The sequence below is a fragment of the Sminthopsis crassicaudata genome, chromosome 2, assembly GCF_048593235.1.
Source record: "Sminthopsis crassicaudata isolate SCR6 chromosome 2, ASM4859323v1, whole genome shotgun sequence".
In the NCBI taxonomy this organism is placed as follows: Eukaryota; Metazoa; Chordata; class Mammalia; order Dasyuromorphia; family Dasyuridae; genus Sminthopsis; species Sminthopsis crassicaudata.
Window position 1 is genome coordinate 292,519,913 of NC_133618.1, and position 288,358 is coordinate 292,808,270.

Below are 288,358 nucleotides of genomic sequence, written 5' to 3' on the forward strand. Positions count from 1 at the left end.
ATCTTGCAGCTAGTTTATCCAAGTGGCAGAGCCCCTCCCTCCTTCGCCTCCCCGCGAAGTAACAACAATTCGAGGAGCAGGGCGGAGCGTCTGATGCGACCGTCCAATGCGGGCTCGCCTTGGCGGACGCGCGCGCCCTGAGTCCAATGGGCGACGTGGTTCCAATGGCTTCCCTACCTTGCTGGCTGAGGGGGAGGGGAGAGGGGAGCTGAAGACTGGGCTTTGAGGGAGGAGGCGGAGGGGACGGGATGAGTTTGGTTGCGCCGTACTCGCAGAGCCTTCGGTAGGGGGAGGAGGCAGAGGAGGGAGTCGAACGGACAGAGCGGGAAGAACCTGGTCTCTCTGCGTTCGAGTTCTGGAGCTGACACGCGAAGTCTGCCGGAGCTGTCAGCTTTCTGCGTTCTGTGTCACCCGAGGTTCCCCACGTAAACGTCCCCGTGAGACCAAGAAAGAGAAAATGGAGGAGCGTGGCGGCGGCAGCAGTAGCTGCAGCGACGGCAGTGGCGGTGTCAGCACCATCGCCATCGCTGCGGGCACCAGCGCGGACGCAGGGGACCAGCTCTTAACTGTCAAACACGAGCTGCGAACCGGTGAGTGACCCCGCCCTCAGCCGGCTCGGGCTCAGTGGGGAGGCAAGGGGGGCGGGGGCTCGCGTTGTGGGACGGCGGGGAGGGGGCGAGGAGGAGAGGAGGGATTGAGGTGCGGCGCGACCCTGGGCCGGGAGGAGAGAAGGAGGAGAGGGGGAGGGAGGCAGAGGCGGCGGAACAGATCTATGCAGCACAGATCGCAGGGCGACCGTTCGGTCCGGGCGGGGCGGGGAGGAGGAGAGCAGAGAAGGGATAGAGAGAGCCCTGGCGGGTTCGGAGAGCCGGTCGGGAGGAGTAGGAGGAGAGAGGAGGAGAGGGGGCGGGGGATGACATAGGGGGCGGGGCTTAGGGCGGAGCCCCGCGGGAGATTGGTGGAGGAGCGGAGAATAGGGTCGAAGGCTGCAGAAATCTGCTTGGGAAGGGGCTGTGGGGATTTGGGATCAGGTACGTTGGTGGAAGTTTTGGGGAGCAGTCTCTGGTTAAAACGCCCTCAAAGTGTCTTAAATGTCTATCTTCCATTCTTTCTGCGTGTTTGTTTTCTGTAGTTGAGAGCATGTGTTGGAGCTCCTTGTAATATTAACTCTCTGGTGACATTTTATTTCATAGTATCTTTTCTAGGGTGAAAGGGACTTGTTAAAAAAAAAATCACAAAGTTAAATTGTCGCGTGACATTTTAGTGCGTCTCTTCAAAAACAGTTTGTGGGTGTTTGTGGTTAACTACCACGAGGTAGTGTGGTCCACGGAGTCGAAGATGGGTACTCTTTCCTTCCTTCCTCCTCCTCCCCCTAATTTTAATAACACTGGTATCCAGGAGTGACCTGATTTTCTTTATGATTAAAATAAAATCCTATATTTAGATTTTGAGTATTTCATTAAGACTTTGAAGCTTCTGTAAACTATAAAAGCTGTGTAAAGCAATTCAAGCATCAAGATTTAGTAAATAGATGCCATTAAGCTCCTTGTTTAAAACTTATACATGGCAGTGGTTACTCTAGGATTTGTCCTGGCTCCTGGATTTTCTTGGCTGACGAGAATCTCCATTTTTAGAAACACGCCAGTGGAACAATTATTAAAAATAGAGGCAGTTTGGGTTTATGAGTTCAAAGTTAAATCTCTGTTCAGATTGTAGAAACACAAAATAATTGTGACCAGTGATTTTTATTAGGATATTTGTTAGTGGTGTTTGTTGAGTGCCTATGGAGTTCTCCATCTGGCACACTGGGCTGTTTTTTATGTAGCTGCAGAAGCGATGCTATAAGTTTTTGATAGACCACAATAAACAATATAAGCATATTGTTTCTATTTTTTCCAACAGGTCAGAGAATTAGCTTTGTCTTCCTGCTGGTTAGTTTTTTATTTTTTTTTATGACATTTTGTTCAAGGTGTTTGGGTCAGTATTCCACTTAGTACTAGGTGTGGTAACAGAATGATGCCTATATTTTTTTCATTTCCATCACATAATTTCCATTGAAGTCCAATTATGGTATTTTTCTTTGTAATTTTTGGCGGTCACTATTAGATTAGGATGTTAATTCTTGTTCAATTTATTAATCAGTTTTAACATATGAATAGTGTATTTATTAGTTCCATTGTATGAATACAAATAGTATTTCAAAAAAAGCTATTGTAGTTTTAAAAATCATATCGATTTTATCTTAAAATATTTTAATCCTTCAATATTTTATATGAATCAGAGATGGTATGCTGCAAATGTTACTTGAGAAAGATCATTAGATATTTACCATGGCAAAAGTCAGCAAAAAGCTTTGTCGGATGACTAAAGAATAACCCATTTAGTGATATTCAAGAAATTGCTCAGTTTTCTTTTTTTGCAAACAATGTTAGTTTTGTAGAAAATGAAGACTGCTCCTTTTTTGCCTTACTAGCAGCATATGAATCATTACCCCAGTTTTATGTTGCAGACTGATAATGTAAATTATAACGAACTCAATTCTATTAACTGTGAAAGGAAATGAGCATTCACCTTGGACTCTGGTTGAAAAGACAACTGGTCAGATAATGTAGTAAAAAAAAACCTACTGAAATCTAACATCAAAGAATTATTCATCTTTAGTCTATGGTACTGTAAAAGATTCTACAGCAGGAATTCTTAGCCTCCAATAGATTCATGGATAGATTTTAGAAGATCATGGATAGATTTCAAGTGAGGAGAGAACTTGGACAGTAGAAAAAAAATTACCTATTTATTTTCACTTTCCTCTAATTGAAATTTACCAGATGGCCAAAAGGGGCTCATGACACTGAAAGGTACTCTGGCTTCACCAGAGTAATTCAGTTAAATGTGGGCCCTGCCCTCTTTAATGTAGACATGTCAATGGTACAGTATTTGTTTACATTTCATGATCCTTTTCTTGGTACTGAGCACAATGTAATAGGTTCTATAGGAGGGAAAGGACAGCTAGGTGATGCAGATAGAGCACTGAGCTTGAAGTCAAATTGGCCTAAGACACTGTGGCTCTGGACAAGTCACTGAACCCTGTTCAGAAAAAGTTTACATTTCTGTAAAATGAGCTGAAGAAGGAAATGGCAAATCATTCCAGTATCTTTGCCAAGAAAATCTCAAATGAGGTCACAAAGAATAGGACACATGGGAGTGAAATGAATCAGAAACAAGTATTTATTAAGTGCCTAGAACTTGCCAGGCATTATTCTAAGTATTTGAGGAAAAAAAAAAAGCCACACCATGTTCTGCCCCGCAGTTCAGTCAGTGATTGAAACTGAAAAAAAATTAATGAAAAGCTGCAATTATCTACTGAAGAGGGAGCCCAGGAGACCAGCAGATCAACTTGTCTAGTCCAGAAGCAGTAAAGACTAGTGAACAGCAGCACCAAGTCATCCGCTTCATCCAGCTGGACAGCAGATTGGCTCTTTTAGCTATTACAATGCACCTTAGAAAGAATAAGCACAACTGAACCACTGCTGTAATGGAGACACCATGTCTAACAAAATCATGTCTAACAGCTAACTCAGCTGAAAAGTAGACACTCCTACAGTGAACTTTGTGAGGATTCCAAGTTCATCTACTCTCTGGTTTCAAACTTGTTAAGTTCCTTTGGCATATCCTTAGTTTCTAATTCTTTGTCATTATAAAATGGTAGCACATTAGATAGAGTACTGGGCCTCGAGACAGGAAGACTTATCTTCCTGAGTTCAAATTTGGTTTTAGTCATTTACTAGCTGTCTGACCCTGGACAAGTCATTTAACTCTATTTGCTTCAGTTTCCTTATCTTAGAGATGAGTTATATAAGGAAAATAACCACGCTAGTATCTTTGTCAAGAAAACCCCAAATGCGATCACAAAGAGTCTCATGCAACTGAGAAATGACTGAACAAAATCCCCTACCTCCCTACCATTATACTTAAAATTAGTGCCCACTCCCCCCTCCTCCCCTTTTTGGGTTCTGTGTATGTTTATGGAAGAGGGAACCCCTGGTGTTTAGGGGAAATGCTTTGTAACTTACCTCTTTGCTATGCCATTTGAGTAAATGACTTTCTAATAGAGTCAACAGGCTAATTAAGGCGAAGTACCCTGGTGGAGGACTTGTGCATTAGTATTTACAATGATAGCCACTTTATAAAATTACCCTTAGAATCCTAGAAATAATAAATTACATTATAGGGATTCAACTTGCCAGTGGGGTGAGTGAACCCTAAAGAATGTTGAGTGAGAGAGGTGATTATTACCAGTATGTGTTTATATAAAAGGAAGTAGATTCCCTTACCTCTTTATAAAACCTTGCATTTTCATAGCATTGCGCTCTCCTAGTTTTCTTCCTATTTGTGTTAATTCTTTTCAGTCTTCTTTGGTGGTTCATCTTCTACTTTCATCTTCTACTTCCTGTCTTATTTGTACAAGTATATATTAGAACTCTGCCCTGGGCCCTCTTCATCTTCTACAATGTCTGTCATCTCAATAGTTCTCATAGATTCAATTATTGACTTTGTACATGACACCTAAGTTTACATATCCAGCCATCACATGAGTTACAGAGCTGTAAGTTGGCATCTCTTCCTGTTCCCTGAACAAGTTTAGGCATCTCAGTCTGGATTGGGGCCTCTTCTTGCCCTGATGCAGTTTTTCCTTGTATTGGAGTGCCTTTCACTACCATTGTTGGCTTCTTCTTATGCTCTGTGTCTATCTACCTTTGCTGACCTGGTTTGAAAAACAATTCATGCTGACTTTTTTCACTCTCAGATTTCTCATTCAGGTCTTGGTGTGATATAAAATGCACTAGACTAATATCTTTTTGGATTATTTATGAGGTAGAACTTGACTATTTCTTTCTGGTACTTTACCATCTTGACTATACTAGAACTCATTGTTTCCTCTGAAATCACTTTTCTTCTCAGCTTCCATGTTTCTATCTAATTCTTCTAGCTGCCCAGGCTCATAACCTCAGGGCAACTTTTCACTGTCTATCTAGGCCTCAAATTTAATCAGTTTCTACAATTTATCAGTTGTAATCCCTTACCACTTACCTAAATTACCTTGAGTTTCTTTTGTGTGGGGAGTGATAGTAGGAGGAGTCATTGAAGACTATTAAAAGAAAAAAAAATTAAAACATTTATTTTCTCTCCTTCCTACTTCTATTTCAATTTAAAAGAAAAATAAAAAACATAAGACCTTTGACAAATAAATATAATCAGTTGCTGCAAATTCCCACACTGTCCATGTCCAGCGTACATGACTTTCTGAGTCTTGACTATTGCCTCTCTGTTAGTAAGGTGGATAGTTCATTTTTATAGTTCATTATTACATAATTCATTTGGAATCACGGTTGGTCCTTGAGTTGAAAGATAGATTCTTTCAAAGTTGTTTGTCTCCTGAATCTGCTAGCTTTATTCTTCATTGGTCTCCATCTTCCTAGATTTTTCTGAATCCAATCTAATCCTTTTGTCATTTCTTATAGTACAGTATTATTACACTACATTCATACACTATATTTTACTCAACCATTTTGCAGTTGCTGGGCATATCCTTTGTTTCTAGTTCTTTGTCATTATAAAAAAAAAGCTACTAGAAATATTTCTGTACATTTGAGTCTTCTTTTTTTGATTATTTTGAGGTAAAGCTTATTAGAGGTCTCACTTTGTCAAAGACTATGCACGTTTTTAAAATTTTATTTGTTTATAGTTCCAAATTGCTTTCCACAGTGAGAGTGAACCAATTTATAGTTTCACTCATAGTATATCATTATGCCTATTTTGGGTAATCTTTGCTAATCTCATGGGTTAAGATTGTAACCTCAAAGTATTTTCATTTCTCTAATTATTATTAGTAACGTGAGACTTTTTTCTCATATGACTTTTGTCGACAGGAATGTATTCCTTTGAAAACTTTGTGTACATATCTTTTGACTATGACTTGGGGGAATCACTGTTGTTCTTACAAATTTGAATCAGTTCTTTGGAATATCTTGAAAATGAGACATTTAACTCAGAATGGAAAATGTTATCAGCAAACAAAAAAAGAATGGTGGCCGAACGTGGATCAAAGCATACTATTTTCACCTTTTTTTTGTCTATTTGCTTGCTTTTTCTTTCTCATGATTTTTCCTTTTATTCTGATTTTTCTTTTACATCATGACAAATATGGAAATATATTTAACTGATTGTACATGTATAACCTATATCACATTATTTACTGTATTGAGGAAGGGGGACAAACGAGGGGGGGAGAAAAAATTGGAAATCAAAATCTTACAAAAATGAATGTTAAAAACTGTCTTTACATGGAATTGAAAAAATAAAATATTATTTAATTAAAAGAAAAAGGAAAAGAGACCTTTATCAGAGAAAGTATTGGAGCCTTCTAATCTCTTTGTCTCCAGGCTCTTTTAACAGTAATCCATCTTCCATATAATTGTTATATCTGAGCTATATCATTTCCCTGCTCAACTTGAAAAGCTTTAATAGTTCCATATTGTCTCCAGAATCAACTAGTGTGGCATTTAAAGCCTTTCACTATCTGACTGTAATTTGTCTTTTCATATTGTTTTCATAGTACTTCTCTTCATTTTAGCCAAACTGGTCTATTTTTTGTTTTCCTTTACATGGTATTCTGTGTCTCAACTTTTTCTCAAAGACACAAGTCCTCCATTCCTGAAATGTTCTCTGCCTTCACATCTAGCTCTTGGAACCCAGCTCAAAGGCTTCCTCCTGTAAGAGAAGCCTTTCCTAATATTCTCCTCCCTCCATTGTTGGTACTTCACTTCCTGGTGAAATTTTTTTGTGTTATGTGTGTGTGTTGTTTATTGTCTTACCTTTTTTATGTTGCCTTCCCTCACTAAAATGTAACGAAGACAAGAACTGCTTTAATTTTTATCTTTGAATGCCTGGAACATAGTAAATGCTTAATAAAGTCTTATTGTCTTGATCTTTTAATTTAGAAAAATCTTTAATTTTAGAACTAATAAAAACCTTAGAGGCTATCTAAAGCTATCTTATTTTAGAGATGAGGAAATTGGGGTCCTTAGAGGTTAAATGAGTTGCTCAAAGACACAGTTACTAAATGACAAGAACAATAATTTGATTTCTTTGACTCAAAATCCATTTCTTTCCTTTGTACCATACTTTTCCTTCCCATTCCTTTAATAATTATTCAGCAAGCATATATTTAAATGTTTATTGTATATTAAACTAGAGATAAAAAGAAAAAAAAAAAAGAAACTAACTGCCCTCTTAGAGCTTACAATCTTTTTGAGGGAATCAGCAAGTACACAAGAGAAGTAAATACCAGACATATACAGAATAAGTTCCTGGAGAGATAACATTAAAAACTGTGGGAACTGAGATAGGTTTCTAACATAGGAAATAACACTTGAGCTATGCTGTAAAGGAAATTAGGGATTTTCCAAGGTGAAAAGTAAGTGCATTTTAAATAGGAGGAACAACTTGCAGAAACAAATTGACAGAGGTTTGAAATGTCATGTATGGAGAATAATATTTAGACCACATTATCTGCAATATAGATTTGTGCAAAACAGTGATGAGCACTTAAACTTAGAAAGTCTCCACTTTACATCTGTTGACCTGTCTGGTTTCAACTTCATACATCATGAAGCCCCTCCCAAGATAAGTTGATCACTTCTAAACAACTCACCATTCTGTTAATTCAAGCCTTGGTTGACACACTCAACCTTCCCTCCTTTCTGCTTGAAGGGCTAGAGAGAATGGACGAATTCCTCCCAATGGAATCTTTTAGAGAACACAGAAATTTTTGCATTTTCTGCCCTGCCTGGATTCAGCCACATAGAACAATATGCCCTATGCTATAATGCTCCCTGATATCTCCTTTCTCTCCACCTTTCCTGCCTCTTTTTGTGTATTGTTTCTCCCTTTAGATTGCAAATTCCTTGAGAGCTGGGATTACCCTTTTTAATTACATCTTCAGTTTCAGTTCCTGGTGCATAGTAGGCACTTAATGTTTATTGGAAAAAAGACCAGGGGCTGCTTATGAAAGAATTTCAATGTCTCATTGTACAGTTTGTATTTAATTCCAAAGGCAATAGTTTCTTGAGCAGGAGAGTAATGTGGTCAGATCTGTGGTTTAGGAATATCATTGTTGTATGAACAGATAAAAGATTGGTGAAGGAAGACACTGGTAGTAGGGAGACTAATTAGAATGCTGTTGCAGTAGTTTATGCAAAAGGTATTGAGAGTTTTGACTGTGTGAGGGAAGAGATAAGAATGGATATAAAAAGCCGTGAACTAGAATAAAAATCATATTTTAAATATGTTGTGAAAAAATAGAAAGAGCCCTAGATTTAAAGTCAGTAACTGTGTTTGAATTCTGGCTCTGCTGCTGACTCCCTATATGACCTGAGACAAATCATTAAATTTCTGTCTAGGCCTTAGTTTTCTCACCGAGACAGTTGGAGTAGTTAATATCTAAAATTTCTCTCAGTTATAGATCCTTTGAGATAGCTAAGATTATTTCTTTATTCTAATAGCCATACAGCTTTCTTCTGAGCTTGAATCTTTTCTCTCAAGAATCCTAAGTTCCTCTTTCTTTATATTACTTAACCTTAAAACACAGAATAATGAAATATGCTTAAAATAAAATAATAAAAGCAAATTTGTTTTTTGTGATTCTATATCTTTGGATATTTGATGCATAAATCAGAGGGTACCATTTTTGGAATTTCATATGATAGCTAATTTAATGTTTAATTTTGGGAATGTTATCTTTTCCTCTTCCACTTAGTATTTTTTTTTTAATTACATGTAAAATATAGAGGGCTGAAACTCCAAAAAGGTATGCTTGAATCAGACAGCAGAACACTTAAAACTAATTACCTATTCAATGTGAGATAATGGCTCTATATACATATTTAGATGAGATGGTGATATGATGACTCTCCTCACCATTGGTGTTTGGTAAATGTTTTGGTGGTAAGATAATTGTAGGCCAGGATTGGAGGGCTGGGGGAGAGAAGTCAGAGTCACTTGGCTGCAGGATGAGGAGGAGAGAAGCTGGAGACTACGGACTCCAGAATCTAGGATACATTTTTGGCAAGCTGTGTGGCAGCTTGCCTACCTCCTTCATTTCTCCCTCTAAAGACCAAGAACTTTGAGTAATCCTGACTCTGACTGATTCTGAGGCCCTCCAGGGAGCTAGTCCGGTCATTACAGTAAAGATATTTTTTAACATTCATTTTTATAAGATTTTAAGTTCCAATTTTTTTTTCTCCCATTCTCCCTTCCTTCCCCTGTCCCTAAGATGGCAAGCAATCTGATTGTGACATAAATATATATGTATGTATATCTATATATGTGTGTGTATATCTATCTATCTATATAGATAGATAGATAGATATACACACACATATATAGATATACATACACACACATACACACACACACATACACTAATCTAATCATGTTGGGAAAGAAAAATCAAAACAAAAAGGAAAGACCACAAGAAAGAAAAAACAAAAAAGAGGTGAAAATAGTATGCTTCAGTCATTATGGTTCTTTGTCTGGATGTTGATTGCATTTTCCATGCCAAGTCTGTTGGAATTGTCTTGAATCACTGTACTCCTAGCGAAGTCTATTATGGTTGATTATTACACTGTGTTACTGTGTACAATATTTTCCTGGTTTTTCTGACTTCACTTGGCTCATGTCTTTTTCAGGCTTTTTTGAAATCATCCTGTTCATCATTTCTTATAAAATAATATTCTATCTCATGCAAATATCACATCTTATTTAGCCATTCCCCAATTGATGGGCATACCCACAATTTCCAATTTGCCACCATAAAAAGAATTGCTACAAACATTTTTTCATCTGTGGCTCCTTTTCCATTTATTATCATCTCTTTGGGATACAGACCCAGTAGTGTGGCATTGCTGGACCAAGGATATGCATACTTTAAAGTCCTTTTGGCATAATTTGGGAGAAATTTTGAAGATTATTTCTATGTGCATTTATAAGATTGAAAATGAATGGTGTCTATGAGTGGTTAAAGGCAAAAGAAGATACATTAATATTCTAGTCTAATTGGTGAAATTGTTAAAAGATACTTGTAACAACATTTGCCACAGATGATGACACTTTCTCTATAAAATTAAAGATGTTCATTTTTAAGATGTATATTTTAAATTTGGAAATGATAGAGTTAGGTGTTATTGTATTTTTACTTTTAAATCATAATAAACTTCTGAGTAAAACCTTTAAGTTAAAAAATGTCTTTTTATACATGTCTTTGATTCTTTGACAAATTTACGATTTTATCAGTGTAGGCATTCCATGACTCTCCATCCTATACAATATTTGAATATGTTTTTTTTTTTTATAAAATAGCTTTGTCATCCACAAAGAACCAAACTAACACATTGGAGACCTTTTGCTTCTCTCTCTTTTTTTTTAATGCTGGGGATAGGAATGAATGATATAAAAAGACATAAATATAACATTTTCCACATTGCCTAATACTGAAACTCTTACTGAAAACAGACAGATGACCATTCTATGACTTATTATTTAAAAGTTGCCTTAAAGAAAAGGAAATTGAAGAAATACCCATCAATTGCAAATGACTGAATAAATTATGACATATGAAAGGACATACTATTGTGGTATAAGAAATGATAAGCAGGCATATTTCAGAAAAACTGGAAAGACATGAATTGACATTGAATGAGGGGATTAGAACTAGGAGAACATTGAACACAGTATAAGATTATGTGATGATTAACTTCGAAACTTAACTCTTTTCAGCATGCAAAGTGCTATCTACATCCAAAGAAAGAATCATGGAGTCTAAATATAGACTAAAGCATACTATTTTCGCTTTTTTGTGATTTTATTGTTTATTTGTTTGTGGTTTCCCTCTTTTGTTCTGTTTCTTCTTTCAAAAAACATGACTAATGGGGAAATATGTTTAACATGATTGTACATATAGAAGCCATATCAGATTGCTTGCCATCTGAGGAGAGGGAAGGAGAAAAATTTGGAACTCAAAATCTTATAAAAAAAAAATGAATGTTTACAGATAATTGGGAAAAAAATCTTTTAAGAACGAAATATAAATTACCTGGTGACACTGAGAGGTGAAATGACTTGTACTCATGGTCTCTTAGCCAGTACATATCAATATCAAGACTTAAACAAAAGTCCAGGAATCAGGAACCAGATTGATAATTTTCTATTCACTATATTTTGTTGTCTGTATTCTTTTTTATTTATATGTTTTCAGAAAGAGAAGTTTCCCCTGAAAATTATTTGATTATATTTCATATATGTACTAAAAGTACATTGTTTTATTGTCATTGTTCTCTTTAAAATGGTAAATTTTGGGGGCAGTTAGGTGTCACAATGGATAGAGCATCAGCCCTGAAGTCAGGAGGACTTGAGTTCAAATGTGGTCTCAGACACTTAATACTTCCTAGCTGAGTGACTCTGAGCAAGTCACTTAACCCCAATTGCCTCAGCAAAAAAAAAAGGTAAATTTTTTTGTTTCTCACGTTTGTTCTTGCAATCACTTGTTATTTAGTATAGTATTGGTTGGCCATAATTTAGGTTTATTTATTACAATTTTTGTATTATGATTACAAGTTTTCATAGGAACATATTATGTATTTACAAAAATCTATATTGATTAGGGATATCAGTTTGTTATTTTCTTCAATTGTTACTGATTTCACTGATTTTTCATTGATTTAAACAGTATTTGTTTCATGGAAAGTGGTGGTTATAATTGTTAAATGTGAGTTTTCTTTAATATAATTCTCTTATAGTAAAACATTTCTCTCAAGTCAATACTAAATCTTTTGGACTTGTTTTGATTGTTCTTAATTAAGCCAACTCAGATTTTTCTTTGGTTCAGGTTAATTGAAATGAAATGAGATACTTATCTTCCTTATTACCCCCCCCTCTCCCTCCCTCCCTCCCTCCCTCCCTTCCACCCTCTCTCTCTCCCTCCCTCCCTCCCTCCCTTCCCCCCCCCTCTCTCTCTCTCCAATTTTTTTGCATTAAAAAGTCTCCAGAGTCTCCAAAGAGAGTCTCTAAAGGGAGACTCTGGCATGATACCAAAAATTGTTTGATAGCCAGTTGAATGGTAAGAAAATGGATCACATTTTTCTTCTGCAGCATGATAAATGTGAAAATATGTTTAAAAGAATTGCACATGTTTAACTAATATTGGATTACTTGCTGTCTAGGGGAGAAAGGAAGAAAAATTTGGTACACAAAGTTTTGCAGGGATAAATGTCAAACTATCTTTGCATGTATTTTGAAAAATAAAAAGCTAATTAAAAAAAAAAAGTGGATCACATTTGGCCCTTTCCTTGTTTGCTAATCAGGGACTTGTCTCCTACATAATTTTAGTACCCCTTTCATTCTTTTTTACTCAATATCCTGCAATCTACTCCTTTATACCATTGGCTTCCTGTGGCTATTCCAGATATAGACCTCTCAGAGCAGTTATGAAGTAATCAGTCAGCCAGCCAGTCAACAAACATTCATTAGAACCCACTATGTACCAAGCACTGTGCTAAGGCACTCACTGAGGTACTCACTGAGGTATGAAGGCAAAATTACTTTTTGCCTTCTCAGTGCTCCTATTTCATAGCTTGTAAGATAACACCCCTCCTCTCCAAACATATATGGGCATATGTGCATACACACACACACACACACACACACACACACATACTATACACTTCTTTATAGCACAAAAGAGTGAATAGCATAGGATGAGCTGGACAGGTTATAATTTGCATTGCAAATTTTATTATATTACCTTTCTTGTCAAATCTTCCCTTTTCCATAACTTTACTGTTTCTGCCAAAGATATCAGCATCCAGATTCTTATCCTCTTTATTATCCTTGACTACTCAACTGAAACTGCTTTCAACGTTTCCAATGATTTCTTAATTGCCAAATGTGATGGCCATTTCTTTTTCTTCATGCTTCTTGTCCTCTCTGTAAAAGGTTTTGACACTATTGATCATTCTCCCTTCCTGGATACTTAAAGTACCCTACAGAAGAAGGAATGTGTGCTACTTAACAGAATTCTCATATATTCATACTTAAGGAAAAAGCTTGGAAATAGAATTTCTAATCTGTTTTAAAAATCTAATTGGTTTCAGTGGATTTTCAAACTATTTGCTAAAAATATAAAAATTTAACACCTTCCAATTAGTTTGCAAGAACAACTAAATGACATTGGGGGAAAAGGAAATTAATTAGTTGAATTTAAATAAAAATAATTCACATAACTGGTGGGTGGGATTAAAAAATAATAAATACTATGATTTATTAAACCAAGCCAACAATGAGCTTCTTCCATTTTGATCAATATTTCTTTGTGAGCTATTTTTTCTCCTAAGATAGCCAATAAAATAAGGCATTGAAATAAACTAACCTCAGAATCAAACTTTCATATCACTGAATCACAAAATGTTAAATATTTTTAAAAATAATGAAACATATTCAATTACATTATTCTTATTAAGCTTCCATATAGCCACCTTCTCCTAATTTTTAATTTATATTTTTGTATTTTAAAATGGGCATATTATTAGTACAATAGTACATGTATGTTATTTTAAAAATAAGTAAGTATACATATATTAGGAGTGCAATTAAAAAAAATTGGCAATTTCAGCTGTAGGCAAGCATTGATGCTAGTAATATGAATCAATTGAGTCAGGATGACAATTTCATTATCCTTTTAGGGAAAAACTAGCTTAAGGGAAAAAAACCTTTCAGTTTTACTAACCTACACTCCAACAAGATAAGTAGTAGATCTTGGTGCTTGGAAGATTTGTTGTTTTAACTTTGGAATTTTGGGACTTGACTCTATTTCAAGGAGAGTTGAACTTAGAGTTTCAGTCTAGAATCTATGAATACTATAAAGCTGTCCTTTTCCCTTTGTTTCCAACACTTTAGGACAGTTTTATTGTATGATTTCCTGAAATAATCTATTTAGACTTTTAATTTCATTGCATTTTTCTGGAAGAGCAATAATTCTCAGATTTGTTTATCATACTTTGTCTTCAAGATCAGTTTCTCTGGCTTAAAGAGAATTCACATTTTCAATCCAGCCTTGCTACTTAACTTTTTTCATATTTTTCTTTTATCTCTATATCTTTCAGTTTCTTAAGTCATTCTTCCCTCCTCTTCTCCCCAACAATTCAGTTTTAAAGAAATCTTTAACTTTGGTCCTTGAGCTATTGTTTTTATTTGTATATTTCAGTTATTCTTTGAGATCTCAAATATCTGTTCTCCTTTTCTTTTTTATTGCTTCTTTTAATTATTTTAAGAAACTGGGTCATGTTATCTTACCCAGGCTAGAAGAATAAGGCAATTTTCGTAGCTGGTCTCACTCTGATCAACACAGAAGCTTTGACTTGCTGTTTCTGATCTGGGCCTATTTCATCTCTCCCTGGACAACTTGAGTGGTATCTTTCTCCTGGGGATTCATCATATTAATGCTGGACTTAAAACAGACACTTAATCAGTTTGATCTACATGAGCTCAGAACTGCTAAACTCAAGAAATCTAACCAGCCTCAGTTGCCTGGATACCTTCATACATGATTTTAATTGATCATCTAAACCATTGGCATCAAACTCAAATAGAAAGAGATCCTGGGGAAGCATATTGACTTATAAAAGCACAAATTAACATTATCTGTATTATGTTGTGTTTTAATTTTGTTAAACATTTCCCAATTACATTTTATATAGTTCTTCCTCAGCTGACTGACTTGACTTGAAGTTTGACAGCTTTGCTCTAAAACACTTACATTACTGCATTACTCCATTGCAGTATTTTCCCTCTCTGGAGGAGTGTGGGATAGTGGACGGAGAATTTACCCTAAAGTCCAGAAGACCTGGATTCAAGCCCTTCTTCTGACATACACTAGCTAAGTGACCTAGGGCAAATACTTTATACAGCTTTCAAAGATTATAAATTAGCTAGAAGGTTTTTCTTCACTTGGATGTTCCCTTATCAAAGAAACCACAGCTCCTATATATCCCTGTCCCTGGGGCATATGCATCACTTTCTTTTTATTCCATAATATTCATTCATTGTATTAAGTTTATTTTTGACTTTTAACTTTTTTTTTTTCCTCCTAGTATCTTTGTCAGGTTTTTCTTGTGATACATTGTTATCCTTTTCCTGTAGTTTGTTATTTTACAATAATTGATGTCTTGTTATTTTGAGGTAATGATGATAGGTCACCAGGTTGTCTTGCCCCAAATCTATTCACTTATGTTTGTTTTTAGTGATTATACTAATGACATTCTCATTACAATGTATTCTCCTCTTTCACATATTTTGAAAATTCATGTGTTAAAGATTTCATTGCTTCCTGTACATATTTGCTCTGTGCTTGATCTAGTCCAATTGTGTTCTACCTGACATAATTTTCTTAAGTACAATTAGATTCTAAGGTTTTAGAGTGAAAATGTGTATCCCTGTGATCTATTTTCATTATTACAGTTAAATTTGTTCTATTTTTTTTTCCTACTATACACATTCCAGTTTCATCATGCATTCTTGGTATAGTCTGGCTTAGATAGATCCAATTCTTGTAGACTTATTTTCTACTATTTTTTCATTATGTAGAACTCTACAAACATCTTCTATACCAGAGTTTTTGTTGACTGACATATACCTCTCTGCTTAACATGTATTTTTAGGCTGAAGCAGTTTTGGGAGTCTTGGCCTCCATGTTGTGATGATTATTTTACTTTTTTGAAATAGATTTTCATCATTTCTTACCCAATGTGTTTTTCTCCCTCCCTGCCATTTCCTGTTTTTCAATTTCAGTAGTTTATCTGAATAGGTTAGGTTGGAGTCCTAATAATTGCATGTAATATATCATCTTCTAGTTTGGTCCTATTGTTAGTCTTCCTTCTCAATACTTTGAAGTAGGTGAGTTCTGTTCCCACCACAGCTTCAGCTATCACTATTATATTTCAGGGTTGGGTTTCAATACTTTACCCAAGCTTCAGATACTATTTTAAATTGTCTGTGAATACTATCATTCAGATTGCCCCTCTTGCACTTAAAACTCAACCTAACTAAAATTGAAATCATTTTCTTTTTCCCAGTCCTGCAGAATAAGGAATTTGTTCTTGACTCTGGGCTTGGAATGAAGACCTCATTGAGAGCATGTCACATAAATGGATTTATAGAGAAAAGAGAACCACAAAAAAAATTTTGATGAAATTTTTCAAAAACTTGGAAAAGGTATTTTTTTCTCTCATACCACATAATTTTCACCTTCTGACTGTATCTAAATTAGTTCAAGAAGCTCATATTTTAAAAAGCCAAGTAAAAGGCAAGGTTTTATGAGAAAAGTTATTTTATAACTTTAATGATTAGGTTAGTTCCAGTAAAGGAGATGCTAACCACATATTCCTAGGTTAGAGTTTTGAGGGAGAAAAACATGCTAAATAAAAATAATTGTGACCAGTTCCTTAAAGATGAATTTATTTTTATAAGATTTGCATTTAATTGAATCAATTTGAATTTTTTTGTGCATCATAGTGAGATATACTAATTCTATATTTTGTTTAGATTTTTTTTCAGATAGTTTTAAGTAAATTTGATTTTTCAATAGTAACTAAGTTTTCATCAAAAGGATTAAAGGTCATTTCTCCTCATCTTGTAAGTTGTAGAACTTTAAAAAAAATTTAATTTTATATATATATATATGTTTATATTTCAATTTTTTCATTTTTGTTAAAATTTTAAAATTTGAATTCTACATTTATATATCAGTTTTCTTATATTATTGAATAATCTTAACTCCAAAATATTGGAATGAATCATGATTTTTTCCTGTTTCACTTAACTGTGAAAAGGCCTTGTAAAAATACAGTTTTTAAATGAGGAAGTTAATTATGCAATTGAATTTTTATGGTACTTCCTTTATTACTGTATTAAAAACTAATTCCCTACATTGTCTTACCTTTTATGTAGATAAAATTCCAACTTTGTACATTACAAAGTACTCTTTAGTTCACAATTCTATAGGTTTTGCAAGCAGGTGACTGGTTTCATATGTACTTATGCTAGATAGTAATTTTGCTTTTTAGTGTTCTGAAGATGTCACATCTCTGTTTTTCTGTAACTTGTTTTAGAATAAAGTGTTTGAAAATGAGGATGTCTCTTTTTCTTTTTATTTCAATGCATGAAAAATTCAAATATAAATCAGATATTTTCAGTGATGGTTATTTTGCTTTACAAAGGATTTTTTTTTTTTTTACATTCCCAAGGATCCAGGTCATTAAAGTAAAAAAAAAAAATTTAAGAAAAATTATATTTAAAGATTATATTTCTCTTAAATGTCTAATACTGCATTCTAAGAGCCACCTGCTTTAGTGTGACACATTAGACTGGGAATGGGGGGAATATGCCTTTCTGACTTAGCCACTTAACGCTTGTGTGATCTTGGGTATCTCACCTCTAAGCATCAGTTTCCTTATGTCTAAAAGAGTCAATTATTAGTATTAGGCGTTAGCATTGCAAACTTTTTATGTTTAGAATTTGATATTGCATTAATTTTTTAATGTTTAGATCCCTGTTGTAGTTTCAAAACTACAATGCTTTAGATTATACTCATTATTTTGCCATGTTGAAGCTATCCTTGATTGATTCACATATGTAGGTGATTATTCAGAAGATGAACTCCAGAAAACAAAACTTGTCAGCATTTTGGATATGATAATGTGAAAAAAGCCTTGTGTATAAATCTCTGCAAGTACCCAGAATAAAGAGGCATTTGATTATTGACGGTTATGTAATTTTAAAAGCAGACTTTCATCACTTCTATCATTTTATTTATTTGGAACATATTATTTTTAAAAAATATTTTTGAGTTGTTTTTTTTTGTTTGTTTGTTTGTACATTTCATGTCTTTATGGTTATGAAACCAGATGAAATAAACAATTTGTGTAAATATATTTCAATTGTACATATTTATGTATTTTAAGAATATTATTTGTTCTTTATATTCAACATAGTGTATTTAATTTACCTAATTACTCTATACCATGCCTATAGTTTAAGCCTTAACTTTTAGGTTTAGGATTTTTGTATTGTAATAAGATAAAAAATAACTTAAGCAGTTTTTGAAAAGGGATAGGATCTATGTATTTTTAAAAAGCCATGAAACACTTCTATGATAAATAAGAACAATTTAGAAATTCATTTGATATACTTAAAAACATCTCTTCTTAATAATTATCATGAATTTGATAGCATTAAAGTGGATAATTTCCTGCACAAAGACCAAAAAAGAGATCTCTACTACTTATAGTTTTATTTGATACTGGTGTAAAAGCATTTTCTATTTATTAGATCACTTATCCTCAATGTTATGTTGTTTCAATCTCACATTTTCTGTTAGAGAATAAATAAGTTCTATCAGTTTAGTCAAACTAGTGTTCTCTGTGTACGATTGTATCTCTTACAAACATGATGGGTGCTATCTGCCAACCTTTCTGTTGGAAAAAAAATGCTTCCTTTTATGGAGGGCATATAGGTAGGAAAAAAATAGTGTTTTCTTTTGTTTATCCAGCTCTTACAATCTTGGGCTTTTTCATAATAAGATCATAAGATAAGAGATATATTTCAAAAGAGATAAAAGATGATCTCAGAGGTTACCTAGACTAACTCAGTCACTTTATAACTGAGGAAATTTCTTTTCCATAAAGTGTAGGCAATTGGTTCAGCGATAGCAGATTGAGAATTCACACAGAGAAATTCCAAATCCACTGTTATTTCCAGTATTGCCTATTGTCTCCCCAAAGAAGTAAAGATAAACAGTTTAGGTTCAGCTATGTTCCTGAAGTTCCTGTCTTTCCTTTAGGCACTTACTGGCAAGTCACTTAACCTTTGCTGGTCTCAGTTTCTTATTCTGTATAACAACAGCACCTATTTTCCAGAGTGGTTGTGAGCATAAAATGGAAATATTTGTAAAGCACTATATGAAAGCTAGCTATTATTGTTGTTGTTATTTGACAGATGCATATTCATTCTACTTTAGGTGAATAAGTGTTTTTGCATTTGCTGATTAAAGTAACCTCAACCCAAGGGCAAGTTCTAACTTGAGATGGAGAACTATAATATTACTATACCCACTGAAAGAATCTGGTCAGAGATAGTTTGTAATGGAGATAGGAAATGCCAGCCAGGATCAAGTTATTAGCAGAAATTAATGTAAAGGAAAATGTCATGGTCAGTAAATTGGGTCTGAAAAATATTTATCAAGTACAAATATATTTTTAAAATGCACAACTTTTAAAATTCTAAAACAAAATAACCATAGTTTATATAGCAAAATATTCACCAGTCTTGAAAAATACAAGTACAATATTTTTCTAGTATCTTCAGTGGGTAAAAAAAATACCCACTGTGCAGATATTCTGCACAAGAAATGTTTTCCAGAGTGAGGTAGAGCCAAGATGGTGGAGAGAAGTCGGGAAGTTGAGCTCTCCCCAGTTTCCCTTGGAAACCACAGTAAATCAAATCTCTAAATAAATTCTAGATTGACAGAACCCACAAAAATTCAGAATGAAATAATTTTCCAGTTTAAGTTATTTTGGAAGGACTCATTTTGGTAAAAAGGGAATGTGACCCTGCTCAGACATGGTGCAGAGAATGTAGAGGAAGGCTCTATGTAGCTCAGAATGGGAGGAGTCACCACTTAATAAAAAGCTGGAGAGAGCTCTAGGAGCAAAGCAAAAGTTTATTGTATATTTTCAGGAGAATCGGGCAGCCCACCCTTCCAGCAGGCAATCAAAGGGAAGAGGCACCTTCTGGGACAGGTTTTACACTTTAAATAGTCCCTAATGCAAACACCCCTCCCACCACTGACCATCATCCTCATTGGTTGAGGGTCTTACATTCTAAATAGAGGAACTACTCAAGAAATTGAACTTGGCCAATAAGTACATAGTTGCCCATATTTGATTGAAGTAGGGAGAAAAAGATGTCATGGGAGAATAGCAGGAAGGGGACTTAGGTATGCTCTTGAGTCAATGTTCAAGGACCTTCAGGCCCACTCCAATTCTGAAGTAGATGAAGCCTTATTCGATTTTCACAACTGTCTTAAGAGATCTCACCTCATCTCGTTCAGCTCTAAGCCACAGCAGAGACTAGTAGTTGAGGTCCTTCTGTCCTGGCTTGGTGGACACTGGCTTGGCATACTAGCTGTGAAACCTTCATCCCAACTGTAGAAAGCAAATTGGGGGCCCCCAAACTCTAGCTGCCTGCACAGCATACAGGACTAGACTAGGCTAATCCAGCATAATTGAAAAACTGGCAACACTTCTGACTACATAGTAGAAAACCAGTGAGAGGCTCCAACCCTCTGCAAAAGTAGTTTGAGGTTGGTCAAAGATGGATTCCCTTTATTTCAAGTCCTCTCAGCCCTTAAATATCTTAGTATGATTACATCACTACAGCACACTGAACATGTGCTAACTATAGTAGCATTACATCACCACAGAACACTGCACAAGTATTAACTATAAGCATCTTGTCATTGATATGTAAATGCCTCTTACTGTAAGTATCCCTTGCTTCAAGTAGAACACAATTGGTCACACTCTCCTTGCCTTCTCAAGAAGGGTGAGAGCACCAAAGGGAGGTGGGGAGCTGAACCAGACATTGTCAGCAAGTTCCCTCTGGGTTCAAGGGTCTCTTATACCTTACCTAGAGTTCCCCCACTATCTGTGGCCCTACAGAAGGGCAGCAGAAAAGGTCTATGATAACAGTTGGGAATCCAGTGTACAATCCCAGTGTAACCCCAGCCTCAGTACCAACAAAGCAGGACTCTGTTGCTTTAGCATTCTAGAGCTTACAGCTATACTGGGGAAGGGACACTCTTGACCACTCCAATGCAGAAAAGACTATTTGTGGTGAGGTTTCTAGAAAGATTTCTTAAAAAACAATTGCACAAAATCCGTGAAGCTTGGCACAGTACGTCCTCCACCCTGGAAACAGAACCTCCTTTTTTTTTTTTTTTTTTTTTTTTTTTGTTGTTGTTGTTGTTATAGTTTTTATTTACCAGATATATGCTTGGGTAATTTTTCAGCACTGACAATTGCAAAACCTTTTGTTCCAACTTTTCCCTCCTTCCCCCCTCCCTTTTCCCCAGATGGCAGGTTGACCAATATGTGTTAAATATGTTAAAAGTATAAGTTAAATACAATATATGTATACATGTCCATACAGTTATTTTGCTGTCCAAAAAGAATCAGGCTTTGAAACAGTGTACCATTAGCCTGTGAAGGAAATCAGAAATGCAGGTGGACAAAAATAGAGGGATTGGGAATTCTATGTAGTGGTTCATAGTCATCTCCCAGAGTTCTTTCGCTGGATGTAGCTAGTTCAGTTCATTACTGCTCTATTGGAATTGATTTGGTTCATCTCATTGAAACAGAACCTCTTAATGAGGTTTAGAAGTGGGGATAAGGGAAAGAATCTGGAACTCAAAGGTTTTAAAAATGAGTAGACAATAAAAATGTTTCTGACCATTGAAAGTTACTATGGTTACAAGGAAGATCAAAACATAGCACCCAGAAGAAAATAACAAAGTCAAAGCTCCTATATCCAAAGCCTCCAAGAAAAATAAAAATTGGGCTTAGACCTTGGAAGAGCTCAAAAGGGATTTTGAAGATCAAGTAAGAGGATAGAGGAAAATTAGGAAGAGTTGAGAGTGTTGCAAAAGGAAATACAAAAAGTTCATGAGAAGACCTTAAAAAGCAAAATTTGCTAATTGAGAAAGGAGGTACAAAAGCTCAGAAGAAAATCCTTAAAAATTAGAATGGAGCAAATGGAAGCTAAACACTGCATGAAAAATCAAGATACAATAGAGAAAAATCAAAATAATGAAAGAAATAAGAAAAAATGTGAACTATCTCATTGGAAAAATAACTGACTTGGAAAATAGATCCAAGAGAGATAATTTATTATCTTATTTGTTTTTCTTTTTTTTAATATATTCATTTATTTACAACTGAAATGCAAAGCAGATAAAGAAAAACTGAAAAGGAAAAAAATTGTCATTTGCCAGTAGAACAAAGTGAGAACATTCAAAATATGAAACAATACATTTCCATTTCAAGAAAGCATACATAATAAACACTATACATTGTATTCAGAATTGTCCATCTTTTCTTTGCTTCCTTTTAAGTGCAGATATATGTGTGTGTATATGTTTGTGTGTATATATCCATCCATATAAATACATGCATATGCATATAAATATACATATATATATTTGTATAATATATATAGATATATAATCATTGTATATACTTGTTTGTCCATGGTTTCTCTAAAAGTGGATAACATCATCCTTCTTAAGTCCAAATCTCAGGACAGATAATTTAAAAATTAATGGTCTACCTAAAAGTCATGATGAAAAAAAAAAGAGCCTGGACATCATCTTTTAAGAAATTATCAAGAAAAACTGACCTGATATTATAAATCCAGAGGGTAAAATAGAAATTGAAAGAATCCACCAATCACCTCCTGAAAGAGATCCTAAAATGAAAACTCCCAGATAAATTATAGCCAAATTCTGGAATTCCCAGGTCAAGAAGAAAAATGTTGCAAACCAGATAGAAACAATTCAAGTATAGTGGAGCCACAGAGACTAACACAGTATTTAGCAGCTTCTACATTAAAGGACTAGAGGGCTTGGAATATGATATTTTGGAGAGTAATGGGTCTAGAATCACAGCCAAAAATCACTGACCCAGCAAAATTGAATATAATCCTTCAGGGGAAAAGATGGATTCAGTGAAATAGAGGATTTTCAATCATTTGTGATAAAAAGATCAGAGCTGAATAATTTGATTTTCAAGTAAAGGACTCAGGAGAAGCAAAAGGAGGTAATTAGGAAAGGGATATCTTAAGGGACTTAATAAGGTTTATATGTTTACATTCATGCATGGGAGGGTAATATTTGTAACTCATTAGAACTTTTTCATTATTATGGCTGTTTGAAGTAATATTTATAGACAGAGCACCCAGGTGTGAGTTGAATGTGAAAGGATAATATCTTTTTTTTTTTTAATGAGGTGAGAAAAGAAATGCACTGGGAGAAAAGGAAAGGGAGAAGTAGAATAGTGTGAATTATTTGCCATTAAAAAGAACCAAGAAAAAGCTTTTACAGTAGAGGGGGAGTGAGTGGACCTCATTTTCATCAGAATGGACTCATAGGAAATAACATACTCACTCAATATGGGTATAGAAATCTATCTTACATTGCAGGAAAATAAGAGAGGGAATGGAAAATGGGAATGGGGGGAGGGTGAGAAAAGAGAGGGCATATTGGAGAAGGGCATGGTCAATAGCAAAACACTTTAGAGAAGAGACAGGATGAAAGGAGAGAGAATAAATGGGGGAAAATGCAGTTAGCAATAGTAGTTGTAAAAATAGTTTGAAGCAAATTTATTTGATAAGGCCTTATTTCTCAAACATAGAGGAAACTGAGTTAAATTCATAAAAAATAAGAGCCATGCCCAATTGGTAAATGATCAAAAGATGTTAACTGTGCCTAGGCTCTAAATTTATACATATTCTTTGACCTTCAAAAGTCTATTATATCTAACTTTTCTAAATTTTTCTAAAATTTCTAAAATTCTAAAAAAACCCACACACTTTATTCTAACAATATCACTACTAGGCATTAACATAACATTAACATAATATAACATAACATAACATAAAAAAGAGATTTTTAAAAAGGAAAGGACCTATATGTACAAAAATATTTGTAGCAGCTCTCTTTTTAAAGCAAAAAATTGGAAACTGAGGAGGTGCCCATCAATTGGGGAATGGCTGAATAAACTTTGGCATGTGATTGTCATAGAATATTATTTTTCTATGGGAAATGAGTAGGATGCTCTTAAAAAAAAAAACAAAAGACAACAACCACCAAAAAAAAAAAAAAAAAACAAAACAAAACCCAAACCCTGGCAAGTCCTCCATGAACTCAAGCAAAGTTAAATATACTTTATACAAAATAATAGTAACATTTTGGAATGACCAGGTGTAAATGACTTTGCTGTTCTCAGCAGTACAATGATTTACAACTATTCTGAAGGACTTATGATGAAAAATCCTATCCATATCCAGCGAAGAAACTGATTGTGTCTGAATAATGTTTAAACCATTCTCTCTCTGTGTCTCTCTCTCTTTAACATTATTATACTTTAAAAGTTATTTTTAATAATAGATTCTTATTTTCAAAATATATGCAAAGATAGTTTTCAATATTCACCTTTGCAAAACCTTATGTTACAAATTTTTCTCTTTTACTTCCCCCACCTCCAATATATGTTTTAAGTTTATTTTTCTTGAGGGTCCCTTTCCCTTGCCCCCAATATATGCTTAAGTTTATCTTTCTTGAGAGTTTTTTAAATTAGGATTAGCGATTTGCATGTTCTTTCACAACATGACTTTTATGGAAATGTCTTCCATAACTTTACATGTGGTTTCTTAATGGGGTTTAGGAATGGGCATAAGGGAAAAGAATCTGGAACTCAAAAGCTTCAAAAACAAATGAAAAAATTGTTTTAAATATAACTGGAGGAAAAAGATAAGTTTATGTAAAAAAAATAACCGAAGAAAATAAAAATTTTAAAATAATTCATAAAAAATTCATTTAAAAAATTGGACAAGTGGAAGCAAATGACTTAATGAGACATCACGAATCAGTAAAACAAAATTTTTAAAAATGAGAAAAATAGAAGAAAAGGTAAAATACCTCATTGTAAAAATAATTGACCTGGAAAATAGGTCCTGGACAGATAACTTAAGAATTATTGGACTACCTGAAAGGCATCATCAAAAAAAGAACCTGGACAACATATTTCAAGAAATCTACAAGGAAAACTGTCCAAATATCCTAGAACCATTAGAAGGTAAAATAGTCATTGAAAGAATCCACCCATCATTTCCTGAAAGAGACCCCAAATTGAAAACTCCAAAGAATATTAAAACTAAACATCAGAATTATTAGATCAAGGAGGAAATACTTCAGAGAGCCAGAAAGAAACAATTCAGATATCAAGGAGTCAAAGTATTACCTAGGATCAGAGGTTCTGGTATGATATTATGGAAAGCAAAGTAGCTTAAAAGTACAATTAAGAGTCCATGACCCAGCAAAATTAAACATTGTTTTTCAGGGGGGAAAGTGGACATTCAATAAAATAGGATTTCAATCATTTCTAATGAGAAGACTAGACTTGAATAGAAAATTCAGCTTCCAAATAAAAAACTCAAGTGAAGCATAAAAAAGGTAAACAGGAAAGAAAAAAAAATGTCATTTAAAGGTTAAATTATTTCACTGCATGGGAAGATGATACTTGTAACTCTTGAGAACTGTACATTTGTTTAGTGCAGGGGTTCTCAAACTACTGCCAGTGGGCCGGATGACTACGTTTATGCCACCCGCCAGGTTGTGGCAAATGGGCTGAGGGGCGGAGACAGAGAGTAAGTTTTTGTTTTTACTATTGTCCAGCCCTCCAACAGTCTGAGGGACAGTGAACTGGACCCCTATTTAAAAAGCTTGAGGACCACTGGATGAAATTAGAAGAGACATAGGTAGATGGTATAGATATAAATTAACTTTGATGCAATGCTATACAAAAGAAATGAAGGGTGGAAAAAAGGAATGTACTGGGAGAAAAGCAAAGGGGAAGTAAAATCGGGGTAAATTACATTACATGAAGAAGCACAAAAGACTGTTACAGTAGAGGAAAAAAGGCAGGGAATGAGCATTGTTTGAACCTTAATCTCATTGAATTTGTCTCAGAGGGAATAATTTATACACCCTATTGGGAATAGAAATTTATGTTACCCTTTAGAGAAGTTGAAGGAGGAAGACAAAAGAAAAAGGAAGAAGAAAGAAAGTATTAGAAGAGAGGGCAGAAGTAGAAGGGGGGGGGACCAGGTTAAGGGAGCACTGGTAGAAGGGAGTGCGTATTGAAGGAAGTGGGGGTCAGAAGCAAAACACTAGTGAGGAGGAAAAGGGAGAAAGGAGAGAAGAAAGTATTAATGGGGAAAAATAAGATAGAGGGAAATACAGAATTAGTAATCATAGCTATGAAAGTGAATGATAGTAGATTAAAAGCCAGAATCCTACAATATATTGTTTATAAGAAACACATTTGAAACATAGCAATCCTGATCTGAGACAAAGCAAAAGCAAAAATAGATCTAATTAGAAGAGATTTTGCTAAAAGGTAACTAATATTCTCTTTAAAATGTAATGTCATCTGTTGAGGTTTTCTTGGGGTCTCCAGGAGCAGCCTTCTTTTCAGTTCTGTAATCACCACTGGAGTAGCCAGGGGTTAAATTCCAAATCCCTTATTGTCTTCTTCAAAGTCCTGTTTCCTTCACTTGGGGCACTGGAGGCCTTCTGGATCTTGGTCTCAGTGGAGAAGTGAAGGCGGGGCCTGCACCAAGGTGGTGTGAGATGGCATGAATGAATCTAAGTACAAGGGCTTCAGCCTCCAGTCCCCACAGAGGTGAGCAATGGAATGAATCTGTCTCAGCCTCCGAGAGCTTCTAGTGTGCTTGTCCTTCTGGCCCTGAGACCTTCTTGCTTATATGCTGTACACTGAGTACAAACCAATCATTATATGACTAGGAAACCATTATTTGTTGTAGGATTAAATCAATGCTAAATTAGATTTAACCATTGTCTCCTCAATTCCACTTAGTACCTTGTTTCAGGTTCTGGCCTATAACATCTCCTTGTAGGATTAAATCAATCATACTGAACCATGCTAAATTAGATAACTATTGTCTCTATCAATTCCATTGACTTAGTACCTTGTAAGAATCCTTTGTTTCAAGTTCAGAGTTCTGGCCCATAACAGGTAACATAGACAATGAATTAATATCAGTATTAAACATAAATGAACTGTGGTATAGCATCCAAATTCTTAGAGGAGAAGTTAAGTGAGTTATAGGGATAGCAAAATTGTACTAATGGGGGAATCTCAACCCCCCTCTCTCAGAGCTAGATAAATCTAACCATAAAATAAATAATACAGAAGTAAGGAGGTAAATAGAATTTTAGAAAAGTTAGGTATAATAGACTTTTGGTGAAACTTGAACGGGAATAAAAAGAAATGTATCTTTTTCTCAATGATACATGGCACTTACACAAAATTTGATCATATATTAGAGCATTGAAATGTAAAAAGGCAGAAATATTAAATGTTTTCTCTTCAGATCATGATGCTATAAGAATTATATGTAATAAAAGGCCATGGAAAAATAAACCAAAATATCAATTGTAAATTAAGTAATCTAATCCTAAAGAATAGATGTCAAACAGCAAATCATAGAAACAATACTTTCATCCAAGAGAATAACAATAATATTGAGACATATACCAAAACTTATGGCATGTAGCCAAAACAATTTTTAGGGGAAATTCTACATATTTAAATGCTTACATGAATAAATAAAGAGGAGATCAACAACTTGGGCATGCACCTAAAAAAGCTAGAAAAAAGAACAAATTTAAACAACTTCAATGAAATATATTAATAATTCAAAGGATTAGTAATCAAAGGAGAGATTAATAAAATTGAAAGTAAGAAAATTATTGAACTAATAAATAATAAAAGTTTTATGAAACAATCAACAAAATAGACAAACCTTTAGTTAATTTGATTAGAAAAAGGAAAGAAGAGGGGCAGCTAGGTGGCGCAGTGGATAGAGCACCAGCCTTGAATTCAGGAGGACCCGAGTTCAAATCTGGTCTCAGACACTTAACACTTCCTAGCTGTGTGACCCTGGGCAAGTCACTTAACCCCAGCCTCAAAAAAAAAAAGAAAGAAAGAAAGAAAAAGGAAAGAAGAAAATCAAATTGCCAATATCAAAAATGAAAAGGGTGAACTTACTACCACTGAGAAAATTAAGGCAATAATTAGAGCTGTTTTGCCTACCTGTATACCAATAAATCTGACAATCAACTGTATGCCAATAAATCTGACAACCTTATTAAAATGGATGGATATTTATAAAAATATAAATTTCTCAGATTAACAGAAGAGGAATTAAAATACTTAACCCCATTTTAGACAAAAAAATTGAATAAGCCATCACTGAATTCTCTAAGGAAAAAACTGTCCAGGCAGATGGATTTACAAGTCATTTCTACCAAACCTTTAAAGAACAATTAATTCCAATACTATATAGACTATTTAGAAAAAATACTCTAAGAAGTAGTCCTACCAGATTCCTTCTATGACACAGATACAGTGCTGCTACCTAAACCTGGAAGAGCCAAAATTACAGACCAATTTTCCATTTAATGAACATTGATGGGAAAATCTTAAATAATGGCAAAGAAATTACAGCAATTTATCACCAGGATAATATACCATGACCAAGGGGGATTTATATGAGTTATTTAGAGGTGGTTCAATATCAGGGAAGCTATCAGCATAATTGACCCAAACAATAACAAAACTAATAGAAATATTATCATTATCTCAGCATTTGATAAAATAACAACACCTATCCTTAAAAAACACTAACGAGCATAGGAATGGAGTTTTCCTTAAAATGATAAGTAGCATCTTTCTACAACTATCAGCAAGCATATGTATTGAGAATAAGCTAGAAGCATTCCCAATAAGATCAGGGGTGAAATAAGGATGCCCATTGTCACCACTAATATTATACTAGAAATGTTAATTTTAGCAATAAGAATTGAAAAATTAATTGGAAGAATGAGAGAAATCAGTGAGGAAACAAAAATGTCACTATAAGTGTTAAGATGTTCTTTAGAGAATCAACTAAAAAAACTACTTGAAACAACTTTAGCAGAGTTTCAGAATATAAAATGAACCCACATAAATTTTCACTATTACTCTATTACCAGAAAATTTCAGCAACAAGATATAGAAAGAGAAATTCCATTTAAAATAATTGTAGACAGGGCAGCTAAGTGGCGCTGTGGATAAAAGCAACAGCCCTGAACTCAGGAGGACCTGAGTTCAAATGTGGCCTAGATACTTCACACTTCCTAGCTGTGTGACACTGGACAAATGCCTTAATCCTAATTGCCTCAGGAAAAAAATAAAAAGATAAATTTAGACAATATAAAATAGGTGGGAGTCCACCTGCCAAGATAAACTCAGGAAGATATGAATGCATTTATAATTTTTTTTTCACATAAGTGAGATCTAAACAATTGGGAAAATGTCATCTGTTCATGGGTATGCTGAGTTAATATAATTTTTAAAAATGACAATTCTACCTAAATTAATCTGTTTATTCAGTGTTATACCAAACTGCCCAAAAATTATTTTATAAAACTAGAAAAAAATGATAAACCATCTAGAAAAACAAAAGGTCAAGAATGTGAAGGGAATTAATGAAAAAAATTTCAAAGGAAGATGGCCCAGACATACTGAATCTAAAATCATATTATAAAGTGGCAGTCATCAAAACCATTTGATACTGATTAAGTAATAGAGTGGTAGATCAGTGAAATAGGTTAGTTACACAAACATAAAGAACTGTGTCAAATTCATAAGAATACAAGTCATTCCGCCAATTGATAAATGATCAAAGAATATGAACAGATGATTTTCAGATGAAGAAATTAAAGCACTCTAAGATTATCTGACAAAATGATCTACAGCCCTATTCATTAGAGAAATTAACTCTGAGGTACCACCTCATAGCCCTCAGTTTGGCTAAGATGACAGGAAAAGATAATAATAAATGTTGGAAAGGAGTTGGGGAAAACTGGGACATTAATGTATTCTTGGTGGAGTTGTGAAATGACCTAGCCATTCTGGAGAGCAATTTGGAACTACACCCAAGGGGTTAAAAACTGTGCAAACCCTTTTGTATCCCAAAGAGATCAGAAAAGAGGGAAAAGATTTCACCTGTGCAAAAATGTTTGTAGCAGCTCTTTTTGTGGTGGCAAGAAATTGAAAACTGAGTGGATGCTCAGTAGTTGCGGAATGGCTGAATAAGATGTGATATTTGAATATATTGCGGCATTGTTGTTCTATAAAAAAATGATTGGCTGATTTCAAAAAATCTTGGAAAGACTTGCATAAACTTGTGCTGAATGAAGGAAGCAGAACCAGAACACTATACACAGTAACAGAAAGATTATGTGCTGATCAAATATAATAGACATAGCTCTTCTCAGAAATATAGTAATCTAATATAATTCCTATAGACTTCATGGAAAATGCCATTTGCATCCAGAGAAAGAACTATGGAGACTGAATGCAGATCAAAGCATACTATTTTCACCTTTTTTTTCTCTTTTATTTTTTCTTTCTCATGGTTTTTTTCCCTTTTAATTTTTCTTTCCCAACATGATTAATATTGAAATATTTTTAAATGATTGTACATGTATAATCTATATCAGATTGCTTGCTGTCTTGGGGAGAGGTAGAGAAGGAGGGGGAAAATTTTTGATACTCAAAACCTTACAAAAATGAATGGTTTTTTTATGATTTTTTAAAATTAATTTTATAATTATAACATTTTTTTGACAGTACATATGCATAGGTAATTTTTTTACAACATTATCCCTTGTATTCCCTTCTGTTCCGAGTTTTTCCCCTCCTTCCCTCCACCCCCTCCCCTAGATGGCAGGCATTCCCATACATATTAAATATCTTATAGTATATGCTTGGTATAATATATATGTGCAGAACCGAATTTTGTTGTTGTTGTTGCAAAGGAAGAATTGTATTTGGAAGGTAAAAATAATCTGGGAAGAAAAAAAAATGCTCACAGTTTACACTCATTTCCTAGTGTTCCTTTTCTGGGTGTAGCTGATTTTGTCCATCATTGATCAATTGGAATTGGATTAGCTCTTCTCTATGTTGAAGATATCCACTTCCATCAGAATACATCCTCATACAGTATCATTGTTGAAGTGTATAATGATCTCCTGGTTCTGCTTGTTTCACTCAGCATCAGTTGATGTAAGTCTCTCCAAGCCTCTCTCTATTCCTCCTGTTGGTCATTTCTTACAGAACAATAATATTCCATAACATTCATATACGATCATTTACCCAACTATTCTCCAATTGATGGACATCCATTCATTTTCCAGTTTCTAGCCACTACAAAAAGGGCTGCCACAAACATTTTGGCACATACAGGTCTCTTTCCCTTCTTTAGTATTTCCTTGGGATATAAGCCCAGTAGTAACACTGCTGGGTCAAAGGGTATGCACATTTTGATAACTTTTTGGGCATAATTCCAGATTGCTCTCCAGAATGGTTGGATTCTTTCACAACTCCACCAACAATGCATCAGTGTCCCAGTTTTCCCACAGCCCCTTCAACATTCATCATTATTTGTTCCTGTCATCTTAGCCAATCTGACAGGTGTGTAATGGTATCTGAGTTGTCTTAATTTGCATTTCTCTGATCAATAGTGATTTGGAACACTCTTTCATATGAGTGGAAATAGACTATTCTATGTTCCTCTAATTTATTTATGATCTCGTTCTTTATGCCTAAATCTTGGACCCATTTTGATCTTATCTTAGTATGTGGTGTTAAATGTGGGTCCATGCCTAGCTTCTGCCATTACAAAAATGAATGTTGAAAGCTATCTTTACATGTAATTGTAAAAATAAAATACTATTTTACTATAAAATAGTAAAAAAAAAAAAAAAAAAAAAGCAAAAGGGAGGGGAAATTTAGTACCTCACCCCACCCCAACATGTATGTGTCTCAGTCTATATATTTGTACATAATTAGGTTTTAAGGTGTAAAGAAGCTGGATCTGTACTGTACTTTATGATTCCCAGGCCAATGTGGAAGCTTTGATTATTAATAGCAGTCTGTATGCATGTGTTTATGTCTATTTGGAGTAACTACTTCAATTCTTCTTCTTCTTCTCCCTTCCCTTTCCTTCCCTTCCCCTTCCCCATCATTCTCCTTCTCTCCTTTTCCTCTTATCCCTTTTCCTTCTCCCCATCTCGTCCTCCTCCTCCTTCTCTTCCTCTTCTTACTGCTCTTTTTTCTATTGAGTGAATTGCCCAGACACAGCTAGTAATTGTTGATGGCTGGATTTGAACTCAGGTCCTCCTTACTTATTGGCCAATGTTCTATGTAACTGTCCCAACTACTTCAATTCTTGCTTTTCTGAGATTTTCCTTTCTACTCCAATAATTTAGCCAACTTTTTATATCTTTATGTTCATGCTTTCATTTACTGCCAAATTTCTTACTTCACTCCTTTTTTATAGCATTCCTAATTCTTCTTTTACAGATAGCTTAATCCTTTGGTTCTGTAGTAATGGTTATCATTCTTATAGAGCAATGTAATTTGAAATTCATAAGTTTTTCAAGTTTAGAAATATTAAATTTCCATTTGTACTGCTTTTTTTTCCTTCTTGACATGCTCCAGATGGAGCATATTTATCTAGAAAATGTATAGTCTTTTGCTCTTGCAGGGCAATTAAATGACATTTTAGAACTATTTAGGAATATAATTATAATATAAGTAATTTTTGCTCTTCACAAGATGGTGTAAAATAACAAGGTTATTGGACAGATAATTTGCTGTCTTATGTTAATGTCTTATCTATGACATTTATTTGTTGTGAATATAATGTTCTTGTTAACTTAAATAGGAAGTTTAATTCGTCTTAGAAATAAACATGATGGTAATAGTGTGTTAAATGTACTTTCAAAGGGAAATTTGCAGTAAATTTAACATGAAGATGTTTGCCAAAGCATTTTAGATGGCAAATTGTTTATATTGATACATGAATGCTATATGGAAATAGTTTGCTGTTTTTCCTTTAAATATTATGAACAAAAATAATTATTGTGGAATTCTTAAAAAATTTTTTTCAACTAATTGAGTTTTGTTTCTGTAGTTAGATTTTTTTCTTAAGAGATTACTCAGAGTTTATTAGTTTCTATTAAATTAAAATTAAAAATTAAAAGAAATTAAAGAAAGTTACTAAGTTGACTTGGATAAGTTTTCTTGTCTTCACTTTTGGTGTTTTGCTTTATTTTCCTTTTAAAACACACACACACACACACACACACACATCCTCCCCACACTTAAGCATATTGCCTTATTTAAGGGTCAGAGTGGGGAAATGAAAAACTAGGAAAAGAGAGAGAGTAAGGGAGAAATAGATTGCATGGATATATTGATTCCCAGTGTACTTCAGAAGGAGAAACCTTAGGGAGGGGAGAATCCTGCTGTTCAAGCAGAAGGCCCAGCCTAGTTTTGCTGGGTTCACTGAGAAGCTGCTTCCTCATGGCCTCCTGAACCAGGTCAGAGGTGATTGTTCTATGAACACTGTGGAAAGTTTTCCTGAAGTCCTCTGGAGATTCCAATCCAGTTGTCATGAATGGGAGACTCAACTTCCCAAAAAAGCATACTGATAATTACCTAAATCTGACAATGCAAGACTTGGATGGTGAGGGATCACTTCCCTAGAATATTTGTACTGCCATAGAAGCTGTCCCTGGAAGTGAAACCCAGATGTTTTTGGTTGGAGTCATGGGTTGTTACAAGGGAATCATAGTATAGGACTGCCATTTTACTTGCTTTATAGTTTGTGATGATATAAATCTTAGATTAAGTACAGAGTACCCCTGATTTACCTGTTAGGAAGTGGAGAATATGACTGATGATCACAAGTATCATGGCATTAGGGATGGGATAGCAAGCCACAGAGATCATTTAAACTGGAAATCATTGGAGATTATGCCACAGCAATAAAAATGTGAGATTTTTTTTTGTCTCTCTCTCTCCTTAGAAATTTAATAAAGCTTTTATTTTAAATATTTTTGATAGCTTTACTAACATTTTTACACACTTTGATCTTTTCAAACCAAGTTTACAGAACATAATTTAATATTTTCTTGATAAGTCAGTTAGCATTAGTTAAAATAGTCCCTGCCCAAATCTTTGTTCCTTCTTTGGTGTCTAGCATAGTACTTTGCACACAATAAATATTCAATACATTTGAATGAGTTCATCATTATTATCAATGCTGTTAAAATGTATAGAGCTGTTTACGCCTATGCTAAATAGATCTGAATAATTGAATTTATAGTTCAATGTGGGATAGCTTTTTGGGGGAGGGTACAGGTGGTTCTTCAGGCAGGAAGTATTTGTTAATTGCCTTTTAAATTGCAGGCATTCTTGGTATAGGGAATACAAACACAAAAGTGAGAGTCCCTATCTTTAAACAATTTCTACTACTCTAGAGAGATACAGAATGCTCACAGTTAAGCAGAAAACATGTACAAAACAAATATAAAATGAGTACTTTAACTGTAGATGGCAGAAGTGTTAGCAAATTAAAATGATATCTTGAAAGAAAAGTGTACATGCATAATTGACTAGCAATTTGATAATTTTTCCAGAGAAAATTAAATATTTTTAATAAGCAAAAATACATTTAAAAAGTCCAACACATTTCTGATATGAAGATTGCTGAATTGCTAAGTGTAAAAGTCCTCATTGGATAAAGAGAACCATGCCACCTGCAGCTGTTGATATGGTTGAAAACAATACTTGGTGAAACACTGCAAAACACCTTCAAGTAATGGAAAGAGAATTATTCATTTAAGATTCCAGATCTTGAGGAAGAATTGTGGGAAGATGGTGGAATAAGTCAGAAAATTCCACATTCTAGATTTCCCGAACAACCAAAACAAAATTGGTATCTCAGAGCTAATTTTAGACCTCTGAAAAACAAGAGTTGGGACAGAACAAGGGTCCTCCTAAGATTACTGCTGAATCTGGGGTTAATGACCCCTGGAGAGGATTAACCCTTATGAAGTAGAAACACCTCTAAGCTAGCTCCTGAAACTGTAAGCAACCTCTGTAAGGTAACCTCTGTAGTCAGAGTAACCAAAGGAACTTTCACCTTCTGGATAGAATAAAGAGGGGAAAATTGGAACAAGCTTTGGCCAGTGTCAATGTTGAAAAATTATCTGTGCATATATTTTGAAAACAAAAAGTTTTAATAAAAATACATAGAAAAAATATAAAACAAAAAAATCATGTCATACTCAACTCTAGCCCACTCTTTCTTTTTTAAAATAATAATTTTTAAATTTTCAAACTATATGCAAAGGTAGTTTTCAACATTCACCCTTGCAAAACCTTGGTTCTAAATTTTTTCTCCCTCCTTCCACTCCTTCCTTTAGACTGCAAGTAATTCAATATATATTAAAACATGTACAGCTCTTCTATACATATTTCCATAACTATCATGCTGCACAAGAAAAATAATATTAAAAAGGAAAAAATAAAACAAAAAGCAGCAAATAACAACCAAAAAAGGTGAAAATACTATGTTGTGATCTATACTTAATCTCCATAGTGCTCTCTCTGGGTACAGATGGCTCTCTTCAGCACAAGTCTACTGGAACTGCCCTAAATCGCTTCAATTTTGAAAAGAGCCTGTTCCATCAGAATTTATTATCACATAATCTTGCTGTTGCCATGTACAATGTCCCCCCCCCCTTTTTCTGAGGCTAGGGTTAAGTGACTTGCCCAGGGTCACACAGCTAGGAAGTGTTAAGTGTCTGAGACCAGCTTTGAACTCAGATCCTCCTGAATTCAGGGCTGGTGCTCTATCCACTGCGCCACCCAGCTGCCCCCATGTACAATGTTTTCTTGATTGTACTCATTTCACTCAGCATCAGTTCATATAAGTCTCTCCAGGCGACTCTGAAATCATCCTCTTGATCATTTCTTGCAGAACATTAATATTCCATCACATTCATATACCATAATTTATTTAGCCATTCTCCAACTGATGGATGTTCACTCAGTTTCCAGTTTCTTACCACTACAAAGAGGGCTACCACAAACATTTTTGCACATGTGGGTCCTTTTCCCTCCTTTAAGATCTCTTTGGAATATAATCCCAGTAGAAATACTGCTGGGTCAAAGGGTATGCCCAGTTTGATATTCCTTTGGGCATTGTTCCAAATTGCTCTCCAGAATGGTTCAACCAGTTCACAACTCCACCAACAATGTATTAATGTCCCAGTTTTCCCACATCCCCTTCAACACTGATCATTTTCTTTTCCTGTCATTTTAGCCAATCTGAGAGGTATGTAGTGGTACCTCGGAGTTGTTTTAATTTGCATTTCTCTGATCAGTAGTGATTTTTAGAGCACCTTTTCATGACTAGAGATGGTTTCAATTTCTTGATCTGAAAATTGTCTGTGCATGTACAATAGGATTCTTAAAAGCAAAACCATCTAGGAAAAGGTGAAAATAGTAATTAATACTCTATAAATAAGTGTGATAGCAAGAATCAGCACAGAGGAATTAGATGGGGGAGGAGGGCTAGTAGTTATGAAAATCTACTCACATAGGGAATGGGTTAAAAAGGGAACAAGACACATATACATATATACATACATATATGTGTGCATATATAATATACACATATGTCTATTATATATGTATATTAAAGACATGCATACACATAAATATAACTGCTTGGAGGAGGTTAAGGAGAGGAAAGGAGGGAAAAAAAGAATAAAATAAAAAGTTCATAGCAGAGAACAAAAGAAAATCTACACGGGGATAAAGAAAAGATGCACAGTTATTAATACAATATTTTCTATTATTACATATATGCTTTTTTGGAATGGAAATTTATTCTTACATATTTTGAATCCTTCCCTTTTGTTTTTCTGGGTTTTTTTAAATTTAAGTTTTAAATAAAAGCATACAAATAAAATAAAAATTTAAATTTAAAAAACAAATAAGATGAATGCTTAAAAAAAGAAAGATTCCAGATCTTAGTAATTCAGAGGCTATCCGATGCAATCCTCTCATTTTATAGATGAAGAAATTGAGGCCTAATGAGATTATGGGTTATACTCAAGTATTAAAGATCAGAGGAGGAATGTGGATCCAGGTCTTTGGACTCCAGAGCCTGTGCTCTTTGTGTTCTAATAGCAGAATTGCAAGCAGATTAACTATAAATATTATTTAAAAGACGGTCACCTAATTATATGCACACATTAGTGAAGATTTATTTATAAATTTATTGATAGCAGTGTTACATTGTAAAATCTTCAATTTAAATTCAGTGAAAATTATATAATACACTTTATATATATATGTATCGATGGAACTCTTTAATGTCAGAACTAAACACATGTTTAGAAACACTAGATAACAATATGCTTTTCATACAGTCTGGATATGTTGCATGTCTAACAGTCACTTATATAAAGAAATATGAGTTAAGGAGTTACATATATTATTCCAAGCTGTATTACAATAGTAGTCAGCTTTTATTAAAAACAACAACAACAACAACAAACAATCCGTTATAAGAAAAGATCTTAGAAAAATTGTGTGACAAAGTGGAGGCAAAGCTCAGGGAATTTGTGTAGCATTTTCAAATACGCTTTCTCCTACCAGAGTACTTCAAAGGATATTTGTGCTAAAAAAAAAAAATTGGCATTTTTTTGTGGATGATGTTAAAGATGAAGTTTGTTGTATAATTTTGAAAAAACTAAGTAGTAAGTAAAGCAATACACAGTCTTCAGATTTGTACTGTGATCCAGGATGATAAAATGATTGCATTTATGAAAAAGTTAAAAGCTTTGGATAATAATTTAACATTTTATTTGTCTTTTGATTTTTAAAAATTTGCCTTGCAAAAATAAATTTAAAGAAATGTCTGTTATTTACTTAAATGACCTGCAATAGAAGTTTTTGCTTTTACTTTTGAAGGCCTAGGAGTTTCTAAATGTGAATATATAAAGACCTCATTTACCAAGGATAAATATGATCATTTGGTGTTGATCTGTCTGATCAAAAGTGGTTTATAGACTTAACTTCTAGTGGTAGGTTGAATGCAGCATTTAAGCTGGAACATTTCCATTTTGGTTTATCAAAATAACAGAAATCTTATGATTTTTATAACAGCTTATTTGTGTGAAATGGGATTTTCTGTTGTTGCTATTACAAAGGGGAAAAATTTCTAATACTTTCTTATTTTGTTGAATGTTTAAAACTTTGTAGTAAAATTACTATATTAATTTTATTTGAATAAACCATGTGTTTTTAACATTAATTGTATATGTTATTTTGTAAAATTATATGGAGCCAAATATTTCTTTTGAAAAAGGAGGAGCAAATTACTACATAAAATTTGGAAGTCACTGTATTCAAGTGTTTTTTCTCATAAGTTCATAAAAAACACACACTACTAATGGTGTGTACTTCAAAACTTCAGGACACTATGGTACAGTAGAAAGAGCGCTAGTCCTGATATTAGGATTGGGTTTGTGTCTGTCACAGTACTATGTAATTCAGGGCAAGTCATTTAACTTCTCTAAGCCTTGATTACCTCATCTATAGAATAGGAATGATAATTCTTGCACTATTTACTTCAAAGGATTTTTGGGAGGAATGCATTTTGTAAATCTTTACACATTAAATAAGTGCAAGCTAGATTTAGGTCACAGCAATAACATTTATTACTTTGTGATCTGGAGCAGATCATTTAACTGCTCTTATACGCTGCAGCTTAGAAATGGCTGTACATTGACTCATCTCAAAAGTATCTGTTCTAAAATTCTGTGGCTGGATTATTTGTAGGATATTTCATTTTCAGAAACATCTGTGAGACAAAAAAATTAATGTCACAAAATCACAGAATACTAGAGTAGGAGAGGACTTTCAAAATCATCTAGTCCAAACCTTTCATTTCTGATGATGTGATTGAAATCCAGAGAGGTAAGTTGGTGTATTTTCAAGATCTCACCTTTTTAGTTTTTTGGATATAATTAGAATCTAAATCTCTTACCTCTTATTCCAGTTTTTATTCAATTATACCACACTGCATCTAAGGAAACCTTCATCATTTCATAACAAATGAATAAAATGTTTACATAATTTAGAAAATTTGAGGTAGAATATTTTCCCACTGAATTATCTGTAGTATTAGACTGCAGAATGGAATTTTTCTAACATTTTTTCCTCTTTTTAAATTTTAATTTAAATTTAAAGTTGTAAACTTTTTCCTGGAGTATTGATAAATTATTTTTTTTTCTTTTTTTAGATAATTTATTTTATTAAAAAAAGACAAAACAGAAAAGGAAAACAAAATAAAATGGAACATTGTCATGTACCCAACAGAACATCCAGGAAGATTAAAAATATATAACAGTAAATTACCAGTTCAAGAAAGGATATATAATAGTAGGAAACATTGTATTCATAAATGTCTATATTTCCTTGTAGGTTTTTTTTTTCTCTGCTGTCCATTTATTTTATTTTATTATTTTTTTCCCCTTTCATCTCCTCTACTTTCCCCAAATAGGCTATAGTTAAGTAGGGATATATTTATGTATACATACATTATAGATACACACACACACACACACACACATACACATACATATATATATATATATATATACATATACATATATACACACACACATACTTCCCTGCCCCCCCCATACAGCCATACATATCTTTCCTATCTTTACTAACTCTTTGCTTTGATTCTGCTCCTTAACTTGCTTTCTTATTCTTTACTTCCCCCCACCCATAGATCCTTCACTTGTCTTCTTCTCCCACCTTTTGCTTTGCTGTCCACCCATCCCTCCCTCCTTATTTTGGAGGATACTATACCCTTCATGATAGATATGTAATATTGCCTATTAAACCCATTCCGAATATGAGTGGGCTTTCAGAACCATGAGCCCTTTTCCTCCCTATGCCTCTGTGCCTACTCTTACTCTGCACCTCATTTGTATAATTACTATTTTTACCTTAACTCTGCCCTAATCTTTCTTTTGAGCTACCCAATTGCTGATGTAATATTAAACATATAGTATATGTTTCCATGTAAAAAAATATAAACAATTTATTCGGGTTAAGTTCCTTGAAATTGCTCTTTGATATTGGGTCTCATACATTAAATTTTCTATTGAGTTTGGATTGGTTGAAATAAAGTCCTAAAAATGTGCAACTTCATTGAATGTCCTTTTTTTATAATTTGATATTATGGATAATTTTGGCTGCAGGATGAGTTGTTTTGATTGATAGTATATATGATTCCAGGACCAATGGTCTTTTATTATGGCTGCTGCTAACTCCTACAATTTTTTCTTGTTTCTTGAATAATTTTCTCTTTGCTCTGGGGGATTTGAAATTTGGCAATAATAATCCTGTGCATGTTCCACAAAGGATCTCTTTCAGATGGTGATCAATGGATTTTTATCTTATTTCTACTTTTCCTTCATGTTCGATCTCTCAGGACAATTTTCTTGGATTTTTTTTTTTTTTTTTGCATTATTCTGTCAAGTTTCTTTGTTAGGTCCCAGCTTTCAGGTAATCCAGTTATTCTTAATATTTTCTCTTCTTGATTTGTTCTCCTGGTCTGTTGTTTTCCTTATGAGATGTTTCACATTCTGTTCTATTTTTTCATTCTTTATATTGTTTTATTATTTCTTGCTCTCTTATAACTTCACTGGCTTTTCCTTGCCCAATTCTAATTTTTAGAGTTATTTTTGTTTTTAAGACACTGTATCTCCTTTTCTAGTTGGTTAACTTTTTTCATAATCTTATTTTTCTTGGATGGATTTTTTTATTTATCCATTTATATATTTATTTACCTGGTTTTTAATTTATTTGTTTATTTGAGATTTTGTTTGATGTCTCTCATTTGATTTAAAATTTTCTCCCATTCTTCTACAGATTCTCTCTGAGCAGCGAGCCATTTAACATTCTTCTTTGGGATAGAAGAAACTTCTTTTACTCAGTGTCCTTTTTTGAAGATGAACCCCAGTATTCCCTATTCCCATAATAAGTTTCTGTGTTTGGGTTATTTCTTCTATGCCAGTTCATCTTTTTTTTTTTTTTTTTTTTTAAATGAGAAATATTAGTATAAACATCTCTAATCATGGGGTGGCACAATGGTGCTTCTAGCTTCACTTCAGCTCTCTCCTCTGATCTGAAACTCCAAAAACAAGAGCTCCACCCTTCTGTAAGTGCCCACAGCCAGCAGCATGCCTGCCCCACTGCTTGTGTACTCATCTGGTATTCTGGTTCCTTCTCCTGTAGGACTGCTTCTTTGCAGCACAGCAGGAACTTCTGTGGCATTCTTAATAAGCTGAAGTTCCATCACTCTTCCCAGACTTAGATCCCTGATCCCTCAGCAAAGTTTCTGTGGTTTCTGCTGATACTTCAGTCAAACCCAGCTAACTCTAGAGTTCTCCCCTTGGTGTTTCTGGAGCTAGTCTGGAGATGTTTGCACTTCAAGACCCCAGCCTAGGTCTTTCTCCAGATATTTTTTGGGTTATACCAGGAGGATCCCTGTTCTTCCCCAAATCTTCTTGATTTTTCACCAGTCTATGTTTGCCCCGAAGTACTAATTTGTTCTGTTTGGGGGGACAGTCTGGAGAGCTTGAAATTTACTGATGTACTCCACCATCTTTCCATAATCCGGCTCATAAATTCTTTAAACTAAAGAAAGACTTGGTAAATAATAAGAGGCAGAAATGTGAACTTCTAATTTCTGAGTGAGCCTCTTGTAAGTCTTAAATTTTGAACATGCAGTTAACTGTTCTATTATATAGATTTCCATGAATTTGTACCTTTGCTTATACAGAGCTAATAGAACATAAATTCCTTTGAACTAGAACGTTTTTTCATTTTTAACTTTATATGCATGGTACATAGCAAATTATCAATCATTAGTCTACAGTCATGTTCAGTAACTGAGAATAGAAAAACAAAAAGTGAAGCAATCCCTATTTTTAAGTATCTTAACATTTTAATGGAGGAGAGTACATATATAAATATATATTGCATAAATATATCACAGCACATGTGATAAAATAATCACATAAATATATCAAAATAATTAAATTCACATCTATTAAATACATGGTATTTGGAAGTAAGGACTGGCAATTAGGGTGATATACAAAGTAATGCTTAAGCCATGTCTTAAAGGAAGAGAGCAACTTCTTAAAACACTAGAACTAAGGAAGAATGTGTTCCAGGTATAGTGACAACTTATTCAAAGGTGTTTGAGGGACTGAGAGAAAGTTAGTTTAACAGGAGTGTAGAATTTAAGAGAAAGAGTTAATGTCCATTGAATCTGAAAAGCCAGATTGAGGCCACATTATTTAGAGTTTTAAAAACTCAACAAAAGAATTCATATTTTATGCATTTGTTATTTCTGCCTTTCTGCATTTGATTTTGAGGTCTTTATGTTCTAATATATGGTGAGTTTTTTTATAGGTTCCATGAACTGCTGAGAAGAAAGTGTACTCCTGTTTCAATTCAATTTTTTCCAAAGATCTATCATATCTAGTTTTTCTAGTATTCTACTTACCTCTTTAACTTCTTTCTTATTTATTTTGTGTTTTGATTTATCTAGTTCTGAGAGAGCAAGGTTGAGATCTCTTACTATTATGCTTTTGCTGTCTATTTCTTCTTGCAACTCTCATAACTTCTCCTTTAGGAATTTAGATGCTAACCACTTGGTACATTTATATTTAATATTGATATTGCCTCATTATTTATGGTACCCTTTAGCAATATATAGTTTCCTTCCTTATCTCTTTTAATTAGACAAATTTTTTTTCTTTTGCTTGATATCTGAGATTAGGATAGCTACCCTTGCTTTTTTTTTTTTTTTTTTTTAAATTTCACTTGAAGCATAATAGATTCTGTTCCAGCCTTTTACCTTTACTCTATATGTATCACTCTGCTTTAAATGTGTTTATTATAAACTATAAATTGTAGGATTCTGGCTTTTAATCCAGTCTGCTATTCATTTACGTTTTATGGGAGAGTTCACCCCATTCACATTTACAGTTAAAACTACTAATTATCTATTAACCCCAAATTATATTTTTATTTTTCCTTTTCCTTTTCCCCTCCTTCTCAGTATTTATTTATGAGCACTACTTGCCTCAAGCAGTCCCCCCCCTTTAGAGACCCTCCCCCTTTCTTATACTTTTCCCCTACTCTTTTCCCTTCTATTTAGCCTATTTTTTTCTTTTTCCCCCTTTCCCTTCCCACTTTTCTATAAGATGAGAGATGTTTCTCGGTGAAACCAAATATATCTAATATTCTTTCTTTGGGCCAAATCTGATGAGAGTAAGATCACTATACAATAAAAGTTACATTCAATAAAGGACTAGGGGAAAATAGACCAAAAAGAAATTGGAAACTAAATAATCTCATCCTGAAGAATGAATGTGTGAAACAGCAACTCATAGACACAATCAATAATTTCATCCAAGAGAATGACAATAATGAGACAATGTACCAAAACCATTTGGTACTGACTAAAAAAAAAGTGGTAATAAGAGGAAAGTTTACATCTCTAGATTTTTTACTTGCATAAAATAGAGAAAGAAGATCAATAAATTGGACTTTCAAATAAAAAAGCTAGAAAAAGAACAAATTAAAACCCCCCAATCAAATATCAAACTTGAAATTCTAAAAATAAAAGGAGAGATCAATAAAATTGAAACTAAAAAAACTATTGAATTAATACATAAAACTAATAGTTAATTTTATGAAAAAACCAACAAAATAGATAAACCTTTAGTTAATTTCATTAAAAAAAGGAAAGGGGAAAATCAAATTGTTAGTCTCAAAAATGAAATGAAGAGGAAACTAGAGCAATTATTAGGAGTTACTTTGCCCAACTTTATGTCAACAAATTTGACAACCTAAGTGAAATGGAGGAATACCTACAAAAATATAGATTGCCTAAATTAACAGAAAAGGAAATAAATTACTTAAATAATCCCATTTTAGGAAAAGAAAGAAAACAAGGTATTAATCAACTCCCTAAGAAAAAATCCCCAGGAACAAATGGATTTACATGTGAATTCTATCAAATATTTAAAGAACAATTAACTCCAATACTATATAAACTATTTGAAAAAAAATAGGGAATGAAGGACTCCTACCAGATTCCTTTCATGACACAGACATGGTACTGATATCTAAACCAGGTAGGATGAAAACAGAGAAAGAAAATTATAGACCAATCTCCCTAATGAATATTGATGCAAAAATCTTAAATAAAATTTTAGCAGAGAGATTACAAAAAATCATCCCCAAGATAATACAGCATGACCAAGTAGGATTTATACTAGGAATGCAGGGCTGGTTCAATATTAGGAAAACTGTCGGCATAATTGACTATATCAATAACCAAATTAACAAAAACCATTTAATTATCTCAAAAGATACAGAAAAAGCATTTGATAAAATCCAACATCCATTCCTAATAAAAACACTAGAGAATATTGGAATAAATGGAGTTTTCCTTAAAACAGTCAGTGGCATCCATTTAAAACCATCAGCAAGCATCATATGTAATAGGGATAAACTAGAACTATTTCCACTAAGATCAGGGGTAAAACAAGGTTGCCCACTATCACCAATACTATTTATTATTGTATTAGAAATTCTAGCTTTGGCAATAATAGATGAAAATGAAATTAAAGGAATTAGAGTAGGTAATGAGGAAACCAAATAATCACTTTTTGCAGTGATATGATGGTATACTTAGAGAACTCCAGAGAATGTACTAAAAAGCTATTAGAAATCATCCATCATTTTAGCAAAGTTGCAGGATACAAAATAAATCTACATAAATCATCATAATTTTTATATATCACTAACGAAATCCAACAGCAAGAGATACAAAGAGAAATTCCATTTAAAATAACTGTCTATATAATAAAATATTTGGGAATCTATCTGCCAAGTGAAAGTCAGGAACTATATGAGCAAAACTACAAAGCACTTTCCACACAAATAAAGTCAGATCCAAACAATTGGAAAAATATTAAGTGCTCTTGGATAGGTCAAGCGAATATAATAAAGATGACAATACTACCTAAACTAATCTATTTATTTAGTGCTATACCAGTCAAACTCCCAAGAAACTGTTTTACTGACCTAGAAAAAATAACAAAATTCATCTGGAAGAACAAAAGGTCAAGAATTTCAAGAGAACTAATGAAAAAAAAAATCAAATGCAGGTGACCTAGCTGTACCAGATCTAAAACTATACCATAAAGCAGCAGTCATCAAAACCATTTGGTACTGGCTAAGAAATAGACTAGTTGACCAGAGGAATAGGTTAGGTTCACAGGACAAAATAGTCAATAACAATCTAGTGTTTGATAAACCCAAAGACCCCAGCTTTTGGGATAAGAATTCACTATTAACAAAAACTGCTGGGAAAATTGAAAACTAGTCTTGCAGAAAGTAGGTATAGATCCACACCTAACACAATATACCAAGATAAGGTCGAAATGGGCTCATGATCTAGATATAAAGAATGATATTATAAACAAATTAGAAGAACATGAGATAGTTTACCCCTCAGACTTATGGAGGAGGAAGGAATTTGTGACCAAAGAAGAACTAGAGATCATTATTGATCACAAGATAGATAATTTTGATTATATTAAGTTAAAAAGTTTTTTGTGAAAACAAAGCTAATGTAGATAAGATTAGAAGGAAAGCAATAAACTGAAAAAATATTTTTACATCCAAAGGATCTGATAAAAGCCTCATTTCTAAATATAGAGAATTGATTCAAATTTATAATAGTTCAAGCCATTTTCCAATTGATAAATGATGAAAGGATATGAACAGACAATTTTCAGATGAAGAAATTAAAATTATTTGTAGCCACATGAGATACTCCAAATCACTATTGATCAGAGAAATGCAAATTAAGATAATTCTGAGATACTACTACACATCTCTCAGATTGGCTAAGATGACAGGAAAAGATAATGATGAATGTTGGAGGGGGATATAGGAAAACTGAGACACTGATACATTGTTGGTGGAACTGTGAACAGATTCAACCATTCTGGAGAGCAGTTTAGAACTGTGCTCAAAAAGTTATCAAACTGTGCATACCCTTTGATCCAGCAGTGTTTCCACTGGATTTAAAGAGATCTTAAAGAAGGGAAAGGTACCCACATGTGCAAAAGTGTTTGTGGAAGCCCTCTTTGTAGTGTCAAGAAACTGGAAACTGAATGGATGCCCATCAATTGGAGGATGGCTGAATAAATTATGGTATATGAATGCTATGGAATACTAATTGTTCTGTAAGAAACGAGCAGGAGGATGATTTCAGAAAGGCTTGGAGAGACCTACATGAATTGATGCTAAGTGAAATGAGCAGGACCAGGAGAACATTATACATGACAACAACAAGACTATATGATGATCAGTTCTGATGGACACAACTCTCTTCAGCAATGAGATGATTCAAACCAATTCCAATTGTTCAGTAATGGAGAGAGCCATCTACTTCAGAGAGAGGACTGTGGGAACTGAGTGTGGACCACAACATAGTATTCTCACTCTTTCTGAAAGTTATTTGCATTTTGTTTTCTTTCTCAGTTTTTCTTTTTCTGCATCTGATTTTTCTTGGGCTACGAGATAACTGTATAAATATGTGTGTGTTTATATGTATATATAGGATCTAAACATGTATTTCAACATATTTAACATGTATTAGACTACCTGATTCTAGGGAAGGGGGTGTGGGGAAGCAGGGGGAAATTTGGAACAAAAAGTTTTGCAAGGATCAATGTTGGAGAAATTAGCCATGCATATACTTTGTAAATAAAAAGCTTCAATTAAAAAAAAACTTTAAAAAAGAATTCGTGTTTTATTCTAAAAATGGAAGAGATAGAAATAGAAATGGAAATATTTCTATATGGAAACTGGTTGGATGAGGAAATAATGCCAAATTGGAAAGACTTTGGAAAGGAGGTTATAGGGAAGTAAGAAAGAAAGAAGAGTTTGGGAGTAAAGTTTTGAATGTATTGAATTTAAGATGTTTCTGAAACATGTCATTTGAATTGTCTAATAGGTAACTGTAACCTGGCACATTGCTTAATTAATAAGTTGCTTAGTAAATAAATATGTTGAATTGAATAGGTCTGAGTACTCCCTCAACTAATATGGAATGAAATTGCTTTATGCCTCAGGAGGTGATCATTATAAGTTTTTATTCCTGAAAAAAAAAAGTAACAACTAGTAGAAAGGTGTCTAGTAATTATAGTCTTGGAACTGAGCTAATGTTTCCTTTGACAAGACATAATCTACTGGATACTTTTCCAGCATGGGGTTGGAACTGTTAGGGATTAGACTCCTTTCTCTTAGCTTTTAAGAAGCCAGAATTTCTTTTCTGTAATAAGACATCAGAATAGGATTTTTAATTGAAGATGCTACTAGCTGCATACAATAATTTTTATGCATTATGTTTTATCTGAGTAACAGTAGCTGTTCTTCTTATCCCCATTTTTTAAATGAGGAAACTAAGGCTGAAAGAGGTTAAAGCATTTGGCCAAAGTCACTCAGCAATTGGTATAAGATTTGTACTCAAGTTTTCCTGATTTCAAGTTCACACACTCTCCATTGTTCCATGCCATAGGTGTTTCACATTCAGAATATTCAGAATAAAATTAATTATCTTTCCCATCAAGTTTCTCTGTCTTCAAAATCACTCACTATTGTTGAAGTTGCCGTCTTCTCAGTTTAACAGATCTGGAATCTCAGTGTCATCCTTAATTTCTCACTTTCTTCCTACATATCCAATCTGTTGAATTTCTATATCATCTTGCTGGGGGTATGAAACTGTGTTTCCTTTTGATCTGTAAGATTTGCACTCTGAAATTCTGTCCCCTTTGATTCCTGAACCCCCCCCAGCCTCCTGAAAGTCTATGAGAGGATATCCTCATGGTTGGGCCATTTCTAATGCAAATCACCTCCATTGATAGTTGGATTTCCATTCAAATTCAGGCTGAAAAAGCCTTCAAAGCAATTTCATTTAGGAGATCCTGATCTGATCAGCTCAAACTGCTCCAGCCCCCTGCCAAGATCTGTTCAAATAATAAGTTTCTGTTTACTCATTTCTTTGCAGAAGATCAAAAGTATCATGTTCTCCCTTTTTGGTATAGCTACAAGGACCCTGCCCGCTCAGAAGGCATTCTCTTTTCAGTCCCAGTTTCCATTTCCCTAATAGGACTTTGCCACTGAAGTTTTTCTAGCAAAATTGACTTTTAATCCAACAATAAACTTCCATTTTTGCCACCTAAAACTCTTCTAGTTTGTGAATTCTTTCACAAAGGATCTGCATAAACCAAAAGGGGATTTCCACAATTCTCTGTCACTAGAACCCCATCAATCTCTTGTCTTTTCTTTTTATCTGTCCCACTGATCTCCACAGTTGAGGCTCTCATCACTTCTTGCATAGAACAAGGGTGTCAGACTCACCATGGGCAAGCAACTTTTGTCCTGCCAGATTAAAGTATAATTAAGAAATGTTTGACAAAATAAAAATACAGGTCAGCCTAGATGATATTAATTAGTGGCTTTCAATCAATCTAAGGCAACAGGATCTGTCTCTATTTGAGTATGACAGCTGGCCTAAAGTATTGCCTTGGGTTTTTTTTATTGGTCCCTGCTGTCTTATGTCTTTTATATTACTCCTTTCATTCATTGTATGATCCAGCCAACATTGGCCAACTTGCAGTTTTTTAAACAAGATGCTCTATCTTCTATTTCTGTGCCTTTTCATTAGTTGTCCCTCATGCTTGAAGCTCTACCCACTCCTGATTCTTAGTTCCTTAACTTACCTCAAGACCTTCTATCTTTCAAATCCTTTCTCAAAGAAAGAGAGAAAGTATGTGTGTGTGTGTGTGTATCTGTACATAGTTATTTTCATGTTATCTATCCCATTAGAATAAAGCTCTTTAAAGGCAGTGGATTGTTTTTATTTTTGTTTTTTATTTTTTATTTTATTTTTTTGCCATTTTTGTGTTGACATTTCTAGTACAATTTTATTACCATCATTTACTTAGAATGAACAAATCATATAATTAGCTAAAATCTGCAAAAACAATCTGAGACATCAATTATAGCCCAGGTATTAACTAATTAATTCTTGTTCTGTCTGCAGATTTACAGCTTGAGATATCAGCTATACTTTACTGTTTACCACTAGTTTAATGTTTTATTAGCTAATTTTCCTCTTTTCCCATCTCTTAGGTCCCTAAATACTTTTCTTTCCACTATTTACTTTTGGAAATTCCTTTGTATTCCATGGTGCTTGGTGTTATCCTTTTGTATAGCAAGGGCTTAATAATGCTTGTTAATTGAAGAATTTGTCCTTTAATGCTATTAATTCTCGTATTCTCTGTTTTCCCTACCTATTGAAGTACTTTACCCTGGTATTCAGGTAAATTTCTCAATGCTCTTCTTTATATGCCCAATATATCAATCAACTAAACTGTTTTACTTGCTATTTCCTTTTCATTGTGTTCTTTTCTGCTTGTGAATGTTGTTTTTTATGACAGGTATAGACTCTTTCCCCTCTTAAGTCTTCATGAAGATCTTTTTAGGCAACACTTATTCTAAAAAGTCTTTCTTTTTCCCTTTTCTAAGTATTATTGTTATTATTAGTGTATCTATCTGATTTTTAAATTCAATTCAATTATAAACAACTTGGGGAAAACAGTTATAGATTTTTCATCTTTGTATCATTAGCACCTAAAACAATACCTTGCACATAATGGGCACTTAACATTTGTTGATTTGTATTATTTTGCTTATTAAATTCTTGTACTTAGCTTGGAAATACCAATGTATTAAGTCAAGATCCATTGTGATTCTTTTCTAAGTATTTGCAATAAATGTATTATTCATATAAAAGGAATTAAATTTTTAAGAGAACTTATTTCTAATGCCTCTTTATCCATGCTTAATATTAACCATATAATTGAACATGTTGAACCTTCAGAAAGAATGTTGTAAATGCTCCACTTCATGGCAAATAATTGGTAACTGAAGGTTTTTAGGTTATTTATGTTTTGAGAAATAGTAGATATTCAGAAGTTGTTATGGGCCAGAACTCTGAACTTGAAACAAAGGATTCTTACAAGGTACTAAGGCAGTGGAATTGATACAACAATAGTTATCTAATTTAGCATGGTTCACTATGATTGATTTAATCCTACAAGGAGATGTTATGGGCCAGAACTTGAAATAAGGTACTAAGTGAAATTGAGGAGACAATGATTATATTTGGTTTAGCATTGATTTAATCCAACAACAAATAATGGTTTCCTAGTGACATAATGATTGGTTTGTACTCAGTGTGTAGCATACAAGCTAGAAGCCTCAGCCAGAGAGATTCAGAGATTCAGGACAAGCAGATAGAAGGCTGGAGGCTGAAGGCTGAAGGCTGGAGCACAAGCCCTTGGACTCAGACAGATTCATCCCATCTCACACAACCTTGGCTCTCCTCCTTCCCTTCTCCACTGAAATCAAGATTCTGGAAGGCCTCTAAGAAAACTAGCCGAGCCCCAAGTGAAGAAGATAGGACTTTGAAAGAGATAATAAAGGATTTGGACTTTAACACCTGGCTACAGGTTTGGTGATTACACTGAACTGAAATGGAGGCTGCTCCAGAGACCCTAAGAAAACCTCAACAGAGAACATTACATTTTAGAGAGAACATTACAAGAAGTGTTTTTGCCTCAGTGGTCTAGGAACAAGGTGCTTAGTGTCAATCAAGAAACATTTATTAAGAACTTACTATGTGCCAAGCACTATGTTAGGTACTAGGGATCTAATGAAGTAAATGAAATAGTCCCTGTTCAAGAAACTTATATTCTTTTGGGGGAGGCAATGTATACATATTAAAATACTATCCAAATTATTTTTATATTGGGGACCTACCATGCTATACCTTTGAATGTATATTATACTTAATCCCTTCTTTATTTTACTCTTCCCTATTTGCTTAATGAGTATTGTTTCATAAACAGACCTTATATTAACAATGTGATGCTATTTTTTTTCTTTTTCTTCTTCTTATTTTTTTTTTTTTCAAAACCTTTTTCTTGGAAAATAGATGTTTTTAGGAAACTGTTAACTCTCTTTGGTTTCCAGGAAATTACTAAGTGAAAGAGTAGCTGAATAGCATTAAAGAATTTTAGTCTGGCTTCCTAGCCTTATTTTATAATATAAGTTGAATGCTAAAGTTCTATAATTTTGGAAGTGAGCCATTTTTGTGCACATTTGGTACCTAAATAAATGGGAGGAGTGATGACAAAACCATAGGTGTTATTCTAAGAAAGTGTATGTATTGACTTTACTAATTTAATCTTGAAGGGGGAGGTTTCTATAATGATTATTTGAGATGAGGAAGGACAAAGGGAGCAATGGTGGTTGTTGTTCCTATTTCTTGAGTAGCTGTGAATCCTTACAGTATACTTGTTTTGCTTTCCTTTTCTTTTTCTCTAAAGCCTAAATTCTTTGTTGATAGGATACATAATATCATTGGAGAGAACATGATTCGTGTTGGAAAAAAAGGAGAGGGTAGGACAAGACTGTACTACATTCTTTTTGCCTTCAAGATGTACTGAGCTTTTTATCAATAGTAATGCATTTCATAGTCCCTCTCATGTAATCCTAGTGGATAAAAAATTTGGAGGAAAGAAGTATAAAGTGAACCTAGTCTTTTAGATATTTTCTCTCTGCAGGTCTGGACAGGAAAACTGGAATTAAGAGGTATGAGTAAGTAGATAATCCAGTTAGGTGTATTCAGAACTAGTTGAATAACAGACCCTCACATGCCTATTTAGGCATTAATGATTTAATGTATGTTTGGAAGAAATTCTCAAGTAAATGCCACAGGACATTTTCTTGGCCTTGTGCTGCATAACATTTTTATAAATTACTAAATAAGGGTATAAAATGTCTACGATGGAAACTTAAGGTAGTGAATCATATTGGAAACCTGAGAATGTTGTGCTAGTTTCATCTTTTATTTTCATCTTTTTTAATCTTACTTAACATAAATGTAAAGTCTTATATGGGTTCAAAACATCAATTTCACAAGATAAGTTGGGAAAACTATTGCTGGACAACATTTCACCTGAAAAGATCTCAAGCTTAATAAGTAACTGAGTGACAAAGATAATGTGATTTTAGGCTTGAGTAAGAGAAGCATAGGATCCAAGAATAGAAAGTTCTACTATCTTCTGCCTTGATCAGACTACATAAGGAATATTGTTTTCAGTTCTGGCTGCCTAAGTTTAGGAAGCACATAGAGTATCTAGAGGAAGTCAATCATCATGATGGAATCTTGAGATCATGTCATAAAAAGGATTGGTTGAAGTAATTAGGAATATTTAGCCTGGATAAAAGTAGAATGGTGGGGAAGTTGAGAAGAAGCTGGGAGATGACATTTATTTTCTTTTTTTCCCCATCATTTTTTTATTCTTCTCTAAAAAGCATTTATTTATGATATGCTTACTATGTGTCAGGTACTTGGTTTTTATTATTATTGTTATAGCTTTTTATTTAAAAATCATATGCATGGGTAATTTTTCAACACTGACCCTTGCAAAAACTTCTGTTCCAACTTTTCCCCTCCTTCCCCTCACCTTCTCCCCCAGATGATAGGTAGTCCAATACGTGTTAAATATATGTTAAATACAATATATGTATACATATTTATATTGTTGTCTTTCTGCACAAGAAAAATTGGATTTAGAAATAAGGTAAAAATAACCTGAGAAGGAAAACAAAAATGCAAGCAGATAATAACAGAAGGAGTGGAAATGCTATGTTTTGGTTCACACTCATTTCTCATAGTTCTTTTGTTGGGTGTAGCTGGTTCTCTTCATTACTGAACAATTGGAACTTATTTGGATCATCTCCTTGTTGAAGAGAGCCACATCCATTAGAATTGATCATCATATAGTACTGTTGTTGAAGTATATAATGATCTCCTGGTCCTGCTCATTTCACTCAGCATCAGTTCATGTAAGTCTCTCCAGGCCTCTCTGAAATCATCCTGCTGGTCATTTCTTACAGAACAATAATATTCCATAACATTCATATACCACAATTTACTCAGCCATTCTCCAATTGATGGGCATCCCCTCAGTTTCCAGTTTCTGGCCATTACAAAAAAGGCTGCCACAAACATTTTTGCACATGTGGCTCCCTTTACCTCCTTTAATTAAGATCTCTTATATCCCAATAGAAACACTGCTGGATCAAAGGGTATGCACAGTTCGATAACTTTTTAAGTATAGTTCCAAATTACTCTCCAGAATGGTTGGATCCCTTCACAGTTCCACCAACAATGTATAAGTGTCCCAGTTTTCCCACATTCCCTCCAACACTCATCATTATCTTCTCCTGTCATCTTAGCCAATCTGCGAGGTGTGTAGTGGTATCTCAGAGTTGAGATGACATTTATTTTCAAGTGTTTGAGAGCTTGTATGAAAGAGGGCTTACACTTGTTTAACTTAACCTTGCAGAGAAGTCTAGAATTTTTGGAAGTCAAATTGTACTAAATATTTGGAACAGCTTTTGAACAGTTGGATCTAGCCAAAGATAGGTTATGTCACCATAAGTAATACTGTGGTTTTTTCTTAATAGAAAAGCAATAGGTATAATGCTATTTGTTAATATAGTGTTTACATAGTATAGTTACTTAGCTAGAGGGCAAACTATATGATTTCTTACTTTGCTTCTAACTTTTACCTTGTCAAAAAGTTTGCAGCCAGAGAAACAAGTTATCACAAAATGCTGTTTGAGTGAAGGCAGCTTTGTTTGTGATAACAAAAACCAAACAGGTAATGTAACATACTTAAAAAATAAAAAAGAACAACTAAATTCTCAAAATAAGTGTCGAGGTGACAGTAGATTTTCAGGTGAAAAAATGAAGCTAGTGCCTTAAGAAAAACAAAATTTTATTTTTTTCACATTAAGCTCTAATTTGATACTCAGAATATTACTTTTGATTTTTTGATGTGTTCTATTTAAAATTTTGAACCTGTATTAAATGTGTGATTTTTCTTGAACACCTACAGCCTTGCTAATAATGGCTTTTAAAAATTAAAAAATATTTTCTTTTTTTCTTTTTGTTCTGGAACTGTAATTTCATTGGTCAAGGGGCTATGATTGGGAAGGACCTGTCACTGGTGAAGATCATTTGTAATTTATAGTTCTAGAGAGTTAATGTACTCAATTTAAGAGACTTGATCAGTGTCATGCAACTGTTGTGTGTCAGAGACTGGGATTTGAGTCGAAGTCTTCCTGACTCCAAGAATGGCCTTTTGTTCACTATCCCATTATTATTTCTTTTCTGTGTTTTAATTTGAGAATCAATCTAATCTGTCAGACTGTTCATTATAGATGCATTTTGATTTACATGTAAGATCATATATTATCAATTATTCATTGGACATGTTGAATTATATTCATAGGCATCTCAGCTTCAACATTTCTTTTTTTTTTTAATTTTTTAATTTAGAATTTTTTTCCCCACAGTATATATGCATGAGTAATTTTTTTTATAATATTATCCCTTGTATTCATTTTTCCAAATTATCCCACCCTCCCTCTACTCCCTCCCCCCGATGACAGGCAATCCCATACATTTTACATGTGTTACAATATAACCTAGATACAATATATGTGTGTAAATACCATTTTCTTGTTGCACATTAAGTATTAGATTCCAAAGGTATAAGTAACCTGGGTAGATAGACAGTAGTACTAACAATTTACATTCACTTCCCAGTGTTCCATCTCTGGGTATAGTTATTTCTGTCCATCATTGATCAACTGGAAGTGAGTTGGATCTTCTTTATGTTGAAGATATCCACTTCCATCAGAATACATCTTCATACAACAGTGAAGAGTACAGCGATCTTCTGGTTCTGCTCATTTCACTCAGCATCAGTTGATGCAAGTCTCTCCAAGCCTCTCTGTATTCCTCCTGGTGGTCATTTCTTACAGGGCAATAATATTCCATAACCTTCATATACCATAATTTACCCAACCATTCTCCAATGGATGGACATCCATTCAACTTCCAGTTTCTAGCTACAACAAAAAGAGCTGCCACAAACATTTTGGAACATACAGGTCCCTTTCCACTCTTTAGTATTTCTTTGGGATATAATCCCAATAGCAGCAATGCTGGGTCAAAGGGTATGCACAGTTTGATAACTTTTTGGGCATAGTTCCAAATTGCTCTCCAGAATGGCTGGATTCTTTCACAACTCCACCAACAATGTATCAGTGTCCCAGTTTTCCCACATCCCCTCCAACATTCATCATTATTTGTTCCTGTCATCTTAGCCAATCTGACAGGTGAGTAGTGGTATCTCAGAGTTGTCTTAATTTGCATTTCTCTGATAAGTAGTGATTTGGAACACTCTTTCATATGAGTGGAAATAGTTTCAATTTCATCATCTGAGAATTGTCTGTTCATATCCCTTGACCATTTATCAATTGGAGAATGGTTTGGTTTCCTATAAATCAGGGTCAGTTCTCTATATATTTTGGAAATGAGACCTTTGTCAGAACCTTTCCTTTTAAAAATATTTTCCCAATTTGTTACTTCCCTTCTAATCTTGTTTGCATTAGTTTTGTTTGTGCAGAAACTTTTTAGTTTGATGTAATCAAAATCTTCTATTTTGTGATCAATAATGATCTCTAGTTCTCCTCTGGTCATAAATTCCTTCCTCCTCCGCAGGTCTGAGAGGTACACTATTCTCTGTTCCTCTAATCTATTTATGATCTCATTCTTTATGTCTAAATCATGGACCCATTTTGATCTTATCTTGGTAGCTTCAACATTTCTAAAACAAAATTCATTATTTACTCCCCAAACCCATTTATCTTCCAAAATTCTCTTTTGTTATCAAGAATATAACTATCCTTCCAGTGATCCTAGATTTGCAAATTTTGGTGTCATCCTTAGTTCCTCATTCTCACTCACTTTAAATATCCTTTTGGTTGCCAATTCTTGTTTCTCATCTCCACAGTATCTCTAACAATTTTCTCCTTCCAGTACAGTTACCACCCTAATTCACCCTACTTTTTATTTAGATTGTTGCAGTAATCTCTCTTCTATCCTCACCCCAATCAGTCTTCTAAACAATGTAATCTTTTACATGCTTTGGCACACATTGCCTTAAAAGGACTTTCCTAGAGTCTGGGTTTCATTGTAGCATAACTTACTCAATGAGCTATAATGATGATTCATTACCTTTGTGTGGGGCAGTGACCTTTATCCAATTAAAGTCAGAGACTCTCAAGATTAAAAAGCAAAAAGGATTTATTACAATCCCACAAGAATGGGCAATTCTCAACAGACAAGGTATCATCAGTACAGGTATACAAAGCATAAGCTGCAAAAACAGGATTATATAGACCTTAAGGTGGAAATTCCCATCCCCTTCTGACCTTTTCTTCCATTGGCTGGGGCAGTCCATGCTTCCAATCTAGATGTAGAAATCAACACACAAAGAATACTAGCCAATGACACTCTTTACCATATTAGGAACTTAGTGCTAATTGTGGCAAAAAGGGCAAGAGAACAGGAGGGAAATGTTTATCTTAAGATAATCACCTACAGTTTTTGTCTATAACAAGGTATAATTAGGGTATAGTTTGAGGCCACATTTTTATGAGAGGGCTTCACTAATTTTACATCATTCAATCCCTCCTCTCACACCATTCTTTTTTTTTTTTTTTTTTTTGTATTCATTTTTCCAAATTACCCCCCCTTCCTCTATTCCCTCCCCCCCGATGACAGGCAATCCCATACATTTTACATGTGTTACAATATAGTCTAGGTACAATACATGTGTGCTCTCACACCATTCTTGATACTTTTTTTTTTTTTTGCTGAGGCAATTGGGGTTAAGTGACTTGCTCAGGGTCACACTTAACTAGGAAGTGTTAAGTGTCTGAAACCATCTCATCCTCGTTCTCCAATCCCTCTGAGCCTAGTTTGTCCTCTTATTCTACTGGGATCCATTCTTATCTTTTTAATACTCTTAAATTCTACTGGATCTCCCCCTCCAGGTTGTTCAGTTTTTAAAACCATCTTGGCTAGTGATGTTTGTACTACCCTTATCATCCAGGGTAGGCAGACAGGGAGTAGTATTATACCACTTAAAGCTATCAGTAGGAACCAAGAACCTGTTTCCACTAGCTGCCTCCAGATCAAGACTAATGAGATATTAAATGGTGAGAACCAGATCCGGAATAGGATCTGATGTCTTTGGTGATTTTCTTCACTACTTCATCAGTTTTCATCATCATCATCATCAATTTTCATATAGCAAGTGGACAGACTTAATTTTCCCCTAACTTCACCTTCTTTAGTCAACAAGTGTTCTAACATCAATCTCTGCTGGAGTACTGCTCTTTTGTCAGAGTGGTTTGGTCTGCTGACAAATTCATTGCTTTTGTCATCCGGTTAGTAATTATTTTGACCACAACCTCGAGTCTAATGAGTCTATTCAGGATATAAATTGGGATTCTGTACCCCCAACTTCCACTTGGGGGTCAACTATTACCCCTACCATTTGCATCTCTGGTAATTGGAGTAGTAACCCTTCACAAATAAAGATGTCTAGCACAAGTCAGAAACAATGGAAGTGTTAAAAGTAATAGGCATATGCATCTAGCAATAGATAAATGACTAGTCCAAATACTCATCTACTTATTTAGGATATAATGACAACATATTTTTAGATTGAAAATTGCAATATCTTAATATACTTGAATTATGCTCATGGTTTCTACTGGCCACTTTCTCTTTACTATAAGGGGAAAAAACAGGGACATGATTATAATAATTTCAGAACTGGTCCTTCAACCCTTAGCCTCAGAGTCCATACATGACAGGATAAAGCATCCTTAGCTCTGTTTCATGGTTGATAAGCAATCTTGTAATAACAATTCCACTTTATAGACAGACTCAAAAATAATCATGTAGATTCTTATTCAGCTTGGAAACTGAGTCAGAAAGATCCTACCTTAAGCAGAGGCCAAGTTTATTCTCCCTACTCTTGCCCTGATACTAACCTCCACCTGTAACAATTCAGGATCACATTTCTCTGAATAGCTTGTAGCAGTGGGTTACTGACTTGATGATCCATAAGAAAATCATACCTGAATTAAAAAGTCCAAATTATCTATAGTCCCAAAAGATTTTTACCTCAAATAGAAAATCTCATTAATCAAAGTTTCAGGTGAATTTAGCTCTCAAGGATCACATATCCTAAATAAATATTAACTATTATCTTATATTGATAACTGTAAGAGATTCATTGTAGAAAGTTCACAGCTTAACTTCATATTTAAGTAGATGGTTTTAAATTCAATATTACACAAATAACTTTACTTTTAGATGCTCAACAACCAATCTATAGCAAAACATGTTCAGGTATTAACCATATTCAAAGGGATCAAAGGGACAAAGACATAGACCACTGTTCTTTGAATCCCCCTAAACAAGGAGAACAGTTTTAAGATAACTCAATACAACCAATTAAAACTCACATAGAAAACAGAATATACTATCCTAATTTTGCTTTAAAGACCCCTATCAGAATTAACATTAATAATTTCTTCATCCTAAAAAATGTTACTTTAACTTCATCTAATCAAGGAGGCCCTATATCTTTTTCTGGAAATATAAATAGCAGGTACAAACATTCCTAACTGCAAAATTAATTTTAGAAGTTATAAATTGTCCTTAACAATCCATTCTTGAGATTCTTCCATAGGTCATTTAATCCTAGCATAATAAGTCCATTCCTTCTCAACATATGGACAGCAGTCTTGATCATCAGTAACATCTGATAAGGTCCTTCCCACTCTGTTCTTTTCAGGACTTATGAAGCACCCCATCTTCTGGGACAGCAAACTCCAAAGATGTTGTCTGGGCCAACAATCCTTGCTTCCTAAGGGCTATCTTCTGGAATACTAGATTGGTTTTTAGAACCAACTACCTTAGATTGTTCCTTGGTTCATAGTATCCTGTGCTCTTTGGTGGAGGACTCTCCCAGTCTTACCAAAGGGAAATAGGAGCACTCTTACAGACGCTTAACTGCTTAGAGTTTTCCAACCCCAGTTACCCGAGGCAGCTACTAATTCTTATCAAAGGGAAAGTACACTTACAGACTCTAACTACCTAGAGTCTCCCCACCCCCAACCAGACTCTTGCCTAGCTAGGTTGTGCATATAACTTACATGACTGATTTTAAACTTTTCTCTGCTGGCTTATCTCTAGAGCTGGATTAGTCCTATATAATTAATATTTAGCCTAGTCTCAGAGCTCTGCTTTTTCATTTTTGCTTTCTCTGAATGTCTCTGAGAATTTACCTATCAAAGCAGGAATACCCGAGCTAAATCCAAGGACCATTGGAGAACTCTCTGGAGGGTATCTGTGTAAGGACTTGGTATGGGACAGACTTCTCACAAATAGGAAATATCCTAGAATGTGCCCCCAAAACTGTGGGGAACAGCGATCCTTACCCACATTAAAATCAGAGATTCTTAAGATACAGGAGTGCAAAGCACAAGCTGCAAACACAGAATTATATGTAGAAGCTCCCACCTCCTTCTGACTTTTTCTTCCTTTGGGTGGGGAAGTCCAGGCTCCCATTTTAGATATGGAAATCTACCTAGAGATAAAGAATACTAGCCAATGATACACACTTTACCTTATTAGGAATTTAATGTTAATGGTTGCCAAAAGATCTGGAGAAACCGAAGGGAAATGTGTGTTTACCTAAGATAAGCAAATGTCTGCAACTTTTGGCTATAACAAAAATAATAAGTAATAATTAGGGTATAGGTCGAAGCCACATTCTTATGATAGGTTTTCACCCAATTTAAACCATTCACTTCTAAGATCCAAATACAAATTTTATTGTTTGTTATTTAGAATTCTCCCCACCTGATTCCTTCCTATTTATTCAGTCTTATTATATATAAATATTCACCATGAAATCCAAGGTTCAGCCATATTAATAACGATATATTTTCTTTTGCTTGAGGATTTTCTTAATTCCTCAGCTTTCAGTGTCTCCTTTCTAAAGTTAATTTGTATCTGATTTGTGTGTCTTTTCTATATGCTATTTTTTATATGCATGCTTTTTCTCATCTTTTAGAATGTAAATTTCTTGAGACATGGACAATTTCACTTTTATTGTTATATTTGTATAATTTAGGACAGTGCTTGGCATAATGTGCCAATAAATGCTTGTTTAAATACAAAATAAGAAAAGAAAAAAATTCTACATGCACAGCAGAACATGAGAGGATTCAAAATATAAAGCAATAAATTTCCAATTCAAGAAAGCCTATTTAATAAGCACTATACATTGTGTTTAAAGCTGTCTGTTTTTGCTTCCTTGTAGATTTTCTTTTGTTCTCTGCTGTACACTTTTTACTTTATTGTTTTCTTTTCCTTCTTCCTCCTCTCCAAGAGGGGGAGAAGTATATACATATATTTATACGGATGCACACATATACACACACAGAGATATCTGTAATCATACACACTATACACACACATATATTCATATGCCTCTATGTAAGACAATACAGTATTTGTTTATCCTTTGTTTCTCTGAAGGTAAATAACATCTTCATAAATCCAAGTCTTTCCATATTTTTCTAATTTTACCAGTTATGATTTCCTATACCACAGCAATATTCCAACAATATACTGGTTAGAATAACATTGATTAATATGGCTAACATAGTATAATTTTCTTATTTTCCTCTTTTGATTAAATCTATTTTAGTTTTAATTTTACTGAGATCATGATTATTGCCCCTGCTTTTTTATTACCTAATAAATTCTGCTCATCTTTATTTTATATTTGTGTGTGTATATATATATATTATATATATATATATATGTATATATACACACACACATATATATATGCATGTGTAGTATAGGTGTGTGTGTGTGTATATATATATATATATATACACACACACATATATATATGCGTGTGTATATATATATGTGTGTGTGTGTGTATATATACATATATATATATATACACACACACACACACACACACACACATATATATATATATATATATATATATATGTAATGTATCTTTTTTGGTTCTGATCTGTTTTTATTTTACAATTTTTTTAGTTTTCAACATTTTTATTTTGTTTTCATTATTTTGATTTCCATTTTTTTTTCTTTTCCCCTTCTTCCCTGAGCCTCCCCAAGACAGCAGGCAATCTGATATAAGTTATTTATGTACAGTCATAGTAAACATTTCCATATTAGTCATGTTGTGAAACAAGAATTACAATAAAATGGGAAGACTATGAGAAGGGGAAAAAAATGTGAAAGTGATATGCTTTGATCTGCATTCAAACTCCATAATTCTTTCTCTGGATATGTATAATATTCCATCATGATTCTTTGATCATTGTATTGCTGAGAAGAGCTGAGTCTATCATAGTTGATCATCATATAATCTTGTACTATATACAATGTTCTCTTTGTTCTGTTCATTTCATTCAGCATCAGTTCGTGTAAGTCTTTTCAAGTTTTCTGAAATCTGCCTGATTATCATTTCTGTGCCACTTTTTAGGCATTTTGTTTTTGATGGGTATCTTCTTGATTTCCAATTCTTTGCCACTACAAAGAGAGCTGCTATAAACATTTTTGAAAAGTAGGACCTTTTTCACTTTTCATGATTTCTTTTGAATATAGGCCTCGTAGTTATATTGCTGGATGAAAGGGTATGTATAGTTTTATAGGTCCTTTGTGTATAGTTTCAAATTGTTCTCCAGAATAGCTAGATCAGTTTATAACTCCACCAACAAAGCATTGGTGCTCTAGTTTTCCCACAAAACCCTCCAACATTTATCATCTTTTTCTGTCATCTTAGCCAATCTGATAGGGGTAATATGGTACCTCAGAGGTGTTTTAATTTGTATTTCTCTAATCAATAGTAATTAAGAACATTTGTTCATATGTCTTTTTTAATTTTAATTCTTCATATGAAAACAGACTATTAATATCCTTTGACCATTTATTAAATTAGGAGTGATTCTATAAGTTTGACTCAGCTCTCTCTATACTTTAGAAATTAGGTCTTTATCAGAAACACTGTCTGTAAAAAATTATTTTCCCAGCTTTCTGCTTTCCTTCTAATTTGGTCACATTAGCTTTGTACAAAACCTTTTTAATTTGATGTAATCCATCTCTTCTGTTTGGTCACAAAGTCTTCCCTTCTCCATAGATCTAACAAGTAAACTATTACTTATTCTTCTAATTTGCTAATGCTATTTATGTCTAAATCATGTACCCATTTTGACATTATCTAGGTATAAAGTGTTGATCTATGACTAGTTTTTACCCTCCTATTTTCCAGTATTCTTAATAATTTTTATCAAATAGTGGGTTCTTATCTCAGAAGCTGGAGTCTTTGCGTTTATCAAACAGTAGATTACTATGGTCATTGACTATTGTGTCTTGTGTACCTAACCTATTCCACTGATTCCCTACTCTTTTTCTTAGCCAGTACCAAAGAGTTTTGATGATTGATGCATTATAATATAGTTTTAGATCGGGTATGACATTTTTCTGTTGCATTTTTTCTCTCAATAATTTCTTTGTATGTTCTTGACCTTCTGATTTTCCAAATGAATTTTGTTATTTTTTTTCTATCTCTATAAAATAAATTTTTGGTAGGTTGATTGCTATGGCACTGAAAAAGTAACTTAATTTAAATAGAATTGTAATTTTATTATATTAGCTTGGTCTACCTATTAGCAACTGATGTTTTTCCAACTGTTTAGATCTGATGTTAATTGTGTGAAGTTATTTTATAATTGTGTTCACATAGTTTGTCTTGGCTATAGTTATTTAAAATGGAATTTTTCTTTCCATCCCTTGCTGCTGGACTTTGTTAGTAACATATAGGAATGCTGATGATTTATGTAGGTTTATTTTATATCCTATAACTTTGCTAAAGTGGTTAATTATTTTGAGTAGTTTTTTTTAGGATTCTTAATGTGTATTTTTTATTTCCTGTCCCACCTGAATCCTCTGCTTTTTTTATCTGTTACCTTGTCCTTCTATTACTTAACCTGCTTCCCTTCTGAGGATCCCTCCTTTTCTTTTTCCCCTACTCTTTCCCTTTGCACTCTTGTTTCTATCTGAATTTAAAAGATTTTTGTAGCCTTTAGGCATATATGTTATTTCTTCTTTATCCCATCCCCATTAATCTGTACAACTTTCTGTCTACCCCCTCCCATTCTTTTCTTTCACCCTCTTATTTTTTCATAAATTTAGAAAACTTTAATTCTCTTCTAAATGTGTATGTTCTCTCTTTAAGCCATATCTAATATGAATAGAGTTCCTTCTAAAAATCCCTCCATTATCCTTTCCCTTTTCTCTAGCCACTTATCCTCTTATTTTTTGAATTAGAACTTTTATGCCCTTTTATTTCATATATATATATATATATATTATATATATATATATATGTATATAAATATATATATATAATACCTATATGTATTTTTAACCCTCTTTAACCCCTTTCCACTAAGAGTAGAGTTTCAGAACTACTAGCCCTTCTCCCCCATCTAATTCTCCATTTATACCTCATTTGTATAATGTAATTATTCTTCTTTCCTTTTTCTATATGATTTTGCTTTTTAGAATCATATGATACTCAGCTCTACCACAGTCTTTCTTTTGAACTTCCCAATTACTAATGGCAGTCTTAGATATACAGTTTACATTTCCACATAAAAAAATAAAGTTTGTTCTTATTGGGTCCCTTGTAATTTGTCTTTGATGTTTACCTTCCCTTTCTCTTTGATCTTGTATGTTAAATGACCTGTTAAGTTCAGGTTTTATTGCAACAAAATCCTGAAAGTCTTGCAATTCATTAAATTTCCATTTTTTTCTCATTCAGGATTTTGCTTAAATTTGCTGGGTGTGATATTTTTAGCCATAACTCCAGTTCTTTTGTTCTTTAATATGCTAAGTAAAGCCAAAATGGGTTCGTGATTTAGACATAAAAAAATTTATTATATAAGCAAATTAGAGCAAAGCATATTATAATTACAAAAAAGTTTTTACACAAAGACATATCTTAGTAACTGGAGAAAAAATAATTACTTGTGAGTAGGACAAGAAAATATAGTAGAAATGACTATACTATCTAATTTAATTTACTTATTCAGTGACACACCAATCCAATTACCAAAAAGACTACTTTATAAAGCTATTAAAAATAATAAACTCATATAAAGAAACAAAAGGTCATTAGAGTAGGTAATGAGGAAACCAAATTATTAATCTTTGCAGATGAGATGATGGTATACTTATACTTAGAGAATTCTACTAAAAAGCTATTAGAAATAATTCACAATAATTCATTTCTGCACACTTATATTGTATCTAGGATATACTATAACATATTTAACATGTATGGGACTGCCTGCCATCTAGAGAAGGGGGTAGAGGGAAGGAAGGGAAAATTCAGAACAGAAGTGAGTGCAAGGAATGATGTTGTAAAAAAAATTATCCATGCATATGTACTGTCAAAAAAGTTATAATTATAAAACTAATAAAAATAAAGTAAAAAAAAAAATCACAACTTTAGCAAAATTGCAGGATACAAAATAAATCCACATAAATCCTCAGCATTTTTATACATCACCAACAAAATCCAACAACAAGAGATACAAAGAGAAATTCCATTCAAAATAACTGTTGATAGCATAAAATATTTAGGAATCTATCTACCAAAGGAGAAACAAAAGGTCAAAAATGTTATGAAAATCAATTTTAAAAAATAAATGGAAAGGAAAAGAACCTATTGATTATCTCATGCTCCAATCTTATATTCTAATACAAAATTATACTTGTCAAAAACAGTTTTTACTGGGCAAGAAATAGAGAAGTTGATCATTGAAATGGATTAAGTACATAGTATAGAGAAATGAATGAGCATAGTTAACCTAGTGTTTGATAAATTCAAATATGTGAGTTACTGGAACAATAACTCACTTTTTAATAAAAACTTCAGGGAAAACTGGAAAATAGTCTGGCAAAAACTAAATATAGGCCAGCATCACGATAAGTTCCAATTGATATGCAATTTACACCCAGAAAAAGGTGATATCATTAATATAATAGGGGATCATGGGAGAAATTACCTGTCGAATTTGTGGATAGGGGAAGGATTCATGACCAAATAAAGTAAATGTTTATTAACTGACTGACCAAAAAAGAGAGATAAAATAGACAATTTAATTATATAAAATTAAAGTTTTTACTCAAAGAAAACCAATGCAATTAAAATGAAAAGAGAGACATGAAATTGGCAGCAAATTTTTGCAGCAAGTTTCTCTGATAAAAGACTCATTTCTAAGATTTACAGTGAACATAGTCAAATATTTAAGAATTAGAACCATTCCCAAATTAATAAATGGTCAAAGTATATAAATAGACAGTTTTCAGAGGGAAAAAAATCAACTCTGTAAATAGCTTTTGAAAAAAATGCTCTAAATCACCCAAATTAAATAAATTCAAGTTAAAATTACTCTGAGGTACCATCTCACACCCATCAGATTGGTTGTTGTTTAGTCTTTATTTTGAAAGAGAACAAATGATATCACAGGGTTATGATTTGCATGTGAATTGCCTTTAAATGAGGCAGTTTTTGGCTTTATTCTGTCTTTCAGAATCATTAAAGTCTAGTGGCAAGGCCAAAGTCAAGATGACTGATGATGTCTCAAGATGCAGTGAATGACCTTGACTTCTTTGATGCCTGATCAAACCTTAAATGTTCCACAGTGTCTACTTAATCTGCCTTGATTGCTATTGGAACACACTGTTCTCATCTGCCCATTCTCCTACAGGAGAAATCTTTATGTGCTTGAACCAAACCTCTTCCTAAATCACTGATGGGTTTGAGGACCTGAGGGGTTACCTTTATTCTGGTTTAGCTTTTCTACTGAGACAGTTTACCCAGAATGTGATTGCTGCACAGGCTACCACTGAGTAGCACAGTGGATAAAGTGTCAGCTCTGGAGTCAGGAGGACCTGAGTTCAAATCCAGCCTCAGCTTTCTAACTGTGTAACCCCAGACAAGTCAATTAGCTCTGCTTGCCTCAATTTCCTCAGCTGTAAAATGAGCTGGAGAAGGAAATTGAAAATCACTCTAGTATTTTTATCAAGAAAACACCAAATGAGGTCACAAACTGTCAGACATAACTACTTGGTAAAATTCACAAAAATGAAAAATTACTACTTGGAGGGCTAAGGGAAAATACTAAACCACTATTGGTAGAATTATAAACTAGTCAAATCATTATGAAAAGTAATTTGGAACTGTGTTCCCCAAACTATTAAACTATGCATTTTTGACCCAGTAATACTGTCTCTAGATTTATACTCCCAAAGAAGTTAAAAAGTAAAGGACCCATGTGTACAAAAATATTTATAATAGCTTTTTTTTGTATGTGGAATACTGAGGTGTACTTGTCTTTGTTGATACCAATATATCTAATATATTTGCCATTGTTATTTCCATATGTTCTTCATAAGTATGAGTATATATTGTGAATATATTTTATGTCCTACTCTTTTTCTGAAGTAATTTATTACCTCATTTTAATATTTTGTTGTTGGCTGGCTAAAGTTTTCTAGTTATTACCATTGTATGTTATCATGAACATACCTAAAGCATCTCAGTAATTTAAGACTGCAGATATCTGTGTATATGTGTGTATATTTATATGTATGTATATAGTTATGTGTATGTAATTTGACCCTCTCATTTTTAAGATGAAATTATTTAGTCTCTGTATAAATTTTAATTCTTTCTTCAAATACTCTATATTGAGTATAATATTTATTGTGGTGGGATTGACAAAGAATATATTTAACATTTCTAATTTTCTTCATTTGTTTGAATTTATTTTTATGCCCTAGTACAATTGGCGTGTGTGTGTGTGTGTGTGTGTGTGTGTGTGTGTGTGTGTGTGTGAAGGTGACCTGGGCAGATGAAAAATATGTATGCTGCATTTTATTCCCTTTGAAAAGCAACAGAGACCCATTATATAGGTAATCTGAAAAATCTTGGTCCAATTTTGCCTTCTGGAATATGATATTTTAAGCCCTCAGGAAGCTGTCAAATCCTGGGTAATCCTGAATAATTTTTGTCTGGTAGCTTGCAGAACTTTTTCTTATAATTGAAATGGCTTTCTTCCATTCCTTAGCTCTTGCTCTTTTCACTAGTTCAGACTTTGATCTTGGCTCTTATGCTTTTTTCCCTCAATCCTTCTGTCTTCCTCTTTATGATTCATTTTCTAAAGATGAAATCAGTTTTGTTTGGCACTATTCATTTCATGACTCTACCTTCATGAGACCTGAGATTTTTAATTGCTATCTTACCTAGAAATCCAAGACCATGTAAATCAAAATTACATCTATTTATACCTTTTCCCCCTATCAGTTAAATTGCTATATGTAGTGGTTATTTTAGTTAACTTTTTAGTGTGGCATCCATTTTTCCTTCAAACCAATGATTTTCCAAACTTTTCAGTCTATTAATTCTGTTTTTTCCTTTTTCTTTTTTTTGCTGAGGTAAATCGGGTTAAGTGACTTGCTCAGGGTCACACAGCCAGGAAATGTTAAGTATTTGAAGCCAAATTTGAACTCAAGTCCTCCTGACTTCAGGGCTGATGCTGTATCCACTGTGCCACCCAGCTGCCCCAGTCTATTAATTTTTTAACAAGGCAAAAGACTATCTGCCTGTATCCACTGTAATTTCTATCTCCATGAAGCAAAATTAAAATTTAAACAATTTAAAGAAAGAATATTACTATTTTTGATGCAAATCTAATGAAATAGAGGGTTTTTTTTTCCTTTTTTTGCTGTTTGTTTATTTGTTTTTTTTTCTTTCTAGTACATTTTTTTTCTTTTTTTATTGAAGTAAGTTTATTTTATTTTATTTTTAAAATTCTTTATTTTTTAAAATTTTTAAAATTTTTATTTATTAATTTTTAAAAAAAATTCTTTATTTTTTATTTTTTTTTTATAATATTATCCCTTGTATTCATTTTCCCAAATTATCCCACCCTCCCTCTACTCCCTCCCCCCGATGACAGGCAATTTTACATGTGTTACAATATAACCTAGATACAATACATGTGTGTAAATACCATTTTCTTGTTGCACAATAAGCATTAGATTCCGAAGGTACAAGTAACCTGGGCAGACAGACAGTAGTGCTAACAATTTACATTCACTTCCCAGTGTTCCTTCTCTGGGTATAGCTACCTCTGTCCATCATTGATCAACTGGAAGTGAGTTGGATCTTCTTTATGTTGAAGATCCCCACTTCCATCAAAATACATCTTCATACAGTATTGTTGTTGAAGTGTACAGTGATCTTCTGGTTCTGCTCATTTCACTCAGCATCAGTTGATGCAAGTCTCTCCAAGCCTCTCTGTATTCCTCCTGCTGGTCATTTCTTACAGAGCAATAATATTCCATAACCTTCATATACCATAATTTACCCAACCATTCTCCAATGGATGGACATCCATTCAACTTCCAGTTTCTAGCTACAACAAAAAGAGCTGCCACAAACATTTTGGAACATACAGGTCCCTTTCCACTCTTTAGTATTTCTTTGGGATATAATCCCAATAGCAGCAATGCTGGGTCAAAGGGTATGCACAGTTTGATAACTTTTTGGGCATAGTTCCAAATTGCTCTCCAGAATGGCTGGATTCTTTCACAACTCCACCAGCAATGTATCAGTGTCCCAGTTTTCCCACATCCCCTCCAACATTCATTATTATTTGTTCCTGTCATCTTAGCCAATCTGACAATCTGACAGTACCTGTAGTGGTATCTCAGAGTTGTCTTAATTTGCATTTCTCTGATAAGTAGTGATTTGGAACACTCTTTCATATGAGTGGAAATAGTTTCAATTTCATCATCTGAGAATTGTCTGTTCATATCCTTTGACCATTTTTCAATTGGAGAATGGTTTGATTTCTTATAAATTAGGGTCAGTTCTCTATATATTTTGGAAATGAGACCTTTGTAAGAACCTTTACTTTTAAAAATATTTTCCCAATTTGTTACTTCCCTTCTAATCTTGTTTGCATTAGTATTGTTTGTACAGAAACTTTTTAATTTGATGTAATCAAAATCTTCTATTTTGTGATCAATAATGATCTCTAGTTCTCCTCTGGTCATAAATTCTTTCCTCCTCCACAGGTCTGAGAGATAGACTATTTTCTGTTTCTCTAATCTATTTATTATCTCATTCTTTATGCCTAAATCATGGACCCATTTTGATCTTATCTTAATATATGGTGTTAAGTGTGGATCCATATCTAATTTCTGCCATACTAATTTCCAGTTTTCCCAACAGTTTTTTCCAAATAATGAATTTTTATCCCTAATGTTGGTATCTTTGGGTTTGTCAAAGATTAGATTGTTATAGATGTACCCTTTTTTGTCCTTTGTATCTAATCTGTTTCACTGATCTACTGGTGAAATAGAGGGTTTTTTAAAAATATCATATGAAAATAAGAGAGACAGCTTTGCTGTCAGGTGTCAGAACCAGGAAAAACTGGTTTGAAGTGCTATTTCTGATATACTAACTTCGTGATGCTGGACAAGCCCCTTAAGTTGTAGAACTGTTGCCAGTCAACTTTAGTGATGGCAGTTTCTTCTCCAAAAATTCCCTACACCAATGAAATCATAGGTCTGAACCAAAGAAACAGAAAGGAAGTTATTAATTCATGTTATTAACAAAGGTATATAACTATGCCATAAACAGGATGAGAGGGCAACTCAGAGGTCATCAGGAAGACCTTTTTAGGTGACCAATGGCCTTTGGACTACATATTATTAAAAAATCATACAGAAGAATATAACTTCATAGTAATAGTAAGTAATTATAAGGTATGTGGATAACCCATTATATACTAAAAAGTAGTCCATGTTTTCACTGAACTTTATGGTTAAAAACCACGTTATGAACATTATTATTAATAATAAGAAAAGTATTAGTTGTTTACAGTATAATGAAAAGTTTATTTCCATTCTCCAAGATAGCTCAGGTCCAGAGATTGAGAAGATTATGAGTAATTTTAGGATACAGAAATAATTTTAGAAATTTGTATCTCTTAGTTCCTATTCCATGACTAAAATATTGATATTGAAGGAAAAAAGTCAAAATTAATCTTTGTCATGTGTAAACAGATATCCCTAAATATGTTTTAATTTATATTATTAGACACAATAGATAATATAGATTATTTAGTAAAGCACAGTGCAATGGTACACTGGATAGAGCAGTTAGGAAGACATCTTTCTGAGTTCGAATCTGACCTCAGACACTAACTATGTGACTCTAAGCAAATTATTTAACCCTGTTGGCCTCAATTTCCACATGTGTAAATTGAACCAGAGAATAAAATAGCAAATCATTCAGTATTTTTACCAAAAAAAACCTCATATGATTAGAGAAGTGTAAATTAAAACAACTTTTGAGGTACTTTACACCTCTCAGATTGGCTAAGATGATAGGAAAAGATAATGATCAATGTGGGAGGGGATGTAGGAAAACTGGGGCACTAATACATTATTGGTGGAATTGTGAACTGATCCAACCATTCTAGAGAACAACTTGGAACTATGCCCAAAGGGCTCTCAAACTGTGCATACCCTTTGATTCAACAGTGTCTCTACTGGGCTTGTATCCCAAACATAAAAGAAGAAAAAGCATCCATATGTCCAGATGTTTGTGGCAGCCTTTTTTGCAGTGGCAAGAAACTGCAAATTGAGTGGATGCCCATCAGTTGGAGAATGGCTGAATAAGTTTTGGTATATGAATGTACTGGAATATTGTCATTCTATAAGAAATGATGAGCATGCTGATTTCAGAAAAGCCTGTAAAGACTTACCTGAACTGATGCTGGAATGAAGTGAGCAGAAGCAGAAGAACGTTGTACCCAGTAACAGCAAAATTGTATAATGATCACCTCTTCCCAGCAATGCAGTGATTCAAAACAATTCTAATATATTTGGGATGGAAAATGCTGTCCACATTCAGTGAGAGAACTATGGTCACTAAATGTGGATGGAAACATACTATTTTCACCGTTTTGTTTGTTTGCTTTTTCTTTCTCATGGTTTTTTTTTTCCCTTTTAGTCTGATTTTTCTTCATTGTTTAAAATCATTGCACACATTTATCAGATTGCTTGTTGTCTTGGGGAGAGGGAAAGTTAAAGAAAGGAGGAAAAGAGTTTGGAACACAAAGTCTTACATAAATAAATGTTGAAAATTATTTTACATATATTTGGAAAAATAAAACATTATTGAGAAAAAAAAGAAAAAGAAATCCTAAATGGATTTAGAGAGAGTCAAAAAGCCACTAAAATGACTGAATAAATTAATTAGAAATGGATGTCATTATTTTAGAATAGAGTTTCAGATACAAAAAAAAAATACTATTCATTAATTTGTGTGAGCTAACTGGTAGTTTAAAAATGCTTTAGACTTGGAAACATAAAGGTCTGGTGGTGTTTTTTAAAACAGAATTATGATTACTATAGAGTTTTTGTTACTCATTTTAGAGTTACCTTGATGTCTAGTATCCTCTGAGGTCTTTTTTTCAGTTTTAAATCTATGATCCTATGAATTCTTAGACCAGGAACTAAGTGCTCTGCACATAATGCATTCTCTATAAATATTACTTATTTATTGCTTCACAAGCATATATTAGCTGAACTGTACAGAACTTAAGAACTAGTTTATCTTGAAATACATAATTTTGAGAATATTTTAACATATCTTAGGCTCAAATTTTTATTAAAATAATTATTAATAGTCATAGGAAACGTTTGAGCAGTCTATAATAGCAAGGAATATTTTAAAAGGATTTATGCAAAAGAATAATTTTTGCGAGTGCATATAGTTTATTTTTAAAAATATTATTTAGTACCTATTTTCATAGATTTTTAAAACTGAAAAGTGTCTTAGAGATTACATAGTCCAACTCTGGCATCATTTTCCAAATTAAGAAAGAAAGAAAACCCCATGAATGACATGCCATAAGTTAATTTAAATGATACAAATTAAGTTGCACAGCATATTAGTAGTAAAACTGCTGCTAATCCTGGGAATACAGGATCATGGTCTATTGTCTTATTTTTGTATTTGCTCCTAAGTTAAAATGACATTTTAAAAATATTTAAAAGATACCAAATAAAAAGTCAATTGATTTTATTTTTCAAATATTTTTGTATATTTATGTTAACAGACTTTTGATATCTGATAGTATTAGATATTCAATTTGCTAAATAGATATTTTTAACTTTTTTTTGTTTGTTTTTAGCTAATTTAACAGGACATGCCGAGAAAGTGGGAATTGAAAATTTTGAACTTCTGAAGGTTCTAGGAACAGGAGGTAAGATTTTAGGTTTTATTTTCAGAATAATAGTTGTTCATAGTTATTTTTCATTCATTAGATTTATAACAAAGTTATCAATGAACAAATATTTATTAAGTTTCTACTATATGCCAGAGACTTTGCTGGTCACTGGGAATATCAATATATAAAAAAGAAATAATTTCTACTGTAAAAAAGCTTACATTGAAACAGAGGAGCAAGAAACACATATAAAAGCATATGCAGAATAAATATAAATAAATGCAAATAAATACAAAATAATCTGTAAAGAGGGTATTGGGAATTGTTGGGGATGAGGGTAGATTGAGTCTTGAAGGAAGAGAAATATTCATTAAGAGAAAGTTCATTAAGGAAGGTGCCATGGCAGATGACCAGTGCAAAGGCATGGAGACATGAGATATGGAGTATTGTTGTAGGGCAGTTTTCCTGGATCTCAATGTGTATATATATATATTTTTAATCTAAGTTCTTTAAATATAGGAATTTCAGGGATAACAAGGAATATTTAAAGCATGTACACAAAACTATAAAGTTCAAAAAATGTTTTTATCTTAAATATCCAAAAAAAAGAGCACTCATAGATAGATAGCATAACACAGAAAGAAAATGGTGAATCTCCATTTCATATTGCTTACTTTAAAGGCATATAATACATTCCATATATTACTTTTAAAAGTGTCTTACTTGGGGGGGCGGAGCCAAGATGGCGGAGAAGATACACGCCACTGTGTAAGCTCCTTTCTTCCTCACAACCAACTAGATTTAATCAGCCTCAGAAATAGCATTGGACTGATAGAATCCACAAGGACTGGAAGCACGACTTACCAGCTGAAGAGAATCTGGAGTTTCAGCAGGAAAGTTCAGCTCCCAGGGGAGGAAGAAGAGAGGCCAGCGCAGACGGTGGGGTAGTGGCACACTGCGCCGGTCGCGCTGGGGAGGGCTCTGGGATCAGAGAATCCACTGACATAAAAGAATCTGGCACAGGCTGTTAGCTCTTCTCTGCTTATAAAACAGCAGTTCAGAGGAGAAATATAAGCCACTTTAAAATTTAAAACTAGATTGGATCTTCCCGGATCCCAGGGGTGACTCAGCAGATCTCGGCACCTGGGGTGTGGTCGACATAGGCAATCCAGGCTTTGTCCTCGGGGTAGTTAAGAGATTGAAGAGTGGGCGGGGCGGTAACTCATAGTGCCTGGCTCGGCTGGCTGGAGGCTGTGGAACGGAAGTCCCAGAGAAGCAGAACCTTTGAACTAGGGACTGCGGTTTCTGGCAGACACTTCCTGTTTGAGCGCAGGGGCTTTTCCCGTCACCTGCTGCAGACATCCACGCCCCACCGGGACGCATAGGCTAGGCTTTGAGTCGCCTTTACTGTTCAGTCTCAACCTCAGGGAAGCCGCTAAAACACAGCGCCCTCAGGGCACAGCAGTGCTAATCACCTCTGAGGCACTTCCAGGGAGGGGGTGGGGAACTCTCTCTTAGCTCAGGCACAGGGGCCGCTGCATCCATCCAGTCTGGGAGGAAGCTGGTAAAGAAATAAATAAATAATTTCCTACCCCAGGGACAGACCCCAAAAGATTTTTTAAGTATGAGCAAGAAGCCCAAAAAAACCCATAGATTCCTTCTACACAGAGAAAGAGCGGGTATACAATCCCGAGGAAGTTAACAGCAGAGAGTCAGCAGAGAACAACCTAAAGGGGAACGATTCCTGCCCCCCATCACATAACTCTCTCCATGAAGAGACTATTAAAAAGTTAAGAGAGTTTGAAGAAAAATGGGGAAAGGAAAGGGAAGGTAAAAGGTTGGAGCAGAATCTATTATGCTTCAGGTAAAGCCAAAAAAGCAGGGGTAGCTATCCTTATCTCAGATCAAGCAAAAGCAGAAGTTGATCTAATTAAAAGAGATAAGGAAGGAAACTATATCCTGCTGAAAGGTAGCATAAATAATGAAGCCATATCGATACTAAACATATATGCACCAAGTGGTATAGCATCTAACTTTCTAAAGGAAAAGTTAAGAGAGTTGCAAGAAGAAATAGACAGTAAAACTATAATAGTGGGAGATCTCAACCTTGCACTCTCAGATTTAGACAAATCAAACCACAAAACAAACAAGAAAGAAATTTAAAAAGTAAATAGAACATTAGAAAAACTAGGTATGATAGACCTTTGGAGAAAACTGAATGGCAATAGAAAGGAATATACTTTCTTCTCAGTAGTTCATGGATCCTATACAAAAATTGACCATATATTAGGACATAAAGATCTCAAAATTAAATGTAGGAAGGCAGAAATAATAAATGCCTTCTTCTCAGACCACAATGCAATAACAGCTACATTCAGTAAAAAGTTAGGGATAAATAGACCAAAAAGTAATTGGAAACTGAATAATCTCATCTTAAAGAATGACTGGGTGAAAGAGCAAATTATAGAAACAATTAATAATTTCACCCAAGATAATGACAATGATGAGACATCATACCAAAATCTGTGGGATGCAGCTAAAGCAGTAATAAGGGGAAATTTTATATCTTTAGAGGCTTATTTGAAGAAAATAGAGAAAGAGAAGATTAACGAATTGGGCTTGCAACTTAAAAGGCTAGAAAAAGACCAAATTAAAACCCCCCAACCAAAAATCAAACTTGAAATACAAAAATTAAAAGGAGAAATCAATAATATTGAAAGTAAAAAAACTATTGAATTAATAAATAAAACCAAGAGTTGATTTTATGAAAAAGCCAATAAAATAGATAAACCTTTGGTAAATCTGATCAGAAAAAAGAAAGAGGAAAATCAAATTGTTAGTCTTACAAATGAAAAGGGGGATCTTTCCACCAATGAAGAGGAAATTAGAGAAATAATAAGGAGTTACTTTGCCCAACTTTATGCCAATAAATTTGATAACTTAAGTGAAATGGATGACTTCCTCCAAAAATATAGGCTTCCTAGATTAACAGAGGAGGAAATAAATTGCTTAAATAGTCCCATTTCAGAAAAAGAAATAGAACAAGCTATTAATCAACTCCCCAGGAAAAAAATCCCCTGGACCAGATGGATTTACATGTGAATTCTACCAAACATTTAAAGAACAATTAGCCCCAATGCTGTATAAACTATTTGAAAAAATAGGGAATGAAGGAGTCCTACCAAACTCTTTTTATGACACAGACATGGTACTGATACCTAAACCAGGTCGATCGAAAACTGAGAAAGAAAATTATAGACCAATTTCCTTAATGAATATTGATGCTAAAATCTTAAATAAGATATTAGCAAAAAGACTTCAGAAAATCATCCTCAGGATAATACACTATGATCAAGTAGGATTCATGCCAGGAATGTAGGGCTGGTTTAATATTAGGAAAACTATTAGTATAATTGACCATATTAATAATCAAATTAATAAAAACCATATGATCATCTCAATAGATGCAGAAAAAGCATTTGACAAAATCCAACATCCATTCCTACTAAAAACTCTTGAGAGTATAGGAATAAATGGATTATTCCTTAGAATAATCAGGAGCATATATTTAAGACCTTCAGTAAGCATAATATGCAATAGAAATAAACTGCAACCTTTCCCAGTAAGATCAGGAGTGAAACAAGGTTGCCCACTATCACCATTACTATTCAATATAGTACTAGAAACGCTAGCCTCGGCAATAAGAGCCAAGAAAGAGATTCAAGGAATTAGAGTAGGAAATGAGGAAATCAAACTATCACTCTTTGCAGATGACATGATGGTATACTTAGAGAACCCCAAAGACTCTGCTAAAAAGCTATTAGAAATAATTCAGAATTTTAGCAAAGTGGCAGGATACAAAATAAATCCACATAAATCCTCAGCATTCTTATATATCACCAACAAAATGCAACAGCAAGAGATACAAAGAGAAATTCCATTCCAAACAAATGTTGAGAGTATAAAGTATTTGGGAATCCATCTACCAAAGAATAGTCAGGAATTATATGAGAAAAATTACAAAACACTTGCCACAAAAATAAAGTCAGATTTAAATAATTGGAAAGACATTCAGTGCTCTTGGATAGGCCAAGCAAATATAATAAAGATGACAATACTCCCCAAACTAATCTATTTATTTAGTGCTATACCAATCAGACTCCTAAGAAACTATTTTAATGACCTAGAAAAAATAACAACAAAATTCATATGGAAGAATAAAAGGTCAAGAATTGCAAGGGAACTAATGAAAAAAAAGTCAGAGGAAGGTGGTCTAAGTGTACCTGATCTAAAGCTATATTATATAGCAGCAGTCACCAAAACCATTTGGTACTGGCTAAGAAATAGAATGGTAGATCAGTGGAACAGATTAGATACAAAGGATAAAAAAGGGTACATCTATAGCAATCTAATCTTTGACAAACCCAAAGATACCAACATTAGGGACAAAAATTCATTATTCGGAAGAAACTGTTGGGAAAACTGGAAATTAGTATGGCAGAAATTAGATATGAACTCACACTTAACACCATATACCAAGATAAGATCAAAATGGGTCCATGATTTAGGCATAAAGAATGAGATAATAAATAGATTAGAGGAACAGAGAATAGTCTACCTCTCAGACCTGCGGAGGAGGAAGGAATTTATGACCAGAGGAGAACTAGAGATCATTATTGATCACAAAATAGAAGATTTTGATTACATCAAACTAAAAAAGTTTCTGTACAAACAATACTAATGCAAACAAGATTAGAAGGGAAGTAACAAATTGGGAAAATATTTTTAAAAGTAAAGGTTCTTACAAAGGTCTCATTTCCAAAATATATAGAGAACTGACCCTGATTTATAGGAAACCAAACCATTCTCCAATTGATAAATGGTCAAGGGATATGAACAGACAATTCTCAGATGATGAAATTGAAACTATTTCCACTCATATGAAAGAGTGTTCCAAATCACTACTGATCAGAGAAGTGCAAATTAAGACAACTCTGAGATACCACTACACACCTGTCAGATTGGCTAAAATGACAGGAACAAATAATGATGAATGTTGGAGGGGATGTGGGAAAACTGGGACACTGATACATTGTTGGTGGAGTTGTGAAAGAATCCAGCCATTCTGGAGAGTAATTTGGAACTATGCCCAAAAAGTTGTCAAACTGTGCATACCCTTTGACCCAACATTGCTGTTATTGGGATTATATCCCAAAGAAATACTAAAGAGTGGAAAGGGACCTGTATGTGCCAAAATGTTTGTGGCAGCTCTTTTTGTTTTAGCTAGAAACTGGAAGTTGAATGGATGTCCATCAATTGGAGAATGGTTGGGTAAATTGTGGTATATGAAGGTTATGGAATATTATTGCTCTGTAAGAAATGACCAGCAGGAGGAATACAGAGAGGCTTGGAGAGACTTAAATCAACTGTTGCTAAGTGAAATGAGCAGAACCAGAATATCACTATACACTTCAACAACAATACCGTATGAGGATGTATTCTGATGGAAGTGGAAATCTTCAACATAAAGAAGATCCAACTCACTTCCAGTTGATCAATGATGGACAGAAATAACTATACCCAGAGAAGAAACACTGGGAAGCGAATGTAAATTGTTAGCACTACTGTCTATCTACCCAGGTTACTTATACCTTCGGAAGCTAATAATTAATGTGCAACAAGAAAATGGTATTTACACACATATATTGTATCTAGGTTATATTGTAACACTTGTAAAATGTATGGGATTACCTGCCATCGGGAGGAGGGAGTGGAGGGAGGGAGGGGATAATTTGGAAAAATGAATAATAAAAAAAAAAAATAAAAGTGTCTTACTTAACATTGCTTCGTTCTAATCTTTATATTCTCTTCTGTGAATTTTTAGTGTGTCAGTGGCCTTCTTTTGTTGTTTTTATCAGTATTGCTAACTTTTCCTCTCTACTAAAGAGAAAGAGAGAAAGTAAAGAAAACCCTTATAACAAATAACACATAGTCAAGCAAAGCAAATTCATACAGTAAGTAGTCATATACAAAAATATATGATTCTTCCTAGATCTTGCCTCCCTAATCTCTCTATTAGGTAGGTTATGTGCTTCATTATAGGTTTTCTAAAGATGAGGTCACTGCACTGGTAAGAGTTAAGACTCTTTCAAAGTTGTTTTTCTTTATAATTATCTTCCTGATTCTGGTCTCTTAACTTTACATTAATTCATACTACCTAGGATCCTTCCTCTGTAATTTTTTTTGTCATTCATGTGACTTAATATTCTATTAGATTCACATTCCATAACTTATTCATGTATTCCCCAATTGATGGACACTTCCTTCAGTTTTATTTACTTTTCTTTTCCCCTACTTTAGGATCAAGATATTTATGAGTGTTTCCTCCCTATTAACCTCCCTCAACCTCTATATCCATTCCTCTTTGTTTCATTGCTATGGTAAACATATTTCTAACCTAAATAGCTGGTGTATATTGTGCATGTGTTCAATGCTTTCTTATTTATTTCAGATAAGTGAAGTTCATCTGGTACTTGCTCTTCTACCATTTTCTCCATCTTTTATATTACTTTTCTCTTGTATCCCAATTCTTTGATTTTTATGACTCATACATTGAATCTGGCATGTATTTACTCTTAATATAGCATTTTTTGTATATTATATATGTGTGTGCATACATATATATATATATGTGATACTTTTCTCTCTTTCTCCTTGAGAGGATTCTCAAGGGTCATGAAGGAAATTAAATTTTAATCTTAATTGATATATAAAGAGTATTAGATTTTTAATAGCACTTTTTAAAGCATTGATATTTTTTAGAGGAGGTGTTTTATATATATATATATATATATGTATATATATATATATGTAGGTTTTTTATTTTTCCTAATGCATGCAAAAATTATTTTTAATATTTACCTTTGCAAAATCTTGTGTTCCAGTTTTTTCCTTCTTTTCCTCTTCCCTCTCCTCTATAGTAAGCCATCCATTATAAATTAAACATATGCAATTTTTCTAAACATTTTTCCATATTTGTCATGCTGTGCAAGAAAAATCAGATCAAAAGGGGAAAAAACCATGAGAAGGAGAAAAAAAAACAAGCAAAGAAATAATATCACCAAAAAAGATGAAAATACTATGCTTTGATCCACATTTAGTCTCCACAGTTCTCTCTCTAAATGCGGATGGCTTTTTCCATCACAAGTCTATTGGAATTGTTTTGAATCACCTTATTGTTGAAAAGACCCAAGTCCATCACAGTTGATCATCCCTTAATTTTATTGTTGCTGTGTTCTCCTGGATCCATTCACTTCATTTAGCATCATCAGTTCAAGCAGGTCTTTCCTGGCTTTTCTGAAATCAGTCTGCTCATCTTTTCTTACAGAACAATGTATTCCATTACATTTATCTACCATAATTTATTCAATCATTTCCCAACTGATGGCATCCATCCAATTTCCAGTTTCTTGTCTTTGTAAAAAGGTCTGCTACAAATATTTTTGCAGATGTAAAGACATAGCTGGATCAAAGGATATGGACATTTTATAGCTTTTTGAACATAGTTCCAAATTGCTCTCCCAGAATAGTTGGATCAATTCACAACTCCTGCAACAGTTATTTAATAGCACTTTTTGAAAGCCTCTTATCTTAACTGTCTACTCTTGCTGGCCCCCTCCTGTGGCCAGGAATGGATATTATGGCTACTCTGACTCATTCTTTGAATCCTCTATAGATAACTTGTCCCCCACCTACCAAAATTTCTTATTTTTATTGTATGATCTGATCACTGTCCAGTGCTACTAAAAAAAAAAAAATACACACACACAGGGTATGATACCCAAAGCTTGACTGCCTCTTTTGTTGTTGTTGTTTAATCCTTTTTGGTACTTTAGTATTTTGCTTTCTGTCTTATGATTAGACTCTGAATTTGTCTTAACATGCACTTGGTTCTTGATTCTGGTCTTGTTCTTAGTATTTTTCTACCAGTAGTTCTGCCAAAATGTCAGACATTCTGAAGTATTTCTAAAGCAGACTATTCAAGCTTGGATTATAGAAATGTTGTTTTATATTTGTTTTGAATAATTAATTAAACCAAATTTTTATTTAAATTCATAATTTTAATTAGGAATTAATAAAATAAAACATTTTAAAGTTTGGGCATTTGCAATCTGTAAGTTGTAAAGTTTATGAGCTCTTTGATTCTATTGTTTTAAAACAATTTTGCAAGTTCTGGAAACATGTTTACTGTCATTAAAATTTTATATACTTAATACCTCTGTGACCTTGGACAAGTGACTTAATCTCCTGCATCTAAGTTTCCTCATTTATTAAATGAAAAATTTGAACCAAATGACCTCTGATATATCTTCCAGATCTAAATGTATGATCCTGTGCTATTATCATACTTCCTGCAGCACCTATTCCAAATGTTCTCTTCTCAGTTCACTTAAACTACTCCATTTTCCTTTCCTTCTCAACAAAAACTTTGCCTCCTAATTCACTAAGAAACTTAAGACCATAGGGCATCGAGGTGGCACAATGGATAGAGCACCACCCCTGAAGTCAGGAGGACCTAAGTTCAATTCTGGCCTCAAACACTTAACACTTCCTAGTTTTGTGACCCTGGGCAAGTTACTTAACCCCAATTGCCTCAGGGAAAAAAGAGGAAAGAAACTGGAGGCTATTCACTGTGTCTGGCCAGTAATTAACAAAAATTTATTGTGTCTACTATGTTCCCTGATGTTATGTTAGGTATCCAGGTATAGTCAAAAGTGAAAAAACTCCTATGTGCAAGGACTGTACATTCTATTGGGGTGAACGACACTTATGTATTTAAAATAAGGAGGTACAAAATACATACAAAATAAAAACAAAGGAATATTAGGAGAAGCCACTAACTTCTAAAAGAGAGGGGGACCTCTCTTTATAGAAAGTAGTACTCAAAGCTGAGCTTTGGAAGAAACTAGCAATTCAAAAAGATAAGGAAACAGGGAAAGGTAAGTGAAAGACCAAGTTGCCTGGACCAAAGTTTGAAAAGATATATAAGATAGCTGGAAAATTGGAGCCAAATTCACAGAATTCACTCCTTTGCTCATTTCAGATAAGAATTAAATTCATCTGGTACCTACTCTTGACCCCCCCACATCCTCTATATTTGTAATCTCACACACATTAATTATGAAAAATAGTAAGTTCTCCCCTCCTTCTTCCCTTCCATAATAGAACATGCCTGTTTTTAGCCTGGCTGCTTCTGTTATCATTACCTTTTGTTTCTAAAACAATCTAGTCATTTTTATTTGGTTTTGAAACTATAGTGTATGTTTTTTCAGGAAGTCCAATAATTCTTAAATCATATCTTCTAAAACTGTTTATAGGTCAATTTATTTTTTATTGTGTATATGTTAGAATCTCTCTCTCTCTCTCTCTCTTTTTTTTATTTTTATTTTTTTAATCTTTTGATTCTATACTGGTATTTCTTTTTTTCCTCTCTCTTGGAGTCATAGGTTTTTATTTGATTTACACTAATTTTCAGGGATTCTTTTGTGGGTTCCCCATTCACATTTCAGAAATTCCGATAAACATTTCTAAAACACCTAGTTTGTGCTAAGCACTGTGCGAAGCACTCATAGAATAAGAAAAAAAATTAATCTTAGCCCTTAAGGAGTTTATAATCTAATGAGGGAAGATAACACACAAAAGGAAATTGTAAAAGGAAAGGGGGGGAAAAAGGCTGGTACACTGTATCAGGGTGATGATAGTGCAGTTAAATCTAAAGAGTTTATTTAGTTCATGAGAAAAGAAGAGTTGTCTGCCTGGCTAAACCTTCTTTAAGTGGAGGCAGTGGGAGGAATTTTTTGCTCTGCCTCCCAGCCTGTCAGTTGAAGAGGTAGAGGCAGCAGAGTGTACTGATGAGATAGGAAGACTAAAGCTGATCAATTTCCATGATACTGAGTTTCCTGGTGATGACCTTTTCCAGTGAAGAAGGAACTAGAGGGGAGAAAGAATGCAGCTAGTGAGAACATGAGATAAGATTTAGTGCTTTCTCTTCTAAACTACTTATTATTCTTCCAGTTTTTTTTTTCTTTCTCTTCAAATTCATACTGTCTTCCTTAGGATAAATACCTATCCCTTTCACCTGTGTCTTAGATGAGGGGGTAGTATTCCTTCTTCTACCCAAGGCAAACCCCTGTCTCGGCATAAGTGATCCCTGTTGCATTTCATGTTCTTTCTGTCATTTCTAATCTCTCGTTAATCTTCAGTGTCTTCCCTAGTGTCTAATATACCATAGCTCCCCCATACTCAAAAACTTCTAGCTGACCTGTCCTCATTAGCTACTGTTATCTCTCCTCTCTTTTGTTGCTAAATTACTTGAGAAGGCTTTCTACAATTGATACTTCTCCTTCATCCTCAACTTATCAGTTTCTCTCATTTTCATATCTAATAACTTCATAATAACTCTCATACACACCTCCTTTCTTCTGGCACTGCCACCTCATTATCTCATACCTGGATCACAGTAATTGATCTTCCTGCTTCAACTCTCTCCCCATTCCAGTTCATTCTTTTAGTTGTTAAATTGATCTTCCTAAATGCAGGTATGACTATATCACTCCTTCTTCAATAATGAACCATTCCACTGTTTTCCTTTACCCTAGAATCAAATATGAAACCCACTATCATTACTTTTGATGCTCTTCATACCTCTTCCTATTCTTTTAGTCATATACCATACTATATTATACTTTCTTTCATATATAACGGGAAGGAGTCAGCTAGTGACACATTTATTTTTTTTCTAAAATTTAAAAAAATTGTCATAAATTTGATTTTAACCAATAAGGACAAATAAGCAGGTAAACAATAAAAATTTTTATAATATTGGTATTTAATAGAAAACTCAAATTAACAGTAAACAAAAAAGAATTTGCTCTCTTACCCAATATAAAACTGAATTTCTACTATCTTTACCTGTGTTTTCTTTATCAGTTTCGGTCACTATATATATACAATTCTGGTTTTACTAGTCTTACTTTTTATCACTTTATACTTTTTGTATATATCTAAAGTTCCAATTTCCAGGAATGAATTGTGGTTAGTTCATAATAACTGTGGCTGTTTTCCTCTAGCTAAAATTGGTGAGAATAACAAAGTGCCAGCATTAATGCTCCCTGTCAACAGAAATTAAATATGTAAACACTGAAAGTTCTAGTTAGAAACAGATCTATTGTCTGGTTGAAGGAAGTTATTAAAGAACTTTGTTCCAAAAAGTATTGAAATTAATTTTTGACACACCTATAAAGAATACATATGTGATCAATGATTGTATTTTCCCAGCAATTGATTTATATTTTATGTTGAATTTTTATTTCCATTTTACCTCTCCTTGATTTCAGCCTATGGAAAAGTATTCCTGGTTCGTAAAATAAGTGGTCATGATGCTGGAAAACTGTATGCTATGAAAGTTCTGAAGAAAGCCACAATTGTTCAGAAAGCCAAGACAGCAGAGCACACAAAGACAGAACGGCAGGTGCTGGAGCACATTAGACTATCACCCTTTTTGGTTACATTGCATTATGCTTTCCAGACAGAGACAAAGCTGCATCTCATTCTAGGTGAGTATTAGCAGTTTCAACCTTCCTATGAAAACAACACTTTTTATCTTTTCAGAAAACACTTTGTAAATTTTTGGTGTCATTTAGTGAAGTATAAAGTAACTTTATAAGTTTGAATTAGAAGAAATTTTGTTAACCCTTTAATTATTGCTGTCTTGGCTAGTCTGTCTTGAGCACTGTGATTCTTTTTTAAATAATATTTTATTTTTCCAAATATATGCAAAGGTAATGTTCAACATTCACCTTTGTAAAATCTTGTATTCCAAATTTTTCTCCCTCTCATTCCTCTGCCACCTTCCCAAGATAACAAGCAATCTGATATGGGTTTAAACATGAAGCACAATAATTCTTTAGGACTTTGGGTATGTGACATTCTCAGCTGAAAAAAAGCATAATTGTAGTGATTTTAAAATAGCAGAAAGAAAAAATTTGGGAAGAATAAGATTATTGATTTTTTCCCCCCCTAAAGCTGGGGTTAAGTGACTTGCCCAGTATACATGTATAATTTTCAACATTTACCTTTACAAAAGCTTGTGTTCTCAATTTTTTCCCACCTTCCATTCCCCTTACCTCCTCCCCTAGACAGCAAGTAATCCAATATATTTAATTCATTATTTCTGGGTGATCTTGGACAAGGTAAACATTTATGAAATGGGACAAATATTATTTATCCTTAATTACCTCACAAGTTTTTATAATTCCAGATTATATATGTTTTATAAACTTTAAAGCCTTAAGTAAATATGAGCTATTATTATTGTTATAATTATTATGAATTGTTTAAAATATACCTTTATCTATAGATATGGTCAGGTTTGCTTTAGAACTTAAAGCAGGCTTTAAGCTTTTATTCCTACAGTGCATATATACATCCTATTTAATAACTGGAGAATACAACAAAAGACATAAATACATATATTGCTTTCTCAATAGGTCTTATAGGTTTTACTTTTAAAATGAGGCCTTGAATTCCCATAATCAATGAGGGTCACTAGAACAAGGAAATGAAAACAATTTATTATCTCAGATAAAAATTATAAAATAGATAGTTAAGGACATCAAACCACTGTTCTTTGAGTTATCATTTCTTATTACAACTGATAGCCTAAAAAGTACTTTCATTATTTACTTTTAACATGAGACATGTCAAAGTATGAATTTAGCATACAACTACTAATAAGGGACAAAGTCATAGCATCCGCTGGCAGCCAAGTGAATATAAGCTTTGACCTCTACTTGTAGAGAATACTTAACTCCTTTCACAGAAAAACTATACTATGGGTATCCTTCCCCCTCTCCCTGTTAACCCTTTTCTTCTCTTTTTATTCTTTCCTCTTAGGCTCCATCTTCCTTTTACCTCACAGACACATAAACAATCTCTTATTCTAGATTGTAGTTATTAAGCACAGTACAACTGTTATTTATTTTAAGAAATAAAATACTTTTATTTCACATTGATCATATAATTTTAGAGCTAGTAGAAATCTTCTAATATAAACCTCTCACTTTATAGGTAAGAGAATTAAGTCTTTGAAAAGTAAAGTGATTTGCCTAATGCCCCAGAATTAGTTCATGTCAAAGTGAGGACTCGAATTTAATTTTCATCATTCTTAGTCCAGGAATCTTCCTAATGTTATTCAGTTTGATGGGTAAAAATCAAGTCTTAATTTCCCTGTATATAAGCCCAAAGATACATTTCAAAATCATAAAGTGTGCATGATAGATGCAACCACATTGGGAACTTTTTTCACTAATCTTCTGAGAGGCAATAGCTGCAAAGTATGAAACAGAAAGATTTATTTGCCAACACTGACCACCAATGGCATTGAGGATGTCCTGCCCCAAAATTTAAATGGAATTCCTTTACACATGAGATTGTGCAGATACTCCTGTTTATTGATAATATTATTTTTCATACACTGAACCTTGGTACACTACAGACATCTTGGGAAGATGCATGGTCATTCAAAAGAGAAAATTCACCTAGGAAAAGCCAAATAGATAAAGAATTAATATTTTAAAGGTTATTAATATTCAACTGAATGACAATCTTATTGATCTAATCCATTAAAACATATATCTTTGACAGGATAATGAGCTGAGACCAGAATTGAATAATATCAGGAAAGTTACATTAAATTTCAGTTTCCATGATCCTAACTTGTTCAGTACTGCAAAATCAATTTTTAAACAACATTTCACTTAGATATGAATCACATGATATGGTTTTTAAAAATTCAATAATGCACATGACCCAAAGGGCATTGAAAGGACACATGGTAGATGTAAGTAGGCTGCATCATATTGGTGGCAATGATTTTTCCTAAAGAAATGTGGCATGAAGAGCGCAATGGATAGAACACTAGCCCTGAAGGCAGGAGGACTTGAGTTCAAATATGGTCTCAAGACACTTAACACTTCCTATCTGTGTGATCCTGGGCAAGTCATTTAATCCCAGCTGCCTTAGCAAAAAAAGAAAAAAAGAAAAAAAAAGCAAGCAAAAGAAAGAAAAAAGAAAGAAAGAAAAAAGGAAGAAAGAAGGAGGAGGAGAAGGAGAAGAAGAAAATGGCATGAAGAAACAGCAATACATCTGCTCAATAATGGGGGAATGGATAAATTGTCTTTTATGAATTTAAAAGAATACCAATGTGCTATAAAAAGTGAGGACATAAGTAATTTCTAAAAGACATGGACTTTTTACAAGCTAATGTAATGTACATAGCAAATTGAGCAGAAGCAAAATAATTTATATTATATACTACAAAAGCAACAAAATTGTAAAACAAACAAAAAAAACTAGATAACATAGAAAGCTATGAGAACTCTAATAAATTTGATAACCATTGATTATTCCAAAGGATCAATGAAGAAGCACGTTCCAAACTTCCTAGTAGGGAAGGAATGGATTCAGAATACAGATTGAGATATATATGTATATCTGTCTAGGAACACACAAACACACACCCTATACACATAAAATTATCTCTAAATTCAATTGCTTTTTACTTTTTTTTTTAACCTAGTTTAGCAGCTGGGTGGGTTCAACACCATATCTGAGTCAAAAAGAACTTTTAGAGATGAGGGAAAAAAATTAGGCAGACATTATTTAAGTGACTTGCTAAGGTCACAAAGCTAGCTAGTTTGAGGCTGATTCTGAACTCAAGTCTTCCTGACTCCTGGTCTATTTATTGTCCTACTCACTGAGTCACCTGTCTGCCAAACTAGTTTAAAACATAAAAGTAAAAAGCAACTGTTTAGTGATAAAACTGAGTTTTATTACTTGTAATAATTTTGTTTTCTTAGATTTTTAAGTTTTCCTGGCCCTTTAGTTCTCCAAAATTGGTTTCAAATACACTCACACATATCCCTATGCCAAAATAGTTGGAAAGAGCACATTTTGTCAATATTCTGCTTTGTCTTCTTTTTTAATTTGTATGTATGTTTTTGAATAGATATATGTGCATGGTTACTGTTTATTTTTCTTATCTTGAAATCAGATTTGGAAACTTAAGAATGAGGAACATTTTCCAGAAACTGGGAAAGCAGGGTTATTATACAAGTTATTTTTGTGGCCAAATTTATTTGTATAAAAACTCTAAAATCCACATTAGCTCAGTGGTCCTACATACTAGCTACTTGATTCTTTAAAAAAAAAAAATCACTGAAAAAAACTGACTTTAATTATATGTGCTTATGTTATGTTTCTAGCCCTAATTTACATTAGTAGTATTTCTAAGCTATTCAGCTCCAAGTGATCCTTTTGTTTGAGTAATCAATTTTAGACTTTTCTGAACTTTCTATAAGAAGGAAATAATCCTAATTGTAAATTATTTTCTTCAAGATAAAATTAATGATAATAGTTTCTGTTGCCTTACCTGACTTGTTTAACAACATGCGAGGATACTAATTAGAGATAGAAAAATCACTAGCTTTTTGGCTGCTTCTTAGAATACACTAATAGGATTTATTTATCTGTAAATGAGACTTTGATGTCATTTAAATTGTTGCAACAATATAGTAAAACTATCAGTTTTCCTTATTAGTGTATAGTTTTCACATATTCCTTTTAAATTCCAGATTTCATAGCATATAGATAGATCTTTTATATTCTTTTGATTGCTACAACAAAAATGACATGTAAACACTCTGATCTAGTTTAAATGCATTTATTGTTCACTTCAACTGGCATGTGAGAGAGAATTCCACATGGAAATAATTTGGGTTAGGAATTTTTATTTTTAAAATTCTTTGTTCTTTGTTAGTGATGATTGTTTCTATTTAAAATAGTAGGAGAAATAGAACTATACAAACTGTCAGATTAATCGATGGAATTCATCATACTAAAGAAACAAATCACAAAGGCACTTATAAAGGTATTGCCATTGAATAGTCTCAGTAATGAATGCCACCCCAGCCTTTTAGAAAGTTCAGTCATGAGTCATTTTCTCCATGTGAGTTAAAAAGCAACTAAGTTTTAAGACATTAAAGCCTCATTTGCTAGTAGTAATTTAAGCTAAATCATTATAATATTGAAGACACTTGCTGAGATCATTGCAATGTTATAAAAATTCATAATATTTTATAGGAAGCAGTTTCTCAAAACAAAAGCAAGACCTGCTTAAAGAAGCTTAATTTTTAAAGTACACAAATAATGCTTTGAAACTACCTTTTCTGTAGCTCAGATGCATTTTTTACAAGGTGACTATTAGAAAGATCAGCTTAAGACATGGTATTAAAAAGCATCATGAAAAAAAGTATTAGGGGCTAAATTGCAGGAGAACATGAGGGAATAACAGAAAGATTTAGGTGGATGAGAGGGAGGGAGAGTGTAGGTAGAAATAAGCAGAGAAATGGGTGTTAAAAATAAGTGAGACATTTCTGCAGGAATAAAGGAAATTTATAATTTGTTCTTTTTTATGCTTATCTTGATTCCTTTTCTTCTTCCAAATAGGGCCTTCATAGAATGTTAGGGCTGGAAAGGATCCTAGATACTGAATGATGATCCAAACCAATCATTGCACATATAAATGGATACCAAAAGAGGTGAAATGAAGTGTGTTCAAAGTTGTTTTCGTAGCAAATTTAGAGCCAGTTTGCTAACTCCAGTTCCAATATTTTTTCCTACTAAATCATGATGCCTCTGTTTTGGTCAAAATGCAATGAAAAATAGGGAAATCTTTAACAATTAGAAATTTTAGAAGCGGTAAGGAGGGAGGGAAGGAGAGGAAGGGAAATGCTGAAAAAATGAGAAGTTGATAAGTTGCAGTAAAAAGGTCAAAAGAGGCAGTGATCCACTCTTTGAGTTAGGAATACCTGAGCTCAAGTTCCATTTCTGATACATAGTGGCTGTGTGATCTCAGGGAAATATGTGCAACAATTGCTGACCTGAATTGGTAGACAAAGTTTCCTCACCAGGAATTCTCTATGTCAATGAAATCATAACTATAGAACAGACCAAAACAAAGGCCAAATCCCTGGGAAGTTTGATTATCTTCCTGTTCCCTCTCCAAAAAAAAAAAAAAAAGTACTGGAGAATGAAAGTAACATTAACATATCCTTAGTTGTATTATAGCCATAAGTGAGTCAAAGGTTGAACATTTTCTCTTCATTTAGGAGGAGCTGTATTACTTAGCTGGAGCAGGTAGGTGGCACAGTGGATAGAATGCTAGGCCTGAAGTCAGGAAGATTTATCTTTCTTAAGTTCAAATTTGGACTTACTAATTATGTAACTTGGGGAAGTCACTTAATCTTGTTTGCCTCAGTTTCCTCATCTATAAAATGAGTAAAGAAGGAAATTACAAATCGTTATATTTGCCAAGAAAACTCCAAATAGGCTCATGAAGAATCAGACATGATTGAAAAATAACTGAACAACAAAAAATCTTATTTAGTTAATAGAATTGCTATGTATTTAAACATCCATGAAAACCATTTAGTCAAACAAAAAATATTTATTCAATTCCATAGATTCACCTCAGGGACTGTTTGTCAAGTGGGTGTTTGAATCTGGGAAGAGTTAACCTGGATGATTGAGAACACCAGGCCCAGCTGTGCTGCTAAGACATGGTCTTGGGTGAGAAGGAGGAAGCACCTCTTGAGTGCAGAGATACTGCTGGCAATAGTCACTTGCAGGAGGGTGGAGCTTTTGGTTTTGGGATCCTGATGTGAGTGGAGAGCTGAAGAGAAGCTTAAAGCATCATCTCCTCCCCACCCCCTACAATTACAAGGGCTTACACAAATACCTCTTATTTTTAAAAAAATAAACTGGCAAAAAAAAAAAAAAAAAAAAAAAAAAAGAACCCCACCATTGAAACATATTGTGGGAACAGAGAAGGCCTCTATTCATCTTCAGAGGAGGACACTTTAGTATAAAAAAACAAACAAACAAACAAAAATTTTACCCACAAAAGAGTAACATGAAATGGCTCCCTGCCCAGAGAGAATTTATTAAAAAAATGCAAAAAAGAATTCAAAAATCACATGAAAGACATTGAGGAAAAACTAAAGAAACAAATTAAAACCATCAAAGAAAAACAAGAAAACTATGAAAAAAAAAGTTAACCAATTAGAAAAGGAGTCTTAAAGGTGAAAGTGATTCTTTAAAAATTAGAATTGGGCAAGGAGAAGCCAGTGAAGCTTTGCGAGACCAAGAAGTAACAAAACATTATAAAGAATGAGAAAATAGAACAGAATGCAAAACATCTCATAATTAAAAACAACAAATCCAGAGAACAAAAAGAGAAAATATAAGAATAATTGGACTGTCAGAAAGTTGTGACCAAAAAGAGAACTTTGACACAATAATGTAGAAAATAATCCTAGAAAACTGTCCTGGAAGATAGAACATGAAGAGAAAGTAGAAATAGCTATCCACCTCAAAGAGATCTTTGTGGAAAACACATAGGAATATTATTGCCAAATTTTGAAATCCCCAGATCAAAGAGAAAATTTTGCAACAAGAAAAAAACATTTCAAATATGATGACGTTACATTTAGAATTGTACAAGACTTGTCAGCAGCTATAATAAAAGACCACAGGTCTTGGAATCATATCTACAGACAAGCAAAAGAACTAGGCCTTTGGCCAAAAAGATCATAGCCAACAAAATTATCTACAATTTTATATGAGAAAAAATGGACATTCAATGAACTTGCAAATTTTCAGGATTTGCTATCAACTAAACCCAAACTTAACAGAAAATTTAACATAATAAGAGCCAATCAAAGAGCAATTTTAAGGAACTCAACATGGACAGACTTTAAATATGGACAAATTGTTTATGTTTTTTTACATGGGAAATGTATACTATGTTTAAGATTTCCTTCAACAATAGGATAATGTCAAAAGGCAGAATAAAAATAGTAATTATGTTATATAAATGACATGCAGAAAAAGAACAGATACAGAGGCATTAGAGAAAGAGGAGGGCTCGTAATTCTGAAAACCTACTCACATCAGGACTGGGTTCAGTAAGCAACATTAATCATCTGTCATGAAGGTTATAAAACTCTCCAAAATCTATAAAGAAATAAGGAGGGAAGAATGGGCAGATGAGGAAACAAAGTGTGATTGAAGAAGACAAGGAAGGAATCCATGTGTGGGGGAGGTTAAGTAATAGTTAGCCAGGTTATGAAGCAGAATTTAATGAGTCAGCAGCAGTAGGAAAGACATGTGTATCTGGGCTATGTGGCTGTGGGTGTGTATATGTATATATCTACATATATATATATATAACTATCCTTTCTTAACTATAGCTTGCTTAGGTGTGGTAAGGAGGATGAAGTGGGAGAAAAGAATAAAGAAATAAGGTTCGAGGCAGAGAACAAAAGAATAGTTTACAAGGAAGTAAAGAAAAGATGGACATTCGTGAATATAATTTCTTCTACTAATATACATGTTTTCTTAAATTGGTATTTGTTGTCATATATTTTGAATCCTCCCTGATGTTCTGCTGGGCACATGATAATGTTCTTTTTTGTTTTGTTTCATTTTGTTTTATATTGCATCTTAGTTTTTCTTTTTGCTTTTTCTGTTTCTTCAAATAAAATAAATTTGGGAAAAAATAAAATTAGACCTACAAATTGTTATTGATAATTTCTCCCTTTTTTCTTAATAATATTTGGATTTCTTATACATGCCTTTTGTATCTTCTTTCACATATTGAATGCTTCTTCAATGCCTCCATAATTTTGTCACCCCAGCAAAATCTTTATATATATTTGGTCCAAGTAATTTGTTTTTCTCATCTTTGTCTTAACTATTTATACCTTTTCTATGTTCCAATCTAAGACTCTGATGCAGTAGTTACTCTTTCTTTTGATGTAGAAAAGAGTATTGTTATAATGATTTTTGCAAAACTTTTCTATTTTTCCTTTGTTTGTAGTAGTTTTTCCATTTTCATCCTTGAATTCACTTTTGATGATTTTTTATTAGTTGAAAATTTGTCAAGCTTTTTTAAAACTTGTTTTACTTTCCATTATTTCTGCTTTGTGTGCAGTACTGCTTATCTTCATCTAGCACTCTTATACATACGATTTTTCAAATGAGTTTACCTTCAGCAGTCTTCCCTTTCTGTTTGGTTGAATGTTTACTGACTGAGATGTTTTTGGGGTGTCTTGTGATGGCAGTTAATTTATATTGCTTAAATATATGAATTAACATTCTAGTCTGTGTGGATGTATTTTCTCTTTTTCATTTCCCATTTTTATGGTTATTTGTTCACATAAATTATGGTTAAGTTATTTCAATTATACAGCATATCTTTTCCCCATTTTTATTTCTTAGGTAACCCCCCCCTTTTTTCTAATTTTTAGCTGAAACATATTAGTAACTTTACACTGTACATAGATACCATACTCAAGGATAACTCCCACATCAATAGCAAGTCTTTCCTATCTCTTAACATAATCTTTTTGCTCTTTGCAGAAGTATTTGCTGCTTGCCATGTTTAGCATATACTAATTTAAAATAAATATATATATATATATATATATATATATATATATATATATATATATATATATATATATATATAAATGTGAGAAGCTTACCTGTAATCTATAAATTTTTGTAAGTTTCTGTGGGAAAAAAATTGAGCATCAAGTGGTCAACATACTAATGATGTGTGCCTCTCCACTTTTTAGCTGACCTAGTTCTTAGAAGATATATTTAGACTGTTTCTATCGTGATATATTCTCCTAAAATTTAAATTTTGATCTTTGAGAACTTAGGTTTACTACACATCATAATGAGGTATCACAATGAGACTTTGTGATCAGATGTGTTCTTTGGGGTTTGGAGAAAGTAATAAGTTTGTGAAGACATTCTGGTCAAGTTTCCACAGTTATTTCAGAATGAATTTATAAAGAATAAATCTTCTCTAATTACCACCCCCTCAAAGACACATATTAGTCAGATATAGTTTATACAGAAAAATTGTATCATTTAAAAAATGAAATAGTTATAAAATTAGGCCATATTGAAATGAAATGTAAAATTACATCCCCAGTAGCATAATAACACAGCATATTAAAAGAATTGATATCTCTTTGGAATTGGATATTCTTGGTAAATGAGAAAAAAATGTTTATTTAAAGAGAACTCAAGAAAACTTGGCATTTTAGTGCAGTAGAATTTAAAATCCTCTCTGTTGCTTTCAAAAGAAAATTAAAGTACTAAAATATTTTAAAGAAACTTGAAAAAACACAGTAGTACTAGTTTTAGTCCTCTTGATTTTAAAGTAATTTGATTTTGCTAGTTGACCAAAGTAGGGGTTAATGTTTTTTTGCTTTGATGTTTTTTGCCAGTAGGTCCAGAATACTGGTTAATTCCTAAACATAAAAAGTTTTTATTATCTCTTCCATTGGAGAAAAAACTGAGAGTTGCTCTGTAGACTGAGAAAGAGATCAGTAGTCCTGAGTTCTCTGTTACATAATTTTGATAGGAGGTCCTTCTGACCACTAGTTAACAACTTTTATCAGACATTTACTGTCCTCCAGGTATTGTGCTAAACACTGGGGATACAAAGAAAGGCAAAAACATGGTCTTTTCTCTCAAAGAATTCACATTTTATTGGGGAGGACAACATGCAAATACCTGATACATCTTTTCTTGTCAGTGCCTTAACCTCTTTCAAGTACAGTCTCTATCATAAGGCTATATTTGAATATAGCTCTTTATCTTCTTACTGATGCTAAAACCTGGAGAAGTTGGATTACATGAATTCAAAACTCATATATGGCTATATTGGTTTAGACAGTTGTTTAGTGAATAATTGAAAATTACCCTCTCTTATTTTAAAATTTCCATTTACTTAATTGTTCTATTGTATAGCCAATCAAATGCTTTTAAAAAGTCTAGATAAATCATCTGACAATATTATGTCTGCACTAGCAACCTCTTTTTACTTGAGACCCTTTCACTTCATAAATCCTTATTTAGTTTCTCATCCGTGGCTCATATTCTACACTTTACATTACCTTGTCTTCTGTTCATTCAGTTCTTTCCAATCTACATTGTTCATATAATTCTCTAAGTTTGATGTAAATTATCCCCTTATTTTCCCTTCTCTTTCTAGCCCCACTTCCTCACTATTCTTAATAATGTCCATCTCTTGAAATCCTTGCTTTTCTTTGATATTCATTTCAAATGATATTCCCTCCATGAAGCATTCTTAAATTCCTCCAGATAAAAGTGATATTTTACTTCTTAAATGTACTTTACTTGGATTTTTCTTCATACTTTTCTTAGTTTTTCAGAACATTGTTATTTATGTACTTCAGGTCTTTCCCCTGTGCTTAATAAATGCTTGTCGAGGTTACTTAATTTTAAAAAGGTATTTGAAAGTCTCCCACAGTATCCTAATCAGAAAGATATGTATTGTATAATAATATACTTTGGTAGATTTGAATCCCTTTGAACAACTGGACTTAAGGGATTTTGATTATAAAACAATGACCTGTACCACAATACTAGAGGTGTGGAACAACTTTGTTGCATGTGCATGGAAATAGCTATCTGCTCTTCAGTACATTATCGCTGAAGACTTAAGATACTTGTCAAAAGCAAGAACATTCATTCTTGAAATGTTTTTGGTTATATATAACACAGGTAAATCAATATTCTGCTAATCCAGCAACATTTAGCTATGCTGCCTCCTTTTTCCAGATAATTTAATAAATATGGAAGTGTGGTAAAATAATGGAACAGAAATGGCTTACATAGGATTTAGAGCTAGAAGGAAGTTCAGATGCCATCTAGTCTGGTCTCTCATAGATTAGGAAACTGAGGCACAAAGAGATTAAATAATTTGTCCAATGTTACAAGTTAGTCATTTAGCATTATGTCCCTATGCTTTAGCAAGTGCTGTTTTAGGCATTAGAAATATAAATACTAGAACAATAATTCTTCACAAAGAACAAAGACAATAAGTATCAAAAGTAGAATTTGAAAAATGGTCTTCTGACTCTAGGGTGGATGCCCAAGATAAGTACAAAAATAAGAGAGCACTTCATTGTTCTAGATTTTTTCAAATCATCTGAGCCAAGATGAACCACATCCCAAGTATTAAAGGAACTGAAGAACCACTTTAAAGCTTTTAGAAAACAGATTTTTTTTTTTAATTTGGGGAAGGGCAGATGTCTCAATTTAAAAAAAAAAAAAAAAAAAAAAAAAAAAAGGAGGAAAGAGCATGCAAACCATAGGTCGGTGAGCCTGCCTTAGATTCTAGGGAAATTCTAGAATGGATCATTAAAAATTGCTGATAAATATTCAGAAAAGGAAGAAGTGACAAAGCCTGCTTGATTTCACCAATATCAGAGAATTCTTAATTTCTTTTTTAAAAAATCAGGGCTGCTAAACTGCTGGATGAGGATAGTTTGAAAGAATTTATCTAGCTTTTAAAGCATTATATTTGATTAAATACCTCATTCTATTCTCCAAACAACAGAAGCTATAGGTACTTAGGTATGATTTTTAAAAGAATAATGTACTGATGTGAGAAGGAATAGGAAAAAATACAGCCAAGCCATCTCCTATAACTTCTCCAGAAAGATTTAAGAAAATAAAGTTGGCTGAGTCCTAATTTGGAAATCTAATGGGAAAAATCAGAGTAGTTTTTGCTGCCTGTGTCAGTCGAAATCTACATTCAGTGGAAATGGGGCCCAGCTAAGTATGACTTTTTGGAGCATTCTAGCACAGGAACTCACAGAGCTAAGTTCTACTTTTTATGATGGTAATAAGAGATCACAAAGGGACCTCCTTTGTGCATGATGCTGAAACAGGTATCAGCTAGCAGATTTATCATTCAGTACTTAGTTCTCAAACTAAGTCCCTTTGGGAAAGGGACTTATGCCCAAGAGAGACATTCCTGGTTGAACAGCTGTGGTGGTCCTAAGCTCTGAGAACTTACTGACTGAAGAGCAATGGTTTCATAAAGAAGTAGCCATTGTTTAGTTTTGACTGTGAATCTGGTAGTGGAATAACTAAATGTATGAATCCAGGCTAAATGGGAGTTTACAGTTCTGTCACTGTGAACCAGGAAAGCTTTTCACTTTGCCAGCAGTCTGCTGAAACTCCATTGAAGGGCTAGTCCATAATTATGTTGTTCAGACTCAAACCTGAGTCAGGAACCTTAAGAGTTCAGACTATAAAGACAGTGCTCAGACTTTAGCCTAGATCAGACTACTTTAGAAACCCTAAAAACTTGCCAATTCCCAATGTAAACTGTTCCTGAAATATATGACAATATCCACCAAAAAAAAATCCTCAAAACAAAACAAGAAATAAGACCCAAAAGGACAAAAACTCAATAAAAGCATTCTCTTTAGAAGTGCAGAGAACCTAGCTCTAACATAAATTCAGCGGTCAGGAAGTTGTCCAGAAGATTAGCAAAATAAAAATCTTAATGAGTTATCATGACAAGCTTGCTTAAGATACAAACCCAGAAGAAAATGACCCAGAAATACCTATACAAAAATTAACTATATGTTAGAGTATTAAAAACCTTCACAAATAACTATAGGAAAGATGTATTAGAAAGAACTGAGAAACAAGAAATGGGACATCAAAACAGGATCTATATCTGAGAGGGGCTGTGAAGCACTTTACTTAATTTATGGAAGAATTCTCATCATCAGTTCTGACTATCCAGAAATCAATTTAGGAGCAGAAATCTAGACTGATGGATCATGAATTTCCCAGAGTAGTAAGAGGCTGAGATACTTCAAGATCCAGCCTCTAATAAAACTATCATCAGAGGATATACAGTAAATAGAGGGAAAATAGCAGAAGAAAGGATAGAAGACAAATTATCAAAGATCTTAAAAAGAAGAAAACTTAGAGATCTTGTACATAATGGATAAATCAACAGAGAAAACATTAACAAAAGGGAGGATCTTTAGGTCTAGTAAATGAGTTCAGGCATCTCTCAATAAATATTACAAAACAAAAGAAAATAATCCAACACTTTTTGAAGTAGAAGAGTCCAAAGAATATGAGGAAAACATGAAACCTGTATACTATTCCATAGTTGTTCAAAATAGAAATGCAAAATTTGAGGGCTGAGTTTATGGCCTATACAATAAAAATAATAGACAAAATATAAAAATAGGAATGTGCAATGACCAGTCTCATCGAAGAAATAAAAAAAAGATAACAATAGCTTTAGAATACAAATATAAAAAAGTGATGGACAACCTAGAAGAATAGAAATTTAAAAAAAACTAGACAAAGATAGAAAGCTGTAGATCAATATCACTAATGGAATTGACTCAAAAGTTTTAAACAAAACCCTATCAAATAGAATACAGCAATTTATCCAAAAAATCATCCATTATGACCAAGTAGGACTTATACCAGAGTTGCAAGGATAATTCAATGTTTTTTTTTAAATCAATATAATTAAGCATTAAAAATCAAAACATCCATAACCATATGCCTATCTCAATAGATGTAGAAAAAGCCTTTGACAAAATATAGCATTCTTATGCAAAAAAATCCTTGCAAAGTATTGGCACATAGGGACTTTTTTAATATCATAAAAAGCATGACTTTAAAGCATAAAAATAGGTACAGAAGGGACAAAATATCCCTATTTATTGATAATATTTAGTCTAAAAATTCTAGGAAATCAGCAAAGATACTAATTAAGATAATTGTTTCAGCCAGATTATGGTCTGCAAAATAAACCTTCAAAAATAAACCATATTTCTACATAAAAATAACAAAACATAAGAAGCAATAGTAGAAAGGAAAATCCCATTCTAAATAACAAAATGCATGTAATATCTGAGAATTGACTTACCAAAGCATACATTGAATCAAATGATTCAAAGATTCAACGCAATAGGTTCAGTTACAAAGTACTCCTTGAAGAAATAAAGAACAGCTTAAATAGTTGTAAGAATTATTAGTCAATACAGGGGCAGCTAGATGGTGCAGTGGATAGAACACCAGCCCAGAAGTCAGGAGGCCCTACTAAACTCTTACTATTTTATACTTACAGGCTCCTAATTAGTTTCCTTTTCCCCACATTCTTCTCTTATTAATCGATTTCTTATTTAACTGCCAAAAGAATCTTTCCAAGAACCAAGTCTAACCACTCATCAAGAGCTTTCTTTCTCAAAAATCTTTAGAAAGTCTCAATTGTAATTTAATGTTGTGCATAAAGAGCTACTCCCTATACATAATAAAGTATGATTTTATTCTTAAAAAAAAAAGAAAGAAAAACTCAGTTGTCTACTATTAGTTAGAAAAAATATAAACTTAGGCAACTCTGAGGTACCATCTCATATCTATCAAATCTACTAATATGACAGAAAAAGAAAATGATAAATGTTAGAGGAAATGTGGAGAAACTGAAATACTAATGTATGATTGGTGGAGTTGTGAACTTATCCAGTTATTCTGGAGAAAATTTGGAATTATGCCTAACAGGTTATAAAACTGTGCTTATCCTCTGATCCAACAATATCACAGCTAGGTCTATATCCCAAAGACCTTTTTTTAAAAAGTAAAAGGACATATTTGTACAGAAATATTAATAGCAGCTTTTTGTGGAGTATCAGAGTTGGAAATTGAAAGGATTAATATTTAATAATTAATCATATTTAATAATTAATTAATAAGAGATGAAAAAGACATGAAAGGAATTAAATTAGGTAATGAGGAAACCAAATTATCACTTTTTGCAGATGATATGATGGTATACTTAGAAAACCCTAGAGAATCTACTAAAAAGCTATTAGAAATAATCCACAACTTTAGCAAAGTTGCAGGATACAAAATAAATCTACATAAATCATTAGCATTTTTGTACATCACTAACAAATCCAACAGCAAGAGATACAAAGAGAAATTCCATTTAAAATAATTGTTGATAATAATAAAATATTTGGGAATTTATCTGCCAAAGGAAAGTCAGGAACTATATGAATAAAACTACAAGACACTTTCCACACAAATAAAGTCAGATCTAAACAATTGGAAAAATATCAAGTGCTCTTGGATAGTCAAAGCAAATATAATAAGGATGACAATGCTACCTAAACTAATTTATTTATGTAGTGCTATACCAATCAAATTCCTAAGAAACTATTTTACTGACCTAGAAAAAATAACAACAAAATTCATCTGGAAGAACAAAAGGTCAAGAATTTCAAGAGAACTAATTAAAAAAATCAAATGAAGGTGGCCTATCTGTACCAGATCTAAAACTATACCATAAAGCAGCAGTCATCAAAACCATTTGGTACTGGCTAATAAATAGACTAGTTGATCAGTGGAATAGGTTAGGTTCACAGGACAAAATAGTCAATAACTATAACAATCTAGTGTTTGACAAACCCAAAGACCCCAGCTTTTGGGTTAAGAATTCACTGTTTGACAAAACTGCTGCGAAAATTGGAAACTAATATGGCAGAAACTTGGCATTGACCCACACTTAACACCATATACCAAGCTAAGGTCGAAATGGGTTCATGATATAGACATAAAGAATGAGATTATAAATAAATTAGAAGAACATAGGATAGTATACCTCTCAGACCTATGGAGGAGGAAGGAATTTGTGACCAAAGAACTAGAGATTATTATTGATCACAAAATAGAAAATTTTGATTACATCAAATTAAAAAGTTTTTGTACAAACAAAATTAATGCAAACAACATTAGAAGGGAAGCAATAAACTGGGAAAACATTTTTATATTCCAAAGTTCTGATAAAGGCCTCATTTCCAAATTATATAGAGAACTGATGCAATTTTATAAGAAATGAAGGCATTCTCCAATTGATAAATGGTCAAAGGATATGAAAAGACAATTTTCAGATGAAGAAATTGAAACTATTTCTAGTCATATCAAAGAATGTTCCAAATCACTAGTGATCAGATAAATGCAAATTAAGACAACTCTGATATACCACTACACACCTGTTTGATTGGCTGAGATGACAGGAAAAGATAATGATGAATGTTGGAGGGGATGTGGGAAAACTGGGACACTGATACATCGTTGGTAGAACTGTAAAGGAATCCAACCATTCTGGAGAGCAATTTGGAACTATGCTCAAAAAAGTTATCAAAATGTGCATACCCTTTGATCCAGTAGTGTTATTACTGGGCTTATATCCCCAAGAGATGTTAAAGAAGGGAAAGGGACTCACATGTGCAAAAATGTTTGAGGCAGCCCTTTTTGTAGTGGCTAGAAACTGGAAAATGAGTGGATGCCCATCAATTGGAGAATGGCTGAATAAATTGTGGTATATGAATGTTATGGAATATTATTCTGTAAGAAATGACCAACAGGATAATTTCAGAGAGGCCTGGAGACACAGGAACTGATGCTAAGTCAAATGAGCAGAACCAGAAGATCATTATACATGGCAACAACAAAATTATTCAATGATAAGTCAACAATAAGATGATTCAAACCAGTTCCAATTGTTCAGTAATGAAGAGAGTCAGCTATACCCAGAGAGAGGACTATGGGAAATAAGTATGGACCACAACATAGCATTTCCATCTTTTTGTTGTTGTTATTGTTTGCTTGCATGTTTTTTTCTTTCTTTCTAGATCTGATTTTTCTTGTGTGTAATGTTCTTGTCGGGTTTCCTGGAGGTCTCTGGGGCAGCCTTTTTTATAGTAGAGTAATCACCACAAGAATAGCTATGTGTTAAAGTCCAAATTCTTTATTATCTCCTTCAAAGTCCTTCAAAGCCTTGGGGCTCAGCTCGTTTTCTTAGAGGCCTTCTGGAGTCTTGGTTTCAGTGGAGAAGTGCAGGAGGCCAGGCCAGCCATGGTGCTGATGAAGATGGAAATGAATCTCTCTCTCCTTTCTTGGCTGAGTTTGTCTCAGCTTATATACTGTACACTAAGTATAAACCAATCATTATATCACTAGGAAACTATGATTTGTTGTAGGATTAAATCAATCATACTGAACTTAGAGAACTATTAAGCACCATGCTAAACTAGATAACCATTGTCTCATCAATTCCACTGACTTAACATCTTGTAAGAATACTTGTTTCAGAGTTCTGGACCATAGCACTTGTGTGTTATGTATAAATATGTATACATATATTAGATTTAACATATACTTCAACATATTTAATATGTATTGGACTACCTGCCATCCAGGGGAAGGGGTGAAGGGAAAGAGGGAAAAATTGGAAGAGAAGGTTTTGCAAGGGTCAATGTTGAAAAATGCATATGTTTTATAACTGAAAAGCTATAGTAATAATAATTAAAAAAGAAAGAACACCTATTACTTATGGAAGTTTAAAAAAGCTATGAATGAACAGAACAGAACCAGGAGAACATTATATATGGTAATAACAATACTGTACAATCATGTACTGTGAACAAATTAGCTATTCTCAACAATACAATGATCTAAAATAATTCCAAAGAACTAATGATGAAGCATACTGTCTGCCTCCCAAAAAAACAAACTCTGAAATATGCTATTTTTTACTTTGTTTCTTTTTCTTTTATTTGAGCCTTCTTGTACCAAATAACTAATATGGAAATGTTTTACAATGATTGCTTAATTTCGGAGGTAGAGGGATAAGAAGGGAGGAAGTGAAAGAATTTAGAAATCAAAATTTAAAAAAAATTTTAAATTAAATTAAAATTAAAATTTTAAAAATTTAAAATTGTTTAACATGTAATTGGGAGGAAAGTTTTATATATATGTGTGTGTGTTAAAAAAAAAAAAAGTCCCACTTATCCTTAGATTAAAATACAAACTATCTAGCCTGGCTTTAAACCTTTTTATATTGTGACACTTTTCACCTATCTTTCTAGACTTACATCATGTATTTCATATATTTCCTTCATATTCTCTAAGATCCAACCAAAGTAGATAAACTACCAGCTACTCTGAATCTGATCCTCCTCTCCTTTGGTTCAGTAAATATTTTTCAAGTTCAACTTATCTTATTCCTCTTAAGTGAAGCTTCTCCTAATACCCACAGTTGTTAATTTTTTCTCTTCCTATTATCTTATCACTATATACTTTGTCCCACAATAGAATGTAATCTTGAAGATAAGGATTGTCTAATTTTTGTTTTTATGTTATGTACTATGTAACACAATGCCTTGCACTTAAAGCAGATACTTAATAAATAATATTTGAATTACTTTGAAAGACTTTGAAAGCCCCATTGTGCTTAAAGACAACATATTATGTTGTCTAATCCACAACTTTAGCAAAGTTGCAGGATACAAAATAAATCCACATAAATCATCAGCATTTTTATATATCACTAACAAAATCCAATAGCAAGAGATAGAAAGAGAAATTCCATTTAAAATAACTGTCGATAGTATAAAATATTTGGGGATCTATCACCAAGGCACAGTCAGAAACACTCAAAGTCAATTGGAAAAAATATCAAGTGCTCATGGATAAGCGGACCTAATATAATAAAAATAACAGATACTACTATTCAGTGCCATACCAATCATAAACTCCCAAGAAATTATTTTATAGAGCTAGAAAAAAATAACAACAGAGTTCATCTGGAAGAACAAAAGGTCAAGGATTTCAAGGAAATTAATGAAAAAAAAAACACAAATGAAGATGGCCTAGTTATAACAGATCTAAAATTATAATTTAAAGCAGTGGTCATCAAAACCATTTGGTACTGGCTAAGAAATAGAGTAGTCGGTTAGTGGAAAAGTTAAGTTTCACAGGATAAAATAGCCAATTATCGTAGTAATCTAGTGTTTGACAAACCCAAAGACCCCAGCTTTTGGAATAAGAACTTACTATTTGACAAAAACTTCTGGGAAATTTGGAAATTAGTATGGCAGAAACTATGCATTAAATAGTACTTAACACCCTATACTAAGATAAGGTCGAAATGAATTCATGATCTAGACATAAAAAGTAATATTATAAGCCAATTAGAAGAACATAGGATACTTTACCTCTCAGACCTATGGAGGAGGAAGGAATTTGTGACCAAAGAAGAACTAGAGATTATTATTGATTACAAAATAGATAATTTTGATTATATTAAGTTAGATCAAAGAACAAATCATTGAAACAAATAATTATAGGAAGAAGAGTAATAGTGAGATACCACACTAGAATTTTTGTTACTTAATAAATAAACCTTGGAAGAAAATAAATATCTAAAAATAGAGAGAGAGATTATTTAACATGTAATGTAAAAATGAGAAAGCCAATAAATAACCTTCTAGAATAAAAGTCTAAATTTTAAAAATCAGAGGAATTAGTTAAAATTGAAAAGAAAAAGATAGTTCTGATGAATGAATTTAAAGGCTGTGTTATAAGAGTAACAAAATCAATAAAGTATTATCTAATTTGATTCCCCCCGAAAAGAGAAGAAAGCCAAATTATCATAACTAAAAAGTGAAAAGCAGGCATTTCCTTAAAAATGAAGAGGAAATAAAGAAAATTATTGGAGAATTTTATGCCCAATTATATGGCGATAGAATTGAAAAACTTAAAAAAAAATGACTATCTTCAAAATATAAAGTAGTTTCCAATTGAAATATAAAATAAAAAAAATAAAACCCTGTTTCAGTAAATTTTTTTCCCTAGTAAATGTGTTACTAGGAAAAAACCTCAATAAACATTTAAAGACAAAACATTCTATACTATTTAAGGTGTTCTGAAAGACATGGTTCTGACAACAATGACCTGTCAAACAAGTTGTCTATCTCTTTCTAGGTCTTGAGTTTGTTTTTGTTTTTTCATCATCAAAATGCAAGGAATTTGTTTTTCTTTAAGTTCTCTCCTAGTTGTGAAATCTTATTCTAGTCTTTGTCCAGAATGTGGAAATATATATCATATTAAACTGTGTAGTGGAAACACTAATATGTATATTTTCACATGAGAAGTTTTGTAATTACTTATATAATGCTGACTGTTTTCTAACTAGACTTTTTTATTTTTTATTTTATTTTTTTATCTTATTTTATTTTATTTATATATATTTTTTATTTAGAATTTTTTTCACAGTATATATGCATGAGTAATTTTTTTTTATAATATTATCCCTTGTATTCATTTTTCCAAATTATCCCCCCCTCCCTTCACTCCCTCCCCCCGAGGACAGGCAATCTCATACATTTTACATGTGTTACAATAAAACCTTAACTAGACTTTTTTTTAAAAGAAAATTTAAATTGTATTATATTCCAAATATTTATTTTAGTTATTTTTATAAATTTTTACAAATCATTAATGGCTCATTTTGGATGCCATTTATCCAGGAGTACTACATTGTTTTTAGGTGTAGTGAGGGCATTAGGACATTAGGATTAATCTTGGTCTGGATCTGTTCCTTGGTATAGGAATATAAGGGAGGAAATACAATTTACAAAATTGGCTAATATATTGAGAAGTTAGATGACTCATCAGACAGTGACATTCAGTTGTATGGCTTGAACTCAGGCCTTCAAAAATCCAAGGACAGTTCTTTGTTCATTATGCTAGATTCCCTATGCCTGGCAGGAAGTTGAGGGAGAGTAAATGCATTTTATAAGTCTAATTTTCTTTATCTTTGAAAACAAACTGGCTTGTTTCCTTTTACTCTAGTGTTTTATTGGGGTGTAGGGTAGGGGACATTGAGTGGAGTGGAAGGATGCTTTTACTTCATTATATTTTTACCTTGTGGTATGATCCAAGGGAACACTAGAGGTGAAACAAAATCTATCAATTTCATGCAAACTACTGCTCTATAAAAATTTTGATACAGAGTAACTTTTCTGAACTAAGTAGTAGGTCCCCTTCCAGAGAAAACTGTTTTCTTTATTTCTTTTTTGGTTATATAATATATGTCCTTAATTTCTTCTGTGGAATATATATGTGTGTGTGTGTGTGTGTGTGTGTGTGTGTGTGTGTGTGTGTGTGTGTGTGTGTGTAGTTATATATGTTCTTAATTTAATCTATGGAATATATATGTGTGCACACATATAGGGTGTTCCTTTAAAAAAAAAAAAAACTTTTAGAGGTTAAAACTGCACTAAGACCCTGAAGTAACTAAATAGCTAAATATGTTTATGTATGAATATATAATTACATATGTATATTCTTTGAGAGAAAAAGAAAAGGGGAAGAGAGAAGGAAGGAGGAAAGGAAAAATCAGTTTAAGGATTATTAAAAACAGTACCATGACTACTGTTACTCAAGAAGAAACAGTATCTGCTTGTCATTATAGTAGTGATATTTTAGTACTCTTCAGTGAGCTTTGTGCTTTTGCACATTAACTACAGTGCATTTTTATGTCTTTTGGGGAATAATATTAATAAATGTGAGTTTGTAGGATTTTTTGTTTGTTTTCCTGGATCTCATTGAAGGAACTCCCTCTATGAGTACAAGTTGACACCTTCTTTCAAAGAATAGTCTTAGTTGCTCGGGCTTGAAGGTTGAATAACTTGCTCAGGGTCAACACAGCCAATATGTTTGAGAAGTGAGGTTTGAATCCTTATCTTTCTGACTTTAAGATCAGTTTACTCTCCACCATACTAGACTGTCATTTATAAATGTTTTCAAAGTATGTGAACAGATGATTTTCAGATAACAAAATTAAAGCCATCTGTTAGTTGTAGTGTTCTGTTTCTCTAAATTGTAATCGTTCTCTGGAAGCAGATCTCTTGGGGAGCTTCTGGAGGCAGCCTTAGTTTCAGTTCAGTTCAATAATCCCAAATCCAGCCAGAAGTTAAAGTCCTTTACTGTCTCTTTCCAAATCTTATCTCCTTCACTTGGGGGTCGGGTAGTTTTCTGGAGGCCTTCTCTCCTTGGTTCCCTAGAGCTCTTGCTTCGAGTCCTTTGTCTCTAACAGCTTAAGCCTCTAGCTCCCTCTGAATCCAAAGCCTCCAGCCAGCACAAAGGTTGAAAATGGAATGAATCAGACTCCTCCGAGAGTGGGATTGTGGGCTTCTGTGTTGTGAATCTTCTAGAAGTCAATCCTAGTTCTGAATCTCCCAGAAGTCCATGAGCAGGCTTTTTCTTTAGATTTGTGAATCTCCTGGACTTGTGAATCCTCTGAATCTCCTCGAGCTTCCCTGAAATTCTCCCCTTGACTGAATCCTGACTTTCTATATGCTTCCAGAGAATGTGCTTGTTGGGTACTCCCTGGGCTTGTGGGAGCACCTTATTAGTATGCTCTCTTAAAGGTGTGAATCTCATGGAATTATAGTAAATACATTACTGAACTAAAGAATTGTTAAGTACCATGCTAAATTAGATAATTATATCCATTCCAGTGACTTAGCACCTTGTAAGAATCCTAACATGTAGTCATATGAAAAAATGCTCAATCACTGTTGATTAGAGAAATGCAAATTAAGACAACTTTGAGGTACCACCTCACACCTCTCAGATTGGCGAAGATGACAGGAAAAGGCAATGATCAAGGTTGGAGGGGATGTGGGAAAACTGAGATACTAATATATTGTTGGTGGAGTTGTGAAAGAATCCGGCCATTTTGGAGAGCAATCTGGAACTATGCCCAAAAAGTTATCAAACTCTGCATACCCTTTGATCCAGCAGTGCTGCTAATGGGCTTATATCCCAAAGAAATACTGAGGAGGGGAAAGGGACCTGTATGTGCCAAAATGTTTGTGGCAGCTCTTTTTGTAGTGGCTAGAAACTGGAAGATGAATGGATGTCCATCAACTGGAGAATGGTTGGGTAAATTATGGTATATGAAGGCTATGGAATATTATTGCTCTGTAAGAAATGACCAGCAGGATGAATTCAGAAAGGCTTGGGAGAGACTTGCATGAACTGGTGCTGAGTGAAATGAGCAGAACCAGAAGATCACTATACACTTCAACAACAATACTATATGAAGATGTATTCTGATGGAAGTGGATATCTTCAACATAAAGAAGATCCAACTCACTTCCAGCTGATCAATGATGGACAGAAACAACTACACCCAGAGAAGGAACACTGGGAATTGAATATAAAATATTAGCACTACTGTCTACTCAGGTTATTTATACCTTTGGAATCCAATACTTAATGTGCAACAAGAAAATGGTATTTACACACTTATATTGTATCTAGGTTATACTGTAACACATGTAAAATGTATGAGATTGCCTGTCATCTAGGGGAGAGAGTAGAGGGAGGGAGGGGAAAATCTGGAAAAATAAATACAAGGGATAATGTTATTAAAAAATTACTCATGCATATATACTGTCAAAAATGTATAATCATAAAAGTATAAAATTAAAAAAAAAAGAAATTGGCAAATGCTATTAAAAAAAAATTGATCCCCAGAGCAGTGGCTAAATGATTGCAGATAAGAATATGTAGGGTTTCATTCAAATTGAGATGTTACAATACCAAAATGTGATTACCCTACAAAAATATATCAAATAAGAAATAAGCAGCTTAAATTACTTGGTCTTATAAAGTGAAATTGAGTAAGCCATAAATGCCTTTCTCGACTTTTCCTTGGATGAGGGTTCTGTGACTATAAATGTTGCATAAAATGTTAGAACATGTGTTGGTTTTACTTAACTGCTTTTCTTTGTTACATGGGGAAACTCACTGGAGGATGGGGAGAAGACATCTCAAAATGGCTGATGTAAAATAAAAAATCAATAAAACTTAAAAGAAAAAAAAATTGATCCCTAGTTATTTGGCAAATACTATTTTCTGCCATAGTGGTAGTAATTCTTATCAAAGCTTCCCATTTAAGTTATTCAGATTTACTTTGTTGTGTGAATATGCTTATAGCATAGTAATTTCAAATGTAAAAAAAAATTTGAAATGTAAGAATAAGTAAGTACAGGATGTCCATCAATTGGAGAATGGTTGGGTAAATTATGGTATATGAAGGTTATGGAATATTATTGCTCTGTAAGAAATGACCAGCAGGAGGAATACAGAGAGGCTTGGAGAAACTTACATCAACTGATGCTGAGTGAAATGAATAGAACCAGAAGATCGCTGTACACTTCAGTGTTGTATGAAGATGTATTCTGATAGAAGTGGATATCTTCAACATAAAGAAGATCCAACTCACTTCCAGTTGATCAATGATGGACAGAAATAACTACATCCAGAGAAGGAACACTGGGAAGTGAATGTAAATTGTTAGCACTACTGTCTATCTACCCAGGTTACTTATACCTTTGGAATCTAATACTTAATGTGCAACAAGAAAATGGTATTTACACACATATATTGTATCTAGGTTATATTGTAACACATGTAAAATGTATGGGATTGCCTGTCATCGGGGGGAGGGAGTGGAGGGAGGGTGGGATAATTTGGAAAAATGAATACAAAGGATAAGGTTATAAAAAAAAATTGCTCATGCATATATACTGTGGGGAAAAAATTCTAAAAAAAAAAAAAAAGAATAAGTAAGTACAATCTCTACAATGTCCTTAAGAGCAACAAAAAAAGAACATTCCCTTTACTTTTTGATCATTAGTTGATAAAAAATACATATATTTTATTTTTAGATTACATAAATGGTGGAGAACTTTTTACTCATCTTTCTCAAAGAGAACGTTTCACGGAAAGTGAAGTACAGATATATATTGGGGAAATTGTGCTTGCCCTTGAACATCTCCATAAGGTAAGCAACTACTTAACTTCCCTAACTTCTTTTTCAAGGTAACCCTTATATTGTTTCTATGTTTAGACACAGGAGTTGAGCATATTTCTTAGAGTATTACTGGTTTCATTAATTGCATTCTCTTTCCTGGTATATAACCTCTGCACCAAACTAAGGAGTATGTTCTAAGTAACTTTTCTTGTAGAGGGCTGAAACTCTGAAAAGGTGTGCTTGAATCAGATAGCAGAGCATTTAAGGCTAATTATCTATTGGATGTGAGATAATGGCTCTATAAGCATATACTTAGATGATATGGTAATATGATGGCTCTCCTCATGATTGGCACTTACTGAATGTTTGGTGGTGAGGTAATCATAGGCAAGGATTGGAGGGCTGAGGGAGAGTGCTGAGGAAGAGAGAGGCTAGAGACAATGGACTCCAGAATCCAGGATACATCTTTGGCAAGCCACGTGGCATGCCTGCCTCCTTCACTTCTCCCACTGAAGATCAAGGACTTTGATTGATCCAGATTCTGACTGATTCTGAGACCCTCCAGAGAGCCAGCCCAGATATTATATATTGGTGACAATGTGGACTAAGAACCAAAATTTCATTGAAGACCAGGAAATAGGGTGAGTATTAAAATAGACAAGCAAGTTAAGTGCTGAAATGGGGCAGATACTAGGAAAAGAGCCTCCACCACCCCCACCCACTCCCACCCCACAGGAACTCTATAGAAGGCATTCTTAGGTTAATAAAGAGACAAGGTTTGCTTGTAACTTGGGAGTAGATTGGTGGACTCTTAGAAACATTAGAATGTATGTCCCCTTGGTTCTCCAAGGAAGATGGAATAGAGGCAGATAATTGGAAACTAGAGCAGGAGGAGAGCAACTAAGTGAATATTACAGTGATGATGATCCTGATCCAATTTCTAAAGAAACATTCTATATATACAGCATAATACAATTGGCCTTAAAGAATCCCACAAGTTCTAAAAAGAAAGAAAAGTTTTAAGAAGAATAGCCAGACAAGGAAGCTTGAGGAGGAGGAGGAGGACAAGAAGGGGGGAGGGTAATGAGAAAATAGCCAAAAGGCATGGGGAGTTGAGTGAATTTAAAGGGTGTGGTGATTCTCACTCTCCTAGTTCAGCTTCATCTCCTGCACCTGAATAAGCCCCTGATCCTCCCCCATCAACTTCACCTTCCTGAGTGGAGGGAGAAGGAGGAGTGGGAAGGGCAGTGATACCACCAGCACCTCCCCCCAGAAAATGCCTCCCACCCTTTGACTCGATTATAGAAGGCACTACTTAAAGCCAAAGAGGAAGGACAGAATACAGCTGATTTGAGAACAGAAATGTATCCTGTGATTGAACAGCTTAACTCTTCAGGTCAAGAAAAAAGAAGATACACTCCTTTTGATCTAGAAATAATCAAAGGCCTGAAAAAGGCTCGAACTCTTTTTGGGTCTACGTCATCTTAAGTTAAGATGTTATTAGAAATTTTGGCTTATGAAATTTTAACCCCTAGTGATTGGAAATCTATAGCAAGGACATGTTTAGAACCTGGACAAAACTTGTTGTGGCTTTGTGAATATAGTGAGCTCTGTAGGATACAAGCCCAATGAAATAGGCAAACTGGAGTTAATATTCCAGTCACCTTTCATCAACTAGCAGGTTTAAGTTCTTATGCAGACACTTCAGCACAGATTAATTACTCCATAGCAGCATATGAGCAAATTGCTTCTGTTGCTATCAAAGCATGGGGCTCCTTCCCAGGAAGGCAAGATAGAGGGGAAACCTTCACAAAAATAGAGAAAGGTCCCAATGAATCCTTTGCTGATTTTATAGGACATCTGCAGAGAGCTGTCATGTGAACAATTGGAGAAAATGCAGCTTCAGGAATTATGATAAGACAATTTGCTAAAGAAAATGCTAATGAGGTTTGTAGAAGAGTTATATAAGACCTACACAAACATGCTCCTTTAGATGAGATCATAAGATACTGTGCCACAGTGGGCACAAATGCCTTTTATACCCAGGCTATGATGCAGACTTCCCAAGATCCGAACATGGGAAGACAAGGGCTCTTTTGGCAAGGGACCTCCAAAGAGACTTATCAATGCTTTCAGTGTGGTAAAGTAGGGCATCTGAAAGCTGTGTTGGCATAGAGACAAAGTGAGAAAACAGGGTGGGAAAATAAGTCCTAATACCCCATGTCCAAAATGCAATAGAGGCTTCCATTGGGCATCAGAATGTAGACTGATTCAGGGAAATGGGATGAGGGGACCAACCCCAGCGCTGAAGGCAAAAAATACTTGGGGAATGATGACAGCCTATGCTACACCCAGAGAGTCTTTAGGAGTTCAGTACTCAGATATGACCAATCAGCCAAGAAGCAGTCTGATGGGAGAAAGGGATTACAGTTGGGGAGAACAGAGTTGTGTGCAGCTGAGATACCCCTTGGAGAGGTGAAATCTGTTCCTTTCCAGCCTATGGATCCCTTGCCTCCAGGCACAATAGGCTTGACCATTTCACCTTCTGAGAGTTCTTACAAAACAGTGTTCATCCATACACTAATGTGGGAAACTGGGGAATGTGTAGGTAATATCCCAGTCACTGATTCAGGTAGACAATGTGTGACTTAGTAATCAGGAGAAGTAGTAGCATCAGGTTTACTGATACAGGCTCCTGATAGGCAATCTGGTGATAGTCATCCAGATTCTGACTCCAAGCAACAAAATCCAGAATATATTGGACAGCAGCTGTGACAGCTGACTGACTTTTGCTCACTATCTATATAAATGGCATACCATTAGAAGGATTGGTAGACACAGGTGCAGATTGAACAGTCATTAGAGGTGCCAACTGGCCCAGTCACTGGCCAAAAATTAAGGCAGACACCTACATATCTGGTGTAGGAGGATCAATAGCAGCTCAAGTTAGTGCTATCCCTTTGAGATGGACATTTGAAGGTGAAACAGGAGTTCATTACTCCTTTTAAAGTTGAAAACGCCCCATCAATCTGTGGGGAAGAGATATCTTACAACAGTTAGGATTACAATTGAATACTTTGGTTTTTTTAGGCAGGGATGCTGTTGAAGGCCAGTTCCTATTCAGTAGAAAACTGATACACCAGTGTGGATAGAACAGTGGCCCTTAGCTAGTGAAAAAAAATTCAAGCCTTATTAGATAGAATAAGATAGGATAGACAGGAGCAACTTGACCAAGAACACTTACAACCTTCTCTAAGTTCTTGGAATGTTCTTGTATTTGTTGTAAAAAAAAGAAATCTGGAAAATGGAAGATGTTGACTGATTTAAGAAAAGTAAATGTACAGATGGAAACTATGGGAACTCTTCAGCCTGGACTTCCATCTCCTACTCAGTTTTTTTGGAAAATGGCCTTTTTGGATTACAGACATTAAGGATTGTTTCTATTCTATCACTCTAGATAAGGAGGATAGGAAAAGATTTGCCTTTTCAGTGCCCAGCGTTAATTTAGCCGAGCTTTATAAAAGATATGAATGGACAGTGTTGCCACAGGGAATGAAAAATAGTCTTACTATGTGCCAAATGTATGTTGCTGTTGCTCTTACTTCAGTAAGAAAAGCATTTCCAAAAGTAATGTTATTACATTACATGGATGATATATTGGGGTGTGCACCTGAGGAACTAATGTTAGAAGCATGTCTACAAAAGACCATAGAAACACTAAGGAACTACAAATTGCATATAACTCCAGAAAAAATTTGAAGACATGCTCCTTCTAAATATTTAGGACATGAAGTAAACCTTAAGTTGCTTACAGTACAAAAATTTTCCTTAAGAACAAAGAAGCTAAACACCTTAAATGACTTTCAGAAATGATAGGAGATATCCAATAGATATGTCCAGTGTTAGGCTTGACTACTTATCAATTACAACCATTATATGACATTTTAAGGGGAGACAGCGCTTTAAACTCACTAAGCCAACTTACAAAAGAAGGTCAAGAGGCTTTGAGACAAGTTGAACTGGCTTTATCCAATGTGGTTGAAAGGGTCACTCAAAAACCTTTGGAAATATCAATTTTTGCTACATAAGAGGCAGCCACAGCAGTCCTTCATCAAGGAGACAGTGTGATAGAGTGGTTGACCCTCCCAGCACAACCAGACCAAAGCCTTACTCCTTACCTAGTGCTTGTGGATAGAATTTTATTAAAAGCCATTAAGCAAGCATTACAATTATCTGGGATAAACACTGACAAGATATATACCTTTTATACCAATGCACAAATTAATGTATGATGTGAAACCATTCCAGAGTGGCAAATTTTATTGGCCACAGCTCCAAATTTTACACATGGTTCTCCATTAAAGATAACCTGACTATTACATAATTGGCGATGGATTCTTGAAGAAAAGGTTTCTTAGGTTCCTCTTAAAGGACCAACTATCTTTACAGGTGCATACAAACATAACATTTGTGCTATATACTCTCGTGACTTAACTGTAAAGAGAGTTCAGAACTCCTTTTCAGTCCACTCAGCAGGATGAATTATATGCAATCATGCTAGCTCTTACTTATTATCCAGAAGATGTAAATATAATATCTGATTCAGCCTATTCATTAAGTGTGGTACAAAGAATTGCCACAGCCCAAATAAAATTTGTAGCTTCTAATATACATCAGCTCTTTAAGGAACTTCAAGAGCAAGTGAGAAAACATCCAGGTAAGATTTATATCTTGAATATCCACTCTCATAGTGGACTTCCAGGTCCTATTTTTGATGGAAATTCAAAGGCAGATAGCCTTCTAGTCATGTTTGCCAATACTCTTTTATTTCAGACAGCCGAACAATCTCATTCTAAATATCATCAGTCTGCTCGAGCTTTATGTTTGCAATTTGGAATAACAAAAGAGGGGAGGGTAGGAGCATACAACTTGCCTTCCTTTCCATGCTTCTACACTCCCTTCAGGGAAGAACTCTTATGGTTTGAGACCCAATGAAACTTGGCATATAGATGTGACCCATTATAAATCTTTTGGTCATCTGTCTTTTATCCATGTTGTAGTAGACACCTTTTTAGGATTTACTTTTGCAATACCAGCAGCAAGAGACAGTCCGAGTGGTCACTGAATTCCTTATACAAGCATTTGCAATTATGGATGTGCCACAAGCAATAAAAAGAGACAATTGACCTACATATACTTCTAAACATTTTGCACACTTTTGTGCACAGTATAAGATTTTACATACCACTAGCATACCTTTTAATCCTCAAGGGCAGGCAATAGTAGAGAGAAGAAATGGATATTAAGACACTCCTCCAAAAACAAAAGAAAGGGGGAGCCACGGGTAACCTTAGAGAACTTCTAAATTTAGTTCTCTATACCATTAATTTTAAAATTTTTGACAAAGATGCACTGGCTCCGGCAGACAGGTTTTATAATCCACTGGAAGGACAGTGTCCAGTGCGAGCAGCTCCACTGTCTTTAGATATTCGCCAGGTCATGTGGAGAGACCCAGAAAGTGGTGAATAGAAGGGACCAGATAGATTAACTGCTTGGGGGAGAGGGTTTGCTTACATCTCCACAGACAGAGAAGGAATCAGATGGGTGCCAATGAGCCATATTCACCTTGTACATCAGAGATGGACCTTTGAAATGAAGGAGAAAACCCAAGAAACATTGCTGACTGTGCTCACCACTGAAAGAGCATGGCAATTATGGCAATTGATTCATGGACATCAAAAATTGTTAATAAGACTGATACAGGACTTCAAAACCCTCAGGAATCATTGCATTCTCTGAGACATGATAAGACTGTTAAAGGACTTCAGAATCTGCAGGAATCTTTGAGTTCCCTAACACATAACACATAACACATGCTTTTTTTCTTATTGGTTGAGAGTCCCCTAATTTCATTTCCTCTATTTCCATCTAATTTTTTAGTGTTTGAAACTTTGTTTATTTCCTTTCCCCACCTCTGTGTAGATTAATCTCAACTATTAAAACAAAATATTCAAGGCTTGCTCACAGTTTTGTAATTCATGCTGCAAAAATTGGTATAAAGATCTTTCTTATCGTGTTAAAATATTATTTATCTAGATTTAAGAAATTTTAGTTACAATATTCATATTTCTGATTTGGATTTAAGAAGTGTTTGTGACCTATTAAATTGGCATCATATGTGGGAATTATATTACTAAAGGACCTTAGTTGTAACAGGATGTATTAAAATTGTCTGAAAAAGATCTACCTATAAGAATAACAGCATTATTTATGAGAGCCATAAGTTAAAAATAAAACTTGCCACACAAAAATATGAATATTAAGACTGTACATTTTATAGTAGTGCTTAATTCTATTCTCCATGCTTATAATTTTAAGACATTGCCATATACTAACAGAATTAGACTAAAGAGCCAATTAAAAGAAATGTCAAATGCTTCAAGTGTAGAAAAACAAATTATGATCTTTTGTTTTCACAATGAAATCACCTTTTGGAATATATTAGAATTTACTATTTACTACTTAACATGAAAAAAATCAAGTCACTTTATGAAAGTTTATAAATATGAAAGTATATAAATATATATTTATATAAATATAAATATATATACTATAAAATATATATATATAAATATAAATATATACTTAAAATAATATATAAATATATACTTACAATATATACAATTTATATAAATATAAATATATATACTATAAAAAAAATATATATATATATATATAAATATAAATATATATTTACAATAATGACTCTACTATTGATATCAGTGAGAAACAATGTCATTTAACTGTTACTGAGGAGCTTGTAGTCAAAATCAATTATGTGACCAAAAAGTCTGCTCAGACTATCTTTCGTTTAATGTGTTCAGTAATATGTAGTCTATAATCAGTAGGTTGTCCTGGAAAATTATGGGTAAAATTACAGGTACAAAATTGTGTATGTATATTCATGTACATATTTGTATAAGTAGTCACTTAACAAATTACTATTTCCTTTTAATTGTTAAGGATATTGCCATCCTCCCAGTCCCTCAGGTTTGCAACATTGATGTTAAATTTTACTCCTTTCTTGCACTTGTTCCCCAATTTCTCTCTATTGCTAAGTCTTATCATTTCTCCCTTTGTGACTTCTCTCCATGTTCTGTACTATTTTCACCACTTATACAACCGCCAAATTGGTACAGGCTGTCATCACCTCATTCCCTGAATTAGTACAAAGCCTACTCATTGATGTCCTTTGTCTTAATTTCCTCCCCATTCCAATCCACACTTCTCTCAGTTGCTGAATTGATTTTCCTAAAGTGCAGGTCCAACCATATAGTTCAGATATCTATTGTTTTGTTTGATATTTAAAGCTCTTCATAAGTTGATTTTCTCCTTCCTTTCCATCCTTTTATTCTCTATTCATGTATTCTACAATCCAGTGTCATTGTTCTCACTATTCCTTACACAAAACCCACCCCAGCTGGACTCTATGCCTTTTATTCACTCAGAAAATTTTTCCCTTCTTACCTTTATCTTCTGTCTTCCCTGACTTAATATGTCTCAACTCAAATCCTATAATCTGTACTAGCCTTTTTTTAATGTCCTCTGCTTTTCTTCTTACTACCTTCCATTTGCATATATACATGCACACAAATATATACACACGTGCATATGTCTTCCCCATTAGAATATGAGCCCCTTGAGGTCAAAGACTATATTTTACCTTTCTTTTTATCTCCAGTACTTACTATCTGATTCATAGTAAGAGCTTAATAAGTGAGTTTTGACTGACTGACCAATTCATTATTTGGCAAAATTGAGACATTTGAAGAGACAGGAAGACAAACATTAAACATCTGCAAGCCTCCTTTGAATATCAAGTTCTAAATACAAATATAAAACAAACATGATAATAAATACCGACATCAATAAATAGCAATAGCAGCAAAAGCATTAGGTGTCATTAAGCTTTTACTATGTGCCAGATACTAAGTTCTAGGTATACAAAAGAAAAAAGCTTAAAAAAAGGTTCCTGCTTTCAAAGAGCTCAAATTCTAATAGGTGATAACAATATACAAACAAATCTGTTCATTTTCTCCATCTCTCCTTCCCCCCCTTTCCTTCTGTCTCCCTTCTTCCTTCTCCCTTTCTCCTTCTCTCCCTCTCTCCCTCCTTGTTTCTCTCCCTCTTCCTCCTTTCTCCATGGGTCATACAACTAAGTAATATCTGAGGACAGATTTGAGCTCAGGTCTTGCTGAATCCAGGTCTAGCATTCTATCTTTTGATCTATCTAGCTGCCTCTTAGAGTGTCTAGTAAATGCCATGTATGCAAAGATGATTGCTAAGTGATTACCAAATCAACATGGTTCTAAATTTTAAATATTGAATATAAAGTATTTCTAGTCCTTAAGTCTAAGCAGGTAAAGAATTAGTTATATCATTGGCTCTAGGGTAAATAATTTGTATATGAAAAGATATAAATCCATCATGGTAGAAAAGCCCTTTTTTTTTTTGTTGTGTTGTTTTTGAATTCTGTAGTCCAAAAGAGACATTTGGGGAGGATGATAGGGAATGATACTTATCACTAAGTGATGCTTATTTTTTAGTGTTCAGTAAAATAATTAGATAATCTAGAGATTTTTATCTCATTCTAATATTAACATATATTTATTTATTTTATTTCTCTTTCAGTTATCTTTAAGTTCCATCCTTTTTCTTTAAATGGCAGTCAGTCTAGGACTTAGGCATATAAATCAAATTGATTGATAAATATTTCCTCATGCATTATCAAGCAGAAAAGTTTGCTTATTGGAAACAATTGTCTTGTATTTCCTATATTTAAATTTGTTATCAAAATTTCATATCCTTGATATTAATAAAAATAGGTTTTCTTTGCTTAGAACATTTATTTTAGGTCAAGAATTCATCTTAAGATGGAATGTCAGACTTAATACTGGGAAACTGAACTGGGAATGATATAACTTCTGTAAGAAATGAGATATTTATTTTTTGATCAGTGATTGTACACAAAATGAAATGGTTATAAAATATTAAATTAATGTATTTTAGCTGTTTAAACTCTAAGGACTAACTAAACTGTCAGAAAATACAAGAAAAACTAAAGGAAATGTGATTTACAGATAAATGTTGTATAATACAAATTATATATAAATGGTATGAAACATTAAGTTAAAAAATGAATTTTGCAGGCTACTTAATCAGGAAAGGCTTCTTAGAAGAGTATATTCAAGGAAGATCTCACTTGAAAGTGAGTGGAGTTTTTTCCTGATGGGGAGCAAATACATTAAAGCAGGGGCAAATATGTTGTAAGATGATAAAGGTAAGAAAATTGATATTACTAGATTGAAAGAAAACAATAGGAATACTGAGAAATTATATTAGGTAAAAGGAAACTGATAGAGGACTTTTCATGATGGACTTTCCTAAGAACTTTGAATCATTCTGATTAGTGATAGGAAACTACTATGGATCCTTGAACAGTGGAATGACATGATTTTTTAAAATGACATTTAAGAATTTTTATTGCTACTTAAAAAAATTGTTGTTTTAAATAAATGCTTATTTGCTTTCCCCCCCCCCCCTTACAGTTGGGCATTATATACCGTGACATTAAACTGGAGAATATTCTACTTGATAATAATGGCCATGTGGTACTGACAGATTTTGGTCTGAGTAAGGAGTTCCTTGCTGATGAAGTGAGTATTGTATATATATTTTAAATTATTGATATATTTATGAATAGAAATTAAGTTTTTATGGGTTTCTGAAGAAGATGATTTGAGAATTTTTTTGGTGATTTGCTTTTAGTACCAGATTACTACACTATGTATATATTATTTTTAATAAGTAAACATTTAACATTGATACAGTCCAACAATTAGGTTAAGTAATATTTTTGCATTTCAGCTAAGTATTGTTATAGCACTTTCTTTGAGAATGCTTTGTAGTAGTTCTTCCACCTTACTCTCATACGTGTAATCAACAATATAGTGACATTGGCCTCCTTGCTCTGCCTCACATATACAATCCCATCTTCTTTCTTTATACATTTTTACTGGCTGCCATCTCATGCCTGGAATTTTCTCTCTCAGGTCTACCACCTGGCTTCCTTCAAGTTTCAGCTAAAATTACAACTTTTACAAAAAAGCTATCTTCAATTTATCTTGGATATATTTTATCTGTTTATAGTTTGCATATTTTCCCCCATCACACTGAGTTCCTTGAGAGCAAAGGTTTTTAAATTTGTTTACTTTGGTTTGGTTTTTGCCTTCTTTTGTATCCCTTCCTTTTTATTTGTATTAGTACAATGTCTAAAATGTAATATGCATTTTAAAAATACTTACTGACTTGACTTACTATCATGAAAATAATACTAAATACTTTTTTAAGGTAGAAAGTGATTTACCTAAATAAATTTGGATTTTAATTGATTTCCACCAAGCAGTTTAAATGAGCAACCTCTTAAACTTCAGACCTCTCATCTCCTCCTGTTCACTAGTCTTTTGAGGCTAGAACAATGTTCTCCATTAGTGTTGAACATGTTCACACTTAGTCATTATTTTCATGTCCCATGAATTCCTAAAGATCATTATTCAAATTCTATTCCATACCACTATCTTGCTCCCATCCCCCAATCCTTCTACCCTAAAGTTTCATTCTAACTCCATCAGCTCTTGTACCTTGTCCTCCAAAATGCCTGTTCATAGGCAACAAATTCAACTAAGAATTCTGCCTTATGTTTTACAGAAAAAAAATTAATCCCACCATGATTCTCATTTTCTCCCCTTTTCCTTATCTCCTATCTTTTAGGTCCTTTCTGCCATTTTTTCTTTCACCCTTGTCTTAAATGATGAAGTGGTCTTCCTCCTGGCCAAGACTGACCCCTCAACTTGTCCAAGTGATTTCACTTACTCATTTCCTCTACATCTAACTGCCCACTCTTTGCTTTTTCACTTCAGCCTCTCCCTGTCTCCTGGCTACAAACATGTATCTTCAACATCCTTAAAAAACGACTTTTGATTTTGTGTTAAGAACTAGGTTTCATTATTTCTTTAAGAAATGGCTGCACTGTATTTGGTCTTATTTTATGTTCTCTTGGATCTTGAGGCTTATTTCTTGCTATAATAAATATAATATTATTCTAAGATTTGGGATAACCTATAAGTTTCATAACCTGTAAGTTTTCAAGTTTCCCATAGTGGTCTGTGTCAATCATCAAGTCAGTAAATATTAAGTGCCTTCTTTGTGCTAGGTTCTGGAGATACAAATAATAAGAAGAAAGGCATTCCCTATCTACAGGGAAACTCATGGAAAAATACAACACTCAAAAAGGGAGATGAAAAAGATTCAGAGAAAAAGGGGACTGGGATACATCTGTATGTCCCTCTCTAATCAGAGGGGAAAGGAGGTTACAGGTAGTAGTAGGAAGATGTTGCATCTCTAAAGCTGAGTAAGCAGCATGGTAAAGAGTTTTCAACTGATCATTTTATCCTGGAAGAAGGGACATCTTATTTCATGAGTTGAAATTAAATGTATGGATGGAAAGTGAAGTGAATCAGAAAGACCAAATTCTGCTCTCCATAAAGGAAAGTTTTAGGAGGAATTCAGTCCTTCTATTGAAAGAAGGCTGAAGGGGCTGAAAAGGTATTAAGAATCTGAGTTGTCAGCATGATAATAAGATTAGAGCAGCTGGGGCAAGTAGATGGTGCAGTAGAAAGAGTACCAGCCCTGAAGTCAGGAGGACTAAGTTCAAATTTGGTCTCAGACTCTTAACATGTATTAACTGTGTGACCCTGGGCAAGTCACTTAATCCCAATTGCCTCTGCAAAAAAAAAAAAATCAGCTTATCCTAGGAAGAGCAGCAATCAATTAATCAATTCAAAAGAGATGCTATTGGTCACCTCTAGAAAAAAATCCCCCAAATCCCTGAAAATACCAGGAACTTTATACCTAAATCCAAGAAAAAAAAGTATCACAAGAGTCAGGAGAGATATGAAAAGGTAAATATGAGTGAGCAATCATAAAGAACTAAACAAGGATAAATTTTTTTTACATTCCCCTATGGAGAGATGACACACAAATAATCCCCTCAGAATTTTTTTTAATCTTCAGAATTCACAGAGAAAATCTGACAGAATACAACTCATGGAAGATTTTTTAAAAATTGTTTTATGTTTTGATTATCTTAAAAGAAGAATTGAAAGAGAAAGAATACACTGAGGGTGAATGAAGAAAAAAGGTGGGGGAAAATATCTCACATATTTTCTGTGGAAAAGTAGAAGACTTGTATTAAACAAAAAAAAAAAAACTAATAGGGAGAATGGGAAACACTTGAACCTCCTTCTCATCTGAAATAGTCAAAGAAAGGGAAAATATACATATAAAAACACAACTGGGAACAGAAATATATTTCATTTAGAAGGAAAATAAGAGGGAATGGGAAAAAGCAGAGTATATAAAAGAAAGTATTCAGAGTACGGGCTTATAACCAAAGAAAGGATTACAATTTAGTGGTAAGAGTTCTGGGTAGGGAAAGAGAAAAGAAACAGGAAAGCAGAAGCATATTGCATCAAACTTAGAGCCCTTGTGTGGAGCATATTCCTCACTCCCCTTGTCATTGATAGGAAATTAATCACCACAATGGGCCAGACATGATTCCATATGATTCATGATGCTTCCCAACCCTTGACAGAGAGGTGATGGACTCAGGGTGCAAATTGAAGAATTCTTTAGCATGGCTAATATGGGTATTTGTTTTGTTTTGACTACTCCTATTTGTATGTATAGTAAAAAAAAATGTGTTTGTATGTATATGTATACATATATATATATTTAAAATATAATCATGTGGGACAGAAATAGAAGTGCTAAAATACATTACAAATCATCTGTATAGAAAGGGAAAATAAATGAGTTTAGGAAGCATATCACAAACTTGACATGAAGCCATGAAATAAGAATAATAGAGAATTTCAATCATCTAGACCTGATGAAACTAGATCTTTCCATCCATCACACCCCAAGCCACTGTTCTCCTCCTTTTGCCTGCTTCCTGCTAATATCAAAGTTGCTTTATCTTTTAAAAAAATAGGGGAACAAGGAGAAAATGATGTTTCATATCTATGGACAGGGAAATAGTTTATGACCAAAGAAGGGATAAAGAGGATCACAGAAGATAAAATGCTCAATTTTGATATATTAAATTGAAATTTTACATAAACAAAAACAGTAGAACTAAGATTAATTGATAACAACTAAGCTAACTGATAAAAAAAGTTTTAGTTTCTATGATAAAGGTTCCTTTTTTTCAGAATATTTCAGAACTGATAAAAATTTACAAAATTTACAAAAATAAAAGCCATTAGCCAATTGATAAATGATAAAGAATATGAACAGGTATTTCTTAGGGGAAAAAAATCTAAGATATCTATAGGCATATAAAATAATATTCCAAATCATTAATAATTATAAAAATGTGAATTAAAGCAACTTTGAGGTTCCACTTCACACCCATCAGATTGACAAAGTTGATAAAAAAGGAAAATGACAAATATTGCAAGGTTTTGGAAAAACAGGTGCCTTGATGGAACTATAAATTAGTATAGAGCCATTCTGGGAAACAGGAATTATGCCCCCAAAGTTACTAAATTGTGCAAATGCTATAACCCAATAATACCAGTTTTAAGCCTGAAAGATTGAAAAAATTCCTATGTGTCCAGCTCCTATTGTGATGGCAAAGAATGGAAAATTTAAGGAAGTGTCCATTATTTGGGGATTTATTAGAAAAAATTTGGTATATTGTACTGTAAGAAATAAAGTAATGGTGTCAAGGAAATCTGGGAAGATTGATTTAGATTGAAGTGAACAAAAGAAAGAAAATAATTCATACTACAACATGAACACTAAAAATGAACAGTTTTAAAATATTTAGATTCAATTATCAGTTTGATTACAGAGGACTAATGATCAACACTTTTTTATTTTATTCTTTTTTATTAATTTTATAATTATAACTGTTTTGACAGTACATATGCATGGGTAATTTTTTACAGCATTATCCCTTGCACTCAATTCTGTTCCGAATTTTCCCCTCCTTACCTCCACCCCTTCCCCTAGATGGCAGGCAATCCCATATATGTTAAATATGTTATAGTATATCCTAGATACAATATATGTATGCAGAAACGAATTTCTTGTTGCACTGGAAGAATTGGATTCAGAAGGTAAAAATAACCTGGGAAGAAAAACAAAAATGCAAACAGTTTACACTCATTTCCCCGTGTTCCTTCTCTGGGTGTAGCTGATTCTGTCCATCATTGATCAAATGGAACTGAATTAGATCTTCTCTCTGTTGAAGATATCCACTTCCATCAGACTACATCCTCATACAGTATTGTTGTTGAAGTGTATAATGATCTCCTGGTTCTGCTCATTTCACTCAGCATCAATTCATGTAAGTCTCTCCAAGCTTCTCTGTATTCATCCTGCTGGTCATTTCTTACAGAACAATAATATTCCATAACATTCTGATACCATAATTTACCTAACCATTCTCCAATTGATGGGCATCCATTCATTTTCCAGTTTCTAGCCACTACAAAAAGGGTTGCCACAAACATTTTGGTACATACAAGTCCCTTTTCCTTCTTTAGTATTTCTTTGGGATATAAGTCCAGTAGTAGCACTGCTGGATGAAAGCATATGCACAGTTTGATAAGTTTTTGGGCATAATTCCAGATTGTTCTTCACAATGGTTGAATTCTTTCACAACTCCACCAACAATGTATCAATGTCCCAGTTTTCCCACAGCCCCTCCAATATTCATTATTATTTTTTTCCTGTCATCTTAGCCAATCTGACAGGTGTGTAGTGGTATCTCAGAGTTATCTTAATTTACATTTCTCTGATCAATAGTGATTTGGAACACACTTTCATATGAGTGAAAATAGTTTCAATTTCAGATGATCAACACTGTAATATATCTCCTGATACTGACGTAATAGACTAATATGCAGAATAAGATATATATTTTTGGAAATTGCCAATATGGGACTTAAATTTATTTATTGTGTTTATCAGAATTTTATCTTTTTTCTTGTCCATGGGAAGGGAAAAAATAAATACTTTATAATTGACAAAATTTAATTTAAAATACACAAAAGAGGAGAGAAGAGAGTTCAGAAGGAAACACAGATAAGCAGGACAATTTTGTTATTCTTATGTTAAATTCAGCTTATACTTTAAAGAGCTATGTGTGATAGTAATTTGTTTTATATAGTATCTTTTTTCTATTCCTTCTGTATCATCAATATATCCATGCTTGTGCAATTAAAAATTAAAAATGGAACAGAAAAAAATAGGACATAAGAGAGCTCTCAACTGCCTTGCTATGAATTAAAGTCACATGGACCATATGAACTACATTTTTGTATGCTGAAAAAGTGGTAGTGTGCTTGGTAAGGTATAATATTTCTAAGTTCATGTAGAATGGGCAAGGTACTCCTATATTGGAAAAAAGCAAATGTCACAATTTAAAAAAAAAAAAAAAAAGGGAAAGGAAAAATTATGGAGTCTTACAACTCTAATCTTAACAGTTTGTTTTAAGTTCCTCATAACATTCTAGAAATATGTAAAAATTAAAGAAAGGATTAGTGAATATCTAGAAAAGAAAGCAATGACTTCATTAGCTTCAAAGCTTTTATGACTTCATTATGAATAGATCGTTCTATTTTTCCTGTTAAACTAAGGAAACATAGTAGCTAGCCTAAATTTTAGTAAATCATTTGACAAAGAATCTTGTGCTTTTTTGGAAAAAATGAAAAAAATGGTTGATAGATGATAGTGTAGATAAGCAGATCAGCAACTGGTTTAATGACCAGTAGTAGTCATTAATGGTTTTATTAACTTAAAACAACGTCTCCAGCAGAGAATCAATAGGAGCTTTTATATTTAACATCTTTGACTTAAATGAATAAATACGTGTCCTGCTTATCACCTTTGCATGTGACAGAAAGGGATAGATGATGCTATATGATAGTCAGATTTCAGAAAAGTCTTAACAGGCTAAATTGGGCCAAAAATTGATTGCACCAAATATGATGAGATAAAATTTAATGATTTTTTTGTTTTGATTTTAGTTCATATATTTTTTATTCATTTTCATTGAAATGTCTCTATACAGTTAAGTTTTGTTGGCAACGATAAAATTTAATGGTGATAAATATCATCTTATTTTGGAGTTTTAAAAAAATCAGCTTCATACAGGCAAGAAGAAGGTTTGAATAGATAATAGTTTGAAAAAGATCTAGAATTTTGGTTGAATATGAATATGAATCAAGTTAGTTAACAAGTATTTAAGTGCTTACAGTGTACAAAGCATTGTACTAAGTTCTGGGAATACAAAATAATGCAAAAACATGGTCCTTGCTTTCAAGGAATTTCTATTCTATAGAAAACAATATGGTGGCGAGATACTAGCATGTGAAGGTATGGAGAAACATCTCTTTCTAAAGATAGGATTTGGGATTTCACAATGGAGAGAAAGAGTAAAGTGAGAGCTTAGTAACCCCAAAGTCCCTTCCACAAAAACCAAAAGAAAAAAAAAAAGACCCAAATGAATTCTAAGTGGGAAAGCCAAGAAAAATTTGTGAGTCATTTTTCCAGTTCAGAGCAGATGAGATATCTAAGAACAATAGGATAGAGAGATCTATGGACAATAGCTAACAACACAACAGAAGTGGCACCAGGCTGTGGGGTAGCAGTGGCCAGGAGCAGCCTAGTATTCAGATATAATGAAGAGCTTGAACACCCAAACACATGGAGATCGCAGGGTATCCTGTACTATACTTGGGAGCAGGAGCAAGGACCATCTGGAAGCTCTTTCACTAATTATCATTTTCTCAATTGCAGTTTTAGAGCAGGGAGAAGCAGTCCTGTTTACAAGGTAGCAAAGACCTTGTCTAAGGAATAAGACACAGAGCAGAAGTGTAATGAACAGACATCTACCTGAGTAAATCACACTACATTGGAACAACTAGAAACTTACAGGCTTCCAGAATGAACTATGAAAGTAGAAGGACATAAAAAATAAAACCTCAGGCTAGTCATTCCCCTCCCTCCAGACTCAGAGGAAAACAGAGCCAAACTCAAGAAATAGGCAGGAAAAATGAGCAAATAACAAAAATAGAACTTGAGCATAAAAAGGAGCTAAGTTACCTAGTGGATAAAGTGTGACCTTGAAGTCAAGAAGACTCATCTTCTCAAGTTCAATTATGACCTGAGACACTTATTAACTCTGTGATCCTGGCCAAGTCCCTTAATACTATTTGGGTCAATCAATTCCTTATCTACAAAATGAGTAGAAGGAAATGACAAATCATTCTGATATCTTTGCCAAGAAAATCCCAAATGGGGTTAAAAAGAATTGGAATCAATTTAAACAACTGAACAACAAAATAAAAAACTTTTGTGAAAGGGAAGCTTGACACAAACTTAGCAGTTAGTGATTTGTAAAGCCACAAAGAAAAAAGCATATTGGACACAAGACTAATGAAATTCCTATAACAACTAAAGAAAGCGATTTTTAAAAGAGCAATAACAACAACAACAACAAAGATTTTTAAAAATCAAAAACAGTAGGGGAAAAATTAGGAAGAGAAATGAGAAATATGCAAGAAAATTATGAAAAAAATTACAGCATGGTAAAAGACACATAAAATACTAAAGAAAATAACTTCTTAAAATTATATTTTGCCAAGTGAAGTTAATAACTTCATAAGACATGAAACAATTTTTAAAAATTGAAAAGTCTGAAAAAGTAGAAGACAATGTGAAATCTGGAAAATGACTGACTTGGAAAATAGATGGAAGAGAAATTATTAAGAATCAATGAACTACATGTCAGTCACAAACAAAAAAGGTCCTAGGCATCAAATTTCAAGAAATTACAAACGAAAACTGCCCTGATAATTTAAAAGACCTTACCAATAACCTCCTAAAAGAGATCCCAAAATGTTAACTCTCAAAAATATTCTAACCAAAATTCAGAGCTCCTAGTTAAAAAAAAAAATCAGTGCAAACAGCTAATGAGAAAGAAATAAAATATTGGAGAGCTACAGTCATGACCACAAAAGATTTAGAAGCTATCATTTATTATAAAGGAACAGAGGGCTTGAAACATGATATTCTGGAAGGCAAAGGAACTAGGATCACAATCAAGAATAATCTATCCAGTAAAACTGAGCACAATCCTATTAGGGAAAATTAATATTTAATGAAATTGAACACTTAAAAGCATTTCTGATGAAAAAATTAGAGCTACTAAGAAAATTTGGCATTCAAACAAGACTCAAAAAAGTCTTAAAAGGTAAATATGGAAGAGAAATCATAAGGGAGTAAACAAGCTTAAATTGTTTATATTCCTATTATGGGAAATTGAGAGAGTAATCCCTAAGAACTTTATCATGACTAGGGCAAATAGAAACAGTCTAATTAGATGTCTTGGGTTTGAGTTTATTATGCTGGGATGATCTCCAAAGAATAGAAGCATGAGAAAGAAATATATATTACAAGAAGGGGAAGAGAAAGGAAGAATAGAGAAAACTATCTCATTTAAATGATGCATCCAATGGAGAGTTTATACAGTGGTAGAGAGAAAAGGGAAAAGGGAGCAGGCAGTGCTTGAACATCACTCTCATTTGAACTTATTCAAGAAGGGAAGAATATACACATAGTTAAGTACAGAAATTTGTCTTACCCAACAGAAAAGTAGGAGGGAAAGAAGGTAAGCTGAAGATAGAATTTGAGTTGATTATCGAATAGAAAAAAAGGAGGAAAAGATACTTAATTTTCGACATTGAACTTGTTTTACTTGTCTTAATGGGGATCAACTAAAATGAATTAATAGAAATCGAAGGAAAGCAGATTTTGCTTTATATAAGCCAATCTGATGGCTTCAGTCTGAAATTGGAACAAAATGAGACATTCATAGTCCATCTAATAGTTAGAAAAAAATGTTTGTAGTATAAGAGGGAAAAAATATATTCAGAGCAGAAAAAAGATACTCATCAAGAATACAGTCTTGATAGCTAAGTGCAGCTCTTGTATACTAAGGTTATACATGTTCCTGGCCAGAAGCTTTGGTCAGAAGCTTATAGAGAGAGCTACAGTCTCTTGTGTTTTATTTTTGTGCTCAGATGACCAGAGAGCTATATCAGTGCCCCCAATTTTTTTCTCCTGAACCAATTAAAATCTCAAGGACAGTTTCAATATCTTCTAAGCAAAAACTAGCCTTCCTCCATGGAGCAGGGCCTTAAGGTGTCAGTACCACTGCAGATTAATATAAAGAAAAATTCCCTAACCATTAGAGCCTTTAAAAAGTTGAAAAAGTTATCTCAAGTACATTTTTAATTACTCTAACAAAGAGAATTTTAGTCCATTCCTTCTGACCCAAGATCCCTCTGTTAGATGTATATCCCAAGGAAATCAAAGGTAGAATAAAGATCCTACATACATTAATATAATTATAGCAACACTTTTTTACAGTGACAAGGAACAGTTAATATGTAGATATTCAGTTTTGGAAATGGTTAAAAAATTGTGCAACATGAATGTAAGGAAATTATGAAAATGAGAAATATAGAGAATGATAGTTGATAGAATTAATAGTTGATGGAACTAAGGGCCAAAGAGGTAGAATGACCATCTTGAATTCACATATACTACAAGGCAAGATTTGGACCAAAAGGAATGTTGTTCCGCGACATGTTGTGTGACCAAAAGTCTAATACTCTTCATAGCAGCACATCATTCCTAGACATTGTCTAGACTCCTAGAAGTATTTATTTTGAATGTATTTTTATATGTGCATATTATATATAGATATATATGTATATCTATATATAGATAAATCCATTGTAATTTATATTTTATATCTATAGACCTATAGATATATTTAATGATATTTACAAACATATACTAAATTGTTTTCCACACTAGATTGCAAACTTTTAAAATAGGCATTGATTGATTTTTTTGTGTGTGTCAGGGTCCAACAGTACCCGACACAGAGGAAGTGCTTAATAAATACTTATTCATTGGTTGATTGATAAGAAGATTCTTGAAAAAAAAATCCAGTTCCAAAGAAATGAGTAGGTATGGAATTTCAAAGATTTGGAGTGACATTTTTTGAGAGCAGAGGGAACTTTCTTGGTGCTCTTCCTTCTACCATATGTACCAGAGATGTCCAACAGATAATCCCCAATACTTTTTACTAAACTAGGTTAAAATATATACTAAAATAAATAAAAACACAATAAAACATAGATAGTGTATTATATGGTTTTTCTAAGTTAATATTCAGCTGAAGGGTAAGTATAGTTTAGTGGCCTCATTTCTATTTGAATTTGACACCTCTGATGTAGATAATTACCTTTTTCATCTAAGTATAAGCATGGTCCTAACCATTTCATGTTGTATTTTTTATTGTATTTTGTTGGAATATAATGAAATGACTTTTTTTTCAGACTGAAAGAGCATATTCCTTTTGTGGAACTATAGAATACATGGCACCTGATATTGTCAGAGGAGGAGATGCAGGACACGATAAGGTATTCTTTATTTTTACTTTCCTTTTATTTTTCTTTATATACAGATTTAATTATAAAAGTTTTAGCTACTTAAATTGTCTCTCTGACAGTTATTTCATCTTGTTCATTTACCTATATTGACATTCTTATCTTTGATACCTTTCTTTACTCAGTATGCCAGAAGACTAGGTAGTGCAATAGATAAGAGTGCCTGTCCAAAAGCCAAGAACATCTGAGTTCTAATCAGCCTCAAATTATACTATATATGTGACTGTGGGCAAATCACTGAACCTCTTTACCTCAGTTTCCTCATCTGTAAAATGGGTATTACAGTAGTAACAACAATTCCAGGATAATTGTGAAGATAAAGTGAGTTTAATAATTATAATTATATATTATATCCAATTGTTGTAATATATTATATATTATGTGATTATTCTATATTATATATACATTACATACATAATGTAATCATAAATAATTATAAAGTCCTTAGCATAGTCTGGCACTTAGCTATTGTTATCATCATCTGATTATTTTTTTTCTCTATTGAGAAATATTTTAATAAAACAGTGAATCCCCATTCTCTTAGGAAGGAAGGTTGTCCCAACTTATAGTGCAAATGTTGCATTGGGTGTTAAAGAAGTCCTTTGGATGAACCAAATCAGTTCCATTTGTATAATAATGAAGAGAACCAGCTACATCCAGTGAAAGAACTATGGGAAATGAGTATGAACCACAACATAGCATTCCTACTCCCACTTGCATTTTTGATTTCCTTCTCAGGTTACCCCTACCTTATTTCTAAGTCTGATTTTTCCTGTGCAGCAAAATAACTGTTATCATCATCATTATTAACATTATTTAGTGTTTTGTTGGATGAATGTGCCATGTATATCAACTTGTAATTCAATGATATTAGGCATTTCATATTATAAATTACCTCTGAAAACCACTATGTCGTGTGGGTATGTTGGAGCCTGCTCATACTGAGTTGAGACAGCTGATTGTTAAAATTTCAATGTGCGCATTTATACCTTAGAAATAGGTAAATGCTACAAATCAGGGATTGATTTATTTCTTTATTGTCTACATTTAGAAATTATGGAGAAAAATTTAAGGGAGGAGATTAAATTTAAACATGTATTGTGCATACTTTTTTTCAGAGACCTAATTGTTAAATTATCTGTATTCCTTGCCTGTATTTTCCCAATGTTATGTCATTATAATTTTGCTATCTTTCAAATCTTTTATTGATTATAATCTGAAAAGTAGCACATAGAAATTATTATTATGTATTTACAAGAGCTTTTTAAGCCTGTATTATAAATTTTTATGGGATCCCTGTGTACATGAAAAAAATGTTCTTTATCTGATCATTCTCTTTAGTTCTCTCCAGAGATCTTATAATTTCAGGTTGTGGATTTTGTTAATGTTTAGGCTTATTGCTTAATTTAAAATCTTTTTTTTAATTTAAATTTTTTTTTAAAAGATTTTATATAAAGGCAATTTTTAAGATTCATTTTTAAAAAAAATTTTTGAATTCTGAATTCTCACTCCTTCCCTCCCTGAGATGGCAAGTAATTTGATACAGGTTATACATGTGCAGTAATGCAAAATGAAGTATTTGTGGGGAAAAAAAAACATACCAAAAAGATTCCCAAGAAAAATAAAGTTAAAAAAAGGTTGTCTTAATCTGCATTCAGATTCTATCAGTTCTTTTTCTTTGGGTTTAAAGACATTATTCATTATAAGTCCTTGGAATTATCTTGAATCGTTGTTTTGTTGAAAAGAGCTAAGTCATTCACAGTTGATCATTATTACCGTATTGCTGTTTCTGTACACTATTCTGGTTCTGCTCATTTTACTTTGCAACAGTTTATGTAAATCTTTCTAGGCTTTTTAAAAAAGCATACTGTTCAATATTTCTTATAGCACAATAGTATTTCTTCACAATCATATGCTATAGTCTGTTCAATCATTCCCTAATTGATGGATATCCCTTCAGTTTTCAATTCTTAGACACCACAAAAGAAACTGCTATAATTTTCTATATGTGTTCTTTTTCCTTGTTAAAACATTTCTGTGGGATACATAATTATAGTATTGCTTGATCAAAAATATGCATGGTTTTATAAATACATAATTCTAAAATTGATTTTAGAATGGCTGAATTAGTTCACAACTCTACAGCAGAGCATTAGTGTCCCAATTTTCTTATTTTCCTTTTCTGTCATATTAGCCAATTTGATAAGCGTGAGATGGACCTCAGAGTTATTTTAATTTGCATTTATCTAATGATTAATGATTTAAAGCATTTTTCATATAACTATATATATCTTTAATCTCTTCATCTGAGAACTGCCTCTTTCTATCTTTTGACCATTTATCAACTGGAGAATGACATGTAGTATTATAATTTTGATTCTGTTCTCTCCATATTTGAAAAATGAAGATTTTTTATCAAGGAAAATTGCTATAGATTTTTTTCCAGTTTTTGGACACTAATACATGGCTGGTAGAGTTGTAAAATGATCCAGCTTTCTGGAGAATAATCTAGAACTTTGCCCAAAGGACTATCAAACTGTACAAAGCCTTTGATCTAACAGTATCACTACTGGGTTTGTTTCCCAAAGAGATCATAAAGGAGGGAAAGGGACTGATATATGCAAAATTGTTTGTAGCAGCTCTTTTTGTAATGACAAGGAACTGGAAATTGAATGAATGCCCATAAGTTGGAGAATGGATTTATAAGCTATGGTATATGGTATATGGTATATGGTATATGGTATATGGTATATGGATGTAATGTGGATATTATTATTCTATAAGAAATGATGAGCAGGCTGATTTCAGAAAAGCCTGAAAAGACCTACATGAACTGATGCTGCAATGAAGTAAGCAGAACCAAGAGAACATTATACATAGTAGTAGCAAGATTATGTGATGGTCAGCTGTGATAGACTTGGCTCTTCTTAGCAATGCAGTGATTAGAGATAATTCCAATAGACTTGGGATTGAAAATGCCCTCTGCATCCAGAGAGAGAACTATTGAGACTTATTGGGGATCAAAGCATTAGTATTTTTACCTTTTTCATTTGCTTTTTCTTTCTTGTGTTTTTATCTTTTAGTCTGACTTTTCTTGCACAACATGACAAATATGGAAATATGTTTAAAAGGATTGTGTGTATCTATATATGTGAAGTCCAGATTAATTCACTAGAGGCCTCAGAATCAGCTCAAATCAGAATAAGCAAAAGTCCTTGGTCTTTAGGGGAAGAAGTGAAGGGAATGGAGAAAACTGCCACAAACTCTCCAACCTCCCTTCTCGTTGTCCTCCTCCAAAGTGACTCTGGCTTGTCTTACTCCACCCCCTAATCCTTTCTATGATTATCTGTATACACCAAAAGATTGAGCCAGCACGGAATAGTAAGAAGGGCCATTTTCCAAGCATATGCTAATAAAGTATTGTCCAATGTGTAATTAGCCTTAAGTGCTCCGTTGTCTGATTCCAGTGCACCTATTCAGAGTTTCAGCCCTTTACACATACACACACATACACACACACACACACACACAATCTATATTGGATTGCTAGTATTTTGCTATTGAAAAAAGAAAAAAAAAATCAGTTTTGCTTATTTTTTATTTTTCTCTTCATTCTATTTTTCACCCATTTATCTTTCTCTCTCTTTCTTTTTCCATCTTGTCCTTCCTCCAAAGTGTTTTGCTTCTGATCACCACCTCCCCCAGTCCTCCCTCTCTTTTATCAGCCCTACCCTTTTCTTATTTCTTATATACTCTGTCCTGTTTCCCTGTAGGGTAATATAGATTTCCAAATTTGAGTGTGCATGTTATCTATGAAGGTCCAGGCTAGCTCCTCTGAAGGGCTCAGACTAAGTCCTTGTCAGCATAGGCAAAAGCCTTTGCCCCACATTGGGCGCCAAAATGTAAAGTTCTGATTGTCTCTCAATTATAATCCTTCTCTGGGAGGAGATCTCTTTTCTGTAAAATCTTTTCCTCTGTGAGCAGGTTTCTTGGGAAACTTCTGGAGTCTCCAGCCAGAGCGAAGGTAGAATCTTGAATCCTCTTCTTCCTGAATCTTGGCTCTGAATCTCCTTGAGCTTCCTTGAAGTTCTCCCAGGAAGTCTTGTTCTTCTCTCAGTCTAGACTCTCCTTCCAGACCGCTGTCTAAACTCAATCTCCCAGTCTAGACTGCTCTCCAGGCTCAATGATGCCTCTTTTATCCTCGAAAAGAGTGGAATTGTGAGAACTCCCAGGCGCTTGTGGGAACTCTTTCAAACAATGAACTCGCTCCTTTTAAAGGTTGTGTAAACTCCTTTTCAGAACTCCTTTTAAAGGTGTAAACTCTTTAAATGTGTAAACTCCTTTTCAGAAGTCTAAAGGTGTAAACTCCTAAAGGTGTGAACTCTGAGCTAGAGAATTGTTTAGACAATCTGAGTTATCACTTTGCAATCCTAACAATTATCCCTTTATAAGCCAGTTCTGATGAGAGTAAGGTTGAAACAGTATTTCCTACCCTCCCATCTTCTTCTCCATTGTAAAAACTCTTTTGCTTCTCTTTTATGTGAGATGATTTACCCCACTCTTATTTCTCCTCTCCCCCTTCTCTCAATATGTCCTTCTTCTTACCCCATAATTTTATTTATTTTTTAGGTATTATTCCATCATGGCCAATTCACACTAATGATCTTTACATATACTCCTTCTAACTACCCTTATAATGATAAAGTTCTTAGGAGTTACAAGTATCAACTTCCCATGTAGGAATGCAAACAATTTAACCTAATTGAATCTCTTAAGATTTTTCTATTCTATTTACCTTTTTAATGCTTCTCTTGACTCTTGTATTTGAAAGTCACAATTTCTGTTCATCTATGGTCTTTCCATCAGAAATGCTTGAAATATCTCTTTGATTTAATATCCATTTTTTTCTCCTGAAAGATTATCTCAGTTTTAATGGGTGGGTGCTTTTTGGTTTTAATTCTAGCCCCTTTGCCTTCCAGAATATCATATCTTAAGTTCTCTGATTTTTTAATATAAGTAACAGCTAAATTTTGTATTAACTTGATTGTGGTTCCACAATATTTGAATTGTTTCTTTCTGACTACTTGGAATACTTTTTTTCTTGACCTTGTTGCGCAGGAGTTTTGTAACGACCGTGTTAGTACCCTGGATGTCTTAGAATCAGCCGGAATCAGGATAAGCAAAAGTCTTTATTCTTGGTCTTTTGGGGTCGCCATCAGGGGATTAGATATAGGAATCTCCACACCTCCTTTCTCTCCACTGCCAAATAATGATCCCAAATTGTCCTACTCCACCCTCTTATGTCTCCTTTCATTCACTGTTAACACCCACAGATGGACCCAGCACAGGATGGTGGGACAGGTCATTCTCCAAACATATGCTAATAGAATATTGTCCAATTGATAATTAGCCTCAAGTGCTTGGACTCAGTGCAACTCAGATTTTCAGCCCTTTACAGAGTTTGGTTATAGTATTTCTGGGAGTTTTCATTTTGGGATCTTTTTCCAAAGCTGATTGGTAGATTTTTTCCATTTCTATTTTACCCTCTTACTGTAAAATATCAGGGCAGTTTTCCTGAATAGTACCTTCAAAAATGATGTCTAGGCTCCTTTTTTGATCATAGCTTTTAGATAGCAATTCTTTTATTTTTTCCCCCCTGAGGCTGGGGTTAAGTGACTAGCCCAGGGTCACACAGCTAGGAAGTGTTAAGTGTCTGAGACCATATTTGAACTCAGGTACTCCTGAATTCAGGGCTGGTACTCTATCCACTGCGCCACCTAGCTGCCCCTTAGCAATTCTTAAATTAACTCTCTCAGAGCTGTTTTCAAAGGCAATTGTTTTTCCAATGACATATTTCACATTTTCTTCAATTTTTTTATCTTTGTTTTTTTTTTTTATTTCTTTATATCTTATGGAGTCATTACCTTCCAGGTGCCCAATTCTGATTTTTAAAGATTGTATTTTTCAGTAAGCTTTTGTACTTGCTTTTTCATTTGGCCAGTTCTGTTTTTTAAGGAATTCTTTTCTTCAGTCTATTTTTGTACTTTTTTTTCATGTGGCTAATTCTGTTTTTTAAAGAGTTCTTCTCTTCAGAACCGTATATGGGCAATACAACGGAGTGCTGCACTGAGTGCCAGCAAAGGGACCCCTGTAATATCCTTCTGACCAGTTGTCTAACCACTTTATCATTTATGAGATGAGAGTTCTGGAAGATAACGCTATTTATTCAGTTGAACTGTGCTCCACTCTTACTCTAGTGAGAAAGATCTTTTCTGCCAACTTTCTATGTTGTCTTTGGATGGAAAAATTGTTTCATTCTATTCTTTTGTTGTTGGTTCTGCCACTTCAAAATTTGCTTTGAGACGATTATTTTAAAGTTGTTTGAAGTGAAATATTGGAGAACTCAGGTGAGTCTTAGCCTTTACTCCACTTCCATCTTGACTCCACTTCTGTTTAATTTTTGTTTGAATTAACACATTTTTATGCAACTTTATTAATATTATAGATTTTTGTATTTCCTTGTATTGTCTTGTCAATTTTTCTTTTAAGAATTTAACTCATGCTATTTATTTTAAAAAGTTAAATTCATATTCAGTATTCTACTAAGTAGTGAAATCATACTCATTTGTTCCATAGTTTAATATCTTAGGAATGAATAAAATTTAAAAATCAGCTAATCTAATCCCTTATTTTACCGATAATGAAATTTAAGCCCACGAAGATAACATGATTAACTGGAGAAGAAGGGATCTGCTTGTGTAAGGAACAACAAAATTCCAGAAACTTAGCTCTTTGACCCTCTGAGCCTAAGACCAAAATGGATAACAGTTATAACTTTAGTCCTGAATTATCTTCAGAGGAATAAACCAGGGCAGTCAACCAAGATGAAGAAGGAATCAGAAGATCAGTAGCTTTGAACCTGCAGAACCTTCCAAGGACTTATATTGAATGAGTCCTACAGCAGTCACAAAAGCTCAATCCACAGATCCAAACTGGGTGAGGGACTTGAAGTCCAAAGCAGCAGGACATAAAAAATAGAATCTCAGGCCAGACATTGCTTCTTCTTCCCCCACAAGTGAGCAGAGTCCCCCCACAGTAGTAAGTCCAAAATAAAAAAATAGACTGTAATGAGCAAACAAACAAGCAAACAAGAACCCAACTTGTAACAGGGATGCTCAGGATACAGACATGTTTGACAGTGATATGAAAACACCTACACACAAAGCCTTAGAAGAAAAATGAAGATTGGACATATGCCCAACAAGAATTCTCAGAAGAGTTTAAGAGATTTTGTTAAGAGAACAAAAAAGAAAAAAGATTTAAAAATTAAATAAGAGTGGTAGAGAAAAAATTGGGAAAATAAATGAGAACTCCTAGCTTCTTTAGGTGAGATGAGAAGCCAAAAGGTCTTTGACCTTGCTGCTTTTATCTTTCATCTCCTGATGGACCCAACATATCTCCTAAGGAAATGTATCAAGAGCTAGACCAGTCCTGAAGAGACTTACATGAACTGATGCTGAGTAAAATGAGAAGAACCAGGAGATCATTGTATACTTCAACAACAATACTATATGATGATCAATTCTGATGGATGTGGCCATCTTCAACAATGAGATGAACCAAATCAGTTCCAATAGAGCAGTAATGAACTGAACCAGCTCCACCAGTGAAAGAACTCTGGGAAATGACTATGAACCATTACATAGAATTCCCAATCCCTCTATTTTTGTCCACCTGCATTTTGGATTTCCTTCACAGGCTAATTGTACACTATTTCAAAGTCCGATTCTTTTTGTACAGCAAAACAACTGTTTGGACATGTATACATATATTGTACTTAATTTATACTTTAACATATTTAACATGTATTGGTCAACCTGCCATCTGGGGGGGGGGGGGCGAAGGAAGGAGGGGAAAATTAGAACAAAAGGTTTGGCAATTATCAATATTGTAAAATTACCCATGCATATATCTGGTAAGTAAAAACTATTAAAATTAAAAAAAAAAAGAGCTAGGCCAGGAGTTTTTCCATCTTCTCCAAAAGACTTCTCCTCTACAAGGAATCTACCACTTATGCTACTATATCCTTGGTAGCCTCTTCAAGTGAGAAATTGTGCCAAAAATTCCTTTAATCTTACTGCCTTGTGCCTTCCTTCTTTTACTGAGCACATACTTCATGTCCCCTGGGGAAAGGCACAAGGGACAGTCTTCCCCTACTACTAAGCAATAACTTCAGTCTGTACCAGGACCAGGTAATTTCTATTTCCTGCTGCCAGCTTGATTTCCCAATTAGGATGTTGAGAACCTGTAATGCAAAGAGGAGCAACCTATCCTTTGATCTCAGGCTGTGTTTATGCTTGGAGGAAAGAGGAAGAGGATTGTGGGGATAAGGATCCTCTTTTTCCTATGTAGATTCAACTTTTATCTCTTTCTTGTGTTCTTTTCCTATATAATCTCCACCCACCTAGGGAGGAATGAAGCAGGGCCTCTCCAAATGACCATCTGACTGACTGTGACACCTACTATTTCATTTTATACTTTCCTTCAGATCAATATCTTTTTTTTAATTATAGCTTTTTATTTACAAGATATATGCATAGGTAATTTTTCAGCATTTACCATTGCAAAACCTTTTGTTCCAATTTTTCCCCTCCTTCCCCCCACCCCTTCCCCCACATGGCCAATACATGTTAAATATGTTAAATTATAAGTTAAATACAATATATACATGTCCCCTTCAAATCAATTTCCAACATTTTTTAGGAAGAATGGTTTTCATGATAAACATTTTCATACCTGGTCATACCTTTCAGATCTCAGCAATTTTGAACCCTGGTAAACCATCACACAAACCCCATTCCTAATCCTGCATCACCTAGTTCCTTAGTATCACCTCTCTCAGTCCTCCCACCCTGAGGTTTTTCAGCCACAATCATCCAGCCCTTCCATTGTACCTAGAATGTCTGTTCCATGGGCAACAAACTTCTGTTCATTCTAAACTTTTTCCTCCTCCACTCCTTTTATGTACAAGATATTACTAAAACCTTTCTTTCCTGAGATGAAACACATTCCTGATCATCCTTTCCAGGATTAGCTGCACCTTCACTCATTTTCCTCAATTCACTAGTCAAGGAGATACAATACTCCTTACCTCCTGTTTCCACTTTCAGATTTTCTTCTTACCTCCATCACTCAGTAATTTCTCTTCCTTTGGGGTTCATGGCTACTAATATCTACTCAATAAAAATAAATAAAAATATAACAGAACAAAAGTAATATTATTAATATGTGGTTTTCTATGTCAGCATATAGTCCTAAAAGAATCCTTAAGTTGTTTTATGGCCCATTTCTATTTGAGTTTGATATCATTGCTGTAAAGGTTATCATCAGAAATATAACACTGGAAAAAAAGGTGAGCCAATCATTTAACCAGAGTGAGGAATAACTAATAACGCACACGCATCTTTGGTATCCAAGCAATATTAAGAAGACTAAAGAAAGCCACCTCCTCCACCCCCAATATGTTTAGTAGATGATTTACAGAACAATTAAGACAAAAATCACACAAGATGAGAAAGCATTAAATGGATTGCTTTTGGTTTTATTATAGGTAGTCTCCCCATTAATTAGATTATTAATTCATGGAAATATGAAAATTAAAATTCACAATCCTGTGAAGTACAATCCCTGTTTATTTAGATGAGGAAACTGATGTTTACCTATGTTCACATAACTATAGTAGATATAATTTATTAGATATGAGTCAGAACATTTACCCAGGTCTCTTTCCATGTCTTGTACTCTTTACCTCAAATTACAATGAAGGCCCATAATTTTTGAAATTGCTCAGTTAATTTCACTATTTTTGTGTGCCTTTTTGTATTAAAATTGAGGACTTGGGTTCTACATGAAATTATGAGAAGTTAAAAATTTCAAAAATTACTACTCAAGGACTAAAAAAGCAATTTAACTAAAAAATTATGTATTCTAACCTGTTGTTTCTGCTTATGTAATCCAACCTTTTTTTTAAATTAAGAAGCTAAGGATCATATTGGTGAAATGATATTTTTATTCCCTTAATAGGTTTTTCTCCCAATTCAATTCAGTTCAATAAACATTTCTTGAGTACCTGTCATGGTTTTTATGAAAGGTATTTTTACTCATTTACAATTATCTTTCAAACATCAATATTTCTAGTTTTTGCATTTTATTTCTTCTAAATATATTTTGTTTTGTATGTGATATTGTCATATACTTAAAAGTAATTATATTTAGGAAATTTATATTTAGGAGCATGCTGAAAATGAAAACTTTTATTTTGTGTCACTAGTTGATCATGACTATAAATTCTTCAAAGTCATGAATCCCAGAATTAACTGGGGAGACCAAATGAAATTATTAATTTTATGATAGTTTTTAATTTTTCCAAATGCATGAAGAAATAGTTTTCAACATTCACCTTTGCAAAACCTTGTTCTCCAAATTTTTCTCCCTCCCCTAGACAGCAAGCAATCCAATATAGGTTAAACATGTGCAATTCTAAACTTATTTCCATATTAATCATGCTGAACAAGAAAAATCAGACCAAAAGGGGAAAAAACCCACAAGCAAACCAACAACTATGACCAAAAAGAAAAAAAAAAGGTGAAAATACAATACTTTGATGCACATTGAATCTCCATAGTTCTCTTTCTGGCTGTGGATGGCTCTTTCCATCACAAGTCTATTGAAATTACCTTGAATCACCTCATTGTTGAAAAAAACTAAGTCTAGGGGCAGCTATGTGGTGCATTGGATAGAGCACCATCCCTGAAGTCAGGAGGACCTGAGTTCAAATCTGGTCTCAGACCTTCCTAGCTGTGTGACCCTGAGCAAGTCACTTAGCCCTCAGCAAAGAAAAATGAAAGAAAGAAAAGAGCCAAGTAGTGCATCACAGCTGATCATCACATAATTTTATTATTGCTGTATACATTTGGTTCTACTCACTTCACTTGTAGCATCAGTTCATGCAAGTCTTTCCAGGCTTTTCTGAAATTAGTCTGTTCATCATTTCTTACAGAATAATAATATTCTATCGCTTGCAAATGCCATAACTTATTCAGTTATTCCCCAACTAATGGACATCTACTCAATTTTCAGTTCCTTGCCATTACAAAAAGGGCTGTTACAAACATTTTGCACATGTGGGTCCTTTCCTTTTTTTATGATCTCTTTGGAATGCAAAATCAGTAGAGACGCTGCTGGATCAAAGGATATGCAGTTTGATAGCTCTTTAGGCATAGTTTCAAATTGATCTCAAACTGAAGTTATTAATTTAATTATATTATTACTTTTTCCACTTTTCACTTTATGTGAAAAACAGATTACCTTAGTAGTTGTCTTCTCATTTTTTGTGCATTTGATAATTTAATCTTCTTTAATTTTTGCCCACATGTGGACATATATGTGTATGTAGAAATAGTGCAAAACTTTGGGTTAAAATATTTGCTATTTTAATTTTCTTTATAGAAATGATTGTCCTTTTTAATCTTATTTTTAATAATTCTACAAAATGCAATGATTATTATTTTATAGGCAGTGGACTGGTGGAGTTTAGGCGTTCTTATGTATGAGTTACTTACTGGAGCATCTCCATTTACTGTTGATGGAGAGAAAAATTCCCAAGCTGAAATATCTAGGTAAGTATAATAAAATAAATGTATTGTTTTTCATTGAAACTGATTAAAGTGCCACAGGAAGCAAATTAAAACATAAATCATTTCAAATTTGTTGGAAAAGCTTGTTTGGGGAATTTCCATATAGTTAGTACCATTGTATTCAGAAAGAAATATGTGATTTTTATTTATGAATACTGACTAGTAAAAATTTCAGATTGATTTATAAGAAATAAACAGAAACAAATTTTATACAAATCTAAATTTTATTCTTGGATAAAATTTACACAACTGTTTCTTAATTATCAAACAGTTTTATTATTAATTATGCTGAAACAGATTTTAAGGTTGTATGGAGGTAAATAAATGAAAATTACAACATTGTCAGATGCAAAGAAACTGCATCATAAATGATTCCCTTTTTTAAAAAAAGTTTGGATATGATCTTATTTTTACATTAATTATACTGCTAGAAATCACAGGTATTAAATCTTAATTACAGAATTTAACACTAACTCATTAGATAATTAAGTTACTATTTTAGAGTAAAGTTTTCTCATTTTAAAAGGTTGTGCTGTTTTACATTAATTAAATTATGTAAGAAAACCAAAGATTTGTTTAAATTTAATATGAATAGTTTTTAAAAATTATTTTATACCACGTTACCTTAAAATAATACCCAATTTTTTTGGTTTTCGTAACTGAATATTTTTTATTACTTTTGTAATGGCGTAACTTGTAAAAAACTAATAAACTTTAAAAAAATAGTGGATGTGCATTGTTAATACCAAATATAGAACTTACAACTCAGACTAATTCCATCATATTGTTAAATGTTTTGAGGACTTAGATTTTTTATCTTTGAACTAATTTTTTATTTCATTTGTATAAGAAAATTCTGATGAGAAATGTGATTTATCATATTAATCAGCAATTGTTTTGCAGTTTCTAGTCTTGAAGAACTTTCCAGGCATTGCAAATTTGAATGATTTGCTTTATAGGTCACAGAAAAGAGTTAACTGCAGGTCTTCCTGACTCTGAGACCAGCTAATAATAGATAATTAAATGTATATATTTTTAAAAATATAACTATACAAACACTAGAAGAAATAAAAATAAAATGAAAGTCATCTTTGAGCTTGGTTTAATGTTTGCTATAGATTGATCAATTGATTCTGAAATTTCCTAAATCAATTTTCCTTGTAAAAAGTATCTCAAATATACTTCAGAGTCTGTAAAGAGAATCACAAATTTATATTTAAGATATAGCTGACTGAGCTGAATATGGGTTATACCTTTCGAAAAAGATACATGTATGGGAGTGTGTATAAACACTAACATAAGACTGATAACTGGTGTTATTTTTCAGACTATATACTGTTGTTTCTTTCAGAGAAGTATAATGTTAGGGATGGCCTATATTCAGACTAAATTTATAAATGGCATTATATGATTGAGAATATGGAAAAGTAAATTTTAAATGCCATTTATAATGAAAATTATTCTTACTGAAAAGTAAGAATACATGGTCACTATCCAGAAGAAGCTTGAGATTGTTGAATTATTAATTGATATGTCTTTTTGTAAACACTGGGTACATGACAAAGGCACAAGCATGGTATATGGATGAGAAATGTAACACATATAGTTTGGTTGAATATACAAGGTCTTAACCCAATCTATTCAAACTCTGCATATTTATTCACCTAAAATCAGGAAAGAATAAGCACAAGAGACAAAATAACAAAAAAGATGAATTCATGCACACATGCTAGCCAGATGGGAGATAAGGCCCAATGTCCATCACTGACCAAGATACCACAGACATTTCTTCTTCCTCACTCATAAGCTTCAATGAGAATGAGAGTTAGTCTAAAAGTTTTATACACACACTTGTTTACATTTCAATAGCCAAATAAAAGGCATAATCAGATAATAAACTGCTAAAAAATTGAAAATGCCACCATATTATTTGAAATAGGGGGGAAAGGACCTTCTATTACATATGTCTGGAAGCAATCTTTGAGCTTTTAAATGTTGTAGAACTAAGCAGTACTTATAATGAATACTCCAACTATGGAATAAGAGTTCTAAAAGATACACAGTGGAATGGATAAGAAGAGACAAAAAAAGTTGAATGAGAATGACAGAATGAAAAGTTGGGATTAGGGAGATGTATGCCAATTATTTCTGGCTTTAAAAATGACTTTTTACTAAAAGTAGGCTTAATTTCTATTTGAAAATATTGTGCTAAGCTTCTTCTTATCTAAGTTGGTTATCCAAAGTCTGAAAGCTAGAGAAGATCATGAAATTAAAAAGGATAGCTTGATCAGTTATACATTGAATAATATATTTAGCAATTTTTTATAATTTTAAAAATCTGTTTTAGATTATTTTTGTTGCACTTTATAAACATAACTAATAACAAATTTTCCTCTCAAGCTAATCACTCTCATTCTGTAGTTTTCTCGACTTAAGTTATACTGAAAACTTATAAATTCTCTACCATGAACCACTAAAATTTTATATTCTTATCCTCCTGAATGGGAAACTCAAATAATGAAAACTCCTTTCCACCAATGCAGATAATCAATAATTCATCTTTAACTTATAATCTTAACAGTGTCATATATATATATATATATATATATATATTTTATACCATGAAATATAGTAACTTGCCTGTGGTCACATAGCTAGTATTTGTCAAACATAAGCCTTGAAGGCAGGTCTTGGTAACTTCAAGAACAAATTTCTTTAGCTATTATATCAAGCTTCTAGAAGTTCACAAAATCATATAGGCAATATACATGTTAAGTATTTTTATGCTTCTTTCATTACTGAAATAAAATAACTTTTTATCAAGAATTTCTGTTTAAAGATAGATACATAAATCTTATATGAATATATATAAAATGAAATTGCAGAATTTGAAGTAATTAATATTGTTTTCTTGCCCACTAATTTTCTTTTTATATTAAATTCATTTTCAAATTTATCACTGCTTCCTGTTTTACCCATTTAACAAAAAATAAAAAAATAGAAAGCACTTTATAAAAGCTAACTAACACCACAACTGAAGCTGATTGCATATGGAACACTCCAGACTCATAGCCATCTATTTCTAGAATGATGGAGGAGAAATAGATTTTTCTTTTTTCTTCTAAGTCATTTGATCATTGTATTTGTACAGCATTCAATTTCTTTTTATTTTAAATAAAATAATTTTCATTATTTTAGTCCATTATTATAGTCATTGTGTATTTCTCAATTCTGCATATTTCACTTTTCATCAGTGTTCATATTTTTCTATATTTCTCTTAATTCTTTTTTTTTTAATGATTATAACTTTTTATTGACGGTACACATGCATGGGTAATTTTTTACAACATTATGCCTTGTACTCACTTATGTTCCGATTTTTTCCTTTCCTCCCTCCACCCCCTAGATGACAGGCAATCTTATACATGTTAAATATGTTATAGTATATCCTAGATACAATATATGTGTGCAGAACTGAATAGTTCTCTTGTTGCACAGGAAGAATTGGATTCAGAACGTAAAAATAACCTGGGAAAAAAAAGCAAAAATGGAAACAGTTTACACTTATTTCCCAGTGTTCCTTCTCTGGGTGTAGCTGATTCTGTCCCTCATTGATCAATTGGAACTGGATTAGCTCTTCTCTCTGTTGAAGATATCCACTTCCATCAGAATACATCTTCATATAGTATCGTTGTTGCAGTGTATAAGGATCTCCTAGTTCTGCTCATTTCACTCAGCATCAGTTGATGTAAGTCTCTCCAAGCCTCTCTGTATTCATCCTGCTGGTCATTTCTTACAGAGCAATAATATTCCATAACATTCATATACCACAATTTACCCAACCATTCTCCAATTGATGGACATCCATTCATCTTCCAGTTTCTAGCCACTACAAAAAGGGCTGCCACAAACATTTTGGCACATACATTTTTTCCCTTCTTTAGTATTTCTTTGGGATATAAGCCCAGTAGTAGCACTGCTGGATCAAAGGGTATGCACAGTTTGATAACTTTTTGGATATAGTTCCAGATTGTTCTCCAGAATGGTTGGATTCATTCACAACTCCACCAACAATGCATCAATGTCCCAGTTTTCCTGCATCCCCTCCAACATTCATCATTATTTTTTCCTGTCATTTTAGTCAATCTGACAGGTGTGTAGTGGTATCTCATCTTAATTCTTGATATTCAGCTTTCTTTGTTTTAACCTGAGATGTCATTGGTAAAGGAAATTTCCAGCTAAGAAACTCCTTCTCCCAATATAAATTGACACCTGCCCTACAATTTGTAGTCTATTGAGACTTGCCATTGTTTCTTCATATAGCATAATTTGTTTAGATAGATCTTTGTTTCCATTTTCTTACTACCACAAAAAGTATTGATATTTCAATTAATAACTCGATCATCAAGTATTCATTAAGCATTCATTTTGTGTTAGGCACCGTGTTCGGCCTTGGAAATATAAGTACAGACAATAAAATAATCACTGTTGACAATGAGCTTATATTCTAATTCACTATTTCATACTTTTTAATTTCCAATGTTTACTATTAAAAATGTGACTATATGGAGTAGAGGCAGGTCTGCTGCCTTTTTATTTTTTTAACTTTAATTATTATCAAGATAGTTTCTTGCTAATAATTATTTGAAAAACAATTACAAATGATTTTCAAGTAATAAAACATTTCAAAGAGCTCTTTTGATACTTTATTTTCAGAGTTTTGTTCAAAATGGTTTACTTTCTAATTTTCTTTTTCTTTTGTGTTTGAGATCTTCAGATATTGAGAAAGCTTTATTGGTTTTGATACATTTATTTGACAAAATATTATTACAAATCGCAAACTGAAATTTTGAATTTGTGAATTTAATTACTTTGAACCAGGTCAACCACTGAACCCAATTTTAAAATAAATGATAGTTGCACATGTGTACTAAAAATGAAAAAGATGTGCTTAAACAAAAATAGCTTTGATTGGCATTGTCAGAGAAAGCATTATGTTATCTATTCCATCTATCAATATTACTTGTACATATAATTTTTTACTATAATCTACTGTCCTCCAATTTAATCTCACTGTTTTCTACAGAAGTCCTTGTACTTTCAGAATCCTATAGGGGTGAATGATCTATTTTTAATGTCTCCATTTCCTCATTTCTTTTTTCCTTGCTTTCTGATTTCTAGCACTACCAGTCTACTGAAACTGTTCTTCCAGATTATCAGCAAGCTTATCAGCTAAATCTTTTCACATTTTCTCAGTTGTAATTGTCAAACTTTTTGCAGTTTTTGACATCAGTTTCTCCTTCCTCTTAGATATTCATCCCATCTCCTTTAAAAATATGCCCCTCTGTCATCCCAACTTTATCATTGTTTAATCTTTTTGTTTAAACTTACTCTCTACTGCCTACAAACAAGCAGTGTACCTCTCCCTTGTTGCGAAACAACCCTCATTTGGCTACTTCACTTGATAATCTCATCAGTACCAGAGATGTAATTACCATCTCTATGCAGAATGAAGAATAAAATTTTCCCTTTATTTTTCTTTTTTTGCAACATGCTTAACATAGAAATATGTTTTGCGTGGCTTCACACAGATAATGGTATTATATTGCTTGTTTTTTCAGTAGGTAGAAGAGGGATGACAAGGAGGGAAAAACTTTGCAATTCAGAATTTTAAAAAATTAATATTTAAAATAAAGGGTTTTTTTTTAATTACCATCTTGCTTCAGGCCAGTTCCAATGATCTTGTGATGAAGAGAGCCATCTACACCCAGAGGGCTGTGGGAACTGAGTGTGGATCACAACATAGCATTTTCACTTTTTTTATTGTTTGCTTGCTTTTAGTTTTCTTTACCAATTTTTTTCCTTTTTGATCAGATTTTTCTTGTGCAGTAAGATAATTGTATAAATATGTATACATATGTATTGAATTTAACATATATTTTACCATGTTTAACATATGTTGGATTACTTGCTGTATAAGGAGGGGATGGGAGGAAGGAGGAAAAAATTGAAACATAAGGATTAATGTTGAAAAATTATCCATGTGAGGCAGCGGGTAGAGCACTGTCCCTGAAGTCAGGAGGACCTGAGTTCAAATCTGGCCTCAGACACTTTATACTTTCTAGTTGTGTGACCCTGGGCAAATCACTCAACCCCAATTGCCTCAAGAAGGAAGGAAGGAAAGAAAGAAAGAGAAAAAGAAAAATTATCCATGTATATGTTTTGAAAATAAAAAAACTTTAATAAAAAAAGAAAAGAAAAAAAAATTTGCCATCCCTGTGCTGATGATTCTCAAATCTACTTATCCTGCCTTCAAATGTCTGCTGATGTCCAGTCTCACATCTCCACTTCCCTTTCAGATATCTAGTAGACACCGTAAACTTGATATGTCCAAAATGGACTTATTATTTCCTCCTAAATTCTCTCTCTCTGTCTCCTACTTTCTCTATTACTATAGAGGACAACACCATACTCCCAGAGATGCCAACTTGGCTATTCCATATACAAGACTTTTCATCTCCCAGGTATTTTCTCTAGCTGTGTCCAGTGCTTGGAATATTCTCCCTTCTCATATAATTTCCCTAGCTTCCTTTAATTCCCAACTAAAGTTTTGTACATTTTGTACAGGAAGTCTTCCCCAACCTCTCAATTCTAATGCCTTCCCTCTGTTAATTATTTTCTATTTATCCTGTATATGTTTTTTGTTTGTATGTATTTGTTTGCATGTTGTCTCATCTGTTAGACTGTAACTGCTTTAAGGATTTTTTGGAATTTTTGTATTCCTAGGACTTGTCACAAAGCCATGCACATAGTAGGTACTTACTAAAAGTTTATTAATTGATTGATATTCTGCCCTTACTTGGCTCTTATGCAATTTGTACCTTGATGGTTCTCCTATCTGTCTATTCCTGGATCTTTCTATTCCCTACAACTTAAGGGTAGCATTTTCTAAATGCCCAGTTCTATGCCTTCCTCTCTGCCTTTACTCTTTTCCTTGGAGTTCAGCTTCTGGAGGTTCAATTATAATATTTACACTAATATGTCTCAAATCTATATATCAGGTCTTAATATCTCTCTCTCTCTTGAATTCTAGTCATCCAGCTGCTTGCTGTACATTTCCTCTTGAATATCCCAGCAACATGTCAAATTCCTGCTCAAAACAGAATTATCATTTTCCCCAAACCTGATCCTTCTCCAAATATCTCTAATTCTCCAAACATCTCTAAATCTACTTCTTGTCACTCAAATCATCAAAATCATTTTTGACCTTTCAAACATCCTGCCTTTGCATAGAACACTATGCTAATTCTGATCTGTTTTACCTCTACAAGGTCTGTTCTATTCACATAGTGCCACTCTTGTTCAGATCCTTACCTCCTAATTGAACTATTATATCCACCTTCTATTTGATCTTCCTACTTCCAGTCTCTCCTCTTTCTAATTCTTACTCATACAACTATCAAATTAATCTTTCTATGTCATTGTCCTCCTCAAAAACTTTCAGGGGTTCCCTATTGCTTATAGAACAAATTGCAGACTCTTCATCTTAGCATTAAAACTACCCACAATCTGTTTCCAATCTCCTTTTATAATATTTTATCATATCACATCCTTTGATACATTCATTTTTGCAGACAAACTGAACTCCTAGCTGTTCCTTAACTTGACTTTCCATCTTACTCTTCTTTGCATTTGCACCAGACTAGAATGTATTACCTCCACAATTGCCCTTTATCTTCATTCAAGGCTCTGTTCTGGGCCACTTCCTTGGTGAAATAAATTCCAGCAAATAGTTGCTGGCACTAGCTGGCATAGTCAGCTAGTTAAAACATTCATTGGCAGAACTGTAGGCTCACTCTTGGTCTAACTTCCTTGCCTTGGTTGTATTCATCTGCAGAAGCCCAGTCTTGTGGTTAGAGCTAAATTCATATCTGCACTCCAGGGACCATTAGTCAATTGTATGTGTCAAATGTCAGTCAATCTGCAAGTTGTTAAATGCCTATTATTGTACCAGGCAAAATAGGGAATAGGGATAAAAATACAAAGAATTAAATACTTACAATGAGCTTACATTCTAATGGTGAAGAAATAAATACAAATAAAAATATATGCAGCATAAATATAAAGTGATAAATACAAATGCAGTTAAATGCAAGGTAATTTGGCAGAGAACACGTTAGTACTTGGGAAAATAGTGCAAAAGGAATTTGCCTTAGGAAAAGGCTTCAAGTAAAATGTGATGCCTGTGTTACGTCTTAAAAGAAGATGGGATATCATTTTTGAGGAATAAAAGAAATCCACTTTGGCTAGATCCTAAATCCTTGAGGAGGAGTAATGTCAAATAAGCTTGGACAAATGAGTTGCATTCAGATTGTTTCAAGCTGTTAAAGCTAGACAGGAGTTTATATTTGATAACAAAGGCAATTGGAAGCCACTGGGTTTGGTTGAATAGGGAGATCACATAATCATATTTAAGTTAGAGAAAATTATTTTGATAGTAGTATGTAGAATAAATCAAAGTGCTGAAAGATTTGAGGGAGGGAAATCAATTTCCTATTGTAAAAATCTAGAAAAGAAGTGATGAAAATCACATAGCTGCCCCTTATTTCTATTCTGCTTCTTCCCCTGAATAGAGATCTAAGACATCCCCTACAAAGACATGACTGAGCTCCAAGGTTCCATCTGTTCAGCGGCAGGCTGCTTCATGTTCCTGTTCCATGCAAGGTATATAGCTTAGGTCTGGTCTGTTGCTGTTGCTGTAAACCATCCCATTCCTTGTCCTGGTTTACAGCCTGGAAGCCATCTTGAAGACTCTGTATAAGCTTTCTAAAATGTTTTCTCTCCTCCGTGTTCACAGACCTCTGGCTTTTCTCCTTGTAACAAAGCTGGAAAAATGATTTACTGTGGTTTGTTCTTGAATTTCTTCATCATTACTTGGATTGGTGCTCTTCCTTGATCTTTACTGGAGTAGTTGTGGGAAAGAAGGAAGTTCTAGTGATTTTCATATTCTACCATCTTTGCTGATTTTCTCTACTATTTGAATTTGGTCTTTGTTTTAAAAAACATGGAATGAAAATGCAATTCTCTTACTTGTGGGAGAGATATAGATCCTCCAAAAGAATAGCACTACTGAAATATCTAGTCAAAATTTATTATGCCAAAATTTATTATGCCATTGTTATGTTCTTTTAATAACTTTTACTACTTGTTTGAAGCCAAGGAGGGGAGTTTAGTTTTTCTGTGTGCCTGCTTAGAAATAGTTAATTGTGATATTAAAATAGAATAATTATATGCTTTTTTTCACCCATTTAGGGGAAATTTTTCATCTAACCCAAGAGAGTAAACAACCTGTTATTTATTTTTTTGTGTTCATTTTATGCCATATTTATTATACTTTTGAGTTTTTAGTAGTCCTTCCCATTCTTTTTTGAATGTAATTTCATAGTTTTTATATTGTTTTAACCTAGACTATGACTTCAGGTACTCCTCATTCCAAGGCTGGTACTCTAGCTATCTCTGTGATTTAATCAGTTAATAAACTCCCTCTACTGATATATACTATGATTTGTAGTTTTCAAGAGTTATTTGGTCTTGTAAGGTTTAGTGACTTGCCTAAAGTCATATAATTGATGTTAGAGGTGGAATTCAAATTCAAGTTTATCTGATTCTGAGATAGGGCTTTATCTTTGAATTGTACATAATGCAGTTATTATATTATATTATATCATACAGAGAAAATATTTTATGGTCCTTAATGCTATAGAAGTGATAGAACCTATATATGTGTGTATTGTGTATGTATATGTGAATAAATATACATACATGTACATATACATACAGAGAGAGCTTGTTTTGTATCTTAAAAGAAGATGGATTGCCATATGTGAAGAAAAAGGAAGTTCATTTTGAATGGATCCAGAGTCCTAGAGGGGGAACAATATCCAACAAGACCAGACAAATAAGTTGAGATCAGATTTCATAAAGCTGTAAAAGTTAAGTAGAGGATATATAATGTGGTATATATGGATATGTAAAATATAGGATTTGCCCTTCTTATATCTATCATTCAGGAGAATAAAACATTTTCTCTCTATGAAGAGCTTTATCTTTTCCAGTATCAGAAGTTATGCATGAAAATAATTCTGACTGTCTTCTTTACTACTTCCTACATTCCAGCTAATCCTGATATTTGATGGCATACAGGTTAAAAAAAATTAATGGAAGATGAGTATGGTTTGGTTTTTTTCTCCACAATATTTAAAAATTAAGCACTAATTTTTGTTGTGATGTTTGCTCTGATATTTTTAAATTGAAAGGGGTCTTAAATTTGGGCAAATCAATTCTGTATCTTATGTCACTTAATCCAATAATGTATGTTGTTTGTAAGTGAGTGAATGGTAAAGAAATGGAAACAACAAACAAGTGCAGACTTCTCTAAGACTTTTGAGTTTAACAGAGAAAAGGTTTAACTCCATAGCTTGAGGGGATGATAGCTTCAAGGGAAAGTATGAATATTTTTGTTTTTAATGAATGGGGAAAGTTGTAAATGATCAATATTAGCAGGGATGGAATCAGTAGAAAGGAAAAAATCAAGGTGTATTTAATTTCTCATTGAAGGGTGACACCTTAATTTCCATTCTTGATTTCCTTCCATTTAAGAAACTAGTACTTTATGTTTAAACATGTTTTTAAGTAAAATTTTTCAAGGTCTAATTCATTCTAAAGAATTCTATTTATAATGTTTTGTTTTCTTGAGAAATCATTTAATTTAGCCATCCACAGTGGGTGATTTATTTTAATAAGAAATATTTATTTACAGGAGAATATTAAAAAGTGAACCTCCATATCCTCAAGAAATGAGTGCTTTAGCTAAAGATATAATTCAGCATCTCTTGGTGAAAGATCCTAAGAAAAGATTGGGTTGTGGTCCTCGAGATGCAGATGAAATCAAAGAACATCCATTCTTTCAGGTGAAATGAATTCAGTTAATATTTATAGTGGCTTCTTTATGTGTAATGCTATATAAAATGATTGTTCATAATCCTTTCCCTTAATCATTTTAATTTTTATTTTCTGTTAAGGGCACTACAGTTCTCATATCATGTTAAAATTTGATGCTATTAAACCATATAATATGGTTCCAGAATCCAGAAATTCATTTCTTTTTATGTATTCTACTTGGAAAAGGGTTCCATATTTTTATATCACCCTCAGTTTATATAATATTGTTATCTCTTCATCAATTTTTATGCAAATAAATTTTTTCTTTTACAATAAGGCCTCAAATATATTGGAGTATTGTAGGATTTTTTTCTTCTTAGAAATGTCTCAACTAATTCAGAATCTACATATTTCTTGATGGTTTATCTGTGGTAGTATAGGATTGATTTTTTTTTTTTTACTTTTGATAGTTGTTTTTAACTATGATTTTTTTAAGATTAATAATTGTAATTACCAATTTAGTTGTTTGTTTTTATCAGTATTGTCCAGAAAAATTCCAGAAGATTGTCATTGACAAGGGGAAGAGGTTTTGGTTTTTTTTGTTTTTTGGTTTTTTTTAACTCTTTGAATTGTGATACTGACAGGACAAATCCATCAAACTTAGTATACTTCTAAAGATGCAGCAAGCATTGTTAGCTTCTAAGCTGTTGTTTTCAAAGCATTAGCAGCTAGGTGGTACAATAAAGTGCTGGACCTGAAGTCAGGAAATCATGTATTCAAATGTGGTTTCAGACATTTACTAGCTCTGTGACTATGGACAAGTTACTAAACCCAATTTCTTCAGTTTCCTCATTTGTAAAATGAGCTGAAGAAGGAAGTGGCAAACCACTTATTTATCTTTGTCAAAAAAAATCCTAAATAGGGAGCTGAACAAGACTGCAACACCTAAACAGCAACAATGAAGTATGGCCTCCCAGTGTTTATAATCCAAAGTCACTGTCAACTTTTTAATGTTTTTTTTCCTAAGAAATATCTTTCTATGACATCTGTCCAAAAGACATGGGGGAAAAATCATTGAAACCAAGAAAAATTTTTGAGTTTTTAAAAAAAACTGCTATTATTATTTTTTGGTTCCCAAAATAAATTCCTTGAGTAAGCATCAAGATTCTCTAATCAGAAGAAAAAACTTGCTCTAAATTATTTTCAGTTTACATTACAAGCTTAAAAAATGTTATACTTAAGTACAAGCTTGAAATTACTATAAAGATTACAAAAAAAAAAGTAAAAATGTGATTATGAGGATAAACTTTGGCTAGATATCAAAATTTTCAAAAGTTATTTTAAGAACTGCTTAGTTTTAAAGATAACCTACATTCTATGATAATAAATAACTAAACACTAAAAATAAAGTGAATTTTTCAGGATACAACTGCAGCCTCTGAATATCATATATCTAGAAAATTAGTATTTAAATTAGCAATATCATCTCTCTTTTCAAAGATAAAATTTAGCAATTTGATTTAAAAATTAATCTAAATCAGTGAAATTTAAAGAATTTCTGAATTGGGAGCTGTCCCAACAATTCAGTTCATAACTGAAAAAACGATTGATTCTGTCTTTGACGTTCTTGACAAATAGATGTCCAGGCTTTGAAAATTTCTAATGGATAAGGTTAGTCAACACATCCTGAACCATACTGCCATAGATTTAGAGTTAGGAAAGATCTCATTTTATAAATTTAAAACTAAGAATAAGATAAATGACTTAGGTGACTTGCCAAATGGGTCCCAACTTAATAATTGGGTGTCTGAGACAGGTTTGAATTCAGCTCTGCTTGGTTTTGGAGGCAGATTAGATGATTCATTGGATGGTATATTCGCCCTAGAGTTAGGAAGACCTGGATTCAAATCTAGCCTGAGATGCTTACTATTTAATCTTTGTTTATCTGAGTCCACTGAAGAAGGAAATGGCAAACCACTCCTGTATTCTCACCAAGAAAATCCCATGGATAGTAGTGGTGTGCTATGGACCACAGAGTCATGAAGAGTCAGTCAGATATGACTGAAAACCAACAATAACTTTTTGACTCAAATTTTTCCAAGTACTGTGTAGGTTGCCTAAGTAACTCATTCTGCTTCTGGACAAATAATTGTTAAGAAGTTTTTCCTTACTTCAAATCTTTTTTTCTTTTAATTTCTATATAACACTCATAACTCTAACCTCTGGACCTGAATAGAAAGATTCTGATCATTTTTCCAGGTGACACCCCTTACGTACTTAAAGATTCTGACCATATATCCCTTGTATATTTTTGCTTCTCCAAACTAAACATCTCCATGTCCTTCAACTGGTCATGAAGTCAAAACTCTTCAATATCCAGATTGACCTCCTGGATGCTCTCCAACTATTCAAGGATCCAGGAGATGATTCATTTTGAATGGAAACCATTACTGTGGGTGAAAACTCCATTGAACTGGGAGGTTTGATTTACTATAGCTAGTTGATCTAGATTCTAGACAAATCACTTAGATTTTTTTTTTCCCTGAGGCAATTGGGTTTGACTTGCCCAGTTTTACACAGTTAGGAAGTATTAAGTGTCTGAGGCCAGATCTGAATTTAGGTTCTCCTGACTTAAGGGATGGTGCTCTATCTACTGCATCACCTAACTGCCTTTTCTCTAGATTTTAAGATGGAATTTTTGATACTGAAGAGATTGGACTACAATGAGCTTTAAGGTTCTTTCAAATTTGAAATTCTTTGATCATATTTATTCCCACTTCTTCCACAAGAGGGCATAAGAAAACATTTTATATTAATGGATTAAATTTAATAGAGTAGTGTCTATAGGATTACATAGGTTCATAAGATTTTTAAAATTAGTTTCCATGCTCTTAATTTCTATCACAGTCACTATTATTCACTAATCACTGCCTTACACTTAACATACCAAAAATGATTTTAAAGATTTTTTAAAACAAACATTTAGGGGAATGTATTGAGATTATGGGTTTATTTGTTTTTTTAAGATTTTAAAAGATTTAACTCATTGAAGTACTATGAAGGACAAGCATATAAATGAAAGATGTCAGATTATAACTTTAATCTAGTGCCATCAAATACTTTTTATAGTCAGTGTAAATATTGCTATGGAAAACTAGAAGAATTAAGGGGAATTGAGAAAAAAAATTAAAAATTATGTTTATTATAATATTTTTAGTATTTAGAAACTCCTTAAACCCTCTATAAGATCATATATTACTTCCTGTTCTAAATATCACTTTCTTCTCAAACAACCTATTTTCTGGGGGTTGGAGAACTAAGGAATAGGATCAAACAACTTATATTCAGTGCTGAAAAGGAAAGGGGAGGTGATCATTAGGGAAAAGTATGAGTTGAGACTTGAGAGGAAGTGAGAGTTCTGTGCTTATTGGGAATGAAGAATGAAATTAAGGCCACGGAGAAGACTTTTCACAATTCTTAATTGTATCAGGAAATAACAATTGAATAGCAGCTGATTTCTGGGAAGAACTTAATTTTTTTTATTTTTTATTTTTTGTATTTTTGCTTTAGCTTGCTACCTTTCAAGAAACTTCTGGATGAAAGAATTTTTTTTTTTTTTTTCTTTTTGATTGTAAACTAAGATATTGCAGTGCCCCCTGGAGGCTACCATAGTGTTCTGAAATATATGATCCCTTTTAGAAGTTACATTCTGAAAGACTCCTGTGATAGCTGTGGTTTGCATTTTTTTTTAATTACTGAATTTAAAGTTTTAACTACCTTTATTTAGTCCAGTTGGTTAAAATTTAGTGATTGTATTCAAAAACATGCCTTGTCTTATTGTCTTATTTTGTTGATTATTACTTAATTTTAATTTTCCTTTTTTGTTTTAGAAAATAAATTGGGATGATTTAGCTGCCAAAAAAGTGCCAGCACCATTTAAACCAGTAATCCGGGATGAGTTGGATGTCAGTAATTTTGCAGAAGAATTTACAGAAATGGATCCCACATATTCTCCTGCAGCTTTGCCTCAGAGTTCAGAGAGGCTATTTCAGGTAATCTTAAGAAGCACATCTATCTAAATAAATTTATATTTTCATTGTATATGTGTTTAGAAAATAAATTACTTTTTTTCCCCTATTTTTACATAGTTTTAACAGTCATTTAAGAAAATGTTCTTTAAATTTTTCATAATTTAGTGCAAGGGGATATTGTAAGGCTACAGTTAAAAATTATATTTGCTAGATATTGTGATTTATTAAACACAACATATTTTAAGAGTTTGACATTGCTTTATGAGAAGCAGCATGGTGTTCTAAATAGAGAGCCACCTTTCGAGTCAAGAAGACCTGAATTTAAGTCCTACCTCTGATACTTAGGGGCTGTGGTCCTCAGTAACTCATTTAAAATTTTCTGTTGGGACAGTAGGTGGCATAGTGGATAGAGACCTGAAATCATGAAGACCTGAGTTCAAATCTGATCTCAGACACTTAACACTTCCTAGCTGTGTGACCCTGGACAAGTCATTTAACCCCAGTTGCCTCAGCAGTTAGCAGAATATTCTACCAGTGTTCTAAATGTTTTCTGCATTGATAAAATCATAGAGCCCCCCTCCCCAAAAAAGGTTGATATACTAAAGGAATTAATTTATTTGTAATAAGTGAAGGCTTTTTATTTCTTTTTTTTTTTTTTTTTCCTGAGGCAATTGGTGTTAAATGATTTGCCCAGAGTCACACAACACAGTGAGGAAGTGTGAAGTGTCTGAGACCACATTTGAACTCAGGTCCTCTTGACTTCAGGGGTGGTGCTCTATCCACTGCACCACCTAGCTGTCCCAGTTTTTTTTATTTCTTGAAACTATTTTTAGAAAGTGTGATGAATTATTTTATTTTTGGGTAGAATAAAATGTTTATCTTTTCTATTATTTGTTTTCATATTTTATGTTGCTTGATAATCTTAACTACTTTCTACTTAAGTGCATTTTAAAAAGATTTTGCAATTTTAAAAGGACTTTAGTATATTCTGACTAATAGGTTTTATTTCTTTAAATCATGGATTATAAATACAAGTAAATATATTATTTGCTTGAATTATCTGAGATTAAGCATAATTGTAATATTGATATATCATTGCATTGGTGTACTATGTTATGTTTGTAAATTGAATGAAACTTTAATTTTAAATTTAACTGGGCTAAATTAATCCAGTAATGGGATCAAGTGCTCATAAATTGTTAACTTTTTTGGTTAAATCCACTTACCCAATTTAAAGTAGCACTTGTTCTAATATCAACCCAGCTTGTTTTTAAGATCCTAACTATATATTTCTTTGGAATCTAGCCACTTTGAAATGTGTGTGTTTGTCACTAATGAAAAAAAGAATTGAAGTTAGGAATCTCTTTTTTTTTTAATTTGAAAAGGAAAAGCATTTTTAAAAATTTCTTGATTTTAAATTAATTTTAACTATACCAGAAGATGGTATATTTTTCTTCTAGAAAGCTACTACCTACCTCTTGATTTTTAATAAAAATGTTTCTTAAACCTTAAATAAAATAATAGCTATCCATCTTTTAATTGTTATTTTCTCTTTGTTCAAAAATTCTAGAGTCCTAGAATTAACCTATAATCAGTCTATAAGATCCAGACCTTTATCTTTTTTTTTTCTTTTTTTTTTTTTTAACTTCTCTCCACCCTCAGGGATATTCTTTTGTTGCTCCTTCTATCTTATTTAAACGCAATGCAGCTGTCATAGATCCTCTTCAGTTTCACATGGAAATTGAACGTCCAGGAGTGACAAATGTTGCTAGGAGTGCAATGATGAAGGTATATAGATTTTTTTTAATGCAAAATAATGTATTTATGATTTGAGTGAATTTTTATATGAATACTTTTGAGTAATATTTGAAGAGCTTTGATATATTGAAGTTCTAATGTGAGAAGATGTGATATTTGTACCTTTAGTTCCAGAAAATTGAAGGCTGGTATAAGCTTTTAAAAGCAATTTAATAGGATTACATAATTTAAATGAATTTTAACAAGGATGAAAGATAAAAATAAAACATATTTTAGAACTTTATTTTTAGTGAATATCAAATATTAATCAGCATTCTAAGATTATTTTACTTTCAGTTATATATTAATGTCATTTAAGTTATATGTTGTTGATTTATTTCCAGGACTCTCCTTTCTATCAGCACTATGACCTAGATCTTAAAGACAAGCCATTGGGAGAAGGAAGTTTTTCAATTTGTCGAAAATGCTTGCACAGAAAAAGCAACCAAGAATATGCAGTCAAAATAATAAGTAAAAGGTATGAATGTTTTTGAAAAAAAAAATTGTGCTTTTGTACCCCATGCCATTTAATTAATTTTATAAATGAAGTTGTTTTAAAAAAAATCATGGATCTAAACATTTTTAGGATTGTACTCAGAGGGTCAGTCCTTTGGTTCTTTATTTAGTACTTTACATCACAATTTAATATACATTATTTTATTTTTCACAATAACCCTGTGAGAACCAGCTTGTACATGTATTTTATTCTAATTTTACAGATGAGGGAAACTGAAAAATTAAGCAGCTTAATCAAGGTCATATAATTACTCATAAGTGGATGATGCATAATTTTAACACATTTCTTTTATTTCCTTCTCTAGTGCTCTTCCCATTATGCTGTTTCAAAATAATAATTTAAATTTGTTATTGTGCTGTATAATAATAAAATTTATTCAAAGACAGCATGCATCCTTATAATGCATTTTTAATAATAAAAAAAGGTTCTATGCTTCTGACACCAATATTTAACTGGGATAGTTTTATTTGGTGTTACTAATAATCAGATTTACCTGGGCTTTTTAGATGCTATTGAATGTATAGTTACTTTTCCCTAGAAATTAGTCTAACATTGCCAGAGTATATTGATTTGTTTTGCTTTACTTAAGGGAGGGTTTTTTTAGAGAGCACAGTGTGAATGAGACATTGAAACATGACAATATTTTTGAAATCATTAATAAAACATTTCCAAAATAAAAAAGATATTAGCTTATCAAGGGTTATTATTAGAACTAGCATAGAAATTTTTTTTGATAAATGATTATTTTGACTTCTCTGATTATATTATGTAATACAGTTACCAAATTATAAGAATTAGGGAGTGTTTTCATTTGACTGGCTTTTGGGAAACTGACCTTGATTTTTTTCTGAAATAAATGGATTACATGTCCAAATGAACTGTACAAATTGCTTTCACAGAAATTTTGCTTTTCTGCCCTGAAACTGATATTAAGTTCTTGGTACACATTAAATAAAACAAAATTAGATTTAGAGTAGTATTGAATTCAAAATATGCTTGAATAGATTGGTACAACATGGCTGCTTCATTTTACAGAATGGAAGCCAACACTCAGAAAGAAATAACAGCTTTGAAACTCTGTGAAGGACACCCCAATATAGTGAAGTTGTATGAAGTTTATCATGATCAGGTATTTCACTACTAAACATGAACATTATCATTTCTTTGCCTACCATTAACTGATAGGATGGTTTGATATAAACATATACCATTTATCATAATAGAAGCATATACTAATATTAAACTACATATTAATTTTCTCTTTTATGTTCTTTTAAGAGACTCTCCAAAAAAACCAAATTCTCCAAAAATCAGTGAATATAGGGGGTATCTATCCTTTATTTTTCCAGTATCCCTCTCTTTAATCCTCAAAATGTTGAGAAGTATATTTCCTTGATCAAATATCTAAGTTGTCTATAAACATTTATTTTGTATTTTGTCCATATTTCTCCTTTTTTTTTGGTGTGTTCCTATAGTTCTAAGGAAGTAACTTCAACAAAAAATCGGTTACTTCAAATACTAATAGCAATTAATATTCAAATAGTATACCCTGATGGTGATTTATTTTTAATTTGAAAGAATACCTGTTGGCAAAAATGAAAACAGGTAGCTCATTTGGCAGTCTTTTTATGACTTTAATGCCATTTTGAGAGATATTACAAATCATGGTAGGAAAGAAATTCCACATCCCATTGGAGCAACACCTATTCCCCTCCTCAACATCTTTATATCAGATTCATATACCTATCCAAACTAGGTATGTAATTATGTGAAATTGCACATAAAATGAAAGAAAACCTTTAATAAACATTTCATCTTTGTTTTCGTATTGCCTAGTACATACCTAACTCATATAGTAGTAACCCTTCATAAATATTTATTGAAAGAAATCAAATTGCTCAATTAAAGGAAGGAAGTATTGATAGTGGTACAAAGGTTAAATGTTGGTGGCATTTAGGCAATGCTATCACTGCTGCTAGCTACATTTTTTAAATGATTAAAATGATAGCTATAACCTAATTCCTAGGAGGCCTTCCTTCCCCAGAACTGGATAGATAGTTACTCAGCAGTCCCTTCTTTCCAGTGGAGGTCTTGAAGCCTCACATCCTAGCTTCTTTAGGCAAAAAGTAAAGGAGACTCCAAAAAGTGTGAACTTGTCCTTATTTACCTTATTCTATACAGTAAAACCAGATTAAACCAGAGATCAAGTGCTAGCCTCTTTTTTTCCTTTTCTCCCAGAATTCTCTCAGTATGTTTGAACCATGATAGGACAGCTCTAGTGTGATATACCCTGATTGGCTGAAATCTCCCATAATAACTGACTAGTATAATGGAATTATAGTGAGGTCAAGAAGCAGATTGATATGAGCAACCTGACGATAAAAAGAGAAATTGCACTGAAATACAGCTAACCTGATGGAGAAAATAGTATTGGGGAGTCCCAGACCATTGGGTCTGCAACCATTTATGCACTTGGATGCAGTGTCCTTTTGTTCTTGTCAAGCATCAGAGAATTTGCTTAATTGAAGGCACTTGGGACTTATAGCTCTGAAAACACACTCCCAGTGTCAGAGTCAGACTTTCCTTCTGTACCAGTTCCTATTACTGGCTTTTCCTTTCCTTCCTCCCTTCCGCCCACTTATTCCCACTTTCAGATGTTGTTAATGTGCTGAATTATGAGGGGCACTGTATCTTCCTTTCCCCATATCACCACCCGAGATGCCAAGGGGCATGTGAAACCTATTTCCAACCTAAAAGTCAGAGGTAAGACTTGCCAGCTATAATTTTGAAGCTACTGTGCATTGAAAAATCTTAGATTAATCTCCAAGCAGGTGGCATCACTGGGGATTGACCCTTGACTAGCTGGTTGGCAGCAGATCTCAGGTACCAGATTCCTAATGCCTAGTATGTATTTATAGAGTCAAGAGTTAATCTGTTTCTACTAGTTTTGTGCTATTTATTACTTTTTTGTACAGAGGAGCCATCAGAACAAATTGCTTCTTATGTGATATAATCCCGTATTTTATTATATAGATTTGATATTCTTCCCATATGAAGATTCTATTAATTCATCATGAAAAATTATTTCAAATTAGTTTGGTCTTTGATAGCCTAAGAGTCACTCTCTTAGAGAGTTAACAATTCACTTTTAAAATTTCCTCATTATATGTTGAAATGCATTTAACAGATTATTCATTGTATTTTTTTTACTAAACAAAAAAGAAACATAGTATATTCAAATAATGTTAGATGTCAGTGAATTTCCACCAATGTCATATATATCATCATGAAATGGAGGTGACCTTGGGCATCTCAGAGGGTATCTATCTAGTAGTGGAAAGTCTGGAAAGCCTTACAGGATAGAATGGTTTGGAAGATGACTTACCAACACATCTTCTCTTCATCATTTTAGAACTAGTTTCGTTAAGTTGAGAAATGCTCATCATTAAGTTGGCTAAAATTGATAAAAAAAATTTTTGCCACAGCAACTGTTGAAAGCTAACTTCCAAGTTGTGATAGGATGATTATCTGTGATGACCAAGGATTTATCTAACTCAGATGAAATCACAGATCCTTGAATTATTGAAGAAGATAACAATGGAGCTATGTTTAAGGTTTATAATCTGAATTTTTAATCTGGCCTTTTTTTCTAAACTTGAAGGTTTTTTAAGATTTAATTTTAAAACTGTGGTTTTCCAATACCTTCTATGATAGAATAACTTTTTTTTTATCTTTTGAAGTTAAATCTGACATTAAATGGTTGTATCATATTCTCAGTTAGGCAGGGGAATTAAGGTAATTGTTGTGATCTTCTTTAATTTTTCAGAGCAGACAGACCAGACCAAAGGGATATTATTTTTGTTTCTTAGTCAAAAGAAATTATATTGAGAGGGTTGAAGTAGTACTTCCATAAAGAAGGAGTATCTAATCTTTTTAATATCATTGACTCCCAGAGATTCCTTCTAAAAATGTTTTGTTTCCTTACATTCATAAATGAAGAAAATGAAAAATTTCAAAAAGTAGTAGAAATAAAAATGGAATTTTTTCTTCCCAAATAAATTCCTGGGCTCTCTAAAATTTCTCCAAAGTTTCAAAGTTAAAAACCCAGACCATCTAGGATTATGGCTTTAGAATCAGAAGAAACCTCAGAGAGCATTTAGTACAATTCTTTGTTTTACAGATGAAAAATGGACTGAGACATGTGGTTCAGCCACAAATTCTGGCTCAACAGGTAGTAAGTAGCAAAACTAGATTTTAAGTCCATGTCCTCAAGCTTAAATTTCACCATTTTTTTCCTCTTATATAATACCAATGACTTTCATGGAATCCCCAGGAAAATATAAAAGGAAAAGATAAGCAAATATTTTACTATGGTATTTTAGATTTTTCCACTATCATGAAATGAAATTATAAGTAACCATAATTTTCCTCTTTTTCCCTTTATTACTTTGGATATGTTACTTCAACGAGGAGATTATATATTTTGAAATACATATAAGTTAAGGCATTTGACTGAATCTATGGAGAGGGAGCCTTAATAGTCAAGAAGAGCAGAGTTGGAGTCTCACTTCTCACAAACACTGTCTGTGTTATCCTGGAACAATCATTTTAATATCTCGGTGATATTGACTACTCTTTAATAAGATTTTAAGTTGCAAAACAGTTGATCTGTATTGATAGAGTTTCCTTCCCATAAGTTTCCTATACCAGTGAAGTCATAGATCTGAACCAAAAAAATTAAAAATTAAATAAAAAAACTTAAACATTTCACACACCCTAGTTATTCAGTGAAAATGAGAGACAATAGATAGACAGGCCAAGTGTTGCATAGTATGCCTGAGAAGTTCTCCAGCAGCTTGGGTAAACTTTATATGAATAAATGATGGAAAATCATGGACTGAGTACAAAATGGGAACATTTGAAGGGATTATGAACTGTATCAGCAGAAAATAAGCCTTCACTGACTAAACCTTTGACTCATCAAAGTGTAAAACACAATTGATAATGCTCCTAATAAATTATCTAAAATGTTACCAAGATTTAACCTAACTTTAACAACAGACTTACTGGTATTAAGGATTCCACACACAATTGTATTTGTTTTCTAGCTTCACACATTTCTGGTGATGGAACTTCTGAAAGGAGGAGAACTCTTTGAACGAATTAAGAAAAAGAAACACTTCAGTGAGTCCGAAGCCAGTTATATCATGCGGAAGCTTGTTTCAGCTGTAAGCCACATGCATGATGTGGGCGTGGTACATAGAGATCTGAAGCCTGAGGTATAGAATAGTATGATCTTACATAGCATCATTATTACTTATTCAATGATTTGTCCTTTCTACTTCTAGGGTATCTTCTTAAATAGAAAAAAAAACTTAAAAGCATGCTTCTTAGATTTCTTTTTTCCTTTCTATTTTAATCTCAAAGAAACTAATTTTTTTTTTTTTTTGCCATTTGATCATCTTGAAGTTATACTTGTAAGTGTGAGAGATCCTTTTATGGAATAAATACTTTATGTCACAGTTGTGAACTAAAATTAGCAACGGAAATTTTGCAACAAAATTCAGGAAATATTGTCATACATACTGTATTAGGGGATTTTTAATGATATATTTAGAAAGCATATTTTTTTACCTTTCTAATTTAGTTGTTTCTCTGTGAATAGAAATGTAAAGAGGTGCATTGCTAATATCTTAATCTAATTTTCTTAGTTTATTTAACTGTGTTATATCCATGTTTTTAAATGCTATGGTAGTATGATTTATATTAACTATGCAATCACTTCTACAAGTGTAGCAGCATTTTGTGGATTTCTCATTTCTAATGGATTAGTCTTTCAAATAGATCTTTTTAAAACGGCAAATTGTGAACTTTAAAGCCTTCTTTAGAAAACTAATGAGAAAAACAGTAATTTTACTGTTTTTGAATGAACCTATTATTCCTGTTATTATATAACTGATAATTTTATACTAATGAATTCCCATTAGTTTAGCACAAAATCGTTTGTTCTCTCTCTTTTAAAACATAGTTATTTTTAATGTTTGATGATTATATTGTACCTTAAGTAGCATTTAAATAATAATTTATTTGAAGCTTATTTCCACGTGAGAAAGGCCATAGCAGATATTTCTCTAGAAACAGAATTCATGGCTTTAATTTAAATAACTTGGTTTTTTAATACAGGCATCTTTGGATCACACAAATACATCTGATAAGCATATTTAAGATTTAGCTTTCAGTGGCTGTAACAGCTCATATACTTATATTAATATTAAAGGTAATGCCTAAAAGGGTGTCTTCCATATATCTTCAATTCTTAAAGCAGCCTCTGTGCATTGCAGTTCTCACTCTCCTACTTGCCTCCCACTGAAAATATGTTGTTCTGTGTTAAAGATTAGAGTCTATTTTTAAATGTGAAAGCACACCACTTAAATGTTTTCCTGATAGATAAAGAACAAGCATAATTTTTTAATTGAAAAGTGTTAAGTATCATTTTAAATCTATATAGAACCACATATTTTCACATATTAAATTCTTCAGTGACTATCTCACATATGTATGTCCTAAATGTGACTTCTGGTCATATATAATAAATGAAAATTATTATACTTTTTATCTAACACTTAAAAGATTTTTTTATATTTTAATTTATCTCTATTGTTAGCCTATTTAATACATTCTTAGGCAAATTTTCAATAATTTGTAATTAAATTAAGTTTTGAAGTTATAAAAAACTATGCTTTATTAGCTTCTTTTGAAATATCTTTCATTTTGTGTTTTAAATATTAGAATATTCTTCTGAAACTAAAGTGTTTCTCACTACTTTGATTCCATAGTTAATCATTAAGATCAGAAATTTATACTTCTTTCAGTGATAAATTATGTGGCATTAATTGCTAGTTTCCTATATAGGTAAAATCATTGCTACTCTATGATATCACTAAGTATTTTAATAAGATTCTACATATTTAAAAAATTATCATTTACTCATTTAAATTTCAAAATTAGTTATTGATGCCAATGTTTGTTTTATACTTAAGATAAAAAACGTAGAAATGATAATGCTTATTCCCCATTACCTCTGATTGTATACATCCCCAAACCCAATATCTTCTTCTAAAAATCTATTTAATTTCTACGCTTTGTATTTTGGAAAAAGAGGAAATAAAAATTAGGAAGGGGTCTCCACTTTGGTGTGTAGATTTTCAGAACAGAATAGAATGATATTAGAGTCACTAAAAGTAAAAACAATAGCCACATGCCTTTTAATCAATCAAACACATTAACATTCATTAAGTTCCTACTATGTGCTGAGCACTGTACTTGGCCCTTTATACCATCTGCTTTTTGAGCAGTGGTTTTAAGAGCATCATAGTTCAATCACAATACAGAAAAACTTTGGGTCCTTCTCTAAGATATTTGTAATATCTTTACATTTCTATTGTAATAAAAGATCATTAGTCTATTCTCTTCCCATATCCGCATCTTTTAGACATGACTTCAATGTATTTTTTTAGTGCTTAAAGAATCCTTATTATTACTTTTTCAGCTTCTAGTAAATGATTAAATTCTTAATTTTGGTTGGGCATGTAATCATAGGAAATTTGAGATCACATAGTTATATTTTTGAATATTATAAAATCTAATATACTAAAAATGTTGAAATGAATAGTTTTAGCTTTTCTTTTATTTCTTTATTATTGCTCCTGATTTTAGGATGAAATCTTTAACAATTAAATTTAATGACAACTAAGCTCTTTTTAATTGTAAGCTTCTTGTGCACTGCTTTCTTTCTTGGTAGATCTCAAAAAATAATCAAGTCTCCCCATCCTTTAAAAATATATATATTTACTAGACTCTACAATGCCAACTAACTTTCATCCTGTATATTTTCTGCTTTTCAATGTCAATCTCCTTTTAAAAATTGTCTCCATTCTTTGTCATTAGTTCTCTGACTTCTGACCTCATCATCCAATTGAATCTGCTCTCTTGAAAGTTATTAGTGATTTTTTAATTGCCAAATTTTATAGCCTTTTTCAGTCTTTATCCTTCTTAATGACAGTTGAATTTTACTTTTATTTCCTGAATACTCTCTCTTCTCTTAGTTCTTGTGATATTAATCCAGTTCTATGTCCCAAGGTTCTACCCTTTTCCTTCTTCCATTTTCTCTCACTTTGTGATGATTTTATGCTTTCATCACTTCCAATTGGTTGAGTTATTATCATCTCTATTCACAAGACTCCCAGAAAAATAATGTCAAGTTCAAGTCTCTCTTTTGAATGTTATACTATTAGACTAATTTAGGCAGAATTGTAATTTTTTGCTCTAAACCATTATTGATTAGAGAAATGCAAATTAAAACAGCTCTGACACACCACCTTCACATCTCAGATGGGCTAAGATGACAGGAAAAGAGAATGAAAAATGTTGGAGGGGATGTGGAAAAACTGAGACATTAATGCATGGTTGGTGGAGTCGTGAACTGATCTAATATTGTGGAGAGCAATTTGGAGCTGTGTCCAAAGAGCTATCAAACTCTGCATACCCTCTGATCCAGCAGTGTTACTACTGGGCCTGTATCTCAAAAGATCATAAAAAAGGGAAAGGGACCCACATGTAAAAAAAAATGTTTGTAGCAGCTCTTTCTATGGTAGCAAAGAATTAGAAAATTAGATGTCCATCAATTGAGGAATGTCTGAACAAGCTGAAGATAATGTTCTATTAAAAATGATGAACAAACTTATTTTAGAAAGGCCTGGAAAGATTTATATGAACTGATGCTGAGTAAAATAACCAGAATCAGGAATACATAATAGCTGTAAGAATATGCAATGATCAGCTATGAAAGGCTTGGTTCTTCTAAGTGGTTGAGTGATCCAAAGCAATCCCAATTAGACTTTGGACAGAAAAATGCCATCTGCATCCAGAAAAAGAACTAAGGAGAGTAAATCAGTACCTGCTTTGTTCACTTCTTTTTTTTTTTTTTTTTATCTTTCCCATGGTTTTTTCCCTTTTGCTCTGATTTTTCTCTCCCAATATGATTCATAAAGTAATGTGTGTTAAAAATAAATAAATGTACTGGGGGGGGGGGGAAAGATAGGCTTCCCGGGGTAATAGTGTTTTATATGACTTTGAAGGGAAATAGATAAACACAGAGAATGCATTTTAGTAATGGAAATTAGTTTGTGCAAATAGACCAACAGAAAGAGAAGATGGATATCTTAAATGGGAAACAGGAAAAAGTCTTTTTTGACTAAAATGTAGTGTTAGTAGATTAGGGTAGTGTGCAATAAGCCTGGTAGGTTGAAGCCAAATTGTAAAGGACTTTAAAATACAAACAGAGAAGTTTATATTTTATCTTAGAGGCAAGAGAGAATATAAATGAATTTAAGATATATTAGGAAGATAGAATCTTTAAGGTTTATCACTTGATTATATATATTTTAGAAAGGAGAGTAAAGAGTCAAGGGAAACTTCAAGGTTATAAAAATTAGGTAACCGGGAGGATGGTGGGTTTCTTCATTAGAAATAAAGAAGTCAGAAAGATAGGAAAATTGTAGGAGGGTGGAGTAAAATAATGAGATTTGTTTTAGAAAAGTACAATTTCAGTTTCTTAAAGGATATCCAATTAAATATGTCTAATAGGCAGTTAGTGAGGCTAGACTGAATTTTAAGAGCTAATTAAAGGCTGACATCTAAAAAGTCATCTATAAAAAGATGAAAACTGCTGTGATGAAGAGATTGCTGATAAAGGGGCATAGAACAGAGCATACATACCTAGATATCTCTCCCATGCTCTTAGTACTAAAAGAAAATGACCAACGATTCAACCATCTCTTACAATATTGTTGGGGAAACAAAGCCAAGACAGTAGACAAATAACAAAAAATGTATAAGTATTCATTAACTAGTTCTATACGCAACATACTTTGCTAGGTACTAAGAATACAAAGACAAAAATGAAATGGTTTCTACCCTCAAGAAGCTTTTTTTTGTTAAGTAAGTATCAGATGTTTGAGATTTGTTTTGTTTTTTAAGATAATAGTATGGCTTTAACATATTTAACATGTATTGGTCAACCTGCCATCTGAGGGGAGGGGAAGGAGGAGAAAAATTGGAACAAAAGTTTTGGCAATTGTCAATGCTGTAAAATTACCCATGTATATATATGGTAAATAAAAACTATAATTAAATAAAAAAAGATAATAGTTTGGACAGTCAGGAAAGGAAATGAACAATATTGATTCGAATTATTGGAAAAGTTTAAGGAAGAATTAGAATTTTACAAAGATCTGATCTTCGGATTGAAGGAGCATAACCAAAGATACTGTTTGGAATTAATTGTTCTGTAGCCTGAGAACAAAGAAAAGATTAACCTGAATGAAGAATAAAATGTAAGTTTGGAGGGTTCTAGATGTCTTGATATGGCTTTTGAATTTACTCTTAAAAATAGATAAGTTAATCACTGTTAAGTTTTAAACAAAACAAAAATTCTTAAAGAAAAACTAAAGAATCAACAAAAGATAAAAAGCATTCAAAAGGGATACATAATTAGAATTTAAAGAAATGAGGAAAGTGAAGATAGAGGAGCACAACTGAAAGCACCATGATTTATTTACCATAGAGATTTGAACAGGGAAGTAATATCTAGGAGATAGTGTTTTAGGAAGATTAGTCTTTCTGGAAGATGGATAGGAAAAACAGGAAGATTGTTGCACCTATCCAAATGTGATGTGATATTATGAAGTATTAGATTATGTATTTAATGGTATGTAGAATAAGGAATGAATCCAAAAGAGGTTTCAGGAAAAAGAATTTATGGGATTAAAATTAATCCCCATTGCATAAGAGATGAAGAGTCCATGAAATGTTGCTTTTTATGATATTTAGTATACATAGATACTTCATTATAAACTGATACCATGTATTGAAAACATTCTATTTATCCACTCCAGTGTAATATACTCTGGTAGCACAATTTGTAGTATCTAGTTTGAAATTTGTATTGTTTTATAAAGACTTAAAATTTTTTAAATGTTTAAAAGTTTTAATTTTAATACAGTTTTTTAATCTTTTATTTTCAAAATTTATAACTTAAGGCCATAGCATTTTTAATATGTCTGCTATTTATTTGCAAGGTGTTATGCCAGGTACTTTATAGAATAAAGTCATATAAAATATGATCTCCTACCCTCTAGGAACTGAGAGTATATAACAAATATAAAACATACAAAACTAGATCCTGGTTTTACTTTAAAAAAAAAAAAAGTTGCAGATATATGTTAGTGAAAGAAATTTCTGTACTTTGAATTCTGAATGACCACAAAGTCTCAAGTCCAGATAAAAAAGAGCTAATTAGAAACTATATTTGGATTTTAATTCCAAAGTAGGAATTATGAAGCAGAAATACAGATATTTTTAGCTCTCTCTGAAACACTAAAAATTCAAAACAAGGTTAAAAAGTCAGTGAACTGACAGACAAAGTCACTATTCCTCATCCCCTAAGGACCAATTAATATCTCTGCCCAACTTCTCACATTCTTGACAACAAGCTGACCCAGGTTTTATAATGGAACTCAACTCCATGTTCCAGCTCCCCTATCCTTCAATGCCTTTAGAGATCCATGTTCTACTAAAAGCAGCAGAAATGTCTTGATAGCCATGTTGCAACAATTTCCATTGAGAAAAAAAAAAATTATAAGCAACCAAGAGAAAGGCCTTCAGATATAAAAGAAAGGAAATTTGAATAATCCAGAACTATTTTACACCCTGCAGGTAACCAAAGGAAATGTGTTCTGATGATCTGTAGAGTTCAAGATGCAGCCCAAAGTGGCCTATTCTAAAATGTGAGCATAACTATGAATAAAAAAAAGAACATTCAGTAACAAAGAGGCATTCAAAAATATTTTTAGGGAGAAAAACTGAAGAGATTTTTTGCTTTTTAAACCCTCCAAACAACAATTAAAGCAATGGAGGACAACAGCTACAATGTTAACAAAATAATAACAGAAATATTATTTAGAAATTAGAGACTACTTTCTAAATATACATAAGTAGATAAAGATGGAAATAGTAGTCAAATAGAAGCAGTAGTAGAGAAGCAGGCTGGGCAATACATGAATGAAATTTTATAGCACCCTGCCTATAAGTGAATATTTTTTTTTGGGGGGGGGACAATATTGCAGCATGAAAGGGTGTGTAAAAAGGAGCAAAAGAGGAAGAAGATAGAGGGGATATGATGTACCCTATTTAAGTCAAAGCCTAACAGAGAAAATAAACTCCTATAGTCTCTTGGGAAGAAGGTCCATATGAGATTGAGTAAAGAGACAAAGGGAGAGATTAAAAAGGAGAAAATCTAAGTATAGGTCAATATCCTACACCATATACTAAGAAAAGGTCAAAATGGGTTAGACATAAAAGGTGATACTGTGAGGGATAGAAAATCCTATCAAAAAAGGACTACTCAGAGATCACTCATAGAAAAGCAGAATTATTTATTAGAATCTCTAGAAGCGGACCCCATCCTGGTCTGTGAGCTAGATTCACAGCTTGAGAGAGCCACTCCCTTGAAGATGTTCACAACTTTTATACATTTCAGACAAAGAACCTCCATAGGTTGTGATTGGTCATACAATTCTGCACTCCCCCTTTTTGGTCAGTGGAAGGCAGCCGACAGGTGATTTACAACTTTTAGTCACTTCATGCCATATTTGGACAATGGAATGCAGCATAGGCCTTCACGTGGCTGGGGCCTATAGGTCTGGTTTACATTAGCTAGCAGTCTCTGATCAATATGTGCGTAATCTGTAAGTTCTTCACCATATCTTACTCCACACAATACTGTTATCAAATTGTGAGAGCAACAAATAGTTTATATCTGTCAGATCTATGGAAAAGGAAAGAATGTATGACCAAATAAGAAAAATAGAGCATTATAAGATATAAAGTGGGATAACTTGGTTATATTAAATTTTAAAGATTTTGTATAAATAAAACTGATGAGGCTAACATTAGAAAGAAAGCAGAAAGATGGGAAGCAATTTTTATAACAAATGTCTCTAGTAAGTGCCTCATTTCTCAATATAGAGAACTGAAGTCAAATTTTTAAAAATACAAGTCATTCCCAAATTGATAAGTATGAATAAACAGTTTTCAGACAAAGAAATCAGAGCTATCTATCATCATATGGAAAAATGCTCTAAATTACTATTAATTAGAGAAATGCAAATTAGGACAGTTCTGAGTTATCACCTCATACTTATGAGATTGATTAATATGACAGAAGAGGAAAATTATAAATGTTGAAAAGGATATGGGAAAATTAGAACACAAATGCATTGTTGATAAAGTTGTGATTGATTCATCCATTCTGACAAGTAATTTGGAAGTATACTTAAAGGGTTATAAAGTAATTCCTACCTTTAGTTATTCAGTAATACCGTTATTAATTGCATATCCCCAAAAAAATTTCCCCCCAAAAGAGGAAAGGATATATGTGTAAAAAAATATATATGGCAGCTTTTTTGTGTTGTCAAAGATTGGAAAATGAGGGGAGGCCCAATAATTGTGGAATGGCTGGACAAAGTTATAGCATATGATTATAATGGAACACCATTGTTCTATATAAAATTATGAACAGGATAATTTCAGAAAACTTGGAAAGACAAGAATTGATGCAGAGTGAAATGAGTAGAACCAAGAGAACAAAATATACAATAACAGCAATATTGCATGGCAGTCAGCTATGAATAACTTGATTATTCAGCAATATAATGATCTGAGACAATTCCAGAAGAATCAGGATGAAAAATGCTATCCATCTCCAGAGAAAGAACTGATGGAATCTGAATAAAGAACAAAGCATACTATTTTTCACTTTTTAAATTTTTTTCATGGCTTTTTTTTCTTGTTCTTTCAGAACAAAACTAATATGTAAATATATTTTACATAGAGAACTTAGAACTAAAAGAAATGTTAATGAATATTCTTTTTTTAAAAAAAGGTGAAAACCTTTTCTCATTGATGAAAAGGGGTATCACTGATGACTGGTCTTATGAGAAAACAGAGATAGTCCATATAGCAAGATGTGGAGCTTATAGTAAATATTAGCTATAGGAATTTGGTGCTTAAACCACTTCTCATTCTTCAGAAGAAAGAGAATCAGAATACCTGGGAGCAACTGACACCTAGAATGGAAGAACATGAATCCAAGGTCAGTAATGAACTGGGTCAAGTACATAGGAAGAATCCTACTGTGGAGGATATCTTATCTATCACTTGTAGAAATTATTATTTCTTAAAAGTGAGGCATAACAGGAAGAAAAAGATGGGGATAAGGTTGGGGGAAGAGGGAACTATGAAACTAGCAGCACAGGAATTTAAAGTTAATTCCCTTTTCCAAAAGCAGAGCCTCACTTTAGTATTGTTTAAAAAAAAAAAGAAAGAATAAAGAAAAGGAGAAGGAAGGAAGGAAGAAAGAAAGAAAGAAAGAAAGAAAGAAAGAAAGAAAGAAAGAAAGAAAGAAAGAAAGAAAGAAAGAAAGAAAGAAAGAAAGAAAGAAAGAAAAAGAAATAGCCTAGGAAAATGAGCAAACAACAAAAAATTCCGACTGTAGCAAATTACTATGGTGAGAAGAAAGATTCAAACACACTCAGAAGACATCAAAGTAAAAACTGTTCCATCCAAAGTCAAGAAAAATACTAATTGATCTCAGGCTATCGAAAAGCTTGAAAAGGATTTTAAAAGTCAAGTAAAAAAAAAAAAAAAAGAAAAGAAAGTTGGGAAGAGAAATAAGATGCAATACAATTATTTTTAAAATTCAATAGTTTAGTAAAGGAAGCACACACACACAAAAAAAAAAAAAAAAAAAACTAAAGAAAATAACACTTTTAAAAAACCAAAATAGACCAAGTGGTAAAAGAGATCCAAATTCCAGTGAGGAAAAGAATGCTTTGAGAACATAATTGGCCAGATGGAAAAAGAGATACAAAATTTTACTTAAGAAAAGAATTCTTTAAGTAAAATTGATCAAGGGGGAAAGAAGGTAAAGAAGTTCACTAGAAAAGAATTCCTTAAAAATTAGAATTGGGAGAATGGAAGCTAATGACTGTAGCGAGCTGTCGTCTCCAGAAGCTGCTGGATCCAGAAGCTGTTGGGATTGCTAGGTGGGAACTCAGGTTGTCTGGATAGTGGCGGGGTGAGAATTCAGGTTCGACGGTTGCAGGGTGAGAACTCAGGTTGACTTGATAGAAGGAGCAAGCCCATTGGCCGAAGTGGCTCCTCCCAGAAGCCCCCGCACCACCCCACGCCCATTCCCTGGGAAGACAAAAAAGGCAACATTGGGCCTGGACTGTAGCGAGCTGTCGTCTCCAGAAGCTGCTGGATCGCTCTCTGGGAAGAGATCTGCTGTGTCTTCTACTCAAATCTCTCCGACAGATTCTTCTTCCTGTAACGAACCGTTGTCTCCAGGCAGTTGCTGTTAACTCTTGTCCAGAGAAGTGACTTCCCTTCCTGCAGAGAGCCCCGTCAAGTCTGATGCAATGCAGTCTTCTTCTATCTCTAGGTGTCCTCTCTTTTATTCTCCCAGAGAATGGGCGTGGGACAATGCAAGGGCTTCTGGAAAGAACCACCCCAGCCAATGAGCTTGCTCCCTCTATCAAGTCAACCTGAGTTCTCACCCTGCAACCTTCCAACCTGAATTCTCACCCCGCCACTATCCAGACAACCTGAGTTCCCACCTAGCAATCCCAACAAATGACTTTATGAGACATCAAGAAACAATAAAATAAAATCAAAAAATGAAAAAAAATAGAAGAAAATGTGAAATTTCTTAGTGAAAAATCTACTAACCTGGAAAATAGATCTAGGAGAGATAATTTTTAAAATTAGACTACCTGAAAGCTTTATCAGAAAAACAAATTTAGATGTCACCTTTCAAGAAATCATCAAAGAAAACTGCTTTAATATTCTAGAGTCAAAGGGTAAAATAGAAATTGAAAGAATCCATTGCTTGTCTCCTGATAGACATCACAATATTAAAAACTCTGAAGAATGTTATAGTCAGATTCCAGAGCTCCAGATCAAAAAGAAATTATTGCAAGCAGCTAGAAAGAATAATACAAGGAATTGTATAGAGTCTCAATTTTTCCACATGAATTTCAATATTTGCCATTTTTCTTTTATGTTATATTAAGCCAATTTGACAGATATAACTCAGCTATTTTAATCTACATTTCTTTAATCAGTAATGGTTTAGAACATTTTTTTATATGACTACTGATAGCTTTTATTATTTTGTCTGAAAACATATCTGTTTATGTCCTTTGAACATTTATTAATTGAGGAATGAATCTTATTTTTATAAATTTGACTGTTTTCTGTATATTTGAGAAATGAGGTCCTTATCAGACAAACCTGCTGAAATTTTTTTCAGTTATATTTATTGTGTATTTCCCTTCACCCTGTTTTCCCCATTTAGTCTCTCTCTCTCTCTCTCTCTCTCTCTCTCTCTCTCTCTCTCTCTCTCTCTCTCTCTCTCTCTCTCCCTCCCTCTCTCTCTCTCTCTCTTTCCTTCTCTCTCTCTCTCTCTCTCTCTCTCTCTCTCTCTCTCTCTCTCTCTCTCTCTCTCTCTCTCTCTCTCTCTCCTTCCCTTCCTCCCTCCTTTCTCTCTCCCCTTCTCTTCCTCTCTCTCTCCCCCTGTCAGCAAGAGTTTTACTTCTGTCTTTTACCTAACCCAATTCACCCTCCCTTCTATCACTCTGCCTTCTTCTCTTATACTCTTTTCTTTTTACTTTTCTATTTCCTCTCTCAGCGAATTCTAATGAGAGTAGGGTTCATGCACTCCCATACACCTTTATCCCCCATCTTACTCTCCACAGTAAAATCTCTTCATGCCTCCTTTATGTCAGAAAATTTACCCCATTCTGCTCTCCCTTTTCCTTTCTCCAAATACATTCTTTTCTTTTCCCTTAATATTATTTTTTTAGATAATCATCCACTTACACCTATCTTCTCTGTCTATGTATATCTAATAAGTTTTTAGAAGTTAGAAATATCATTTTCCCATATAGGGATGTGAGCTTATTGAAACCCTTGTATACATTTTTTTTTTAAAAACTGTTTACTGATGACACAATGATATACTTGGAATATCCCCAAAATTCAGTAAAACAACTAGTCGACGATTTATAGCTTCACCAAAGTTGCAGGCTAAAAAATAAGCCCTCAGAAATCAATTACATTCCTGTGTAATAATGTAATAATGATAAATATCAATATCCAAGAGTAACAATAACCCATTCCAAATAACTACAAAATGCATAAAGTATCAGTTTCGGTCTACCAAAACACTTTAATTGATTCAATTACAAAATGCTCCTTAAAGAAGTTAAGAAAAATTTAAATTAGTAGAAAACTATTCATTTCTTATATTTGGGCCATGTCAGTGTAATAAAAATGATAGTACTACAAAAGTTAATTTCCACATTTAATGCTATGTCAATCAAATTGCCAAAGGGATATGTTATAGAGTTTGGTTAATTAATTATGTTATTCCCTTGGAATACAAAAGATGAAAAGAGATAGAAATGAGAGGGAATTTTCTAGACCTTCTAGACTCCAAACTATATTACAAACCAAAAGTAATTGAAACCACCTAATATTGATTAAAAAATAGAGAGATCCAGCTAGGAAGTGTTTAATGTCTGAGGCCAGATTTGAATTCAGGTCCTCCTGACTTAAGGGTTAGTACTCTATCCACTGCATCACCTAAATGCCTCATACTTTACAATTCTTTTGAGAAATACTGATTTGTATCCCTTGATTAATTATTAAGAATTGAAATCACTTACTGAAGCTACTGATTATTATTGAAATATATATATGTACATATACAAATAAAATGTTCCTATACAGAGAGAAAACATACACACACACACACACACACACACACACACACACACACACACACACACATCTATCTGTCTAGGATACCAAATCCTAATAGAAAACTTAATTTTTTCCCCATATAAATTCTCGTTCTATCTCAGATGAATCAATTTTATTAGCTTTTCTAATGGCTAACATTAGAAAAATGGGCAAATCACCTAACTCCTATTGCCTCAAGAAAAAAAAATTGCAAAGTATTTACAACTGCATGAAAGAATGCTCCAAATCATTACCAATAAGAAAAATGCAAATCAAAACAGCTGTTTTTGAGGTTTCACCTTTTACCCTTAAATCAGAAAATATGAAAAAAGTCAGTGTTGGCGTTGTAGGTAAAGTCACATTGAGGCATTATTGGAGAGACTGTGAATTGGTTCAAGCATTTTGGACTTATGCAAATAAAACAACTGAAATCTTATAGAAAAATATATTTTTGACCCAGAAATTCCATTTTGGGACTTAGATCCCAAGAAAGTCAGTGAAAGGAAATCCTCATATATTGAAAGGAAGTTCCCATATATTAAAAGTATTTACAGTATTACTCTTTACTGCAGCAAAAGATTAGAAACAAAGTAGATGTCCATCAATTGGGAAATGGTTAAATGAACTATGGTACACGAATATAATGGAATATTATTGTGCTGTAAGAAATTGTGAATGTGATGAATACAGAGAAATATGAAAATATTCACATGAACTAATGCAGAATGAAGTAAGCAGACCCAAAATAGGTATACACGATGAATACAGCAATGTAAATGTTAACAAAAACCACACACAAAATCAAAATGAATGTTGCAAAATTATAAAGTACAAGCATAACTTGAATGAAAATAAAAGTAAAATTCTTAATATACCCCTTTGTGAAGGTGAGAGGTCTGCAAGCATTGAATATTGTACAATTTTCAGACTTTTTCAAAGTAGTGACCTAGAATATGCATTATCTCTTTTTATCAGATGATAAACGAGCATAGAAAAAATGTGTGCTTTGCCCATTGTTGAAGGTTTGGTATTTTTCATGAAGCTAGAAGTAGAATCCACCTAATCCAATGTCCACTAAGCTATCTTATTATCCTACTTCTCTAAATCAGAGCTATAAATAGCATATATTTAAGTATCTTTTTTACTGGGGAGGAAAAATATACCGTGGAAAGAAGGTCGACCTTGGAATAAATAGAAATTTACTCATTCCATGATGACATTCAGTTTCCTCATCTATAAAACAGGAGTGATAATATCTGTAGTGCCAACCTCATAGGGCTGTTGTGAAAAACAGATTAAATAATATGTAAAGTATTGAAAACATTACATAAAGAAAACTGTTATTACAGAATATGAATTATTAATCTAACTTCCATGTTTTTATCTTACAGAATTTATTGTTCACTGATGAAAATGATAATTTGGAAATTAAGGTAATTGATTTTGGATTTGCACGTTTAAAGCCACCTGATAATCAGCCTCTTAAGACGCCATGCTTTACCCTTCATTATGCTGCTCCAGAACTCTTAAATCATAATGGCTATGATGAATCTTGTGATCTGTGGAGCTTAGGAGTCATTTTGGTGAGTTTCTTTCAATGTAATAAATAAGTAGTTAAGCATATTGAATTACTATCTTGTTGCTATCTCATTATTAAATTTGGTACACCAGTGGATTAATTGTTCAAAATACACAGATGATTAGATTTCTTAAAAAAAATTTAAAAAATCACAGTATTTAAAAGATAAAAGGAACCTCAACTTATGCCTCACCACTACTACAGCCTAAAGAATTGGTCACCCAGCTTTTGCTCAAAGTAGCGAGGAAAATAAACATTTTCCAGAGATAACCTGTTTCACTTTGGAACAAGTCTAATTATTAAAAATTTTTCCTTGTTTTGATCCTAAATCTTCTTGTCTATGCCTTCTATCTGTTATTTCCAATTCTCCTCTCTGAGGTAAACATAATATATCTAATTCTTCTTCCATTTGACAGCTCTTCAGCTAATTGAAGATAGCTGTCAAATCACCTCTTCTTTTCTCCAGTAATCAATGTATGGAATGTTCTTCATTCCCCTCACCATTCTGCTCACCCTCTTCTAGGCATGTTCTTACTTATTTTGCCTTTTATTTTATTTAAGATTGTAATTTTTATAGTCTGACAAATTTTCTTAATTTATTTAAATATGTCATATATCCATCTAGAAATATCTCTTAAGCTATTCATAGTTTCTTTTTACATTTCTTTTATTGCTTGTACTTCAGTCAATTCATTTACTAATATGTTTAAATGTATTAATATTATTTTTTATTTTGTTCATTTTGAATTTTGGTGAGGCTCATTCATTAGAATTAAATATAATGCCATTTATTTGCAAAAAGTATTTGTTTTATGATATGAATTAATACAAATGAATTGAATTCTAGTTGAAGAAGGTAGAGTATAATATCAAAATAAACTAACAGTATGTCTTATCTAACATGAAAGTAGTATATTAGAGTTGATATTTAGTCTTTCATTTAAACCATAGAATTGTAGAAAATTTTTTTCCTGAGAAGCCATACAGCCTAAAAACATAAATTCAAGCATTATTTAACTAAATTAATTAGGAATGTTTAAAGTACTATATTTCATGACTTCCAATAGCTCTAGTGACACAAAATATCATTCGCTAAGAACGTTATGCTGAATAAGCAATAGTGTGTCCTCTGATGTCATTTCCTATTATTCTTCCATTCAGAAGATATTTTTTAAGTGCCCACAGGTATACTAGATCCTGTGAGAAAGGTAAACATAAATAAGACTTTGACCCCGCTCTCAAGAAACTTACCATTTAGTAGTAAAGATAAAACATGCATCCATACAAATATAATAGTATAAATTAGAATATAATTAGAATGCACTGGAAAAGTACAAAGTGTTATGAGAGAAAATGGGAAGAGGATACTTCTAGTCAGTATATTATTTAAGTCTCTCTCTCTTCCCTGATGTCTTATAGCATGAGAGTAACCTTGGTTCTTGAAGATCATAGCATGGGGATACCATCAGCTCTTGAAGGCTATGCTATTATACTGTGAGTTATAACAGGGCATACTAACTTGGAAATAATTCGGAAGTGATCCTAGCTATGGGCTATGGGATTTAAAGAGGTTCATTACCAGGAATTTGCTTACTATGCAGTAAATGTTTGGGACATGGGGGGAAAGGGAAACAGAGTAACTATTAAAATTGTACTAAAGCACAGAGGGGTTAGTCTGTGTTGCTTACAGGTGTCATCTGTATTGATGAAATTGTATTTTTTATTTAAACAGTGTTAAGCCTTAATTGTAATGTTTTTTTGTAAAATCTTCAGGATTTATCATTTCAACAATTCTGATGTGAAACTTATAAAATCAAAAATCAGCTTATTTTGAAAAACACAGTATTAGCTAATTTTTTCTACCTAAGTGGAGCCAAATCTCATTAATTTTAATTATTTAAATTATTACTCAGAATAAAAAAGGAAGTGAAGTGGGGCAAAGAGAAGAAAAAATATAAGCAAATAGGATGTAGGAAAATAGACATGAAATGAAGCCAAAATGGTAGAGAAATAGCAGGAATGAACTCTCTCAGTTTCTCTTGATACAACTTTAAATCACATCTCAAAACAAATTCTGGAGCAATAGACCCACAAAAATCATGGGATAAAATAATTTTCCAGCCCAAGATAACTTAGAAGGAACCATAGGAAAGGTCTGTCTTACTCCGGTGAAAAGGGAACACAGCCCAGTGCAGGCATTGGCTGGGTAAGCCATCAGGAGACACCCCACTTCCAGTACAGTGCATCAATTGGGGCCCCCACATCTGGCTCGGCAGGCCAAAGGCTCAGCAGGCCAATTGTAAAGCTTCTAGCTTCAGCACAGTAGGCTAGTGGTCAGGCCTGGCAGGTCTACAGTCTCCAGAACACACAACTAATATAGGCTGAATGACTCCAGTACAACAGGAGAACTTCTAGGCCCCAGAGATCCTGACACAGAAAACCAGTGACCAGACCTTGACCCACAGCCCCTGGCAGAAGAAGCTTGAGACAGTGGCCCAAGAGCAAAACTCAACTTTTAAAGTTGTGAAGTAGACTAGAAAATGAGTGAAAAAAATGTTTAAATAGTCTTGACCATAGAAAGCTGGTATGGCAACAAGGAAAATCAAAACACAAACTCAGAAGAGAACAATTTCAGAATGCTTATAAAGCCTTAAAGAGAAATATGAATTGGTCTCAGGCCAAAAAAAATCCTACTAGAAGAACTCAAAAAGGATTTGAAAAATCAAATAGATGGAGTAGGAGAAAAATTGGGAAATGAGAGTTATGGAGGAGAATTATGGAATAAAAGAGTCAACAGCTCAGTAAAGGAAGCACCAAAAAATGGAAAAAGATATACAAAAATTCACTGAAGAAAAGAACCTCTTAAAAAGCAGAATTGGACAAATGGAAAAGGAGGTAGGGAAATAAATCTGAGTTATAACTATATGAAAAAATACTTTATTATTAATACTGAGAGAAATTAAAATTAAAAACATTCTAATGTTCTGTCTCACAGCCATCAGATTGGCAAAGTTCACAAAAGTAGATAATGACGGTTATTGGAGGGACTGTGGGAAACTAGATTCATGAATGCACTGTTGGTGTAGCTGTAAATTGACACAACCAAGCAATTTGGAAAATGACCCAAACTCACTAAATTCTGCCAGCTATGCCTCTAGTGGGGCTTTTAGATGTCCATTCCTGTGTCAAATGCACCTGCACATGAGCTACCATGACATGTGGGCTATTGTTTCCTTTTTTTTTCCAAAACATATTTCCATATTTGTCATGTTGTGCAAGAAAAAGAAGACCAAAAGGGAATTAAAAAAATTTTAGAAAGGAAATAAAAAGGCAAAAACATTATTCTTTGCTCCACATTCAGCTTCCATACTTCTCTTTCTGGTTGTGATGGGCATTTCCATCCCAAGTCTATTGGAATTGCCTTGAATCACAGCATTATTGAAAAAAGTTTAAGTCCATCATTACATAATCCTGTTACTGTGTATGTTTTTCTGTTTGTACTCACTTCACTCAGCAGCAGTTCATGTAAGTTTTTCCAGACCTCTCTGAAATCAGCCTACTCAACATTTCTCATAGAATAATAACATCCCATAATATTCATATACCATAATTTGGTATGTGCTCCAGGAATTGATGCAGTTTCCAGTGCTACAAACATTTTTGTGCATATGGGTCCTTTTTTCCTTTTTTACATCTCCTTGAGATTCAGATTCAGTAGTGAGACTGTTAGATCAAAGGGTATGCACAGCTTTATAGCCCTTTAGGCATAGTTTTAAATTGCTCACCAGAAACTGGAAGCTGAGTGTGGATACTTATCAATTGGAGAATGGCTGAATAAGTTATGGTATATGAATATTACTGGTTTATAAGAAATGATTTCAGAGAGGCTTGGAGAGACTTACATGAACTGATGCTGAGTGCAATGAGCAGAACTAGGAGATCATTATACATGGCAACAACAAGAGTATACAATGATCAATTCTGATGGACATGGCTCTCTTCAACAATAAGATGATTCAACCAGTTCCACTTGTTCAGTGATGAAGAGAGCCATCTACACCCAGAGAGAGGCCTGTGAGAACTGAATGTAGATTACAACATAACAGTCTCACTTCTTTTGTTGTTGTTTGTTTGAATTTTATTTTCTTAATCATTTTTCCTTTTTGATCTTATTCTGGGGCAGCTAGGTGGTGCAGTGGATAGAGCACCAGCCTTGAATTCAGGAGGACCCAAGTTCAAATGTGGCCTCAGACACTTAACACTTCCTAGCTGTGTGACCCTGGGCAAGTCACTTAACCCCAGCCTCAGCAAAAAAAATTTAAAAAAATTGATCTAATTTTTCTGGTGCATCAAGATAATTGAATAAATATGTATGCCTGTATTGGCAAACATTAAAAAAATCCAATGATTAAAAAAAATTGCTCTCCAGAATGGTTGGATCATTGCACAAGTCCACTCACAATGTATTAGCACTCCAGTTTTCCCACATTTCCTCTAACATTTATCATTATATTTTCCTGTAATCTCAGCCAGTCTGAGAGGTATGAGGTAGTACCTCAGAGATCTCTTATTTTGTATGTCTTTAAGTAATAGTGATTTAGAGATTTTTTTCATATGACTAGAAATAGCTTTAATTTCTTCACCTGAAAATTGTCTGTTCATATCCTTTGACCATTTATCAATGGAAGATTTGTATTCTTACAAATTTGAGTTAGTTCTCTATATATTTTAGAAATGAGCCCTTTATTAAAAACACTTACTATAAATTTTTTTCTCTGCTTTCTGCTTCCCTTCCAAAGCATTGGCTTTGTTTGTATAAAACCTTTTTAATTTAATGTAGTCAGAATAATTCATGTGGCATTTCATAATGTTTTCTAGTTCTTCTCCCCAGAGCTGACAGGTAGACTATCCTTTGATTAATAGTTTATTTACACCACCACCCATTATGTCTAAATCATGAACCCATTTCGACCTTTTCATGGTATAGGGAGTTAAATGTTGGCCAATGCTTACTTTCTGCCATACTATTTTCCAATTTTCCCAGAAATTTTGGTCTAATAATGAATTATTATCTGAGAAGCTAGAATATTTATCAAACACTAGATGGCTAAAGTCAATGAAGGTAGAATTGTTGTTTTTAATTATATTAGCTCAGCCTACCCATGAGCAATTGATATTTTCCAATTGTTTAGATCTAATTCTATTTGTGTGAAAGGTGTTTTGACTGGTCATGTAATTCTTGGCAAGTAGAGCCCCAAATATTTTATATTGTCTACATTTTTTAAAATGGGATTTTTCTTTCTTTTCTTTGCTGCTGGGCTTTGTTGGCAACATATAGAAATTCTGATGATTTATGTGGGTTTATGTTATATCCTATAACTTTGCTAAAGTTGTTCATTGTTTCAAGTAGTTTGTTAGTTGATTCTTTAAGATTCTGTGACTATACCATCATATATCATTTGCAGAGTTTTTCTAGTACAATGTTGAATAATAGTGGTGATAATGGGCAACCTTGTTTCACCCCTGATCTTAGTAGGAATACTTCAAGGTTATTCTCATCATATATAATACTTACTGATAGTTTTAGATAGAAGCTACTTGTCATTTTAAGGAAAACTCTGTTTATTCTTATGCATTCTAGTGTTTTTATTAGGAATGGGTTTTTGTATTTTGTCAAATGGGCTATTGTTTCCTACAGAGAATGAGTGACTTACAAGTAGTTTTGAATGACAAGAATTTTGAATATGAAGTTTGGATAAGGAAATGAAACAAATGATATTGTCTCTGCTTTTAAGAAGTTTAGAATCCAGTTGGTGAGAAAAGATAAATACACATAAAAAGAGATACAAGACAGTGCTTGTTAAGTGTTTCTCTCATTTCCTTCTCCACCTTTTGAGGGATAAAATCCTTACTAAATGAAGACAAACACAGTATTTTGTGATAGAATGAGCATTGCTTTAAGAAACAAAGGATCTAAGCTTGAATTTCTGCTCTACTAATCACACTGCTTGGGCAGTATCTTATAAATAATAAAAATATATAAATTATTGTATATAATAAATATAAAAAATAATGTTATATAACAATGTATATTATATAATATATGTAACACAATGCATATAATATGTGTGATATAATAGAATCATTATAAATAATAAAATGTGTTTGCTCAATTTGATCAGCTAACTTTCTTAAATGTCTACTATGTGCCAGGAGCCATATTGGCTGGCACTGAGGTCACAAAGACGAAAACATAACAATCTCTACCTTTACAAACTGATATTTTAATGGTTCAGACAACATATACAAATATTAGTAAATATAAAACACAAACAAAACATACAAAATAACCTGGGAGAAAAGTAGCTACAACATACCCAAGGTTGTTTTGAAGCTGAGTCCTGAAGGAAACCAGGCTTTCCAAAAGGTGGAAGTGAAGAAGAAGAATCTGCCAGGCATAGGGGACAGACAGTGAAAAGGCATCAAGGAAAGAGATGGAGGGTGATGTGTGAAGGAACAGCAAGGAGGCCAGTTTGATTTAACAAAGTATATAAAATGAAATCATGTAATGACACAAGAAAATAGTATGAGACTTGGTTATAAAAAGTCTTAAATGCCAAACAGAATTTTTATTTCATCCTAGAATTCATAGGAAGTCACTGGATTTGTTTGAGAGGAGAAGAATGACACGGTCAGATCTATACCATAGGAAAATCACTTTGCTGGCTTTTTGGAGCATTGTGTTAAAAAAAATACTTCTCCAGGGCTCTATTTCTTCATCGGAAAATTAAGGTTTTGAACTAGATCAAAGCTTCTTAAACTGTGTTTATGACCCCAGATGGGATCATATAAGTGAAAGTGGGAGTCATAAAAAATTTGGAAACTATAAAAAGTTTTCTAATGCAACAACCAAAAGTTAATTCAAAATCAAATGCATAACGAATCCAAAGTGTTTTCTGGCAGCCCTCGCCTATATTTCATCACATATATTCACATACCTTCATCACATAATTACATGCACAACATGCACACTTTGCACTGCATGTGAATGAACATTGCCAAAAACACCTCAGCTCAGATTCAAGATGAGATCATGAATAGAAAAAATTTTAAGAAGCCCAGGACTAGATAACTCACAAAGTGCTTTTCTGCTCTGAAAAGTTCTGTCACTTTGTTAACAAGCTATTTCACTTTAAAAAATTTTTTTGACACATTTTATTTTATTTTTCAATAGTGTATATATAAGAATTCAGATATATGATCAAAAACAAGAAAATAGAAAGATAAGCAAAAATTTTGCATAAACAAAACAGCAAAAATCAACCAACCTTTTTCAGTAGGAAGGATGAATCTGTAAATAAACTAATTTGTTAAATGCAGTGATGACATTATTTAATATTTGAATATTAATTTGCATTAATAAAATTGTGATTGTTATCAGTCATATCCTTAAACATTATCAATAGTAACTTTAGAATCATTCTGTAATCTTAATTTAATGTTGCTTTCTTTTTGTCTTAATAGTATACAATGCTGTCAGGACAAGTTCCATTCCAGTCTCATGACAAAAGTTTAACATGTACCAGTGCAGTAGAAATCATGAAAAAAATTAAAAAAGGTGATTTCTCTTTCGAAGGAGAAGCCTGGAAGAATGTATCCCAGGAAGCCAAAGATTTGATTCAAGGTAAGTAGGTTTTGATTTTTTTAATACTTTATTAGAGTAAATGATTATAATTAAGTTACAAGTGCCTGCATATATATATTTTTTTTATTATTTTTTATATATATATTTTTTTTTTTTTTTTTTTTTTTTTTTTTTGGCCAGGAAATCAAGTATACTTTTTCAATTCTCAGACTATTATACACTTAAATTTTAGTGTGTATTCTTAAAAAAGAAATTGTTTTAAAGAAGAGGAACAAACAATTTTTAAAAATCAAATATAATCAAACTCATTAACCCAGCATTGGATCATTTTGAAAAACTAAATTACCTAGATTGGAACTCTCCATTTGATGAGAGTTTTGAGGAAAATTGGAAAGAATTCTGGCAGAAATTACATATGGACATAAAATCATAAAATAAATTTGAAATTCATGTGTGAAATGAATATTAAAATTATACTACAAAAAAAAAGAACCAGGTCAAGTACCTTTCATAGCTATATGACTACATCAATAATTAAGCAAACAAGCAAGGGATAAGAAAATTACAAAATATAAAATAGATAATTTTGTTTATATTAAGTTGGAAATGCTTTTATATAAATAAACCTAATATAATTAGGAAAAGAAAGGAAGAGGTTGACTGAGGGAGAAACCTTTGCAACAAACATAACTGATAAAGGTCTGATGTATAATAAATCAGCTAGCAGAAATACATGAACCAAAAGCTATTTCCTGAATAATAAGTGGTCAAAATATATGAAGAAATCATTCACAGAAAAAAGAATTGCTAACTCTTAACAATCCTCTCAAAGGTATTTCAAATCACTAGTAATAATAGAAATGCAAATCAAAAACAACTTGGAAGTTTCAGGTCACTAGCAGCAAAATGGCAAAGGTGACAAAAGATCAATATAGTCAACGTGGGAGAAGCTGTAGAAAGACCAGCTCTGTGGGGAGAACTATGCATCTCTTTGCCTATTCTGAGAACTCAGTAATTGAATGGCAAAAATAGCAGAATAAAAGGAAGCAGGACCGCCCAGCTTTTCCTCAAAACTACTTGGACAAAAATTGAGAAAGAGCATTAAACTGAATATTAATGTGGAAATCCAAAGAGAAACATCAGGGGACCATTTGCCCAGCAAGATTGAGCCCACTGATAAGAAAGTAGGGTGAATATATAACTCTCCTTATGACCCTGGAGCAGGAACCTGAATTAAGCCAATAGACAAAGGGCTGGACTAATGTTAATATGGTCACTGCCTACTTAGATTCTGAGGTTTGTAGACTTCTGACCCTGGTTTGAATTCAGGCAAAAAACCAAAACAAAACAAAACAAAAACCTAGACTTGCTGCTCTGTTGATGGAGCTTCAGAAGACAGCTAGTTGCAGACCTCATTCCTTATTATGTAGGTAAAAGAGCAACAGAGCTATTAACCAATCCCTCATCCACAGTCTCTGTCTTAGTTACTGGTTTATGGGTTGAATCCTCTCTTGGGATTTTGAATTGCTATTGAGATTAAGGATCAGCCACAGAGCTTTAGGTTATTCACTGTTCCCAAATCCTTTTAATTCTACCTCTTCAGAGTTTTTAGCTTGAGCCCCTTTTAATATCCTCAAAAGCAAGAGGAAGCCAGAAAATACATATTAGGTGTGACCATACAAAAATCCTACATTATCTACAAAAGTGCACAAATTCCCAAATGGGGAAGTAAGGCTGGAAAATAAAGAAAAGTAATAGCAGCAATAAAGAACAATGATGGAGCCAAATATGTCAAAGACACAAACTAAGAAAAAGAGAATTACTCCAGACCTATAAGTAAAGCTTGAAAGAAAAACATTTGGCAAGACTGGAAGGAATGAAGCAAAAAAAAAAAAAAAAAAAAAGACTTTTGGAACTCAAGGTTTTGTAAAGGTAAATGTTGAAAATTATCTTTGCATATATTTTGAAAATAAAAAAAAGTTATTATTTAAAAAATTTTAAAGACTTAAAATTTCTATTATATATATAATGTCCAGGCTAGCTCTCTGGAGGGCCTCAGGATCAGTCAAAGTCAGAATCAGTCAAGGTCCATGGCTTTTAGGAGGAAAATGAAGGAGACAGGCAAACTGCCACTCAGTTCATTAAAGCTGAATCCTGGACTCTCAAGTTTGGAGCCTGAAGTCTTCTCTCCTCAGCGCGCTGAGACAGAGACTCTGACCCTCTCCCTGAGCCCTCCAATCCTTGCCTACAATTATCTCACCAATCATGCAACCAGCAAGCACCAATCATGAGGAGAGCCATCACATTACCATACCATCTAAGTATATGCTTATAGAACCATTATCTCACATAGAGCAGGTAATTCTGAGGTCCTCAACAATTGTAGTTTTACTATCTGTCCTTTTATGTCATTCGGATTTTCATTTAAGAATTTAGATATGCACTATTGATTAGAGAAACTAAATTAAAATTTAATTAATTAATCAAAGTGCTTTGCTGTCTTAGATTAAAATAGACAGTTTTCAGAGTTCTAGCCCTCTACAATTATCAAATGAAAGAGAGCTTTAGAAGAAAACTGAAAAAGAAAAGAAAATTCTTGAGAAAAGCTTTCAAGAAATAATTAACAACAATAAAAGAGAGACAAAATGTTAAGTTAAAATAGGCCAACTGAAGTTAATAACTCCATAAAACATGAAGAAATATTCAAATAAATTCAAAATACTGAAAAATATAGAAAAAAATATAACAAAAACAACTGATCAGAGAGTAAAAAAAAAAAACTAAACATTACTGTATTACTTGTAAGTTATAACGAAAAACAGCCTAGGTTTCATATTTTAAGAAATCACAAATTATTCTAATATCTATAAGAATCAGAAGAATTAACATTGAAATAATCCATCAAGAAACTCCCCAAATGAAAATTCCAAGGAAGGTTCTTTGGGTCAAAAAACAATACACACTCACACACATACATACACATACACACAGCAGCAGCAGAAAGAAAGAATTCAAATGCTGAAGTGTCATAGTCAAGATCACTCATGATTTAGCAGCAATAAATGAATAGAAATGTTGGAATATGATATTCCAAAAGGCAAAAAATATAGTCTGGCAACCAAAAACAGCTAACTCAGCTGAATTAAACATAATCTCTACATGAAATAAAGGGCTTCCAAATATTCTTGATAAAAAAAAGACCAGAAGTGAGTAGTACTTCAAAATACAAACACAGGAGTCAAGAGAAAGTAAAAATAGTATACTTTGATTTGCAGTCAGTCTCTCTAGCTCTTTATCTGCATGTGGATGACATTTTCCGTTCAAAGTTTATTAAAATTGTCTTGGATCACTGTATTGCTGAAAAGAGCCCATCTATCATAGTTGATTATTATACAATCTTGCTGTTACTGTGTACAAGGTTCTCCTAGTTCTTCTCACTTTACTCAGCATCAGTTCATGTAAGCTTTTCTGAAATCAGCCTGCTCATCATTTCTTATAGAAAAATAGTTTTCCATTATATTCATATAGCACAACATATTTGACTATTCTCCAATTGATGGCACAGCCCTTCAATCTCCAATTCCTTGCCATCACAAAAAGAACTTCTTACAAACATTTTTGCAAATGTGGATCCTTTTCCCTTTTTTGTGATCTTTGGGTACTGCTCTGTCAAAGTTTTTATAGCCCTTTGACATAGTTCCAAATTGCCCTTTACAATGGTTGGATCAATTCACAACTCCATCAATAGTATATTAGTGTCCCAGTTTTCTCATGTGCCCTCCAATATATATCATCTTCTTTTCTTATTGTCCTAGCCAATCTGATAATATGAGGAGAGTCTTCAGAGTTGTTTTAATTTATTTAATTTTTATTATAATAATATTTATTGTAATTAATATGTAATAATATAATTATAATAAATGTTAATTTGATTAATTAATTAAATTTTAATTTAGTTTCTCTAATCAATAGTGCATATCTAAATTCTTAAATGAAAAGCCGAATGACTTAAAAGGACAGATAGTAAAACTACAATTGTTGAGGACCTCAGAATAATCTTTCAGATGCAGATAGATTTAACAACAATAAACAAGAAAGAACCAGATCTTAAACTTTATTATAAAGTAGTTTATCATCAAAGCAATCTGATACTGGCCAAGTAGATTAGGCAAAACATATTGTAATAACTGGCTATAGCAACTTAGGGTTGGATAAGTCTGAAGATAGAAGTTTAGGGATTACAAACTCACAATTTGTCCAAAACTTTTAGAAAAACAATATGACAGAATCTAGTTACAGCACAAAAACATCATTTAATAAAATATGGTCAAAATGAGTACAAGAGTTAAACATAAAGAGTGATACCATAAACAAATTAGAGGAGCATATAATAGTTAATCAGAATTGAGAAAGAGCTATCAATCTGTCAATCCTTTCCGTGTCCGGGCCGGGTGAGGTAAAAAAAGAATTTAGGACAAATGAAATAAAGAGCATTACAAAATATAAAATGGATAATTTTGAGTATATATAATTTAAACGATTTTATACAAACAAAATCAGTGCAACCAAAATTAGAAGGAAAACAGAAAACCAGGAGGGGGCAGAGCTTATAGCCCCTTTGATAAAGGCCCCTGAAATATACAGAGAATTGAATGAGATTTACAAGAATTACAAGTCATTCTTCAACTGATTAAAGATCAAAGTATATGACAGTTTTCAGACAAAAAAAAAAAAATCAAAGCTACCTATATAGATATACCTATATATCATCTGGAAGGAAGAAAGCTTCTCTGAGATGGAGGCAAAGAAATGCTGGAACACACTTATGTTTGGGAGAGCTGTTATTTAAATTTCAGTGAGAATATTTATGCCTGGGAAAGGGGCAAATACTGCAAATCAGGGGTTGATTATTGTGTTGAATGACTAGGTTTAAGAAAGTGACGGAAATGTTAATGATGTAGATTAAATCTAAAAAATATTTTAAATCATTTTGATTAGGAAAATTTATTATTGATTAGCAAAATGCAAATTAAAATCAGTCTGAGGTACTATCTCATGCCTATCAGATTGATTAATATGATAGAAAAGAAAAATGATATAATATAAAATAAAACTAGATCTTTCCAAAAAATCAAGATGTATCAGATTGACTAAAATGGCAGGAAAAGATCATGATAAATGTTGAAGATGATGTGGGAAAACTGGAACACTAATTGGAATTGTGATTCAGCCATTCTAGAAAACAGTTTGGACCAAAAGACTATAAAACTGTGCATACTCTTTAGTCCAGCATTGTCTTTGCTAGATCTGTGTCCCAAAGAGTACAAAAAGAGAGAAGGGTATCCATTTGTATAAAAATATTTGTAACAGCTCTTTTTATGGGGGTAAGGAATTGGAAATTGAGTGGATGTTCATCAATTGGGAAATGACTAAATAAGTTATGGTATATGAATGTTATGGAATATTATTTTCTGTAATAAATGATGAACAGGCTGATTTCAGAAAAACCTGAAAAGACTTACATGAAATGAACAGAAGCAGGAGAACATTGTACATAATAATAGCAAGATTATGTGTTCAGGATAGACTTAGCTTTCTTCTCAGCAAAACAGTGATCCAAGACAATTCCAATTCACTTGGGATAGAAAAAAATGACATCATCATCCAAAGAGATAACTATGGAGACTGAATGCTGATTGAAGCACAATATTTTCACCTTTTCTGTGTTTGCTTTTTTTTCCCTAATGGTTTTCTCCTTTTGTTCTGATTTTTCTTTCACAACATTATTGTTATGAAAATATGTTTAAAATAATTATACATGTATAACATGCATAACAGATTGTTTTCTGTCTTAAGGAGGGGAGTAGGAAGGGAGGGAGAAAAGAAATTTTGAAACTCAAAATCATACAAAAATGAATGTTGAAAACTATCTTTACATGTAATTGGAAATACAATACTATTGAATTTTTTTTAAATCAATAATGTCTGCTACCACCACTACTAATCAGTGAAATGTTAGGAATATTTAACATAACAATAAGATAAAAAGAAATTATGGAATTAAGCATAAGCAAAGAAAAATGTCACTTTTTACAGATAAAATTATGATTTACTTAGAACCCTAGAGAATAAAATAAATAAATAAATATTTATTTATTTATTTTATATCTATATCTATATCTATATCTATCTATCTATATATATATATATATATATATATGATGAGGTTTAGGATTGGGGTACCTAAATGAAATTAGGGTTTAATTGAGGTCTAGTGGCATGTTCAGTGTACAGGGAGTCAAATGAAGCTCCCCTGCAGCCCCTTTAGATTCGGCATAAGGATACAGAGTTAAATGAGGTCTAGTGGCAGTGCAAGAGTCCCCTGTAAAGAATTTACAGACCCGAAAATCTAGATTGATAAAAGAGGTTTATTATGGGGTTTGGAAGTAAAATTAAAGTCTACTTAGTAAAAAGTGAAGGTAGAGATAAAAGGGCACCGGAAATAGGATTCCAGTGGACAGAGAATCTTTGATGCCAGGCATGGTGCTGGCATGTTTAGATTCTCTGCAAAGAGAAGACTCCAGCTTGACTCTTTTATAATGAGAGATTTAGCTAAAGGGACCTGTGGGTGAGGTCCCAAGTTGGATTCTCAGCTGGGTTTCAGTGAGGTCAGGAATTTGCTTGGTGGGGGTTGGGAAACCTGAGCAGATCATTAGAATGGGGGCTGGGACAGCCCAAGTTGGCTCAGATCCAGTGGGGGTTGTGAGAGCCAGGATATCTCCTATTGGAATTCAGAGGGGTGCTTTTGACCAGGATTTGTTAATCAAAGGTCCTAGCTTCTTGAATTGATCAACTAGGAGGGGCTGGAAATCAGAAAGGGATAAATCAATCTGAAAGGACTAGTCTTAAAGGGAGCACAACCCACATCATACATGCATATATTATTTGTCATATATATAAAGAGAGAAACAATAACTTGAGCAAAGTTTGAGGATATAAAATAAATCCACATAAATCACCAGCATTTTGTATCTTACTAAGAAAACCCATCAGAAAGAGCTAGTTTAAAAAAAAATCCCTTTTAAAGTAACTACCAAAAAAAATAAGTAGGGATGCTACCTAACAAGTTAGACAGGAATTGTATGACTACAGCTACAATTTTTAAAAATTTTTATTTCATTTTACTTTGTTTTTCTTTTAACAAGCACTTATATTCTTGCCTTTTTTACTTCTACCCATCCTTGGGGGAAAAAAATAAATGAAAACAAAACCTTATAGATAATAAGCAAAACAAATTACCACAACAGTGATATTCAAAAAATGTATGTCTCATTCTGCATGTTGAATCCTGCATTTCTGTCAGGAAATATGTAGAATGCTTCATCAGTGGTCCTTTATAATTGCACTTTTCATGGTTAAGTTTTTCAGAGTTGTTTTAAAAAATGCCTCATATGTAAATAAACACCTAAATAATTTGATATATATTAATTGGTCATGAATAAGTTGAATCAGTATAAATAAAATACTAACTAAATGAATTTACCTATTCAGTGCTAGACTAATCAGGCTATCAAAAGATTTCTTTATAGAACAATAAAAAGTAATGAAATACATCTGAAGGAACAAAAGATAATGAATCTCAAGTGAAAATTATTTTTTACATTGGGTCAGAAAAACCTTATAAAAACCATGTCCCAAATTATACAAAGCCATAATGAAAACTGTTTGGCATTGGTTAAGAAATGGATGAATCAATGGAGCACACTAACAAACAACACATAAAAGCAAATGAGCATGTTAGCCTAGGATTTGACAAATCCAAAGACTCCCCTCTTGCTAGAATAAAGACTGATTACTTGTTAAAAATCTCTGGAAAAAATAGAAATCATTCTGGTAGAAATTAGATTTAGACCAATACCTCAAAACCATCTAAGAAGACACATACCAAATGGATATATGACATAGATATTAAATGATGACATCATAAACAAATTAAGAAAGCAAGGAAGAAATCATGCCTGTGAATAGGGGAAGAGTGCCTCTATTGATTCAATGGCTAGAGAGAAGATAAAATGAGCAGTTTTAATTAGTTTAAATAATTTTGAATTAAGTGCAAAAAAATTTAGCAGATTTCTCAGGTAAAAGTCTCATTTTCAAGATATATAAGTGAAACAGGAGGGAAACTGTTCCCTCTACTTAAGTTGTATTCCCTTTAAGAAACTATATTTCCTTTTGAGTGATCCCTTTGGAGGCTCAGCCCCTCCTGCAAAAGGCATATCCCCCCCCCAGATAAGTTATCTTTCTGGGATGCCAGGGTCTTTGATTCAATTAGAAATCCTGGTCAAAAAGCATCCCTTTTGAAGTGTTGTTAATTCTAGTAGGGGATCTGGGCTGAAAACTGATAACAATCTAAGCCTGGGAACCTCAGCTTCTGAAGCCCCAAGACTCCTTAAAAAGGGTAGTATCTGGGCTAGATCCTTGCAGATGGCCCTAGGTAGTTTGCTCAGCTGCTAGGACCCTTCTGCCCACTGAGGAACCATTCTTAGCACCAAATTCCATTTCCCTAATAGGTCTTTGCTACTATAAAAGTCAGTCCCTTAGCAAACTGACTTCTATACAACAATAAATTTTCATTTTGCAATTAATAATTTGGGAATAAGTGAATTCTTTCACTTTTAAACCTGTGGCCAATTAAATTAATTTTAAATTTTAAAAATTAAATCCCAATGGGGATTTTTAACAACTTTTTTTTCTTTGCTTCCTTGTAGGTTTCCTTTTATTCTCTTCTGTACACTTTTAAAAATTATTATTATAGCTTTTTATTTATAAAATATATGCATGGGTAATTTTACAGCACTGACAATTGACAAGCCTTTTGTTTCAAATTTCCTCTCCTTCCCCCCACCCCTCTCCCCCAGATGGCAGGTTGACCAATACATGTTACATATGTTAAGGTATAAATTAAATACAATACAATATATGTATACATGTCCAAACAGTTATTTTGCTGTACAAAAAGAATCGGACTTTCAAATAGTGTATAATTAGCCTGTGAAGGAAATCAAAAATGCAGGCGGACAAAAATAGAGGGATTGGGAATTCTATGTAGTGGTTCTTAGTCATCCCCCAGAGTTCTTTCGCTGAGTGTAGCTGGTTCAATTCATTACTGCTCTATTCAAACTGATTTGGTTCATCTCATTGTTGGAGAGGGCCACATCCATCAGAATTGATCATCATATAGTATTGTTGCTGAAGTATATAATGATCTCCTGGTCCTGCTCATTTCACTCAGCATCATTTCATGTAAATCTCTCCAGGCCTTTCTGAAATCATCCTGCTGGTCACTTCTTACAGAACAATACTATTCCATAACATTCATATACCACAATTTATTCAGCCCTTCTCCAATTGCTCAGGGCATCCACGTAGCCACATTCTGGCTACTACAAAGAGGGCTGCCACAAACATTCTTGCACATACAGGTCTCTTTCCCTTCTTTAAGATCTCTTTGGAATATAAGCCCAGTAGTAACACTGCTGGGTCAGTTTGATAACTTTTTGAGCATAGTTCCAAATCATTCTCCAAAATGGCTGGATGTATTCACAATTCCACCAACAATGTATCAGTGTCCCTGGTTTCCCACATCCCCTCCAACATTCTGCATTATCTTTCCCTGTCATTCTAGCCAATCTGATAGGTGTGTAGTGGTACCTCAGAGTTGTCTTAGTTTATATTTCTCTGACTAATAATGACTTGGAGCATCTTTTCATATGGCTAGAAATAGTTTCAATGTCTTTGTCTGAGAATTGTCTGTTTAACAACTTTCTTATTGCCACAAACCTCATGACCACCAGGAATTGAGGGCATTCAAAGCGCATCATAAGGAACTCAAATTTATGAGTAAAAGATTTTCTTTCCCCTGTTAATAAATGATCAAAATGCATGAATAGGAAATTAAAGGAATTGGTAGTTGATTGATTTTGCTAAATTGCTTTTTTCTGCATATATTCAGAAATGATAGTGATTCAGAAAGTGATAATAGACTAAAAGATATTGTTTAAAATTGTTTTAGTGATTTTACAATAGTTGAAAATGCATTTAGTCTTTCTGCATTTTCCTGCCCAACAATTTAATATCACCATTTAGTGTTCTAAGAAGGATTAATTTCCAATGAAATGTGATGTTTCAGATTTGAAGATTTATAGACCTCCTCATGTTACATATCTTTCAGATTTATGTTTATTCTTAATATTTACAAATTTCAAATATTTTAGGTGTCTTCTTTAACACTAAGTATTTGAACTTTTTGTTTTGTCTTATCAGTCTACTAGACTTAGTTCCTTGAAGACAGAACTTATGCTTTATTTAACTTTACATTTACAGCATTGAGTACAATACCTTGCACAAAGTCATATTCTTTGTTGAATTGTATACAAATAAAAATACCTTATATATTTCTATCAGGGCTTCTTACAGTGGATCCCAATAAAAGACTTAAAATGTCTGGCTTGAGGTACAATGAATGGCTTCAGGATGGCAGTCAGCTATCTTCAAATCCTTTGATGACTCCAGATATACTAGGATCTTCAGGAGCTGCTGTGCATACCTGTGTAAAAGCAACCTTTCATGTAAGAGCAAATATGCTTTGGAAATACACTAAAATTTGGAATAAGATTATAAATTGATTTTACTTTTAATGTTATCAATGGAATTCTCTTATAAATGCAGTTTTAGAAAGTATATGCCCTATTTTTAAATTATTGGACTTAAAATAACAGCTAAAATCAGTGTGGTAGCTTTAATATATGCTAACATATATAGAAAATAACATGTTTAATAGGTTGGTTTCTCTCCTGGTTCCATATAACTCTTTATTTGAACATCAAAAGAAATTTCAAAAATTGTAAAAGTTGGATGTTTTACTTAATAGTTCCATAATCTTAAGTAGCAGATTTAAATTGTTTGTATTACTTGCCATAATGGAAAAAAATTCCATGTTGTTTCCTTAAAAAAACAAACATTTCATGTGAAACCACAAAATCTATACTAAAATAAAACCATTCTTTCATCAGTATTTATTATGTATGTAACATTCTACATAATTCCAACATGAATACAAAGTAAGTAGATCTAGCTAGTTTGCTGCCCAGTTGAGAAAATAAGATAGCTTTATTTGTGAGAGAGAGAGAGAGAGAGAGAGTGTGTGTGTGTGTGTGTGTGTGGTGTGTGTGTGTGTGTGTGTGTGTGTGTGTGTGTGTGTGCTGTAGATGGTACCATGGATCCAATGGTGGATCTGGAACCAGGAAGGCCTGAATTCACAATGTACATTCACAACTGTATGACTTAACTTTCTGTTTGCTTCAGTTTGCTCATCAGTAAATTGAAGATAGGAATATCACCTCTTCCAGAGGGTTGTTGTGAGAATTAGATAAGATAGTATTTAAAAAGCATTTATTACAATGTCAGGCATATAGTAAATGCTATGTAATTAGCTGTCTTTATGTTGTTTTTATTAGTGAAGGAACTGGATAAATTTTAAACCTAACATAAAGTGCATGTTATTATATTAACTGATTATATACAAAAGTGCTGAGCAAATCTTAGTAATTCAGGAAAAGTCGCTTTTGTGGGAAATAGTCAAGAGCTAAAAAATAGAATCTAAAAGATTCTCTAAGAAATGAGGAGGTCATTGTTTTCTACAAGACTGAAGAGAAGAATAAGAGAATAAAAGTCAGCATAGAGCTATGTGTGTTGAAAAAAAGAGAAATGCTACTAGGAGAGCTTTTTGTAGGTAACCTAGATCTTCTAATGATGTACAGGATTCATAGACTTCATAGCTATAGAATAGGGATGGGGATAAAAGGATAGGTAGGTGTGACAGTGATTAGAGTGCTGGCCCTCAGACATTGATTAGCTGGGTGACCCTGGACAAGTCACTTAACCCTGTTTGTCTCACTTTCCTCATCTGTAAAATGGACTGGAGAAGGAAATGGCAAACGAATATTTCTGCCAAAAAAAACTTCAACTAGAATCATAGAATCATACATGACTGAAAATGACTGAACAAAAAAAGCAGGGACTGGTGAAGTAAGGAGAGTATTTTCAAGATACTCATGATGAGGGATTTACCAAGGAATCAAAAAGGGACTTGTTGTAGTAACCAGGAATAAGTATTGGGCACAAAGTACTAAACAGCCATTTAAATTAAATCGAACTACAATGAATCATAGCTACTCAGTTTGGGTACTTGGTGATAAAAATTTCAAAGACCAAACTTAGTGCCAGTAAAATGATGGTGTTCTAAATTGTGAGCATTCCTCAGATATTTCTAGTTAACTAACAGTTTGCTAAACTGAGTCTGATTGATTTCTTCTGGGATTAAATGGAATCATTGGCCCACACTTAGCATTTGAAAGGGGGCAAGTTTTTTATGCTGCATACATTTTAGACGTATTACTCGAACGACCTACTTTATCATCCTAAATAATATGGAAGTGGTGATTTAAAGAGGCTTCTCCCTAACAAAATAGGCAGGAGGATTATTGTTGTTCTGTCATTTCCAACTCTTTATAACCCCATCTGGGATATTGTTGGCAGAGATACTGGAGGAGTTTTTTCTGTGTTATTTAATTATTTCAAATATGTCTGACTTTTTGAGGCCCTGTTTGGGGTTTTCTTGGAAGAGATACTGGCATGGTTTGCCATTTCCTTTTCCACTCATTTTTGGCTGAAGAATGTGACTTGCCTAGGGTCACCTAGCTCATAAGTGTCTGAGGCCAGATATGAACTCTGGTCTTCCTGACTCTGGGCCCATCACCCAGTCAGGTAGGAAGGAATGCCAAAATATTGGTTCTTATTACAGGAAGTCAGGACTTATTGGTGGAATTTAAAATATGAATATTTTCTTACTCTAACATAGATCACTTTTATTCCTAATAGGCCTTTAACAAGTATAAGAGGGAGGGATTTTGCCTTCAGAATGTTGATAAGGCTCCTCTTGCAAAGAGAAGGAAAATGAAGAAAACTAGCACAAGTACGGAGACCCGCAGCAGTTCAAGTGAAAGTTCTCACTCTTCTTCCTCTCATTCTCATGGTAAAACAACACCGACAAAGACACTACAGCCAAGTAATCCTGATAGCAATAATCCAGAAACCATCTTCCAGTTCTCTGATTGAAGATTAACAGTGGTGGGAATGGAATTGGTGATATACTGCACCTGTACTTCCCTTAGCTTAAAACTGAGAGTTGTCTATTGATTTAAAAAAATATCTGCCATCTCATCTTACTCTCATTTAAATTTTGCCTTTTAATGGATTTCTTTTAAATAACCTATTTGGTTTGTCCTTGTCCAGTTATTCTGGACACAGTTTATTACTGTGAATAGAGTTAGTGTTAACACTGTTTGAAAATCAAGAATAATCTCAACAGTACTTTTCTTGAAAGAGCAAAACTTTCAGTAAATTTAATTGGAGGTTTTCCCTAACTGGTTAGCTGTGAGCTGCTTATAAAATATGTCTTCAGTTTTTTTAGATGACTGCTAACAGACATTGGCCTGTGCTAAGATGACCATTTGTTTTCACTTGGATGGCATGGAGTATAAAAGAAAACTTTGCAACCTTTGCTCAATGACTTACCAGTGAGGATGTTTGATTTTTCATAAGGATTTTGTGATGCATCTAATGTATTAAATACATTTGTTTCTTGAGGGAAGGTTTTAACTTACTGTTTCTAATTAACAGTTACAGATAATAACATATAAATGTAAATCTTTTTCTAAAAAGGATTCAAAAATATAAGATCCCTTGGTATGTATTTGGAATCCTTATGAAATGCATGTTAATCTGTGTACATTTTTAATTACACACTGCTCTTTCCTAGCAATTTGTTTTAATGGTTATTGAAAAACATTAGGGTACATTTATCTCTTTTCTAAGTCATATTGCACTTTATGAAGGAGTGTTACAAAAGGAAGCAAGCTGTTTTATAAAGTGCACAGCTTATAGCACATGTACTGTATTTTAATCATTTTTTCCATTATCTACTTTAAATTACTCCTCATATCTCTTTTCTACTTTGGATGCAACAAATAGAATAGGCCTGGCTATATGGTTAAATCGTAAGCCACTTATGCACTGATGTGAGGATAAACTAAAGGGAAATTTTACTAAACACTGTGCTTCATAACTGTACACTGTGTTGTGCTACAGGGAGGGATTTCCTCCTGTGGTAGTTTATTATGTATATAATTATTTTAGCATCATAGATGTGATTTGTTTTGAAACATTTCAATTGTTAACTTTTAAATATGAAAAACATTTTATAAACTTATGCAGAGCACTTTTAATTGCTCAAGTTCTGAACTCATATGGAAATCTTAAGTGCTAATTCTTTGTCTAAGAAGTTTCATTAAGAGCTTGCTGCATTTTAAAGTAAATAAATCCATTCCCTATGCAAAAAACCAAACACACACAAAAAGGTTATACGAATTGTAGCTAGATTTTATTTCATAGAAATCACAGGGAGTTGCAAGGACTCTAAAAATCAAAATTAGCCATGTTTACAGGAATTATACGTAACAAAGCCAGGGCTAACATTTGTTTTGTGGTTTTTAATCAGTGATAACCTTTTGAGTATTTGGGAAAGGATTTGGGCATGAACTTACTTTATTTATTATTTTTTAATAATAACATCAAAGATAATAGCAGCATTAACTTTAGCCTGATGTGAATACTGAAATATTGCACTGTTTATGTAGTAATATATTTAATATTAAATCAATATGTAATTGATGTCACTGGGAATTAAATGGCCAATATTGATATTTTCAAAATATTGACATAAATTTTATTCACATTTTCTTCTTAATGATTATTAAGAGTAATTTTTTCTATTTTTGGAAGAGCCCAATGGTTTCATAATTCTTATCGAGTCAGAGACTGTTATTTGTGCATTAGGTATTTAAGGTAATGATGAGAAAATCTAGAATGAGTTACTACAATCTTCAAACAGTTCATAAAATATGCAAATGAAACATAACTTTTTAATATTAATTAAAATTTCCATTAATAGCAAATGTTATTCTATAAGTAAGTTTTTAGTAAATAATGCAATTGTTGTACAGACTTAAAAGAATTTTCTTATATAAGGGAAATGATTAAGAAAAATTTTCAAACAATATGCTATTGGTGGTATGATTATGCTAGCTTAAAGTGAACATTTTGATAGATGTAATTTTCATTTCTTCTTTCCCCTGATTTCCTCTGATGGAAAAGCTTATAAGAGATAAAATAAGAAAAAAAAGGCAGAATTAATGAGGAATAAAAGGTTATGTTAAACCACAAACTAAGAAACCATCTCTTAATCAAGAATTAACTCTGAGAAAGCTTCAAATTAAGTCCATAGTGATGCTCCCTTTTTCATAATTATAAATGCCAAAAGGTCACTATTTAACATGTTATGTTTTTATAATTAACACCATTTCAATTTGGATTCAGACTGTTTTATAATGTACAATAAATTACATTTTGAAATTAATGCTTTCAGGTTACTGAAGTAGAAAAAATTTTATGCATGCAAAATGTTAAAATGAAGTGACTGTTGTCTTTATCAATAGATAATGAAAATACATATGACCCAAAAGAAATATATGAATACTTTTATACCATTAGTGTACCACACTATAACTCCACCCAAATCCACTACTGCCACCTCCCACAGCATTTTTACTGTATGAATGTGCTTGTTTAGGGGATATGTGACTTGGCCCATTCTGTAAGTTCTAGTTAATGAGGTTCTGTTTTCTTTTGAATCTTAATGCCAGTGATTGAGATATGAATAAAAAATGATACTAAAGGAAAAAACTAAGAAAGGAAAGATTGTTTTTTTAGCTTTCTAGAAATTATGATTCTTCAGAGTCCATCTTTATCCATAAGATGAGATCCTTTTTGGTGAGTAAATACATACATACATACATATATATGATATTCTGAAATGCATTAACTCCCTAGGTTATCTAAGAAATATGGGTCATATCTCTGAGAGAGTAAGTTAGTAAATTATGTACTTATTTTCCTGAAACAGTTAATGCACATCCCAATATGCCTGTCTTGAATTCCAGTATTAGTTGTATTTCCACTTGAAATTAGTCTTAATTTTAATATTCTTGATGTTTCTAAAATGATTACATAATGAATGCATTTTAACTGTATGAGAAATTATTTTAAAAGACTAGTAGAATTGCAATAACTTTTTATTTATAAAAGAATTATAAAATCTATTTTGAATGCCACATTATTTTTTAAGATATTCTCAGATATTATTTTATGAGAACATAACTTTGATTTAATATATTCTTGTTCACTTCTTTCAGTTAGCTATTTTAGACATTCACTAGGAAACAGGTTTTTATTGGGAGACTTTCTAATTTATTGTTCATTTCTATTATCCAGATATATTTTTCAGTATAGTCTTCTCTTGACTGGAAATAAGAGAAGAGGTTTATTTATGTAATCCAAATTCCTAATAATCACTAATTCCTGAACAGCTAAAATTATTTATGGCAAGCCACTTAAATTACGGCAAAAATAATCGTAGATTAATTCTGTTATAGTGTTATCAAATATTTTTTCATTTAAAATTTTTTTTATAAATTTGGAAATGTTATGTTTCTAAATCAAATATTTCCTTGTGATAATTAAACATATCCTTCACATGTATGTCTTATACTTTAGGGAAACAACTTTTTTAAAAAATTAATATAGCAGAAAGTTATTGAATCAAAAATTTTAAGAGGAAGCAATTTTTAAATTGCTACAGCTCATAGAATGGAAAAATTAACAGAGAAAGAAATATTTATTAAATATGATACTGTAAATATTCTTAACCCAAAGAAAAAAGTCTTTGCAACTATCTTGTAAGTTTTATTCAGCTATTCATTTTCCTAATCAAGTTCACCTCAAAATATGACATTTTTGAAGAAACAAAGGATATGTCCCCCAAAAGATGGTTTCCTTAAAAAGTAATTTTAGATATGGATTTCAAGGAGAAAGGAACAACTTTTTCATAAGAGCAGTTCACAAGCCTAATTTCAATCATGATCTGTAATGTTTTTCTTTTGAACTAGAGCAGGTGATTCCTTCTGACCTATTTTCTTCTTTTCATTTCTTTGCTCCCAGTTGTATTTTTAGCGAGGTGCTTGCCATTGCAGTTTATTTCCTTGTCTAAAGTTGTTTGTCTATACTGTTTGATGAATCTTTTAGAAATTGGCCGGCTCCCATTGTATTGTATATTGCTTCTGTTGGACTTGAGGTGAACATATTTTTGAACCAAAAACTTAAGTCATGTTGAGAGGTATAATAATCCTTTCAAAAATCTGTTTTTTAAAAGCACACTTTTCCCCTTAAATTTGATACTGTTCCAAAAAAAAAAAAAAAATGGGATGTGTGGAAAGACCATAATATGTACAGTTAATAAAGCTATTTCCGAAACCCTTCACTTCTTCCTCCCTGTGCAAAGTTGAAGATATTAACAAAAAAGTTGATCCCTGTGATTTTGCTTTCCATTTTTCATGACAATATATGTAAGAATCCAGATTAGTATGTGAAAGCAACATGTGTTTAAAAAGGAAGGCTCTTACTACTAAAAATTGAACATTTCTGGTTTGTCATAACTGAAAAAAAAGTTTGAACATGTTGATGGAGTGCTTATTTTTTTAAAGTGATTGACTTGGTATAGAGTAGGTCAAATGTGTTTAATTTATTTCTACATGTCTAGACACTGTGGCAATAGTATTTTACATTTTGTTAATTTTCTTGTTATTAAGGCTCCTTTCTGTGCATTGTATTTGATTTTTACAAAGTCTGCCACCTCACCAAATATCAATTTTCTTTTTAGATCACTTCCTAAAGTTATTGAGTTTTCTTTTTTTAAATTCACATTCATTTTTAATTCATCTTAGATTTAGCTCCAAAATGTATATTGAATTGCATGATTGAAGAAGTAAAAATTGATTTTCATAAATAATATCCGAGTTCTTAATTTTTCACAATAAGAAGTTGAACATCTTTGTTTGCTGCAAAGATATTGTCTCAATTTTTCCCGAAAAATAGATGTTGCTTTGTAGTATTATTTATCATAGTTTTTTTTAAATACTCCATAAAGCTTTAATAAACCATTTTCTCCAAAGATTTTTAAGCGATCTGTTTCATAATTATTTTTTATCCCACTAAGGAATACTTGGGTACTTTTGACATTTCTGACTACGTTTTATTTCAAGGCAAAAGATTAGTTTAGTAATAATTTAGATTTTTAGTGGCTAATTGTGTGATGCTTTTATCATTGTTGCTGTTATTATTGTAACTTGTGACATTTTAACTTTTTAAAATAATAACATAAATTTTGGATTTTGAAAATAGACATTTCCCCTATTCTGATACTTTGATATTCATGATTGTTCAGGTTCCACAGTGCATCTGGATAGATTATTTTTACATGTATCATAAACAAAAAATAAAGTGAAATTAAAATTAAAGTGTAGAATAGTTTTGTTTTGATAAATAAGCAGAGAAATATATATATGTATATAGGTGCTACTTTGTTGAAAAGATGTTTTTGTTGCAAATTTAGTAAGTCTTTTTTTCTTAAAATATTGCTTATTCTGTGAATTTAAGGGGGGAAAAAGGTATAATAGAAAACCAAATGAGAAAAACATAGAATTTTAATTTGATAAAACGAGTGCCTTTAAATGTCTATTTAAAGCTCTATATTTTCTTAATCATTGCTTTTTAAAATTAATTTTAAAAGAATACATTTTAAATTACTATAATTTTATTCTATATAACTATGTAAATTCTCCCACAACCTTAACAAATGATGAGAATGTGATTTTAAGTAAACTTTTCCATTCCTTATGTCTTAGCAAGACATAAAAAGAAATGGTTGAATGAAAGAATTTTTGTGCCTCTTAGAACACATTGATAATTAAGAATAAACATATCCATTGTCATTTTTTAAAACCACATTTGTTAGTTGATTTTTTCAAATTTATGAGTGCATTTTCTCTTTTTCTACCCCCTCACACACATTTTCAATTTGTGCCACATATACTTTAACTTGACTGTCCTGATATTTCACTGTAATATGTTTTACACTTCTTGCTGTCTTTTGATTGAATCACAATGCCAGATATTAGAAAGGTCACATTTCTTGAGTTACGGAATTAAAAATCTTGGAATAGAAATTATAACTTGTGGATAAGTGAATAATGTTAGAGAAAAAAAAAAAGTTATCATGAAGTTAAAGATGGCAGTTTTCCAAAATGGTTTTGAACTTATTATCCTATTCTGAGGGCTTTAGTTAGCTGTTGCCCCAAAACCATGATATTAAATTTAATTTTTAAAAAGACATGAGTATAGGAGCATCTAGTTGGTGTAGTGGATAGAGTACCAGCTCTAAAGTCAGGAGGACCTGAATTCAAATTTGACCTCAGACATTTAACACGTCCTAGGTAAGGATCTGGGTAAGTCACTTAACCCCAATTGCCTCAACAAAAAATAAAAAAATAAAAAATAAATAAATAAATGAATGAATGAATGAATAAATAAATAAATAAATAAACAAACAAACAAACAAACAAACACAAACACATGAGTATGTAAGAGCTACTTACAATTTCTATATAGGCCCAAGAAAGGGATTATCTTCTGAGAGGAGACATTTAAACAGTACTTCTTCCCATTCATCTATCTACTAACACTAAAATCAATGCAAATCAAACCAGGAGAATTACAAATCTACTTATCTAGGGGACAGTCATTTTTAATCATCATGATTGATGTGTAAGATATACAATTTTGTTTTAGAACAGTGTAGGAAATAGTAACTATGTACAATTTTTTTTTAATATCTGTTCAGAAAGCACTGTACTTAACAAGTGCTGTTATTTCAAAGAGGTTACTGGGTGCTATCTGTGTTTTTCTTTGGGAATATACAGTAGTTTAGGATTTTACACATCTATACATTTACAAAGTACCAACAGAAAAGTCTTGCCTTTTTTCATATGGTTATGTTATACAATTTCGAATTACAAAACAAATGGCCTAGAATTAATTGTTACTAATAGGTAATCACAAAACTTTTGTTGTTTGGAATACAATGCAGCCCATCAGTGACTAAAATGTATTGTAACTCTTCACTTTTTGAGTAAGAACTGTATAATCACTTATCAGGAATGTTGAAAGGGTTCATTATATAGATTTGGAGGTAAACCAAATTATTTCTGAGTTTCCTTCTGATTCAACATTCTGTACTACTTGAGATAACTGAGGCTTATGATGAGCAGATTAATTTCCCAAGCAGGTATCTACATTATAAAATCATCTCATTTTGTACTATTTTAATTGACTTTTTGAAATCAAATACCAAAGGTTGAAATTATAAATAAGAAATTTAGCACCTTTCAAAGAAGCCAACATGATACATGTCCACTCCCAAACCCACAGGTAAAAAAATTCTGACAGTGGCTTTCTATTTTGACTTCAGTTTGTAACTTAATGCCTTTTTTTTTTTTTAAATAAACTATGAAATACTTAGAAAATGCTTTAAAATACTGAAATAGCTTACTGTTGTTTGGTATTCCAGAATCTGAAATTTGCAGTGATCAGGAGAAAAAATAAAATTTTGGAATTTACAGTTGCTATACACTTTTCTTAGCAGATATTAAGTATGGATTTTTTTCCTTTGATCATTATTCCTTTCTAATTAAAAATGTTATTCAGTGGAATAATTCTGTCTTCTAAAAGCAAAACAGTTTGTATGTTTGTACTTCTAGTGGTAGTACTGGAAAATTATCTCAGTTGCACAATAGGAATAAGGTTTATACTAAAAAGTCACCTTTAAAACTCTCAGCCACCTGTTACTAGCCTTCCTAAAGTAGTTCCCATTTAATAGTTAAAAGCTATCCTGTGGATGAAGTTATATTTATTAAGATGCAATCAAATTCAATACATACTATTCAAAGAATATCCACCTCCACCTCCACACTGCCTTTCTTTGACAAGGCATCAACTGTTTTAAAAATAAATACTGCTAACATTGGGAGAATTCTTCTGCTACAGGTAGAATTCAGTTTTGTTTTGTTTTAAGAAAATATATATTTCTCGCTTGAAAAAACAATTTAAGTGAAAATCTAAAAATATTTATCTGGGCTTTTGAGCAATAGCAAATTACAGTATATACTATAAAGGGGGCTAACTCTAGTTTAAGAAAACTGTTACCTCTATTGCAATGATAAATCATTTGTGTGGATCTCCAGCAAAAAAGCTAAGATGATTCCCTAGATTCAGAGACATATTATTAAAATAGTACTTTTCTCAAATCTCCTACAATAGGTTTTTCCTATAAAACAGGTTTTATGTGTGTTTTATGTCAGTATCTCTGAAATGTTGTTTCATTCATCTAAAAATCATCTGCACCAGGTTTTTTTTTATATCAAACATACAGGTGAAATAAAAGAAATGCTAGATTTATTTAGAAATTAATTCTTGAAACACTGCTATTCACAATTTTATAATTTTTCTGCTTTTATAATACTTTCTTTCTTTACTCAACGTCATATTTAGTAAAAATTTTATCTTCTTTATCCTAATACCCATAGGTACAATTTTAATTATATCAGCATTTCAGTAAAAATAATAAATTATTTTGTTGACAGATTGAGATAATAAATGAAATCTGGCTATTGTTAATGGGAAAAGCTATGAAGATACGAAGAAAATTATTTAAGTCTTGTATGTACTTCAAAATGATTTTATAAAAAAATAATATTATTTATTGTTTTATATAAAATCTTTATTTGAGTAGGATATAAATTCAGAAACTTTTACAAAATGTAAATGGTAAATGTTTTTAAAATATTTCATGGTAAATATACAATATATTTCCTTAAAACATTTAAATAAAGTCAGTCTATTATTTATGGGACATCATATATTGCTACATCATTAGTAAAAATTATAATTATAAGCTAAATTATAAGCTAAAAATATATTTCTTTGTACTTAATGGAATTTATATTTTGTTGAATCACCATTTCTAATATGTAAATATAATACACACACATATACATACATATATATATACATATTATACATATATTAGGTGTACTTTTGTATAAAATAATCAAGTATGAGTTTTCTGGATTTTTTATTTAAAAAAGTGATTGTCTATACTTTCTATAGCTATATGTACATATATGTTTTATTTTGAACTCAATATTACTGTTTTGGTGTTAGAAAGTCATTACAAATATATAAACTTGCAGAAAGATTCAAAAAGATTTTAACGACAAATTTAATGGAAAAATAAGTTTAAAATGTGTTAGTTTAGGCATATGCAATTTAAAAATCTATTAAGTCTATGCACACATTTCAAACTGGATGCATGTTTTGTGATATGCAGGAAGAAATCTTTGGTAATTAACATTTGTAATAGTTTTTTTGCTGTGTACTGGAAAAAAATGCATATGTCTCTTCCTCTCCCACCCAAAGTTCAAGATATTTGTTTTAAACACATTTAGGAATTTTTTATTTCTAAATGGCTATGTTAAAGGCATTAAATTATGATAACCTATACCTCAAAATAATAGAAACTAAATAGGAGAATTTAAACATCTAAATGATGTATCTGGCTTTATACAGGGTATTTCAACAGTTTTAGTACAATTTTAAAATATTAAAGCTTAGAAGTGTAAGATTATTAGAATATCTTGCATTTTAGGCCAGTTATAGAAGAAAATATTTCAGTTGTAAACTAATAAAAATGTAAAAAAATTTCAGTTTTGTAATTTTAGTGATTTAGAGCTAGAAAGGACCTCAAAACTAACTACTACAACCCCTACATTTTGTTTAAAGCTTCCACAATAATAATTAACCAGATTCAATATTTAGGAATTTCTTGAATGAAAAGTAAGTTACAAATAGTATCAGTAAGATTATTAATTGGGTCATTCATGTGATTCTCGATAATAAAATCAATTAATTTAAAAAAAAAAAGTCTTTTAAAAACAAAAAAGTCACATTCAACAAACTGGTTACAATACTATATTTTAAACATCCAAAACAAAATTAACTCCAGATTTATAATTTAAACATATTTAGATTTTACTGAGGGAGGTTTTGGGGTTGTGTTATGGTTTTGTTTTTTGTTTTTTCCAGTTGGAGTGCCTAATCTACCTTCTTAATAATTTTGAAACTGGGTATTTCCTGACTTATTTTATGTTTTTTCATTTGTATATGTAGAAATTGTGTTTCTTTTTGTCATTAGTGTTTATAATGTTGTAAAACCAACATTTTAGTTCTTACTAAAGTTCCTACATTTATTTAGTTCTATTTTTTTTTATTTAGTTCTTACATTTGGAACCAGGTTGGACATCTCAAAATGAGTATTCAAATAGCACAGCCACTACTCAAGAAATCTGAGCAGTACTACAATTCTATTTGCCAGCTGTCCCTGCTGAGCAAGTTTCTTGGAGCATATACTTATTTATAAAATGAGTAAATAGGACTAGATAATCTCAAAGATTTCTCTGGCTCTGAAATTCTTTAATTCTGTGATTAGCTATATCTGATGAGGTTCAGCGCAGGACAGAGAATTGTGGAAACCCTTTCTGGTCAGTGCAGGTCCTTCATAAAAGAATTTACAAACCCGAAAAGTTAGACTGGCAAAAAGAAGTTTATTGTTGGAACTGAGAAGTCAGCCTTTGCTAGGAAGACTGACTTCTTTAGTGTCAAGGTAAAGTTCTTAGCAGAAAAATCCTGACAGAGAGATAAAAAAGGGGTGTAGTCTTGTTAGGGAAATAGGTGAGAGAAATAAAGAAGGGTTAATGCTGAAAAGAGAATATCTCTTCTCAGTGGGCAGGGTGTCCTCGCAGGCAGATATGCCAAGGAGAAAGAGAGAGGTTCCTTGGCATGGGATGCCTGCTTTTGGCCCTCTGCAAAGAAGTGCCCCCAACTTGCCCTTTTTTATAATTTGAAACTTTGTCTAGGGACTGGGGGCAGTTTGAGTTGAAATCAGACTGAAATTTTCGAATTGAAAAGAAATTTTCGAATTGAATGAGTAGTCCTAGACTAATCTCCAACTCAGTAGAGGTTGATAAAAATCTAGGTCTCCAGCTCAGTCTAAGCAGGAGTGGTTCTGGACTCAACTAGTCCCCCCAAGATAACAGAATGAAACCACTTTACCTTGATGCCCTGGGATGGTCTTTCTCAGAGAAAAGCTCTGAGAGTTCAAGAAGAATTCTCAAGCATTCCCCCCAAAGTCAGAGGACAGTTTTAGGGTTCCCCCATCATATCTGCATAGCAAAAAAGCAAAATGTGTGTAAGTCTCTAGTTTTTTTCAGACATTGATTATGCCCATATCCATCATAATTCCCAGTTTGAGATCTCTATCTTTGGTACTTGTCTTTTTGGTTGTCTGAATATCTTCTTCACCTTTCAGAATTATAGAAACATCTTTTAGTCAGCTCCTTACTCATTGTTTGTGCCTGTTTCTACTAGTTAAGATGGATTGCTCAGCAGTTATGGGGATTCAGAGATTCTTTGTGTTTGCATTTTCTTGCTGATTTTGTATAATCCAATTTTTCCAACTTAATACTATGCCTCCTCCATTTCTTCTACCTCCTCTCAGCAGTATACCCCCTTGCTAACTCTCCATATGAACTGCTTTCAGATTTGAGTTGGTTGCAAAAATAGCTATTTGATGAGAGAAAAATTATATTAAGAGCTTCTAGATTGGAAAGTGCTTTAGGCATTGCCAATTTTTCTTTTTTTTTTTAGAATTGAATGAAAGAAATTTTATGCAAACATCCATTTAAATAGCTTTTACATTAGGTCTTCTTTAATAAGGACTTTGGGTAAACCTCATAAGGTCACTAGCATGTGATTAATATTTCAGCATGTTTGTTCAATGTTATAACTCTTTGCAAAACGAAGACAGTTTATGCAAAGAATAAAGTTATTCTATATATCAAAGATCAATTTCAGTCTATATTTCCAGCCTATAGAACACTTTATTATTATAATTATTTAATATTTATATAGTGATTCTTCTCCAAGAGAGTGACTTAAACATTTAGACATGGTCTTTACTCATCTCTTAACATAAGATTAATATTTATACCCTTTATATACAAATCTTTAACTATGGTAAATCATTTTTTAGGACTGATGGATTCTAGCTGGGCTAGAACTTTAAGGTATTAATTTATTGTGTAACCTTCAACTTTAATTCTTCTGGAATTATTTAGAAAACAAAACTTTAAACTCATGTCATAGTTTTTTGTTGATGTACATATGCTCAATTGTATTAGTGTTCTTTGATTGATTTATTCTGATGATAATTGGCACTGCCATTAATTTAAACTACAGAGTTAAGGATTTTTATACTATGGATTATTTATTGACAAATTTAAAGAATTCAATAGATATTTGTCTTAGTTGTGAAAAGCATGTGTTTTCTTCCTCATGTCTTGAAGTTTGTTTTTCCTTTGTATAGACAAATACTGAATGAGTTGTATCAACTTGACAATACATTATCTAAAAGGAGGAGAACATGTATTGTGGAGATAAAATGTATTTTACTGCTTTTGGAGTTCTGCTGAAAAGCTTTATGTGTGGATTTTATTTTTAACAATGCACTAAGGGCTTACTTTTTACTCTTATGTATTGAGGTGTGTTTGTTCAAGCTTTAAGAAAAATAATAAAACTGTCAATTCCAAATACCTGAAACCTCTCTTTTTCTTATTATATTGCCCGCATTATTTTAGAATGACATTACTTTTTCCTCTTGAAAAAAATTATCAAAATTTTTTTCATTTAGAACTATAATTACAGTTATGGCTGACTGAATGTTGCTAGGTTTTCTGTCATTGGCACCAACTGAACATGCTGTACAGACCTGCCCACTCTAACACATCTGCTTTATTCTGCTCTGCTGGTGGCAGAGAAAAGCAATATGCTAGAGCAGAGAAGAGTACATGAGTCAGAACTGAGAGAGTTGGGTGACCTAGCACTAATAGTGTGACCATTAGTAACCAATTCTCTCTGAGCCTGTTTCTTCACCTATAAATACAGTTTTAGGATAATAGTAATAATATTTCTGTCACACTAAAGTTTTTTTTAAATAATCATAACAGATCTTAGTATATAATTTTAAGGTTAATAAATCACTTTACATATATTATCTCATTTTATCCTCTAAATACCTCTGGGAAGTAATTATTAAAGGCATTATCTTCATTTTAAAGATGAAGAAACCAAACTGAAAAAAGGGTAAATTACTAGCTTGCAGTCAAATAGCTAATAAATGTGGTAGATGAGACTAGAACTTAGGCTTTGCTAATTCCAAATCCATTTCTCTATAGTGTTCCTTAGGGCTCAGTAGAATGGGTGGAATCCCTCTTTCACATAATTATCCTTCATTTACTTGAAGATAGATATCTAGATTATTTCAAAAAGAGCAAAATGCTACAATTGAGGATGTTGCCATTTACTGCCCTATGGCCTTGGGCAGCTCACAACCACTGGGGCCTGTTTCCTCATCTGAAAAATAAGGGGTTGAACTCAAATGAAATTCTTCATTGTTCAGTCATTTCAGTCATGGTGATGGGGGTTAAGGTCTCTTTAATATTCCTTTCTGATTCCCCAACCCCCATGGCTGACCCTTGATTCACAAATCCTGGTCAAAAAGCACTCTTTTGAATTCCAATGATATCTGAGCTTTCCCCAGCCCCCACCGGATTTGAGCTAACTTGGGTTTTCCCAACCCCAACAGTTTAAACCCATTAAATTCTATTCAATGCTGACCCTGGCTAAAAACCGGCCAGGATCCTGGGACTCCACCCACCTTCAAAATCACCAAGAGCCCCATTATAAAAAGGGCAACCTTGGAGTCCATGCTTTGCAGAAGTCCTAAGCATGGCATCCTTATGTTGGTCATGTCAAGGGTTTCTGCTCACTGGACCTGTTCCGGTGCCCTTTTATCTCTACCCTCAACTTTACTAACTAAACTTTACTTCCAAATCCATACAATAAACCTTTTTTTTATCAATCTAGGTTTTGGGGCCTGTAAATTCCTTTACAGGGGACTCTGCGCTGTCACAGGACTATCTTTCCTAACTCTCATCAATGGCTGACTGTGACCCAACTTGGGTTTTTTTGCTGGGTTGTTTTGTTTCTTTTTTTTTTTTTTCAGGCACTAAAGTGATTTGCCATTTCCTTCTCTTAACTCATTTTATGGATGAGGAAACTGAGGCAAACAAAATTAAGTGACTTGCCCAAGGTCACACTGCTGCTAAGTGTCTGAAGCCAGGTTTTGAACTCAGGAAAATGAGTTCTCCTGACTCTAGGCCTGGTGCTCTATTCACTACACTAGGGGGAAAAATTGCTTTTTTCTGGTTCTTTCAGTCACCTCTACCTCATCCAGTCTGCTGAAACTTACTAGTGGAAAGTTTTATTTCCTCAAAATCAGGTCCTCAGTACCTGAGTGACTATAAAAGTGACTGTCAACTAATCTGATCATCTGAAATAATAGATGATAAATAAGCACTCTAGGACCAGCAAGTACATTTAAACATAATTCTTTGAAGCCAATTTCTTACAATATGGACATGACCCTTGGGTTCTGAAATGCTTTGTCAACAAAGAATAAGTTAATAGATGCTACCAATAGAATATAAGTTTTTAAAGAACATGAATTATTAGGTAGACTAAGCTAATATAATAAAAATGACAATTCTGCCTAAATTGATCCACTTATTAAACACCCATACTAAATCAAACTGCCAAAAATATTTTATGGAACTAGAAAAAATAACAAAATTCATCTAGAAGAACAAAAGATCAAGGGTATCAAGGGAATTAATGAAAAAAAAAATACAAAGGATGGTGGCTTAGCAGTACCAAACCTAAAACTATATTATAAAGCAGCAGTCATCAAAACCATTTGGTACTGATTAAGAAATAGTCATGTGAATTCTACCAAAATTTTAAAGAATAATTAACTCCAATACTATATAAACTATTTGAAAACATAGGGAACAAAGGACTCCTAACAAATTTCTTTTACGATACAGACATGGTACTGATACCTAAACCATGTAGAATGAAAACAAAGAAAGAAAATTATAGGGGCAGCTAGGTGGCTCAGTGGATAGAGCACCAGCCTTGAATTCAGGAGGACCTGAGTTCAAATCTGGTCTCAGACACTTAACACTTCCTAGCTGTGTGACTCTGGGCAAGTCACTTAACCCCAGCCTCAAAAAAAAAGAAAGAAAGAAAATTATAGACCTAATGAATATTAATGCAAAAATCTTAAATAAAATGTTAGCAAAGAGATTACAGAAAATCATCCCCAGGATAATACCATGGATAATATACCATGACCAAATAGGATTTATACCAGGAATGCAGGGCTCATTCAATATTAGGAAAACTATTAGCATAATTGACTATATCAATAGCCAAATTAACAAAAACCATACATGATCATCTCAATAGATGCAGAAAAAGCATTTGATAAAATCCAACATTCATTCCTATTAAAAACACTTGAGAGTATAGGAATAAATGGACTGTTTCTTAAGATAATCAGTAGCATCTATTTAAAAGCATCAGCAAGCATCATAAACATTCCCAATAAGATCAGGGGTGAAACAAGGTTGCCCACTATCACTATAATTATTCAATGTTGTATTAGAAATGCTAGCTTCAGCAATAAGAGAAGAAAAAAGATTAAAGGAATTAGAGTAGGTAATGAGGAAACCAAATTATCACTCTTCACTAATGATATGATGGTATACTTAGAGAACTCCAAAGAATCAACTAAAAAGCTATTAGAAATAATCCACAACTTTAGCAAAGTTGCAGGATATAAAATAAATTCACAAACCAAATCAGTTCCAATAGAACAGTAATGAATTGACCGAGCTACATCCAGCGAAAGAACGCTGGGAAATGAATATGAACCACTACACAGAATTCCCAATCCCTCTATTTTTGTCTGCCTGCATTTTTTATTTCCTTCACAGGCTAATTGTACACTATTTCAAAGTCCAATTCTTTTTGTATAGCAAAATAACTGCATGGACATGTATATGTATATATATATGTATATATATATGTTGTATTTAACATATACTTTAACATATTTAACATGTATTGGTCAACCTGCCATTTGGAGGAAGGGGTAGGGAAAGGAGGGGAAAATTGGAACAAAAAGTTTTATAATTGTCAATGCTGAAAAATTACCCATGCATATATCTTGTAAGTGAAAAGCTACAATAATAAAAATAAATAAATCCACATAAATCAGCATTTTTATACATCACTAACAAAATCCAACAGCAAAAGATACAAAGAGAAATTCCATTTAAAATAACTGTCGATAGTATAAAATATTTGGGAATCTATCTGCCAAGGGAAAGTCAAGAATCATATGAATAAAACTACAAAACACTTTCCACACAAATAAAGTCAGATCTAAACAATTGGGAAAATATCAAGTGCTCTTGGATAGGTTGAGTGAATATAACAAAGATGACAATACTACCTAAACTAATCTATTTATTTAGTGCTATACCAATTAAACTTCCAAGAAACTATTTTACTGACCTAGAAAAATAACAAAATTCATCTGGAAGAACAAAAGATCAAGAATTTCAAGGGAACTAATGAAAAAAAAAATAGCCTAGTTGTACCTGATCTAAAACTATATCAGCAGTAGTGATCAAAACCATTTGGTACTGGCTAAGAAACTGAATAGTTGATCAGTGAAATAGGTTAGGTTTACAGGACAAAATAGTCAATAACTTTAGCAATCATTAGATTGACAAACACTAGTTTGACAAACCCAAAAATCCTAGCTTTTGGGACAAGTATTCACTATTTAACAAAAACTGCTGGGAAAATTGGAAATTAGTATGGCAGAAACTAGGCATTGACCCACACCTAACACTGTATACCAAGATAAGGTGGAAATGGGTTCATGATCTTGACATAAAGAATGAGATTATAAACAAATTAGAAGAACATAGGATAGCTTATCTCTCATATCTGTGGAGGAGGAAGGAAAGAGCAAAGAAGAAATAGAAATCATTATTGAGACAAAAAACATTTGATTATGTTAAGTTAAAAAGGTTTTATAAATACAAAACTAATGCAGACAAGATCAGAAGGGAAGCAATAAACTGGGAAAATCTTTTTACATTTGAAGGTTCTGATAAAGGCCTCATTTTTAAAATATCCAGAGAATTAACTCAAATTTATAAGAATTCATGCCATTCTCCAATTGATGAATGGTCAAAGGATATGAACAGACAATTTTCAGATGATGCAATTGAAACTATTTCCACTCATATGAAAGAGTGTTCCAAATCACTATTGATCAGAGAAATGCAAATTAAGACAACTCTGAGATACCACTACACACCTGTCAGATTGGCTAAGATGACAGGAACAAATAATGATGAATGCTGGAGGGGATGTGGGAAAACCGGGACACTGATGCATTGTTGGTAGAGTTGTGAATGGATCCAACCATTCTGGATCCAACAATCTGGAAATAGTTATCAAACTGTGCATACCCTTTGATTCAGCAGTGCTACAACTGGGCTTATATCCCAAAGAAATACTAAAGAAGGGAAAGGGACCTGTATGTGCCAAAATGTTTGTGGCAGCTCTTTTTGTAATGATAGAAACTGGAAGATGAATGGATGTCCATCAATTGGAGAATGGTTGGGTAAATTGTGGTATATGAATGTTATGGAATATTATTGCTCTGTAAGAAATGACCAACAGGATGATTTCAGAAAGGCCTGGGAAGACTTACATGAACTGATTCTGAGTGAAGTGAGTAGAAATAGGAGGTCATTGTACACGGCAACAAGATTACATGATGATCAATTCTGATGGATGTGGCTCTCCTCAACAATGAGATGATTCAAACCAGTTCCAATTGTGAAGTGATGAAGAGAACCATCTATACCCAAAGAGAGGATTATGGGAACTGAGTGGAACAAAACAAAGTATTCTCACTCTTTCTATTGATGCTTACTTTCATTTTCTTTTCCTTCTAAGGTTTTTTTTTCTTTCTAGATCCAATGTTTATTGTGCAGCAAGATAATTGTATAAATATGTATACACATATTGGATTTAACATATATTTTAACATATTTAACATATATTGGACTACTTGCCATTTGGGGGAGAGGATGGAGGGAAGAAGGGAAAAATTTGGAACAGAAAATTTTGCAAGGGTCAATGTTGGAAAATTACCCATGCATATGTTTTGTAAATAAAAAGCTTTAATTTAAAAAAAAAAAAAAGAAATGAGAAATCTGGGAAGATCTGTATGTACTAATGCAGAGCAAAGGGAACAAAACCTGAAAACAAGTTATATCATGACAACAGTAAGGTCAAGGCCAACAATTCTGTAAGTACTGAGTTCTTATCAACTTGATGACCAAATTCCAGAGTGCCAAAGATGAAACATGATATCTGTTTCCTCTGAAAAAGGTGAAGGACTCAGACTACAGAATTTTGAATACGGCATGGTGGACATTTATTTTGATGGAATATACATGTTTGCAGGGCTTCCTTTTCTTTGGTTCTCAATTAGGGGAGGGGTTGTGGGGTTAGGATGAGAAGAATTTGTGCTAATTGAAAAAATAATTTTAAAAAGTTTAACAAATATTGGATTACTTGTCATCTGAGAGGGTGGGAGGAAGGGAGGGAAAAATTTGAAACACAAGGTTTTGCAAAGGTGAATGTTGAAAATTATCTATGCATATGTTTTGAAAAGAAAAAACTTTAAACAAAAAGGGGGAGAAAGTAATGGGAGACAATATTGCATCCCATTTTAGAAATTGCATAGTGTTTCAGTGCTCTCAAGCTTCTACTTATTGCAAAAGCCCTTTTTGTTAATTATTTTTAAAATAAATGTGTTGATTTTACATCATAGTCATTTCTGGACATAACCTGTCAGAGTATCCCTAATTTAATCTTCCCATGTTACATCCCAAATAGTTGAAAATAACTGATAAATGATTATGTCTTAGATTGTTTGCAATATTCTGTTCCAGACTATAACAAGGAGTAATTGACTCAGTAAAACAAAAATACAACTGTTCCCCAACAAGACATCTCTGATGAATATGTTAAGATTATAAAAAGTTCCTTGATAGATGCAACCACAAAGATTGTTGGAGTCAATTTTCCACTAAATTTCTATTCCTAATATGGAGATGACGCTGAAGTTCTCAAAAGCTATGGCAGCAGAGATAAGTTGGTAGGTCTTACCAGTAGAATGCATGTTTTTAAAGAATATGGATTATTTTATTTTTATCTTTGTATTCCCAGTACTATTTCTGTTATGTAGCTGATGTCTGATTATATAAATAAAGTTGATGTCGAATACTTTTAAGCGTATTATGAGTATTTAAGATGACATGAAAAAGCGTTCCTTAAAATGTTTCTAATTTTCCTTTTATTAGCAATAAATTACAAATAAATCAAAGCAGAATAGCACTGGATTTCTTAGTGACATATTTTTATTTATCTTTTTGACTTCCTATTCTGGACCCTTCATGTCTCTTAAGAAAATTACTAAGGAAGGATTCAGCATGTACTACATCCCTGAAAATCATTCTGACAATCCAGTCAGTCTTTTTTTTTTTTTTTTTTTTTTAACAGTCTGGAAACATCGAAACTAAAGATGAAATTAAATCCCATACTAATTAATGTATTAAACATAAATACTAACTATATTTGTTATATGCCTCTACACACACATATATATACAGATTACATCCTATATATAAACACATCAGCAAATTAGTCGGTTACCTAATTAACTAACAGCAGAAGTATCTCTCAATCCAGCCTTCTTTCCATTCTATCCTGTCATGCAGACTTGTAGCTGATCACAAGGTTCAACTGGAATTATGGAATCACAAATACAATTTGAGCTAAGAAAAGCAGCTGAGATTTTCTATCAAGTTTAACATCTAGATAAGACCAACAAGATAGGATTCTGACTTTGTAGTTTGCCTTTTTTAGTTCTCATCCGAAGGAATTCTTTTGGGGCCATAGAGTTTATCACACTAGCAAAATCACAGGCAGGATTGTCGCAAACATTATAAAGTTGGCCCTGTGGTTTAGCAGCTAAAAAAAGGCAAGTGTGGAGCTATTTATAAAGACACTGAAGTAATTATTCTGCAAGGCTGAGCCAGGGAACATCATTGCCCCTTAGCCAAGTTGTGGGTTTTTCAACTGTTCAAGGGATACTTACCTTGATATATCCTGAAATAAATGTCTACACTCTGGGTAAGCAATTTAACCCCAATTGACTCACACAAAAAAAGAGAAAAAAGGTTTCTAAAATTTGTATTCATTAATATGCAAAGGCAGCTGATGTAGTATAGTGGATAGAGCCCTGGGCCTGGAGTCAAGAAGACTCATCGTCCTGCATTCAGATCTGGCATCAGACAGTGGCCAGCTGTGTAAACCTAGGAAAATCAGCTAACCCTGTTTGACTTAGTTTCCTCATCAGTAAAATGAGTTGGAGAAGGAAATGGCGAACCATTCTAGATTTTCTGCTAAGAAAACCCCAAATGGGATCCCAAGGAGTCGGACAGGACTGAACAACAACACAACTGCTGTTTGTTTATTCTACCTGACGTTCACATAGAAGAATGATACTCCTTCAGGAGAGCCCAGCCGAAAATGTCATCAGTCCTTTCTGAGCAGAGCACTCATAGAGCTTGCTGCTTGATCAGAAATGGCAGCTGGTCCTGCAGAGCCTGTCCGGTACTAAACAAGATCAGTTTTAAGCCCTCCTTGGACCATACCTTCAAACAATGTGGCCCAGCTCTCGGGGATTAAAAAATAGCAGCTACAGTAGATAAAACAGCCCAGCAAAAAGCCAGTGTTAGGCTCTGAGAGAGCACTGCCTTCTCCAAATTAATTTTTTTCTCTATCAGCCTGAAGTTCTACATGAACATTCATTCTTTCCTTCAGGATTAAATTATCATCTCCAGTTAAAATACTAACCCTACCTGAGAGCATTACAATCATTTATCATTTACACTTTAGTATGAATTAGTCAAGATACTCTGGATTTCTTTTGCTGACAATTCAGAGTTTATTGTTCAAAGTACGGGAATTGTCTGGGGGAAAGAGGGCTAAGGGGATGTTGGTGAGGGGAAGGAAGCTGGAGGGAGACTGTGATGATTTAGGTCAGGCCTTAGGCCTTGCTGAACTCTATCTGGATCCCAAGGCACCAGAGTCTTTAGAGCCCATCCAAGGGACCTTCATCCTAGAGCTTTCATCTTTAAAGATTTACTGAATTTCTCTAGCTCCCAATCTAAGACCTTAAAGCCCCTGGCTTCTTAGTTCTTGCACTTGCTTCACTCTCTGGGCCCAGGCATCTGCCACTGATTGCTTATGACATTCCCTTATGTTCTATTGCTAATGAATGACCACTTCTGGTGTTTGCCTTTTCTTTCCCTACTATTACTTGTTTATATTCTGGATGACAATTACAATTTCTGGCATTAATTTACAAGGGGAAACAAATTCAGAAATAATATTCCAGAATAAGGTAATGGGGAAGGGGAGGAGAGCATGTTTTTGAATGTTTTTTTCACTCTCTTGGGCAGAAGTGGGAATCAGTGAATCGTAGAATGCATATACTGTCTGATGTGGATGATATTTTGAACTCTTTTTTTCCTTCTTTGGTTTAAAATCTTCATTATAAGGTCAGGCTTATTGGATAGTAGAGGTGGAAAGGATATATTCATGAATGTGATGTAAAAATAAAAAACATCAACAAAATTAAGATAAGAATAAAAAAAAAAACCCTACTCAGGCCCTAGGAACTTTCCAAGCAGATATGTTGTGAGTTTTCCAATTCCTATAAACAGCATGAGTACGTGACGGGGCACAACAAAATGATCAGGCAACAAGATGCTAAATTTACATTATTCTTGAGACCAAGCTTAGGCCATGTTTCAAGATAAGCTATTTTGGGTGGAAAAAATATATAGAGGTATAGGAATAAAGATTAAGTTAAAGACTTAATTTTTCTTAAGGGTTTTTATTTTCATTAGGGTGGGAGATTTATACTTTTTTTGAAACTTGACTTTTATAGACATGTTTTGCACAACTCTCGATTTGCTGAGGCACTTGGGGTTAAATGACTTGGCCAGGGTCACATAACTAGGAAGCTATGTATCTGAGGTCACATTTGAACTCAGGTCCTCCTGATTTCAGGGCTAGTGCTCTATTCACTACACAAACTAGCTGCCCCCAATCTTAAAACTTTTAAAAACAAATGTAAAAACAAAAAAATTGTTTTGAATGTAACTAGGGTAAAATATTAAATAAATAAATCAAGATTAAGTTAAAGAGACTTATCAAACATTAAACCAACAATTTGCCCTTCCCTTTCATTAATAGAAGAGAACTATATCAATTAAATACAAACAAAATTTAATGCATTCCTGTGAAACTCAAAAGGAAAAAGAGAAGGGGTTCACTAATTAATAATAGTAATAATAATAGCTACTATTTACATAGCATTTTTAAGATTTGTAAAGTGCTTGAGACAGCTATCCTACTTGGCCTTTGCAACAACCCTATCAAAGAGGTGCCATTATTATTTCTATTTTGCCCATAGGAAACTAAGGCTAAGGGAGATTAGGTAATTAGCCCAGGACATATAGTAAATATCTTCAAGCAAGATATAAACCTAGGTCAGGTCAAGTCTGTATTTATTAAGTGCCTACTATGTGCAAGGCACTGTGCTAAGCCCAGGTCTTCCTCACTCCAAATCTAGCAACTTTCTCCAGTGTGCCACATCAAAATAGCTAGAATGACCACGGGAATTTTTTCCAACACCTTCAACTACCTTATTCATAACTGGTAACTTGAAAGATGTGTAGGATCTCCTTACCCTAGACTGATATATTTGTGAAGGGCACCAGCTTCCTTTATTCTCTAGAGTATAAAAATTTGAACCAAATCCTACCTTCAAAGGCCATTCAAGTCAGTTTACATCTGTTTACATTTCACCTTTTTATATAAGAGATGTAGACCAGTCTAGAAGTCAGTCAATAAACATTTATTAAATGCCTATTGAGTATCAGGCCATGTGCTAAGCACTAGGAATACTATAAGAAGTAAAAACAGTTTCTGCCCTCAAGGAATTTACAATCTAATGGAGACAATAGCTCAACCCTGAGGGAACATAACAAAGACCGGATCTCATTTTTTTTTTTTTTTTTGGATATGATCATTGACCATTGTGGAAATAAAGGTTTGAATCGAGAAATATGTTTTAAAAGGTTGCATATATTTAACATATATCAGATTGCTGTTTGGGAAGGGAGGAGGGATAGGAAAGAGGGAGAAAAATTTGGAACACAAAGTCTTACAAAAATGAAAGTAGGAAAGTTTGTTTCTCTTTTACTCTCAATGTGCTGGCTGTGGAGTGTTTGAGCGGAAGAACAAGGAGCACCTTTGCTGATTAAAAAAAATTATAATTTTAAAAATATAAGATGGTGCCTGATCTCAAGAAGTTTACAATCAAATGAAAGGGATGACAGAAGACAACAACACAATATGTAAGAAAAGGTACTGGAGCCTGTAAACTTGTTTTTATAATATTTTGATAACTGTATTTTAATATAATTGATTTCCTTTGGAATACTTTGTGTTTTATCTTATGCCCTTAAAGATATTATTTTGAGAATTCTACAGGCTTTGTCAGTCTGCCAAACGGAGTCATGACACAATATAAGGCTAAGAATCCTTGTCATACAGAACCAGCTACATCCAGAAAATGAACACTGGGAAATGAATGTAAACTGTTATTTTTACCTTCTGAATCCAATTCTTCCTGTGCAACAAAAAATTCGGTTCTACACACATATATTGTATCTAAATTATACTGTAATATATTTAACATATATAAGAATGCTTGCCATCTGGGGGAGGGGGTTGGGGGAGGAAGGGAAAAAATCTGAATAGAAGTAAGTGCAAGGGATAATGTTGTAAAAAAATTACCCATGCATATGTACTGTCAAAAAATGTTATAATTATAAAATAAAATTAAAAAAAAAAAAAAAAAAAAAAAAAAAAAGAATCCTTGTCATATAGGGCTCTAACAGAGAGGTGATTCAGATCAGTTCCTATGGTACTGCGATATAGAGAGTCGTCTGCACCCAGAGAGGACTGTGAGGGCTGAGTGTGGATCATAACAAAGTATTTTCACTTATTTGTTGTTTGCTTGCTTTTTGTTTTCTTTCTTATTTTTTTTCCTTTTTGTGGAATTTGTATTCCACAATTGTGGAAATATGTATAGAAGGATTGCACATGTTTAACATACATTGGATTACTTGCCATCTAGGGGAGGGGTGGGGGGAAGGGAGGGAGAAAAAAAAATTGGAACACAAGTTTTGCAAGGGTGAATGTTGAAAATTATGCACAATTTTTGTAAATAAAAGCTTTAAAATCATTAAAAATTAAAAAAGAATCCTTGTCATAAATACAAAAGAAATTCTAGGCTTTTTTCCAACTTTTATAAAATGTATTTATAACTATTTAGATACATTTATCATGTAAAACCCTAGATATTATCTATGCTTGTGACTTGTTTATTCTTTATTTTCAAAGAGAACAAATGACATCATAGGGTGATGTCTCCACTGGTGTGTGAATTGGATTTAAGTGAGGCGAGAAGCACAAAGTCATCAGCCTCACTTTGTCTTCCAGAATCACTCAAGTCCATGGGAGGAGGAAGGTTAAGATGATGGATGAAGGCTCAGAGTGCTGTGGATGACCTCAGCGTCTTTGGTGTTTGCTGAAGCCTCTGTCTCGGAGGTGGAATAAAGTGTCCTCATCTGCCCTTTCACCAAGGAAGTCTCCACATACTTGGGGTGGGCATCCCCCTAACTTCCCAACACATGGGAGACCTGTGGATTACCCCAGCCTGATTTACCTGTCTGTCTAGAAGGCTCATCAGGTTGTGTCCGCTGCCTGTGCTACGGCTTTTTGGAGCCACAAAAGTGGGTAAGAGGCGGACACCAAGGTGAATGAGCATCTCTAAAAAGAGCTGGGCAATTTAGATCAGAGATGCACGTTTTCCCTGAGAATCCATGCACGCTGCTTATGACTCACTCCCCTGAGTGTATGTTTTATCAACTACATGAGGACAATGACATCCCTGGCTATATTTTGTGCTGTCCCCAATATCAGCAAACATGGTTGTCAAATGGAAAAAAAAAAAAAAGGAATCTAGAGAGGAGAATTCTCTAGCTATAGTACTACTATTAGGTTGCAGTGGGATTCTAACAGGTTAATTCAGTCTGTCAACCAGCATTTATTAAGTGCTTCATATGTCATTTGCTATGCTAAGCACAGGAGGGGAATGGAAAATAAGTTAGAATGGGATTGGAGAGTAAGGATTAGGATGGCAGAAAAAAGCTGGAGGGCTGCAGCCAGTGTAGGAAAGAGACAGGGTTGGCAGGATACCTCTTTAAACAGAAGTTCTGAAAAGGGCAATCAGAGGGTAAAGCCCAGGAGTATGTGGTATCTCCATTGTGTGAATTCAAGGACCTAAAGAGCAAATTTCCTGGGGCATGGTAGAAGTTTAACCTTCTTGGGACTCAGTTTCCTTATCTATAAAATGATGAGGTTGATTTTAATAATCTTGGAGGTGTGTTCCAGCTCTGACTGAAGAGGAAACCCCCAAACTCTGAAAAATCCTTAAAGGAGAAAACCTCCTTGGACTCTGCCTCAGGGAGGGGACTCCAACCTAAGCACAAACAGTTTTATCTTTGTTATCTGGGTGGGGATGGCTTAGACCCAAAACCCATTGAATTCAATTCAAATTCTAACCCTGACTGAAACCCAGCCAGAGCCAATCTGGGATTCCACCCACAAGCCCCCTTCAGCTTGTAGCCAAAACCCCCAATTATAAAAGAGCCAGACTGGAGTCCTCTCTTTGCAGAGGTTCCAAACATGGCACCCTTACACCTGGCAAGCCAAGGATCTCTGCCCACTGGAACACTGTTGCCGGTGCCCTCTTATCTCTACCTTCAACTTTACTAACTAGACTTTACTTCCAAACCCCATAATAAATCTCTTTTTTATCAATCTAGATTTTCTGGTCTGTAATTTCCTTTACAGAGAACTCTTGCTCCACCACCATTCCTCATTTAACTCCGTATCCTTGCACCAAATCCAAAGGGGTTGCAGGGGAGCTCTATTTAACTCCCTGTACCCTGAGCCTGCCACTAGACCTCAATTAAACCTAATTTCATTTAGGTACCCCAATTCTAGACCTCATCATGATGATCTTTCCTTGATGCTTTTCTGATCATACCATCTGGAGCTGGGCCACTGATTTATGTATTGCCACTGGATTTCTATGACTCTGGAGGAGATGATGACTTTGCACAGCCCTGCCTCACTTAAATCCAATCCACTGCAAGTCAAGACATTACCCTCCTAATGTCATTGGTCCTCTTCAAAAATGGAAGACCATCAACCAGAGGTTCTTTTTTGTACTAATAGTATTTTATTTTTCCAAATACATGCAAATATAGTTGCAAAACTTTGTGTTCCTAATTTTTCTCCCTTTCTTCACTCCTACTTTTACCCCAAAATAGCAAACCAAAATGGGTTAAACATGTGCAATTCTTCTAAACATTCCCATATTCATCATGCTGTGCAAGAAAAATCAGATCAAAAGAGAGAAAAAACATGAGAAAGATGAAAAAAAAACAAGCAGATGTAACAATAACAGAGAAAAGGTAAAAATACTATGCTTTGATCCACATTCAGTCCCCACAATTCTCTTGCTAGATGTGGATGGCACTTTCCATTCCAGATTTAGTGAAATTGTGTTGAATCACCTCATTGTTGAAAAGAGCTGAGTCCATCACAGTTAATCACCATATAATCTTGCTGTTACTGTCTACAATGTTCTCTTGATTCTACTCATTTCACTTAGCGCCAGTTGATGTAACTCTTTCTAGGTTTTTGTGAAATCAGCTTGCTCATCATTTCTTATAGAACAATAATATTCCCTTATATTCCTGTACCATGACTTATTCCCCAATTCATGGACATTCACTCAATTTCCAATTCCTTGCCAATACAAAAAGGACCCCTTCAAACATTTTTGCACATCTGTAGTCCAGAGGTTCTTAACCTGAGATCCATGAATAGATGTCAACTTCAAAAAAATGTAAATTTGTTAACTATATTTCATTATAATTAGTCCTTTCTAATTTTGTATGTTTTTTCCATACTTAAAAACATGATTCTGAGAAGAGGGTCTGTAAGCTTCATCAGACTTCCAGCAGAGTTACCTACACAAAAAAAGACTAAGAATCAATGACCCAGTCAGATATCTAGCCTGCCTACCTGATCTGTGGAATCTCATTATGTGCTCAAAAGATTTATTTTCAGCTGTGCCATTGTTCAATTGAAAGTATTTTTAAAATCTACTCTGAGGTAAGTTCTATGGAACAGGAATAGACACAAAGGATGAGAGGACCATAGGCTGGAACCAATACAGCTGCAAATCTGAGCTGGCGCAGTGAATGCCTTTTTCTCTCACTGATCTCCTTAATCTGGGACAATTCAAGAGTTTCCTTTCCTTCTGTTGGAAGGGAGGAGAGAAATAAGAGGTGAAACTTAAATGGGTTGATCAGTATGTGTGTTAGAAGTACTGTCTGTTCCAGGATGGAGTGGTCCTTTAAATAAAATTTGGAATTGACCCACCAACTTTGATTAGCAAGATTAATTGATTAATTGATTGATTAGTAAGCTCTAACATACTGGGAGGTGGAGGCAGGATGTTGGGGTCTGGAATCAGAGGCTATCTTTGACCATTGTGTGACATGGGCTAAACATTCAATTTCCTCATGTGGGAAATGAGCTTAAATTCCAATAGACTTGGAATGGAAAATGCCATCCACATCCAGAGAGAGAACTATGGAAACTGTGGATCAAAGTGTAGTATTTTCACTTTTATTGTTTGTTTGTTTGCTTGGTTTTGTGTGTGTGTGTGTGTGTGTGTGTGTGTGTGTGTGTGTGTGTGTTTCCCTTTTGATCTGATTTTTCTTGCACAACATGAAAAATATGAAAATATGTTTGGATGAATCACACATGTTTAACCTATATAGGACTACTTGATGTCTTGGAAAGGGGAGAAAGAGGAGAGGAAGAAAAGTTTGGACTTTTTTTTTTTGCAAATCTATTGGGGTTAAATGACTTGTTTGGGGTCACACAGCTAGTAAGTGTTAAATGTCTGAGATCAAATTTGAACTCAGGTCCTCCTTACTCCAGGACTGATGGTCTATCTATCTAGCTATCCCTAAGGGAAGAAAAATTTGGAACACACTTTTTTTGCAAAAGTGACCAGTGAAAACTACCTTTGCAAATATTTGGAATTGTATATTTGCATATATTTGAATTAGTATAAAGCACTGGACCTAGAATCTGGAAGATTGAAGTTCAAGGGTAATCTAACGTTGGTCAAATCACTTTTTCTGCCTCAATTTCCTCAACTGTAAAATGGGGATGGTTATACTATTAAATAATATTAAAATTGAAAAAAAGAAAAAAGAAAAAAAGCAAGTGAGTCTAGTTATACTTTAGTTCTAATACCTATCTCAGAGAGCTAAGGGGAGAATCAAATGAAATAAGGAGCTGTATAAATGCTGAGTTGTTATTACATATATTGCCTTCCTGAATCACTTTAACAATTGTCCTATGTCTTGGGAATTTCCATATGAGAATGGCCCAAGTCTCTATCATATAGTGGAATGATCCATGAACTTGATCCAGAAAGCCTTGGTTTGAATTCTAGCTTTGTTTATTACTAATTAAACTGTACTAACTGCTTATTACTAGTACTTTTACCTGCCATACTAACTAAATAATTATTATACAATTAAGGAAACTGAGGTAGGCTCTAAGAAATGACCTTGTATTTTTGGTTTCAATATCATAATATTCTCTCTTAATTGGCTCAGCCCCCAGCTAGATAAAAAAAACCATAACCACAAAAACCTAGAGTTATGGACCAAGGTTCAAAACTTTCCAGTTTTATATCCCTATACCACATGTATATCACAAGACATTGACTCTTTCTCTTGTTTCTCATTTACAAATAAGAAAATGCATGTCATAAAGAAGTTACAATATGTCATAATTTTATATCAAGAATTATGTCATTTTAAAAAATATTCTGTAAAGCAGAAATTAGTAATAACTTAAAAGAATAAAATTGAAAGTAAATCTCAACCATCTGTTGAAAGAAAGGGGGAGAGACATAAAAGCATATAATTGCCTTTCTCTGTCTCCCACCACAAAATAGTTGGTGCTATACCCAGCAGGCATTTAGCAATTTGAGTCAATAGTCTAGCAGTGGTCCTCAAACTTTTTAAATAGGGGGCCAGTTCACTGTCCCTCAGACTGTTGGAGGACCGGACTATAGTAAAAACAAAAGCTCACATTCTGTCTCCGCCCCTCAGCCCATTTGCCATAACCTGGCAGGCCGAATAAATGTCCTCAGTTGGCCGCAGCTGGCCTGAGGGGCATAGTTTGAGAACTCCTGCCTAGAGACTGGGCATTCAAAAAGGGCTGGCTTCATTAGCTGCTTCCTCTGCTGGTAATTTTGGATTACTTGCCATCTCAGGAAGGGGGTAGGAGGAAGGAAGGGAAAAAATTTGGAACATTTGGTTTTGCAAGGGTGAGTGTTGAAAATTATTCATGCATATATTTTTGAAAATAAAAAGCTTTAATTAAAAATTTTTAAAAAATAATCATTTAGTAAGGGTCTATTTTGTGCCAAGGACTATGTTAGATGCTGTGGATATAAAGACAAAAATTAAAATTCCCTACCCTCAAGGAGCTTATATTCCAACCAAAGAGATTACATGTTTACATGTAAGTCTAACGATATGAACTACTATGGAAAGTGATGTCTACATCCAGAGAGAGAACTATGAAGACTGAAGGTGGATCAAGCATAGTATTTTTACCTTTTTTGTTTTTATTATGTTTTGCTTGGTTTTTTTTTCTTGTGATATTTTCTCTTTTGATCTGATTTTTCTTGTGCATCATGATGAATGTGGAAATGTGTTGAGAAGAATTGCACATGTTTAACCTAATATATATAGGTCCCTCTCTTTTTCCCAGCTAATGCCCTTAACCAGGTTCAATCCAAAGGGAGCTTGACCAACTGGAAGTGACTCCTTTCCTCATACTCTTTGGCTTATTAAATACTCTACTCTGCAGTAAAATTACTTAAGTCATGTTTAAGGAGAAGCCTCCTAAAGAAAGAAGAATCACCATAAGAATCAGGTATGAGGTAGATAGTTTTTTCCTACCCTCAAAAAAAAATCTAAACAGAAAACATTGACAAGCATGCATTTGATAGGGACAAACAAATATCTGTAATAACTGCTGTAAAAGTTTACTAGAAGACTGATACCTAAACCTCATCTAAATACAAAGTACTTTGTGAGATTGTCTGCTACCTAAGTATTTTGAATTTCACCTTAGTTGTGTACCATCCTCCTCTGATCTGACAAACCATGTCAGAGCTTGAATTCATCTTTTTGGTGGTACCTACTTCAAGAATATTGTAGAGGTTGTCAGGGATTCCTCCCCTCAGCACAAGGCAACTCCAAGCAAAGGGCTCAGAACTGCTGAACTTTATAAGCTCCCAAAATGACCTTCAAGCCTTGGATATGATCCTTCTCTTGGGATTACTATCTAAAAAGAGAAGGAGAAAATACAAAGAGATATCCCCTAACCAGATATCCCTTGCTTGGGCAGGACATGGGTTTTGACTGCCATATGCTTATGGAGCTAGGGAAGGAGTTTGTGAACACAGTGATCTAATTTTTCCACTCCTATCTCCATCCTTACCCCTTTTTCACAGGGCTTTCCCCACAAGTCTCAGAGCTACATGAGGCCTCCTGAAGGGTTGAAAGAAGCAAAGGGCAAGGATGGAGTCACACCTTATTTTTAAAGATCTACTGAGTCACTTACTAGCTTTTCCTGTTCCTGGGTCAATAAAGGGTTTCCTTTGCCATATCAAAACCCCTTCAGTGCTGAGTCAGAACAGGACTCTAAGAATCAGGAAGGGAAGTTCTGGGCATATTCTGTTCAAATCCACCTCTCTTCCCCAATTACATAAATATAAAAAAATTAAATAACAGGGTCAAGCAGCTGGGGATGTGGGTGGAACAGGAAAAGACTCATGTAGAAAGTAGAATTTGAACTGAAACCAAATGGCTCACAATGCAATGATAGGGATGTAATAATATCTGTCTTTCTCTGTCAACAGCTGATTCCAACTAGTACCCCTCCCTGCCAACACCCAGCCCAATGAAGCTGTTCAATAACATGCTTGTAAACTGCTTCAAAGAATCCTCATTCTCAAACTACAAACTACTTTGTGGAGGGGATGTGAAGCTGTTATAAACTAAACCAAAATCCTCAAGTCTTCACAGAAATCCTAGTATAATGAGTACTGAAGTTCTCTCACAAATCCTAACAAGTATTGAAGAGGAAAAACACAGTCAGCTTCACAGACATCACTAAAATATTTGCCAGCTTTTGCCTTGTATGGTATTACTTTGAAATGGGCTTTATAACAAACAGTAACAAAATAAATAAATAAATAAATAATCAATTAATCAATCAATCCCCTGCCCTAATAGGAGGAAGAGGTATTGGAAGGGTTGTCATGGAAAAATGTAGGGGAGCAGTCCTGAAGCTTGTAAATTGATAGCATAATCTATATATTTGCAAGTATGTTGATTAAACCCTATTTTTCATTTCAAAGGGCACAAAATGTCAGCACAGGGAAATCAGATTTATGGTAGACTGATTGCGTGTGGTGAAGTCTTAGTACAGGCTTTTATGCAGGAATTTTATCTTAATGGAATATTAAAAGTAGTTAAAGAGAATATAAGAAACATAAGGAGAATGGGGGTTAGGGGGAGGGGTCCGGTAGTCCCAGGATGTTTCCACCTTAAGGTACAAACTGAGGCACCCTCTCTAGGAGACTTCCTAACCTTTTCTGATCCTTATCTGCTAAATCCCTCAATCCCAATCTTCTACCTCTATCTTTGCAAATCTTTTTTGCAAAGCTGAGTGAAATGGATTTAAGACCCTCCAATGAAATATCAAGAAGAAGACATTACATCATCAGGATTGATTGTCATTGGCTCGTGTTACCCTGCAGGAACAGTTTGGTTTGAGGTTTCTGAAAGCGGCCTCCCGTTCTCTAAAGAGAAGTTCTAGGCTAGAGAAAGCTTCTAATCTTAATCCCCTAAATACACAGCCCCGTAGCAGGCAAAACTAGCAAAGCACTAGACGCGACCGTTCTGTTTTCACTAAAAAAAGTCGGGGGTACACCTTACTAACCCCCTCTCGTCCTCAAGGATCCAATAACTTTGGTTGCCTCGTGGCCACTCACCCGAGATGCTCCATTTTCCGATTTCCTGCACTTCACTAGCTGTCCTCATGCCTGGAAGGGGCTCCTTCTAAACCCTGCCTCCTGGCTTCCTTCAATCCCAGCTAAATTCTCACTTTCTAGAAGAAGTTCCCTTCTCCACTGCTCCTAGTAGGTCTAACAACTGTCCACACTCATATTTGGGTTTCTTAATACCCAAGATAAGTAACTGTCCCTGCTTATTTTTACTTTTGCTGATCACCTCAGATGAGTTTAGGAAAACGGTTGCAGATTACCTCATCATTCTTGGGTCTGCCTTTAGCAGAGGGAGCTTACGGGAAAAGTCTACTACCGTTACCACTACTTATCTTCTCCCAAAAGTTTTTGTAAAGAGTTAAAGCAAGATTCTCGAAGTTTTCAAGATAAAGGATCGACCCTAACACTCAACCTGTGGACACAGCTTCTTCAATCCCTTTATCCTGCGAGCAACCCATGATATAGACTGCTGGTGGTTTGGGGGAAAGAACGCTATAGATGAATGAATAAAACAAACCATTAATTAAGAGCTTACTATGTGCTAAGCATTAGGCACATGATACAAGTCATGACAATCGCTGCTCAAGAAGAGCATTCTAATAATTTGTTGTTCACTTGTTTCCAATCATATCCAATTCTTCGTGATCCCATTTGGGGTTTTCTTAGCAAAGTTACTAGAGTGTTTTGCTATTTCCTTCTCTAGCTCATTTTACAGATAAGGAAACTGAGGCAAAAAGGGTTAAGTGACTTGCTCAGAGTCCTATGGCCTGAGTAAGTGTCTGAGGCTAGATTTGAAGGGTCCTAACTGTGGACTTGGTACTCTATCCACTGTGCCCCCTACTTGCCCATTTCTAATAAAGGGAGATGATATATGTGGTGTGTATGTGTGTGTGTGTGTATATAATGTGTTTGTATAAATATATATACACATAAATAGTATGCGTGTGTGTGTGGGGGTATGAATAGTAGCTAGGGAGAAGCTAGGGATATATATATATCTATATATAATGTGTGTATATATATGTGTGTGTGTGTACATATATATGTGTATACACACACACACACATATATATGGAAAGGATGTCAGGGTAACAAATATATGTGTGTGTGTATGTGTGTGTGTGTGTGTGTGTGTGTGTGTGTGTGTGTGTACATATAGTGGCTAGGGAGAAGTATTTGTTACCCTGACATCCTTTCCAGAAAGAATGGCAGAATATGAATGCAAGGCAGCTTGGGGAAAAAAAAAAAGTAATGCATATCTGATGCCATCTGAATAGGGGAACCTGTGAAGAACTGACCAATCAGACCAAGGGATCCCTGGGTAACAGCTTTGGGGATTAAATTAATTATTAATCAATCAATTGATTAAATCTTTAGGGACACTATTTGTATGTCTCTGGCCAGGTCACAACCTCCTTAGTCCTTAGTTTCTTCTGTCAAAGTAGGAGGTTAGACTTATGGCTTTTACATCTGATTCTCAAGTTTATCAAGTTCTTTGGCTTTAAGGAATTTTGCTTATAGAATGTGAAAAATTAAACTCAAGACATACAAAGGGGTTCTGTAAGAACCTGGCAAGCTAGTTTGCAATAACAGGTAAAGCATAGATCCACCTGTGACTATCCTCAAGGCAAGTTTATACCCCTTTCTGTTAGCTGACATTTGTTTACATAATATTGAAATTTACTCTTTATCATGATGGCTCCCTCTCTCATTCCTCTACCCCCCCCCCCAACCCTTTCCTATTCCTAACTTTCCTACTACCAGAGTTTCTTAATTTTTTCTACTCACCATCCCTTTTTGCTTGAGAAATTTTTAGGTGGCCCTGGACATGTACGTATAGAAAATAGGTATACAGATCAAATATTTACTGATAATAAATCATAAAGAAGTTTATTTTAAAACAATTCTTTAGCATATATATGATTTTACCATTTATTAAAGACAAAGACAAATTTGCATTGGATGTGCTTGTTTTTAAATAAATAATTAAATCTCCAAGGCAATACCAATAAACTTTGGATAGAAAATGCCATCTGCATCCAGAAAAAGAACTATGGAAATTGATTGTAAATAAACATATTTTATGTTCACTTCTTTTTTCTGTTTTTTTCTCTCTCATGGTTTGTCCTTTTTGTTCCTGTTTGTTCATGATTCATAAAGAAATGTGTATTTTAAAAAGTTAATATACATGTATGACAAGAAAAAAATAATTTCAAAAAAAGAATTAAATCTTGGTGGAATATTTGATACCAAATTTTTTGTGATGCCCACATTCAGTTACATAACCCCAAATGGGTTTCCAACCCACAGTTTAAGAAGCTTTGCTAATACTATGTACCAGAGTACAGTGGCCAAGGATTGAACCACATTAAAATGTAATTGGGAAATGTTTAGCAAAATAAATAAAAATACGATAAAACTTAGATAATATGAATGTATGGTTTTCCAGGTCAATATGCAGCTGGCAGGGATCTTTATGCATGATTTAGCAGACAACCTCCTTCTCCCTAGTTGATTGATTCTATTTGAATTTGACACTACTATTATTGATCATTTCACCATCTTCCCAGTCATTCAGATAATTTACAAGAAAGGTATCATCTTCCACTCATTTTCTCTCTTAACAGATACAATCTGTCAATTCTACCATTACATCTATATATATCCCGTTGTATCTCTGTCACTGTCACCATCTAATACAGGTCCTTTCTCTCATTCCTTGTTGATTCCAATAGATTACTGATGAGTCTTCTTGCCTCAAATTTCTTCCCATTTCAAACTACCTCCACTCAGCTGTTAGACTGATCTTCCTAAAGTGGAGAGCTTACTATGTCATCCTACTTTTAATATATTGCAGTGTCTCTCTATTACCTGTAGGATTAGATAGCAAATTCACTATCTTTTAAAGGTTTTCATAACCCTGCCCACCTCTTACCTTTATTATCTTCCTAAATCCTTTCCACATACTCTCTGATCTAGTGACATTGGGTTCTTTGCTGTTCCTTATTCAAGACACTATTATCATCTTATTCTTATTTGTCTTCCTGAATTCAAAAATGGCCTCAGACACTTAACTAGCTATGTCATCCTGGACAAGTCACTTAACCCAGTTTGCCTCAGTTTCCTCATCTGTAAAATGAGCTAGAGAAGATATTGGCAAACTACTTCAGTATCTCTGCCAAGAAAACTCCAAATAAGTTGTGAATTGAGCCAACCATCCTGGAGAGCAATTTGGAACTATGTCCAAAGTTGGGCTATCAAACTTTGCAGTGTCTCTACTGGGTTTGTAACCCAAAGAGATCATAAAAAAGGGAAAAGGACCCACATGTACAAAAATGTTTGTGGCAGCCCTTTTTGTAGTGGCAAGAAACTGGAAACTGAATGATGCCCATCAGTTGAGAAATGACTGAATAAGTTGTAGTATATGAATGTCATGAAATATTGTTCTATAAAAAATGATCAGTAGGATGATTTTATAGAGATACATGGAGAGACTTATATGAACTGATGCTAAGTGAAGTGAATAGAGCCAAGAGAACATTATACACAGTAACATAAATTATGTGATGATCAACTGTGAAGGACATGTCTCTTTTCAACAATGAAGTGATTCAGGTCAGTTACAATAGACTTGTGAGATAGAGAGCCATCTGCATCCAGAGAGAGGACTATGGGAACTGAATATGGATCATAACATAGTATTTTCACCTTTTTTGTTTGTTTTATTTTTCTTTCTCATTTTTTCCCTTTGGATCTGCTCTTTCTTGTGCAGCAAGACAAATGTGGAAATATGCACATCTTTAGCTTATATTGGATTATTTTCTCTCTAGGGAAAGGGTGTAAATTAGGGAGAAAAAAATTGAATAAAAGGTTTTGCAAGAGTGAATGTTGAAAACTATCTTTGCATGTATTTTGAAAATAAAAAGCTATTATTAAAATTTTTTTAAACTCAAATTGAGTCTCAGAGAGTCAGACATATTTAAAATTACTAAACAACAGAAACATGAGTTGTTATTATTATGAAAATAACACAGAGGCACTGTTAGATTTTTATGTTTCTCTGTATCATAACAGATGATAGCCTCCATCTTCTTAGTAAAGTAGGATGTGGCTCTTCTGAAACATAAGGGGTTGGGCTAAAGTTGGCACATTGAAGAAAAAGAAGAAATTTCACAGAAACACATAATCTCAAAATTGGAAGCATCTTCTATCCAACCAATTGTTGTTGCTCAGTTGTTTCAGTTCTGTCCAACACATTGGATCCCATTTAGAATTTTCTGGGCAAAGATGCCAAAGTGGTTCACCATTTCTTTGTCCAGTTCATTTTACAGATAAGGAAACTGAGGCAAACATGATTAAATGACTTACCCGCATTCCTAGTATTTGTATTCTAATTTAAACTCACGAAGATGAGTCTTCCTGACTCCAGACCCAGTATTTATCCATTGTGCCACCTAATTGCCTATCCAACCAACATCTGAACAAACATTTCCTCAATAACCTGTCTGACCAATGGTCATCCTCCCTTTCCTTATAGCCTTCTGGTAAGGATGAGCCCACTATCTCCAAAGAGAGTGTCATTTTATTTTTTGGATAACTCTAATATTCACGAAGTTTTTCTTGATGTCAAGCTTAAATTTATTCCTTTGCAACTTTAACCCATTATTTCTGGCTCTACCATCTAAGGGCTAGCAGAACAAGTCTAATCCCTTCTCCATGTGATAGACTTTTAAGTTTAGGGTGGCCCAAAAGTGTTAGTGCCTTAATGGCTTAGAACTATACCAAGACTTCTGGGACTTTTTGTATTCTTCATAAAATAAATCAGTTCCATCCAGTATCTACCATTTATGCTTATGTTGCAACATTTATAGTAGATCTGGTATTTGGAGAAAAGATACATATATAATATGTTCATTTAAAGATACTTATTTTCAGAAAGATTAAAAAGCCAAACTACATAAAATGCAAAAACCATATTAAAAGTTTAAATATAAAATTCAGAGATCCAAGTGGAATGCCCAAGCTTCAAATTGATGAGGTTTTTAGATAGCTATATGGACAGTAGCAGAGAAAGCCTGAAGCATTGATAGAATTATAATACTCCCTGTGGCAGCAGGAAGGGCACATGTGGGATCTTCTCAGCCTTAAGTGAACCTTTTGTTCTTAAGTGGATCTTTTTATTCAAGTGGACTTTCTATTACTGTGCCACCAGAAGTGGGGGTCTCTAGAAACCCACCTTTACTAATCCTTCAAGAAAGCCAAATACTTGAGAGTACATTTCCCCTATAAGAAATCTTTGTTCAGTCTCTTTTAATGTTAGCCCACCTTGTGGTCCTGCCTCATGGAGCCTTGCCTCATGACTTCCTGCCTCCCAGTGTCTTTCTTCTCCCCTTTGACTCATGGTGTCTTTTTTATTGTTATAGCTCCCTCTTTTAGGGTGCTAAATCCCTCTGAGTGTTAGCTTACTAACCAATGGTATAATTCCTCTTCCCTTGCTAACTCCCTTTTGGGAATAGTCTGCTAAACTCCTCTATGGATTTAACCTGATAGACAATGGCATTCTCCATCCTCATGGCCTGTTTCCTTTAATGGCTTCTTTCTCCTGATTTACTTTGAGTTACATTAGGGAACTTGTCTTTCTGATTGTTAATTGTTAAAAAACACACACACAAAATCATACAACAACAACAAAACCTTTCCTTGTTAATTCCTTCTTAATTCACATAATAAATAGCACTCCTTTGTAATCTGTGGTTGCTTCATATGATGAACTGAATCTTTATTATATTATTTTCTTTTAATATTCTTTTTTCAATTTATTGTCCTGTAATTTTTTCATATTTACCACTCCTGGTGCCAATTAATCCTCTTCAGAACCATACCAAAGACTTTTGGGGCATCCTCTACTTGAAGAAAACTACAGCATCTTCTTTTCAAGTTAAACATCTCACTTCCTTATATGGCATAACATTATTAAACCTTCTCGATCTGTTAATCTCCCTTAGTTTAACAATATTCTTCTAAAACTATGGCATCCAGAAACTGAATATAGTACTCCACATTTGGTCAGATATGACCAGCCTAGAAAACAGTGGGATATCAGTTCCCTAGTCCTGGAAATTATATCCTTAATTCCATTAATGACTATATTCAGTTTCTTGGCTACCATATCATAATATTAAATTATATTGAGCTTGTTATAGGCCACTGAGACTTATAGATTATTTTCAGATCAACTGTTATTTAGTCATATATTTTATCTTGTACATGAAAGCCAATTTAAAAAAAAATTAAATATAAGCCTTTATATTTATCTCTATTTTTACAAAATTGTTTGACTTAATTTAATAAAGAGGGGCAGTATGATGAAGCTGGCCTTGGGGACAGGAAGATAAGTTCAAGTTTCTCCTCTGACACTTACTATATGACCATTAACTGTGTCTAGGCAACTCTCCAAGATAGAAATTTCTTTCTTAAGGATCATGTTTTAAACCAAAAACTCCTCCTTGACTGGTCAACTATAGGTTCCCCAGGCCAAACTCTAATTGTTTATTGTTTGGGTCTTGATTGACTCAGAGTGAAAGTAAATAGCAATCTTTTCTCTGTTTCTGCCAGAAACCCTGAGGGTCTTCCCCTCTCAAATTTATTTCTTCATTTAGATTTGTTTTACCTAAGTGAAAATAATCATTCTTTGCTTCATTTACTATCTACTCTTTTTTTTTTTGAATAATCAATATACATTTATTAAGCATCTACCATGAATTGTCAATACAAGGATAAGAATGAATAAGCTATGTATTTCCAGGAGGCTATATTTTTTGGAGTAATAAAAGTGTACCTACATAGGTATATCCAAAACAAATATTGGGTATAGGAAGCAGAGTGTTAGTAATTGGCATATAGAATGAAAAGATCTCATGTATATTCAAATAATCATAGCAAATGGTGAGAAAAAAAAAGGTAGCTAAAAAAAATGGATCCCAAATAAGTTATTATCAACTGAGGCATAACTGAATAAATACCAGCCTGTCTTCTGGCCCTTTGCTCTGGTTATTTTGTAGGAAGAAAATTCTTAATAAACCTCAAATGAGGGGATTCACTAAACTTCCTATTAGTTTTAGGCACATGACTTGAAAATTTCTTTCAGTCAGTAGCAAAGGTAGGTCACAGTGAGGTTCAATGTATGTTTCCCCATCACTAAATCTATTGATATCTTTAATTTTAAAAAAGAAATAAAAAGTCTCTTGTCATCTGCTACCAAAACCAGAGAAACCGTATTCATCTGGACCTCCATTTCTTCATCTATAAATTAAAAAAAAATTAGACTCTATGGCCTCTGAAGCTCTTTTTAATTCTAAAGTTATGTTCCAACTGTTGATATAAGCTGAAATGTATACCACTAGCCCCTTCTTGGTTTCATCAGTCTACCTATCTGGAAGCTATTGACCCTTCCAAGATTCCTACTTTGGTTTGGGGGCCATGTCTTTGAGGAAGAATCATTTACTATCTACTCTTAATCATTAAATGGGTGTAACATCAGTCAAACTGAGATTTATTAAAGACTTTAGTTTAAAAGGGACAAGGTCTCCCATTGCAACCAGAGCCATCTCCAGTCATCCTGATCCATATCTGGCCCCTGGACCCAGATGGCTCTGGAGGAGAAAGTGAGGCAGATCATCTTGTACAGCTCTTCCTTACTTTAATCCACTTGCATGTCACTTGTGTGTCATGGAATAACCTCCCTGATGTCATGGTGCTCTTTCAGAACAAAGAACAAACAAATGTAAAAAAATCAGAATTGGTAAAGGACGTCCTTCGCGAATGCTCTTAAATTGATTAAATGGTAAGTATTTTTTTTTAAAGGTACTGGTTATTTATTTATTTATTTATTTTTACAGAGGCATCTGGTAATGGTCCTTCTTTCCAATGCTTGATCTTTTGAGAAGGGAGAAGAGGAAGGGGAAATAGGGTATGTAGTAATATTCATGAACTTAGAGGAAGAGGTAATAAACGGATAGCTTGACTAAATTAAGAATGTCTACCCTCTTGTCCTACTTGTATGTAAAAAGCTTTTTAAACTAGGATTCAAGAATTCTAACCTTACCATTGGCTATGTCATTGTAAAGGGCTGAAACTCTAAGTTGATGCACTGGGGTTGGACAACCGAACACTTAAGGCTAATTACCAATTGGACAATAATCTATTAGCATATTCTTGGAAAAATGGCTCTTCCATGAATGGATGTCCATCAGTTGGAGAATGGTTGGGTAAATTGTGGTATATGAAGGTTATGGAATATTATTGCTCTGTAAGAAATGACCAGCAGGAGGAATACAGAGAGGCTTGGAGAGACTTACATCAACTGATGCTGAGTGAAATGAGCAGAACCAGAAGATCACTGTACACTTCAACAGCAATACTGTATGAGGATGTATTCTGATGGAAGCGGAAATCTTCAACATAAAGAAGATCCAACTCACTTCCAGTTGATCAATGATGGACAGAGGTAGCTACACCCAGAGAAGAAACACTGGGAAATGAATGTAAATTGTTAGCACTAATATCTGTCTGCCCAGGTTACATGTACCTTTGGAATCTAATGCTTATTGTGCAACAAGAAAATGGTATTTACACACATGTATTGTATCTAGGTTATATTGTAACACAAGTAAAATGTATGGGATTGCCTGTCATGGGGGGAGGGAGTAGAGGGAGGGGGGATAATTTGGAAAAATGAATACAAGGGATAATATTATAAAAATATATATAATAAAAATTATTAAAATTTAAAAAAATAATAATTAAATATTCAGAGATTTAAAAAAAAAAAAAGAAAAATGGCTCTTCCCACTATTCTGTGCTTGTTTCCATCTTTTGGTGTATACAGATAATTGTGGGAGGGATTAGGGGGTAGAGTAAGACAAGCCAGAGTCATTTTGGTGGTAGAGGAGAAGGAAGGTTATGGAGAACCCGTGTTCATCCAATTCACTTCTACCCCTAAAGACCAAGAATAAAGACCAAGGACTTTTGCTTATCCTGACTCTGACTGATTCTAAAGTATCCAGGATACTAACCTGGACTTCATATGTCATAATGGATATAACATTTCTAAGCTTCATTTTTCTCCTCTACAAAATAACAATTCTGGAATAGATGATCTATAATGCCCCACAAAGTTCTTAAATCCTATAAACCAGTGGCTACCATCAATCTGAAAAGTACATTGCAAAATTTTCAGTCAACAGCATTTTCTTACCATTATAATTCAAGGAGCTAGCTATTCTCCTGTCAAAAGTGAATATTAGTGCTATATCATTAACATATTATTTCTAATTACTAAGTTATATGTAAAAATTTCATCTATATTAATCAGAGAAAGGAGAGAAAAGAGGAATTATCTTAGTAAGCTGATTTAGTTGAGTTTAGTTTTGAAAAAAATATAACTAGTAGAATTCAATAAAATGAGTAGTCAAAATCAAAACAACAAAAAAAGAGTCTTAGAGCCAAGAATACTTGGCTTGGAATCCTGTTTCATACTTATTAGTTATTCAGCCCCCGGATAAGTTATTTTACCTTTATTGCCCCAAGAGAATATTTAGGATTTAACCAGAGATTCCATACTCTGAACAGAAGAAAATAAATGTATATCAACTCATTGTAGATCCTTTTGAATCCAGGCTGTCAATTAGTTCTACCTCCTAGTTTGGTGTCACTTGCAAATTTGAAAAGGATGTCAACTATAAAGCCAAATCACATATATCTATATAAATTTGTATATAAAATAAATAATAATAATATATTGTATATAAAATATAATTTAACACTATCTTATTGCTATATCATGTTATTATATGATATTTCATATAATTCATATATATAAATATAAAATAATACTAGGGCAATCCTTCTACAAATGAAATAACCATTCCAGTCTCCATCACCACATCTAGCACCCAGTAGATGCTTAGGAAATGATTGAGCCATGCCTTTAAATTTTAGAGCTAAATCATTTCAGCTACTTTCTTCCATTTAGGCAACAGACAACTGCACCTTTCCTTCTTGGTGGCAGGATAGTTGGGCAAAGTATAGGACAATGCAATCAACCTTAAGGTGAAGATTAGGGCTAAAGCTTTTCTTAAATTTCACAATCAATCCTATCCCTTCCCAAGCAGGTGTTCCAATTCAGGAGATTAAAGAAACCAGAGAAGAGTATTCTGGGAGACAGACTGACTTTGCTTTGTCTGGGTTTCCATGGCTGGAGGCTATTGAAGACAGGTGCATGTAGGGGAAAAACCAAGGCAGGGCAGAGGTATTTATAGTAGGGTGAACAGGCGCAAAGAATCATCATAAATTGGCACAGAAAACCTGCTAAATGAGAACTCATTTCTTAACTTCTCGACCCTGTTGAGTCATCTTTCTGAATTACCTAAATACATCTCTGTAATTTATCTCACCGTGTGGTGCATTCTAGAGATAGTAAGCATGTGACTCTCTTGAGTTCTTGAAATATCTGACCCATGCAGCATGATAAAGTAGATGGGACCCTATCATTTCTATATCTAATAACTTCAAACTCTAAACTGCCACTTAAAAGCTGTTCTCAACATGCAGGCTCTCTCTTTGCCTAATCTTTCTCCACATTTTTCCTTTCCATCTTAAATTTACCCACAGCTACAGGATCCTCGTTCCTTTTCTGAAGATCTGCCAGGATACTGATGAGACTGAAAGTATTTCCTTCCTCTCTGTCTCTCTCTGTCTCTGTCTCTCTCTGTCTCTCTCTCTCTGTCTCTTTCTCTCTCTCTGTCTCTCTGTCTCTCTCTGTCTCTCTCTCTCTCTCTCTCTCTCTCTCTCTCTCTCTCTCTCTCTCTCTCTCTCTCTCTCTCTCTTCATGACTCTTCTGGTTCCCTTCCTTTTTTCCAGTATGTTCATCCTTCCCATTCTCCCTATATGTCTTTCTTTCATCTTATTATTATTATTATTTATACATTATTATTTTTATATATCTTTTTTTTTATCCCATTTGTATTCTTGGTGTTGTCTTCTCCTTCCTCCATGTTCCTTCCCTTCTTCATCCTTCCTCTCTTTCAGCTTTTACCTGTCCCTCCCTACTCACCCATATATCTCTTCCTTATCCTATTTTCTTCTCTTCCCTTTATAGCTATCCGTCTTTCCTCTTTTTCTCTTTCCTTCTTATTCCTTCCCCCTTTCTCCATGTTCCCTCTTCTTTCTCCTTTTTTCTACTTCCTATTCCTCCCTCTTTTTTCTTGTGCCCCTTCATTTTCCTCCTTCTTTGCCCCTCCCCTTTTCGCACATATCACCTCTCTTTCTCCTCAAGATATTCTCAATTTCCCATCCCCATGCTTTTCCTCCATACTCGACTCATCTGTTAAAGGATACCTTACAATGCTAGACTTGAAGAGAAAGAACCAGGTTCATAGAGGTCATATACTTCATTGCCATTATTAACACTCCTCCTTTGTTAAGTACCCACAAAATCTTGTACCTGTGGTTCTCAAGTTGATGTCTTTCAAAATATTAGCTTGAGGACACCAAGCCCATGCAGTCTCCAGCTTGGCTCCCTTCCTGCAAGGCATCCTGGGTTGGATTTGGCCCAAAGGCTATGATTTTCATACCCTTGTCAAACTTGTAAAACCTGAAAACCCAGAAATAAGATGCCAGCCTAATTACTATTATTAACATTAAATACTTCCTACTTCTAAATTTCTTGGCATGCTACCTCCAGATAATCTTACCTGCAATTTAGATTAATTTTTACACAATTATTTATTTACTTTTCTCTAGGTTTTTGCAGCAACAACTCTTCTAGGCTCCTACTTGATGGACATAGAGCTGTAGTTTCATAGAATTGGAAAGGATTTTGAGAGGCCAGGCGTTTTAAGGCTACAGGTTTTATACAGGTAAACATTTAACTATTCAGCTTGTAGGGTTGATTTGTTTTCTCTCTTCCAATGCCTAGTGTATACTCTTTTTGTTAAATTTTAGTTATTTTCTAACATATCCATTCCCATTTTGCTCAATTAAACCAGCAAGGTCAAGATCTTATAGTATTTCACTTGAAGTGAAAATTGTCAGTTTCTTTGTCAGTTTCATCTTCATTCACATGAGCTATTTTCATTGTGTTCTGCGCTAACATTGGAACCCCAGTATTGTTTTGACATTCAAATGACATTGTAGTGTGAAGATTGTGCCTGATACTTTGTTTTTATACACTGTTGCTAGGGTCACTGTAGGTGGGTTATGCAGTGTAGACAGTCCAAATTAGCTTATATTCTGTTTTCCCTATACTAACAGAAAGGCAGCAATGTAGCAATTATCCATCAAAGGTGCATAATATCTGAATTGTCCACTTTCTGGCATTCCAATCAAGCCTTTGGACAAGTAGTCTCATCAAATTCTATTTGGACTCTGATAACTGCTAGGCTCAAGAACTATGAATGGCAGTGTTCAGAAGTTAACTCCCCCCCCCCAGAGGCTAGATTCATAATTTAGCTACAAGGATCATATTTCTCAATATTATTTTGAAAAATAGGAGATCTAGGGCTCTGTCTTCATTTCACATTTGGAATTTTATAGCCCTGTCAAGTGGCCCTTCCACATTTGCTGAAACAGTACACTGTAGCCATATGATTCATTGAATATCATGAAAATGGAAGAGAAGTTTAATGCTTAAACTTGTAAAGCTTCTTGTCTAAACATCATCCCAAATTCCTCCCCTTTGCCTTTCCAAATATGGGGGTGTTTTATATGTATATGTGTGCTAATGGGAACAATGCAGAACCACCCATTCCTAATGATCATATATAGGACTAAGGAAGGTGGTATATATCTGAAGCTAGGTACTGGAGTTAAGATGGGATGGGTGGATGGAGCTAATTAGATGGTGCAGTAATCTGTAAAATGAGCTAAAGAAGGAAATGGCAAGTCACTAAGAGTTGGACACAATTGAAACGACTAAATAGCCACACTGTGTATCTGGAACCCCTCTTGGATTTAGGAATTATATTTTTTATTTACTTTGATTTTCAATAGTATTTTATTTTTCCAAAGTCATGTAAAGATAGTTTTCAATATTCATGTTTTTTGAGATTTTGTGCTCCAATTTTTTTCTTCCTTCTTCCTCTTCCTGATAATAAGTAATCTAATATAGATTAAATGTGCAATTCTTTTTAATATATTTCCATATTTATTATGCTGTGCAAGAAAAATTATATTAAAAGATGAAAAAACCATAAGAAAGAAAAAACAAAAACAAAAAAAGGAGAAAATATGATCACCTATAGGAATAGTGACTAGGATGGGATGTCTACCTTTTGTGACTGTTGCACTCTATCATATCTATGCCCTGTTCCAGCTCTGCTAGGACCAACTTATTCTTGCCAAATTCACTGTTCCATAGATTTATCCTGTTCTTTATCATACTTGAATCTTTCACGATGTCATCTTTGCTTACGGAATCTATCTCCCTCCCCACCCTCATTTCCTTTTTCCATTTTTGCCTATTAATATCTTTTCAATTCCCAATTCAAAGACTCCCTCCCTAACTGAAATCCTCCCTAATTCCCTCAAGTCCAGAGTTATTTCTCCCTTTCCCTTGGATAGCAGATAATACTGTGTTCATACCATTTTACTGTGTATGAAAACAAATCACCCAAAAGTGTATTTTAGGTTTTTTTAAAAAACATTTATAGCATTAAAATAATATAGCCTGTGAGAAAAATGAAGTATATTATTACTGACCCTGTTTTTACAGTTCGGGTAACTGTAGGCCCCAGAGGTATTGATTAAATGACTATTAAGTGTTAGAACCTGGATTGGAATTTGTCTCATGACTCAAAAATTTTGATTCCTTTCCTCTTCCGTTATAAAAGTTGCATTTTGTCTTTGTTACCTAGCTTTAAAAAAATGTAATTTGGATCAGATTTGAGTTGAATTGGCAAATCTATTTTGTCTCTTCTTCACCAACAGGTCCAGGAATTAGCACTGTGCCTGATAGATAGTAGATACTAAATAATTTCTAGTTGACTGACTCATTAACTTCAGGATTGGGACTGACATTTGTCTTACTATTGACAGAGTAGATGTCTTTGCTATAGCACATTTATTGTTTTGAATCAAATTGTCAATTCAACCCAATTCCTCTTCCTAGTTCCCAGATAATTGGGAGCTGGAATTCTTGGCCTTTTTTTTTTTTTTTTTTTTTTAATAAATCTTGTGCCTTCCCTCTGTTAACTATTTCCTGTTTTATCCAGTATATAGCTTCTTTGTATATTTCTTTGTATGCTGTCTCCCCTGTTAGATTGTAAGCTCCTTGAGGACAGAGAACAGCATTTGCTTCTTTGTATCCCCAGAACTTTGCTCAGTTATTGACACATAGTTGTTCAATCTTTGTTTCAGAGACTGGTGTATCATTAGGTAATGTCTTGATTTTTTTTGTGAATTGCATTTAAGTGAGGCAGAGTTGCACAAAGTCAGCAGCCTTGCTCCCTCTTGCAGAGGCTTGGAAGGTCCCCTGGCAGGACAAAAGTTAAGACAATTGGAGATGGTCTGGGAGACAGTGGATGACAAAGCTCTAAGCTCTTCATAGCACCTGTTTAAGCCTCCTTCCTTGCCCTAGAACAAGTTGTTCTCATCTGTCCATCCTACTGGAGGAAGTCATCATGCATCCCCCTAATTCACTGATGGGTTTGGGATCTGTCAAGGTAGCCTCACCTGGCTTTCACTGGGATGGTTTAACAGAGTATGGCTTCTGTGCATTCTATAGTCATAGGTGAGAGTTGGGGGATAGGGGGACACCAAAGATGGATGAGCAGCTCTGAAAAAGGATCGGCAAGCCCTGGATACCCCACAGCACCCCACTAGCACATAGTAGATGTTTAATTTGTGTTTAGTGAATTGAATCAGACTGTTGTCTTGTCCTGGACACCCCACAACACCCCACTAGCACATAGTAGATGTTTAATTCGTGCTTGTTGAATCAGACTGTTGTCTTCCCCATTAGATATCAACTTGCTTGAGGGCCTTTTGGTGCACTGTATTGTTGCTGTTCAGTGCTATCCACTCTTCATGACCTTCAGACCATACTCTCCACGATGATTTCTTGGCAGACACTGGAGCCGTTTGCCATTGCCTTCTCCAACGAATTAAGGCAAACGGTAATTAAGTGATTTGCTTAGGGTCACACAAAACTAGTTAAGTGTCTGAGTCCAATTCCAGGGCCCTTATTCCACTGAATAACTCAGCCACCGCCCACTTGGTACATACCAGGTGCTTAATGAACGCTTTCGGCAATTTGGTGAAACTTAGGTACCTCTTCTCACAGAAATGTTTTTGAATGTGTACATTAAAATACAGAGGAATACAAAGGAAACCAATTTTATTAAAATCAACTTAGCAAAATAATTTTAAAAATAGTTAACTGTCCTTTTTCCTTCCTTACTCCCTAATCCCCCAATCTAAATGTATATATTAACCATGACCTTTGGACTGTAGGTTAAGAACCTGTCTTTGGGGGAATGTTACAGCAGCCGCCTCCCGCCAACATCACCCCTTTGACCTCTCTCCTCCCGCCCTCCCACGGCTCGGGCGTCCCGGTCTCCAGACCTGGGACCTCCTCCTCCTTCTCCAGCTCCAGGCGCCCCAGGGGTCTCGGACGGCCGCTGCGGTCCCGCTCCTGGCCGGCAGGGGTCGCTGTCTGGACCGCCGCCGCTGCCGCCGATCTCCCCGCCCGCCCCCCGCCCCCCCGCGCTCCGCTCAGCTCCCGTTACGCCGCGGAGCCGGGAGCCCGGAGCGGGAGCCGGGAGCCCGCGGCGGCGGCGGCGGCGGCGGCGGCGGCGGCGGCGGCGTCTGGGCCTGCGGGGCCGGGGCCGGGGAGCCCGGGACCCGAGGCCCGACGCCCGAGATGGCGACTAAGAAGGCGGGCTCGCGGCTGGAGACGGAGATCGAGCGCTGCCGCTCCGAGTGCCAGTGGGAGCGGATCCCCGAGCTCTGCAAGCAGCTGTCGGCCAAGCTCATCGCCAACGGTGCGGCTGCGGGCGGGGGGCCGGGGCCGGGGCCGGGCCGGGCCGGGCCGGGCCGGGCGGGGAGGCCCTTCAGCCCAGGCCCGGTAGGGCCCAGCCGCGCCCGAGGCTGGAGAGCAGGCGGGAACCGGGGAGAGCCTGGGGCGGGGAGGGGGCGCACTATTGTGGGGAAGGAAGGTGTACGGGGCGGGGGGGGGGGGGGCGGTCACGTAGGGCTGTGTGCATGGGGTCATCCAGGGGGACAGCGAGTGTGTGCATGGAAGTCACGGGGAGTGTGTCCACGGGAGGTCACAGAGGAACCAGCAGTGTGTGCGGGGAGGGTCACATAGGGAGGCCGGGAGTGAGGGTTACAGCGAACGTGGGCAGTATAAACCTGCAGGGGTCTACAGAGGGAGCAAGGAAATCCGTGCTGGGGAGAACCACAGGAGTTTGCATGAGGGAGGTCACTGGGCTGTTTGCGTGGGGGGATGGAGAATGTGTGCATGGGGAGGTCACAGGGAGAGTGTGCATGAGGGGTCACATACTGAGTGTATACGTGGGGATATGGGGGGACAGGGAGGGTGTGCATGAGGGGTCACATACTGAGTGTATACGTGGGGACATGGGGGGGACAGGGAATCTGTGCATGAGGATATGGAGGGACAGGGAGGGTGTGCATGAGGGGTCACATACTGAGTGTGTACATGGGGATATGGGAGGACAGGGAAAATGTGCATGAGGATATGGGGGGACAGGGAGGGTGTGCATGAGGGGTCACATACTGAGTGTATACGTGGGGACATGGGGGGGACAGGGAATCTGTGCATGAGGATATGGGGGGACAGGGAGGGTGTGCATGAGGGGTCACATACTGAGTGTGTACGTGGAGATATGGGGGGACAGGGAATCTGCATGAGGATATGGAGGGACAGGGAGGGTGTGCATGAGGGTTACATACTGATTGTATACGTGGGGATATGGGGGGACAGGGAGGGTGTGCATGAGGATATGGGGGGACAGGGAGGGTGTGCATGAGGGGTCACATACTGAGTGTATATGTGGGGATATGGGGGGACAGGGAGGGTGTGCATGAGGATATGGGGGGACAGGGAGGGTGTGCATGAGGGGTCACATACTGAGTGTGTACGTGGGGACATGGGGGGGACAGGGAAAATGTGCATGAGGATATGGGGGGACAGGGAGGGTGTGCATGAGGGGTCACATACTGAGTGTATACGTGGGGATATGGGGGGACAGGGAGGGTGTGCATGAGGATATGGGGGGACAGGGAGGGTGTGCATGAGGGGTCACATACTGAGTGTATACGTGGGGACATGGGGGGGACAGGGAATCTGTGCATGAGGATATGGAGGGACAGGGAGGGTGTGCATGAAGGGGTCACATACTGAGTGTGTACGTGGGGATATGGGGGGACAGGGAATCTGTGCATGAGGATATGGGGGGACAGGGAGGGTGTGCATGAGGAGTCACATACTGAGTGTGTACGTGGGGATATGGGGGGGACAGGGAATCTGTGCATGAGGATATGGGGGGACAGGGAGGGTGTGCATGAGGGGTCACATACTGAGTGTGTACGTGGAGATATGGGGGGACAGGGAATCTGCATGAGGATATGGAGGGACAGGGAGGGTGTGCATGAGGGGTCACATACTGAGTGTGTATGTGGGGATATGGGAGGACAGGGAATCTGTGCATGAGGATATGGAGGGACAGGGAGGGTGTGCATGAGGGGTCACATACTGAGTGTGTACATGGGGATATGGGGGGACAGGGAGGGTGTGCATGAGGATATGGGGGGACAGGGAGGGTGTGCATGAGGAGTCACATACTGAGTGTGTATGCGGGGATATGGGAGGACAGGGAATCTGTGCATGAGGATATGGAGGGACAGGGAGGGTGTGCATGAGGGGTCACATACTGAGTGTGTACATGGGGATATAGAGAGACAGGGAAGGTGTGCATGAGGGGTCACCCAAGGAGACAGGGAGGGTGTGTATGAAGGGTCACCCAAGGAGACGGAGGGTGTGCATGAGGGGGGTCACATACTGATTGTGTACATGGGGATATAGAGAGACAGGGAAGGTGTGCATGAGGGGGTCACCCAAGGAGACAGGGAGGGAGACATTGTAGGAGTCACAAGGGGTGTATGCATCAAGGAGCGTTCATGGGCATCATGAGCACTGTGCTTGGGGGGGTCACTGGGACTCAAAGAATGTGTCACATGGGGGTAGTCACAGAAAGTATGCTTAGGAGATGGTCTCAGGGACCCAGGATTTTGAGCAAGGGTATCTTGGGTGTGTGCACAGAAATCATAGGGAGTCATGGAGTGTTCAAATATGACACAAGGAGACAAGGAGTGTATTTGTGAGGGAATTACAGGAAGTCCTGGAATGTGTATAAGAAGAGGTCCCAGAGAGTGAGCATGGGATCTTGGGAAATAGGGGTGTGTATTTGAGTGTTATAGGGAGTCTTTTATATTTTGGTTCTGGGTCTCTTATTTTAGAGCAAAAGCTCATACCATAAATGTGCAGAGAGGTTGGTAAAGGAATGAGAGATTATGCCATATGAGGGTCTACTGGATGAAGTAGGAGTGTTTATCGTGAAGAAGAGAGGACTGGGGGTGCATTAGATGGGAGAGGGACATAAAAACTGGCTTCAAGTATCTGAAAGGCTGTCATGTGGAGGAGCAATCAGATTTGTTCTACTTGGCCCCAGAGGGTGGAGCTAGTAATGGGTAGGCAGACATATTTTGAAGTTTGAAACCCCCAAAAAACTTTCCAATAATTGGTCAAGCATAGGACAGATTAGATGATATTTTGAGTTTCTTCCAACTCAGATTCTGTGATTCTTAAGATGTATGTGGGGAGTAGGGATGGGAGTGAGGGATCACTTAGAGAGAGAACATGGAGATGGTTGGAAATCTAGGCTTGTGCATGATACATATATATGTCCAGCTGTATATGTGACAGAGCCACAACTGTGCATTCACATTATTTGCATGGGTAACATGTATATAATGATATTATGCATGGAGTCTACTGGTAGAAAGTTTGCATGGGAAATTAGGCTGTTCACAACTTTTTTATTCTGATTCCACTAAAAATTGATGTTTGAGCTTCATAAGGATGCATACTGTCTATTTAGGGACCATGGAGGTCACTGGGAAGTCAGGGTATTGCTCAGTGGTAGCTTTGAGTGTTCATGAAGGTTACAGGGAAGTCAATGTTTTATATATATACATATACACACGTACAGAGAGAAAGAAGGTTACTGAGAGGTTGGGGTGTGTGTGCATCAAGGTTTTTGGAAGGCTGTATGCTTGGGATGGGGATGGAGTCACCAGCAAAGTAGACTCATGAGGCAACATATATAAAGATCATAGACAGTCTGCAGGTTTTTTATATAGGGGTTATAGGTTGTTAGGAAGTCAGGATGTGTATATAATTATAGGGAGTCAGGACCTTTGTATAGAAGACAGAACAAGTTAGGATTTGTATATATATTCTAGAAACCTTGAATATATACAGGTTATGTACATAGAATTTCACAGGAAATTAGGATATTTATAATAGGTATAATATAGGCTGGGTCCTAGTATGACCAGTTAGTATGTATATGACATTACATAGGAGAGTTACTGAATCCGGATATGTGCATGGTACAAGATTATAGGCAGCTAGGATTGTATTCCTGGGAGTGGGTCATGGGGAGGGATGGTTGTATGCCTGGAGCAAAGGAATATCAGTGGGAGTCAAGGAAAGTCTGTGAGGATTAAAGGGAATTACACTATGTGTATGAAGAGGCTAGACTTTGTTTCTGAAGGTCACAGAGAATAAAGATATATACTTGGGAGGGAGTGCTGCTTATTTTGCAGGAATAGAAGCTATATTATGAGACATTACAGAGTTTGTATATGAGAAGCTAAAGGAGTCAGGAGATATTTGTATCAAGGCTGTGGAGAGAGAAAATGGACAGTGAGTCTTAGGACAACTAATATAATATAAGCCACTTATGTGGCTTTGAAAAATTGAGTATCAGTAAGCATTTATTAAGTGCTGACTACATTCCAAGCATTGTGCTAAGTGCTGGGTAGACAAAGAAAGGCAAAGGTCAGCTCTCCAGGAGCTCCCAGTCTAATAGGATATACAATATGTAGGCAACTATGGACAAACAAGTTATAACCAAGATATATGCTATGTTTACACAAGGGTTGAGGTTGGTATATTGAGGGAGTCACATTATGGATTTAGTAGAAAAATGGTAAGTTTGATGTGTATTTGTGTTGATGATTTACTTAAAAGTTAATTGAATTTAAATTTGAACTATATAAAATGGGTACTGTTCAGTTCCAGTGCAAAGCTCTACGTGGTCATAATCCTTATGAAAGTAGTATTGCCAATATTTGCAAGTCAGAGTTATTTTGTTAGCACATGACAGTAGTGCATTAAGAAAGGACAGATCCATCCATTTCTTTTTCCCCTTTTCAGGACTAAAAATGGTAGAGAACGCTAAAGTACACCCTCTGAGCTTCAGCATCTCTCCCAACCAAGGCCTGGTGCCTTGAAGGCATAGTTCTTTCCAAATTGTGGTACATTTCCCCGACCAGGACTGAGGTTTCATCCACTCTCACTTGTGCTGCTCCATGGACCATTTTTGTAGTTAAGGTGCCAGTGTGGCTGTGACTATGGAAGGGGGGTGGCAAATTAGAAGCCCAGTAGGTTAGTTTAAAACAAAGTTGTGGGGGTGCTTGTTTGTGTGCTTTATTTAATTGTCGAAGTTACATAAGACTATCTTACATTGCATGGAGCATTTTCACATTTGTGATCTCATGTAATCCATCCCTTTAGGCAAGTAAGACAGAGATTGTTATTTCTCTTTTCCTGATAAGGAGACTGGACTCAAGAGTGACTTGATACAAGGGTATTACATAGAAGAGCTTGGTTCTTCTGACTCCTGGGCCATGACATTTCCACTGAAAGCGACCCAGCCCTTGGGCTTAGAAGCTTCTGGCACCCTATCTGTTATTCTGGTTGATCCTCTTGACTGTGGCTTAACTGATTTTTTTGCCTTTTTTCTTCTCCCCACTGGCATCATTCTGAACATTTTCTTCATCTTAGGGAGAAGAGAGGATCATAGAATCATGGAAGGGACCTTAGTGATCCTCAGCTCTACCCTTCCTATTTTACAAGTAGACTTCCTGAGGCCCAGAGAACTTTTGTCTTCCCTGAGGTTACCTAGGAGTCAGCGAGTCTAGTATGTACTGGAATGATCCTTAGACTTGGAGTCCAAATACGGAAAAGACACAGTTAATCATTTGATCATAATGACAATCACAATTCCACAGCATTTAAAATTTTACACTTCTCTCATAGAAACTCTGAGAGAGGTAGCTAATGCAAGTATTATTCCCATCTTCCAGGTGGGGAAAGTGTAACCCTAAGATGTTTAAGTTAATTTGCAGAATTCTTTACATCTAATAATGTGTCATAGCTGGTTTGAAATCTTAGATCTTCTGACTTCCTCTATAGTAGTCTTTTTTAATATGAAGAATTTACCCTAAATCACTTGACTTCTTCATTAACAGATCCAAGCAGAGGTCTAAAGAAGTGAAAGGGCCAAATATAGTCCCAAGGCAAATCTTTATCTATAGATTTCCATTTTTACTGTGGTTGTAGCCCCCTTAACCAAGACTGACGGGGAGGGAAAGATCTGCTTGGTGTCTTTGTGTTTGTATATGTTGGTTAGTGTGTTTCGGGGCCATATTTGGGCTGCCTGGTAAATTTTTACTTTGATGGCAAAAGATCACAGGGACTTGAAAAGATCAAAGAGATTGTTTAGTAAGATTTTTAAAAAAAGACAAAAGAAACCAAACCACCCCCATCCCACCAATTAAATAAAAGCTATACTTAGAGAGAAGCTAGTGATAGAAGGAGGAGGTTATGAGGCAAAAGCAGAAAAATAAGAGGCACGACTCAGCTGGCAGTACTTCTTCCCAACTTTATCAGTAAATAGTTTTAGAATACTATATGTGAACTAACCATCAGACTAAGGCCTTTTTCATTTGAAACAATCTTTAAGCTCTAATCACTTGCAATTTAAAATAAGGTAAAGGGATTTAAAGTTGCTAATTTCATAGTTGTCTTGAATGAATACTGTTGCATTTGAAGATGCTATTAATATATGTGACCCTTTCAAAATAGTATTTGTAACCACTTTTAGTGGGAATGGATTGTATTGCTCTATCTGTATCACTTAATTCTTACTAGTGCATCTTTAATGATCTTCTAAGGCTGTCAGAACATTTTGCTTTATCTTCACTAGTTTGAAACAAGTTATCTAGATTAATTTTTACCAAGATTTATATAGGTACAGAAAAGAACAGTTGCAAGCTTGAAAAAATGGAATCCATTTTAAATGATAACTCCCTTGCTAGTTCATTGACCTTTATAATTTTCTTTTCCCCCAACCCCTCATTTTTTCAAAGTAGTTATTGTATAAAGGACTAAAAGTAATTTATAGTTGATTTGAGATAAGGAAAATTAAAAAGAGTGGATAAAGACTGGAAAGCCCTTGAAGTTAATTGACTAGAGCAGGGATTGACAGCCTTAAGGCATGCTTGCTAAAGATGGCCCTGGCACTCTAGTCTGCTGCTGTTGCTATGGCTCACTGCATTGAGAGTGTCACCGTCACCAACCTCTGGAATTGTAGAAGAGTATTAACAATACACATTTGTGTAGTGATTGGAAATTTTCAAAAATGTCTATCTCACAACAGCCTTTTGTATACACTATACAAGCGTTATCACTCCGTTTTAGACAGGAAGAAAGGGAGGCTGGGCCTTCAGAGTTTTTTTTTTATTCTGGATATTGTTCTTGTGTTAGAACTAAAAGATCTAGATATTTTATTCCAATATCATTTATAGCTAAGGAAACCAAGAACCAGAAGGACTAGATTGCCTACTTAAGGTCACTTATAAGGTTACCTGAACACTAGGTTAGACTAAAACCCAGGTCTAGTGACTCTGTAGTTCAAGGAAAAGGGGATAGGATGGAGAAGATCATGTCCTTCCAGAGAGTCTCTTGGTATAGCCATCCCCCCTCAGCTCTGTTCTTATATGTATGAGTCAGGATTCTTTATCCCCTTTTCATAAATAGCTGCCACTTCAGCTTCCTGTAAAAAACAAAACAAAACAAAACAAAAAAAACAAAACAAAACAGTAAGATTGCCACTACTTCCTCTTCCTTGTCTGGGTCCTCCAGGAGTACAGAGGTTGACCATTTCATAAGTTCTCAGTTGGAGGGGTTTTCTTATTACTGAAAAGAAACAAATTTTCCCTTAATATGTTACATAGATATTAAGATTGATTTGTTTTCTTTGTTTTTATTTTCCTCTAGTAATTTGTGAGTAGCAGATAAGATACTTAGATGGGTTCATGATTTTATTGATTTACATGGTCCATCCAACAATGTAAATTGACACTTCTCTATGCCTGCCCATGTTTAATTGTTTTCCATGTTCTCCCATAGATTCACCAAAGGACGTCCACCTGCTAGAGACTTTCCTCAGTTTCTCCTGATTGGTCTTCAGTCTCTTCACTTCTTACCTCTCTCTTTCAATCTTACCAGCTTTTCTTTTTCCATCAAATATTTTCTTAATAGCATCCTTTTCTCTAGTTCTTCAGAGTTTGTAGCTATTCAGAACAGTTAGGCCTAGTTTTCTATACAGGAAAAAGAATGTCCAGTGCCAGATTATAAACTGAAGATGAATGAACAACCTGTAGTGCTGTTCATTAGTATATAAGTTTTGGACACATAGTAAAAATGGCTAATGAGTTGGATCCAAAATTAACCAGGAGGAAACTGGGCTAGATTACCTTCAAAAGCTTGTGAAACTCCTTTAATAATCCAAACTTCTCACAGGACCCATGACACATCTTTCTAGTATTTAATGTTCTAGAAACCCGTGTCGTATAGTTTTGAGTCATTGAGCATTAGTCTCTATAGAGTTAAAAATGAGGATCATACAGAGGGCAATGGAGAAGCATTTGGTAGGTTTGAGCAGGCTGTTTTATGTATATATGTGTGTATGTGTGTATGTAACACAGGTAAGAAACTTATGAATCATTGCTTAAAATTTAATCCTATTTTAATTAAATATAAAATAAACCTACTGAGAGTAGGACACAAAGAAAAGATAGATAGTACTACTTGAATTGAATATGTATACTAATGGATATGATACAATGTAATGTGTTAAGTGCAAATTAGAGATAAAATAGGTAGTTATCTTAAAGAATCATGAATTTAAAGCTGGAAGAGACCTTAGAGTTCATCAGGGGCTTACTAAGAGGGTCAAGCAAGGCTTTAGGAGAAAGTGCTCCTAAATGGGGCCTTGAAGAACTTCACAGTTAACAGATCATAAGATGGAAACATCTCAGAAGCCATTTACTCCATCCTCTCATTTTACATGTGGCCCATGGAGTGGAGGTTTCAGGATCCTCAAGTAATAATAATCTGAACAATCAGTCTTCTTTTTACTGAGCCAAGCTAGGTAGGGTTTGAGGAGGTAATATTTTTCAGGTTTTGTTTTCCCCTAACCTCATTAAAGTTCAGTGTGTGGATTATGACAGCCATAGATTTAGTTATTGTCTTCATGGAGAAAACTCTTAATATTTTTTCTTGAGCTTCAGTTTTACCTGTTGGACATTTTTAACCTGGATGTCTTGTAGGTGTTCCAAATTCAATATGTCCAAAAGAGAACTCATTATACAAAGTGTTCCAAAAGTGTTAGGGCAGTTTAAAGGGTAAATCACTTAAAACTGTCCTAAGACTTTTAGGATACCTGTATTCTTTTCTTCTCCTCCTGATCTCTCCTCTTCTGAACTTTAATACTGTTAAGGGCATCAATCTCCTTCCAGGATCTCCACCATTGTGTTGTCCTGCCTGTACTTCTTATCTGCCATTCTTCACATAGCTACTATTCTAAGTGAGACCTTCACTACTTTTTGATTAGATTATTAAATTAATCTTCTATTCTGCCACCCTATCTCAAGTTTCTCCTCACTCCAATATTATCACTCAGCTATTAAAATGATGTTCTTAAGGTAAAGAACCACTCAATTTAATAATTTTTTGTGGCTCTATCTCCATTCTTGGTACCTTTGAACTCATTCTCTTAGAATCCTGAATTTCTTTCAGGATCCAGTTTGTCACCTGCAGTGACCTTTCCTGTTCCTTCTTTCTCATTCTCTGCTACTTCTCTGCTATACCTTTTGTATAGATATACACACATGCACGTAGATATATATGTATGTTTCCCCATTGAGAATGTGAGCTCCTTGAAGTTAGAAAGTGGGATTGCTTTTTTTTTTTTTTTTAATTCACTTTCTTAGCATGGTGCCTGGAATATACTGAGTTTAATAAATATTCATTGATAGCTTGTTCTCAGTTATTTGCTAGAATAAAAGATAGTAATTTTGGTTTGTATGGGCCTTTTCTCAATTTTCACCTTTTGGAGGCTTATGACTGACAGTGGAATCTCTGTTCTCTTTTCTTGAACTTCTGTTTTCTCATCTGAAAAATGAGGGGGTATAGAAAGTCTCTTCCAGATCTAAAACCTGTGATCTTAAGTAGTCCAATTTGAAAGGTTTGAAGAGTACTTGAAGGTAAAACATATCAGGAAAGGTAGATTGTGGAGGGTCTTATATGAGAGGACAAAAATTTTGCTTTTTATTTCATTTTATGTGCACTCATTGCCGTTCCTGCACAGGACATAGTTAACTGTGGGCATTTTCACTGGTAGTCTCTCTTCCTCTGCCTCTTGGCTTCCCATCTTCTTCTGGAAGCTTTACCTGATCCTTCCTTATGCAGATGTGCTCTTTCTTTGTCTCAGACACAGACACATTTCCATTTAATTCTTTACAGCTTTTTTTCTACATAGTTATTTCCTATTGTCTTCCTCATTAGATTATGAGCTCCTTGAGAGCTTTTGTTATTTCTTTATATTCTTTGCACATAGCAGCTGCTTAATAAGTGATTGACTAATGACATGTATTATGGACCCATGGACTTTTGAGCTAGAACTGATTTAATGGACTTGATTGATGTAGTAACTAGGATATGGCTGGATTGGAGAGAGAAGATAGTATAGGAAAGAAACTGGATACAAAGATTTACATTCTAAACTTTTTTTTTTTTTCTTCTTAGGAAGGAGGCCTTGTATTGATTAGTATATAACATGGTCAAGGAACTGTCAGTTCTACAGTCCTTGAGCTGCTAGTAGAGAAAACATCGAGAGAGTAGATGTTTTGACATTGAAGTATAGGCTTAACACACAGTTCTCACTATTGCATGTTATGATTTATTTTCTGTTATTTATTTATAAATATAAGGCTATGGCCTTATTCTACTTAGGAGTCTAAGGTGCTGGGCCCTTTCCCTCTTCACTAAGAAACCTTCTGCTATAAATTCTGCTATAGACTGTGGTGACTAGATTTAGTTTCTTTGTCTTTGTAGTCTTCGACTCTTTATATGCTTGTTCTGGCAGCCTGTCGAAAAATCACTTATAGATTATGTTTGACTTATGTCTGATCTTCCATAAAGAGGAAAGTAGAAAGGAACAATGTATAAAAATGAATTAAATGTGAAATGGATATTTCCTTAACACAAAGTAATCAGTGTAGACAAGACTCACAAGTATATATTGATAGAAAGACTTAAAGCAGAATTTGGTAACTTAAAACTTGTCATATTCTTCTAAGAAGTTGAGACTCAGAATTACTAAAACAGAAGGGTAGGATTGGTGGAATTGCTGAATAGACAGACATTTACATTTCACCTAAACTCTTTATTGTACAAACAATTCTCTTTAGGTTTATGTTAGGGCTTAGGCTCATCTTCTTGTTGGTGGTCATTTTTTCAAATGCAGAAACCTTTATCTACCAGTCTGCTTTGAGAAATGAGCCCAGGATCTCCATATCCTTTAAACTCCCAAGATTGCCCTCAGGCCTGAATGCTTCCATCTTGGGATTGATATTGCTTGTGGAAGGAACATAAAGCAGAAGAGGCAGCCAAAAGGACTCAAGCACAAATTTGTCTAAGTTTAAGCCCCTTTTGTTGTCACTGGTACTCGAGGAGTTATCAGGTTTCTAGGAAAGCAGGAATTTTATCTTCCCCATCCTTCTAGGTATAAGTGTTGATAGTTCTCACTAGTATTACATTTTTCCAATTACACTTAATGATAGTTTTCAACATTAATTTTTGTAAGATTTTTATTTTTTCTTTTTATTTTTTTTCTTCCTCTCTTCCTTACTTCTCCCTTCCCCAAAACAGTAAGCATCTGATATAGGTTATACATGTGCAATTATTACTTTATAAATATTAAAACTATGTCTATATTTGTCATGTTGTAAAAGAAAAATCAGACCAAAAGGGAAAAGACCACAAGAAAAAGCAGACAACCAAACAAAAAGGTGAAAATAGTATGCCTCAATCTACAGTCAGTCTCCATAGTTGTCTCTCTGGATATGGATGCCATTTTCCATCCCAAGTCTATTGGAATTGTCTTGGATTGAAGAGGGAGGGAAACTGTTCTCTTTACTGAAGTTCCCTTTAAGAAACTATTTCCTTTTGATCTGTGAACCCTTTGGAGTCTCAGCCCCTCCTGGGGAAGGCTTATCCCACGCCCCCCCCCCCCCACATAAGTTATCTTTTGTGTGTTGGGTGTCTCAGTAGCTGGAAGGCAGTTGAGAATTCACAGCTTGAAGCCTAGAGAAAACCGATCCGATTAAAAGTGGGGTGTCCTCCAGGGTTGAAATGATGACGTTTAGGAATGGGGCCTTTTTACAGAAAAATGCTTCAGGTCCCATCTGTGGGCTGCCTTTAAAATGCTAATAGTTCACCTAACAACACTGAATGCCCCCACTGCCCACAAAATTCCCTAGCTGAAAGTAGTTAAGGAGTATACAAATAATTTCTGTCTTTCCTTCTGACTCCATGTGGCCCTTCTGCAGTCAGGGAACGAGGAAAGAAAAGAAAGAAACCATCTTCACTCTCTTAACTCTAAATGATCTCCCCAATGTAATTGAATTGCTTTGGAATTTTATCCCCAACCATTATTCCAATGGACTTTCCTAAAGCTGCAACTTTGGCCAGAGTTGGAGGCTACAGGAAAGTCAACTTTTAATTGCTAGCAGGGGTATAGAATGCCAATCAAGAAAAATAGAGAGTATGCTAGGAGCAAAAAGTTCCCACCTTTGGAGTGAGAAAGGTGGGAGAGAGCCTGCTTTCGAGTGCTCATTTTGAAAAGCTAGGCTGTGTATCTCTGCTAGAAGCTGAGGCAGGTTTAAGCAAGTGCCCTGAGGCTTAGCAAAATAGGGAGAACAGTTTGGAATCTCCTGTCTTTGTAGACAGTCCCCTGAGCAGGCAAAAGCATTGTTTTGAGGCCTCTTTAGTTAAAAAGGCTGTGTGACAGAGGCACTGCTCTAAGGCAGGATGACCAAATCAGGGAAACCAAGTCCTGTTTTAAAATGTTTGGGACAAGCTTTAAAATGTATGGGACAAGCATACTTCCTGAGAGGGCTGGAAGCTTCGGCTCCTTTAAGAGACAAGGGCCTGAGAGGGGTGTGGCCCTGCTTGTCTGGACTGCTGATAAACTTCTATTAATTTAAAAGTTGGGTGAAAAAATTATTTCTGAAGTTTTGAACAGATAAAGTCCCCAATCTCTCCACTAAATAATACCTCAATAAGAGAACAGAATATGAGCATTTAAATGACAGGTTACCAAGCCATGTGGGAGAAGTCTGAAAAAGGCCTTGATTCCTTTGTGATCCCCACTCTATGGGGGAGGGGGAGAAAAGACCAGAATTGCAGATCGAGAGTGGAGAAACGCAATTTTCTTACCCAGCCACTTGCCAAATAGGGAGAGTTCCTCTGTTGATTCCATGTTGGAACTGGAGGGAGGAGGAGCTTGACCAAGCCCCAAACTCCTGCTGGGGTGGAGGGGGGCAGAACATTGGGGAGATGGCTCAACTTCCTGGGAGTAGCAGTTAAGAAAAGGGAGATGTCTCCAAATCTCGATTTAATTCCGAGACCTTTTTCCTCCATGAAAGACTCTAGCAGCTGTATATAACAGCAAGTAGAGTGGGAGAAGCTTGAGGGCCCAAGCTTGGCTTCTCTAGGTTTCTCCATTTTCTCCCGAGGACAGATCAAAGAGAGTGCTAGCCTTGGACCCCTGAGAGGGTGGGGTCCCCAGAGTAATGGCCAGGTTTCTCCTTGGTCTGGGGGGTGTTCAACTTTCAGAAAGAGACACTTCCTCTTGTGTCTCACAGTTTCTGCCTGAGTTCAGAGCTTAAAATCAGAATTCTAGAAAAGCTGGAAGGCCCAAGATTCAGGTCAGGCTAGAGTAAAAGGAGTTTAGGAGTGCCATGAGGTGCAAAGGAAGGTTCCTTTGTCTCTAGAGGGGCTGGATGGAGGGTGTTTGATTCCTTTCTAGCAAAATCTAAGCATCTTAAAAGCTTTCCAGTTAGGGGATTTTTCTTAAACTAAATATCTCTGCTCAAGGAAGGATTTTTAGAGGCAGAGGTATTTTGTCTCATTGTGGACTTTTAAAAGCTTTTAGTTTTTCCCTAAATTTTTGCAGCACCTTTCGTGTGTCTAGAAGTCTCTAGAAACAGAGAGCAACAAAAAGAGGCCTTTTGCTCAAGCCAGCAACTCCAGCAGCCCAAACCCAGTCTGGGTGTCCACTATCTCTAGAGATAGAATGTGACAAAAGGAGGCCTTTTGGCAGTCCACAGCAATTCCCATGGGGTGTCCCCTGAGAATTGTGTTCGAGCGTGGAGCTCTAACACAATGACCCAAGCCTAACCCCGGGTGCTTGGGCAACCACTACAGAACAGAGAAGAAAAAAAAGTTTTTTACCTTGTCCAAATTTTCAGGATTTCTAGGTCCCACTATCTCTAGAGATGAGTGTGACAAAAGGAGGCCTTTTGCCAGAGGCTCCGACAGATCAAAACCTAATGTGTTTCTGAATGTCCAGATCTCTGGATTTCCTAGTCAGGGAACCATAAATATAATGTGGTTTGAATACTTTCAATTCCTGGTGGTTAAGAGTTTAGGCAATAAGAGAGCTATTAAGTATCCCTTTTAGATCGACCCCAGGTTTAGAAGTGAAAGAATTCACTCATTCCCAAATTATTAGTTGCAAAATGAAAGTTATTATATAGAAACCAGTTTCTCAAGGGGCTGACTTCTATAGTGGCAAAGATCTTTTGGGAAATGGAGTTTTGGCACTGAGAACGTTTTCTCAGTGGACAGAAGGGTCCTGGTAGCTGAGCAAGCTACCAAGGGCTATCTGCAGAGACCTTAGTTGAGGGAAGCTAGTATATTGGGTATCTTGATGGGGGCTGGGACAGCCCAAGCTTATCAGACCAGGATTCTTGGTGGGGGTTGGAAGAGCCTGAGCTGATCAGATCGGGATTCCTCAATTGAATGAGAATTTAGAATTTCTATGGGAGTTGATTTGCCCCTAAATAGTATTGCTTCTCTTGTCCTGAAAGGTTTGAATGAATGAGGTCCCTTCTGCTCTGAGGCAAGCAGGTTCAGAAGGGAAAGAATTTGATAATCCTAGAGGCTATGGCAAAAAGAGGAGGTTTTATTTTTCACTAAGAGGCTTTCCCTTTAGTGGACATATTTTCTTAATGAAGAAAATTTTGCAAAGAAAGATTAGCAAAAAGCCTATTTTATGAGTAAATCTGAAGGTGGTTTGAATTGATAATCAGACCAGGATTTCTCAATTGAATGAAAATTGCTTTGAAGATTTTAGAATTTCTTCCTTGAGGAAGTGACTTCCCATAAGATCAATGGGGATTGATTTACCCTTGAATAATGTTGCTTATCTCATCCTGGGAGGATGGGCCCTTTCTCTAGACTCCTAGGAACTTGGGAAACCCTGATCTCTCTTCTTTGCAGATCAGAGGGGACCTGGTTTCACGGATTATTTTACACAATTTTTACAATTTTCCTGCATCAGTATTGAATTTGCTTAAAGCCATTAGGTTTCCACAGTGATAATTTCCTCTTTAAGGGATTTAATTGCTCTAATTTGAATCTGATTTTGAGATATGTTCATTATGATCTGTTGGAAGTAGTAATTGTAATTCAGAAATATGAAACAAAGAATTCTGTAGGAGCAAAGTTTATTGTAAAAAATATAACCAAACTGTAGATTGGGAATAAAATAATTCTGACATTTTCTATTAGTTGATGTCATTTTGACTTTTGAAGGGAGAAGTAAATATTGTATTATTTTTGAATCTCTGTATTTCTTAGAGGAGGGAATGGCCCTGGTAACCAGGGCCTTCTTAAAAGTGAAATGAATAGGTAAGAATAATTTTGAAAGGCAGTCATTTTTCTTTTGGAAAACTTTTGTCAATTCTTTCTTGTAAAAAGCTGAAATTGACTGCTCTGTAGTTCTTCATTCTCCCTTTTGTAGTCAAGTGATGTAAACCTATTCTATAAAATATTATAGACTCCTAATTGTATTTTGTCCCTCTTACCATGTGATCTTAAAAAGAGGTGTGAGATTAGGTTAGAAAGGACTGTTTCTCACTAAATTAACATACTATTTAATTGTGGCTGATGCTTATTCTGGTGAAGCTTGAGCTCTTCTGAGAATAATGTTTTAAAATGAATAAAATAAAATCCATTGGATTATAAAGTAAACCAGTTATATTGAAATACAATTATCAAAAAATATTTTTAAATAAAACCAGCTCATAAGCTCTAGGTTAAGAACTTCCGATTTAAAGAGAATTTAAATATCTGTGGCATTAGTAGGGTATTGGATAAGTATGATTAGTTTCTTTGAAATGTGCATAGATATGCTTGTTTCAGCCCTTGGGCATGTGGTCAGAGGCTCTTGGGAAGATTTAGGAATGGATCTGTCCTAATTTGGGGCATCTTTGGTTGGGGGAGGTTCATCAAGGTGATTTGATATTCTTAATTTATTTGTTCTTTGGGAAGACTTTAGCCACTTGGGAAATAGCAGGATCCTTGGAAGTTGGAACAAAGTGATCTGATTTAACTTTCCAATTTACTCTGTTCTTTAATCTTAACTCTATTTAGCATAGGATTGATTGGCTTTTTGTTTTCCCTTGTGTGTGCTTTATTACATAAACAGATACCTTATCTGTACATTTCTAAAACTAAGCTTGTTGTGTCTTCCTTCTTTCTGGTTCTTTTCACTTTTTTATTCTTTTTGTTTTCTTCCCAATAGCCCTGTGAGGCAGTTGATAAACTATTATTTCCCCCAGCTGAGAGAATTGAAGCTCGGGAGTTAAATGATTGTTCATTATCATACAGGTTGTAAATGTTTGAACTGGGACTTGCACCTCAGTTTTCTAATTTTGAGACTAGTGCTCTTTTCTCATAAAATCGTGCTCATAATAATATCAATCCATTCACTGTAAGTCCACTACATTCTAGCTTGATAAGAGTTGGTAGAGCTGGTACTTTAATGGCAGAACCTTTGGAAAATCCAGTTATTTGCCCATCATGTTTACCCAATTAATGATAGAGTTCACTCTTTGTTGCCTTTCAGTGTTTTTTGTTTTAATGCATGTCTCCTTATGTCATTTAAGTTAAGAAGCTAGGCTGTAGAAAAGTTTTTGTGTCTCATTATGTGTTGCATAGTGCTGGGCTCATCATGGTAGTTCAGTAAATACTCATTGACCTTCAATAAACAAATCCAATCTGAATTGGTTGTAATATATTATTCTTGGTCCTCAACCTGGTGGTGTGCAAAAGGAATTTGAGGTCAACTCTCCTGTTGTCTCACCAGCCAGCAGTAGCACCTTGTATCCCTGACATCCAGCCAGCAATTTCACTTGGTCCTTAGGAAATGTTGCTGGCTGCTCTGATTCAGAGCAAATTCATGTGGGAGGCCTCAAGCTACTCTTGGTGACCTCATGCTTGGCAGGCTGTTTCATTTGTTTAGAGGCCAGCATTTCCCTTCTACGGAGCCAAGGTATTTTCTCTTGCTGGGAAGGTGTTTGCTGATTTGTTTAGAAACCAGCTCCAGCTATGACAAATGAGAGAGTGAGTTCCCCTTGGCAAAAAGGGTTATATGGCCTTTGTACAAAACAGATGGGTCAGCCACAAACCACAGAAAATCAAGCTGAGGCCAGAGGAAAGAAGTGTCCTTGAGAATACTGCCCTAGACATCTCTGTTTTTACTCAGTTCAGTGATGGTCAGGAAGTGGAATTAGGGTGGAGTATAGGGAGGAGCGTGGTGGTCTTTGGGGAAGCAAACCAAGTTTTGGTTCTTCAGTTGCTTGGGGTTAGGGAACATCTAGTAGCAAGAGTAGAAAGCAAAACACTTGGACTTTAGGTCTAGAATTGTTGAAGATTGCTCTTGCACAGACCATTTCAGATTTTGGAATCAGTTTTTGCTGCTATTTCATATCATGGGAAGACCACTGGCCTTGGGACCCAATATTTATTGACTTTATGACCCTAGACAAGTCATTTCATTTTTCACCTGTTTCCTTACTAGTGAAATAGGGATGATAATAGAGGTTTTATCTCACAAGGGGTCAATCTTTCCACTGTTGACTACTGTTCTCTGACCCCACATCTACTTTGGCTAGGATGCCTGGGTAATGAAAAAAGTGTTTTTGTAAATTTTATAACACTATTGAAATATATTATTACTGTTAATCCCTAGAGAATTATGAGTTGAATAACAAGTTTTGATAGACTATTTTCTGTATATTTATAAATGTTCTGTGAATGTTTAATATACTCAATGCTCTGCTATGTATAAAAATGAAAAACAAGGAGCACACATGATGTTTTCCTTTTTAGAATTTATTGCGGCAGCTAGACGTCAGAGTGGATAAAGGGCTGGACCTGTAGTCAGGAAGATTGATTCAAATCCAGCCTCAAACATAAAATCAGCTGTATAACCCTGGCCAAGTCATTTAATTTTTGTCTACTTCAGTTTCACCATCTGTAAAATGTACAGATACCTATCTCCCAGGATTGTTGTGAGGATAAAATGAGATATTTTTAATAAAGATCTTTGCAAGCTTTGGAACACTGTTTACATTGTGTTAGCTAATATTACTTTCTAATTAGACTAAATCTATCACAGATGGAGATAATAAGAGTAGAATAAAGAGTGGGTGCACAGTGGGTAATAATGGTCAGAATGGGTTTTAGTAGGGGAGGCTTCTAGGAAAAGCAGAATTTTGAATGGGATCCTAAAAGCTATGACAGATTTGGATTGGCAGAGAGAAAGGAGGACTTTTAAGGTCCGGGAAAGGCACTATACACATATAAGGCCAAATTAATTAAAAAAAAAGATTCTATATTAGATTATAAATTTCTTGGGTGTTGATATTTTGCTAATGTCTCTATCTTTCTGCCTCTTCCATCCTCTCTCCTTCCTCTAACACAAGCTCCTATACCTAGGAAGTCTTAATGTGTTTATCGCATGAATGATTATTGTTATTAACAGAGATAAAAAAATAGAAATGAGCAAGGCATAGGGATGACGACTGAAGAAGAAAGTCGTAGACTCTTAGAGTTTGGGAATTGGAAAGAACCATAGAGATTAGCTAGCACAACCTCTTCCTTTTACAAATAAGGAATGAAAAGTCAAGACCAATTAAATGTTAGCCAATGTTTGTTGTTCAGTGTTTAATTCTTCACATCCCCATTTGGAGTTTTCTTGGCAAAGATACTAGAAAGGTTTGCCATTTTCTTCTCCAGCTCATTTTACACATGAAGAAACTGAGGTGAACAGGCTTAAGTGACTTGCCCAGGGTCTGTTAAGTACTGAGGCCAGATTTGAATTCAGTAATTCCTGACAGTAGGCTTGGTACTTTATTCAATGTGCCACCCAGCTGCCCTTGACCAAAGTTATATAGCAGATGAATGAGAGTTGGGGTTAAAATCCAGGTCTCTTAATTTACAGATCAGCTCCTTTTCTCTGTGGATGACACATTATCTTGCACATAGTAGGCTCTTAATATTAGTTAAATTTAATTTCTGCCTCTTTCATTAGACAGTAACCAATCAATATACACTTATTAAGCACTTGCTGTGTACCAGTCACTATACTAAGAACTATAATAATGATCATGTGATAGATATAAAGATCTGTTGAAGGAGATTGTGGTATTTAGTTTGGAGAAGACTGGTTTGGCAGAATGATAATTATCTTGAATTAATTGAAGGTCTGTCAAATAGAAGAGAGATTAGATGTGTTCTGTTTTATCCCTGAGGGCAGATTTACTGTAGGGGGCAATGAGTGGAGGTTTCTGAGAGAGAGGTTGGGGCTCCATGTAATCCAAAACATGTGCCATCTAGAACTTCAGAGCTCTAACAGGCATTCCCTCCCAGGCATGGAGAGGTTGGACCCTGTGTTCCAGAAGTGCCCTACTGCTCTGAGATTCTGTGATTCATGATGGAATGAAGCTGGAGCGCCGTGGGGTTTGTGGACTAATTGTGAAAGCCAAAGAGGAGGAGACGCTGGAAAGTATACTGTGCTTCTTTGAAGAAAGGTGCTATACTCTCTATATTTCTATTGCTTTACTCTTATAAACTTGTCAGGTTTTAGTAACTGGGTAAAACAAACCCAGCAACAAAGATGAAGTGCTGTGCATACATAAAGATTATTGGTATAAATAACTTAGGGACTTGGCCAGGCCACTTGTGAGTCTCATGGACTTAAGAGGTTTGGCTTTCGAGGTTTCTGGAATTTCTAGTGAATTCAAGTTGTCTTCTGGTGCATTTTTTCCCTGGGAACGAAGGAGCACCCCCTCAAAAATTTGGCTCTTTTTGCATTGGTGGGTGTGAGTGTGGGCCATGACCATATGTTGCCTTGCAAGTTATTAAAGACAGTAAAAGTTCCTGGCTGGGGGAGATGAATCATGCCTCCTCCCTTCCACCCCCAGTCAATGGTTGCTATGAAGCCTAATGAGAAAAATAACACTTTGGGTACTTCTGGAGGTCTGTTGAAGCACTTCCGCTGAAAAGGACTCTGGGAAAGTGTGGAGGGCAGATCCTGCTGCATACCGGGGGCTTCAACAACTTGGGTTTCAGTTGTCTAGCTAGTGGGGGTAAATTAAAATTCTCAGCGCCTAGCTCAGTGTCCTGTTGGTGACCCATTAGCAACCCAGCCTTGAATTTTGCCTTGCCCTACTTGCTCTTGGGACATTACTGCTGCCTCAGGCTCATGTAGCTCCATGAGCCAAGAGCTTTGTTGTTGTACTTCCGTTTCCTGGGTCAGTGGGGAGTAAGGGACCCTGGACTCAACTTCCAGCTCTGCCTTTTATTTCCTCTATGACTGGGCAAATCATATCACTTCTTTGGTGGTGTAAATGAGAGTTTTGCATCAGGTGATATGTAGAATCTTTCCTAATGCTTCACTCCTATTATTTTTTGAATTAAAAAAAAAAAAGTTTTTACTGCTTCAAATATCTTGGTGTAACCACAGTGCCACTGACATCACAGGCCGCATCAGAACCCCCGCTGTGGCAGCTCTGTGAAATGTAAAAAGTCCAGGAAAAAGGAGTCTTAGCGGCGTCCCTTCACAGGCACCAAGCACAGGGCCTGGACCTAGACCGGGGCCTGGATTGTTGGTTTTAGAACAAAGATGGAATGCAGTGGACCATCCCTTCCTGCTTCTCACTGCCTATAAAAGTCGGCTCAAAGTAGGGCCCCACCCATTTCCCAGAGCCCTTCTTTGCTTTGCTCATTCCGAGGCAGGATTTCCCTTTCCCTAGAATGGATGGTCATGTTGGGGTGGGGGTGATTTCTCTTTGGAGACCCCCCACACGGGGCAGAATTGAGATTGTTTTCCTTTCTGCTCTTTCTAATGTAACTCCTCAATCCCAGGGCTCCAGGATTTATAGCTGAAAGGGATTTTTAGAGATTTTCTTATGTAGTGGGTCTTGCATTTTTGGTCTTAGTACTCTTTTGGGTGATTAAAAAATTATTGAGGATCCCTTTATATTCTTAAACTAGTGAGAATCTCAAAGACCTTTTGCTTATTTGGATTATGTCTATCAATATTCATTGTATTAGATTTAAAAGCTGTAAAAAATACTAATAAATCCTATTACATACTAACATAAATAACTTTTTTTTTCAATGAAAGGTAACTATATTTTTCTGAACAACAAAAATTTGTGAGAAGAGTGGGATTGTTTTACATATTTTTTTTGCAGATCTCTTGAATGTCTGGCTTAGTAGAAAACAGCCAGATTTTACTTGAGAACTGCTCATTAATCCATTACTCTTATTTTACAGTTGAAAAAAACTGAAGCAGAGACATAACTTGTCTAAAATCAAACTCAAAAGTCGCTGACTCCAGATTCAGATCCAGGCCCTTTGAAAGCAGTGGTTTTTCCCTCTGTATTCACACTGGGTTCTTTGACCCTTCTCGACTAATGTGACTGTTCTAGAAGATCGATGCTTTCCGCTTTTTTTTAGTAGCCCTTTATGGTTCAGTCATCCTCGGCCCTTGAGATATTAAGTTTGCTTTATGGATGAGCACTGGTCTACATCAAACTTTTAGTAAAACATTAGTAAAACTTCTACTGCAGTTCAGCAAGGATATATTAACCACCTGCTTACCATGTGCAAGGATCATAGTTCTTTTTAGTCTTGCAGTGGATAGAGAATTGGTCCTAAGAGTCAGGAAGACCTGAATTTTTGACTTATTGTGACTACTGGTTAATCCCTTCACCTCTTTGAGCCTCATTTTTTTTTTTTTGTTTGTTTGTTTGTTTGTTTTTTTGTATATAAGACTGGAATTATATTTCTACTCTCTCTTTCAAGGGTAAATGTAAGGCTCAAAGGAGGCAAGATATTTTAAGTGCTTAGTTGACTTTAAAATACCATATAAATATCAGTAATTAAAGTTTTTTTCTAATAATATAAACTAGAAAATAACGAATATACATGAATATTTTCATATTCAAAGAATGCCAGAAAGAGATTTACATATGAAATATAATCTATTACTATATATAGCTTCAAATATATATGAATATTATATAGTGTATATATTAATAGCTATTTGATCCATACAAAATATTCAAAGTAAAATAATGTATATTTAATTAATATATAAGTACATTATATATGAAATACATATATATTTGACTTAACATGGTAGTAGCAGAGTTGCCCTGCTTATTTATATCTTTTTCTAAACTTCTTTATGTTTTTTTCTGTATTTTAAAAAAATGTTATTTGATGTTTTTTTTTCCTCTTTTTTTGGTATCATTGAGACCACTTGTAGAGGGCCTGAAACAAGGGTACTTACAACAAGGTGTTAATTCAGTGGAATGATGAGATCATTGTTATCTAGTTCACACATACTCAGTATGCTGTAATAATGTAATTGTAATTTTGAGAGAACTGAGGAAACAGTCAGTCAGAGTGAAAAGACCGTGAAGGAAACAATAAAGACTTTAGACTCTATTCCTGACCATCTTCCTGGTGACTCTCCTGCTGAGACCAAGACCTGTCCAGAGGACCTCCAGAAAGCTAGCCTGGGCATTACAACCTCTCCTTCATAAAAACTCTTTCTCATATAAGTTGTTAAGCAAAATAATGATGATGATGATGGTAAATAATAACTAGTATTTATTTAGTGTTTAAAAGTTTGCAAAGCACTTTATGCATATTTTCTTATTTGATCTTTACAGCAATCCTGCTAGGTAGATGCTGTTATTTTCCCTATTTTATAGATGAGGAAACAGATAACAATTAAATGACTTTCCCAAATTCACAGAGCTACTAAGTTTCTGAGGCAGGATTTGATCTCTTGTCTGTTGTGCTACATATTTGTTTGTAAGTATGGTTTGTCTGGGAATGTATGTCTTATTCTCTGCCTACAGCCCATCACCTTTTCATTAGTAAGTATGAAGCATTAGTTTTCTGGAGTTTTGATTAGTTATTGCTTATATCAGTTCTTAAGTTTTTAAAACTAATTTTTATTTACAGAACTATGGTCTCATACGTTGTTCTCCTGTTTCTTCTCACTTTACCTTATATCAGTTCAAGATTTCTTTGAATTTGTCCTTTTTGTCCTTTCTTAGAGCATAATAATACTATTATTACATTTGAATACCATTATTTAATTAGCTGCTCTCTAATTCAAAGCTTCTTAAACTGTGGATTTGGGGTTGCATAACTGAATGTGTGTATGAAGGGTCATGAAAAATTGGCAATAGTAAAAAGTTGCTTATTCAAAATCAAATGTATTGGCTCACCCTTCTTGCATTGTGTGACTTCTTTGCAGCCTTGGTTCTGAACATACAACATGCAGACTTAGCATTATGCCAGAAACACCTTTGTTCAGATTGAAGATGGAGTTGTATAAAATTTTCTCAGGCCAAGAGGGGTCACAAGGGGAAGAAGTTTGAGAAGCTCTGCTCTATTTCATGGTTTCTTTCTTTGTTTCCATTTTTTTCTTACCATAAAAATATTTTTGCACAGATGGATTGTTTCTCTTTGAGTTTGATCCCTTTAGGGTTATATGGCTAGTAGTGGTTAAAAAGTAAAAGCAGTTTAGAAACATGTAAGGTATAGTCCATATTGCTTTCCAGAATTGTTTCCAGCTCTCCTAGCATTGCATTAATGCCCCACTCCTCCCAGTCTCTCTGCCAAATTAATTTCCCTTTTTTAGGTCATTTGTGTCAATTTTATCTGATGGACGTCTAGTGAAACTTCAGTATTGTTTTAATTTTCGTTTCTCTTACTATTATTGAATTGGAGTGTTTTTTTCATTGGCTGTTGATAATTTGGTTCCCTTCCCTTGAGAGCTGTCTATTCATATTCTTTGACCATTTGTTTAGTAGGTAATTGCTCTTTTTTTTTATCTGAGATCAGAATTGCTACCCTTGCCTTTTTTGCTTCAGCTAAAGCCTAATGGTCATCACATTGATTGAGGGTGTAGTTGTGAATGGACTCTTATATGATGTTATCAAAACAACTTTTCTTTGAGATTATAGTTCTGGAGTTTTGCAGCAATGTTCCTTGGGGTTTTCCTTATGGCATCTCTCTCCAGCGGTGATTGATGTTTTCTTTCAATGATTTATTTCCCCCTCCATTTCTAGAATATCAGGCAGTTTTCCTTGATGATTCTTAAAGAGTGCTATCTAGGCTTTTTTTTTTTTTTTTTTTTTTTTTTTTGATCATGGTCTTCAGGTAGAACAATAATTTTTAAATTGTCTTTTCTGGATCTATTTTCCAAGTTGGCTGTTTTTCCAGTGAGGTATTTTACATTTTCTTCCATTTTTTTTCATTCTTTTTAGTTTGTTTGACTCATTCTTGAGGTCTTATAGAGTCATTAGCTTCCATTTATCCCATTCTAGTTTTTAATATGTGATTTTCTTAAGTTAGTTTTTGTAGCTCTTTTTCCATTTAATTCTACTTTTCAGGGTATTGTTTTCCTCAGTGGATTTTTTTTGTATTTGGCCTATTTTTTTTTTTTTTTTTAAGGAATTGCCTTCTTTTTCCAAGCTGTTGACTCTCTCTTGCATACCTCTCATTTCATTTCTCATTTTTTCTTCTACCTATCCTATTTGCCTTTTTGAAGTCTTGGGCTTGAGACCAATTCATATCACTCTTTGAAATTTCTTCTGTGGCCATTCTGTCCTGAGTTTGTTTTAGTCTTCCCTATCACCATGGTAGTTTTTTTTTTTTTGGTCTAGGTTCTTTTCTGTTTCCTGTTCATTTTCTTTTCTTTTGGTATTTCCTCTCATTTTCACTTTTATGGTTGAGCACTGGCGAATTTCCTGTGCAGCTCTGAGCCTCAGGTTTGAGTACAAAGGCCCCAGGTGTTTGATGTTTTACTCGTAGCAGGGTATAGCTCTTTCCAGGAAACAGCCTGTTTTCCCAGACTGCCTTCTAAGCTAGGACTGGAGGCTACCCTGGTTAACTCTGCTACTGAGCCAGGGCCAAGGGTCTTAGGTGCTGATCTACTGTTATTAAGAGCCTCTCACTGGCTTTCCCAGACTCCATCTGAGCTGAGGTGAGTCTCACCCCAGTGATGCTGACAATGGCCCTTTTAAAACATATTTTTATTAATTCTCTATACATTTTAGATATCATAGAAATTTGGTGCAAATATTTTCTCACAGTTATTATTTTTCCCTTCTAATTCTAACTATAGTGCTTTTGTTTTTGTAAAAAACTTTAGAATTTAGAAATTTAAAATTTTCCATTTTATTTCTTTTGTTAATCTCTGCTCCTCTTTTTGTAAGGAAAATTTCTTTTGTTAATCTCTGCTCCTTTTTTGGTAAGAACATTTCCTCTATCTATCACTAGAAGGTTTCTCTTGTTCTTCTCTCATTTAATTATGCTATGAACTTTTGTTTCTGGATTATAAATCTATTTGGAGCTTATCATTGTATATAGTATGAGAAATTGTTTTCAGCCTAATTTCTCGTAGACTGTTATCCAACTTTTCTAGCAGTTTTTGACAAATAATAAATCCTTAACCTAATACTCAGTATTCTTAGGCTGATTAAACTCTGTATTACTATGTTTATTTGCTTCTCAATTTTTTTTATCAAACCCATTCCATTTGATCAACTTAAAATTTTTTTTAGCCAATATCAAAGTCTTTTGATGATTACTGCTTTGTAGTATAGTTTGATATCTGGATTGCTAGGCCTTTCCACTTTTTTCCTATCATATTTCTTTTGAGATTCTTGACTGCTTATTCTTTCAAATGAATTTTGTTATAATTTTTTTAGTAGTGTGATTAGTATAGTGCTGTATAAATTAATTTAGATAGTATTGCTTTTTATTAATTAGCATGGCCTTGCCATTAACAATTTATTCTTTTTCAATTATTTGTTTCTGTAAAGGGTTTTGTAGTTGTGTTGTTATATAATTCCTATTTATATTTTATTATGTAGACTTCCAAATATTTTGTTCATTCTGTAGTCATTTTGCATGGAATTTTTCTTTCTTTCTTTCTTTCTTTTTTAAAATCTCTTTTTGCTTGGTGTTATTGATAATTTTTTGTAAGTTTATTTTATATCTTAGTACTTTACTGAAATTATTGTTTTAATTTTTAGTTGATCTCTGAGGTTCTCTATGTTGACCCCTATATTATCTGAAGAATGATGATTTTGTTTCTGCTTTGCTTCTTGCTTTAATTTTCAAAATTATTACAATAATTAGTGTTTCTAGAATTAGATCAAATAATAGATGCTAATAGTAAGTATCTTTTTTTTTTTTTAAATCCTTGATCTTTTTTTGGAGTAGCTACTCCATTATAGGTGAATGCTCTCCCTTGATTTACCATAATTTAAAAGGAAGTCTATTTACTTTTGTCCTTTTTAGTGCTAAGCCTGATCTCCTTAGAAGGATATTGGGGATGATTTTGGTCTCAGGCCTCCTGCATAACCCTTTGTATTTCATACTAGTATCCAGACAGTGAGTCTGGATTGTTGAATCCCAGTACTCTAAGTAATGCAGAGAATTGAGGAACTTTGTCTTCCTTTTCAGTGTCTTGTGGAAACTGGATCTACCCCTGCTTCTTTTTTGACAAGGCAGGGACTTGTTCCTGGATCTTACATTAGCTTGATATGCCTGGAGCTCTTTTCAGAGGTGATTTCAGGTCCATATAGGAGAATCCTCTCTGAATCCTCTCCTCTTTCATCAAGTTTCTGAATTTATTTGAGGTGATACTGGTTTCCCTGAATCATACTATTAGCCTTTGTCTTCATTGGATCTTTTTTTTTTTTTTTTTTTTTTTTTTTAATTTAAGTTATGGATTGGATCAATTATCTTATTTTTTGGTGTTTTCTGAGTTATCATTGGTCTTTCTGGGACTTTTCATCTTTTTGGTTTTTTGTAGAAGAGCTAGACTTCTTATCATCTTTAATGTTGCCATCTTATATGAAAGCCTTAAAATGTTTTCTTAAGAGCTTTTGTTTTTGATATCATAGTATTTTTTCAACATTTTCTCCCTCCACATTATTGAACCCATCCTTACTATGTCAAAAAACTGTTGAGAAAATCTGAGTGACAAATTGATAGCATAGACTTCATTCCATTTACATAGGCTTCTACTTCTCAGGAGGAGAAAGATTGGTTGCATTGTCTTAAAAATTTTTTTTGTTTTCTTTTTTTTCTCTTTTTAATTTTTTAAAACATGTTATATATTTTAAATCCAATATATATGTATACATATATATATATACATGTACATATTTTTACAATAATCTTGCTGTACAAGAAAAGTCCGATCAAAAAGGGAAAAAAAATGAGAAAGAAAACAAAATGCAAGTAAACAATAACAAAAAGAGTGAGAATGTTATGTTGTGGTCCACACTCAATTCCCACAATCCTCTCTCTGGGTGTAGATGGCTCTCTCCATCATAAGACCATTAGAACTGGCCTGAATCATCTCATTGAAGAGAGCCATAATTGATCATCGTATAATCTTGCTATTACCATATATAATGATCTTCTGTTTCTGCTCATTTCACTTAGTATCAATTCATGTAAGTCTTTCCAGGCTTCTCTGAAATCATCCTTCTGGTCATTTCTTAGAGAACAACAATATTCCATAATATTCATATACTATAACTTATTCAGTCATTTTCCAACTGATTGGCATCCACTCAGTTTCCAGTGTCTTGCCATTACAAAAAGGGTGGTTACATTATCTTTTCACAAGGATCAGTATAGGTCATTGTGGTCATTTCTTTTGCATTGAAAATTTCTTAGACTAGCTCTCAGACTAGAGACAAACAACTTGCTATTACTAGGCCAATTTTTGAATTCTTTCCAGTTTAGTAGGACTATTATAGGTAGGACCATTGGCAAAGCTTTGGAGGACTCAGAGCCATCATCTTTGAGATAATTGTGATAAAAGCCATAGCTTATCTTTCAGGTTTACAAAGTACTTTTCTCTAAATAATACTTTAAGGTAGAGATATATTATTGTGGTTTAAAAAAAATTTACAAAGGAAAACACAAAAGTACTGGTTGTACAGATTTGGAGTTAAAACTGCTTTCTTATTAATTTTGTGACTATGGACAAGTCACTTAATTAGCCCACACTTCAGTTTCCTAATCCGTAAAATGGGAGTGGTTACTACTTCTATGACTTCCTCATAGGGTTGTTGTAAGAAACCTTATGTAAACTTGAGAAACATTATATGAATATTCACTACTATTTAGGCAGGCCAGGACTAGGAAAGTTGGGACCTGTACTGTCATTTAGTATGGGTAGATCTTCCTGTGGGAAGCTCCCTCCATTAATGAACTTCAACTTAAAGTCTTGGGGAGTCTCTTATGACAGAAAAGACCAATGTCAGTGTCAGAATCAGAACTTGTGCCCACCTCTTTCTTGCCTCCAAGGTCAGTTTCCTCTCTACTATACTATGTTGCTTCTCACCATTAGTGCCTTTTTTATAAATGATGATGTTGAGAGTTGCTGGGGGTCCTGAGAGGAGGAAGGGTGTGTTAAAGGCAGCATTTCAATGCAAGTACTAGTGAATCTAAGGCCAGCTCTGTATCTTCTTTGTCATCTTGCCTGTCATACTTTCCTTTTCTTACCTCTTCTTTGCTCATTGACATATCTGTATAACATATTGTACAGTATAAACATAACCAATTATTGTAACTACTACAACAATCTTTACTAAAGGACAGAAATTTTTATCCAATAGCTTCTTTTTCAACCTTAGGTCCGGGCCTCATTATAAGATATCATCTGTGAGAATTCATCCATTAGTCATGAAACATGAAGTAGTACTGAGTGGAGACATTTTTTTCTCTTAGGCATCTCTTTCATCAATCTTCCAGTTTTCCAGTGTGCATCATGAAACCAGTTCTCTGACCCTGATTACCTTTCATTTTGTTTTTTAGATGATATGGCTGAGCTGCTCCTTGGGGAATCCAAACTAGAACAGTTCCTGAAAGAAAATCCGTTTAAACAGGGAGCCAGTCCTCGAGGTCCCAGGCCAAAACTGACAGAGGTTCGGAAACACCTGACTGCTGCACTAGACCGAGGGAACCTCAAGGTATTTTGGGAACTCTGAAGGAAGATAGAAAAATATGGGAGGAGACAGATCACTGGGACTAAGAGCTCTACAGAGTATGGGATTTCTAAGAGTTCTAATTCTAGTGCTTCAAGAAAATGAGAGGAGGAAAGGGAAACATCTAAAATGATTTTTTAAATATGTAGCCTAGCTACATATAGTTAAATGGCTATTTAATATGATTTTCTCCCTAGAAACAGAATTCTGTTTCCTCAATTTATAGGAGCCATCGATTCCATTGTGTTAGCTTTATAACTTACTATTCACTATATGAGTAGTGTGAGCTGATTAGACTCCCTCAGAGTGGCTTACCTTGATTCTTAGCTTATTCAAATAGCTAGACAATATAAGTGACCCCTAGACCACTTCTTTCATTTTACAGGTGAGAAAGCTGAAGCTCAGATTGCTGAAATGATTCAGCCATGGCTGTAGAAGTACGATGTGAGAGCAGAGTTATTTTTCAAATCTCTTTACATTAGATTCTTTGAAGCTATATTATCTTGCAAAACCATGCTATTCTTTCCTGCTTGCTTGAAATAAAACTGAAAATATATCCCAGAGTTCAAGTTAAGACTTTGCTCATTTGTTAAAGAGGGAAGTTGATTGCACTGAAAGAACAATTTTCTGTCTTAGAGAATGTGACATACAAGCTGCATGGGAGTATTTGCACTATTAAATAATGGTGTCTGGTAGTCCAAATAGAGGACAGGCAGAGAATAAAATTCTGTTTATGTCAATGTTGACCGGATAGGCCTCTCTTCTGGGGTTGACATTTTCTTCCTTTTTCTTATCTTCTTATTTCTCCTTCCCTCCCTCTTAAGATGCTTGCTTTTGTGGCCTCTGTGTCTATTCCTTGTGGAACCCTACATCTTTTCTTTTTCCTTTTCACATGATGAATTCTTCCCTCTCTATATTCTTTTTGCTTTTGCTCTGAAGTTAAATTTTATCTGTTGCTCCACTGAGAGAAAAGTGGACAGAATGGAATCAGAAAGGCCTGGATTTGAAGCTTGCCTCTTTACTCTTGCTAGCAATGGAACCACAGGTAGATCATTTAACTTTTTGTAACTTCTGTTTAACGCTTGTCTTCAGAATGAAGAAACTTTCTAATGCCAACCTCAAATGAGAGAATATATATGAAATTCATTGCAGAATCTTAATGGTTATAGAAATATGTGCTACTATTCTTCTTCCTGTGGTAGACTGTATCCTGGGACCTTCCCACTTTCCCCCTAATCTTGTCTTGGTGGTTTTTACATAAATTTTCCCTTTCTCCATCTTTCCCCCCTTCCAGGTAATTGGGGTTAAGTGACTTACCCAGGGTCACACAGCTAGTAAGTGTTAGGTGTCTGAGGTCAGATTTGACCATACGTCCTCCTGACTTCAGGGCTCCATCCCCTGTGCCATCTAGCTGTCCCCATTCTCTGTTTCTCTCTTTTTCAATGTTGGAAGCATGCTCATATCTGCTTTTAACTTAGCTTTGTGATGTTGAACATATAACCTTAACTCTGTTGCCTTTAATTTCTCAGTTGTAAATGGATAGTTTGAACCAGATGATCTCTAAAATAACTTCTACTCTCACATTGTATGAGATTCTAAATCTTTCCACTAAGTTCTTTTACTCTTCATCATTTTCTAATTCTTTTTATTTTCATTCTTGGAAAACTCTCTTGTTTGTAGCATAATTATAACGAGGAATCAATCCCATAGTATTCCCTACATTTCAGTCTGTTACATAGGATAGACTTATCAAATGCCTGACTACCATCTTCAAAATATGGAGTAATTGTCACAGATATGCTGAGGCAGAGTGGATGGCCTAGTATAAATACATTTTAAATCTTGGAAGCTCACCTCAAGTCATATTACCTTTAGGACATTATTTTATCTTGTTTACTAGAGGCTTTGTAGAAACCTCCTTCCTTCTTCTACTTCCCCAATAAATTATAAATGCCTTGAGGGAAAGATTGTTAATTTTTTTCTTTATATCTCCTCATCTGAATATAGTACCTTGTATGTGATAGGTCCTCAATAAATTTTTTTCTTAACTTTTATTGATGCTTGTTATTTTTTATATCACAGATATTTTCCAATAATTCCATTCCTGTACTCTATAATATGTCACAAAGAAAAGCAGTTAAGCAAAGCCGGTTAACATAGGTAGCACTTTTGAGGGTAATTAGTATAGTCAACATGAGATATCCATTGTACCCTATTTTCCTACTAAGATGGGGATATGTTTTATCAACTATTCTTCTGAGCCAGCTATCATTGCCTTCAGTCTTAGTTTAGTTCACATTATTATAATCATTGTCAACTTTCCAAGACCTTAAGTTATAAACCATTTGCTCATCTGCATTCATGGAAGCAATTTCTAGACTGGGAATTCCCTTAATCCATGGCCCATGCAACAAAAAAATCATTGTTTATATTATTCTCTTGGTTCTTTCTTCAGTTTTCATCACTTACATCTTTGCATATTTCTCAGGATTCCTCATATTCTTTGTTTCTCATGGTACAATAATATTTCATTACATTCATATTCTGTATTTTACTCAGCATTCCTTTACTGATGGAAATTCTTGAGAAATTGGAAAAATTTTTTTCAATTTAACTTAAATTTTGAATTCTGGCCTTTATTGCTTCTCCTTTCAAACTTTTTTCCCCACTAGTTCTGTTTCTGAACTTTATTCAGAGCACACAGAGATAATGAAATCTAGCTATGCTTTCTCAAATGCCTACAGTCACATTCTTACTCTCCGCTATATCTGAGGTTTATATTTTTCTTTCAACAGTAATGGTTGTTTCCCACTTAATTTATAGTCACTTTTTATTTTATGGACTCTATAAGAGGCAGTATTATATACAGAGAAAACATTTGATTTGGAGTCAGAAGGATATATTTTGAAACCCAGAACTTGTTTTTAATTTTTTCCATGGCTCCTAGATACTCATTTTGTAGTCTATCAAAGAATATAGGTGATAGTTCAAGACTTGGGACAATGGTTACACACATAGAGTTCAGTTTTCAGACCTTGATTAAAGTTTACAGATGCCTTTTTCTTCTTTTCTTTGAAGTGTTGGAGAATACTAGAAATGGTAAAGGAAGGGCAGCCTTAAATATAATATAGTTAGCAAAAAACCATCCTGAAAGTGGGTTAGGTTCTGATACAATTATAGAGTTAGAGATTAAAGAGACCTCAAAGGTTATCTAGTCCAAGTCTCTCCTTTGCAGATGAAGAAATTGATACTCATTGAATTAACCATCAAATCTTTACTGACTTCAGAGATTAAACAACTTTCCAGAGTCCCATAGATAGGTACTTGTTTGATAAAGGACTGACTATGCTTCTCCCTCTCAGACACTGTGATATGAAAAATGAATGAAAAGGGACTAGGAAGGAGTGGCACAATAAATTTCCTAGCTTTTTAGTCTACTGGCAGCTTAGTGCAATGAAAAGTATAGTCAGTAAGCATCCAGGAGCCCTGGGCTGTTGTGGGCCAGAACTTGAAAGAAGGTGGTAATGCTTATGTACTTAGTTCACACTTTTAAAGGAGTTCACACCTTTAGAGAGCATATATAAGGAGGAGTTCACAAGCCCACTAAAGGACAAGCCCACTCTTGGACTTCTGGGAGATTCACAAGTCAGAAGCCCACAAGCCCACACTCTCTTGGAGGTGGTCAGATTCATTCTAACTTCCACCTTTGTGCTGGCTGGAGACATTCGGAGAGAGCTCTCGGAACCAAGGAGAAAAATAGGCCTCTAAGAAAGCTAACCGGGCCTCAGGAAAAGATTCAAGACTTTGAAGGAGAAAATAAAGGATCTGGACTTTAACTCCTGGCTGCATTTGAGGTGATTAATGAAACTGAACTGAACTGAAACAAAGGCTGCCTCCAGAAGCTCCCCGAGAAATCTGCTTCCAGAGATTATATTTTAGAGAAGAGAACACTACACTGGGCTGTTCTGAAACTAGTCTTCTGTGCTCTAAGTCTCGGGCCATAGTTATTGTGCTTTTGGCTTTGCCATTCGTAAGCAGAGTGACCTGGAGTGGTGATGTCCTTTCTGGGGATCATTTGTCTCATCTGTAAAATTAGGAGAGCCCCTAGGAGTTTATCATATTTAATGTTCTTTGACTCTTCACTCTGTGATTTTTATCAACTTGATTTCCTTTAGGTATTCTCTGTTTTCTGTTAAGTTCTGGGTATATGGATTAGAGCTTATTTATTTCCATGACTGCTAGGCTCTGAGACTGGGTAGACGTCATAGGCTAACCGGAACAGGCACTATTCTTAGACCTAAAAGATTAACAGTGGTTTTAAGAATCTCGGCAAGCAGGACTATAAGCTGTTCCCTGAATGTCACATTTATCTATACTTCTTGGCCATCTTGGTGATCCAAGGGATAGAGTGCCAACTTAGGCAAATCCAGCCTCAGATACTAGCATTGTGATCCTGGATAAGTCACTTAACCCTGATTGCCTTAGTTTCTTCATCTGTAAAATGAACTGGAGAAAGAAATGGCAAATCACTCCAGTATTTCTACCAAGAAAACCCCAAATGGAGTTATGAAGAGTTGGCAATAATGGAAACAACTGAACAAATTTGTGCTTCTCAGAATCTTTTATTTTCTTTCAAGACTTTTCAAATGTTCATCTCCTCCATAAAACCTTCTGTGCTTTACCTCTTGCTAAAACAAACAAACAAACAAAAAAAAAAAACCCTTTTCCTTCTCAAATGGTATTTTATCTACTTATATTTATATATAAAGTATCCTTTCAGTCAGTCAACATTTATTGAGCACCTGCTATGTGCCAGGTACTGTACTAAATGTTGGGTATAGAAAAAGGCCAGAACAGAACTAGCTCTCAAGGAACTTATAATTTAATGCAAACAAATACAGAGCAATCTGTGGACAGGAAAAGTGGGAAATAATTAGCAGAGAGAAGGCACTAGAATTAAGAGGGATTGAGAAAGGCTTCCTGTAAATGATAGGCTTTTAATTGGGACTTAAAGGAAGCCAGAAAGACAGGAGGTAGAGGTAAGGAGGGGAGCTTTCCAGTCATGGGAGACAGCCAGGGGAAAATGCCTAAATTTTAGAGGGTTTTGTTGGTAGAATAGACAGGAGGCCTGTGTCAGTTGAAGAATATATACAGATGGGGAGTAAAATAGAAGGTTAGAAAGATAGGAGGGGGCTAAGTTGTCTTTTCTGTAGATTATAGGTTCTTTTCGAGTAGAAATCATCTTATTTTTTAGACTTTGTACTTTTAACACTTGGCACAGGATGCTTAATAAATGTTTGCTGAAATTCAGTTTAGTAATTTGATAAATGTTTAATAAAAGCCTATTGTATACAGAGCATTGTACTAAGTGCTGAAGGAAAAATTAGATTTTGACAAGAGATTGTCCTCAGGTTTCTAAGTTCTAGTTCTAATCTTTACTAGCTATTTGACACTAGGCAAGTTAAGCTCAGAGATTCAGTTCTTCTATCTATAAAATGAGATGGCAATTATACTATCTATCTCATAGGGTTAGTAATAGAGCACTTGTTAATATGATGTATATGACAGTATTTGGCAATAAGTAGAATTATAAATTTACGTGTCATGTCCAAATACAATTCAGTTTCTTATATAGAAAGCATCTCTTCTTGTCCTAGTCTGAGGAGCTATTTATTACTGTTATTGCCTTTTCCCCCAACACGATGCTTTTAAGGATTATCATATTCAGATCTAGAAAAGACTTTAGAGATCATCTGGTTCAGTATTCTCATTTGTTAAAAAATAAATTTTTCTATTATCAAGATTTTCCGCTTTTTCACCTCCCCAACCTCTACTGGAAAAAAAATGCTAATAAAGCAGACAAATTCCCAGATTGCCATGTCTAAAAATAGTTGTTTCATTCTGTATATTTATTCCATCCTCCTTGTCAGGAGATTGGTATCATTTTTCATCATCTCTCATCTGAAATCATGGTTGATCAGAATTAAGTTTTTTTGTTCTTTTTTACAATATTATTGTGATAGTATAAATTGTTTTGCTTCTGCTCACTCTGGTCTGCATCACTTCATATAAGTCTTCCCAGATAGCTTCCTCATTTTATAGAGGAGGAAACTTTGCTCAGGGAGGTAAGTAATTTGTTGAAGGTCTCACAGATGGAAGTATTGAGGCAGAATCTGACTCCAAAACCATTGCTTTTCTCACTGTTTTGCTTCCCTTTAGATGCTTTTTATTTACTTACCCCTTCCTTGAGATTGTTCCCTCTTAAACTTGAAGAAACTGCAAACTAAGGTAATTTGTCCTTAGAAAATACTGGCGGCCATTTCAGTAGCAACTTCCCTATCTTATCTAGTAACAGTGGCTGTTTGTCAGACTAGCTGTTAATTACTTGTTGCTCATTTTCGCTGATATTACAGGGTTTGTGGCTGTATGGAGTTATGTAAGATGAATAAAGAAAACAGCATTGGTTCCAAGAAGAGTTAGACATAGGTGTGGAATTTATTCCCACTCTGAAGTGGCTGTGGATCGTCTGCTTCTTAGCTGATGATTGGGATGAGGATTCTTGGGGGTGGGGAGAAGCGAGAAGGTAGGGGGAAGATAGGGGAGGAAGTATATATTGCCTTGGTATGGAGAGGATAGTACTTAAGTACAATAGCTGGCACCTAAAGCGTGTTAAGGTTTATAAAATGCTTTTATTATTTATTATTATTAAAATTTATATAATATATTGATTATTATTATTAAAATTTTTATAAAATTCTCAATCCTTTCAAGTAGTTTTATTTGCAGGTATTATTGTCCTACTTTATAGATGAAGAAACAGAAGAGGCCTGAGGTGATGGTGAAGGCAGGAAATATGACTGTGTGTCCTGCTTCAGCCCAGGATCTAGTGTTCAGAATTTGTGCTGAAAGAACTGAAAATGTTTACTGAAAATAACCTACTAAGGGCAAACATCAGCTCTCATTTCATCTCTTCACTCTAATTACAAAGGCCTTGAGTGCATTGAGTGCTGCCTTTAGGGGCAGAAGACTTAGATATGAATCTTAACTCTTCTTCTTCCTCCCTGGTAACCATCTTGATTGGTAAAATGAGGAGGGTACTTTTGGGAGAAGTGACCTTAAATCCCTTCTGCTTCCAAGTCTTTTTTCACTGGTAGCTGCCACTTCTTGGTGAGCATCATCAGGAAATGGATCAGTTGATGGATAGATTCCTATGTAAGGGTGCCCCCTGTTCTTTTTGTTAATGAAGTATTAATTTTGCCTCCAACTCAGATTGTGCTTAGTGCTCACTCACAGGTGAACTCTGATGCCTATCAGCTGCTACTGCCTCAGACGGTTGGGCCAGAAGGAAGCTTTTTGTATAATCTTGCAGGAAAATGGATTTTCTCTCCTTTTCCTTCTAGTCAGAATTCTTACAAGAATCCAATTTGATCATGGCCAAGTTGAACTACGTGGAAGGGGATTACAAAGAAGCACTCAACATTTATGATAGGGTGGGCCTGGATGACTTGATGCTGACAGGAGTTCCACCTTACAGGTTGCGAATGATTGCCGAAGCATTTTCTACCAAAGGTGAGAGAGACCCTTTGATTTCTCCTCTTTTTTTTTTGTTTAAATGTTGAAATGCATGTTAGATGATTTCTCCTCTTTTTAAAGTTCTCTTTCAGGAGTGATTTTTGGAATGCTGGGAAAGCATTTCATACCTTTTCTTGGGCGCTTCTACTCTTCTCTGGGGATTCATATTAGTCCTGCCATAAAATCTCTTCCCAAAGCTTCCAATGACATGGGAAAATTTGTTATATTGATTGGTTGTTCAATTCATTTCATTGTTCTAAGATGAACTTATTATAGAGTCAAATGTTCTAGAATTGGAAAGACCCTCTTAGTGCATTTTTTTCCTCCTCTTTTCCTCACTTAGTAGTATTTTATTTTTTCTGACTATATATAAAGGTAGTTTTCAACATTTACTTTTATAAGATTTTTGAGTTCCATTTTTTTTTCTCTCTCCCCTACCCTAGACAGCAGGCAATCTGATAGGTTATAAATGTACAATTATATCAAACATATTTCTACATTACTCATGTTGTGAAAGAAAAATCAGAACAAAAGGGAATAACCATAAGAAAAAACAACAAGAAAAGTGATTATAGTATCCTTTGACCTGCATTCAGACTCCATTGTTCTTTTTCTGGATACCGATAGCATTTTTCTATCATGAGTCTTTTAGAATTATCTTAGATCATTGTATTACTGAAAACAGCTAAGTCTGTCAAAGTTGATTATCACACAATGTTGCTGTTCTTGTTTACAATGTTCTTCTAGTTTTGTTCACTTCATTCAGCATCAGTTGATGTAAGTCCAGGTTTTTCTGAAAATACCTGCTCATCATTTCTTATAGAACAATAATATTCCATTATATTCATTTACCACAATTTGTTCAGCCATTCCCTAATTGGGATGAGCATCTCCTCAATTTACAATTCCTTGTCGTCATTAAAAGAACTGCTATAGATAATTTTGTACATGTGGCTCTTTTCCCCCTTTTTAATGATCTCTTTGGGATAGTATTGCTGGATCAAAGGGTATGCAATTTGATTGTCCTTAGGGCACAATTCCAACTTGCTTTCTAAAATGAGAGTGCTGAAGTCTAAGGAGACTAAGTGACTTGTTTATGGTTATATAGGTAGTTCGCTTCAGAGTTAGGATTTAAATCCAAGTTCTTTGACCTCTTAATCAGTGCTCTTTTTCCTGTACTGTGCTTCATGCATCACAGAAAGTACATTGGAGTATTAGTTCAGCATTTTGTGTTTGGATATTGGCTGACTTAGTAGTCTTGTGACTGAGTCTGGGTCTCCTTTATTTTGACTATAAAATAAAAGGGTTTGAAATAGATTATCTGTAAGAATCTCTCTAGCTTTGCATTCTGTCATCATATAAATTGATAGCCCTACTTCTGTATTCAGGGTAAATTATTTGAGCTAAAATTTTTTGGGACACCATGTAATAAGAACCTGTGCTTTTTTTTTTTTTTTTTTTTTTTTTAAGTTAGACATTGGTTAATTGATTTTGATTTATTTCTAGGTAGAAGGTTTTTTTTAACAACAGTCATTAAATATTTACTGTTGGTACAGCTAGGTGGTGCAGTGGATAGAGCACCAGCCCTGAAGTCAGGAGGACCTGAGTTCAAATCTGGTCTCAGACACTTAACAATTCCTAGCTGTGTGTCCCTGGGCAAGTCACTTAACCCCAATTGCCTCAGCCAAAAAAAAAGTGTTTTTAATATGTTGAGAATCCTCTTCTAAGAGCTGGAAGTGTATATAAAGATATATAAGGCATATACTAAGCCCACAAGGATCTTACAGTATAGAAGGGAGATAAGACATGAAAAGTTGGTCTAGCATCTTATACTGTGCTAGACCAACTTTTCATGTGTTTACTGTATTTAAACACTTATTAAATATTTGTCAAATTGCAAATGTTGAAATATATGAGTTATCAAATGCCAGACAATTTATACAGTTTTATAAGTGCTGTAAGAATCCAGAGGCCGAGGGCCTCAGGGAAGGCTTCATGGACCAGTGGGGAGAGTCTAGGTAGGATTTTTACAGAAACAGAGGAGACTGGAAGATAATTCAGGAGGGATGAGTAGTGATTCAGGTTGTGTTGAAGGATGACTGACAGGAGGTGTCCATTCATTTTCTCTGTGAGTACAGAAAACCATGTAGGGGAGGTGGAACTTTGAGAGTCAGGCAGAGCAGCCAAGAGAAGGTCAGTCTGAGCATGGGGACTCTCACATCACCCACTGTGTAATGGGGGAGAAATGACTGATGAGCCAAGGGATGAGATGAGAGAAGATGTGTGGTGTACTGGAATAAGCCCTGGATTTAGAGTCTTAAGTTTTTAGTTTCTAGGCCTAATACCCATTTACTAACCATGTGACTATGGCCAATCCAGAGGATAACAGAACTTCAGGGCTGGGAGGTGTTTCAGGGACCATGTGCCTGTGGTCCAGCTTTGGACCTCCACAGAAGTTCTCTTTACCACATCAGTTTGAAGACCACGAAGGAGGATGAGCTTTCCAGGACTGCCTGTTCCTTTGTAGAATTATAACTGTTAGGATTTTTATCTTTTAAATTGAATCCAATGTGCCTTTCTTAAACTTCTTTCTGTTATTTTTTGTTCTACCTTCTGCAACCAAATAGAATGTCTAACCTTATTTCTACTTGTTAGCCCTTCATATAGGTCATAAAGCTAAAAATATAAGCCCCAAACCCTATTTTCTGTGTATAACCCACTGAGAACATGGAATGATATTGGCTGTTGCCCATCTTTATTATACTTATGTTTGTCTGAGAATTGATTTCCTAATTTTTAAAATGAGGATATCTGTACTTCTATTTATTCTTCAAAGTTTGTTTTGAGTGCCTCTTAGGTAGACTCAGCAAGTTTTATGAGCTTACAAGATTTAGAACTCCAAGGGACCCTCAAGATATTATCTAAGACAATTCTATCATTTTAGAGATTGAGGAAATTAAAAATTATAATGGTGAAATGATTTGTTTGAGGTCACATAGGGAACAGGTAAGAAAATGAAGATTTGTTCCAAGTATTTCCTAACTTTTGGTTCACTGGTTTTTTCTCTACATCTTGGCATATTTTGTACGTAATGTTCATCATGTCCATTCTGTTATCCTATAGTTGTCACATTCAGATATTTAGTTTGGCTAATGGTGATCCCACCCCTCCATTCCACCCATTTCATGCCTCTGCTATTGACCTAGGCCTATCACTAGACCTGATTTGCTAGGTTTATGCCATGGCAGCAACTAGGTTTGTCAATAGCTGGACAAAGTATACTTTTTGAAATGACTGATTCAACTTCCAACAAGACTTTAAAGAATTTAGCTCCTCAGTATTTTAAGGAAACTGGCCTTGAAACTTCCTAATCTGTAGTTATTCTGTCTATGGTTAAGCAGACTGAATTTGGGTGCAACTGTGTGGGGTTCTTAGCTGAGAACCATTGGAGACACCAGCATAGATAGGAGAGGACCTGTTTTATTTTATTATTTTTAAAAAATAATTTTTTGTTTTCAAAATATACGCAAAGTTTTCAGCATTCACTCTTGCAAAACCTTGTGTTCCGATTTTTTTCTCCCTCTCTTTCTCCCCCCTCCCCCTTAGAAGGGGAGTAATCTAGTATATGTTAAACATGTGCAATTCTTATGTGTATTTCCACAATTATTATGCTGCACAAGAAAAATCAAATCAAAAAGGAAAAGAAATGAGAAAGAAAACAAAAAGCAAGCAACAACAAAAAAAATAAAAATACTATATTGTGATCCACATTTAGTTCCCATAGTCCTCTCTTTAGATGTAGATGGTTCTCTCCATCATCAGTCTATTGGAATTGGCCTGAATCACTTCATTGTTGAAAAGAGACACTGTGAACCTGTTTTAAAATTCCATGTGAGTTATAGCTTTTTAACTCCCTGAGAAATTTTCAATATATTGCTTTAGAAAGCAGCTTAGAAGCCTAAGACCTCAGTGATCTCTGAACACCTTAAGTAATTGGGGATAGATCAGAATAATCTTCATCAGCACTGTGATTTTGTTTTTTTGGGTTTGTCAACTCTTATTTTTTTTTCCTGAGGCTATTAGGATTAGCCTTAAGTGTCTAAGGCCAGATTTGAACTCAGGTCCTCTTGATTTTAGGGCAGGTGCTCTATCACCTAGCTAACTTTCCCTTTACTTATGTTTTTAATACCAAAAGTAACGAGTGAAATC

The 288,358-nt window shown here is 34.2% G+C and overlaps 2 protein-coding genes across 4 annotated transcripts in view; both read left to right on the plus strand.

Moving 5' to 3' along the window:
- Nucleotides 1–220: 220 nt before the first annotated feature.
- On the plus strand, nucleotides 221–203,346 carry RPS6KA5 (ribosomal protein S6 kinase A5). 3 transcript variants are annotated; one of them, XM_074289727.1, is made up of 17 exons: nucleotides 221–590; nucleotides 72,405–72,476; nucleotides 83,837–84,055; nucleotides 109,019–109,134; nucleotides 118,713–118,820; nucleotides 129,648–129,731; nucleotides 141,333–141,436; nucleotides 152,274–152,424; nucleotides 156,286–156,447; nucleotides 158,089–158,214; nucleotides 158,568–158,701; nucleotides 159,776–159,869; nucleotides 163,849–164,019; nucleotides 178,057–178,248; nucleotides 185,769–185,928; nucleotides 196,354–196,517; nucleotides 198,829–203,346. In XM_074289727.1, the coding sequence occupies exons 1-17, from the start codon at nucleotides 458–460 to the stop codon at nucleotides 199,063–199,065; spliced, it is 2,427 nt and encodes an 808-aa protein (XP_074145828.1). In that variant the 5' UTR covers nucleotides 221–457; the 3' UTR covers nucleotides 199,066–203,346. The 3 variants fall into 3 exon arrangements, with proteins under 3 accessions (XP_074145828.1, XP_074145829.1, XP_074145831.1); XM_074289728.1 differs by lacking the exons at nucleotides 221–590; nucleotides 72,405–72,476; nucleotides 83,837–84,055; nucleotides 109,019–109,134; nucleotides 118,713–118,820 and adding an exon at nucleotides 122,486–123,577; XM_074289730.1 differs by lacking the exons at nucleotides 221–590; nucleotides 72,405–72,476; nucleotides 83,837–84,055; ... (1 more) ...; nucleotides 118,713–118,820; nucleotides 129,648–129,731 and adding an exon at nucleotides 150,088–150,178 and having other exon boundaries at nucleotides 141,374–141,436.
- A 43,946-nt stretch (nucleotides 203,347–247,292) lies between these two features.
- Nucleotides 247,293–288,358, plus strand: part of TTC7B (tetratricopeptide repeat domain 7B) — a 314,975-nt gene continuing 273,909 nt past the window's right edge. Inside the window, 3 exon segments of the mRNA XM_074289731.1 lie at nucleotides 247,293–247,500; nucleotides 276,408–276,562; nucleotides 283,978–284,146. Coding sequence (XP_074145832.1) covers nucleotides 247,380–247,500; nucleotides 276,408–276,562; nucleotides 283,978–284,146 — 445 coding nt within the window. The 5' untranslated portion in view covers nucleotides 247,293–247,379.

Excerpts from the sequence above, each read along its gene's own strand:
- RPS6KA5 (XM_074289727.1), top strand. The coding sequence starts at position 458 with ATGGAGGAGCGTGGCGGCGGCAGCAGTAGCTGCAGCGACGGCAGTGGC. Across the intron at positions 591-72,404 it reads CAAACACGAGCTGCGAACCG|CTAATTTAACAGGACATGCC; the intron begins GTGAGTGACCCC and ends GTTTGTTTTTAG. Across the intron at positions 164,020-178,056 it reads ATAGAGATCTGAAGCCTGAG|AATTTATTGTTCACTGATGA; the intron begins GTATAGAATAGT and ends TTTATCTTACAG.